Source organism: Polypterus senegalus, chromosome 8 (assembly GCF_016835505.1).
Source record: "Polypterus senegalus isolate Bchr_013 chromosome 8, ASM1683550v1, whole genome shotgun sequence".
NCBI lineage: Eukaryota > Metazoa > Chordata > Cladistia > Polypteriformes > Polypteridae > Polypterus > Polypterus senegalus.
In genome coordinates, this window is record NC_053161.1 from 169,860,989 (window position 1) to 170,149,346 (window position 288,358).

The 288,358-nt window shown below is 39.7% G+C and overlaps 4 protein-coding genes across 6 annotated transcripts; all 4 read right to left on the minus strand.

Moving 5' to 3' along the window:
• Nucleotides 1–31,826: 31,826 nt before the first annotated feature.
• LOC120534491 (NACHT, LRR and PYD domains-containing protein 3-like) lies at nt 31,827–166,955 on the minus strand. Of its 3 annotated transcripts, XM_039762090.1 has the most exons (13): nt 166,883–166,955; nt 127,402–127,581; nt 125,779–125,945; nt 124,212–124,386; nt 117,298–117,363; nt 115,448–117,209; nt 106,534–106,710; nt 82,836–83,009; nt 72,149–72,322; nt 44,691–44,864; nt 40,798–40,971; nt 33,231–33,404; nt 31,827–32,060 (listed from the first exon to the last, which is right to left on the minus strand). In XM_039762090.1, the coding sequence occupies exons 2-13, from the start codon at nt 127,490–127,492 to the stop codon at nt 31,961–31,963; spliced, it is 3,408 nt and encodes a 1,135-aa protein (XP_039618024.1). In that variant the 5' UTR covers nt 127,493–127,581; nt 166,883–166,955; the 3' UTR covers nt 31,827–31,960. The 3 variants fall into 3 exon arrangements, with proteins under 3 accessions (XP_039618024.1, XP_039618026.1, XP_039618027.1); XM_039762092.1 differs by lacking the exons at nt 127,402–127,581; nt 166,883–166,955 and having other exon boundaries at nt 125,749–125,866; XM_039762093.1 differs by lacking the exons at nt 31,827–32,060; nt 33,231–33,404; nt 40,798–40,971; nt 44,691–44,864 and adding an exon at nt 71,448–71,532.
• A 28,800-nt stretch (nt 166,956–195,755) lies between these two features.
• On the minus strand, nt 195,756–236,390 carry LOC120534501 (ribonuclease inhibitor-like). Its single transcript, XM_039762104.1, has 9 exons — nt 235,990–236,390; nt 232,387–232,560; nt 231,441–231,617; nt 223,566–223,739; nt 214,528–214,704; nt 208,197–208,370; nt 206,172–206,372; nt 197,899–198,072; nt 195,756–197,065 (listed from the first exon to the last, which is right to left on the minus strand). Exons 1-9 carry the CDS (start codon nt 236,151–236,153, stop codon nt 196,966–196,968), a joined length of 1,515 nt encoding a protein of 504 aa, XP_039618038.1. The 5' UTR covers nt 236,154–236,390; the 3' UTR covers nt 195,756–196,965.
• Nucleotides 236,388–284,986, minus strand: LOC120534500 (NACHT, LRR and PYD domains-containing protein 12-like). Its single transcript, XM_039762103.1, has 6 exons — nt 284,885–284,986; nt 262,140–262,311; nt 240,240–240,406; nt 239,866–240,040; nt 237,805–237,870; nt 236,388–237,715 (listed from the first exon to the last, which is right to left on the minus strand). The coding sequence occupies exons 2-6, from the start codon at nt 262,222–262,224 to the stop codon at nt 236,406–236,408; spliced, it is 1,803 nt and encodes a 600-aa protein (XP_039618037.1). The 5' UTR covers nt 262,225–262,311; nt 284,885–284,986; the 3' UTR covers nt 236,388–236,405.
• Nucleotides 282,327–282,820, minus strand: LOC120534502 (V-type proton ATPase subunit F-like). Its single transcript, XM_039762105.1, has one exon. The coding sequence runs from the start codon at nt 282,785–282,787 to the stop codon at nt 282,428–282,430; it is 360 nt and encodes a 119-aa protein (XP_039618039.1). The 5' UTR covers nt 282,788–282,820; the 3' UTR covers nt 282,327–282,427.
• Nucleotides 284,987–288,358: the final 3,372 nt, after the last annotated feature.

Sequence of the window (288,358 nt, forward strand, 5' to 3'; positions counted from 1 at the left end):
TTGACTTTAAATACAATGAAAGAGAAGTTGGTGCAGAATCTGTAATGGCCATGCAGGTGTTCAGGTGAAACCACGTGATTTTCTGCTGCAAACTCAGAACAAAACTTAAATAAAACTAGAATAACTGGATTTACAGGAAAGACAGAGTTATTTTACAAAAAACAATGCATGTCAAATATCAAACAGGGATTTCTAACATGCTGCCTTTATTTTCAAACACCTCATGAGTCTGTAGAAAACAATTGACAGCTTTTATTTCTTTAAAACAGGAAATTCAGAGTAGATGTGCTCAGGAGAGGTTTAACTATCACATATTGAAAACATGTGGATGTCAAAAAAGAATTAATAAATGAAATGGACTTTCAGGCCATCAAAGCACCATTATTCCATCCATTCATTATCTAATCTGTTATATCCTAACCCAAGGGTCACGGGGTCTGCTGGAGCCAATCCCAGGCAACACAGGGCTCAAGGCAGGGTGCCAGCCCACTGCAGGGCACACACACGGCAATTTAGGATCACCAATGCACCTAACCTGTATGTCTTTGGACTGTGGGAGGAAACCGATGTAGACATGGGGAGAACATACAAACTCCACACAAGGAGGACCCGGGAAGCGAACCCAGGCCTCCTAACTGCAAGGCAGCAGTGCCACCACTGCGCCACCATGCCGCCCTAGCACCATTATTAGTAAGCGAAATGAAATACCAGATTGACGCAATAGTGGGTGGATTAGAGTCACTCAGTGTTCTAAGACTTCATCTATGGATTCTCATGCTGTCAGGTCTTCAGTTTGGACACAGATCAGGACTTCAGCACACAGCACCTTTCTTTGCCTTGCACCTTGACAGTCCATTATCATCTTGTAACTCCTCCCACTTCTTTTCATTTTATGCATCATATTTGAATTTCTTTATGGCTGTTTCACAGCCATCTTTGCCCTGAACACAAGCCCAGATGTCTGAAGTGGTTCACTTGTTTGAGTACTAAATCTCAGCTTGAAATTACAAATAGGTTCTTCTTTTTCAATTTCAAAAATCACACACTACCATTTTCAGAAACATGTAATATCCGGGCTAGTAATGATGTAAATGAAAATTTGAAAGTGCGTATTGTTGATTTGACACTTGAACACAATGATCATGTAAATTCATATTAGGCATCCAACACACTTCATCAGATGTCCTGCAAATTTGGTCTTGTGAATTTAATGTATAAACCATCCATTCATCTTCCAAATTCACTTATTCGGGGGAGGGTTTTAGAGTGGCAGGAGGTCACCCCAGCAGTCATCAGGCACCAATCCAAGGACAGGGCAAAAGTCCATCTCTGGTTGAACACACACACACACACACTAGGGCCAATTCACTTATTCTGCATATATTTGGACTTTGAGAAGAAACCTGAGCATCCAGAGGAAACCCATGGGACACTGGGAGAATATGCAAACTCCATACAGAAAGCACCCGGGACACAAACACTGGTCTACTTACTGTGAGACAGCAACGCAACCACTCTGTTACTGTGTTTCCCATACACAAGCCGATAACCATTATTAGATCATATATAACATAGGGGTAACTCAAGTGACCTTTTTTATTTATTTATTTTGCATCAGCTTGAGGATTATATCAGCACAGAGTAATCATCAGTAGGAGCTGGTATTCCATCATTCTAATGAGCAGTTTCAGTGCTACCTGGAGGGGACCTATTAAAAAAGTAAGCCTGCTAAAGTCATATGGTTTCCAACCAGTGTGGCAACAGTAAGGGGTCCTTTGAAGGATAGCAAGCCACCCAAAAGAGCAATGTAAAGAGCAAGAATCCATTGTCATTCTGCGCTTGTGAACATTAGTGTTGCTCTTCATCAATGTCAGCAGTGGGACGAGGAGAAGACCTACAATCCAACTTATCAAAGTGCTGAGTGCTGTGAAAACCCAAAATGTGCTCTTCAGAGGAGTTGCGGGAGAGTCCCGAGGTTTGGGATCTGGAAGACAGCTAAGAGACTGTAATCTCTGCAGCTCCAACACTGTGACGTGTGGTCAGCAGTTAAGCTTCAGGCTTATGCAGCTGAGGAACAGGGGAATGATCAAGCTGCCACTTATCCCAGGTGAGCAATATAAGGGAAGGACTGGTGATGAAACTGCACAGGGAAAGGCCAAGGCATATTGCAGAGTTGTTACTGATCAAAGCTGTGATCCTACCCTGGAGAATCATTTGCAGTTTAGGAAGAAAGACAACAAAGAGATTACACAGCTGCCCTAGACACAAGGATGTTTGCCTGCTCACATTTAAAAGACAAATCACTGAACAGCCAGGAAGCATTAAATATTACTGCTGCACAGCATGATAGAGCAGCACTTAACATCTCTGCAGTGCCACCTAAAAGTGCAGCTAAGGAGCTCTGTGGCTGTGCCCACATCATCAACCAAACAACAACAATACTGGAAAATGGTAGTCTCAAAGTCTCATTATTTAATTATTCTCTGCATAGACAAAGTAAAATATGAAATAATGATAATGGCACTAGAGCAGTGATTAAATTTTCAAGTAAGAATTTCATTGTATTCTCTACATGTGACGTTACACTTACACTAAATTAACAAGGGATTCTTATATTTTACCTAATTTATAGCATTTAATTTTTATCTTACTATTTGTAAAGCACTCTGAATGTTAATTTCTTTTTAGGTCTAATGGCCAGAATAGTCTATTTTGCTCTATCTGGTATCTTTAATTTACCTTCTTTCAGCCTGATGACTTAATAAAAGATTCTGAACGTTAATGCACAGCATGCCCATACATATTACAAGTTACTTGGACCAACCTCTTGAATCTTGTATGATTCTGCTTATACTTAGCACTTTATCTGCAGGTCACCATGATGATGACACTACTGTGTGGTTTGATATCCTTGCTTTAATTGTATGCTTCAGCCTCCTTGTTTGGTGAATATACTGTACCTTAAATCCTTGACACAATTCTACAATTAATTTTAAAGTAGATTTGAGGTGGAGATCCATGACCTTCTACTTTTACAATAAATAATGTAGTTAGCCACAAAATATGTCACCTAATATGCAACAAAGTGGACACAACATGGCATAATTAGCCATTTTGACATTTGATTACATCCCCTGCAACACAGACCTCATCCCCACTCCCATTGGCACATCTGTACAATTTTATCATCACTAAGAAACCATCCGCATCTCAAAAATCAAGAAAAGAACTGAAACGTGGGACTTACAGTAGTGAAGCAACAGCAGACACCTTGAATCAGGGAAGTGTTGTTGAATGTGAGGCAGGACTGATCCTGTCCTCTCTGCTTACCTATTTGCATTCAATATGAAACCAGGAAATGTGTTACCAAGGCCAAAAACAAAAAGCAAAATAAAAAAAAAAAAATGAAATATGTCTGGTTAGTTTTTATCATTGCTCAAGCGGGACACTTTATCACCCAGTGTTCCTCTTTTACAGATTTAAATACAATCAAAATTGTGACCTGTATCAGTTTACTTGGCTAAGATAATAAATATAATAAACACTGATGTCATTTCCAATATGGACAGCTTTTGCGTAGCATTTTTTTCTGAGGGTTAAAACCATCCTTGATTTGATTGGTGCAGGTGCTAAAAGTCCTTAAAATAAGTAAGAGAAAGTGTCTGTTCAGAATGATTCAGGCCTTTAATAAGAAGGTACACCTTTCTAAGACAGAGTGTGTCTTATATGTCCAGAGCAGAAGGGAGCCATGTGCCAGTCACACACTCTATCATCTTCACCATCTTTCATAGTGCTTTGTAGCTTTGGGCTGAGTAGGTAATGTACACAGTTCCAATGGACTCCACCGTACATGTTTAAAAATTGATAAGCACGGACAGAGACATCTAGTCTTTTTTATGGCATTTGGGGAAGTAAAGGCATTGGTGAGTCTATTTGATGGAAGCTGAGATGTGCTTTACCCACTTCATGTCATCACTGATGGGGACTCCCAAAACATTTTAGGCTGGTGATGATCTCTGAAGATGGCAGTATCCATTCTCTTCCAGCTCCTTCATTTGACATTGTCACTCCCCCAGCTGAGCCTCGTGGGGTGAAGTGTCCTGTCCTGCGAGGACCATTGTTCTGCCGGATGAGGAGTAAATCTCATCTGTACCACTGTTCCGTTCTGCAAGATAGAAACAAAAGGGGGATAAGGAAGCACTGTGCCGCCATAGGAGAGGATCCACCCATTTCCCTTCTATGAGGTAGGTGCACAGGACTGACAAAAAACTTTTCCGAAACACACCCCCTCCGGCTGACCTCTCCTCCAGGTACGCCAATCTGGGTGCTGCTTGTGACAGTGGACGATTCAGCACCCACTGCCTTCAGGCTCTCGTGGGCTCCTTTTACCACATCAGGAGTGGTGCTTCCGTGGGCCTCCACAGCTTTGATGCACTATGCTGCTGCTGGGCATGCATGTCTCGCGACTGTGTTGCATGTGTGCCTTGCGCTGCTGTGTTGGGATGTCAACAAGAATTATATAAATTGGGTCTCCTGCCAGCAGATGGCCAGGAGGTCCCATCTGGGATGCCATTTGTGGACACCAGGACATGTATAGACCAGACAGGACTGAGACACAAGTTTAGCACACAGCACACAGTTTATTTACAGTCCCTTCTCTCTACCACTGCTTCTGCCTTCCCTCCTCCTAATGAGTTTCGTCCACTTCCTCCCAACTCAGGCCATTAAATACACGAGACTGGCTCCTTTAATAGGACACCCAGAAGGAATCCAGGTGCTCAACAACCTTCTTCTGGCAGCACTTCCGGATGTCAAGGAAATGCTGCCAAATAAGGCCCTGCAAGCATCCAGGCACCCCCTGTCTGTGGTACCACTGGAAGCCAAGGGTGCTGCCCTCTGTCAGTCCGGGGGAGAAACTGTTCTGAAAATACTCTCTCCCCCGGTTCTTCCATGGTGGAGCGTCCTTGCTGGGCAAGGGCTCCAGCCATCTGCCACACTATATAAAATAAGCATATTTGCATTTGCTTTGAAAATCATTTTAATTTATCTTGCAGAAGACCAGTTAAATATAAAAATATTCCTGAGACAAAAGGGGGTGATTTCAACTCTTGGTAGGCAGCAGACAATCAACAATCATTTTTAAAAAAATGTTTAGCACTTCATTTTATTTTGATTAATTTCTTACTTATAATCTTTGCCCATGTAGCCTGTGTAATATCAGGCTATGCAGTTTCTAATATAATCTTCAGGACATATACAGTATATTTACCAGCCACTTTATTATGTACCCCTGTTCAACTGCTTGTCAACACAAATATCTAATCTAATCTAAATATCTAATCTAAAGACATCAATCGATTGCGACTAGAGAGGATTTGCTCCTGCCAGAATCATAACTAGGAAAACAAAATCTCTCCAGTTCTTATATTACTACACTGGTTACCTGTGTTATTTAGAATTGACTTTAAAATACTGCGAATGGTTTACAAAACCTTAAATAATCTGCTCCATCCTATATTTCTGAATGTCTTTCACCTTATACTCCAAATCATAACCTTAGATCTTCAAATGAGTGTCTGCTTATAATTCCAAGAACTAAACTTAAAAGAAGTGGTGAGGCGGCCTTCTGCTGTTATACGCCTAAAATCTGGAATAGCTTACCGACAGAAATTCACCAGGCTAATACAGTGGAGCACTTTATAAAACTACTAAAACCACATTACTTTAAGATGGCTTTCTCATAGCTTCATTTTTGTGTAACGCTAATATTCTGTATACGCATTGATTTATCATTTTTATCATGGCTCTGCAATCCATACTAACTTTCTCTGCTGTTCTCTTTCCGGTTTTCTGTGGTGGCAGCTACCACCACCCAATCAAAGCTACATTGATGGATTGAAGGGCAGATGTCAATGAGGACTGGTTGAGATCATTTATGTTAGGTAGAATGCCCAGTGGGGGATGGGAAGTCTCGTGACCCTGCAGATTTATTTTTCTAGCCCGCTGAAGTTTTTTTTTTTTTTCTGTCCACCCAGCCATTGGACCTTACTTTATCCTTTGTTATTTTGCTTTGCCTAATCTTATCTTTATATTTTTGTTTATAAACTTTTCTTTCTTCATCTTGTAAAGCATTTGTATGAAAATGTGCTATATAAATAAATGTTGTTGTTGTAATCATCCACAGGGCAACAACTTAATGCATTACGACATGTAGACATTGTCAAGCCGAACTGTTGATGTTAAAACTAAGCACCAGAATGGGGAAGAAAGGTTATTGAAGTGACTTTGAATGTGGCCTGGTTGTTGGTGCCAGAATTACTTCATCTGAGTATTTCAGAAACTGCTGATCTACTGGCATTTTCACATACACCCATCTCTAGGGTTTATGAAGAATGGTCTGAAAAAGGGAAAATATGAAGTGAGTGATTGTTCTCTTGGCGACAATGCCTTGTTGATGACAGAGGTCAGAGGAGTATGATCAGATTGGTCCAAGCTGATAGAAAGGCAACAGTAACTCAGATAATCACTCGTTACAACCAAGGTGTGCCAAAGAGCATCCCTGAACGCACAACATGTCAAACCTTGAAGCAGGTGGGCTACAGTAGAAGGAGACCACACCTGGTGCCACTTCTGTCAGCTAAGAACAGGCAACCGAGGCTACAATTCACTCTGGCTCACCAAAATTGGACAATAGAAGATTGGAAAAATATTGCCTGGTGTGATGAGTCTCAATTTCTCCTGCAACATTCAGATGGTAGGGTCAGAATTTGGCATTAACATATAAGCATGGATCCTTCTGCCTTGTATGAATGGTTCAGGCTGGTGGTGGTGGTGTAATGGTAAGAGGGATATTTTCTTGGCACAATTTGGGGCCCTTAGCACAAATTGAGCATTGTTTAAATGCCACAGCCTACCTGAGTACTGATGCTGACTATGTCTGTCCCTTCATGACCATAGTGTACCCATATTCTGATGGCTACTTCCAGCAGGATAACACACCACAAAGCTCACATCATCTCAGACTGGTTTCTTACACATGACAATGAATTCACTGGACTCAAATTGCCTCCACAGTCACCAGAGATCAATCCAATAGAATTTTGGGTGTTGTGGAAAGTGAGATTCACATCATGGATGTGCAGCCAACAATTCTGCAGCAACTGCATGATGTTATTTTGTCAATATGGACCAAACACCCTGAGGACTGTTTCCAGCATCTTGCTGAATCTACACCACAATCCGGTACTAGCAAGGTTTACCTAATGAAGTGACTGGTGAGTGTACATATTGTTACTTGTGGGCAGGCACTTTCAAACCTTTGAATGCGGGAATGGGAGAACTGGAAGGAGAGATTTCTAATTGTAAGTGGTATTACTTAAGAGGGACAGAAGTATGTTAGGGGTGAGGAGACAAAGGTGACAAGTAAATTGGACAGATGTGTACAGTATAGTAGCTCAGGTAGAATAGCTACAGGGCTTTAATAAGTGGCTAAGGTTTTGGAGGTGTGCTTCATAACCCAAAATAATGTAGCTAACAATAGCGCTCCGCTTGTACCAAAGTAAATTGAGCAATCAACTTGGCCACAACAGCTAAGTCAAGTCCTCTTGCTCTCATTTACTTGCATCACTACATTGGTGTCAAAATCGGGTGATGTAATTAAAGGGAGTGACTGGAGGCAATTTACAGCACAGGGATTTGAGAAGGTCTGAGCTCAGTTCCAGCACGAGGAGAAATGTACAGCTGCTGAGTAAATAAAAGGTCACATTTTTGGCTGCAATAAACCCAGAGCAGGATAGTGGGCTTGTTTCTTTAACATAAGGAGAAGAAGAGTTTGAGGTATCAGCATCAACATTAAGACATTACTTTTTAGGTCCTCCTGTAAACACAAATACTGTAGGCCAGCGTCAATTTGTGATAGCCATGTGGGAGGAAAAATAGTCATGGAGGCAACCTTCCACTGTACCCTGGCTGGATGCAGTGGAAGGAATTTAGGCAGAACTTCGAATGGCTTCAGATTACACAGAAATGGTCTAAAGAATATGGGGCAGGACAATTGCTGGCTTGTGTATCAGAGGGGGCAGTCTCTGCGTTAGCAAAAGTTCTCAATAATATTCAACTGCATAGCTGCAGAGCCAAATGTCATGGCCTTTTTTGACCACAATTTCTTTCAGTAAGATCAGGGTAATGTAAGTTTAGTTGTTACTGTTGTTAATGATATGAATTAATAAGATTAAGGTGTATACATGGTTAAGAGCAGTGGAAAGTTAAGGTAAGGGGTTGGTGTTGTTAATGTTAGAGGTTTGTGTGGTTAGTGTGTAACAGATTTGAGATAATGACATTTCCGGTTATGTATTCAAAATGTGGTGACGTATGGCTCTGGCTCTATGGCTCTGCAGTTGGATGTTTCTCAAAGCACTTCACAATGGTTTCCATGGATACTCAATATTGATAACTTATTTAGGAGACTTTGGGCACAAGAGAAAGAGAAGTGCCAACAAGCAAAGGGGGAATGCTCCAGCCTATAGCTAAGCTTCAAGTACATGTGCTAAGCAAAGCTACACTAAAACTGGGCCACTTTGATGGAAAACGAGTGTAGGAAGCATACTAAAGGCATTTTTGTATGGCGGTCAAGGTGTGGAAGAAAAAAATTAGATTTAGGGGGACACATAGTCAGGATGTTTTCATATGTTTTCCATATTGAAACATAGCATTTATCTTAAAGAACTAGCATAATGGGTTAATAAATATCAGAAGCCTGTTTAGGCATATCAGGAAACCAGATAAAGGTCAAGTGAACAACAAAGACAAAGATGTACTACACAAAATTTACTGAAAAATGACTAAGAAGTTAGCAGATGTCCTGTAAACAACAAGATTGTTGTTTTATAAAAATGTCAAGGGTGGTGGCTCAATCCAAAGGATAGGAGAATAATAATAATACAATAAAATATGCTCTTATTTTATATAAGCCATTTAAGTGTGAATCAATAAACCAACCAGAGTAAACGTATGCATTGATTGATACTTTATGTAAATTCAGTACTTTATAAAATGTGAGCCTATATCCTTTATTTCTCTGACCATTTTACAGAGTGGCCCGAGGCTTATGCACTACCAGATCAAGAAGATGAAACTGTGGCAGAGACCCTCACTGAGATATTTTTCAGCAGGTTTGGGATACAATTGGAGTTTTGAGTCAGGACTTCCAGCAGGTGTTAGAAAGGTCCATACGGCAGCCCTTGTGATAAGCTATTAGAGAGGTTCATCCAGAGGGTTATAACACAGCTGGCCTTTGCCTCTTTCCAAGACAAACATGACTGGGATTAGCATCTCCCATGTTTACTCCTGGCCTGTTGGTCTGCAGTGCAGCAGCTTTTTGATGTATACCTACCCTGCTAATGCTGGGAAGAAAATTAGGAACTCTTTCAGAACGTGCATTTTGGCTATGCCTTGATACACTGACTGAAATCTCAGGCTCTGAATATGCCTGCAAATTAAAGAGTCTTACAGAAGCTTCTCATGCATTTGCCATGGCCACCTCCAGATAGCAGTTGCTAATCTAAAGCAAGAGTATAAACTGAGAGCTCAGAGCCAACCTTTTCAACCTTTTTGCCCAAAATTGGACAGTTCCTGGGTAGGGCCTTGCCGGGTGCTCAAGAGGGTGGTAGAGGTCTTGTACTGGGATCAACTGCCACCTCCATTGACTCTACGTATTCCTCTCTAGAATGGAGAGACAAATAGAATGATCACCATTTTCATCTTCTACCGATGAAGGAAACCAAGGTTTAGCCTCTTGTGTAGATGCTCCACAAAACTTGCAGCCAGACAGTAGTCCTCCCCACAAACCTATGCAAACATCCTGACCTCATTGACAGTGATGGCTGCCAGCTCACCTCCAGGACTTTATGCTCCCTCAGGGATAAGTAGCTGAAGGAGGGTTGTGTGACGTCCTGGCAGTCACTTTCTGACCTTTTTCTGAGGGAATGGGAGGGCTCAAAGGAATAGTTTCTAATTGTAAGGTTATAGACACACCTCCAAGGGCATGAGTGACAGGGGTATGGCTTAAGAAGAGGCAAAATTGTGGGGTAAGGTACATTAAAAGTGAGGACACTAAAGGTGACAGATGGTGGTAGAGTGGACAGATACGTATAGTAGCTGAAATATGAAAATTATAGGCTCCATAACCCAAAACAGCAGCATTAACAATAATGATCCGTTTGTACAGAACCAAATTGAGAAATAAACCTGAAGATGTCTCCACAGCTGTGAGTCCCCTATTCTTATTTAAAATGTCACCATATATTATATATATATACACAAACTGTTTACTCTTGGAAGTGTGCCTTCTGATTCTGTTAGGGCTTTGACTTACCTAGATCTGATCTTGTCAGAGTTTCCTTCAGTGTCAAAGTTCCTTATGTAGGAGTAGGAAACTGTAATATACACAAAAACACTTTGTAAATGTAAAATGGGTGTCACACAATTGCGAGTAGGAGGCAGCTAAAGAGCCTGAGTAATTGTAAAGAAAAATCCGACCTTTCCGGAAATCCTGCAAGGTTCGCGCTCAGAAGACGCCACTTCGCCGGGCCTTTGATGACGCCAGTTCGAAGCCGGTCCCTTTGATGACATCACTTCTGGTTCCGGCCCCTTTGTTGACATCAGTTCCTCTCCAGACCTTTAAAGCGTCCATCTTAGGCTACTATAGCCAGTTATGTTTTTGCTTTTGATTCAGAAAACCCTTTTGCAGCTGGGAAAAACAATATACGGGTGGCTGCCCCAAACCTTTATAATATCTTGGACTCGTATTTATGACATGGGATAAACTAAAGTGGTCTGTTACACCTTATCGGAGACGCAGTTCATCCAAGAATGGTAAGGGCAAAGGTCCGGCATGATGATAAAAGTATGGTGGAAAGGACTCAGCACTGGCCTGCATTCCATAAATGTGGAATGCTTAATTGACTTTAAATAAGTTTAATGAACTTTAGATATCATGATGAATTATGGTGAATTCAGGAACTAAAACATTTGAGCACCACAGAGAACTGACATGAATTTCTTATTCTAGACACTACTTTAATGATGGATGTGTTTCATCTTATGAAGTGGGAAAAACATCTGTGTGAATGTGTAATGGTGAAGAACAGTGAAATGAAATCTAAAATGTGTAGTCTAGACATCGAAATACTGACTGAATTGATTCATATTTCTGCCTAGGTAGTTAGGTTGCATCATCCTTGGTAAGAGAGTAAATCATTTCAGTGGCCAAGTTAATAAACATTAACAACTCTCTAATGATAAACCATTCTCACCCTAGAATGTTGGAAACTTCCACCAAGGGAACATTGGAAGGAACAGACTTCCATCAGCATGTGTCATGTTCTATTTGTGGACAAAAGAAGCTGTACCTGCTCTATTCAAATGTAACAACTAGGCAGATCTGACCTCATCTTACTGCCATCTACAAGCCTTTGATCAAATGGCAGCAGCTCTCTTATTTTTATGTGTGTTTTCTCTTTTTTTTAATAATATTGTTTTTCTTGAGCTGTGGAAAAAATTCAGATGCATAAAACTTCCACATACTTCCCCATTTATAAATCCTAATCAACATGAATTTTAACGCACATGTATGCACTTACAGCCCCACCCTGACTCCTGCAAGAATTATGTTTATTTAATATGCAAATTAATATAAATAGCCTCTTCCATGTCAGTGTTTTGTTAAAAGACAATGGCAAAAGCACCTGTAAAAAAGAAGAATTTCAGCAAATCTGAAGTGGAGGTCCTGCTCAATGAAATGGATGCAAGGAAAAACTTAATATTTGGTGGCTTAAGCAGTGGTATAAGCAACAAAAGAAAATTGATGGAATGGCACTGTATGGTAGAGGCACTCAACAGTTCAAGTTCAGAAAATTGCATAGTGCCTGAAATAAGTCATCAGATATCAAAGTCGACATGAAAAGGCAAGTCGCAGCCCACCATCTGAAAAAGGTCTATGTTGAGAATAAAGTCGAAATGTCAACTTTAATTTTGAAATTTCCACTTTAATCTTGCAGTTTATTTTGTCATTAAAGTACAACATTGTAAACATCATTTTAAAATCAATGTATAATTTACTAGAGTTTCTCAAACCCCATCATAACTACAGTAACACATTAAATACTTTGTTCCGTGACCCGGTCATTAATCACTATGTGCTTCTTAAATGGGTCTTCTCTTACACCGACAGGTGTGCACAGACAGTGATAGCCACACAGAATACATTACATTCATAATATTACAGCTCTCTGAACATTTTAGAGTACAAGGATGTATATTTGATATCATTTTCACAATGAAATGCATGAAAGCAAGTATTAAACATGTGGGGCATGGGGTGCAGTGCTAGTAATGAGCTGATTGTTACTGCACTGTGCTTGATGTTCACTAGGATAGGTTTTAAGATTTATTGTAGCAGTACTGTGTCTGTCCAATGTAATAACTCTCAATTCCTGTCCTTCCAATTTCATCCTCCATGTAACTGATTTCTGCACAATAAGCATATGTAATAAATGTAAAACTAGCTGTAAGTAGGTACTTCAAAACTTTTAAGGAACATTGAAAATTCTTTGTTATACATGTTTAATTATAAGGGGAATTGTTGGACGGATCGCCAGCTCATCATAGGGTGAATACGAGCGCACATACAGTAGTAGTGTCAATTAAGCATTATCAGATCCCTTAACTTTTTTGTCTTTTATGGCAGGAAACTGAAGCATGCGAAGGAAACCCTCCAGGAAAACACACAAACCCCAGGCGGGGAACACCCAGGATAAGACACCCTTACTGTGAAGCACCCTGCTATCACATGTTTAATTATTAAAATGAAACAAAAAATGAATCAATAAAATAAAATATCTGTAAAATATAATGTACATACTTAAATGTATTTCATCATAAAAATATCAAGTATACATCCTAGTATACTAACAGCACACAGCTTCAAGAGGATATTTCTTGGAAATCTAAATTGACCTAGAAGCCTGTTATCATCATCTGCAAATACACAATCTCTTCTAATTCTTCCATTTGCAATGTCTTCTAACCGCGCTAAATCAGCTATGGCAGTTGAAATAGTTTGGCCATTCCGTTATCCATTATATTGTTACAGAATAACTATAATCAAGTGAATTCAATTTGTAAATGATAAGCAATTCATTTTGGTGTAATTGATAAATCCTGCATCATGGATGCAAATCTAAAAAGGAAAGGGAAACGACACAGAAACTTTGACGCAGGCTTGACGCTGTATGCTGCCCATTTACAAAACTGAAGGGGTAAAATGAATTGTATAATGTGTGAAAGCTGGTGGCCAAATATCAAATAAGGAGACAGATATATGTGACATTTTGAAGGAATCATTTTATTACCTGAATAGTACCAATCAGAAAACATCATCACATTACACAGTTCATGTCTACATTTTGTCATTTATTACTAAAACACGAAAAACTTTTCTGTTTTAACAATGTGTTTGCATAGATTTTATAGACACAAAACAGATCAAATTATTTCCTCTTACAATTCTGGGAAGCTCACTCCCAGATAATCAATCAAGGCAGGAACTGGGAGAACTTCTTGCCCATTCTGAGGCGATGGATAGGGTGTTGGAATAGCAGGCTGCTTGCTGCTTGGACTTATCGACACATTTAGAAGACAAAAGACACTGACAGAGAGGTGCGAAGGGATTTAAGGTGGGCGGAGTTTACGATGTTTTTTGTTGGCTCTGGTAATTTCAGTGTTAAGAGAGGAAGATTTTGTCAAATCGATCATTTAGAGTTTTTTTTTCTGAATAGACAACAGGAATAGTTAACAAAACCAAACATACAACATAATTTATGAAGACTTTCAAGAAGCATTTGACTCAATCATCCCACCAAAGATTAATTCTGAAACTAGAAGCTGTTGGAATCAGTAGCAAGCTACAAAACTAGATATCAAGTTAGTAAACTGGCAGAAGACAAAGAATACAGATTAGAGGAGAATGGAGCAAGGTCAGTGGAATACCTCAGAGGTCTGTATCTGGCTCCTTTTTTACTGATTTATATTAATGACGTTGATTCTAGTATAGCTAGTAAACTTGTCAAATTTTCAGACAACACAAAAATTGGAGGAGTAGAATCCACTCAGGAGGCAGCAAAAAAATCCAAAAGGCCTGGACAAGCTTATAAATACAAGATGGGAGACACTGTCGTACAGGAAGAGACCTCTGAAAAGAATTCAGGGGTTTGTGTTAACATTACATTTTCATCAACTGATAAATTAGCAGAATTAATTAAAAAGTATAATAAAATGTTAGGCTTTTTCATAAAAACTTGAACTGTTATGCTCAAACTATATAATGCACTAAGAAGACCACATTTGGATTACTGTGTGTAGTTGTGGTCACTACGATACAAAAAAGACAAAAAGAACTTGAATCTCTGCAGAGGAGCAACCAAATGCATCCCAGGACTTAGGGACATGTCCTACTGTGACACAGTGTCATACAGTGACAACTCGTTGCTTCATTTATGAAAGTTTTCATGTCCACATCGATCTAATACTCGAGTTTCCAAAGAAAAAAATCTGAATTTGTGAAAAGGTCTTTCATGAAATTGTAATTATTTTTAATGGTTGCATACAAGCCGTATTTGTATTTATTTTTTGTATTGTATACAGAGCATATATAAGCTTTGTCCAGTTACTTGGCAGTGTTTTATAGAAACTGAGATGATTTAGATTTTTGGATTACCATTCTAAATAAATAATCATAACCCAGCCACAGGATTCACAAACCAGTGTGTTTCTTCATGCTGGTCGCAAGCCTGGGTAAATAGGGAGGGTTACGTCAGGAAGGGTATACAGTGTAAAATTTTACCAAATCAATATGCGGACAACAATACAAATTTCCATACCGGATCGGTTGAGCCCGGGTTAACAACAGCCGCCACCAGTACTGTTAGCCAACAGGGTGCTGGTGGAAATTGAGCTACTGTTGGCCAAAGAATAAGAAGAAGAAGGGGAGATGTGTCTGGAAGCAGGAGGAGAGGAGGAAGGTAAAAAGAGTGGAACTGAGGGTAGGAACTTAGTTAATGTTAGCAGTATGACTAGTAAGGGAAAGAGTTAGCCGATTTGATGGAGAGAAGAAAGGTTGATATATTGTGTGTACAAGAGACTAAATGGAAAAGGGAGTAAGGCCAGGTGGATTGGAGGTGGATTGAAATTGTTCTATCATGGTGAGGATGGGAGGAGAAATGGGGTAGGAGTTATTCTGAAGGAACAGTATGTCAAGAGTGTTTTTGCAGGTGAAAAGAGAGTCAGATAGAATAATGATTATGAAACTGGAAACTGGAGAAGTGATGATTAATGTTATGTGGAGGATGGCGGCCGTTTATCCCGCCAATACCCCAAGCCGCCAGGTGGAGCCCTCCTTGCAGTATGGAGGTCCCCAGAAGACCAGCAGGGCATCATGGACAATGTAGTTTTATGCACAGCCCTGCTGGATGCCGTGGGGCCACTAGGGATGCTGCAGGGAGGACCGAGGACTCATTTGTGCCCTATGACCCTTAAGTTCATCATAGGAAGAGCGACGGGCTTCCGGGATGAAAAAATGAACTTGTACCTGACCCGGAAGTGATTGAGAGTCACATGGACTGGGGATGGAGAACACTTCCGGGTTAGGAGATATAAAAGGACTGTGGGAGCTCCCAGACGGCGAGCTGGGCTGGGTAGAAGGGTGGCAACACGTCTGGGAGCTGGAGGATTGGTTTATTGTGTGTTGTTAGTGATTTGTGAGGATTATATGAGTATTGTGGTGTAGAGTGTGCTTTGTACATTATGGAGACAAAATAAAGTCAGAATTTGGACTTTACCTGGTGTTTGGAGTCGTGGACAGGGGTTCAAGGGAGCGAGAGCACCCCCTATCTACCACAGTTGTTATAGAAATGTTGTTGCAGAAAGTAGACAAGAATACAAGGAGATAAGGTGCAAGGTGAACAGAGAGGTAGCGAAAGGCTAAACGAAAAGACATATGATGAGTTGTATGAAAGGTTGGACACTAAGGAGAGAGAAAAGGACCTGTACCGATTGGCTAGCAGGTTAGGATGATAAAGGATAAAGATGGAAACGAAGAGAGCGTGTTAAGCAGATAGAAAGAGTACTTTGAGAGGCTAATGAATAAAGAGAACAAGAGAGAGAAAAGGTTTGATGATGTAGAGACAGTGAAACAGGAAGTGCAACGGGTTAGCAAGGAGGAGGTGAGGACAGCTATGAAGAGGATGGAGAACAGAAAGGCCACTGGTCCAAATGGCATACTTGTAGAAGCATTAAGGTGTTTATGAGAGATGCAGTGGAGTTTTTAACCAGATTGCTTAATGGAATCTTGGAAAGTGAGAGGATGCCTGAGGAGTGGAGTAGTAGTGTACTGGTGCCAATATTTAAAAATAAGGGGAGGTGCAGGACTGTAATAACTACAGGTGGATAAAATTGATGAGCCACAACATGAAGTTATGGGAAAGAGTTGTGGAAGCTTGGTTAAGAAGTGTGGTGATGATTAGTGAGCAGTAATATGGTTTCATGCCAAGAAAGAGCAGCACAGATGCAATGTTTGCTTTGAGGATGTTGATGTAGAAGTACAGAGAAGTCTAGAAGGAGTTGCATTGAGTCTTTGTGGACCTGGAGAAAGCATATGACAGGATGCCTCGAGAGGAGCTGTGGTATTGTATGAGGAAGTCGGGAGTGGCAGAGAAGTAAGAGTTGTACAGGAAATTATTGCAAGAACAAGAAAATACAAACACATAAATCCAGATCTTAAATCATTACCCTGGCTCCCTGTTAAGTGTGGGGCAAATTTCAAAATCCTCCTTTTAACATATAAAGCCTTAAATGTCTTGTGTACTTACTTATTATGCTTATTTACCTGAACTTAGCATTACTTACAAACCAAAATGCACATTATGATATCAAAATGCTGGTCAGCTTATGATTCTAAGAATTAATAAAATAACAGTGGGGGGTCAAGCTTTTAGTTACAGGGCACCAAAACTGTTGAATGGTCTGCCTGCTATTAGAAGAGATTCTCCTTCATTCTCAGGTTTCAAATCCCTACTGAAGACCCACTGCTTCTGTTTGGCATACCCAGACTAGAGCTGCTGATTAACTGTGCATACTATACCTCTGTTGTTATTCATTAGCACTAAAACATAAGTAATAAGATATTTAAAAATTGTTACTAACCCCCACCTATTCTGTTTCTCTTCTTGGTACTCAAATGTGGCGTTTGCTGAAAAGTACTCTCTGATGGAGGAGCACTGAAATCATTGGGTAGATGGATTCTTTCATCAGATTGGCCAGCACAGCACTGACTCAGCTGTGGAATGGCTAATGGGGGGAGGCAGCTTGTTGGCCGAGGTCTCCAGGACTCTGAATAAATCTGAATCCTCATATGTGATATCATCTACTCTTGCACAAGTTCTGTACTTGTACTATTGCTATTGTTCTATTGTATTGTATTCCTGAGGTGCTGTGAAGGCAATTACTTGTGTTATGTCCTGTGTGTTGTATTTATCCCATTTTCTGACACCCATTGCATGCCAAATCTAACTGGAAAGAGGTCTCTCTCTGAATTGCCTTTCCCAAGATTTATTTTTTTCCCCCTACAGGGTTTTTTCTTTCTCCAAATTTTTTTCTTGTTTTCTTAGGGAATCAAGGTTGGGAGGTTGTCAAAAAAACAAGGCCTGTTAAATCACATTGCAGCACTCCTTATGCAATTTTGGGCTATACGAAAAATAAATTGTTGTTGTTGTCAGGCAGACTGCAGTTTGTGAAACTCAAGGACCAACAGATGTGACTGATACAGATGTGAGCAACACTAGAACATCATAGGGAACAATCCTATCTCATTTTCACTTTGCTTTTTACACCTCCAACTGTAAATATGACACCATCAAGTGTCATGTCACCTGCAGAAGTTCTCAGATGATTCTACACTTAAAGGGGTGTATTAATAAGGCAGAGTAGAGGAGACAGGGAGAGAATTTTGTTTATTGTCTGCATCTTAACATTAGCAAACCCAAGGAACTGGTTATTGACTTTTGCTACACCAAAGAGCTTCTATGTCTGGTAACGATTCAAGGAGTGGATGTAGAGATGGTTCACTCCTACAAGTACAGAGGAACTATATAAGAAAGGACAGACCAGAGTGTTTATCCTGAGGAGACTGTCTTCCTTTAATGAAGGAAGTGATATCACATCTTCTATGATTTTGTGATTGCCAGTGTGGTGTGCAGGCCTGTTAATATTAATTCAATAAAGGCCTGCTGAATCAACAAGCTAATTAAAATGGCAGGCTGAGTTAAGTATTTTGGGTGTAAGCCAACAAACCAATCAGAGTAATTGTATTTATTAATCAGCACTGCTACATGGACCAGTTCAACTCCCTCGATGAGGAACACCCAGCAGACTGAGAGTCTCAACAGATGTGGAGCGGACAAGATAGCTATGCTTAGTGGGACTGTGCCTGGAAAAAATTTAACACCAGCTCGTTCTCCTCTGCATGGGACCCGAAACTACAGAAGATTCAACTGTCGTAATAAACCTGTACAGGTTGGAGGAAACTTGTTCTATTGGGGTTAAGGCCTTGGGAATAAGTCTCATTGCCTCTATAAAATCATGGTCTGATTTCACCTGAGGTAGGTTTGAGTCCTATTCCAAAGTCCTCAGTTCAAGTCCCATACACATAGTAGAAAGAAAGTTCTTGATTTTCTTTGTGCTGGGTTTAAGTCGCAAGCTGTTAAAGGTTGCAATCAGTGTGAGGATGAATCTCACAGAAAAATATCCTAGATAGTATTCACAAGTAGGCCACAACTGGATTAAAGCTGGCAGCTCTGTTTCACTGCCGGCAGTGACATGATGCATATGGGCCACCTTTAGCCCACAGATGATGAATCCACCTTCCAGTACAGCATATGTGGGCCAATATTGGGCCACTGGCTTAGTTCTACCTTCTGCAGTATCAGTCAATTTAGGCTCATGTTGAGGTATCTTTAAAATAAATGTAATATTTATATTGAGCAGATGTTAAGTAGATGCTATTTTTATGTTTGTTTATAGTTGCATGAGCTTATGCATTTGAATTTTATTCCATTTAATTTTAAACCTTAAGCTGATATGTTCAAGAGTTGGCTACAAAATATGACTAACATGTAAATATCAGGCTGACCATGGACCTTTTTTTAGTGCAAAGTCTTGTTTCCTTGCAAAATGTCAAACAAAAAAATCTCTGGCATGAAATATCTTGAACTTTATAAACTTTCTCCAAATCATGCATAAGCACTTTACCCTATAAACAGCCAGATGAATTTTCTCAAACTGCAAAATACCCACAGGTTTATTTCTTTGATTAGCATTACGGCCAGCCATTGAGGGAACTATCAGACAGTCTTCAGTCTTAGCCAATAAGCGAACATTTTGCCTGCTCAGACAAAGACTAAAGTTTGGCAAGTTGATATTTGTTTATTTCATATATTGTGTATTGGTTATTATCATTCATGTCAAAATCTTTAAATTATGAAAAGTGTAAATACTGCTAAGACATTGGATCTGGAAACCGAGCGTCTGGGCATCAGGCACTATTGATAAATAAAGCTGAATGTCATCTGTAGAGCTGTGGTAGCTCATCTTGTGCTTTGAGGTAATCTGACCACATGTAAGCATATAGATTAAATAAAGCAGTGACCTCAGAATAGATCCTTGTGGTAAACCATTTAAAATATCATGTGTCACTGAAATACAATCACCACAACTAGCAAAGAATTTTCTATCTGTTAAGTAACACTGAAACCAATTTAAGATGCTGCCAGAGAGGCTCACCCATTGAGTAAGGCGATTTATAAGAATGTTGTAGTCTGTGGTTTCAAATACTGGTCTCAAATCTAAGAGAACAAGAACAGATATGGGCCTCTGTCCACATTAACCCACAAATCATTTACTACATTAACCAGTGCAGTTTCTGTGCTATGCTTTGTTCTAAAGCCTGGCTGAAACTTATCACGAAAAGAACATTGAATCAAATAATTATTTAGCTGATTAATAACTGCCTTTTCTAGAATTTCACCTTAGAAACTTTATGTTAAAAATCTTTTCTCTACAGTATAGACGGGTATTTTATTGGAACGGTGCCAGGAAAAAGCAGGCTGCAGGCAATTCAAATTTTGAAGTGGGTGGTGATATTTCTGCAGAAATGAAACTGCTGCAGCTACAAAGTAAAACTTTACTTTCACTTTCTATTACAATGAACAGTAAAATAACAATGAACACTTTCTTTTAGAATCTTCCATTATTATATCAGGTAGATTTTTTTTTCGTTAACTCATTAATTCATTAATTAACTATTAGTTGTTTTCAAAACCATGCAATACTGTTAAATTTTTGACTTCCTTAATGTGATGAGACTGAGTCGCCAGAGATTATTGTGAGAGAAAAAGCTTTAAACCAGTTGATAAATATGAGACAGAGATATAGTGAGGGACAGGCCAAGGTCAAAGCTAGAAATGTCATCTGATACTGGAAAACAAAACATAAGGACAAACTGAACATCAGAGTCAAAAAGTGTTCAAAACTGAATTGGAACCCATCTCTTGGCGTAATGACCAAATAAGCTAAATATGCTAGTGTTTTAGAGGAATACAGAAGGACAGGGACACAGCCATAATTATAATGAAACTTTTAATAATGTCACAAATGCAACATTGTGGTCACATTTATCATTTTTTGTGATATCTTAAAAAAATTAACAAAATAGAAAAAATAAATAAATCAAAATGGCAAGAAATCATTAGTGCAAGATTTCTTGACTTCTTAATACACTTAACAGATTCACAGATGTTGAACACCATGCACTGTGATGAGTTAGCTGTTACTAGCTGAGTACCAATACCAGTACTTTACATGTAAGGTTTAGCCTGATGCAGTGCAGAACAAGTCTAACCCAAAGGAGGCGGAGCCATTGAGACCCAAATCATCTGATTGGGTGAGAGGAGGAAAGGACTGACTGCTGTGTTCAGATTTTAGTGCTGGAACCTCTAAGTGGCATTACCTCTCCTGGGGCCTCATGTATAAACAGTGCGTACGCAAAAAAATATTGTGTACTCCTATTTCCATGCTCAAATCGTGATGTATAAAACCTAAATTTGGCGTAAAGCCATGCACATTTTCATGCTAGCTCTACCCTTGGCGTTTGCAAGTTCGCCACTCGGTTTTGCAAACTGGTAGCACCCAGCATCAAAGTAGTGCTTTTGTTCTAGTGTGGTCTCCCTTTCTTTTTAGATCCATATCCCTGACGCGCTTTATCAAATACACTGAAATTAATGGCATATTGTTTATTAGTTCAAGGCATCTGATTGTAATTAATGTGTAACAATATAATGGTCCACGAAATGGCCAAACAATTCCAAATACCATAGCTGCTTTAGCTGCTGTTGTTACTCTCACTGAACCTTCTTCTTCTTTCAGGGGTTGCCACTGCGGATCATCTTTTTCCATATTACTCTCACTGTACAACTTGGAGTATTTATATCACTGTATCTGAGTGTGGAATCACAGCTCTACAGCAGCTGATCTGAAAGGGAATTATCGGTATACAGCATCAAGCACTCGCTGCCTCAGCCATATGCTATTTGAACTGCTCTCATGTGACAAACGCTTCAGAACCTTTCCTGTACTGACCTCGCAGTTCAGAAACAGTTTCATCCCAAGAGCTATAAACACAATCAATCAGTCCATCAAGTGCCCCTTGTAGAACTATTTGTACTTATACATACAATCACCTCACTGTAAACTTGCGATACAGTTATAATATTGCACAACCTGAGCCACATTATAAAGCACATATTTACATATGATGATGATCTCATTTTTAAGTCGAATGCAGCAAAATATGTTTATTACATTATACAGATAAAATGTTAACATCATTTAAATAATCTATATTGTTAATAAACATGTGAGGACACAGTGACGCAGCACTAGAAACGATCTGGTGCCCGTTCAGAGATTGTCCTGCCTCGGTGTATGCTTTCTGGGATTGGCGCAACCCTGGATGGATAGATGGTTGGAATAATTTAACATGTACTATGAAGATATTTCAATGTTCCCTAAACATTTTGAAGAATCATAGTTCGAAGCTTACAGATGGCTTAATGTCTTTTACTGAGTTGATTGTGTGACGATTGGGTACTTGGAGAAAGAAAAGGAAGGACAAGAATTGGGGGTTAGTATATTTGAAAGAGACAGTACTGCTGCAATAATTTATTTCATCGAAGGTCACACACAGTGCAGCAAGCATCTTGGGAGGCAGGAACAATCTCTGGATGAGGCGGCAGTTCGTCAGTATCACTGCGCCACCATGTTTCCATACTTTAATGGATATGATATGAATACTGAAATGATATCAAGTTTACATCTCAGTATTTAAATTATTCAGAGAGCTGTAATATCACGAATGTAATGGATTCTGTATCCTGTCGGAGAAAGAGAAAGCCCGTTTAAGAAGCACATAGTGATTAGCACACATAGAGCACATAGAAGAACACATACTAAACAAAGCATTTAACATGCTACTTTAGTTACGATGATTTGAGAAACTAGTAAATTAAGCGATTTTAAAATGAAGTTTATGATGTTCTACTTTAATGAATAAAAATAAACTATGTGATTAAAGTTGAAATTTTGAGATTAAAGTTGACATTTTGAGCTTTTTCCCACTGTGTGCCTTTTTTTTTCTCTGTACCCTAATAAGCTTTCATATGATACTCAGACGGTGGGCTACGACTTGCCTTTTCAAGGTGACTTTGATATCTGACAACTTCTTTTTTATTTCTGGCGTCTGTGCGACTTTGTGAACTTGAGCTTTTGAGTTTCTCTGACACTCTATGTCACTCGATCAACTTCCTTTTGTTGTTTATACCACTGTTTAAACCAACAAATAGTGTGTTTTTCCTTGACTCCACTTGGTATTTACTGAAATTCCTCTGTTTTCCTCCGTGCTTTTCCATTGTCTTTTCACAGAATGCTGAGCTTAAGGGCTATTTATATTGATTTGCATATTCAAGGATGCATAATTCTGGGAGGAGTTGGGGAGTGGCAGAAGGTGCATGCACGTGTGTTACTTTTCACGCTCACCAGGATTTATGTAGCGGAAGAACGTGGAAGTTTGGCATTTGCACAGATTTATGTATCTGGATTTTTGTGTGTACTGAACATTTCTGCTTTTGTCTGTACGCTATGTTTTAGTGTGAATTCTACACACAGCATTTTGCATGAGGCCCCAGGTGTCCAAGTGAGGCACTTTATAGGAAAAAGTCTCTACATACTAATCTCAACCACTTGACAACTAAAGAAACAGAACAACTCATATTTAAATCAAGACGTCAATACTATGAACACGGAGAGAAGACTAATAAGATCTTAGCTCAACAAATCCACAAGGAAATTCACAATGCAATACCAGCAATTACCAACACAGATGGAGACAAAATGCACATAGTTAGAGACTATTATAAGTCCTTATATTCTACTCATGTTTAAAGAAGACAAGAACCTAATGCATTTTTTGGATACATTACAGATACCGCAACTAGATTACCTCTGTGCAGAGGAACTGAATAAACCTCTGGCACTCTCAGAATTACTAGATGCTATAAACTCACTTCAAAATGGGAAAGCAACAGGGCCTGATGGCTACCCTGCTGAATTTTATTAAAAGAATAATTAAGCTATCTCCCCTTTTATTAGCAACATTTAAAGAAGCTAGAGACAATAAAATTCTACCTCAAACTTTTCGTCAAGCCTTAATTACTGTCTCTCCTAAGCAAAATAAGGGCTTATTACAATGTGCATCAAACAGACTATTCTCACTTCTAAATAATGATGTTAAGATACTCTCCAAAGTCCTAGTTAGAAGGATTGAGAAAGTGCTTTCTTCGGTAATATCACAAGACCAAACTTAGCTTCCAATCATCGATGACTGTTTAATGTAATATATTCACCCACAAAGTCTAACACCCCAGAGATATTATTATCGTTGGATACAGAAAAAGCATTTAAAATGGTTGAATGGAACCACCTCTTTACTACATTGGAGAAATTTGGGTTTGGCCCGAACATATGTGCATGGATCAAATTACTGTATACTGTACAAGTCAAGAACCTTCAGTTTCTAGTAACAACATTAATTGAGACTACTTCAAACTAGAACGTGGTACCAGACAAGGATGCCCCTTCTCACCACTGCTTTTTACAATCGCTACTTTCAAAATGCTTATGAGATAAAGGGGATTAGCAGAGAAGGACTTGAACAGAACATTTCTCTATATGCAAATGATATGGTACTGTATATATCTAATCCACAAAAAAATCCTGTGCCTGCAGTCCTAAGAGCACTAAGAGAATTTCAAAAGAATTCTGGTCTCAGAATTAATTTGAATAAAAGTGTGCTCTTTCCAGTGAATTCTCAACCACACAGTATCAAATTGGACACCTTCCCTTTTATCATTGCAGATCAGTTTAATTACCTAGGGGTAAACATGACAAAAAACATAAATCTCTTTATCAACAAAATTTGCATAGATGGTTTGCCCTTTATTAATTTTGTGTAGATAAATATCCTTCCTAAGCTTTTTCTATTTCAAATCATTCCAATATACATCAATAAGTAATTTTTTAAGAAGTTAGATTCAATAATAACCTAATTTATTTGGAATTCAAAACATCCACGCATCCTACAAACTCCAATGGCAGAAGTGACCTACTTAACCTTCAATTTTATTACTGGACGGCAAATATACAAGCTTTAAAACCTGAACATTGATACAAATAAATGAACATACAAAGGCTTGAACCACAATAGAAATAAAATCCTGCAGTACTTCTTTATATTCCTTGCTTTGTACCTCAATAGGTACAAGTTATCGCCAATATACTAACAACCCAATTGTGCTTCATTTACTCAGAATATGGAACCAATGTGGGAAGCATTTTAAGATAGGGAAGCTTTAATCTGTGGCACCTCTGCATAACCGCCTTTTTACACCCTTTCAAGTGTACACAGTTTTTAATGTCTGGAAAACATCTGGAATTAAATCACTTAGAGATCTGTACATTGACAACATCTTCATGTCCTACTGAACAACTACACTCCAAATTTAACTTTTCAGCAACACATTTCTTTCACTACTTTCAAATTAGAAACTTTGCTTAAAAACCTGCCAAATTTTCCTCACCTCCCACCTACTTTTGTTCCTGATAAAATATTGATCAGTCTTGAGGAGTCAGACAGCATTTCTGCAATATATAAACACATTTTAAAGTCAGTGGGAAAAGGATCTCTCACTTAACATCTCAGAAAAGGAGTGGAAGGCAGCAATGCAAAGAATTCATTTGAGCTCCTTATGTGCAAAGCATGCAATTATTAAACTCAGAATTATATATCAAGCACATCTGTCTTGTTTAAAATTGTACAAAACGTTTCCAGGGCAAGATCCAACCTGCAGACGTTGCAATCAAGCTCCATCCTCACTGGGCCACAGGTTTTGGGTTTTCACCAAATTAACATAATTTTGGAACAAAATCTTTTAATGCCTATCAGACAGCCTTAGTGTCACAATACCTTCTAATCCACTAACAGCTGTGTTTGGTGGGCTCACAGAGGGGCTTAAAGTGGAGAAGGACAAACCAACTGTGACTGCCTTTACTACACTATTGGCACACAGATTATCTTGCTCAACTGGACGAATCCTAACTCAAGACGGTTAAGTCAGTGGGTAACTGATTTTATATGCTATTTGAAATTGGAAAAATCTAATTCCCTCTTAGAGGATCTGTTCAAAACTTTTTTACGACATGGCAGGATCTAATCAATAACATTTGTGAATAAGCATTTAAACTGAGATAGTGGATTCTCTCCCCCTTTTTCATTCTATTTATTTTATGTATTTATTTACTTATTTCAAATGGATATATTTGCTGTATCATCAGCCACCATTACCTTGACCTAAAAGGTATATCAGCCACCTGGTCAAAGGAATGACCCCATCTTTAATTTACCTGTCACATTCTTACCCTCTGATTTGTAATTTCTATCAAAATTTTCTTGTGCTTAATTTGCATAAATAATCTCCTAGTGGACATGATTACCTTTCCACCAATATCTCATTTCCCAAGTAAATATATTGTTGCCTTCTGGCCACAGGAATGTCCTTCTCTTATATTACCTGGCTCATTCTAAGGCCTCACTTTTGGTAATAGTGGTGGCCTTTCATATTACTTTAGAGAAAATGAATGGGCCTTTGCCTTTAAAATAGTAATAATAATACATTTTTTTATATAGCGCATACCCCATGCTCAAGTCACTTCACAGAGTTTAAGAAAGAACGGCAGGGTATTACAGTATATAGCATTGTACAAACCAAATAAATAAATAAATAAAGAAGAGGAAGATAATAAATTCAGAGAAAAGCCTAACAGACAACATAATTGATGGTCTAGCACACACACACACAGGTTACATGAGCATCTTGACAGAGAGGTAAACTGAGAGAAGGGTAATAAAGTCAAGTAGAGCTAAAAGCCTTCCTGAACAGATGAGTTTTGAGTTGTTTTTAAAAGAATTCATGGAGTCAGCTGATCTAATTAATTTCGTAAGTCATTCCAGAGTCTGGGCACTATACAGCTGAAGGCCATACTGTCACCCATGGATTGTAGATTAGTGTGGGGCACAACAAGATTGCCAGAATCGGAGGACCTTAGTGAACGGGCAGGCACATAGTGATGGAGAAGGTCACTGATGTAGTTTTGCGCGAGGTTATTTAAGGCTTTGTAGGTTATTAGTAGAATTTTATATTCAATTCTGTAAGACACAGGGAGCCAGTGAAGACGGAGCAGGTAGGGTGTGATGTGCTCGCTGCTGCTGGTCGTGTAAGGACTCTGGTGGCCGAGTTTTGAATAAGCTGGAGCTGTGATACAAGATTAGAAGGGGAACCTGCCAGTAGGGAATTACAATAATCGATGTGATAAAAGCATGGACAAGATTTTCCGCATTAGAGAAGGAGAAGAAGGAGCTAACACAGGATATGTTACGGAGGTGAAAGTAAGAAAGTTTCTTAATGTGATTTATGTGGGCAGAATAAGAGAGGGAGGAATCAAAATGACACCAAGATTCTTTGCAGTAGAGGCAGGTCTGATGAGATCACCGCCAAGATTGACTGGGAAGGAGCTCATTTTATTAAGTTGCATTTTAGTCCCAATTTGCAGGAGTTCAGTTTTGTTGCAATTTAATTTTAAAGAGTTCTGCTCCATCCAGGTTTTAATTTCACTGAGGCAGGTTGTGAGCTGAGAAAGCTCTGATGAAGTTCCACTTTTAACATTGAAATAGAGTTGAGTATCATCTGCATAAAAATGATAACCCAGTCCATAGCTACGAATAATATGGCCAAGGGGAAGCATATAAATACAGAAGAGAAGAGGGCTGAGGACAGAGCCCTGTGGAACTCCTTGTATGACTGGTGCTGTGCTGGACCTGCTGTTGCCAAGACTAACAAACTCTTGCCTATCAGTCAGATAGGACTTGAACCACTGGAGGGCAGTGCCAGAGATACCCAGCATGTTCTCCATTCTGGACAGTAGAATGTCATGTCTGACCTGAAGTGTCAAATGCTGCACTGAGGTCTAACAGAATTAATATGCTGGTTTGTCCAGAGTCTGCTGCCATAAGCAAATCATTGGTTACCCGAAGCAGAGCAGTTTCACAGCTGTGCTGTGCTCTGAAACCAGACTGAAAGGGTTCCATCAAATTATTAGAAGTTAAGTAGTTGGTGAGTTGGGAAGCTACAACACGCTCAAGAACTTTTGACAGAAAAGGTAAGTGGGAAATAGGCTGAAAATTGTTAAGATTGTCAGCATCAAGACCAGACTTTTTAACATTGGGGTTACAGAAGCGATTTTAAAAGTGAGCGGCACAAAGCCAGTGTCAAGGGATGAGTTTATTATTGTTGTAATAGTCGGGATTATGGCATGAAGGCAGGATTTAAGTAGTGTGCTGGGATGGGGTCCAGTAGTCTGCCTCATCTTACAAAGCAGATTATTAACAAATGCAGATGTGCTGGTGAGAACTTAGAGAAGGAGCTGGATGGAGTGGGAAAACAGGGAAAGATATAAACAGATGATGTATTTATGTTAGTTGAATTATTTAGATCTTTAATTTTGTTATGGAAAAAGTGGAGGAATTTCTCACAGACTTCAGTAGAAGAGGTAGTTGGGCCAGATGTGGGTTCGAGTAGTTTATTAACTACAGAGAACAAAACCCTTGGGTTATCGTGGCCACTTTCTATTATTCTGCCATAATGGGTGTTCTTAGCAGCAGTTAGTGCTTCTCTGTAAGCTCTTTGGTGGTCAGAGAAAGCCTGGATGTGCACGGTGAGGCCAGACTTACATGACATTCTCTCAAGGCGTCAGCCAGCTGCTTTCATAGATTGCAATTCTGATTATACCAAGGAGCTGAACATTTAAAGGAAACCTCCTTATGTTTTAAAGGAGCTGTTTTATCTAATGCTGAATGAAGGGCTGTGTTATAGTGGTCAACAAGACTATCTAGTGTTGACGGAATAGGTGCAGACAGTAAAAGATCAGAAATGGATCCAGAAAGGATAGAGGGACAGATATTTTTAAGGTTTCTGTAAGAAATTTGTCATTTACAGGTAAGAGGAGGAGAGGTAATGAGACAGTGAAAGTACTGCTTTATGGTCAGAGAGTCCCAAATCAGTGCTGTAAATGTTGGCAACAGATAGTCCAGAAGTGCAGATCAGATCCAGTATATGACCACCAGAGTGGGTGGGAAAATCAACATGTTGTGTCAAGTCAAAACAGTCCAGTAAGGATAGGAATTAATTTCTCAGTTTAGATGTGGGGATGTCAATATGAATGTTGAAATCACCAAGAAGAATGACTCTCTAGGAAAAGGAACTTAAGTGGGTTGATAGTTCAGTCAGATCAGATAAGAAGGATGCATTGTATTTTGGAGGACGATAAAAACAATGAGTAAGACAGGACCTGATTCCATTATTAGTTTAAGTGCTAGACACTCGAAAGACAATGGGGAGTCAATTGGGATTCTTTTGATGTTTAACTCCACTCTGACAATTACTGCAAGTCCTCCACCATGTCTTGAGTTACGTGGCTCTGTGAGGAAAGTGTATTCAGGTGGTGTCTCCTCCGTGAGAGATGTAAATTCATTTGGTTTTGCTATGTCTCTGGTAAGCACAGCATATCAAGTTTGGTGTCAGTGATGAATTCTGACAGCACCAATGCTTTGCCATTAAGAGATCTCAAATTAAACAATGCAATATTAGTTGATGAGACTTCTTTTGCACAGAGCCGTGACTGGAGTTTATTTTCACATAATGTAAATTTTCACACTGACACTTCTATTTCCAGGGCCATGAGTAGGATGGCGTATTCCTGAGCAAATGCTGCTGGTGATCTTTTCATTTGCACCCGGCGGTGGAGGCAACCTGACCCGTGATGTACATATTTCAGGCACCGCAAAATACTGGTGTCTTTTAGGATATTCTATTCAGACCATTTGCTCTGGACAAACTGTTTAATATGAAGGAGTCTGTCACGAGAGTTTTTAGCCTGATAGTGAGTGATACTTATCTGATAGCAGTGGAGAAGCAGCACAGCACAGCGGAGCCGGTAAGACGAATGGGTGTGGTGGTGCACGTGAGCGGTGTTAGCAAAGCAGCAGAAAGCATAGCAGGAGGAGGTAATAGGTTTTGGAGGTTCCAACATACAGCCACAAACAAGTAACGCTGTATATTATAGGCTTGATCACCCCATAGCCACAAGCCAGCTGGGTGTGAACATCTGATCAGTTCTTAGTCATAAAGCACAGTAAAATGAATCTAGAGCAGACCAGCATAGCAACTATAATCAAGGAGACAGATCATCCCAGGCTCGTAGATCGCCGGGTACAAAGAAATGTTCAGTAGGTCTCGTCCTCTGAAATATAGATTCAGTTGTTCCCAGTCAAGGTAAAGTCCATAAAGTCGGTAAATATTAATCCAAATCCATACAATTCGAGTCGGCTGCATCCACAAACTATACGCATACAATAAAGAAAATAAAACAAGCATAAAAAGTGCAGGATTAAGGCGAATTTTACGAAAAGTGTTGTTAACAGGGAGGAGCAGCAACAGCATGTGTGCCAGCGTCCCCTCCTCTGTAATATTTAACTCTTACACTGCCTGAGGTTTATTACGTTCTTTGCATGCTGAAGCTGCCTTTTGCAATATAATTCAATTTTTTAATTTAATTAAGACTTTTATTACTCGTAGTTTTAATTTCTATACTATCAGTGTCACCTTTGAAGGGAATATTTAACTAAAATCCTTACTTATCTTGGTGTCAAAGCCCTGTCATCATTCTCACCTGTTATTAGTGAAATACTAAGGGTCAGAAATCTGTGGTTCCTCTTGATTGTACTGCCATCGCTTTCTTTCATATTTACTGTCAGCTATTCACTTCTACATTCTCATATCCTCATCATTGTATTCACTTGGCTCTTCTTTCTCATCATTAAATAAGGATGTTGTCCATATTTACATCTTCACTCTGACACGTCATGATCATCTTGAATCTGCTTTCTCTTTTTTCCCATCCCCCCATCCATCTGACCTTATCACTGGACTGATCTTTAGAAGCTTACAGTACATCATAATATTGTATATAAGGATGCTTCCTTTCTGCTTAGCTATACTGTGTATCTTTGTTTTATAAGATTATATAAATCTACTTTATTGTTTTTTCGTTGTTTCTTATTCAATAATATTCTTACCTAATCTTTTAGCTTTTTTCTTTTCTTGTAACTTTTCCTTTAATATCTTGTAAAGCCTTTGAGCACATTCTTTGCATGAAAATTTGTTATAGAAATGAATGTTGTTGTTGTTGTTGAATCATAACTGAGGTGGAGCATAGTGAAGGTCTTCTAGTCTTTTTGTCCATAAAGATCTTCATCCTTCTCAGCATGGATAAGGGTGCTTACTGTCATCATATTTTATTCAAAGCTACTGCCATTAGAAATTAAACTTTCTCCTCGTTTCTAATGTGTCTTGGATATTCATCTCTTCATAAGAAGATGCTCTCCTCCATTAATAGATTGCATCTCTCTCATCTTGACTCACCCCTTCAGTCCCCATCTGTTGAACCCTATCTCTCTAACCATCTTTCTCAACGTTGTCCCTTTTCTTGCACCCTTTTCGTCTCTCTCTCTCTCTGTCTCATCTTCTCTCTCTCATACACTGCTCACTAAAGAGAACACCAGTGGCAGTGACAATGAATTGGAGATGAGTGAATGACATGAGAGTATCACAGATATCCAAATTAGCACATGACAATGTCTTTTAAGTCAGATACAGAAGTCAGGAATTGTGTGCAAATAGGAGAGTGGACATAGAGTGGAACAGACATAGACTCAAACAACACCAAATGGTGTAGAAGAGCAGCAGTTTTGTGATGTTTCTTCTCAGATGACCATAAGCTTGTCCTGTGATAACCCAGTATCCTCCCAGTGTTTGTCCCCAATGCCAGGACAGGCCTTACCACCCATCACCATACGACAGGCTAGATTTGCAGGAAAACAACTGCCGTGGTCCTCCAGCTGGAGAATCTGAGGGGTTTATGATCTGAACTTGTGTAGTTTGACACCAGTGACAGGCTGGACAAATGCAAGAAGTTTAAAGAAGAAGCAAGCAAACTGAGAAGAGGACTTGTAGAGTTTATTATATGTGGAGCAGGGATGATATAATTATAAAAGAATAAAGAGGAGAATTTAGAGGGAGTGGACAGGGGACGCCATTACTGGGTCAGTTGATCAGCATGTCCAGTCTTCTCATATCTTGATATTGACCTGCTGTCCAGTTCCTTTCAGCTCCTTCTGTAGTGACCTCAGGTTCTCCTTCTCACTGTCACTGATCTCATTGTTAGACAGCCTGTGAAGAGCAAAAGTGTGAGTTACAAACACAAGAGAACTCCACCTCACACACTGCAGTATCTCAGTTAAACACTCTGTGAGGTCACCTTACCAGAGTTTATCTCATAGTCTCTAGTCATCTAAGTCACATGATTTGTGAGTGTGATGTGCGTGGGTAGGCCTGCTGGTTACACAGTTCACTGTCCAGCTGGATCATCTTCCTCTGAAAGCCTGTTGCTTTGGTCTCATTTTACTGCCCATTCTATACAGAAGATGTTCTAGTCAGGTCAGGCTCAGTTTTCTCCCTAGCTCCTATTTAAAGTTATTTGTGCAGTTCATCTTGTTTTTGTGGATTCTTGTGAGTATTATTTTTTTTTAAAAGTTCTGATTATTGTCTTTGAACCTTTTCTCTGGAATTTGGATTTTCTTACGGATTATGATTTGTGGAATGTAATTTTTGGATTGCCTTTGACAGCCCCTTTTACATTTTGTTAACAAACCTCCTGAAGCCTCCTGTTTTCCTGTGGTCTGTCCTGTCTTGGAGAGAGATCAATTTTATGGGCTATTTTGGAGATTTCACCCTTTTGCTATTTTGTGCTGCCAGAACAACAGCCTGTCCAGTTGATATGCTGTCATCTGTGGTCACTTTCTCTATCCCACTGTGTTAATTAAAGTTCAGTCTCTCTCTTTATTATTTTCTTTCCCACTCCACTTCACTTTCATGTCTCCTCATAGTTTCTCTCATTTTGTTTCTTTTTGTTGGTCCCTCACCTCCCTGTCCACTGACATTGACTCTTTTCTTTCTTGTTAGTTCCAAATAACCCCAGAACTACTTCTACTTCTCCTCCTGTTCACTCTGCCTGCTGTCCTGACCCTGTCATATCTCCTCACGTTGTCCTTTTCCCTCTACATGTCATTTCTAGAACTAATATCCACCTTGTCCTCTATTACTTTTGTCTCTTCATCTCATACTTCTCCTTTATCTTCTTCCTGTCTGTTTCCTTCTATCATCTCCCATTTTGTTTTTTCTCCTTCCTGTCTGTCACCTCTGTCCACCTTTGTCCTTCTTGTCTCACTGTCTTTCCTCCACCTTTCTTCAGTCAGTCCATATGGCATTCTGGGGTCAGTTCTTCCATCAAGATGTTAGGTGTGACTTCATAACCCCACACACCTTAACCTCTTTACTCACATCAGTGAATTTAATTTACGGTTTGGATTCCTCAAACCCTTGCACAGCTGACGAGCTCCTGAATCTCCCAGTTTGTTGTTGTCCAACTTCAGCTCAGTCAGCAGTGAGTGTGGAGAAGAAAGGACTGAGGAGAGAGCTGAGCAACATCTGGAGGTGAGACAACAATCAGACAGGCTGTGGAGATAACAAAGAGAAGTTAGGACATGAGGAGGGAAGAGAGACGACAGACAGACAGAATGATACAGTGATCAAAGGGTCAATGACTTCTGGAATTTTGACTTTTTCTGAAATGCATTCTGAACCTGAAACCATTGCTGTTCTTATAAAGTATATACCTGACAATGACCCCAGCCTTCACTCTGTACTGATTGGCGAGAAGCCACTCAGACAGACATGTGGACATTAACGCTGAACAAAAATGAAAGAAACAAATAAAATTCAGAGAATCCTCCACTTGAGTGACTAGATGGACTTGTTAAAGTGACAATGAGGGGAGGGTAACAAACTGGGATTTTTGTCTGTCATTAAGGACTTGGGACATGTGGACACTTTGTCTGATTTGCAGAATGCAATCCTAAACACCTACTTGACATGCTGGTCACTGCTGGATGTTGGAGAATTTTATATTCAACTGCTTGTCCTGATTGACTCTCATGATGTCAGACTAATTAGATGAAGAGGACACTTTTTAGATATATTGTGAATCCCCAAGGACAAACAATTGACATGCCTTTGGGATAATTGACACACTGGAAGCAAGACTGACATTTGGCATTTCTGTTCTCAGCCATTGTGACCTAACAAATTGACTGCTGCCATTGACCAATGTATGAAGTTCAAATCAAGTCAAAGCCATTCTGTAGCTAATCTGTGGCCTCTCTGTTCCACCTACTCTTGATCAGTATTGCAGATTTGAGTTGCTGAGAATCATGGAGTGAGCAGAGTGACCAGAAGAGTACAGGGGTAGTGTGACTTCATCATAATGAGCACATAGTGAATGTCAGAATATTAACAGTTTTATTTGGACATTTTATTATCTGTTGACATTTAGGAAGATCTTGACCAAGATGTGAGGCACTGAAATGAGCAAAAGAAGGATTTGTGAGGCGAAGGATTTGGACCTCTGATCACATATAATCTATAATATATTAATAATATATTATTAATAATATATTAATAATTAATAATATATTGTGATCTTTGGCGGCTTATCATTCTGGCCAATACCCCAGGCTGCCAGATGGAGCCCTCCTGCAGGATGGAGGTGTCCCAAGACCAGCAGGGAGTCATGGACTTTGTAGTTTTATCCTCAACCCTGCTGGATACCACAGGGGCCGCAAGAGGGAGCTGCAGGGAGGACCGAAGATTCCTTTGTGCCCTATAACCTGGAAGTGTGTCAGAGGAAGAGCGCGTGCTTCGGGTGAAGAAAAGGACTTTTTACCTGACGCGGAAGTGATACAAGATCACATGGACTGGGGATTGGGAACACTTCCGGGTCAGGGAATATAAAAGGACTATGAGAGCTCCCAGACGGTGAGCTGAGCTGAGCTGGGTGGAAGGGTGGCAACACGTCTGGGAGTTGGAGGATTGGATTATTGTGTTTATTATTGTTACTGTATGAGTATAGTGGAGGAGAGGGTGCTTTGTGCACTGTGGCAATTTAATAAAGTCATCGTTTGGACTTTTACCTGGTGTCTGGAGTCGTGGACAAGGGTTCAATGGAGCAATAGTGCCCCCAATCTGTCACAATATATAATAAGGAACTAAGGACCATGTGTGTTAAAACGTTAAGTTATTAGAAACTCATATGATAGGTTACACTTTTATTGTGATCTGTTTTTATTCTTTAAAACCGTCCACAATAGTCACAAGTGTGAGTTACAAATACAACAGGGTGCCACTTCATGTCAGCTGAGAATCACAGTGCCGTCAGTAGGAATTTTATTATTAATCTCCTTGTGTATTCACCTCACATCATCTTTTTCCTCTTTTATGTGGGTTTGATGTGCTAGGTAAATTCTCTCCAAACAGCATGATCCTGCACCTCCTCACCAGCCAGTCGAGGCCTTTTCATTTAGATCTTCTTTTACTTTAACCACCCACCTCCACTTTGGCCTCTCTAGCTTTCTCTTCGCCTGGCCTTACATTCCCATCACTCTTTTGCCCATGTATTCATTGTCACTCCACTAATACCACTTCAAGTTATGTTTCTGTACTTTCTTAAATATCCCTCCCACTTTTGTTGTATTTCTGATTTTTCATTTTTATAATTCTGCACATCTATCTCCACATTCTCATTTCTGCCACATATAACTTTTTCCCCTGCACTCCCTTTACTGTTGTGACAGATTTTGAACATTTGAACAATCTAGGCGAGAACAGGCCATTCAGCCCAACAAAGCTCACCAGTCCTATCCACTTGTTTCCTCCAAGAAAACATCAAGTTGAGTTTTGAAAGTCCCTAACGTCTTACTGTCTACCACACTACTTGGTAGCTTATTCCAAGTGTCTATCATTCTTTGTGTAAAGAAAAACTTCCTAATGTTTGTGCAAAATTTACCCTTCACAAGTTTCCAACTGTGTCCCCGTGTTCTTGATGAACTCATTTTAAAATACAAGTCTCAATCCACTGTATTAATTCTCTTCATAATTTTAAACACTTCAATCATGTCACCTCTTAATCTTCTTTTGCTTAAACTGTAAAGGCTCAGCTCTTTAATCTTTCCTTATAATTCAACCCCTGTAGACCTGGAATCAGCCTAGTTGCTCTTCTCTGGACCTTTTCAAGTGCTGCTATGTCCTTTTGTAGCCTGGAGACCAAAACTGCACACAGTACTCAAGATGAGGCCTCACCAGTGTGTTATAAAGGTTGAGCATAACCTCCTGTGACTTGTACTCCACACATCGTGCTATATAACCTAACATTCTGTTAGCCTTCTTAATGGCTTCTGAACACTGTTTGAAGTTGATAGCTTGGAGTCCACTATGACTCCTAAATCCTTCTCATAAGGTGTACTCTCGATTTTCCGACCACCCATTGTGTATTCAAACCTAATATTTTTACTTCCTATGTGTAATACTTTACATTTACTGACATTAAATTTCATTTGCCACAAATCTGCCCAAGCCTGTATGCTACCCAAGTCCTTCTGTAATGATATAACGGATTCCAAATTATCTGCTAATCCACCTATCTTGGTATCATCTGCAAACTTAACCAGCTTGTTACTTATATTCCTATCTAAATCATTTATATATATTAAAAGTAGCAACGGCCCTAGCACTGACCCCTGTGGAACACCACTCTTAACATCGGCCAGTTCTGATGAGGTTCCTCACACCATCACCCTCTGCTTCCAGTGTCTGAGCCAATTCTGCACCCATCTACAAACATCACCCTGAACTCCCACTTCTTTTAACTTGATGCCCAACCTCTCATGTGGCACCTTATCAAATGCTTTCTGAAAGTCCAGATAAATAATATCATAAGCTCCACTTTGATCGTATGCTTTTGTTGCAACCTCATAGAATTCCAACGTTAGTAAAACACGACCTCCCTCTTCTGAACCCATGCTGACTGTTCAGAATAACTCCTGTCCTTGTCATGTGTTGCTCAATCTTATCCTTAATAATTCCTTCCATTAATTTTCCTGTGATGCTTGTTAAGCTTACTGGCCTATAGTTGCTTGGATCTGCCCTGTCACCCTTTTTATATAATGGGATGATATTTGCCATTTTCCAGTCCTTTGGAATCTCTCCAGTGCACAGTGACTTCCTAAAAATATGTGTCAAGGGTTTATATCTGTACTCACTAGCCTCCTTAAGAACACGAGGATAAATATTATCTGGGCCTGGTGATTTGTTTGATTTTATCTTATTTAATCTGAGCAGCACTTCTCCCTCTACAATTTCCAAATCCCTCAGTACCTCCTTAGTAGTCGCGTTTACCTCTGGGAGGTTATCCACTTGCTCACTTGTAAACACCTCAGAAAAATGTAAGTTTAGGGCATCTGCTATTTCATTGTCTGTATCTTTTAATTCCCCTTTACTATTCCTGATGAACTTGACCTCCTCCTTAACTGTTCTTTTACTACTAAAATACTGAAAGAATCTCTTGGGGTCTTCTTTCGCCTTATCTGCTATATTCCTCTCCAACTGTCTTTTAGCCTCTCTGATATCCTTCTTAATGGTTGCCCTCATGTTCTCATATGCGCTACGGTTCTCTTTGCAGTCATTAGTCTTATATGCCTTATACAGCAGTTTTTTCCTTTGCAACTTCTTTTTAAATCTTTATTAATCCTTCGTGGAGTTTTTTAGTTTCCTATTAATTCCAAATTTAGGTATGTATCTGTCCTTCATTACATGTAAAACATTTTTAAACTTGTTCCACTGCTCCTCGACTGTCTCCACATTTAAAAGCTTATCCCAGTCTATCCTACTTAGACTTTGTCGCATCTGCTCAAAATTAGCCTTACAAAGTTCAACTGAACAATTTTAGTCTTTTCATCTGTACTCTTACAAAATACTGAGAATTGTATTATATTATGGTCACATGACCCTAGTGGTTCAATCACCTCTACACCCTCAATTCTATCCTGATTATTACAGAATACTAAATCCAGACAGGCTTCACCCCGTGTTGGTGCTTTAACATGCTGTGTTAAAAAACAGTCGCTGATTACTTCTAAAAATCCAGCGCTTGTGCTCCTCCATCTGCAAGGTTATCCCAGTTAATATTTGGATAATTAAAGTCCCCATGACTATAATATCATGGCCGAGGCCCATGGCTGGCCGGGACGCCTCTTCACCACATCTGCCAGGGAGACAAGGATGGGAAGCCCAGAATCTCCTCTGATGCTAGGTGGCAGCAACCCTGGGTTCCAGCAGTGCCTCTGACTCCCGCAGGGCTTCATGGGGATTGGAGTTCTGTGTAGCTCTGTGGGGTTCGCAGGCCCGTAAGGGGTGCTGCAACAGGAATGACTGGCCCCTTTGGGCACTGGTTTCTCTGCACCTGGAAGAGCAGCTGGAGGCTATCAATCAACCACCTGGAGCACTTCCAGGTACCTGATAAAGGGAGCCAGAAACCACCACTCGATAGCCAGAGTCGGAGGAGGAGGAGGACTAAGCTTGAGGAGGAGTGGTGGTAAAGGAGAAAGAACTGTGTTAGTATGCTTTACTTTGGGTGTTGTTTGGGACTGTGTTGTGCCTGTGTGGATTACGGGAAGATGTGCCCACAGGTGAAGAAAAATTAAAAGTCTTTTTCTTTATTTTACACGTGCCTCTGTTGTCCATCTGTGTTGGGTCAGGCCTATATAACGCCTTTGTTACACTGTCTATGTCTCAGCTACATACATCATTGCTGGTCTTATCACTGCCTTAAAACATACCTTTAACTTTCACCTTAATTCTTCAATCACACAATACTCATGATACCTTTTTCCAATTGTTCCTGCCACACTACACTCTAAAGGTTATCTTTCCATATAGTTTGCCATCTAAGGCTACCAGTGACATTTAAATGTATCCACCTGTTTCAGTAGATCTCACTGCAGGCTAACTTCTAAATCCTGATCATCATTAAACCTCATTTATTCTGTCTTCTTACTGTTTATCTTCAAACGTCCTCTCCAATTCCTCTTTTCTGTGATACTCAACACAATGTCATCAGCTTAAAGCCTGCAACATGGACATCTGTCTTTTATTCCATGATTCAGCACATTCTTAAGCAGATCAAAGAGATAAGTGCTTAAAGAAGATCCTTGGTAGCAATCTAGCTGGGGTTGTCCTGACTCCCTGATACATATCCTTGACAATCCTCACATAATGTACTTTTCTGGTCCTCCTTTCTCCCTCATGCACCTCCAGACCGCTTGGATGTGGCACTCTACCATAAGCCTCCTCCAAATCATTAAACACCATATACAATCCTTTCTGCTTTTCTTGATGTTTCTCAATGAGAGGTCTCAATGCAAAGACTGCATCAGTTTTTCCTCTCACTGGCATAAAACCAAATTGCTCCTTCCTTATGATGGTTTCTATTCTAAGCAATTTCTCTATAATTCTTTCCCAAATTTTCATTACATGCTTTATCTCTCTATAGTTTCCACAATCCAAAGTCCCTCCCTTCTCCTTATAAATGGGTACAACCACATTGTTTCTCCACTCCTCTGACATTCTCTCCTGTTCATAGATCTTTTGCATTAGAACCCACAACACATTTACTCCCTTTTCCCTTAAACTCTTCCAAATTTCCAGTGATATGTCATCTGGCCCTGTTACCTTTCCATTATCCATTTTTTTCAGTGCCCTTTTTTACTTCCTCCCTCCTTATTCTTGGTCCTCAACATTCATTTGGGACTCCATCCCCAAATCCTACCCTTGGACTTTCCTCATTCAGCTACTTTTTAAAGTACCTCTTCCATCTATTTGTGATCCTATTATAGTCACTCAAGACCACATCTTGCTCATCTTTCCTCTGCTTTAATTGACTATATTCATTTGTAGCTTTTTTTCCTAGCCTTCACTAGTCTAAAAATCCTTTTCTCTCCCTCTTTTGTCTCACATGTTTCATACAACTCCTCCAATGCTTGTGCCTTGGCTCTTACCACTGCCCTCTTTGCCTTTCTGTTTCTCTGTCTATACATTTTTCTTTCTTCCTTCCTACCTGCTTGGTACCATGTCTTCCTTGCCGTTTTCTTAGCCTTTATCACATTCTGCACCTCTCTGCCCCACAACCATCTCTGTTTCTTCCCAGTTGGGCTCCTTCCTGTTGTCCAACTTAAAACGCTCTTCACATACAGTACATATAATACAACTTTGCTATTCTTTTCCCATACACTCAAATGATTGCACTTCATTTAAAACTTTCTCCCAAACCTGTTTCTAAGCCCTTCCTTCCAGTCTATCCCCACCACTTTATGCTGCACTGGCACACTTTCCCCATTTATGACCTTATAATTCTTTATCTCTTTCAAATGAGATTTTCTTCACATTAGAAATTCTATTTGGCTTTCCCTTCCTCCACTACTTCAAGTCCCAAGCAGATTTACATTCTTTTTAAAAAATGTGTTAATTATTATTAAATCAGATGCTGTGGAAAAATCTGCTATCCTCTTCTCTCCTGAATTTCTCTTCCATACTCCATACTCTCTTCTGTCATCACTCTACTCTTTCCCACATGCCCATTTAGATCATCACTAACAATCACCTTTTCTCCCTCTTGTACTGCCCTAAACTCATCATACATTTTTGCCCAGAAAACATATTTCTCCTCTTCCTCACAGCCCACCAGAGGATCATATGCACAAATGACATGAAATACAGTGTCACCAAGGCCCAGCTTGACACTCCTGACCATATCACTACTCTTATTCACACTGAAAAAACTATCTTTTAGTTCGTTGGATACTACTAGACCTACATCATGTGTTACTGCAGTCTGTCTTGATAAAACAATCTGTTTGTTTTTGGGTGTTAAACAGTCACATCTACGAAGTCAGAAGAAATAAACTTCAATACGCACACTCACACAAATATAAAAATACATACAGTCTTATTACTCACTAACCTTAGTTTCTCTAATTTGCTTTTTTCACTCATCAGCCCCTCACACAGCTGCTCCATGCCTGAATCTTCTATTTTGTTGTTGCTCATATTCAGTTCAGTCAGTTGTGAATTTTCAGAAGAGAAGACTGAGGAGAGAGCTTTGCAACATGTTGAGGTAAGATGACATATCATGAGGCTGTGGAGAAGAGAGAGAAGTGAGAACATGAAGAGGAACAGAAGGTCACACAAAAGAACATGCAATGCAATGATTTTAATGACCGCTGGGATTTTGACTTTTCACTGAAATCCAGTTTGAATCTGAAACTCCTGCTATTCTTATAAAGCAAGGCGCTATATGCCTGACAACATCTCCTGCCTTCATGCTGTACTGACAGTTGGAGAGTCATTAAAATTAACATGTGGTCTTTGACACTGGTTGGGCCAAGTCCAGGAACTGTTCCTTCCTTCCGCCCAATGCTTTCTGGGGTAGGTTACAACCCCTTGATGTGAATTCAATGGGTTAGAAAATAACACAATATGATGATTTGACATGACTTTAACAATGACAGTATCCTTCATTTGAGTGGTCAGATGAACTTGTCTTCATTGGTACATGAACAATGCAGGGTTTTTTCTATGGCAGTGGCACTTTCTGAAGCCTTAAGGACAAACTGAACAGGTGACAGAGGACACCATAAATTGGTAAACACAGGCCTAAACAACTTGAGGACTGACTCCGTCTGGTACTACAGGTTTTCCTGTGTGTAGCTTCTTTGGTTGTCTGTTTACTTGGTCTTCAGTTATGGACAGTCCACGCTGATGGTCAGAGGTGGACTCAGTACTAGCCATTCCAGAGAAAATGCTAGGAGTGATTGATGTAGTAGGGATGGTATGGGGAGACTGGTCATTGGAAGAAGGTGGCAGTGGGAGAAAAAATCATTTGGAAATTGGTTCAGGACATGAGCTTTGTTCTCATTCCATTCTAGCACCTGAGCCTTGGATTGCTGGAGTCCAGTAGTAATGCACAGTCCATTCCAGACATCCTTCATGTTATTCTGAGTAAATTTGTTTTTTTCATTAATTTTGCAAGCTTCCTTTCCTTCACTCAGCATTTTCTTCAGCACTCGGTTGGTGTTCTTCAGAGCCTCTTTGTCACCGGATTTGAATGCTTTCTTTTTCTCATTCAGGAGACCTTTTAGCTCTTTAGTAATCCAGGGTTTGTTATTTGGAAAGCAACTCACTCTCTTTGTGGGTACCACTGTATCGACACAGAAGTTAATATGGTCTGTGATGCAGTGAGACTAATGCAGTCATTCAGAGCCATTTAAGCCTCCAGGCTCCACTTCCTCACTATTCCTGTGATAACAGGCAGTTGTTTAATAACAGGCATGGAGATGAGAATAAGATGACTCAGGTTATGCTCAGATTTGCCTAAAGGTGCCAGTAGATTACATTTAAAGGCAACTTTGCTGTTTGAATACAGCAGGTCCAAGTTGTTATTTCCTTGAGTGAAAACAAGACACAAACTGATAGGAATTTATCATAGATTCCCTTTTACACCATTCTTCATTCATGTATTATGAAATTTTTGATATTTATTCAGCTCAAATTCCTGACTCTAAAGTTCAATAACATTAACCATCCATCCATTTTCAACAACTGCTTATCCTCAGCATGATCAAGGCCGTAGACAATCCTATAAAGTAACTAGTGCAGGCAAGAACAACCACTTGACAGAGCACCGACCCATTACAGAGTGAACACACACATGTACACATGCACATACACATGCCAATGTATCGTTGCCAGTCCACCTAACCTGCACGTTTTTGGACTGTGGGAGGAGACCAGAGCACCAGTAAGAAACCCAAACAGACACAGGGATGGCATACATATTCTGTGTTTTTTTTAAATATATATATATTATTATTATATATATATTGTGGACTTGAACCCGGACACACACAGACGGACAACGTTATTCACCCAACACACGTTTATTTACAATTATATTTACAGTTTAGTGCACGTCCCAGTGCCTCTTGCACTGTTTCCCCAATGTCCAGGGCACACAGTCCAATAGCCTTTCCAGCTCCGTCTCTCTTCCACCCGACTTCCGCCTTGAATGAAGGGAGGTGGCCCCTTAAATAGCTGTTTCCCGGCATTCCTCCGCAGACACGCCCCAGTGTGGCGGAAGTGCCGGCTAGGCACCCGGAAACACTCCGGGTGTCCCCTGTCTTCTTCTTCCCAGCACTTCCTGGTGTGGCGGAAGTGCTGGGCTCCAGGTTTCTACAGGCACCGGGGCCGCCTGGTGGTGGTCACGGGTCCCTACAGGGCTGGGCTTCCAAGCCCTCTACCCGTGGCCCCCAACGTAACCTGGGCGGTCGCCCCCTCGCGGTCTGGAGGAGGTACAAGCCCTCCTCCGGTCCTCCTGGGCATCCCAGCCGGATGCCACAATATATATATATATATATATATATATATATATATATATTATATATTATTTGTGCCCTATGACACAGAAGTTCGTCAAGGGAAGAGCGACGGGCTTCCAGGGTGAAGAAAAGAACTTTTACCTGACCCGGAAGTGATACAGGATCACATGGACTGGGGATTGGGAACACTTCCGGGTCAGGGAATATAAAAGGACTGTGAGAGCTCCCAGACGCGAGCTGAGCTGGGTGGAAGGGTGGCAACGCATCTGGAAGTGGAGGATTGTGTATTATTGTTATTGGTGATTGTTATATGAGTATAGTGGAGGAGAGGGTGTTTTGTACACTGTGGAGATTTAATAAAGTCAATTTGAGGACTTTTACCTGGTGTTTGGAGTCGTGGACAGGGGTTCAAGGGAACGAGAGCCCTATCTACCACAATATATATTTATATATATATATATATATTTATATATATATATATATATATATATATATATATTTATATATATATATATATATATATATATATATATATTTGCAGCTGGAGATCCACAAAGGGAGAAAATGAATCACATATCAAAAGTACTTTTTATTTGCAACTTATGGCAAAATTGTAGCCAAAAGGTAAAGCAAGGTGAGAGCTAAAAAGAGAGTTCAAAAAATAAAAAAATGAAACCTAATGGTAGGCCAGTTTTGAAAAGAAAACAAAGTAACATTAAAATTGTTTTCTTAATCCAACCAAAGGGATAATTCCTAACAGAAATTAAGGAGTATTTATACCCCCGTTTCGATGTCATCATGCAAGTAATGACTGCAACCATGTGATGCAATGCAAATATCTTGTAAAAAAGAACGAAGCGAAAGATAAACTTTGCCAAAATAAATCAACATGGATTTAAAAAAATCCTTTCAAATGAATACTCCTTTAACCAAATCACAAAATAACTCAAAATGCACATATAAAAGCTTTCAATGTGACATCTGTCATCTCAGCCCAGTCCTAGTTGTCCACTCCTCCTTGTCTACAGTCACGCTGGTCAGCTCTTCTTCCTCCACTGACCATGTTTATTCTTCATATTCTGTTTTACTGACTTTAACAAACTTTAGCAAGGACATCAGAGGAGTGTGAGGGAGTGAAGTGACAATGAAGGACATAGACAAGGACAAGACGGAAATAAAGAATGGACTGGGTAGGATTATGGGATAAAAATAAAACAACAAATTTGGTAGAGTTGACGACAAGAGGAACACTCTGGGGAGGGGCTCAGTGTTAAAACACTGTCTTTATGAATTAAATTATTAAAGGGAAATCTTAACCGTGTCCACCTCACATTAATTGTCTGTCTACATGGAGCACTACAGTCTGTCCTGATTAAACACAGTGTTCGAAATTAGGTGGGAAAAAGTCAGATCTATAAAGTGAACAATATCAAAGACACTGTTACACGCACACACACACTCACACTTGTTGATCACTCACCTCAGTGTCTGTAATTTGCAGTTTTCACTCTTCAGACCCTCACACAGCTGATCCACTCCTGAATCCTTCATGGTGTTCTGTTTCAGTTCCAGTTCATTCAGTCGTGAGTTTGGAGAACAGAAGACTAAGGAGAGAGCTGAACAACTTCTGGAGGTAAGACCACATGTCTTGAGCCTGTGAAGATAAAGAGAGAGAAGTGAGAACATGAGGATGGACAGATAGACAGAAAGACACAAGGCACGAAGATTCAATGACTGCTGCATTTTTTATTTTTCACTGAAATGCTGTTTGAACCCAAGATGACTGGTATCCTTTACAGTAAGCTTATACTTACTTGACTGTGTCTCCTGTCTCCATGCGGTACTGACTGGTGAGAAATCATTCAAACTGACATGTGGACATTAAAACTGGAATTTCAAAGCATCTTGCACTCCCATGACCAGATGGACTTGTTAAAGGTGACAATGGGTGGAGGGAGAAAAACAAGAGATTTCCCAAGAGAAAACCCAATACCAACACACACTGAGTCCATGGTTCAAATAATGGATAGTGTTATTACCAATACCTCAAAAAAAATGCACAAGGACAGGTTTCCTTTTTCTCTCCCCAATTCGATTCTCCTCATAATTCCTCTCACCACCGCAATGGGATTACTTCCGGTGCCAGGGCCACTGCCCAAAGAAAGTACTTGTGGGTCATACAGAAGTCCCATTTTAGGGAGCGCATCTCCTGACAGTGTCCCCTTGTGGCACTCAGGGGCCCCAGAAGAGCTGTGTTTCCAGACTACGCTTCTCAGCATGCCCTACCGGGCACCAATATCCAGGGCCACTACAATCTAGCGTCTTGGGAGAATAAAGAGTCCCCAACGACGACTTCTTCTGGTGAGCTGTCCATCCATCTTCTCCTGCCTTTGCTTCTGGGTCTGGCTCCTTCCTTTTTCCTGGTCGGGATGCCCATCTGTCAGCCGAGTGAGGAACCATCCCCTTCTCTGGTCCGGTTGCCCGTCCAACCCCTTTGGCATTTATACCAGTAAAGGCCTCGGTGTTGTTGAGCTCAGTTTTCTTATTTCTTCTACTAATTTGTAATAATGCAGGAGGACAAGCTTCAACTGGGCTGTCGGCATTCTAAAGTCCAGTCCACTGGGCACTGAGGTGCTTCCAGGGCCACTTTGTCTGTTTTTTTTAAACATCAGTTTGGACAGTCCAGAGGACACAAAGTGAGTGGATTAAATATTGCAGGACATTTACAAGCTTTTACAAATATTACTGTAAATATTCAGAGAAAATTTTAAAAAATACTAGATGAAAAGAACATGGGTTCAAATTATGACTCTTCACCAAAAGCTATCAATCACACAGACTTCACACATTTACACAAGGTGATCTCATTTGACAGACAGGAGACAAATGAAAAACGAGGGTGACCTGAGTGAGAAGAAGCAGCACAATCTTAATGTCAGGTGCCAGTCATGTCAATAATTATTACTATTATTATTATAATTATACCCTCCTAACAGCGCTGTACAGAATGCTGGTGCATTTGCCAGAGATCAACCAGACCTCTCAATCTTTAAATTCACCTTCAACTGGGGACTCGTCGAAGAATGCAGGCAGTGTTGTGAAGTGCGATCTTCTAGATTTTTTTCACACTGACTTTACAGGAGTTGGAATTTGTCCAGCTGCTCTTGGAATTCAGTCTCGATGGTTCCCAGTGTACCTATGACTACTGGAGCTACTCTATTCACATATTCCACAGAACAAAAATGTTCATCTTCCACTCTCTTTTGTTTAGAATGTTGCATGGGGAATCTGAGTGTCTGACAAGATGCCATCATCCAGTGCTAAAGGCTTTGGACTTCAAACCCTGAGGTTGTGGGTTCAAACCCCGCTTCAAACACTGTGGGCCAGTTGCAGTGTACCTGAGACAGTACCGTTCAAGCTGTACCAGATATAGTACCGTATTAAGAGGAGACGATCCTCAGGCTTACGTTCTGTTGCAGTGAACAGTGGAACAATATCAATAAGTTTAACAAATAGGTGTCTAGATTTCTTGTTGTTTCATGTTTCTCCTCAGTTTGCTCTGCTGGCCATCTAATTGCCCATCAACCTTGGAGTGCCGGCACCATTTAAAAAGGATACCATCAATCTCTGAGATTTCATCTCTGCTGTTCCACTAATCAATGACGAGTGCTGGGCATCTTTTCCTGACTTTGGGCCAACCTGTTTGGACCATGTTTTGAGCATCATAAGCTGTGGGTCTTTTTCAGTTACTATTTTTATTTCAGATAATTTCCCTTCATTCACGGGTAGGCTAAGTGTATCTCAGCATCCATACCTACACTTAGTGAATCATCGTCATATGCTATTGACTTCCTAGAAAGTGTGTCAGCTACTGGAGTTTCTTTGCCTGGATGGTATTGAATCACAAAATCATATTTTTGAAACTATAAGTTCGTTAATTGCAAATGTGGTGAAGCTACAGAAAGGGGCTTCATAAGTATGGACTCTAGTGGCTTGTGGTCAGACTCCACAATAATATTCCTACTGCCTACTGCCTACACATAAAGCAGGTCATACATTAGACTTAGTGATTACTAAAGGACTGAAAGTTGATATAAAACAGATCATTGATATTGGTCTATCAGACCATTTTCTTCTACTTTTTAATATAGAAATAATGATAAAAAAACTCATGAGAAGCATATTGTTAAAAACGCTTCTTTGATTCGCAGCAGCTTTAAAACTTACAAACATTTTAAGCAATCAGTCCGTTTATAGTGCCAGCTATAATAGCGAGGACAATGTAAATAGTAAGGTGGAAAGATTTAATTCTAAAGTGAGAGCTGCTGTTGACATAGTTGCACCTGAAAAGACAGTGAAAAAATCTTCTAGCATTGGTATACCATGGAAGACCCAAAGAGTGTCTGATTTAAAGAGAACATGCCGTAGAGCTGAGCGTCAATGGAGGAAGAGTAAACTTACTATCCACCACGAAATATTAAAAGTCAAAATAACAGAATACAATAACACTGTCCGTCTTGAGAGACGCTGCTATTTCTCTAATATTATAAATAACAATGCTAGTAATCCTAGAGTCTTATTTTCAACAATTGATCACCTACTAAACCCAGGTAGCTCAAAGGAATGCCTCCTAAGTGCTTCCAGTGAAACCTGTGAGGCTGTCGCTGTATTCTTCAATCAAAAATTAATGATATTAGAAATAACATAGTATATCTCCCCAACACTAAGGATCCCCTAAACCCCAACATCCTGTTATAAACAAATTAAACTCTTTCACTAGGATAGATTTACCTGATTTACAAAAATAATATCTCAATTAAAACCCTCCACCTCGTCCTTGACCCGATACCAACAAGGTTTTTCAAAGAAGTATCAGGCGTGCTAATTGATAATGTTCTTGACATAGTAAATTCGTCACTAGATACTGGGGTCTTCCCAGACTGTCTTAAGACTGCTGTAGTTAAACCCCTACTTAAGAAACATAATCTTGACCCCTCGGCTCTTGAAAATTTTAGACCCATCTCTAACTTGCCCTTCTTAAGTAAAGTTCTAGAGAAGGCAGTCATTATGCAGTTAAATGACCACCTAAATAAACATGCTATTCTTGATAAATTTCAGTCAGGTTTTAGAACAAATCACAGCACAGAAACTGCACTCGTTAAAGTAGTAAATGACTTGCGGGTAAATGCAGACAGAGGCCATTTATCTGTTCTCATCCTCTTAGATCTGAGTGCTGCATTTGACACCATTGATCACAACATTCTTAGAAATCGCCTTAGTCAATGGGTGGGCCTCTCTGGCAGTGTCTTAAATTGGTTTGAATCCTACCTGACAGGGAGAAAATATTTTGTTAGTTGTGGGAATTACAACTCGAAGACACATGATATCCAATATGGTGTTCCACAAGGCTCTATCCTGGGTCCGCTGTTATTCTCAATCTACATGCTTCCGTTAGGTCAGATTATCTCAGGGCACAACGTGAGCTACCACAGCTATGCTGATGACACACAGCTGTACTTATCAATAGCACCTGATGACCCCATTCTATTGATTCACTAACACAATGTCTGACTAGTATCTCAGAATGGATGAATAGTAATTTTCTCAAGTTAAATAAAGAGAAAACTGAAATTTTAGTGATCAGCAATAATGGATACAATGAGGCTATTAGAAATAAACTGGATACATTAGGATTAAAAGTCAAGACGGAGGTAAAAGCTTAGGGGTGATTGTTGACTGTAATCTGAATTTTAAATCACATATTAATCAGATCATTAGGACAGCATTTTTCACTTAAGAAACATAAGTAAAGTTAGACCTCTTTATCACTGAAAGATGCTGAGAAATTAGTTCACGCGTTTGTTTTCAGTCGACTAGATTACTGTAATGCACTCCTCTCAGGACTACCCAAAAAAGATATAAATCGTTTGCAACTAGTGCAGAATGCAGCTGCTAGAATCCTAACTAGGAAAAGAAAATCAGAACACATCACACCAGTCTTATGTCACTACACTGGTTACCTGTGTCATTCAGAATTGACTTTAAAATTCTGCTTATGGTTTATAAAGCCTTAAATAATCTCGCCCCATCTTATATATCGGAATGTCTGACACCTTATATTCCAAATCGTAACCTCAGATCCTCAAATGAGTGTCTCCTTAGAATTCCAAGAACAAAACTTAAAAGAAGTGGTGAGGCGGCCTTCTGCTGTTATGCACCTAAAATCTGGAATAGCCTGCCAATAGGAATTCGCCAGGCTGATACAGTAGAGCACTTTAAAACACTGCTGAAAACACATTACTTTAACATGGCCTTTTATAACTTCATTTTAATCGTAATTTAACTTAATCCTGATACTCTGTATGTTCAATTCATCATAACAACTATTCATGGTGGCTCTAAAATCGGTACTGACCCCTACTCTCTTTCTGTTTCTTTTTCCGGTTTCTTTGTGGTGGTGACCTGCGCCACCTCCACCTACTCAAAGCTTCATGATGCTCCAACAATGATGGACGGATTAAAAGGAAGAAGTCTACGTGACCATCATCATCATCAAGCCCTTCCGTGAGAACCCTAAATCCAAAGAGGACTGTTTCATTTATGTTAGGTAGAATGCCCAGAGGGGACTGGGCGGTATCATGGTCTGGAATCCCTACAGATTTTATTTTTTCTCCAGCCGTCTGGAGTTTTTGTTTTTCTGTCCCCTGGCCATTGAACCTTACTCTTATTCGATGTTAATGTTGATTTATTTTTTATAATTATGTCTTTCATTTTTCTATTCTTTAATATGTAAAGCACTTTGAGCTACTGTTTGTATGAAAATGTGCTATATAAATAAATGTTGTTGTTGTTGTTGTTACTATACACATACTGGTGAAAACATTTACACCCAAAAACTGCTCCTCCTCAATCTCAGCATAATTCTGTTCCATGCTGCTCACAGACTTTGAGGCATAAGCAATTGGTTTACCTTCTTACAGAAGTACTGTGCCAAGGCGAGTCTTTGAAGCATCAACTTGTAATTGTTACTCCTTGTTCAGGTAACAGTAGACAAGATTGAGTCCTGGCTCCTTTGTAATCAGGTCTTTCACCTGCTGGAATGTAGTGTTATGTATTTCATCTCATACAAACTCAATGTCTTATTTCAAGGGTGCATTAACCTCTGAGAATCTTGGAGCAAATCTGGAGAGATAGTTGACCATCTCCAGAATTGTTTCTAGTTTAGCTTTATTTTGTTGTGGCTCAATTTCTTTTACAGCCTTAACTTTTTCTAAGTCAGGTTCAATGCTATTGCAAATCAGTATGCCACCTAAGTAACTGACTTCCAATACACACATAACACTTTTTTCAGGCTTTAGAACTACACTCCTCTGGCATGTCCTTGCCAGCACAGCTTGTAGGTTAGCATCGTGCTTCTTTTTTGTTCGACCATATACCAAAATTGTCAATGATTGCTTTGTATGCTTCGTCAATCCTTCTTTGGAATTCATCCTGTGCCAAAACAATTCCAGTTAGTAAATGGAAGAAATAGGATCTGCAAACCTCTGTGTTGAATGTGGTCAGTCTGGATGACTGCTCTGTAAGTTTGATTGCCCAGTAACAGGATCTGGCATCTAGCATTCTGAAGTATTTTGCACCGGCTAGTTTAGTAGTGGGGCGGCACGGTGGCGCAGTGGTAGCGCTGCTGCCTTGCAGTTAGGTGACCCGGGTTCACTTCCCAGGTCCTCCCTGCGTGGGTTTCCTCCCACAATCCAAAGACATGCAAGTTAGGTGGATTGGAGATTCTAAATTGGCCTTGGTGTGTGGGTGTGTTTGTGTGTGTGTGTCCTGCGGTGGGTTGGCACCCTGCCCAGGATTGGTTCCTGTGTTGGCTGGGATTGACTCCAGCAGACCCCCGTGACCCTGTATTCTGATTCAGCGGGTTAGAAAATGGATGGATGGATGGATAGTTTAGTAGTGATGTCATCTAGTGTTGGTAATGGTAGCAGAAGGATCAAGACTTATACTGCATTCACATGGAAACTGCTCTATGCCTTTAAAGACATAGGCAAATATGTGCATAATGTTTGCATGCTCTTTCATATCTGTATGTATAGTCAGCATAAGCTTGATTAAGTCCATGTCAAGGCACGCTTTCAGTCTAAGAATGGGTAGCGCCTGTGTATTCACTACAAAAAACTTAGTCATGGTTGGATTTGCAACATAGCTGGCAAGTCCATTCTACATCTAATTGTTCTCTGCTATATCCTGAAAGGTAAGGTGTTGTTTCTTGACATGACTAAAAAGTCTTTTAAATTTTCTTGTTGGTACTTTGTTTACTTGGGCTCCTGTGTCTAGTTTAAATCAGACTTTATGAGGCAGCAGGCCAACATCACTTTCTGTGTATGCCTTTTGTGACGGCATCTTTATAAAGCTCCTCTGACTCCTAGAAATTAGGGTTTCTGAGAGTGTGCACAGTTTTTGGCATATATGGTTGCTGAGTCAAGCATGCCTTACCATAGTGGTTAAATATTCCACACTTTTCACACTGACGCCCTTTATCAGGGCATAGACTTTATCCTTAGCTTTTTGGGTACACTGGCCACACACTCTATTTTAACAATAGTTTCATCACTTTTAGTTGTTTTGGTGGGATGTCGAGCAACACCGTTGATTCAAAAATTTTTCTCTAACTTTTTCAGAATTCGTCTTGTGGCGCGAGTCCCTGTCTTGCACCCCAAAACACGAGGGTGAGTCTCAGTACTTTAGCAAAACCAGCTTTATTCAGCTTGAAACAGGAACAGCATTGTTATTTATTGTAGTGTTATCTACCACTCTCCTATACACAGACACAGCAGTCAGGAAGAGTCGTGGCCAGGTTAGTGGCCAAGTAATAATGTTCCCTGCATTTATAATGTTCCTTACATCACCCCATCAACGACAGACGCTTATAGTGTGAACGTGATCGGCTTGGAATTGCTTTTGCTGTGAGCCACTACAGTGCTCTGAGCCTGCAGTTGCTCCTGCAACTGATAAGCTGTCTTCCACAGACGTGGCGATCACGCTTCGGGATGATCTTCGGAGTGTCGTCCCGTTGGGGGGGAGCCTCAAAAGAGTTTAGAAACCTTACAGTCTCAAAAACAATTCAGACCCTCACCATTTTGTCACTATTAGTGTAACCACAGTCCTTCTCTAGCAATTTCAGGTCTGTTATAAAATATTCAAAGCACTCTCCATTCTCCTGAATTTTCTCGTACAGATAAAAGAAGGTAACTACATTTCTCCTTCTCCATTTTCTTATTTTTTTTTTTTTACCGTGTCCTGTTCGGCTGTGAAGCAATCAGAATTGATGTCTGAATGCTGGCGACTAGCCTTACAGTTTTTCTCTCAGGTGGAGCATTACAGCTTCTGCTAACGTCACGCCTGATACCAAAACTTTATTAGAAATATTTTCAGATTTTTTTTAAGATTCAAACCGGACACGGAGACAAAAGTGAAAGAAAAAGAAGAGAGAAAAGGAAGAGGTGGAGGTAAAGGGGGAAGGCGGGGTTTTCGTATAGAATAAACAATAAATGAACCAGAATCTGCTTCTAGACCTGCAGAAAGAGAGGGGGGGACACACAAAAGAAAAAAAAAACACAAGACAAAAACATTGCTGCATCAGCTACATGAAGATATATAAAAGTAAAAATGTTTGCTGACAATCACACAGTAATAATTACTAAGGCATTTAGGGCCAACCACAGCCTTAGGTCATGTGCTGAAGATGTCCAAGTCATACTTATGAAAGCACCATGTGAGCACCTGTGTGCGTACGCACGCTTGTATGTGTAAGGTTTCTCTATAGGAGCATCCAATAGTGAGTGTGAAGGGCCACAGACCTGCCCCAAAAACGTGCGGAAGATGGAGGGAGTTCCAAGCCCAGAGATCCAGAGGTCACCCCACAGCACGGAGACCCCAGGGAGACCGTCACCAGAGAAGCCCCAACCCCCCTCGAGAGGCACAGAGGATCACCCCGGGGGGCCACAACCAGCAGCCGGCAGAGTCCCGGGAGATATCAACGGCAAGCCCCCAGGCCCCCGCAGCCGCTCACCCCCAAGTCGGCCGGGCCCGGAACCCAGCAGCCCAGGACCCAAGGGCAACCCACCCTGCCGAGGACCCAACAGAGCCCAGGGACCCAGATCCCATCAGGCAGCCACCGGGAGCGACCAGACAGATGCTTAAAAAATAAATAAATTTAAAAAAAAGTGGCAAGGGGAGGGTAGGCAAAGATGTTGTAGCATCGCCAGATGTCCCAGGAGAGGGGAGGAGTCCAAAACCCCACCTGACATATACAGTCACACACAAACACAGTCATACACTCCCTCCCTCATGCTCTCACATACACATACAACCCAAGACTTACAAGGATGTACGCCAGACACCCATTCACACTCCCAATACACACCCTACTAACTCTGGTCCCAGTGCTGCCGTAGCGGAGGCACAACCATTCCCGGACGCCAGAGTTAGCCCCGTTCCGTTGGGGTAATAATGAGCAGGCACCCCCATCCAATGCAGAGCAAAGCAGCCTACCACTCCAGACCGCAGGCAGCGGCCAGCTCCCACTCCTAGCCTCCAGCCCGGGCAGCTAACTGAGAACAGAGGTGTAATAAGACCTCTAGTCTCCCTCCACTGCTCCAATGTAATGTTGATGTGTGTTGATAAGGTGCATTTTGTGGTTGGGGGGGCGCGGGCAAAGCAGGCATCATGTGGCCTACACCAGCTGATGCCAACACACAGCCCCACTTCCCCAAAACCCTCCGTGACTAGGTGCAGTTTAAAATTGGAAGTGGGCACTGGCACTTGGAGTGAGGTTGAAATTTCCCCCCACCGGATGCCGTTGAGTGTGCTCAAGGCCCTAAGTGTGCATTTGTGTGGAATGTTGTTTGTGGAAGTGTTTAATGTGCAAATAAAATTGGGGGGTAGGCTGCCACAGGACTGCGGAAATGGGATCCATACCCGCACCCCCTGACTTACCCACACCCCAAGGCCCTATGTGCATGTTTGTGTGATGATGTGAAGGAGCAGGAGGAGGGAAATGTCTGAGGATGGGGAGGAACGGCTGAGGGGCCTGAGCCCTCCAGGGAGCCAGCTCCCCTACTGGCCCCAATAGGCACCTCCGCTCCCAAAATCCACCCGGGGCATGGAGGCCCCAGCCCATCTAGCCATGGCCCAAAGCAGCAGCATCACAGAGCCCCACGGAGTCCGAGGCCACCAACCCACACCACCCCAGCAGAATATTTACTCCCATCCCCACATTTACTCAACATTCAGACTAAGTAAGACATAAGACACCCAGGTAAAGTTGGATCCTCCCCCTCCCGGACATCCCCCTCCCCCATGGTGGAACAGAAGTGTTCTCATCCTGAGCTCCCGGAGCCAGGGCCCGGCACTGCTGCATGTTCCGGCCCTCTTCCTGGCAGCGTACATGCCAGGACCAAATCCCCAAGGCCCAACCCAGATCCCCATCTGGGGACGGCCGCCCTCATACCCCAAGCCGCCAGGTCCCCACCCAGACCAACCCAGGGGCATTGCAGCCACCAGGCAGCGACCCGCAGCCACCGTCAAGACCCCCCAAGGCCCCACACACAACCACCAGAAGCCCACCCCCCGAGGCAACCCAAGCACCACCAGAGTGGGGCAGCAGCCCCCAGCCCAAGACCCCCCTAATGAACCCACCCCAGGGATCCTCCAGATACTCCAAGCTCAAACTCGCCACCACATCAACCACAGCATCCCGCAGGACATATCAATGACCCTCCATCATCGCTATGTAATGGAACCGATCAAAGGAGCCCAGAGATTGATTTGAAGTGGAGGCAGAGGCTGTCTCAAGTGTAATATGATCCAATAAAAGATTTCTATACTGGTTAATGCAAAGATTATCTTTGTTTTTCCAGTTTATGAGGATAGTTTTCTTAGCGATGCATATGGCAGTGAGAACCACGTGAACCAAATTTGTTTCAATCGGGACATCCTCTAGGTTCCCCAGCAAGCAAAATGAGGGGGAAGTTGGGATATCACATTTCAGACACTTTGACAGGTCTTCACATACTCTATACCAGAATCCCTGAACAGGTGGACATGACCACAGTGCGTGGATATAACTGTCAGGAATGTTGTCTGTGCAGTGTGTGCAGGTGTCAGATGGCACAAATCCCATCCTGAACATCCGATGACCTGTATAGTGTACTCTGTGTAGAATTTTGTATTGAATTAGTTGTAAATTGGGGTTTCTGATCGTTTTAAAAGTTTTTAAACAAGTTTGGGACCAGAAAGTCTGATCAAAGCTAACTAATAGATCCTCCTCCCATTTGCCTATAGGAATTGCTATTGTATCATCTATTTTGGTCAATGTTTTATATACTTTAGACAGTAATTTGGGGTGTTTGAGATTACAGAAGTCTAATACCCTTGATGGTGTTTGTAATTCTACTTTATAAACTTAAATTTTTCTTTAACTACTGATTTAATTTGGAGATATTCTAAAATCTATTCTTGTCTATCCCAAATTGGGAGACTATTCTGTTAAATGGAATGAAATCCAATCCTTCAACTATGTGTTCCATGTATAGAATTCCTTTACTTTTCCAGTATGGGAGGTTCATCATTTTATTGTTTTGCAATATGTCAGGATTATTCCAGATGGGTGTGCGTCTGCATGGAATTAGTGAAGACTCTGTCATTTTTAGATATTCCCACCATGCTGTCAGTGAGGTACTGATATTAATACTTTTAAAGCTTTCATGCTTTCTTATTTTTGAGCTAATAAACGGTAGGTCCAAAGCTCTATAGTATTGCAAAGTGTCTGTTCTACATCTAACCAGGACTCATCCAGCGGGTTATGTTGCAACCATCTTGGTATATATTGGAGCCTGTTGGTTAAGAAATAATGATAGAAGTTGGGTAGATCCAACCCTCCTCTATCTTTGGTCTTCTGTAGTGTTTTTAAGCTAATTCGTGGAGGTTTATCCTTCCAAAGGAATTTAGTGATGGAGGAGTCCAGGGATCTAAACCAATCAGATGATGGCTTGTTTGGGATCATAGAAAATAAGTAATTGATTCTTGGTAAAACCATCATTTTAATTGTGGCAACCCTCCCCATAAGTGATATCGGTAAGGATTTCCATCTAGCAAGATCATCTTCCACTTTCTTTAATAGTGGGATGTAGTTTAGTTTAGTTAGATCTGCCAGCCTGGGAGAGACATGAATGCCCAGGTATGTAATATTCCCTGATTCCAATTGTGTATTAAGGGAATTGACAAAAGAGAAATTAATTGGAAGAACTGTGGATTTTAACCAGTTTATTGAATAATCTGAAACTCTTGAAAAGGAGTTTATTAGTTCAATTGCCTGGGAGAGAGAGGATTGAGAATTCTGAAGATAAAGTAACACGTCATCTGCATAAAGACTGATTTTATGTTCTATGTTCTTACACTTTATGCCTTTAATAACTGTAGTTTGCCTGATTGCTGCTGCTAGTGGTTCAATAAAGATAGCAAATAGCGAGGGGGAGAGTGGGCATCCCTGCCTGGTCCCCTTCAGTTTGGTCATTTGTCCTGACGCATGCTGTTGGTGAACTGTATAATATTTTTAACCAGTTTATGAAGAAGTTTCCAAAACCAAATTTATGTAAAGTTGCAAATAAGAACTTCCAGTTAACTCTATCAAAAGCCTTTTCTGCATCGAGAGATAATATACTGGTTTCCATGTTTCTGCTATAAGAAAAGTCTATTAAGTTGAGTAATCTACGTGAATTTGTGGATGAATGTCTCCCCTTAATGAAACCAGTTTGGTCTGGATGTATTATGAAAGGGGTTACCTTCTCTAATCTTTTTGCAAGGGCTTTACAAATTATTTTCAGGTCAACATTAATAAGAGAAATTGGGCATAGCTGGTAGGAAATATAGGATCTTTGCCTGGTTTTAAAAGGAGACTAATGTTGGCTGAATTCATGTTTGGCTGTAGTCTACCATTTTCTTCTATTTCACATCATTCTGAAGAATGTTGGAGAATGATCCAGAATTCTTTGTAGAACTCTGCTGGAAACCCATCTGGACCTGGAGCCTTCCTATTAGGCATGGAGTTAAGAGCTTCCTGAAGCTCATCTGATGTTAATGGCGAGTCCAGGACTGTAGCTTGGCTATCTGATAATTTAGGAAGTATTATCCTGTCTAGAAACTCATTGATCTCATTATCTGATGGGTTAATCTGTGGTGAGTACAAGGTTTTGTAAAAATCTCTGAAAGTGTTGTTTATTCTTTCAGGGTCATATACTATATTCCCAGTTGAGTCTTTAACAGCAGATATGGCAGTTTTCTCTTTGTTTATTTTTAACTGGTTGGCTAAAACTTGCCTGATTTATTACCGTGTTCAAAGTTTTCTATTCGTAGTCTTTGTGCTAAAATTGTGTTTTTTGTCAATAATTCCTTTAAGTTCTAGTTTACTTTTACGCAATTTGTTTTGTAATTCTTCTTCTGGGGATGCCTCTAGAGACTTAATGATTTCTTCTAATTCCTGAATACGTTTGTTTTCTATTTTTTTCTTATGTGATGAGAAGGAAATTATTTTACCTCTCATCACTGCTTTCCTGCCTCCCAGAGAACAGATGCTGATGTTCCAGGAATGTCATTGTGTTCTAAATATAAAGCCCACTCTTTTTTATAATATTCCACAAAACCTTCATCTTTAAGCAGTGACGTATTAAACCTCCAGTTTTACCTGATGGGATTGTTTTCTTATTTAACAGAGTTAAAGAAACTGGAGCATGATCGCTGACAACTATAGGGTGTATCTCAGTGTCTGAAATGTCAGCCAATAATGAGCTGCTGACTAGAAAATAGTCCAAACGTGAGTGAGAGTGATGAACATGTGAGAAAAAAGTATACTCTCTACGGCTGGGATAAAAGATCGCCATGCATCACAAAGCCCATAATCACTCATATACTGTTTGACTATATTAGTGGAATGCCAATGCGCTGAGTCCCAGCTGTACTGAGCCTGTCTGAAGAATGATCCATCCAAAATTAAAATCTCCGCAAGTATAAGTGGACAGTCCAAGTGTTCGGAGAGTACAGAGAAAAATTATGAAAGAATGCGGGCTCATCTATGTTTGGACAGTATATGCTAACAATACATAAGCTTTGATTTTGTATAGATAGTTTTAGTATTATAAATCTACCATCTGGATCTGAGACTGTGTCCAATACTTTGAAATTTGTATTTTTGTGTATTAAAATAGCTACACCTCTTTGTCTAGAGTTATAGGACAGAGAACAGTCTGGGAAACTCAGATGTTTTAAGTTCATCTGCAACTGTGGCAGACCTATGAGTCTCTTGTAATAAGACAACATCTGCCTGCAGTCTTTTAAGCTGATCAAAAATCTTTAATCTCTTCTCTCTAGAGCCAGTTCCATGAACATTCCAACTGACAAACCTTAGTGTACCCATAGTTGTGTGTGTGATTAGCTAATGTATGGTGCCTTCATGTGAGTTAGTTAAGTAAATAAATGTATAATTTAATCTGAAAAAAAAAATAAATAATAAATAAAAAATATATATAATATATAATAAAATAATAATATATAATGCTATATAATAATAATATTAATGCTGAAAATAATAATAATAATAATGCTGATAATAATAATAATAATAATAATAATAATAATAATAATAATCAGACAGAACCAAAAGTGTTTGTGGTTGTATGATAAAATGTAATAATTATAATCTAGTGTTTGTATGCGCGCGTTGTGTGTGTGCTGACGCAGTGTAGGAAAGTTGTGTGATTGTGTCATGCGGATGTAAAGTTCCAGAAGCAGGTAAAAGAAGGAAAGGAAAGAGTGATAAAGGTTAAGAAAAGAAAAAAAGTAAAAAGAAAAGGTGTTAGAGGTGTGGGGTGGTGAGAGAACAGGTGATCCCATCATCTAAACACGGATATAGCAGCTTTTTTATATCCTGACATGCTCATACCCAGTGAATCCCGATAAGAATAATAAACTTGTGACCTGATGTTGGGCTAATAAAGCCAGTCTGTCACTCCTCGCTCCTTGTACAGCCTGTTGTTGACGTAGAGCTTGTCCACAGAAATGACAGCGGCTCCCTTCTTGGATGAATTTTTTACGCATTGGGAACAGAACTCTGCGGCGATCCAAAATTTCTTTAGGAAATTGATCATTCACGCTGAAATTTTTCCCTTTGAGCTCTTTCCGTGGCTCTTAACAAAATCCTTCTGTTTAAAATGCTCAAATTTAGCCACGATGGGACAGGTCTTCTGCTGTCTGCTCTCTTGGCTCCAAGGCGATGTACCCGGTGAAAGGTGATGTTTTTTACCGTTTCTTCGGGTATCTTCATGTGGGTCTGGAGAAAATACTTGATTGTTTGTTCGCAATCCTCTGGTTGTCCTCCCGTCTGCTCCGGCAGGCTCTGCGAACACCAGATTGTCTCTCATGCTGCGGGCCTGAAGATCCAAAACCGTCTCCTTCAGGGTCTTGTTGTCCTGGGAGATCCGTGTCAATCCCTCTGTCAGGGAAGACACAGTCTCCGCAGAGAGCGTTTTCAGCAGCAAGCGCTCCACCTGATCCTGGCTGAATTCCAGAGATTGTCGGAGGTTCTGGAACTCCTGGTGTAGAATTTCGAGCAGGTGGAGTCGTCCCTCAAATCCCAAAAGCCTTTTATCTATAGAATCTAATAATTCTAATATATCCTTGCGGGGAGATGAGGTCGCCTCGGGGGAATCTTGAGGACGGCTTCTCTTGGTAGCAGGTGTTTCCGTGATAGCTGCTGCTTTCTTAGGCCCCATGACAACAGACTCAAAAACTTGATCAATATAATTTTGTAAACTTTCCAAATTTTCTTCACTTACCTCCAGGTTGAGTGAGTTATACTTACCGGATTAATTGCGTTGTCAGTAAATAAATTTGGCGTAAATGTGTCTTAATTGTTTAGAATGTTTGCTAACGAGCTGCCATCTGCATCAAACGCTGCCATGAATCTGTGATTTTCCTATCCAGCACTTCTCTCTCCCGGCATGCTCCTCCTTCTCCATTTTCACATGTAGCAATACATTTGAACAGCAGCTCGGCATGTTGGTAGAACCGTCTCCACATTTCTAGCAAATTCAGCTACACCCAATTCATGTCTGCCGTGTGGACTCCCATAGACTCCATCTACTTATTTGTCAGTGAGTTCAAGCAGTTCTGACACCATTTAATATCTTCAATTTCACAGGTAAAGCTAAGTTTTTATAAAAAGAATACCACCACACATCGGGTGCGAGTTCAGCGGACTCATTCGATTTTTTTTTTTTCAATACCAATTATACACATTCAAGAAAAGACCCCGCCCCCCCGGGCTTCATGGGTAATGCAGTTATTAAACTAGAAATTCAGGACATATTATTATAGCAGCTTTAAAATCAGTGTTAACTGTTTTTTTTAATAATGACTGTGCAAAATTAACAACAGAAAGAGTAAAATGTCTCTCAGTCCTGATGTTAAAAGCTGAGTTAAGTTGTGAAGTCAAGTTCAATATTAATTTTCACCCATTTATGTATGAAAGGCTTTGAGCAGAAGTCTGTCATTTTTTTCCCATCGTCTCTGCAACTTTTGAGGGATTGCCCAGTTATTACCCAGTTGAGGAATATGTATCACTCCATAATGTATGTGAATTATACAAAGTATGTAAATACTCATCTGGATAATGCATAACAATACAGAATAAAGAAACTGTCAACTTAACACAGTAGTGCAGTACCTGACGCATCACAGACTGGGTAAACCTAAGTTTAACTATACCTTGTATAGTAATAAATAAATAAATAATAAGAGGGGATTTAAATCTCAGAGTACATTTTGTGCTGTATACACTTCAGGAAGTTAAAGTAGTGTTTTTATTTAACATTCAGGGAATTAGAATGTGTCAGTGTTATATTTTTTATTTGGTGTAGTGTAGTGAAGGTTGCTGAGGGTTGTGTTGGTGTTACTGGTGTTCCCAGAAGGAGGTGTTTCATCTCGCAGGGCACCCTGGATGTCATCGAGAGGAGTCGCAGTGCACAGCTCAATGGCAACTCTGGTCTGTACCGGGAACTGAGAAGCTTGGCTGTGAGGGCTCTGAGGGCAGATAAAGATTGTTAGAGGAATCTGTGAGCAAGTGACACACCATCTGTGGTCTAGCGATCCACGTCCTGGATACAGAGGAATCGAAGCATTAAGCACATCTAAATCTCTTCCTCGGAGAGTCGCAGTCATGGGAAGCTGATGGAATGGTCCTTAAGGATGACACTGCAGTTGTGACCTGCTGGGCTGGCTACTTTGAGCAGTTGTTCAAAGCTGATCCTAGGACGTTGGATATCTCTGGGTCCACGGTTCTTGAGGCTGATCCTCCAATTAGCTGTGAACCACCCAATCTCACTGAGATTGCACAGGTGGTGAACCAGCTCTTGGGGGAAGGCTTGCAAGGATCTGTGTTATCCGGGGTGAACTTCTCCATGCTGGTGGTAAGGCTGTCCTCCTGGCATTGCAAGCAATCTTTGCTTCCATTTGGAAGACTGGCATCATCCCAACTGAATGGAAAAAGGGGACTTGTCGTTCCTATCTGGAAAGGGAAGGGTGATCGCCTGGATTACAGCAACTACAGCTACAACACTGCTCTCGGTGCCGGGTAAGGTCCTTGCTAGGGTCGTCCTCAATAGGATCCGTAATCACTTGCTCACCTACCAGCGACCGGAACAGTCTTGGTTTTACACCTAAGAAGTCTTCTATCGATTGCATCCTGGCACTGAGGGTTCTCATGGAGCCCAACACAAATATTGGCAGAATTTCTTTGCAGTCTTTGTCGATTTTCGCAAAGTGTTCGACTCAGTTGATCGAGCTGCCCTGTGGGACATCCTGAGGGTTTGCGGGATCCCCTCGAGGTTGCTGGATATCATGGCCGGCCTGTACACTGGTACTGTGAGTGCTGTGCAGAGTGGAAGCAGAACCTCTGCGTTTTTCCCAGTTGATTCTGGGGTTCGTCAGGGATGTGTTCTTCCTCCTACTCTGTTCAGTGCTTGTATGGACTGGGTGTTGGGTCAGGTCATGGGGTCCAGTGGCTGTGGGGCATCTATTAGTGAAGAAAGATTCATGGATCTTGACTTTGCTGACGATGCTCCTGATCTTCGGGAAATCAATGGAGGCACTGATCGGGGCACTTAAGAGACTGAGCGAGGAGTCTGAGTGTCTGGGCTTGCGAGTGTCCTGGATAAAAACCAAGATCCAGGCCTTTAATGACCTCTTGGGCACAGCCATCAGCAGTGTGTCTGTTTGTGGAGAGAGTGTTGACTTTGTTGACAGGTTTACTTACCTTGGCAGTGACATTCATGTCTCTGCTGACTCTTCCTATGAAGTCAGTAGATGGATTGGGAGAGCATGGGTGGTCATGAGGTCGCTGGAAAGGGGTGTGTGGCACTCCCGATATCTATGCAAAAGGACGAAGGTCCAAGTCGTTAGAGTCTTGGTGCTTCCTGTCTTGCTATACGGTTGCAAGATATGGACGCTATCGAGTGACCTGAGATGAAGACTGGACTCCTTTGGAACTGTGACTCTCCGGAAAATCCTTGGGTACCGCTGGTTTGACTTTGTGTTGCTCATGGAGTCCTGAATGAGACACATTACCTGCATTGTGAGGGAGTGTCAGTTACAGCACTATGGCCATGTGGCGTTTTTCCCCGAGGGTAATCCGGCTCATAAGGTCCTCATTGTTGGGGACCCGAGTGGCTGGACCAGGCCAAGGGGTTGCCCATGTAACACCAGGCTGTGGCAGATAGAGGGTCATTTCCGGAGGGTGGGACTGGACCGCATGTTTGTCTGGGGGGTTGCTAACCTTGATCCCGAGTTATTTCGTTGTGTAGTGGGTGCGGCAAAGCACTATACCAGTGCATGCTCCCCAGCTTGACTTGATTGTGTATTGTAGTATTAGAGTCTAACACAAAATGGAATACAAGCAACACTGAAAAATGTAACAATATACACAGAGTTCATTTGACACTCTGTAGGACAGGACCAAATTTTATCTGAGAAAGTGTTAAATTTAACATTTAAAGAGTACTGTGTAACATTACCTACTGTACTAAGTCCATTAAACTTGCTAATGAGGTGCTCTAAGCTATGAAGCTTTGTTCCCTTTTTTTCCCTTTGTTCCAGTTCCTGGAATTCAACTGAAACTGCACTTATCCTTCATCTTGATCCGCTGCTGTTTTGCAGCTCTGAGGCAAATTGCAATTGCACAAGTCCCAAAGTCAGTCTTGTTACTGAAAATACGTACTAAGACCAGATTGGTATGGGATCACTCCAGCCAAGCCACACTGCAACTGGCACTCTATGATCATGAGCAAGTCACTTCACCTGACTTTTCTCCAAATGGGGAAACAAAAAATGTAAATGTATCTTAATTGTTGTATGTTGCCATGGTTAAAGGCATCAGGTGAGTAACAATAATTACCTACGTAGATCTGCATGTGGGTATTCCGTAAAGCGCACTTAGCCGAGGATGAGTTAGCTCCATGAGCGGCAAGTGTTTCATGTTAACTCAGGATGGGGCTTCAGCAATCCTCAATTATGCTCACTCTCGTGAGAGATTGTCAATAAATTCAGCAGGGCTTAAAAATCACGGAGGCAGGTGCTGTATCTGTAGATTGATTACCTGTGACTGTAAGCGTGAAACTGTTGCAATGTATGGTGATGTATTATGGGACAACTTTAATTAAATATTAATGGTATTATTCTCATTTAGAAAACAGAAACATTAGTTTGTGAATGTCAAACTTCAAAAAACTTAAAACTAGTTTTGAAAAATCATATTTATCATCAATTGAAAATTATATACAAGAACATACTTCAGAATTCCTAGAATATATATTTATACACAAACATATATTGCACATTTAGCAATCAAAGGAATCTATTGCTTCTGTCACTGGTGCAATACCAAAATTTCACTCCTGATGATTAAATCGCCTGCAATCAGAATGCCTAATTGAATAATACGACAGGCCCTACACACCAATGTCATTAAAAAGAACTGACCTGTGCACTGATGCAATGAATACTTTGTATTTTACATATTCAGTCCCTAAGTAGCTTGGTGGTGCTATTATTTACACATACAGTAAGTGCCGTCTATTGAGCCTATTAAGTCTGTGAAGCTTAAGCAGCATTATAGTGTCACTGATACAGCTTTAGATAAATACATTTTTCATTGTTTCTCCAAAAAAAAGTCAAATTGATGCAAACAGCTTGCAGTTTTCACAGTATTCAAGCAATCCCAAGAGGTCTGTGCTGTCTTTTAACTATATGTTAGGGATAATCCAAACTTCCTGATTCATTGGGTTTTCAAGAATTAGTCACGCCATGCATGATCCCACAGGGCAATACAAAATAAACAGACTTTACAGTCATTGATTTCATCACAAATGACAGTGCGCTTTTCTTTGAATCATTCATTGTTCTGATGGTATAAATGCTGTCAGTATACTTTTAAAAATCAAGATGATAGAGTGATTCCATAGACCATTGCCATGAGGGATCTATTTTGGTTCCCAAAAGACCTATCCACATGAAGGTTCTAGGAAGAACCTTTATTTATTTAGATCCATAACAGACTTCACATTGTAAATAGCCATAAATAGATAGAGATTTGTGAAATACCAGTGGGCCATGCCGGCAGTAATATACATACCATTCAGATTAGGTAATCCACCTGAAGCTAAGCGTGTTTGGGCTTGGCCAGTACCTGGATGAGAGACCATGTAGGAAAAGCTTGGGTTGCTAATGGCAGAGCAATTGGTAAGTCCAATGGGGAGCACTTACCCTGTGGTCTGTGTGTGGATCCCAATGTCTCAGTGATGTGGACACTGTGCTGCAAAAATGGTGCCATCTTTCGGCTGAGACATAAAACCAAGGTCCTGATTTTCTCTGGTCATATAAGATCCCTGGGCATCCTTTGTAAACAGCAGGATGTATCCTGATGTCTTTGCTAAATTGCCCATCATGGTCTGGTCATTCTGGCCTCCTAATCATCCCCCATTTCTAACTGGCTTACCATCTCTCTCACATCTTCATCATCTAATAACTAATGTGCGGTGAGTGTACTGACACAAAAATGACTGCTGTCACATCAACCAAGGGGAATGCTGTACATTGGTGGTGTTTGAAGTCCATCCATCCATCCATTATCCAACCCGCTATATCCTAACTACAGGGTCACGGGGGTCTGCTGGAGCCAATCCCAGCCAACAAAGGGCGCAAGGCAGAAAACAAACCTCAGGCAGGGCACCAGCCAACCGCAGGGTGTTTAAAAAGTGATTCCCATTTTCTATGTAATGTACTTTGAGGGTTCTGAAAAGTGCCACATAAATGCAATATCTTCCTCGTGATTTTATAAGGACTGTTGCTGCATACAATAACACAGGCTAAGTCCAAGTTTTCTAAATCTGTTAGTGTCCTGCTAGGTAGCCTACCATACATTAAAGATTTTTTTTTCTAAATGCACATAATTGTCGACTTATGACCACATTTGGTTCTGACACACCGATCGTAAGTCGATCTGAACTGGACTGCTATGTGTATTTAAACATACAGACAACGTGAAAAAAGTTTACTTGAGGTTTTTGCCGATTTATTAAAAATAAAAAAATTGTCATTATGGGGTGTTGCGAATAGAATTCTGAGGAAAAAAATGAATTTAATCCATTTTGGAATGCTCATTTTCACTCTTTATAATTTTGTTCTTGGGGTCTAGTAATATAACTTAACAAGTAAAATATTAACTGCTTCTACACCTGCTTGGCTGCATCGGACCAAATAGTTAATTGAATCAGTCACTATTATTACTGTTTCCATGTTTAGACTAATCGTTATGTTTTATTTTTCAGGTGCAGTGTGATATGTGCAGTCACTGGGCACATTTTGAATGTGCAAAATATAATGAAAAAATTGAAATAGCATATGTTTGTAAAAAATGTATAGATAAATAAGTATTGTTCTTTGGTCTTTGTTGTTGGAATGTTTTATTGTTCATTAATGTATGTAAATTAAAGCCTTTCTATTCTTCCTATGATGTGCTATTGTTTTATTTGAAATGCCCTCAAATAAGGTGCTTTATGGACCTTAAAAGTTTCACCTAATATGTTCAATAGAAAATATTACACATACTTTATAATGATGTATGTAATATAGTTGTTCTTTATTTTGTTATACTATACTGTATATAATGTGTCAGCTTTGCAGTATATTTCAGTCCTTGGAAACGTGTTACTGATGTACTCATATGCATTATGAAGGTAGGATGTTTAGTTAGTGTTATTTACCCCATCAAGATGATCTACCCATGTGTATAATAAAGGTAGGATGTTTCTCTAGGTAGCACCAATCAATAGATATATCTGTCGAAATAAACTACGGTAGCATACTTCGATAAAGTAGGACAAATCGTCAGAACACCGGCAGTTGACCAGTAGAAATAACCGTCAGTGAGAAATTAAAGTTGATCGCTCAGAGGGTGGTGGAAACTTAAAGTCGACGGTCTCTTAGTGATTCAGCTGAACACGGAAAGCGCTAAAGCACCCATATAAACGGCGAAGATGACTTCAACACTTAACGTAAGTTCTATCTGCTCTCTGCCCATCGAGGGCAAGTTTATATGTTGTGTCTCCTGCAGCATGTACAGTTCAGGTTTTCCGGCCAACAGTGTAGACAGCTTCACCTGCCAAAAGTGTTTAGTTCATTTAAAGTTGGTCGGGAAATTATGTGAATTGGAGGAACGCGTTAGAAATTTGATAGCGATTAGACAAACCAAAAATTGGATTGACTCAGTTTGTTTAGACAATTCGGCTACTTCTGATTCGGCTTTAGTCTCTCCAGGTCCCACTGTAGTCAGTGCGCGACCAAAGTCAACAGCACCAATTCAGCCACAGGGCGAGTGGGTAACAGTAAGACGGGGGTGTAAAAATCCCAGGTCACCAATTCGGACCCAAAACAGATTCTCAGCTCTCCAGCGCCTGTGGAAACTGAGAATAATAAAGTGCTCATAATTGGCGATTCCATAGTGCGGAATGTTAGAATTCCAAACTATGTTAAACCAGCAGTTAATGTTAAGTGCCTTGCAGGGGCTAAGATTTATGGCATAAAGGCCGCATTGGACCGTGTCACCAACGATGAAGTATCTACCTTATTGCTGCATGTCGGCACTAATGATATTTATTTACAGCAATCTGAGGTATTAAAGCGGAACTTCATCTCTCTATGCACCAAAGCTAAAACAAAATGTCGGAATTTAATTGTATCTGGTCCCTTACCAAGATTATATAGAGGGATGTGATTTATAGCAGATTGCATTCCTTTCACTGCTGGCTAGAAACCTGGTGTGCAAATAAAAGCATAGCATTTGTGAACAATTGGGATGATTTTTGGGAAAGGCCTGGATTTTTCAGAAGAGATGGTCTTCATCCTAACTGGAGGGGATCTTATGTATTATCCCAAAATATGGCAGCAAAACTGCCTGGTTGACTGATTAGAGCACCATCCAGGCCGCAGTCATGTGATCTTAAATCACAGGCTGTTGTTTATCCCACCTGTTATTTTCCTGAAGCTGTTACCCATAATCCCTGTTGTGGGGCATCCAGTAAATTTAGTCTTGATACAAACCATAAATTAATTGATAACCAAAAATAAGGTGTATAATTAGACCAAGGGATAAAACCAGACACTCCACCAGGGGCATCTGTAATAGAAATTTAATTCAAATTAAAACAAAAATATATCAGCAGTTCAGAAAGAACCATGCAGTTTTAAATGCTGTTTATTGAACATTGCTCTCTTGGCACTAAAGCTGTTTTGGTAAATGATATATATTAAGTACAAAATCTGATCTGTGTCTTCTTACTGAAACCTGGCTTAGTAAATGTGACACTGTTCCCTAGCTGAGGCGTCACCAGATGGATACTCGTTCCTTCATAAGTCTAGAGATTCTGGTCGAGGAGGAGGCCTTGGAATAATTCATTGTAACAAAATGCAAATCACTCCTAAAAATTTAGGCAACTTTACATCCTTTGAGGCATTCATTTTAAATATTAAAACAGATTCCAACACAATTATAGTGCTAGTCTACAGACCACCAGGGCCATATTCATTGTTCATGACTGAATTTAGCAACCTTCTGTCTGATTTGGCTATAAATTATGATCACGTAGTTCTGATGGGGATTTTAATGTACACATTGATGTGGAAACTGACACTTTTAGCAAATGTTTTACTTATTTGTTAAATTCAGTAGGATTTTGTCAGATTGTCAAAGGTCCAACTCATAATCATAACCATACATTAGATTTAATTATAACTTACAAAGTTGAAATTCAAAATTTAAATATTACTCCATTAAATGTAGTTATTTCCGATCACTTCTTAATTACATTTGATTTAGTTCTGCCCATGCCAAGCCGCACTCACAGATTAAAACAAAGACAGTGCGACATCTAGATTGTAATTCTGCTTCAAAATTTATAGATACCTTGAGTAAGTCGAGTGTAATTGTGGAAAACCATTTAGATCAGTTAACATCAAATGTAAACGTGGAAAACAATTTAGATCAGCTAATATCACATTATAATGTGACCTTGAGAGATGCTCTGGACACAGTGGCTCCCTAAAACAAAAGTGATCAAAGCACATAGAAACTCTCCCTGGTTTAATGAAAACACTCGAGCTCTTAAATTAGAGTGTGAAAACTGGAGCAGATGGAGAACAACAAAGCTACATGTCTTTCAAATTGCATGGACAGAGAGTGTTAATAAATATAAAAAGCCCTCTTTAAAGCTCGCTCAGAATACTATTCTACATTAATAGATAGCAATAATAAAAATCCTAGGGTACTTTTAGAGCAGTGGCTAAATTAACAAATGGGAATTCAGATCAACAGTGCAAAATACCAACAGATATTAGCAGTACAGACTTTATGAACTTCTTCAATGAGAAAATTAAAAATATAAGATCCCAGATCTCAGCATCACAGTACAAACCAAATACTAGCTTAGCAGACCCTGCTCACATTGCATTCAGCACTTTAATAATTTTAATCCTGTAACTGAGCAGGAAGTCTTAACTTTAATTACTAAAATGAAGCCCACTACTTGTTCCCTAGATCCAGTGCCAACAAAACTAGTAAAAGTGCAATGGATGTTCTTGCAGCCTATTCTAACATTATCAATAGTTCATTACTGCATGGCACGTACCTGATGCACTAAAAGTGTCAGTCATTAAACCTTTACTTAAAAAGTCAGACCTAGACCCACACATACTAAATAACTATAGGCCTATTTCAAATTTACCATTTCTCTCTAAAATACTAGAAAAGTAGTCGCCAGTCAGCTTCAGTCACACCTTACGCATTACAATTTATTTGAGAAATTCCAGTCTGGCTTTCGCACTGGTCATAGTACACTATACACTAACACGGGTTGTAAATGACATTCTGATATCCTCTGATGAAGGAAATTCCACTGTAATTATGTTGTTGGACTTAAGTGCAGCATTTGACACCATTGACCATTCTATTTTACTGCACAGGCTAGAAAATGTTGGGCTTACAGGCCCGTGCTCGCTTGGTTCAGTTCTTATTTATCAAATCGATTCCAATATGTACAGAAATGTGCAGACAGTACTCCATCATTATACACAGAAGTTCAATATGGTGTCCCGCAGGGCTCAGTACTGGGACCTTTACTGTTTTCACTTTACATGCTTCCACTGGGATCTCTCATTAGGAAACATAATGTTAATTTTCACTGTATGCAGATGACACCCAGTTATACCTTTCATTTAAATCAAATGAAGTTTCTCCGATGTTGTCTTTAATTAGTTGTGTTAGTGAATTAAAGGAATGGATGAATGAGAACTACTTGTCTTTAAATACAGATAAAACAGAGATGTCAATTGTTGGAGGGAATGACGCTGATCACAGCAATATTTTGTCATCATTTAACTCAGTTGGAATCCCAATTAATTTTACTGAATCAGCCCGCAATCTAGGAGTTATCTTTGACTCTAGCATGTCATTTAAAGCACATATTACAAAGTGTCCAAAACATGTTTTTCCATCTTAAAAATGTTAGGAAATTAAGGCGCTTTCTAAATAAACAGGATTGTGAGAAATTAATTCATGCATTTATCTCTAGTAGGATTGACTACTGCAATGCGGTGTTCACTGGCTGTTCAAACTGTTCTCTATACAGCCTCCAGTTAATCCAAAATGCGCTGCAAGAATTATTACAAGAACAAGAAAATATGAACACATAACCCAGTTCTTAAATCTTTACACTGGCTCCCAGTTAAGTTTAGGGCAGATTTCAAAATCCTCCTTTTAACATATAAAGCATTAAATGGCCAAGGTCCGCTTACTTGTCTGAACTTATCATGACTTACAAACCTGAGCACATTAAGATCTCAAGATGCCGGTCTACTTATGATTCCAAGGATTAATAAAATAACAGTGGGAGGTCGAGCTTTTAGTTACAGGGCCCCTAAACTGTGGAATGGTCTTCCTGCTTCCATAAGAGATGCCCCTTCGGTCTCAGCCTTTAAATCCCGGCTGAAGACTCACTACTTCAGTTTAGCATATCCTGACTAGAGCTGCTAATTAACTGTACATACTGCATCTCTGTTGTTAGTCATTAGCACTAAACATAAGTAACATGATAATTATATTTGAATACTAACCCTCACCTATTCTGTTTCTTTCTCGGTACCCAAATGTGGCATTGGTGCCACGCCCACCTGCCAAGTTGTTTGCCTGCCTATGGTAAAGTCATCCCTGATGGAGGATCACAGGAATCATGGGAAAGAGGGTCCTTTCATGGAGCACTATTTCAGCCGTGGCATGGCCAAATGGGGAGCAGCTAGATGGATGAGGTCTCCAGGACTCTAAAAATATCCAAACCTAATTATGTCATCATCTACTGTTAAACCGTACTTCTAAAATTTTTATTATTATGCTGTATTAAGGAATTGTTCTGTTCTGTGTGTATTGTATTGTATTGACCCCCTCCTTTTGACACCCACTGCACGCCCAACCTACCTGGAAAGGGGTTTCTCTTTAAACTGCCTTTCCCAAGGTTTCTCCCATTTTTCCCTACTAACTCAGGTCATAATATTTAGCTTGAACAATTTACCTTAATAAATCCCAATTGTCTTGCATATGTGTTCCCAGAATAATCCTAGACACTCTATTGATGATCTGGGGGTTGGGGTATCCTGCCAAGCATCAAGTGCTACAAGAAAATGACACACAATAAATAATTTAGAGATTTGTGGGATTGGAGACCATCGTGAAGCAATGGGTCCTGATGCACTGCTGAACGGTTAAATCTGCTGTACTACTGCCGGGACCAATGGCAGGAGAGATGGGCTGAGAGTAAGTAGCAGGCGTTGCATCCAATTCAGTCCACCTTGTTTAAATATCAATCAAACTCATACTTGGATGTTCACTATTTGTCTATAGTCACTCTGGTCTGTTCTTCTGCCCACACTAACCATGTTTATGCTTTTCTTTCTGTTTAAGTTACTTTAAACAAATGTTAATGAGGAGATCACAGGAGTGTGAGGGGGAAAAGCAATAATTTAGGATGGTGACAAGAACAAGGACAAGAATGAGTGGGACAAGAAATTGAACAAAACACTAGACAATGAAGATGTCAGGGAAGGAGCTTGGGGTTAATACACCATTGTTATGAATTTAATTATTAAAGTGAAAATTTCTTGTGTGCCTGTCCACATGTGACACTGCAGTCCTGATTAAATGTAGTGCTTGTATTGTGGGTGTAGAACAGTCAAATAAATTCATCAATCACAAACACACACATTCACATGCACTTCTTGTTTACTCACCACAGCTTCTCTATTTTGCAGTTTTCACTCCTCAACCCCTCACACAGCTGAGCCACTCCTGAGTCCCCCAGTTTATTGTTGGACAGCCCCAGTTCAGTCAGCCGTGAATGTGGAGAAGAAAGGACTGAGGAGAGATCTGAGCAGCATGTGGAGGTGAGACCACACTGAGACATGCTGTGAACATAAACAGAGAGACATATAAACAAACAAACAAACAGACAGAAGACAGACAGACAGAGCAAAAAAAGCAAACTAAACAAAATTCCTGTCTATTGTCACAGAGACTGAGTCCTCTTTGAATGCTCTGACAATGATATTCATCCCTAGTTAAACACTGACCACAGCAAATGAAAAAACATCTTGGGATTTTAATAAAAAAAAACTTAAAGAGAAGTAAAAAGGATCAGAAAAACAAAATGGACTTGAGCTACTGGAGTCTTCTCCATAGCAAGACACATTGAGAGGAGTATTTTAATAAGGCAACACTGGGATTGTATGAAGAAGAAGATGAGAAGAACATACAGGGACAGACACCTTGTGGTGTGAAGACGTGACACACACAGGGATCTAATGGCTGTCTCTGTTTCTTTAATTTTATCTATCTATCAATCTATCTATCTATCTATTTATTTATTTAACTCTTCTTCAGTTGTTCTTATTTTTTATCCATATAGTTTCAGTTGATAGCCTTATAAAACCAGAATTGAGGAGGACATTAGCTCAGCAGATGTGAGTTTTGTATTCCATTAAATGTGCTTCTCTATTTTATCCCATTCCTGTTTATCATGTCTGCACACAGCCTGTTGGTCAGAAATGTCAATAAGAATTTGATAGAACTTTTGATGGGACAACATGAAGAGCAACTGTCACCTATCTGATAACAATGAAGAACTTCATTTAATAAAGAAAGGACCATCAATGCCATAAATTGATCTTGTCACCTCAGTCCAGGAACATGCAAGAAGGGTGGCTGCTGTGGCCCAATCCCCCACCTCTTTCCCATTATTGAATCAAATGCCCATTTCTTCCGTTAGGAATGCATCCCTCCTTTTCGTTGCAGGAAATTTGGAAAAAGCAGCAAGAAGTAATTGGCTTTACAGGCCACAGTTTACAGTTACAAATATGAAAATAAAATCTGGTCTTTAACAGGAACTTCATTATAAAAGGACACATTATTATTATTATTATTATTATTATTATTATTATTATTATTATTATTATTATTTTAAATAAATGTATTACAAGCAGAATTCCTGGCACAGATGAAAAAGATGATGAATTTCAATTGAGAAAATAGTCCACACTGTAATTATTGTTATTCCCTTTAGCTTAAAATAAAATAAAATATGCTGTGAATGAAAAAAACAATCATTTAACTAAAACTAAAATAAATATAAAAGTGTCTGTAAACTGGAACTGAAGGAAAATGAGAAAAAAAAGTTAAACAATTTTTTTTTATTTGAATTTTGCTTTTCACCACACTAGTCTTCCTGACACAATGACCCTCTCTATTTGTCATTCACAGCCAGAATTTTCACTTTCAGCTCAAATCTATGTTGAAGATCTCCTATACCGACGAGTTGTAAGGAATTATACAGGTAATGATACTTCTTTATTTGGAATACATACACTTAATGTGTATTCCATGTCTACAATGATCTGTGTAAAGTACAATGAAATAAAAAAAGTTCAGGCAAGAAATGTGGAACTTTTAAATTATGGTATAATAATAATGACATAGCATTGATGTGAATGTGTGAAGATTTAAGTCCAAATATAAAACAAACAATTTCACAAAAGGTATAAGAAAAAAGTGTGCTTTTATTCTAGAATAAAACCAAACAAAAATAAATCTTTTAAATGAGATGTTGCTGTCAAAGACTGTGAAGTTCAAATATCATTTGTTACGATATAAAGATGTTTGCATAAATCAACATTATATCTATGTAGGTGGCTCAATGGTAGTGCTGCTGCCTTGTAATAAGGACATCATGGATTCTCACCCGGTGTCGTCCCTGTGTGGACAGCTAAGTATATTAGACACAGACTGCTCAATTAATCAGAACTCAGCTGGACTGATTTGATGCAGGTTCAATTCCCCAGTGGGAAGAAAGCTTTTTTTTTAACCACAAAATGTAAAATTTTATAAGAAAAAAGGATATATCAAAACTTTTTTCCCAATCATAAAAGTATGTTAAATTAGTAAAAAAATTGGTATGTACTGTCAGTCAATCAAAGCATGTCATTTTCATGTTTTATTCTTTTAAGAAATTAAGCCTGGATTTAAATTACATGTGAGATATTTTTTAGTTTTTAATTTCAAAAAGTCTCTGGGATGCTCTTTTTAAAATATAATTTTTAAAAACTGAGACTGCAATTAACATGAATACGAGACCATATAATTGTTGTACAGGGAAGGCACTGTATAATAGATAGATATAAAACTGTCAGAAAAAAGGGAAGGCACTATATAATAGACAGAGAATTCACTTGATAGATAGATAGATAGATAGATAGATAGATAGATAGATAGATAGATAGATAGATAGATAGATAGATAGATAGATAGATAGATAGAGTGAGTCAAAGTAAAAAGTATGTGAACCCTTTGGAATGATCTGGTTTACTGCATGAATTGGTCATAAAAAGTGATCTGATCTTCATCTTGGGTCCCAGGTACTGATATACACAATGAGCTTAAGCCAATGACACACAAAAATTCTACTCTTTCATGTCTTTATTTTACAAACGCATTCAACGTTCACAGTGGTAGTGAAGAAAAGTAAGTGAACCTTGGGATGTAATAACTGGTTGACCCTCCTTTGGCAGCAATGACCTCAACCAGGCGCTTCCTGTAACTGCAGATCAGACCTGCACATTGTGCGGGGGGAATTTGAGCCCATTCTTCCCTGCAGAACTGCCTTAACTCTTCCATATTCTTTGGCTGTCTTCTGTGTATGGCTCTCTTTAAGTCATTCCACAGCATCTCAATAGGATTGAGATCTGGGCTCTGACTGGGCCACTCCAAAAGATGTTAGCCAGTTGTAATGACTTCTTCAAGTCCTTTGCTGTCATTCTAGGGTTCTTCTTTACCTCATTGCTGACTTTGCGTTGTGCTCTTGGGGTCATCTTGGCAGGGCACCCACTTCTAGGCAGAGTAGCCACAATACCAAATTGTCTCCATTTATAGACAACTTGCCTAACAGTAGACTGATGAATATCTAAAATCTTTGAGATGACTTTGTAACCCTTTCCAGCCTTATGTAGATGAACAATTCTGGATCATAGCTCTTCAGACAGCTCTTTTGATTGGCATGATTCCTATCTGGATATGCTTCTTGTCAAAAGCTCAAACTCAAATTTTATAGTGTTTGTTATCAATCAAAAAGTCATTCCAGGCCACATCTCTGAACTTGTTTCATTACATGGACTCCAGGTGTGCTAAATTCGGACTGCAATGAGTTTTTTAAAAAGTCATTAGCTTAGGGTTCAGTTACTTTTTCCAACCTTCAGCTTCACAGTTTGAATGATTTATTCAATATAATCAAAAATTCTCTGAAAATCTGTGTATCTTTAATTATAGGAGATTGTGTTTGTTCATTATTGTGACTGACATGAAGATACAACCATGTTTTATATGGGAATTAGACATAAATAGAGAGAATTCTTAAGGGTTCACATATTTATTACTTTGACTGTAGATAGATAGAACTTTATTTGTCCCTAGAAGGAAATTTGGCTTTTTACAGAAACTCTTTAAATAAATACATAAAAAGGTAGATAGATAAAGTAAATAAGCAAATAAAAACACACAAATGCTATGTCTGAACACACACCGCAATAAATAAAAGCATTAATATTAAAAATGAAGAAAACTTCTGACTTGGTTGTCACAGCCCAAGGGAGACATTTTGCATATGACCCCCCTGTCATGTTTCTTGACAGACTTCTGCTGAATGATTCGTTGGATTAGAGTCCTCAGTGTTGGTGTGTCACAGAGAGGTTGTACAGAATTGTTCCTAATGGAACTCAGTTTGTTTTAATTCTCTCCTTCACTAAAACTTCCGAGGATCAGACCGCCAATTGCACATATGAACACCCTTATGCTTGAACATGGTGTTCGTTATGGACAATCCATGACGAGCACAGAAGTCCAATAACAAAACACCGCCGGGTTCAGATCGGGGCCATTCCTCCCAATCACGCCCTTCCAGGTCTCACTGTCATTGCCCACGTGAGCATTGAAGTCTCCCAGCAAAACGAGGGAATCCCCAGAAGGTATGCACTCTAGCAACCCCTCCAGAGACTCCAAAAAGGGTGGATACTCCAAACTGCTGTTCGGCGCATACGCACAATCCTTGGCGGCCACCACCCAACTCACACTGCACCCAACCTCCTTGGCCCCTCCCATAGGTGGTGAGCCCACCTACCCATAAAGGGTGTTCATATGTGCACTTGGCACCAGAACACCCTAGGCCTCAGGTCAATGATCGACTTTGTGGTCGTGTCGTCGGACTTGCGGCCATATGTCTTGGACACTCAGGTGAAGAGAGGGGCGAAGCTGTCAGCTGATCACCACCTGGTGGTGAGTTAGCCGATGGTGGGAAGATGCCGGTCAGACCTGGTAGGCCCAAACGTGTTGTGAGGGTCTGCTGGGAATGGCTGGCAGAGTCCCCTGTCAGAAGTAGCTTCAACTCCCACCTCCGGCAGAACTTCAACCACGTCCCGAGGGAGGTGGGGGACATTGAGTCCGAATGGGCCATGTTCCGTGCCTCTATTGTTGAGGCGGCTGACCGGAGCTGTGGCCGCAAGGTGGTCGGTGCCTGTCGTGGCGGCAATCCCGAACCGTTGGTGGACACGGCGGTGAGGGATGCCGTCAAGCTGAAGAAGGAGTCCTATAGGACTTTTTTGTCCTGTGGGTCTCTGGAGGCAGCTGATAGGTACCGCAGGCCAAAGCGGAAGCGGCCGGTTGTTGCTGAGGCAAAAACTCTGGCGTGGGAGGAGTTTGGAGAGGCCATGGAGAACGACTTTCGGACGGCTTCGAGGAGATTCTGGTCCACTGTCCGGCGTCTCAGGAGGGGGAAGCAGTGCAGTGTCAACACCGTATATGGTGGGGATAGTGCGCTGCTGACCTCAACTCGGGACGTTGTGGGTCGGTGGGAGGAGTACTTCGAAGACCTCCTCAATCCCACTAACATGCCTTCCAATGAGGAAGCAGAGCCTGGGGACTCTGAGGTGGGCTCTCCCATCTCTGGGACTGAAGTCACCGAGGTGGTCAAAAAACTCCTTGGTGGCAGGGCCCCGGGGGTGGATGAGATACGCCCGGAGTTCCTTAAGGCTCTGGATGTTGTAGGACTGTCTTGGTTGACACATCTCTGCAACATCGCATGGACATCGGGACAGTGCCTCTGGATTGGCAGACCGGGTGGTGGTCCCCTCTTTAAAGGGGACTGGAGGGTGTGTTCAACTATAGAGGGATCACACTCCTTAGCCTCCCTGGAAAAGTCTATTCGGGGGTTCTGGAGAGGAGGGTCCGTCGGATAGTCGAACCTCGGATTCAGGAGGAACAGTGTGGTTTTAGGTCCTGGTGCGGAACAGTGGACCAACTCTTCACCCTTAGCAGAGTCCTGGAGGGTGCATGGGAGTTTGCCCGACCGGTCTACATGTGTTTTGTGGACTTGGAAAAGTATGGGGTACCGGACCCCCTGATAAGAGCTGTTCGGTCTCTGTACAACCGGTGTCAGAGCTTGGTCCACATTGCCGGCAGCAAGTCGAGCCCGTTTCCAGTGAGAGTTGGACTCCGCCAGGGCTGCCCTTTGTCACCGATTCTGTTCATAACTTTTATGGACAGAATTTCCAGGCGCAGCCAGGGTGTTGAAGGGGTCCGGTTTGGTGGACTCAGGATTGGGTCACTGCTTTTGCAGATGATGTTGTCCTGTTTGCTTCATCAGGCCGTGATCTTCAGCTCTCTCTGGATCGGTTCGCAGCTGAGTGTGAAGCGGCTGGGATGAGAATCAGCACCTCCAAATCCGAGAGCATGGTCCTCAGCCGGAAAAGGGTGGAGTGCCCTCTCAGGGTTGGGGGAGAGATCCTGCCCCAAGTGGAGGAGTTCAAGTATCTTGGGGTCTTGTTCACGAGTGAGGGAAGAATGGAGCGTGAGATCGACAGGCGGATCGGTGTGGCATCCGCAGTGATGCGGGCTCTGCATCGGTCTGTCGTGGTGAAAAAGGAGCTGAGCCATAAGGCAAAGCTCTCAATTTACCAGTCGATCTACGCTCCTACCCTCACCTATGGTCATGAGCTATGGGTAGTGACTGAAAGAACAAGATCGCGAATACAAGTGGCTGAAATGAGTTTCCTCCGCAGGGTGTCTGGGCTTTCCCTTAAAGATAGGGTGAGAAGCTCAGTCATCCGGGAGGGGCTCAGAGTAGAGCCGCTGCTCCTCCGCATCGAGAGGAGTCAGATGAGGTGGCTCGGGCATCTGATCAGGATGCCTCCTGGACGCCTCCCTGGTGAGGTGTTCCGGAAACGTCCAACCGGGAGGAGGCCCGGGGAAGACCCAGGACACGCTGGAGGGACTATGTCTCCCAGCTGGCCTGGGAACGCTTTGGGATTCTCCCGGAAGAGCTGGAAGAAGTGGCGGGAGAGGGAAGTCTGGGCCTCTCTGCTTAAGCTGCTGCCCCCGCGACCCGACTTCGGATAAGCGGAAGAGGATGGATGGATGGATGGACTAAAACTTCCAGAGGGCCATATCTTAGCTTACCCTTTTAATTATTTTTTTTGATTTGGTGGGCATCTCTTGAAGTGATGTTACCAGCCCAACACACCACAGCATAGGACATTGCACTGGCCATTAGAGAGTTACACCTGTAGAAGATGTGAAAGATGTCACTTCCCACATTAAAGGAGTGTTGTCTCCTAAGAAAAAAGAGCCTGCTCTTCCCTTTCTTATATAGGTCCTTCGTGTTCCGGATCAGTTCAACCTGTCACTAGAGTGGAGCACCTCTACATCCACTCCCTGAATAATTACCATCCATAGGGGCTCTTTGGCGCAGTAAAAGTGAATAACATTGGTTTTGCTGATGTTAAGATGTGAGACAGTTCTTTTCACACCAGGAAAAAAACATCCCCACCTAACTCTTCTCTTCTCTATTATCCCCTTTATCAATACTCCCCATGAATGCAGAATCATCTGAGAACTTCTGCAAGTGACACAACCTCCTGTTATATTTATAGATGGAGGTGTACAGAGCAAAGAGAACAGGAGATGCTCACACAGCACCTTGAGTTTTACAAACTATGGTCTGCCTGACAGATAGTCCATTATCCAGAACATCACAGGCTCATCCACTTGCATATCTCTGAGTTTACCCCTTAACAAGGTATGGCTGGATGGTGTTGAAGGTGCTGGAAAAATCAAAACACAGAATCCTCACAGTGTTTCCAGCTTTGTCCAGGTGAAAATAAGCCTTGTGGAGTGGATAACAGCATCCTTCACTCCAATCTTTGTCTGATATACAAACTGCAGTGGGTCCAGGTGGTCTACCACAAGAGAGCTCATAAAGTCCAGGACTAGTGTCCCAACTGTTTTCAAGATATGAGATGTTAGTGCAACTGGTCTGTTGTCATTAGGTGAAAAGGCTCCTGCCTTCTTTGGAACAATGTAGGATGTTTTCCAGAGCATGTCACTTTCTGAAGCCTTAAGGACAGACTGAACAGGTGACAGAGGACACAACAACGTTGCTCAGCACAGACTCTTGGTCTTCAGTTATGGATAGTACACACTGATGGTCAGAGGTGGTCTCATCACTGGCCATTCCAGTTGACGTTTTAGGAGTTCATGTAGTATGGGTGGTGTGGGGAGACTTGTCACTAGAAAAAGGTATCAATGGGAGGGAAAATCTAATAAAAAGTCTGTTCATGGTGTTGCTTTGTTTACATTCCTTTCTAGCACCTGAACCCTGGATTTCTAAAGTGCAGTCATTATGCCCAGTCCATTCCAGACATTCTTCATGTTATTCTGAATGAGTTTGTTTTCTATTTTGGCTTTGTAAGCTTCCTTTCCTTCATTTAGCTTTTTCTTTAGCACACTCTGTGCATCCTTCAGAGTCTTTTTGTCACCAAATTTGAATGCTCTTCTATTTTTTTTCTCATTTTGGAGACCTTTTAGCTACTTAGTAATCCAGGGCTTGTTGCTTGGAAAGCAACACACTGTCTTTGTCAGTGCTACTGTGTCAACACAGAAGGTAATATGGCCTGTGATGCAGATATTGTGACACTGAACATCATTTCCTGGCCTGTCATTTGGAAGCAGTCATTCAGTGCCATTTCGGCCTCTAGATTGCACTTCTTCACTATTCTGGTAGTAACAGATTGCTGTCTGTTAATGGGCTTATACACTCACCTAAAGGATTATTAGGAACACCTGTTCAATTTCTCATTAATGCAATTATCTAATCAACCAATCACATGGCAGTTGCTTCAATGCATTTAGGGGTGTGGTCCTGGTCAAGACAATCTCCTGAACTCCAAACTGAATGTCAGCATGGGAAAGAAAGGTGATTTAAGCAATTTTGAGCGTGGCATGGTTGTTGGTGCCAGACGGGCTGGTCTGAGTATTTCACAATCTGCTCAGTTACTGGGATTTTCACGCACAACCATTTCTAGGGTTTACAAAGAATGGTGTGAAAAGGAAAAACATCCAGTATGCGGCAGTCCTGTGGGCGAAAATGCCTTGTTGATGCTAGAGGTCAGAGGAGAATGGGCCGACTGATTCAAGCTGATAGAAGAGCAACTTTGACTGAAATTACCACTCGTTACAACCGAGGTATGCAGAAAAGCATTTGTGAAGCCACAACACGCACAACCTTGAGGCGGATGGGCTACAACAGCAGAAGACCCCACCGGGTACCACTCATCTCCACTACGAATAGGAAAAAGAGGCTACAATTTGCACGAGCTCACCAAAATTGGACAGTTGAAGACTGGAAAAATGTTGCCTGGTCTGATGAGTCTCGATTTCTGTTGAGACATTCAAATGGTAGAGTCAGAATTTGGCGTAAACAGAATGAGAACATGGATCCATCATGCCTTGTTACCACTGTGCAGGCTGGTGGTGGTGGTGTAATGGTATGGGGGATGTTTTCTTGGCACACTTTAGGCCCCTTAGTGCCAATTGGGCATCGTTTAAATGCCACAGGCTACCTGAGCATTGTTTCTGACCATGTCCATCCCTTCATGACCACCATGTACCCATCCTCTGATGGCTACTTCCAGCAGGATAATGCACCATGTCACAAAGCTCGAATCATTTCAAATTGGTTTCTTGAACATGACAATGAGTTCACTGTACTAAAATGGCCCCACAGTCACCAGATCTCAACCCAATAGAGCATCTTTGGGATGTGGTGGAACGGGAGCTTCGTGCCCTGGATGTGCATCCCACAAATCTCCATCAACTGCAAGATGCTATCCTATCAATATGGGCCAACATTTCTAAAGAATGCTTTCAGCACCTTGTTGAATCAATGCCACGTAGAATTAAGGCAGTTCTGAAGGCGAAAGGGAGTCAAACACCGTATTAGTATGGTGTTCCTAATAATCCTTTAGGTGAGTGTAGATGGTAATAAAACAAATCAGGGTGTGGTTAGATCTACCAAAAGGTGCCAGTACTTTACACTTAAAGGAATCTTTAACATTTCAAAACAGCAGGTCCAGGTTATTATTTCCTTGAGTAGGACTTGGCAAAGATAGAAATTGGTCATCATTTATTCCAAAGTCACGTGATTAAAGTCACCACATATTATAACTGCAGAGTCGGAATGAGTCATCATTAAAGTGTTGGTGACAGAATGAATCATTTCTGTTCATTGGTGTCCATTTTAAGACGGAGGAAAATACTTTAAACATTGACAAGGATGATGTCATTTATCTCCCTGGCAAAATAACGTGGATGAATTACGAAAGGCAGAATTTCAATGTCTTAGTTACAAACTGTAGTTTTAACTGTAATCTGCTCCCTTTTCCTCCATTCCTCATTCACATAGGTGACCAGACCCCCTCCTGTCTTTTTCTCATACTGCACTGGACCTCTGTCTGCACAAATAAGATGAAATCCAGACAGCATTGATATCAGGTTTAAGCCAGCTCTCTGTAAAGCATAAAATGTCACTGTACTTGTAGGGTCAGTGGAACATCTGGAAAGTGGCAAAGCACAATGACATAGTGAGAAAGAATGGCTCTGATCTCAAGTGTCTAAAAATTTAATGTCACTGCTTTGCTGACAGGAGTCAGTGACCAGTGGATGAGAGTGAAATTTCTCTCAATTAATGGCAACTTTCGAAAGTTAACAGAATTTTTTTTTTTTAATGTATGCTAATATCTTGATAGTTCACTTTGATATTATCAGTATTTTTTTAAGAATTCTGGCATGTCATACTATACAAAATATGGCTTTGGTGCTGCTACCATACAAGGTCAAAACATTTTATTGTTTATCACTCAATGAAGCCATGAAGATCCATCAGGCTGTGAACTTCAGCATGCATTTAAAAAGCAGGTGTGAAGCTGCAGGAATGAGAATCGGTAACTCCAAATCTGAGGTGAAAGAAAAAAAATTCAACACGCACACACTCTCTCTCTCTCTCTCTCTCTCTCACACACACACACACACTTGTTGTTCACTCACCCTAATTTCTCTAATTTACAGTTTTTACTCCATAGCCCCTCAAACAGCTGATTCATTCCAGTATCTTCCATGTTGCTGTTATCCAGGGTTAATTCAGTCAGTTGTGAGTGTGGAGAAGAGAGGACTGAGGAGAGAGCTGGACAACATCTGGAGGTGAGATCACATAAGGAGAGGCTGTGGAGATAAAAAGAGGGAGAAGTGAGGACATGAGGAGCAGAAGACAGACAGACAGACAGACAGACAGACGGACAATAGCCTGCATCTCAGTAAGTGACATGATGACTACAAGTAGAGTGCGACACTGAGGTGTGTCACTAAACAGCAGGCTGTTGCTAGAATTTGAACTCAAGCACAATTTCAACTCAGCACCAATTCTGCCCTTAAAGGTGCTACATTCCTGGTAGTGTCTTCTGTCTGTCAGGACACCCTGACTGGTGAGAGGAAGCTGGCACTTACACTGGACAGGAATTTGTCACTGTAGTTGACTGTAGAGTGACAAAGTAGGATTTCTGCCAGTCATTCAGGACTTACAGTGTGGTCACAACTGGATTGATGTGCAGGAATCTAGAAGTTCAGTATAAGCAGGTCTAAGAATCAGTCCGCCTTTATTTTATATATTGCTCTTCACAAATTTGCAGTGACAACAAGAGGACAAATAAAAACCAAACAGAATGAGTGTCAAGGGAAAGCCATCCTAAATAGAGAGGAGGTGATGGGGCACAGGAGGACATGACAGTCCAGTCCAGGAGGGTCAGACAGAAGTTCACTGTCCACTCAGAGATTCACTTCACACTGTCCAGTCATCCTCTCCAGGGCCTGTCAGCCACCTGAGCTCAATGGACAATCTCCACTCAGCTGGCTGATGACACGGGTTCAAGCTGATGGATTTGTTGTGTCATAGCAAGCGTCTCTCTCAGTGTCACTGCGCACACCAAAGGTCACAAACATAGAGGACTTAAGAGCCTTGGTGATCAGTGGGAGAGTTTTGACACTGGACAGACCTCTGCTCTTCATGGCTGCTGAAGCACAGTTAATTGTTTGGATTTCAGACATCAAATTCAAAAATAAAAAATAAGAAAGAGGAGAAAAGATTAATAAATAAATAAAAAAAATAAAATATCATGTGAATGATAAAAATGTGTTTGGCTGTCTGTGTGACAAATTGTACAAATGGCAGCAGTTTACCCTTCAACATTTGTGTGCAAATATTGAGGAAAACATTCTGGAGAAAAATTTGGAAATAGGCAAAGCAATCATCTTTATTGTATATAGTGCCTTACAGTCTTAAAATTCCACTTCACAAATCCAGCTCTTTCCATGTACTTTTAAATTGAACATAAAAAGTGACTCACCCAGGGTCACACAGCATGTTAGAGGCTGAAATTGAATTCTCATCACTGGGATGTCAAGTCTGGCACCTCAGCCACTGAGTCGCAAAACTGGGAATCAGGATTGGCCAAAATAACAGAGGAGGTGGGACATGAGCTGTCAGTCAAACTGAGAAGATGTGAAGAGAAAAAAGCCATCTCAGTGAATTTGATTTATCAGGCCTTTAAACAATCGCTTTTGTGTGTTTAGTTGGACCTAAAAATGTTGACTGACTAAAGTGTTTGATTATTGTATTCTGCGGTGGTCTGGCGCCCTACCTGGGGTTTGTTTCCTGCCCTGTGCCTTGTGTTGGCTGGGACTGGCTCCAGCAGACCCCCCCGACCCTGTAGTTAGGATATAGCGGGATGGATAATGGATGGATGGATGGATTATTGTGTTGTTAAACATTTGGTTAAATTGTCAAGGTTAAGGAGAGCTGAATGTCTTAAACTGACAAGCAGATAATCAAATGTATAACATGAACAGAACTGTGGCACAGTGGTTAGACACTGCCTCACACACCAGGGACCTGAGTGGAAGTTTGAACACACAACTGAGCTTTTTGATCATTGTTTTTTCTATATTTTGTGCTTCAATTACATTTTTATGCTGTAAAGACTTCCAAGGCAAGCAAAGAATGATGGGCTGACAGTAAAATCTAAAATAAAATGTGCCCAAATAAGAATTACGTACAAGTGACAAAGGCAACAAATCTCATTTCTCTGGACAGCATCCGAAGTGCTACAGATCTACAACAAGGAGGACACGCTGAGCTGGTTTTGTGTACTCAACTTGCAACTGAAATTTTCTTAATGGCCAACGAGAAGATGAGCCAAAGACGAGGTCAGCCGACAAGTCAGCACCGCAATTCAGTTCTTCCTCAGATTATTATTATTACAGTTCTGCCTGACCTGGGATTGTTTTCTGAATAGAGTGTTCAAGAACTGGAAGTACTTCCAGGATCAGCATTTAAGCAGCTGCAATGCCGTACTCAGGTGAATCGGAGTCAGAAGAGTAGGACAAAACTCACCTGGTAGGAGTTGAGAAAGAAAGGAAAAACATCTAAGAATTGTGAGCCATGTGTTTATGTGGAAAGTAGCCTGTAACAAAGATATTTATTTGAACAAAAAAGTGCGATTTGAACCCAGGACTTGTGCCTTTGTAGTTGTGTAATGGGTTTGTTACACCCCCTAGTAGACACACATTTTACTAAAGTTTATCTGTGTGCAGAATTCAATAACAGCCGTCATGAACAGGGACTACTGAGGAGGTACCTAATGACTTGAGAAATTATTAATTAAATGACTGAGCAACACATTGCAAGAACAGGAGTTTTTCTGAACAGTCAATATGGGGCCAGGAGAGGAAGGTGGTGTTTGACTAACATGCTTGAATTCTCTGAGGAGGCAACAAAAGGATACGATTAAAGTTGAGCTTATGATATTATTTATCTGGACTTGAGGTTAGTGATCAAACTAAAACAATTGAGAATTCAAAGTGAGGCATATAAGTTAGTACAAAATTTGCTCAAATACAGAAAGCAAAGGGTTATGGTGAGAGAAAGTTTATGTGCAGCGGGGTCAGTGCTGACACCGCTACTCTTTTTAATGCACACACACTATCTAGGCAAGAATATAATAAATGATTATAATATGTATAAAATCATTTGGTTAAGTTTCCAGTTAATGCCAAACTAGGAGGATTGCCAGATAAAGTAGAATCAATTGAATTATTACAGAATGCCTTGGACTGTGTACACTCTTGAAAAGATGTGTGAACAACAGAATTTAATGTAAAGTAATGGTGAATTATTACATGAAGGAGGTAGAAATGTTAGATGTGCATACAAAATGGGAGGCCTGAAATTTAAAAGTATGCCTTATGACAGCGTTTCTCAACCTTTAAGTATTTGCGACCCAAGTTTTCATAACAGTTTTAATTGCGCCCCCCTAAGTTTTTTTTTTTTTTGAAAGGAGCCCACTAATACCTATTTTTTCTTTTTTAATTAATGATATATCAAAGGGCTGGCATGGTGGCGCTGCTGCCTCGCAATTAGGAGACCTGGGTTCGGTTCCCGTGTTCTTCCTGTGTGGAGTTTGCATGTTCTCCCCGTGTCTGCATGGGTTTCCTACGGGCACTCCGGTTTCCTCCCACAGTCCAAAGACATGCAGGTTAGGTGGATTGGTGATCCTAAATTGTGCTTGGTGTGTGGGTGTGTTTGCGTGTGTCCTGCGGTGGATTGGCACTCTGCCTGGGATTGGTTCCTGCCTTGTGCCCTGTGTTGGCTGGGATTGGCTCCAAAAGACCCCCGTGACCCTGTGTTTGGATTCAGCGGGTTGGAAAATGGACGGATCAATGGATATATCATACACGCATATTTTATTATACCTAATTAACTTTTATCGACATTTATCTAACTCTATTTTTCTAGTATCAAAATGTAGTTTAAATTAATTTTGGGAAACGCGTCTATTTAATCATTTTTTGACGCTACCTTTAAAGGCATATTGGGGAAATTAGAGGAACACATTGAAGAAAATAGATCCAAACTGAAAAAACTTGCCGGTCAGCTTTTTGACGTTAAGCAGGCATTCACAGCTCGAAATGAAACAGCGAAACAATTGCCATCTAATGCCAAAGAAAAAGCTACAGCTGCGAATTCCGAATGCAAAAAACTCGGAGACAGACTTGCAGCCCTGGAGGATGGGTGCAGAAGGAATAATATTAGAATCGCAGGTCTACCTGAGAAACGAGAAAGTACAAACCCAGTGAAATTTGCAGTAGAATTACTCTCTAAAATAATTGGAGATGGCTTTAAACCAGATACCGAGATAGCAGCAGCTTATCGTATACGCAGTTCAAATACCTTTAAACCTAGGTCTTTTATTGTTCGCTTTTAGCGACCACGATGTAAGCTTGATGTGATGGCACTTCTCAGACACAAGCAAGAGATTATATTTAAAAATAATTTTATTCGTATTTTCCCTGACTTCTCACCTTTAACAGCTGCAAAACAGGTAGCCTTTTTCAACATTAAACAGCTGTTACGGAAAGCCGATATCAAATACAGCCTCTTGTATCCCACGAAACTGAATGTGGAAGTTCATGGCCAATTTTATGTATTTTCAAGCAAGGAGGAAGCTGAAAAGGAACTAAAGAAGCTGTTTCCGACACTCTTTTGAAAGACAATAAGGAGCCGTATTCTGTCATGGCATGGCAAGGACTTATTACCTGCTGTCTGATCCACTTGTAATGATATGGGTATTATATGTATATAATCATACATCCTTATCTTTACTTGGATGCTATATGTTTTTTTTTTTTTCTTTCATTTCTTTTACTACCCTAAAGGAGACTGTTTAACATCATACCCTTGGTTTATTGTTATGTCTATTATTGCATTAGGATTTACTATGCTTATCCTAGACCACTTTTTTACACCAATCCCAGGGTTCATTATTTTATTATCTTATTATTTTAAAATTGCTGAAGATTATATTTTAAGCTTAAAGACTGTTAATGATTATATTTTTGGCAGATAGTATTTAGACTTTAGCTGCAATAGATATCTCTACTTTTTAATTCTCAAACGCTCCTCCGGGGGGTTTGGAGGGGGAGGGGGGGCTTGTTTTGTTTTGGACGTGCTCTGTCTCTCGGTATGTCAGAGGACATAATAAAAAATAAAATCTGTAGGGATTCTAGACCATGAGACCGCCCAGTCCCCTCTGGGCATTCTACCTAACATAAATGAAACAGTCCTCTTTGGATTTAGGATTCTCACGGAAGGGCTTGATGATGATGATGGTCACGTAGACTTCTGCCTTTTAATCCATCCATCATTGTTGGAGCATCATGAAGCTTTGAGTAGGTGGTGGTGGCGCAGTTAACCAGTTACTGTACAGTAACTACCAGTTAAGAATATAAAATGACATTAAAAATTCAGAATCAATGTCTCCATGATCGGACAGTTAATTTTGTGAGCTGGAATGTTAAAGGCCTGAATCATGAATTAAAGAGAAAGAAAGTATGCTCTCACCTAACAGGCGTAAATGCTAAAATAGTATTTTTACAGGTGACCTACTTACTAAGCAAGAATCAATTCTGGCTACAAAAAGACTGGACTGGCCAAATGTTCCATTCTAGCTTTACAAAGAAAACTAGAGGTGTGGGAATTCTCATACATATAACAGTCCCATTTGTAGCATCAGATGTAGTATCGGATCCTGAAGGGAGATATGTGATGGTCATGGGAGACTTATTTAACTGTAAAATGATTTTGATAAATGTTTATGCACCCAATGTCGATGATAAGGAATTCATGCAAAATCCATTTGCATCCATTCCCAATGTGAACACTCATAAAATTATAATGGCTGGGGACTTTAATTGTATTTTAAATCCACTTTTAGATAGGACTCCTGCCACAGGGGGGATAACATCTAACACTGCAAAGACAATTACACAGTTTGTAACCAACCACAACTTATCAGACCCCTGGAGGTTTCTAAACCAAAACTCAAGAACATATTAATTCTACTCACCAGTGCATCATAGCTACTCAAGAATCGATTATTTCTTTAGAGATAATAATTTCTTGACTATGATTAAATCTTGTAAATACAACACAACTGTTAACTCCGACCATGCACCTCTAGTTTTGGAGCTAAAATCATTATGTCCCCACACTCACCTCGCAGATGGCACCTTAACCCACTTATATTAACAGACGAGAAATTAACAGAATTTACATCCAAACAAATTAGCTTCTTCCTTGAGACAAACACACCCTCAGAGGTCTCTGCAGGAACACTCTGGGAAACTCTAAAAGCCTTCTTAAGAGGACAGATTATTTCATATCTTTCCCACAGAAATAAAATAGAAACCAAGAAAGTGTCAGAGCTAAGAAGCGAAATTACTAGAATAGATGAAGAACAAGCCAGGCGTCCAAGTGAGGCTCTTCATAGGAAAAGGCAGGCTCTGTATGCAGAACTCAACATCTTGACAACTAAAGAAACTGAACAACTTATTTATAAATCAAGACATCATTACTATGAACACGGAGAGAAAACTAATAAGCTTTTAGCTCAACAAATCCACAAGCAAGAAGTTCACAACGCAATCCCAGTAATCACCAACACTAATGGAGATAAAATCATTGACCATAAAAATATAATGCACACATTTAGAGACTACTATAAAACCTTATATTCTACTGAGTTTAAAGAAAACAACACACAATCTAATGCATTTCTGGATATATTACAGATACCACAAATAGATACTTTTAGTGCTGAGGAACTGGATAAACCTCTGACCCTTTCAGAATTACAAGATGCTATAAAATCACTTCAAGGCGGGAAATCATCAGGCCCTGATGATAGAATTTTATAAGAAATTATCCACTCAGCTAGCTCCCCTCTTATTGGCAACATTTACAGAAGCTAGAGACAATCAAATTCTACCTCAAACTTTTCGTTAAACATTAATCACCATCTTTCCTAAACTAAATAAGGACTTGTTACAATGTGCATCATACAGACCAATTTCACTTCTGAATAATGTTGTTAAGATATTCTCAAAAATTATAGCTAGAAAGTGCTGCCTTTGGTAATATCACAGGATCAAACTGGAGGCCGACACTTATCTTCCAATCTTCGATGCCTGTTTAATGTAATATATTCACCAGCAAAGTCAAACACCCCAGAGATATTATTATCATTGGATGCAGAAAAAGCATTTGATATGATTGAATGGAACTACCTTTTCACTGCATTGGAGAAATTTGGGTTTGGCCTGAATATTTGTGCATGGATCAAACTACTGTATGCCAGTCCAGAAGCTTCAGTCTGTATTAACAACATTTGTTCAGAGTACTTTAAACAAGAACGTGGCATCAGACAAGGATGCCCCTTGTCACCACTGCTGTTTGCAATCGCCATTGAACCACTGGCGGTCCACTGTTGAAATTCTCTCAGATAAAGGGTATTATCCGAGAAGGACTGGAACAGAAAATTTCTCTATATGCAGATGATATGGTTTTATATATATGAGACCCAGAAAATACTGTGCCTGCAGTTTTAACAGCACTTTCAGATTTTCAAAAGATCTCTGGTCTCAGAACTAATTTGAATAAAAGTATACTCTTTCCAGTGAATACACAAGCATATAATATCAGATTGGACACCCTACCTTTTACCATAGCAGATCAGTTTAAATACCTAGGGGTAAATATCACAAGTAAACATAAAGCTCTTTATCAAAAAAATTTCACCATCTGTATGGAAAAAATTAAGCAGGACTTGCATAGATGGTCAACCCTTCATCTCACTCTAGCCGGAAGAATTAACATTGTTAAGATGAATATCCTTCCTAAGCTTCTTTTTTTATGTCAAAACATCCCAATATATATATCAATAAATAATTTTTTTAAGCAATTAGATTCAACCATAACCTCATTTATTTGGAACTCAAAACATTCTCGTATCCGAAGACCGACCCTACAAAGACCTCAGGCAGAAGGTGGAATGGCTCTACCTAATTTTCAGTTTTATTACTGGGCAGCAAACATACAAGCTATAAAAACCTGGACACAAATAGATGAACATACACAGGCCTGGTCCGCATTAGAAGTAAAATCCTGCAGTACTTCTTTATATTCCCTGCTCTGCGCTCCAATAAATGCAAGTTATCACAAATATACTAATAACCCAATTGTGCTTCACTCATGCAGAACATGAAACCAATTTAGAAAGCAATTTTAGATGGAAAATCTGTGGCACCCCTGCAAGAGAACCACCTCTTTCAACCCTCGCAAACTTATCCATTTTTTAATATCTGGAAAAGATTTGGGATTAAATTGCTCAGAGATCTTTATATAGACAATTTGCATCCTTTGAACAATTATATTCCAAATTTAACCTTGCAGCTAAACATTTCTTTCACTATCTTCAAATTAAAAACTTTGTCAAACAGAATCTACCCAATTTTCCTCCCTCCACTATGCTGGAAAAAATACTGCTCAACTTCGAGAACTTAGACACCATTTTTGCAATATACAAAATTTTATTAGAGTCCCTTCCTTTCAAAGATCCAAGAGGACAATGGGAAAAAGATCTCTTAATTAATATATTGTGGAGTGGATAGTAGCAATGCAGAGAATTCACTCGAGCTCCATATGCGCAAAGCATACAATTATTCAACTCAAAATTATATATCGAGCCCATCTGTCTCGCTTAAAACTGTCCAAAATGTTTCCAGGGCAAGATCCAACCTGCGAACGCTGCATTCAGGTCCCAGCCTCACTGGGTCACATGTTTTTGGCATGCACCAAATTAACAACATTTTGGACCAAAATTTTTAAGTGCCTTTCAGACAGCCTTGGTGTCACAATCCCTCCTAACCCATTAACAGCTGTTTTTGGTGTTCTTCCAGATGGATTTGAAATGGATAAGGACAAGCAAACTGTGATTGCATTCACTACACTTGGCATGCAGACTGATTTTGTTAAATTTGAAGAATCCTAACTCTCCTCTAATAAGTCAGTGGGAAACCGATGTTTTATATTATTTGAAATTGGAAAAAATCAAATTCTCCGTTAAGGGATCCGTACAGAATTTTTTTAAAACCTGGCAGGATCTAATCAATAATATTTTAGAATAAGAAGAAATAATTATTTCCGAATTTCTTTTCTTTCTCCATTTATTTTTTTTACCCTATTAAACTGGATAATTTAGGCATGTTTACAAGCCTTAAGTTTTACTCCTTTGGCCATGCTCTCCTTCTCAGGGGTGGGGTTTGATTTGTTTTCAAATCTATTTTTTGTAAAAATTGATCTATATGTACCGAATGATTACAATAAAATTAATTAAAAAAAATCATTTGTTTTTGTTTCAATAGATGTATTTTTCATATTTTCAATTCTTGTTTTCTTTTGTTCACATTTTCGTGTCCCCCTTTTTGTTACTTCGCAGCCCACAGTTTGAGAACCACTGCCTTATGAGAAGGACATAGGAGTCACAGCACAATGGTCATTATTAAGTTACATCCATACAGTATTTAGAAGCCATTAAGAAGGCTAATAGGATGTCAAGTTATATAGCACCCTGATACGTAAAGTACAAGTCAAGGGAGTTTGTGCTTAAGCTTTGTAACGCACTGGTGAGGCCTCATCTGCAGTACTGCATGTAGTGTTTGGTCCAACTATCACAAAAAATACATAGCAGTGCCAGAGAATGTCCAGAGAAGACTGAATTGGTCGAGTTTGGGACTGAGAGAAGTAAGCTATGAGAAGAGATTGAAGATGCAAATGGAGATTAAGAGGGTACATGATCCAAGTTTTTACAATTATGAAAGGAATTAGTGCATTGGATTCAGGCTTTTACTTTAGAATACATTCTAAAACAAGAACATAATAGTAAAGTTTTTCTTCACATACACAACCAAAGACATTAATAAATTATGAAGTAAGGACATTAGGGACATTCAAACCTTGAGATGATGTAATTTTGGTCAATCTAAGGGAATAGGATTGATGAGGATATTATGATGAATGGCCTTTTCTTGTTACATCCATTCTAATGATCTACTGTTCTAACATATTATAGTAGATGTCAATGCAACCTTAAAACAAAATAAACTGTAATGTAATGTCCTTAATTAATAAACATCTTAAGTACAGACATCACAACCACGGTGAAATTCAGTGTCCTCTATGTGACATGACAACAGTGCATATGTGATACCGATGGCTTTTCCCAGTGAAGTCATTTGGCTCACGATCAACAGTCTTTTGGCTCCCAGGCAGCTCTTCAATCAGGAAGTTTCAGCCACATTTGGAACTATTTTAACTTTTGATTGTTATAAAATAGCCTTATTTTGAATAATATTTTTTCCAACATGTATATATGTTAACAGATATTGTAGCCGCCGATATATAAGTCAAGATCAAGCACGGGTAAAACGCGTGCCAAAATAAATCTCTCAGTCAAAAAGTTTGTTTTAAAAATATTTAGTGAAAGTTAAAAGCAAATAATCAACACAAGAAAAAAAAAAAAATAGTTACACACGTAGAATAAAAGGGAAAAAAAGGAAAAATGCATCTTCTCTAGACTTAGCTTTTCTTGAAAAACTTTAGTTATTTCAGTATTTAAAAGTTCTTTACTTCTTCAATACTTAAGGAATCTTAACTTCTTATAAACTTAAACATTCTTAGCTTCTTCTTCTGTACGCTTTAAAAGTATGGCTATGCACTTAAATAAATGCTGTTTTACATTGCTTCACACACTCAAAAGGCCCGTAGGCCAGTAGGCATTTAGACACATGCACAGGCACAGTTTAAAACCGTATGCCTTCCACACCTTACACATGCAAGGCTAGTCACTAACTGAGATTAATATTTAGTCAAAGCTGAAAGAAATAGCTGGAATATACCAATACAATTCTACTTGTGGGGGTTTTAGGAACCTCCCATAGATTATGCTTTGTCATCTAGTAAAATATTCATGAATCTTATAGAACTAGGAAAATGGCTCTTACACATCCGGCCCCTAATTGTTTATGCTAGGGCAGAAATCAATTACTTTAACATTACTTAATAAGTGCCTTCACTACTTTGTTGAACTTAAACCAAACTTAAGAAACTTAAAATGTAGATTCTACTATAAAAACACAAACACAATTAAGATTAAGCATGCAAAAAGAAAAATTAATCATTTCAATCATTTGCTGTTTCCTGGAGCAGGCACAGTTTGTTCACAGGTCTGTCCAGTGTGCTGGTCTTGATCTGCACACAAACTCTTCTGACTGCCCCTTTAGAATCTGGCATTGTCTTGATGACTTGGCCCTTTACCCAGGAGTTACAGGGTGTAGCATCTTATAATTACGCCCACAATGCCCAATTTCTTTATGAACTTGTTGCACAATAAGAGTAGCAATATGTGAATTCATCTGAAAAATTGCAGGCTGTTTTGCCTCTTCTGGAATAGCAGATGTGCTGAGTCTTTCTCCAACTCTCAATATTCCATCTTGCAGGACTGGGTCCTATTTGTTGATTTTACTACATTTCTTTATATGCTGATTTTTTGCGTAAGACTTTAACCTCCTCAGGGTAAGCTTGTAGTTGGCTGAGGTGAAAAAGTTTGTCTTCTGCTTTAGACAAGTCATTTAGAGACAGTGGCTTTAGACTCATTGTTGATTTGTATTCCTTCATATGTTCTGTGATTAGTGTTTATTGTTTTTCTGGGCTGTGTACAGATTGACTGTAAATTGAATTGCCTTTCTCTCTTCTTTCAAACACAGTAGCACTTCTTTAAACCTAAAGAAACAAGCTATTGCTTTCTTGAAATAGTACCATTCTGAGTAGTACTGTACAAGTTTTTCATCTGGTTCAATTTTTTTCTTCTAAGCTTGTAAGATTCACTACACACCTTTTGATTTCTGGATCGTCGCTAGTAGACAGGTCCACTTCATCCTGTCTCTTAGGCCATTAATGCTCTGGCTGTAGCAGGAAGTTTGGGCTTTGAATCCAAGTCTTACTTTTGATGAAGCTCTCTATTGTTGATTCTCTTGATACCTGATCTGCAGGATTTTGTGCAGATGCAACATACCTCCATTGTGAGGGTTGTGAGTGCTCTCTTCTCACTGCGATTCTGTTGGCAACAAAAGTTTTGTAGTGTGCACTTTTATTTGCAATGTACCTTAATAATGTGGTGGTGTCAGTCCAAAAGATTGACTCTTGGAGGGGAATTTGTAGTTCTGGTTTTAACATTTTGTCCATTTTGACTGCTACCACTGCTGCTGTAAGTTCTAACCTTAGTATAGTGACAGGTTTTAGTGGTGCCACTCTTGATTTCCTTAATATAAATTAACAATGTCTCTTATTTTCTTTATTAGTCAGGATGAGGTAGGAAACCATGCCATACCCATTTTCTGAAGCATCTACAAAACGATGCATTTGTGCAGAAATTATTTGACCAAATCCAGGCGGTTTAATGCACCTGTTTACATTGTAATCCATAAGTAGCTGCAAATCGTCCATCCATTTTTTTCATTGCCGGACATACTTAACCTCCACTTCTTGATCCCATGCATATTTCTCTTAACACAATTCTCTTAAAATAAGTTTAGCAGGCAATATGACTTGTGCTAAGAATACTAGTTTTCCCCTTGGGATTAATAAAGTATCTATCTATCTATCTATCTATCTATCTATCTATCTATCTATCTATCTATCTATCTATCTACCTATCTATCTATCTATCTATCTATCTATCTATCTATCTATCTATCTATCTATCTATCTATCTATCTACCTATCTATCTATCTATCTATCTATCTATCTATCTATCTATCTATCCAGTGGATCATATATTGAACTGACCACTGACAAAATACCACGTCTTGTAGCAGGCTTACCTTGCAGCTTTACCTGAAACTTGAAACTGTCAGTCTGTGTTCACCATTGAACACCAAAGGCTCTTCAATTGGTAACAAATCGTTGCTTAAGTCCAAGTCCTTTTCATCTATTGCCCTGTCTTCTTCAGGAATGGATGACAAGACTGCTCTGCTATTACTTATCCATTTTGTAAGATAAAATCCTCCCTTTAAACACAGGGCTTGAAGATCTTTGGCCAACTTTATGGCTTGTTTTTCTATAGCAACTGGCTTTAATCAGTCATCAACACAGAAGGTGTGCAGCACAGTGTTAACTGCTTCCTCTGGAGCTGTGCCTCTTGCATCCCCGGCTGTTCTTCTTAAGGCATAAGAGGCACAACTCGGTGATGAAGTAGCACCACATAGATGCACTGTCATTTTGTATTCCTCAAGTCCATTGTTTAGATTGCTTTCAGGCCACCACAAGAAACGAAGAACATCTGTGTCTTCATCTGGAAATTTCACTTGATAGAACATTGATTTAATGTCTGCCATGAGAACAACTGGCTTCTCTCAGAATCTTGTAAGAGCTCCAATGAGTCTATTAGTTAAATCAGGTCCCTTCAGCAACTGTTCATTTAGGGAAAAGCCTCAGTAAGTGGCTGTACAGTCAAAAACCACTCTGATCTTATTTTTATTTGGATGATATACTCCATGGTGGGAAATGTATCACACTTTCTTCTACAAGGGTCAGCTGTTCAGTGGGTACCTTGATGGCATATCCATTGCCTAAAATGTCTTTCATGAAAGTTTTGTAATCCTCATGGAATGTTGGATACTTTGTAAGTTTCATTTTAAGTCCAATAGCATGTTGTTCTGAAACACATCAATTGTTTGGCACTCTAAGTGTCTCATCTTTAAAAGGCAGATTTATATAATAGTGTCCATCCACTGCAGTATTTGAAGCTTTTCGCATGAATTTAATGTCCTCCTGTGACATTTCCTCCTTCTCATCACAGCTGCACTCTGGAAAGTCTACATTGTATTGCTGGAGTAACATTTGTTCTACCTCCATTACTGTCGCATGATTGACTGAACATCTTTGCAATCTTTCTTTGTCTGAGCCTTTTATCAGTCTATTAACAATCCACCCACAGAATGTTTTCACAGCATAAAGTCCTTCATCTTCACTATGTATGATTTGCCACGGCTCCATGACTTTATGGGCATTTGTTCTTAACAACAACAATATTAATAATAGAATTGTAATTACAATATTATTGCTTTGGTCAGCATTTATCTGGGGTAGATGCATATCTTGACGTCTTCTTGCATAGGGATGTTCTCCCTTTTCACTGGTAAAGAGTTCAGTGTGACCACTTCTGGTAAATCAAAATATATATTTTGCTCTATCCCACAGTTTTGTAACTTCGTTAAGACTGTACACTTCACTAATTTCTGTCTATTTTCTTTGTCTCTTTCTACAGTGCTGATGTAGATGTGAGACTTTCTTCCAGAAGGTTTTAACTGCTCTTGCAAACATTCTGTGCCAAATGTAACTGAGCTGCCAGAGTCTTTAAGAGCATATGTTTCTACACATTTTTCACTCGTTTCAGACTTAACTTCAACTGGAGTCACAGCTAAGAAACACCTTTTACCCCGTTATCCGTACAAGTCTCTTGTGGTTCCACGGAAATATGGGCAGAAGAAATGTTCTTCTCTTCTGACTTAGCGTTCTCCTCTTTAGTAGGTGTGGCTTTATCGTCGGTGCCTTTTTCCTTATTCATTTGCAGAATTAATGGATGTAAATGAGAGCATATTTGGCATTTAATCTTTTCTTCACAGTCTTTACTAAGATGTTCTTGCTTAAGGCACTTAAAGCATAAGCCCTTAGATTTCAAAAAGTCAATTCTACTTTCATAAGTTAGCTTCTCAATTGCACTGCATTCATTAAGATCGTGATTTTCATTGTAAAAAAGACAGTGCTTACCGCTTGTATTCCCAGCCATTTCCATCTTTTTAACTGAGGTGTCTGTATCCTTTTTTTTGTCAGCAGCAGAAAAGTTTGTAGCAAAACTGCTTTCTCTCACAAGCTGATGTTGTTTGTTCATCCTGAAAGTTCACTGGATCGGTGAGAAGGGCTCGTCTGCTCTCCGTACTTTCAATACTCTGAACTTTGCATTGCCACGGTCCCAGTTGGTCTTGATGAAGTTTGGAGAGTTTAGTATGAAGATTTTCATTACTTTCAAACTGTTGTCTGCTTTGTAAGTTGGGCATAATGTTCGTATATCCACCAAGAAGGTTCACATAATCACTCAGACCTTCTCCATTGTTCGGCTTTATTTGCGGCCACCCTTTGGCTTTTCTCATATAGCCTATGCATCTGCTTTCCGTAGCTGGTTTCCATAAAGACTTTCGAGCTTCTTTCTGGCTTTTTGATAACCTCCTAATGGTAACAAGTATTTACAGTTTTTAACAATCTCGTGAGGTGAACCTTTAGTAAACTGTGCCAATAAGTCCAATTTATCTCGCAGATTTCCTATCACTTCATCGATATCTTGGTCAAATGCTCCTATAAAATCCACATATTTCAAGGGATCGCTGTCAAAAATTGGGATCTTTCTCTATGGTACATAAGGCACTTGAGTCTTATACTGCTGTTCTTTCTGTTGATTGCAACGCTGTTCATAATGCGGTTGCTGAGGAGATGCTGGCACTTTATTTTGCTGATCATAAAGTGGTTGCTGATGATTGCTTTTATTTTCGTTGTTACGTGGAAAGTCATGAATACTTTCTTCTTGTTGTTTTTCATTTCTCACATCTGGTTTCCAAGGAACATTATTAGGATTCGGTTTATCTGGACTGTGTTTGTTTCCCTTTAGAGCTCTCAATTTCGCTTCGGATTGTGCGATAGCTGCTTCCAATGCCAATTGATCTCTTTTAGCCTTTAGCTATGCTTTCAACTGAAGCAGCTGTGCTTCTTCCATATCTAGAGCCTGTTGCCTTTTTTGTTTCTCTGCTTTAGCCAACAGTACAGCGTGTGCAGCCTCTTGAGATCAGATGGCACTGACTGAAGTAGCCGCTGAACTTGCGCGACTTTTATTTTTTGCAGAAACTGAAGGGGAAATGTCATCTTTCGTTCTGTAATCCCTGAATTGTTTAGCAGAAAAGTCAGGTTGCTGGTTGAGGCTTTTAATTTGGCATTCTTCAAAAACCCAATTCATTGTACATCCCGTAAATTTATTAAAGCATCAAAATCCTTTTGGAGCATTTCCTTTGTGATGTCATATTCAATGCGACTTCTGCTAACACCATGCAGACGTTTGTTCGGCATATGATATTTCCTCTGGCTTCCGGATTCAGATGCCACGACAATCTCACAAGGTACTTAAGCTCCTTTATAATTTATACAGTCTCACGAGAAGCACTAGCAATTCTCAAATATGTCCTACTCCGATCAAAGACAAAGATTAAAAGTACCTGTCAAGTCTTTTCAAGTTGTCGTTGCTTTCTTTCGTCACAGTCCGATTTCAGGATTAGAACACGCAGTTTATTTTTAATCCAAGGCAATTTTCAACCTTTCAGTTTTATTCAGGTTTCAATCCTAGGCAGGTTTCAATCTTAGGCAGGTTTTAAACTTTAGTGTAGCCTCTGAAGTATAAGGCGAGATCAAGCACGGTAAAACGCGTGCCGAAAGAAATCTCTCAGTCCAAAAGTTCATTTTAAAAATATTTAGTGAAAGCTAAAATCAAATAATCCACACAAGAATAAAAGAAAAAATAATTACACACGTAGAATAAAAGGCAAAAAAAGGGAAAAATGTATCTTCTATAAACTTAGCTTTTCTTGAGAGACTTTAGTTATTTCTGTACTTAAAAGTTCTTTACTTCTTCTTCAATACTTAAGGATTCTTAACTTCTTATATACTTAAATATTCTTAGCTTCTTCTTCTGTATACTTTAAACATACGACTATGCACTTAAATAAATGCTTTTTTAATTGCATCACACACTCAAAAGGACTATAGGCCCATTGGCATGTAAGCACGTGTGCAGGCACGGTTTAAAACCGTATGCCTTCCACACCTTAGACATGGCAAGGCTGGTCACTAACTGAAGAATAATATTTAGTCAGAGCTGATAGAAATAGGTAGAATATACCAATAAAATTCTACTTGTGGGGCTTTTAGGAACCTCCCATAGATTATGCTTTGTCATATAGTAAAATATTTATAAATTTTATATAACTAGGAAAATGGCTCTTACAGATATAAACAGAGCAAGGCTATATAAAATGTGCACTGAATGTTGGGAGTTTTCACTATGTTGCACACAGTAATATTTCAAATAAAGTCAAAGTCAAAGTGAACTTTATTGTCATCTCAACCATATACAAGTATACAGATAGACGAAATTGCGAAGCTCAGGGTCCACAGTGTAACAACATGACGTGCAAATAATAAATTAAAAATAGAATTAAAATTAATAAATTAAAAATAGAATTAAAATTTAAAAATTAAAGATTAAAGATTAGAACACAAGACAAGACATTGTGCAAAGATAGGACAAAGAAATAGCAGCAATATTGATGTGTAAGATATCCATCCATCCATCCATCCATCCATCAATCCGCTGAATCCAAACACAGGGTCACGGGGGTCTGCTGGAGCCAATCCCAGCCAACACAGGGCACAAGGCAGCAATCAATCCTGGGCAGGGTGCCAACCCACTGCAGGATACATACAAATGCACCCACACACTAGGGCCAATTTAGAATCGCCAATCCACCTAACCTGCATGTCTTTGGACTGTGGGAGGAAACTGGAGCGCCCGGAGGAAACCCACGCAGACACGGGGAGAACATGCAAACTCCACGCAGGGAGGACCCGGGAAGCGAACCTGGGTCTCCTAACTGCGAGGCAGCAGTGCTACGACTGCACCACCATGTCGCCCCTGTGTAAGATATGTAATATAATAAATAAATAAATAATAAACAATAGATATAGATAATACAGAAATTATCAGTGTATGATAATAGTTGTTTAAGACGTGTGTAAACAATGACAAGTTAGAATGTTTCACAGCAGAAGGATAAAGAGTGACAAAATCCTTAAAGGTCAGTATGAGATTTTCAGTTTTTTTTTTTTTTCCACATGCACACTCATCTTTGGAGGACAGTGGTTTTCATGTATTAAAGTTCTGTTTTTAGAGGTGGATGAGGCAGTGTGGAAGGTCCCGGGGGCAATCTGGTGTTAAGGAGTCTAACAGCTTGGGGGTAAAAACTCTACTGCAGCCTGGCAGATTTGGCTTTGATGCTGCAATATCTTCTCTTGGATGGCAGAAGAGTGAAAAGTCCATGTGAGGGGTGTAAGGGGTCCTGCACAATGCCGCAGGCCTTGCGGACACTGCATTTGTAAAATATATCCTGTAGTGAAGGGAGAGGCACCCCAATAATATTCTCTGCTGTCTTCATTATCCTTTGCAGGCACTTGCGGTCAGATATGTTGCAGTTTCCATACCAGACAGTGATGCAGCTGGTCAGAACACTCTCAATGGTGCCTCTGTAGAACATGGCAAGGATGGAAGGGGGAAGACGTGCTCGCTTCAGCCGTCTCAGGAAATGTAGTCTCTACTGGGCTTTCTTGATTAGTGATGAGGTGTTATATGTCCACGTAAGTTCCTCAGTTATGTGCACATCGAGGAACTTGGTACTCCTAACAATCTCCACATCTAAACCGTTGATGCTGACTGGGATGTGGGCAGGACGTGACTTTCTGAAGTCCACGATTATCTCTTTTGTCTTGTCGACATTGAGAGATAGATTGTTGTCTTCACACCATGCAGCTAGCTGTTCCACCTCATCTCTGTATGCTCTTTCATCATCCCTGCTTATCAGTCCCAATACCGTCGTATCATCCGCAAACTTGATGATGTGGTTGGTGTTGTGCGTGGCGGTACAGTCGTGAGTCAGCAGGGTGAACAGCAGTGGACTAAGCACACAGCCTTGTGGTGCTCCAATGCTCAGTATGATGGTGCTGGAAGTGTTGTAGCCCATCCGAACTGACTGGGGCCTCTCTGTCAAGAAGTCCAGGATCCAATTGCAGAGGGTGGTGTTCAGGCCCAACCTGCTCAGTTTTACAACCAGCTTTTGAGGGATGATTGTGTTGAAGGCAGAGCTAAAGTCTATGAATAGCATCCTGACATGTGTCTTTTTTATCCAGATGTGTCAGGAAGAGGTGAAGGGCAGAGCATATGGCATCCTTAGTTGACCTGTTTTAGTGGTATACAAACTAAAGAGGGTCAAGGGAGGCAGGGAGATTAGTCTTTACGTGTGACATGACTAACCTTTCGAAGCACTTCATTATGATTGGCGTGAGTGCAACTGGTCGGTAGTCATTCAGGCATGTCACTGATGACTTCTTCAGTACTGGTATGATGGTGGTCGACTTGAAGCATGCTGGGACTGATGACTGGCTCAGAGATGTGTTGAAGATGTCTGTGAGGACACCAGCCAGTTGACTGGCACATTCTTTGAGCACACGACCAGGTATGTTGTCAGGTCCTGCAGCCTTGTGTGGATTGACTCCAGATAGAGTCCTCATCACATCTGTTATGGAGAGACAGAGTGCTTGGTCAGTGGAAGGAGGTGTTGCTTTTCTCGCAGGTTCTTTGTTCTGCGCCTCAAACCGTGCAAAGAAGTTGTTCAGCTTATCCAGAAGGGAGGCATCACCATCACTGCTGTGTGGGTTGGGCATGTAGTTTGTAATTGTCTGAACTCCCTGCCACATACAACGTGTGTCTCTGGTGCTGCTGAATTGTTTGTTGATCTTCTGCGCGTATGCCCACTTAGCTCTCCTTATAGCGCAAGACAGGTTGGCTCTGGTCACCCTGAGGGCGGCTATGTTTCCAGATCTGAAGGCTGCATTTCTGTTCTTGAGCAGCTTGTGCACTTCTCTTGTCATCCAGGGCTTTTGGTTGGCTCTTGTGGTAACATCCTTGGTAACAGTAACATCCTCTATGCATTTGGAGATGTAGTCAGTCACAGAGTCTGTGTACTCCTCCAGATTGATGGAGTCACCATCCATAGCAGCTTCTCTGAAAATGTCCCAGTTTGTCAATTCGAAGCAGTCATGGAGAGCTGAAACCGCACCAGCCTGCCACACTCTGATGCTCTTGCGGGCTGTTTTAGTGTGCTTCAGCAGGGACTTGTATGCAGGGACCATAAAAACGCTGATATTATCTGAACAGCCCAGGTGAGGGTGGGGTAGGGCCTTGTAGGCGCCAGGAGCGCTCCTGTAAACATTGTCCAGACAGCTTCCCCCTCTAGTAGCAAAGTTCACATTCTGGGAGAATTTTGGGAGAAATTACTTCAAGTTGGCATGATTAAAGTCTCCAGCAATAATGAAAAATGCCTCGGGGTGCGTCATTTGCAGTTTACTGATGATCTCGTAGAGTTCCGCTAGCGCCTGGTTAGCATTTGCGCTAGTCGGGAGGTAGACGGCCACCACCAGCACGCAACTGCATTCCCTCGGCAGGTAGAAAGGCCGACACCTTACTGATAAAACCTCTATCAGCGGGGAACAGTGTCGCGCAACTGAGGCAGCGTTCGTACACCACTGTCTGTTCACATAAACACACAGTCTACCCCCGCGAGTCTTACCGGACAAAGAGGTGTTTCTGTCCGCTCGGAATATGGTCAGTCCGTCCAGCTGGATGGCCGAGTCTGCAATGTTTTCCTGGAGCCATGTCTCAGTGAAAATAAAGATGCAGCAGTCACTCATTTCCCACTGCTTGGCCCACTGCAGCTTTATACTGTATAATCGACCTTGTTGTCCAGCGATCGGATGTTCGCAAGCAGAATAGACGGTATCGCAGGTCTGGTTGGGTTAGTTTTTAGCCTTGTGCTAACACCACGCGTTTACCTCGTTTCTGCTTCTGATCGCTGCGCTTGCGTTTTCGCCAACTCAGCTTCTCAGGCTGCCGAAGTAAGCAAAGGCTGCGGAGCGTCTCTGTCACCTCACTGGATATTTTGGCGCAGTTTCTTTGGAAATCGAGCAGGATTTGCCGCTCGTAAATGTATGTCTGCATACTACTATCACTTAAATTTACTTTTTTTACTTATACTAGTTGACAAAGACAAACACTAAACACCGCGGACTCGGGAGCTCTGTAAGCCGCAGCCTGCATGGGCGCCGCCATGTTAAAGATGCTAACAATGAGATGTACTGTATGTCACTCACCAGTCATTTTGTTTATGGTACCAAAAATAAACAGAATGTCTGGGAGAGCTCAAGAAGTAAACCAAAAAAAAACCCAAAACCTTTTAAAAAGTAGCAGACATTTGGTCATAAAAGAGCAAGGTCAAACTGGTAAGACTGGTAATAAAGCCAAAGATGTTAATGACTTGCAAGCACAATTTTAGTTGTGTAACAATAATAATGATCATCAAATAATAAGAATTTTAGAAAATTCCATAGCATTATGCAGAATCATTAATTTCAGTTTAGTTTAGTTAACTGATTTCATTAATGCACACATCTCTTAGTACTCAAACACATGTAGGTGTTACCGACCTCAGATGCCTGGTTTAACAACTTTTAGTACAGACTTAACAATTTCAGACTCAGTAAATCCCTCATGTAGCCCTACATCTATTTGTTTGCAAAGGTTACTGTATGAAATTTCAGAACCCCCATCATAGATTTGCCCACCATGGACTTTGAACTCCCTACGAGGCAGAAAAGCAGTAACATCAGTGAGTCTTACCACTTGATCTGACGCCATATAAGGAAAGCGTCCTTTCTCCAAGTCCCCAGAGTTCCTTCCATTTTCCAGGTTTGTGCCAAGATGTTGAGCTTGGCTCGACTGATTATCTTGATCCAGTCCTGTTGTGATAACACCTGTACAATCCTTACTCTTCACAGGGTTGAAATCCTTTCTGGTTAGGAGTTGTGAAATCATATCTTGGAGGTGAAGTAGGTGTGACATGCCTTCGTCCTCCGAATTTCTCAACTTTTCACTCTTAACATAATCAAAAAGGAAATAATAAAGTTCTTGTTCACCTAGTTGTGAGAGTTCTACAGTTTCATCGCCTTCTTCATCTCCTATACTTGCAGCCAGAATGCGGAGTTGATTGTAATCCAGCAATATTAATTTCTTATGGATATCCCAGATCAGCATCTTGCGTGGTCCAGATGTTGCCATCTTCCTTCCGTACCTGAAGCTAGGCTCTCTGGATGACACACTCAAAGGGGTTCTTCCTGAAGCTTCACAACAGGAATTCCCAGGCGTATTGAAACACATTTACTTTGAGTCCTTGATTAAAAACCAACTTTCCAAGGAAGCAGACGGTTCTGTATTCCCACATTGTATGTAGATGAGTTACTAAATCAAAGCAGTCTGACTATTCGAAGCAGGTGACTCTTTAGCAAGACAGGTAAATATTTATGTCCTGTAGATAGCCATCGGCAATAACCTGTAGCAGAATTTTCCAGACATTCTGCCTTTTCTTTAAAACACTGGTTTATAGCCCATTACATAGGCTACTGATTTAGTTTATTCATTCATTAATCCCACATAATATAATTGTCAGATGAGGGCACAGACCATGACATTTGCTGTCGGTGACTTTATTCTTCATATTCAAGTCAGCATAGCCTGATTATAATCTCTACAAGCATTAATTCACCAATCAGACATTTGTGTTCTTGACACCAGTATGTGCAGATGAGAGTGACGAACATTTGCATGGTTCAGAGGCATTTAAAACAAGTAAAACACAAATGAGTTGTCTAGTTAATCAGACAGTCGGGCTTTATTGTCAGGCCTCAAGTACACAGTATCATTATATAGTGTGCTCAGAATGCAACAAGACAAAAAGACACTCAAATAAACAAGCTGGCCTGTTGGCCTGGCACAAAAACTGTCAGCTACTTCAACTTTGGTAAAACTAATTTCACTTGAAAGTCATTGTTTGGTCCAACATTGTTTGTGTGGATGTTCTCTCCATAGAGTTCTTTTTATGTCAGTATATAATTCTCAGGCCATGATGCCAACTTCCTCTCAGGCATCAAAACCTTAATAAATGTTGTTTAGTTCATCTGGGAGAAGCCATCAATGTCACCGGTGTCTTATGTACTGCTCTAGTCAGAGACAGCCTAAATGCCCTGTCACTTGTGTGTCACATACCTCTTCTGTCCTGAAAGTGGTCTTGGTTATTTTACATTTACATGGATTTACTCAAAAGACACTTTTAGTCATAGAGGCTAACAATATAAACATGATCAATGTCATCGATCAACATAATCGAATCCTGGGGACTGTTTAAGAATAAGTGATGGAGGGTAAGGTTACAAAATTGATCATCAAACAAAATTAAAATGTACTTACAGTTCCTTGTTAACAAGAACTTATCAAAGCCATTGTAAAAAAGACAGAAATTCACCAAACAAGATTGGCTTCAAATTCTTTTTAAACACCCTGCGGGAGTCAGCACTCTAAATGGTGGTGTGCAGCTCATTCCATTAGTTGAAACTACACCTGGAGAGTCTAAACTGAGATTTGATGCCATCCTGAGATGGAATTACCAAACCATGGCTCTAATGGACATGGTCAGTCTGGTCAGATTTTCTGCATGCACTGCCCATGTTTCTCTGTCTTAATCCATTTTAGTGACTTTTAATAAACTTTGTAAAGAGATCAGAGGAGTGCAAGGGAGGGAGTTGACAACAGAGGATGAGGACAAAGAAACAACTGAAATAATGAGTGAACAGCATTAGGACAAGAAATAAAAACAACAGGCTGGACAGAGAGAATGACAAGAGGACAAGATTCCTTAATGCCAATAATACACGTTTTTTGGGTGTAGAACAGTCAGATCTATAAATTCATAAGGAATATAATTGATTAAACACACAAACACACACACATACTCTCACTCATTCACTTGTTGTTAACTCACCTCAGTTTCTCTAATTTGCAGCTTTCACTCCTCAGTCCCTCACATAACTGATCCACTCCTGAATCCTTCATGCTCCTATTGTTGCTCATTTTCATTTCAATCAGTCGTGAGTGTGGAGACGAGAGGACTGAGGAGAGAATTGAGCAACATGTGGAGGTGAGATGACATGAGATGAGGCTGTAGTGAAGAAGAGAGATAAGTGAGGACATGAGGAGGTTACAGACAAACAGACAACCTTGGGCCACAATAAGTCACATGACGACTATTAGCAGAGCTGGACACTCAGGTATGTCACTGAAAAGGAGATTTCTAGCATCTGAACTCAAGCTGAATGGCCTGCTCTGGTCTACATTTTTATAATGTTCTAATGCTGTCATTAAAGGCACCATATATCTGGGAGAGTCTTCTGTCTTCATGTCACCCTGACTGGTGGGAGGAAGTTGGCAGTCACACATAGCAGCACTGATCCCTGCTTTTTTTTTTTTTTTAAATATTAGTGTATTTCTTGGGTGGCACGGTGTCGCAGTGGTAGCGCTGCTGCCTCGCAGTTAGGAGACCCGGGTTCGCTTCCTGGGTCCTCCCTGCATGGAGTTTGCATGTTCTCCCCGTGTCTGTATGGGTTTCCTCCCACAGTCCAAAGACATGCAGGTTAGGTGCATTGGTGATTCTAAATTGGCCGTTTGGTGTGTCCTGTGGTGGGTTGGCACCCTGCCCAGGATTGGTTCCTGCCTTGTGCCCTGTGTTGGCTGTTTTCTGTTCTTGTTTTTCAAAGCAGACAACAGTGGTATTTACAGGATCTGTTCATTGATAATGGCCATTGTTATTTGGACATGTATTACTGTTATTATAGATTTGAATGGAATGTGCTACTGGCATTAACTTATAAGCACATACTTAACTATTGATAAAGGAAGAATATCTTATTTGACTGCATTTGCTTAAAGATGGTTTAATTGTTGCTGATAATTTTTTGAAGCAGTGTATACATTCTGCTTTTAATATTTGAAGGTCAGAATAATCTGAACAGCACAGCCGAAAAGCACAGTAACATGATGTCTGTGTTTCATTACTTTTGTTTTTCCAATTAGAGCACAAGCAGGTGAAGTGACCTGCTCATGGTCAGACAGTGTTAGAAGAGGGATCTGAGCCCACAACCACTGAGTTTGCAGTCCAGAGTCCAAAGCCTTAACAACTACACCACACCACCTGCCAATAATGTTAGCCCTTGGTGAAGAAATAAATAAATACAAAAAGCAGCTGATTAGTTACTTTGAACTTCTGACAAACCCAGTTAACCAACAGCACTGTAACTGAGACCCACTGTCTAACGAAACTTCCAAGGACAAGCTGGGTAGCTAGTTAAAGAATATAAGAGTAGAATTTTTCTTTAAGAACTGAACATTCTGGCTTTGTGAAACATACAAGCACTTTAAAGAAATTAAATTAATCTATTTTGATTAAAGGCAATTTTTTTCTGGATCAAGCTGAATAATAATTATGGAATCATTCAACATTATGGAAAAAATTATGGAATCATCAAATAAAAAAATCCTAATTAGTACTGTACTTCTCCTCTGCATGCCTGAACAATTTGAGGCATAATCTTCACTAACAAAAAAGCAAAATGGAACAGCGGAATTTGGAGTAACGTTGTGCCATTAAATTTTGTGTTAAGCTTGGAGAATTTTTATAAAGACGTCCTTGAAAGGCTCATTAAAAGGGTCATTCGTGTGAGACCAGACATTGCAGACAAATGGATGCTCCATCATGACAACGCCCCATGTCACACTGCCCTGACCATAACAGAATTTTTGACCTCAAAACGCATTCCTGTGGTTCCCCAGCCCCCTTATTCACCTGACCTCAGTCCGTGTGACTTTTCCTTTTCCTAAACTGAAAAATGTCCTCAAAGGGCGTCATTTCGTGACTTTAGAAAACATCCAAAAAAGTGTAATGGACATGCTGAAGACCATACCGGTTGAAGACTTCCAGCGCTGCTACCAACAGTGGGAACAACGTCTCCATCAGTGTGTAGCTGCCCAACGGAACTACTTTGAAGGGGATAACATTGATGTTTGAAAAAAATAAAAACTTTGGTAAATAAAAAATCAGTCTCATTACTTTTCTGCCACACCTCGTATGTTTCATTAAAACAGCACCAGACAAAAGTCCCAGCATCATCTCCTTGGCTGATGCAGATTTGTAATTCATCACTGCATTTCATCTTCATCCAGTCACCCACACTCCATAATTGTCTCTCTTTAGTCCTCTGTAACCTTGTTTTCTTCTGTTTAGGTGTTCTATATATAAAACCCATTTCAGTTCTGTCACAAACACTGACTCCATTCGTTTCTCATTTGTTTTGCTGTGCATTTCCTATTTTCAAGACATATTGCCTTATGTGTTATACCCTGATGCTTCGACATCCTTGAACTGTCCATATGTGTTTTTTAATATCTTTTCCATTTTGTTTATACCTGTACCAAATTTTAGACACATCTGACTGGGAACAGCCTCCATCTGTTCTCACACTCCATGTTGGATTTCCCTCTTAGTTTTATAATCCTTCTCATTGTTTCAATTGACATCTCTCTTCTTGGGGCTGTGATTCCTTTCAGTTAGTCAAGTCCAACAGCTTGAATGTCTGCAAGCACTCTTTTTTGACTGCAGGCTATAATTTGCATTTTTAAACTTGTGCCAGAATTTGTTTTAGAAATGCAGATTATAAGGTGATTCCATAATTTTTTCCCACAACAATGAATGGTTTCATCATTTTTTCTTCTGCTTGATCGGGAAAATAAATGCTATTAATTAAAATTAATTTAATCTAATTTGTTTGAGGTATGTTTCATGAAGCCAAAATGTTCAGATATGAAACAAGAATTGTTTTCTGTTATATCTGCAATTTGTTTCCTCCAAGTGAAAAAAAAACCTGAATAAACATCCTCTAAATGTGGTGATTCCATAATTTTTGCCAGGGGTTAAACATATTTATCAGTGCTTCAGCTATTCTGCTTTAGTGTGAATGTAATTTCTTAACAAACATAGTTTCTTTTATTATCCATTACAAATTGTATATGTTGCTATGACAGACTTCAGTTACATTTAATTGCTCCATAATAACATCACATAAATATAAAGATTAGAGTCCATTCAAATATCATTCCATTGTGATGGGTCAGGCAGCATGCTTTCATTTTCAAGTACAGAGAAACCACACTATCAGACAGCTAGCAACTTAGCGATGCTGGATCATCTGCAGATGGCTATAGGTTAAAATGCAGAGTCATGTGCCTTTGTGTACTGGGTTTACTGAATAGCAGAGTTTTCTATCCTGATTGTTCATTATTTGTGTATTATTTATATTTCTAGGAAGAGATTAAGTGAAATGGGTGAAGATTATTTGCAGTCTGCCTTAAGAAAATTCTGATGTTCTTTCAAATTCAAGAATAAAAACACACAACAGCATATACAGGCCTGCTTTACAGCAACACAGGAGCACCGCAGGGGACTATACTTTCTCCGGTCCTGTTCAGCCTATATATATATATCGGAATTCCAATTAATCTCCAATTAAGGAGAGGAAAGGCGGCCCATGGACATTTGGAAGAGAGACCCGTGGAGAGGGTGATTGATGCTGGGGGCGCTGTGTACTGTGGTGGACTTTATTTATGGTAAATAAACGTGTGTTTGGACAAAGTGCTGATGTTAGTCTGATGGTGTTCAGACCCGAGCTCACAATGGCATCCCAGATGGGACTCTCCGCCTGTTACAAGGCGGGGACCTGTCACAAATAATTTGTCCACAGCAGGGAGCCCTCACACGTGCCGCGGGAGGGGTACTCACAAAACCCTATGAGAGAGACCCCATGGACTGCCATCGGACTGCAGAAGGGCCATTCCCACCTGGTGCGGGAAGACAACAATGGGCTTAGCCGGAGTGCAGCAGGCTCCTACGAGTGCGTCACCGCTGAAGGCACCAGGGACGGCATTGCATCTCGCGAGGCCATGTCGAGGACGTTTCCTTGGACAGACGGGATCCGGGAGGTAAGTTCCTTGCCCACCTGCAGCCGGTCCCGTGGGGTCGGGCATGTTTTGCGTGTTGCAGGCAGGGGCTGCCCGCATCCACGTCGATGGCAGATGTGTGCCAATCTGTGGGGCTTCGTCAACGCAGTGGCAGCAGGGAGAGCTGCCGAGGAGGAGTCGCTGCAGCTGAAAAAGCTGCGGCAGCTGTGGAGCTGCCCGGAGGCTCGTCACTGCACCAGGAGGAAGGGGGGGAAACAAGATGGCTGCATACCAGAAGTTCCTCCCCGAGACAGGCAAGGGATTGGACGGTGTGTCTTGCATGCCCGCCAATAATTGGATGGAGGCGGGACTAAAGAATGTCCATCCCGAGCTGGGGAAGGACCCGATTGGGCCGGAAGGAGAGGCCCTACAGGAAGCAGCCGTCGGGTGTGACTGATCAACAGGTAAGCCCACCATCGGCTGACTTTCTATGCTTGCCGGCTGATCTGTGCAAGCTGGAGGAGTGCCTTCAGCCCGCAGAGTCGCTTTTGCAGGTGATACGCATCCTCCACAGAGGATTGAAGGAGCTGAAGGTAAAGGCGGTCATGTACGTGATGACGCTGCAACAGTGGGCAGATCAGCGCAACGCTGAGTCTTCGGCCAGAGGGACGTGGCAGGGCAGGTAAGTGAAACCAGCCTTGTAAAGAATAAGGGAGACCCCGCTGAAAAGAACCGTGACAAAGGAGAACAGATTCAAGTGGGGGAGCTCCGATAGTGGTCACGGCGGTGAAAGCCGATCGTGTGGTGAGGGGGGAGAGAGCAAGAGGGTAGTCAGGGGTGATGAGAGCCGCAGGTCCTAGCGACCTATGCCCCAAGCCAGTAACGATCTCACAGTGCTCCACAGGGACGCAGATGGGACAGGGTCTATGCCTTTCCCATAGGGAGACCCAAACCATCACGGCGTCTCAGAGAAAGAGAAGGAATCAGGGGAAGAGAGCCAGTTCCTCCAATAAAAGAGGACGTGAGGCAGGCTGCTCACGTCTGGAGAACCGCCACCCTCTGTGGAGGCAGAGGGAAACTCCACAGCTGGCTGAGGTGACGGGGGCGTGTGCGTTCCCATCAAATGTCCCAACATGGGGGGCATGGAGGTCTCGGAAGGGAGGCCGAAGTGGCAAGCGCCGGGGTGCCGTTCAGAGGGGGGAGCGTTGCCTGTATAAGAGACAACGTCTCAGCCCCTTGTTCTGATTTATGTTTTGCAGGACTGGGCCCTGACGTGGAGTGTTTCGGCTTCCCGCTGTGGGAGACCTGCCCTCGCAGGACGGGCCGCTGGCCCCAACGGGTCTCAGCTTGCAGTGGGGCACTGTGGCAAAGGGCTGGGTGTGGCACCCAGCCGGGATGCCTGGAAGGACTGGAGGAGGCCACAAGGGGGCCACTGACCTGGTGGCTTTGGGGACCACGGGAACAGAGCTTAGAAGCTCAACCTTATAGGGGCCCATGGTCACTGCCAGGGGCGCCCCGATGCCTAAAGAGCCCTGGTCCTCAGCACTTCCACCACACCCGGAAATGTTGGGGGGAAGACGACCCGGGACACCCGGAGTGCTTCCGGGCGCACAGCCAGTACTTCCGCCACACCAGGAAGGGCTGGCGGAAGTTAATCGGGAGGCACCTGAAGCACGTCCAAGTGTGTATAAAAGGGGCCACCTCCCTCCATTCGAAGGCTGGAGTCGGGAGCGGAGTAGACAAAATCTTGGTGGAGAGGAGTGGAGGCGGACCTGAGGAAGGCATTGGAAGGAAGGCCTTGACTTTGGGGGAGTACTGTGGTTGTGTGTGGGCACTAATTGTAAAATAATGTATAATAAATCTGTGTTGGGTTTTGTACCTACGGTGTCCGCCTGTCTGTGTCCAGGCCAGTCTCCACACCTTAAATGTTAACAGGAGAATTTTGAAGTCAATGGAAAACTTAACCGGAATCCAGTGAAGCTGCTGCAAGATGGGAGTGATATGGTGAATAGAGGGGGTTCTAGTAATGATGCAGTCAGCTGAATTCTGGACTGGTTGAAGCTTATAGAGGGATTTGCAAGAAAGGCCAAAGAAGAGGAAATTGCAATAATCCAGGCAAAAAGTGACAAGGCTATGATCAACGAAAGCAGTGGTGTGGGGAGTGAGGGAGTGGGGGTGAATACGATTAATATTACGCAGGTGGAAATATGCACACCGGGAGATGTTATTGATGTGGGACTGAAAAGATGTAAACGTTTTGAGCAGAACAAACTCAGTGCAGCCTAAGAGATAGGATCTGAACAAATCTGGTGGAGTGTGGGTAATTTCAATCAAAGATAATCTATTGAGAATAGTGATGTAACAAATAGTATCAAAGGCCGCACTCAGATCAACAAGAATGAGAATAGTGATTAAACCAGAGTCAGCTGCCATAAGGAGGTCATTAGTAATTTTGATAAGCACTGTTTCTGTAATATGGAGGGGGCAATGGAGGAAATTAGTGACAGGAGACCTCGTCCAACTATTCCAGTGTTCTTTTACCCAAGAAAACTTTTCCATACGTTATATGGCTAATGTCATTTGTGTGTTGGAAAGAAGTGTATGAGTAAAAATGCACAAAAATCTGCGAATGTTTAATCAATGAGGCCTTCATCTGTTTTTCTAATGTACAGTTTTTTTTCCTCAGCTGCTCACACACTCTTCAGTCCTGTTTGCTATTGTCACTCAGCCTTAGACCAGTCAGATGTGCTTATGGAGCAGAGAGACAAGGAGAGAGTTTTGCAACATCCAAAGGAGAGAAGACAGGACCAGAGGTTATAAAGATGAGGATAAATGGATAAGGATTGAAGGAGTGACAGACAGAAAGACAGACAGACAGGATGCTCCTCTAGATAACACATCAGTGTCTTCAGGTCTAAATCTCATCAAACAGTCTTGATTATAGAAAATAAATTTGAAACTCTTTCATCAGTGACATCTCACAAATACAATTCAGTAAAGGCACTACAATCCAATAATCAACCCCGAGTTAAGGTCAGTAAGATTTTTTATATCTCATTTATCTCAATTCCAATACATCTTTACTGCAGATCTTTATATTATACAGTCTCAAATAAAATTAGCCTGCAGTGAGACCCTGAGATAAAGGACATGCCATGTAAATGATTCTCAAGATTTTTTAAATTAAGTATGTCCAATGTGCAGGGAATTTAGGTAAAGGTCTGCTCACACTTCTTCAATGCTTAAAATGTGTCTTTCTCTTTACCAATCTTATCTTACTTTTATGTCCAGTGTTGTGGACAAACAACTACAGTAGTCTGCTGTTCTGCCTGTTTGACGCTGAAAACAGAATAGAGGCAGTACAAGTAAGCGTCTGAGGAACTGTTAAAGGTAACAAAACAAGGAATGTGCTTTGTCAACTAGAGATATTTAGAGGGCAGCAGAGAGTGGAAGCCCTGATACATCACTAAAGAAGGCAACATTCTAGGGTCTAGAAGGGACTTCACAGCCCTATACAGGATAGACGAGAGGCACTGCATCCAGTAATGGGTACCTTATTTTATAAGCTCTCCTCTGACTCCTTAATAAAAAGCCCTCAAGGCTTAGGGCTGTAGAGACAAGAGTGACAGTGCTCCACACTTCCTGCACTTGTGCTGTCTGTGTTTCTTATCACTGTTACTGGTGTTTCCCTATGAAGGTCTCGACAACTTTAAGACTTGACTTATCAACCCTTCACAAGGTGATTGATGCTGCAGTTAAGACACCATTCAATGGTGACTTCATTTAAACGGGAACACTAAAACTTTATAAAAAAAGTGAGGGAATGACAATGAAACAGAGCTGATTACAGAGGGAGAGCTTTTGTCAAAGAGTAAGTTAGAAGTGTGGCCAAAATAATCGACATACACAAGTATCATTAGGAATAAGAGATGTCACTAAACAAGACTATCAGCAAAATGAGGAATTAAATCACATTGCATATAAAGGAGGCCACTCTGATTACAAACAAGGACCAGCCATCAACTGGAACACCAGTGATCAGTCCAGTTCTGACCGTCCATTTTGAAGGACACACACAGGTGATGTGCTGAGGCTGCTCTCAGACTACACTGAGAAGTGCTTGTGTTATCAGACACTGCATCACTCGACTGTTTGGCATCTTTAATGGCTTCTTTAAGGGTAGATGATGTTTGAGATTTTTTTAACATTTGTACAAGAATAAAAATATAGTAAAGTCATCATTGACTATACTGTCATTAATTCCTCTAAACGTTTATCATGCTGTGTTGCTCTAATGATCTTGTAATTTAACAGCTCTTGACTGCTTAAGCATATTCATTGGGTTTGATTGTATGGCTGATTAAAAGTTGAGTTTTATTAACCATACTTAACTATTATTATTCGTTTACTGTTTTGTTTTTCACAGTATTTGCTGCTGACTGTCCTCCATGACCCTGCCCTTTGTCCATTTTCTCTTAAGGTTGGTCTTTTAATCACAATATGTCTAGCAGCAGTGCTGACCTCTCAACAGAGCAATTAAATTCTTTAATAAATCCTCTCTTTGTTCAAGCAGATCATACAACTGCTATCAAGGTTAACACAAAAGGCCACAGCTGTCGTGGTCACACCCTGATCCTAAGTCATGTGATCTAAGAAAAGACTGCTGGGACAACTCTTAATTTTTAAGTTTAAAAGAATGAGACAGACAAGTAATGGAGGACTCATCAGGCACTGGGCTCAGACTGACTACAGTCTTACTGTACTGCCATGAGGAGCACATGACACAACACTGCTGAGAAGACCTTAGAAGATCGAAAGTGTTCAGAACAAAGTGGATTTAAGAACTTGAATGTAACTCTGCTGTGTTTCACAAACAGTAAATGTAAGCTCACAAAAGTTTTATTACTCACTTCACATGTCTACAGCAGATGAGCCCCGGCGCCAGTCTTCTGATGCACTCTGGGGTGAGTTCCGTTCCTGACAGGTCAAGCTCTTCAAGTTCTCCACAGCAGCTGATAACAGAGCCCAGCACAGCACAGTCCAGAGGAGACAAAGTTGTGCCACTAAAGTTAATCTTTAAATCCTTTCCAATGGTGTCTCTGATTAATTTCTGATTCTGAGTCTCATAGAGCCACTGACACACACGCAGAGCTTCACTTTTATCTTGGCCAAATAGCCCATCTTCATCGTCAATTTTATCTCTATCCTGTAGCACCTGTTCAGCTTTCTTCTTCACCCAATCCAGTATTTGTTTTGCTGTCTTCCTCTCAAACTCCCCCAGGATTCCCCCCAGTGTTTTAAACACAGAAGGCCTGGCCAGCCCTGCCAGGAATCGAGTTAGAATCTCAAACCGGCCATCTTTACATGAGTCCAGATTCTTAAGCAGCTCATTAATTCTCCCTGATGGATCGAGGTAGAAGGAGCAGGCGGCCATAAACTCCTGTATGGTGAGGTGGTAGAATGTGTATGTTGTGTGTTCCAGAGTGCTGTCTCTTTGAAGGATTTCCTTAAGGAACCCTGAGAGGAATGGAGAGGACATGTCTGACTGGAGACCAAAGGTGGACATCTCAAACTTATCATAAAACACAAGAGTTCTGTTAGTCACTCCATAGTAAGCCATGTTTCCCAGTTTGACCAGAATCCCCAGCTGGTCCTTGGCTTCTCGCCTGTGATTGGTTAGAATATTGTGAAGGAACATTACAAAGAGCTCTGTGACAGTTCTGGGGGTAGCCCCTCGCTCTTCTTGAGGCACCATGAAGTGGCTCTTCAGCACAGAACAGATAATCCAACAGTACGAGGGGTTGAAACACATGGTGTACAGGATAGCGTTTTCCTCCACATATTGAAAAGCCTCTTTGCCCTGATCAGCATCACCAAAGAACTTCTTAAAGTATATCAGTCTTTGTTCAGGGAAGAACCCCAGGATCTCTGCAAATCGATCAACTCTCTCCATGTCCAGGGCCTCCAGGGCTGTTGGTCTACTTGTGATCAGGACTGAACAGCCCTTCAGTAATGTCCTTTTGACCAGACTTGTGACCAGGATGTGGACAGGAAAGTAGTCCTCTGGGCCTGAGCAGAATTTACTCTGTGTGAAGTCCAGTTTGTGTTTATACTCGTCCAGTCCATCAAGTATAAAGAGGAGAGATTCAGGTTTTTTCAGGATTTCCCTCAACTTTGGGTCATTGAGATATTTATAGTGCCTTACAATCAGCCTGGTCAGAGGCATCTGTGGCTCTGTCTCCGTGTCTAGTAAGTTGAACTCCCTGAATTTAAATAGGAACACAAATGCAAACCTTTGGTACTGAGTACCCCTGGCCCAGTCAAACAAGATCTTTTGGACCATGGTGGTCTTCCCAATGCCAGCCACCCCACTGACCACTACAATGTTGGGGGGTGTCTCACTTCCTGGACTCCTTCTAAAAAGCTGCTCAGTCCAGATTCGCTCACATTTCACTTTTGTCCTCTCTTCCACCAGCTCTGCATGAGTCTTCCCCATCTCCTCAAGTTCATGGTGAGTCTCATTGTAGGTCCGTTTGTACTGACTAATGACCATCAGCTCTGTGTATCGAGTCTCAAAGACCACAGCTCTGGTGTGTGGATTTCCAGTAGAAGCCTGATCTTCCAGAATTCTTGTGGATTCATACACACTACCTCTGTGTTTTTCATGGAGGCCTGAGAGCCAAAATGAGAACGAGTGAGGAAACTGAAGAGCAGAATAATTGATAAACTAATGAGCAGAGACAGGACACCAGTGAGTTACCTTTAATATGAGCCTTAACGGGAGTGGGATGGAGACTGGCCTGAATTTCTTTCAAGAGATCCGATCCTCAAAAGGGAATAAGAGATAAAAATTAGGAACTCTAACTTTCTCAAAAACATAGAATTCAGCTTGTAACTCTGAATGCATTCCTTGTCTAAATGTACCAGATGGGCACCAACATGTTAGTTGATATGGCCAAAGCGTGAAGCAAAAACAGAAGAGCATGACAATAATTTGCTTGCTCACATTAGAAAGTCCTGGAAATCACCAAATTCAGAGAAACTGTTATGGTGGGCATGTCAAGTGGCACTCTCGTCAAAAAGAGTGACTCATCAGACTATTTGTGCAGTAAAGCAAAGTAAAATGAATGAAACTTAGCTCCATAATATATTTAATTGTTTAAGTAATTCTACATGTGTCCTTGATCCCATTCCTGTATCTTTCTTTTTAAGAGTCATTGACTGTATAATTTTAACAGTACTTCATACCACAAACTACTCATTAGAAACTGTCACTTTTCCAATTGTAAAATTATTTATCTGAGTCAAGTGTGAAAGACAGGGGGCGCCACTGAGCCCCAAAAGCCCAGACACAACCACACCAAGAAAGGCATGGGTGCAAAATAAATAAATGTAAATGTAAATAAATAAATGTAAATGTAAATAAATACATTTTTACAGTGCACACACAAAATCCACTTCACAATACTCCACTTCCTCCTCCAGGTGAGCTTTGCCTTCTGCCTCCCGACTCTGACTCATCTAAAGGAGGTTGGATGGCTTCCAATTATGTTGGACACAGGAGAAGTTCCGGTGCCAAGCCATAGCCCGATGGAAGCATTTCCCAGTCAAATGGAAACCCACTGAAACAGAGAGTTCTTCTCCCTGCAGTGCCCACTGGCAGCATCCAAGAACACATGTATTTTGTCAGCATGCCCATGTCGATCAAACACAGGAAGCTCTGCAGTTTACTTGTGACTTTACACTGTAGGAAGATAAGTAAATAAATCAAGGTAATTAACATTCGATCTGGCTTTTATATAGCAGCTTCCACCTGCAGCTATAGACTCTTCAGTACGCGAGGGACTCTCCACTCTAGTGTTTAGATCTGGACGCTGTATGTGCCCCAAAAAGAAGTCTAACTGTATTCTCATATCATTGCTCGCATACTGAAGTATCAGCAGGCATTTTCCATGGCATCTCACGTGTAATTTGTGAGCATGCCCTTGTCAATCAAACAGAGGAAACTCTGCAGTCTACTTGTGACTTTACGCTGTAGGAAGATAAGTAAATAAATCAAGGTAAATAACATTCGATCTGGCTTTTATATAAGTAATATATAAATGTTTCTTATGTAAAGACCATCACAAACAGTAGTTTGCACAATAGGTTTGTGAGCTCTGTAAGCCGTGCTGTTTCATTGAAGAACAGGTGTGGTGAAACGGTGCCATCTTTCACCTTTACGCCTGGTGCAGCTGCATTGTTCTTATATGTGAGTGGATGTTTCTTGTGGGGAGGGCTTCTGTTCTCTTTCTCCGATCAGAATTCACCTCTGTTATAGCTCACCTTTATTATACTGAAAACAGCAGTGTCAGATTAAGGCGAGCATGAACATGACTGGGAGAATAAAACTGAATAAAAAAAATGCTAACCTTTACAAGTACCATACATTTAGACAGACTGTTACAGACTCAAATCAAATGTTTGTTTGTATTGTATAATAGTAACAATAAGAGCAGCTCACTACTCAAAACGTTTTTTCAGGGACACGTGAAGACTCAAAACGGGGACCTTTTGAATAGGAGACAGCAGCTCTAACTGCTGTACTACTAAAGCAATCACTACATGAACGTACACTAACCTGATTTTTATTTTCTCCATTTATAGTCTTGAATAAAAGCATACTTGTTCTGTTATATTTGTACCTTTTGTGAAAGTGCTTATTTGATATTTGGACTTCAGTCTTCACACATTATACACTTCATGTCAAAATTTTGTCGTTTGTACTAAACCATGGAAAACGTTTGTCTTTTAGGTATGTATTCAACATTTCTGTCATCCTACACTTACATAGATCTTTGTAGACATAGAGCACATGTAAAATGCATGTGTTCCAAATAACAATATATTTTTTAGCCTATACAGTTCTAGGTATCTGACTACCTGATAAACATGACTTGAGTTGGGAGAGGTTTTTTGCACTTTCTACGGAGGTGGGAGAATGGTATAGCAGACTGATGGCTGCTTGGGCTTATTGACACATTTACAAGACAAAAGACGCTGAATGGAGAGGTGTGAGCGGATTTAAGGTGGGCCGGGTTTATGGGTTTTTTTGTAAGCTTTGGGTAATCTAGTGTTAAAATTCTCCTCCTTACCCACATTATTATGAATGACCCTCAGAGGGTTAGTTAAAATTCATCTTCAAATTCCTATATTATGTTTTGTATTTAAGGCTAAAGGTTTGGAAAGAAAGAAATATTCAGGTGTATTCAGGAACTAAGTTAACTGATATGAAAGTTGGAATATTTTACTTTTTTACAGACTTTATCAAAGAGTCAGTTATCACATTTGTATTTATTGCATATTTTTGTAATGTGGTTTCCGGCCGGGCTTGTGCCTCCTCCAGACCATGAGGGGGCGTCCGTCCTGGTTATATTGGGGACCACGGGTACAGGGCTTGGAAGCCCAGCCCTGTAGGGACCCGTGGTCACCGCCAGGCGGCGCCCCGATGCCGGTTTACCCCGTGTGGTCTTTGGCCGGGGATGGAGCCCGGCCGGGACGTCTTGGAAGACCGGAGGAGGGCGTGTGCCTCCTCCAGACCGAGAGAGGGCGTCCGTCCTGATTATGCAGGAGGCCTCGGGTAAGGGGCTTGGAAGCCCAGCCCTGTAGGGACCCGTGGCCACCGGCAGGCGGCGCCCCAGTGCCTGTTTATCCCGGGGAAGACGACCGGGGAGACACGGATGGCTTCCGGGTGCGCAGCCGGCACTTCCGCCACACAGGGGTGTGGCCAACGTTAAGTGCCGGGAAGCAGCTGGAGCCCATCCGGGTTCCCATAAAAGGGGCCGCCTCCCTCCAGTCATTGGTGGATGTCGGGAGGTAGCAGGACTGAACTGGAGAGAGGACGGGAGGCGGCGAGGAAGGCACAAAGACTGTGGGCCCTGGACTTTGGGGAATCGGTGCAAGAGGCACTGGGGTTGTGAGTCCACGTATTTCATGTACATAGACTTTGTAAATAAACAGTGTGTGGTGAAAATATGTTGTCCGTCTGTGTGTGTCCGGGCCAGCGTTCACAGTAACAATTAGTCATTTTCAAAAATAACTGTGTTAATAGAATGCAATTACATGTACTAGAAGACTGTGTTAAGAACATAAGACCATAAGAAATGTCACAAACAACTTTGAATGTTGGCAGTATGGCACTAGATATGATGGAGAGAAGGAAATTTGGTATATTGTGTGTGCAAGAGACTAAATGGAAGAGAAATAAGGCCAGGTGAATCAGAGGTAGATTCAAATTTTTCTATCATGGTGTGGATGGGAGAAGAAATGGGTTAGGGATTATTCTGAAGGAACAGTATGTCAAGAGTATTTTGGAGGTGAAAAGAGTGTCAGAAAGAGAGATAATTATGAAGCTGGAAATTGAAGGTGTGATGATGAATGTTATTAGTGTATATGCCACTCAAACTGGGTGTATGATGGAAGAGAAAGAATATTTCTGGGGTGAGTTAGATGAAGTGATGGACATTGTACCCAATGGGCATAGAATGGTGATTGGAGCAGATTTCATTGGACATGTTGGTGAAGGGAACAGAGGAGATGATGGGTAGGTATGGTGTAAAAGAGAGAAATGCAGAAGGTCAGGGATGGTAGTGGATTTTCAAGGAACATGTCTATGGTGAATACGGATATTAAGAAGAGGAAGGAACATAGGGTGATGTACAAGAATGGAGGAGGATGCACACAGGTGGATTATATCGTGTGCAGAAGGGTCATTTTGAATGTGATTGGAGACTGCAAAGTGGTGACAGGGGAAAGTGTAGTTATGAAGCATAGGCTGGTGGTTTGTTGGATGAAATTAGAGACCAAGAAGAAGAGGAGAATGAGGACAGAGCCAAGGATCAAATGGTACAAGTTGAAAAAGGAAGACTGCAAGGTTGAGTTCAGGATGGAGGTAAGACAGGCACTGGATGGTAGTGAAAAGTCACCAGATTGCTGGGAAAATGCAGCAGAAGTGATAAGGAATACAGCTAGGAGGGTGCCTGGTGTGACATCGGGACAAAGGAAGGAGGACAAAGAAACCTGGAGGTGGAATGAGAAAATAGAGGAGAGTATACAGAGGAACAGGATGGTGAAGAAGACATGGGATAATCAGAGAGATGAAGATAGTTGACAGGAGTAGAAGGAGATAAGGTGTAAGGTGAATAGAGAGGTGGGGAAGGTTAAAGATAAGGTGTATGATGAGTTGTGTGAGAGGCTGGAAACTAAGGAGGGAGTAAAAGACCTGTGCTGATTGGCTAGACAGAGGGGCTGAGCTGGGAAAAAAATGTGCAGCAGGTTAGAGTGATAAAGGATAAAGATGGAAACATACTCACAAGTGAGGAGATGGTGTTAAGCAGATGGAAAGAGAACTTTGAGAGGCTGATGAATAAGAAAATGAGAGAGAGAGAAGGTTGGATGATGTGGAGATAGTGAACCAGGAAGTGCAATAGATTAGCAAGGAGGAAGTAAGGACAGCTATGAAGTGGATGAAGAATGGGAAGGCTGTTGGTCTAGCTGAAATACCTGTTAAACCATGGAGGTGTTTAGGAGAGATGGCAGTGGAGTTTTTAACTGTTTAATGCAATCTTGGAAAGTGAGTGGAAGTCTAAGGAGTGGAGAAGAATGGTACCAATTTTTAAAAATAAGGGTGATGTGCAGAACTGCAGTAGTATTAACTACAGTTAGGGGAGTTAGGGGAAGTTAAGGAAAAGAGTAATGGAGGCTAGGTTAAGAAGGAAGATGATGACTAGTGAGCAGCAGTATGGTTTCATGCTGAGAAAGAGCACCACAGATGTGATAATTGATCTGAGGGTGTTGATGGAGAAGAATAGAGAAGGCCAGAAGGAGTTGCATTGTGTCTTTGTAGACCTAGGGAAAGCATATGACAGGATACCTAGAGAGTAGTTGTGGTACTTTATGAGGAAGTCGGGAGTGACAGAGATGTATATAAGAGTAGTACAGGATATGTTACAAGGGAAGTGTAACAGTGGTGAGGTCTGCACTAGGAGTGACAGGTGTGTTGAAGGTGGAGGTGGGATTACATCAGGGATCGGCTCTGAGCTCTTTATTTGCAATGGTCATGGACAGGTTGACAGACAAGATTAGACAGAAGTTTCCATGAACTATGATATTTGCAGATGACATTGTGATCTGTAGCGAGAGTAGGGATCAGGTTAAGGAGACCCTGGAGAGGTGGAGATATGCTCTAGATAGGAGAGGAATGAAGACAGAAACAAGACAGAATACATATGTATTAATGACAGGGAGGTCAGAGGAATGGTGAGGATGCAGGGAGTAGATCTGACGAAGGTGGATGATTGGGATCAACAGTACTTAGTAATGGGGATTGTGGAAGAGAGTTGAAGAAGAGAATGAATGCAGGGTGGAGTTGGTGGAGAAGAGTTTCAGGAGTAATTTATGAGAGACAGGTATCAGCAAGAGTGAAAGGGAAGGTTTACAGGACAGTAAATGAGACCAGCTATGTTATATGGGATGGAGACGGTGGTACTGAGGATGGGTGTGACAAGGATGAACAGGATTAGAAATAAGTACATTAGAGGGTTGGTTCAGTTTGGATGGTTTGGAGGCAAAGTCAGAGAGGCGAGATTGTGTTGGTTTGGACATGTGCAGATGAGAGATGCTGAGTATATTGGGAGAAGGATGCTAAGAATGGAGCTGCCATGCAAGAGGAAAATAGGAAGGCCTAAGAGAAAGTTTATGGATGTTATGAGAGAGGACATGCAGGTGATGGGTGTGACTGAGCAAGATGCAGAGGACAGGAAGATATGGAGTAAGATGATCCGCTGTGGCAACCTCTAATGTGAATAGCCAAAAGAAGAAGAAGAATTTCAGTCTCAAGATACTGTACATAAAACCAAAATGGCTCTTTAGGCAGATAAACTGTAACCCAAACTCATTCTTTGCCTGACATTTTGTGTACATGGATGATTTTGAAATTACCAAAACTTTGTACAGCACAATCTGCCGGAGTTATATCAATGAAAATTTAACTATCTTGACAAATTTTGAATAATAAGCGTGCCTAATTTCAACAAAATCAGTTCACAGGGACTCTGTTGTTTCATATGGACTGACATCTGGGTATACAAACAGGAAGACAGACAGACATGGTGAACAAAAGAGCTACTTCTCGAACTATATTTGAACACACCTAAAACTGTTTGCAAAAAAGACACAATATGAACCTGAAGAAGGAGGATAGGTCAAAGACAAAGGATAAAATTGGAGCCTGAGATATTCAGACTGATACAGATTTATAACACTGTCTGTAGGCACCAAGGGGACCCTGTAGTCCAAAAGAGTGAAATGACAAACTAGGCAGAAAATAAAAGTGTGAAATATCATTGACATCACTAAACAGCAGCAGCACCTATCCTATCAAATAGTCATAGTGTGACCCTTAACCCCAGATATGGGCCTGAAAAAAAGAATACAAATTAGAATAACAGCTGAATGTTTGGGAGTAAGGACGACATCCCAGTGTCAGTGATGGGACCTATCTGCTTTGTGTAGCAGGGCTCACATTCAGGCACACTGAAGGTTTATTGTTTTGTATGGTGTTCTTGTGTCCTTCCTCTGTTTCTGTCTACTGCTTCACTGGATATTCATGGTTTCTTTATGACTCCATCAACTCACCACACTCTGTCACCTCCTTCAGTATTCTTGTCAGGTTTGGTGATGGAAATCTTGCAAGTTCTTCAGCTAGCGCTTGCCACAGATTGACCAGCACCATACTATCTTTGTTCATCAAGTCACTGATGAAGGACTCCACACCTGCTACACCATCACGCTCTTCTTTGGCTTTAAATATCTAAAAGGCAGGAAACAGATGTCTGATTTAGAGATGAGCACCTGAAGCCTCATTTATAAAGCTTGTGTACGCACAAAAACACTGCAGAAATGTGTGTACGCAAATTTCCAAGTAAACATCAGGATTTATAAAAGAAAACTGGATAGAAGAACATATTTATATTTATGGTATCACTGACCCATGTATGTGGAATATTTGGAAGAAACTTGGAAATGACAAAACCCTTGATCAAGTCAGGAAATGCATTCAAAACAGCTACATGATAACTTGTGTATAATAATTTATATCACCAAGCTTTTATTATAATGTGTGTTGAGGTGACAAACATATTATTCCTCAAAAATGTTGAATATAATGTACAGACTGTATTGTACTCCACTTTAAGAGGACCAATGCTGCATATTTGCACTGAAGAACAGTTTCTATCAGCTGCCTGTTTTCACTTCTCAGGAAACTGGCTAACAGGTGAGGAATATCTCGGCCAACCTTCACTCCATCATACCTGCTGTCCTGGAAGCCATTAACCACCAATTTTTGTATGGTGTGGGTGTACGTAAGTTAAACATAACATGTTCTTACAACATGAAAAGGAAATTTCAGGTCATGCCCATTCCTCCTAATGTAATCAAAGCATTTTAATTCCACTCATATTACAATGAGGGCACCTAGAAAGAATGAAGTTGTTTTTGTTAACTGTGCCCTTGCACATGCAATAATGCACAACTCATTTGTGATGCCAAGACAAAATTTCATATTGTCTAAATTCATTGTAACAGCAATCATGTCATTACATGTGCCAAGTAATAGTGACTACCTGATAGATGCTGGGGCCTTACGCATTTCTCACACCTCCAGAATGTAGAGGACAGGCACTAGAATGCCACGCATAATCTTGCACTCTCACTTGAGGAGCACAGCCAGATATTTTTGAATGCAGGTGACAAGATCTCATCATGTCATGTGGGAGGCTGCTCTACCAGCCAATGAACGTCTGCAGCATCATGATTGTATATGTATGAGGTTGATTAACATGTTCAAATATACAGTATGTATGTTTCAGAGTGGTATTCCAGGTGCATTTGAGGCACATTCATGCGTGCACATTTACAAGGTGATTGGGTTGCAAACAGTAAATTGTACAGTAATGTGAATATAAATCTGATTTTCTTTTCCCATACACATTTTTCTGTTTTATAGCATGTGTAGCGTTTATATTATATATATTATATTTTATTTATGAGACCCCAAGGTAGACGAGCATTATGTCTGACACTTTTCTTAACACACAGTTCTGTCACTGATGTTCAACCTGTTTCCTCCAGGACTTGAAATTCAACCTGAGCACTCTCTCTGTTCTCTTACTCATGTCTGCTGCTCCTTCTCCTCTCCTACCTTGGCCTCATCATTAGAGAGAATGTTCTTGGTGACCAGGTTCTGCAGGACACTCTTTATATCATATTCAATCACGTAGGCCAGGTATGTTTTGTAGTAATCAGTAACTCTGAGGAGGTCATCATAAGAAAATGTATTAACAACTTCAGAAAACTTCTGTGTCACATCTACAGGAAGAGAAGAAAAGATGGAAAAGGATTAATGAAGGAAATCTGGAGACACATGAGTAACAGATCATTCTGACATGGCCACCTAGAGGCAACCACACTCCACAGTGACTTTGACTGCTGCTGGACTGAACTTGGTGTCCTTCCATTAATTTATTCAATTCATGTGTGGATGAAAACAAGTTGAAAAAGGTTATGCAAAACGGTGATTTGTGAGTCTAATATACTTAAATATTTATATCAAGTAAGTTTTGAAAGTCCCTAAAGTCCTACTCTTCACCACACTACTTGGTAATTTATTCCATGTATCTATGGATCATCCCATGTATCCATGGTGGTTTGTGTGACATTTACCCTTAACAGGTTTTTAACTGTGTCCCCATGTTCTTGTCAAACTGTATTAACTCCCTTCATAACTTTAAACACTTCAGTTATGTATCCTAATAACTAATAATTTGGGATGCATGCCCGAGTTGCAGTACCAGCAAAAAGTCGTGAGGCACAGTGTGATAAAAGGTAGAATGCGACATCAGAGTCTCTGTTTACTATCTGCCTGTGACAGAAGAAGATCCTACGTGATCGATGTGAGTGCTTCGATATTTGATGAAGGTTTAATGTAGTGAAGCAAAATGGCTACATACAAAATGCATTCGTGATGTTTTTATATTCAAGCGTCGCAAGTTCCTCATCATAATGACATGATACATTTTAAAGGTCTCACATACCATCTTCTGTGCTGTCTTGTTTGTTTGTTAAATTTGTTTATTTATTTATTTTTTTTTGCACCTTCACAACAGCATCGTAATGTGCAGCAGCGTATTTCAGCCACAGAGAAAAAAAAGTTAGGAACACAGTGAAAAGGTGTATTTTGTGATTAAAGTGGAAATTTCAGCTTAAATCTTGTAGTTTATTTTATCATTGAAGCAGACCGTAGTAAATGTCATCTAAAAACTGACCCACTTGTTAATCGTTACGTGCTTCTGGAGCTTCCTCCTGCATTGACAGCAGCGGCAAGCAGTAATTGCTACACAGAACACATTCAATTTATATGGTGTTCCCTGCCTGGAGTTTGTATGTTTTCTAGCTGGGTTTCCACAATGTGCTCCGGCTTCCTTCCAAAGCTTTGCAGGTTTGGGGATTTAGTGATGCTCAAATGATGCGGCTAGTGTATGTGTGTGCTTGTGTTCACCTTGAGATGAGTTGATGCCCCATCCAGGGATTGTTTCTGCCTCTTGCCCAATGCTAGATGAAATGGGCACATTCCTGGATTGATGGATTTAATCATTTAACATCCATCCTATTCACAGATATTGTGGCAAGGTGTCCTCAGAATTTAATGGGTGATTCAGGCAATTCATAACACAGTGAAGTATGTTAAAGTGATTATGTTTTTATAAATCCTCTCTGTGTTAGACCCTTTCTTATTGACTAAATGATGTGACTGATTTGTTCTTACCAGATAGACAGGCAACTTCTTCTTTATTTCTTCCTTTCCTAGAGTAAGCCTGTCCAGACTTCTCTTTGGACTTAGAGCTGTAGAAAGCCATTTGAAGATGTCAAGATGATTGAATATTTGATCAGAGTGGAACCCAGTGTCATCTTCAAGAAGCTCATCTGACTTCTAGATGGTCAAAAACTGTAGACATAAGAAAGATGTTACACTAAGATTAGCAGTTCATGATAGAAAATGAAAGGAGCCCAGTTGGCAGGCAGTGGCTCAGATGATCTCACAACTGGACTCAGTTATCTATGTATTTATACATAAAAGCCTCAGATGAGATGGTCTCATTATAAATATTCAACATATAAACTTATAAACACATAGCAGTAGTCACAGGAATAAAATCTTTGTCGGGGTGAACATGCTGTTGGCCATACAGAAATGATTCAGGAACTTGGGAAATGTTTAAACGTAGCTGTTGGGAGATCTGACTTTAAAAATGGTGTTGAATAAAAATAAGAATGCGACACTCAGGATTATCACTGGACCTGTAAGTTGTGGTAGGTGCAGTTCAGTGTTACAGTAACCACACATCCTATAATTATTGTGACACCATTAAAATCAGTAATCAAAAAATGTAACAAAGGTCAAAACCAAACTACAAAACAAAGGTCCTAACCAAAGTTTTGTCTTTTAGACGATATCCACAGCTTAGACCAGCAACAGTTCAGCAGGAGGTAAAGGTTCTTTCGGATTTTCACTTATATAATGCAACCTTTCAGCATTGCTTTGAGGTGAATACCCCAAAGTAAGATTTATCTGAATTCCCAGTGTCTTACCAAAACATTTCCAGTATTGGAAAACAAACTGTGGACTATGAATCAAAATTACCACCTTCAGAAACTCAATTAACTCTAAAAAAAACCTTAATGAATGAATACTTTTACAAAACCCTGTGCCAATGGGTGATTTCTTTACAAACATATAATAAGCAAAAATCAGTATTCAACAATCACTTGACCAGCAGTAAAACCTTCTGAGGGCAGTAGACAAGAAATAAAATTTCTCATTTTCTGCTCAAAAGGTCTAATGGGGAGTAGGCTGTAATGAGCCAGTGGTGTTCTTAGCCCTACTAGATATTTCACAAGCTTGAACTTAATCTGAAACTTCTTCTATCATAGCTGGCCATTAGACATGTCTTTCAATCTAAATCTGATCATTTAAAAGATTACCACCAAAAACAGAACCACATCCCCATTGCAACACATTAGTTCTTAAAGATTACAGAACAAATATTATTCCCTTGCTTCAACAAAATCTGGAACATCTACCAAGGTTGTGAGTTGAGGGCTTTTGTTCTCTGATGCCTCTGATGTTCTAACTCATTAAACTTTTTTGGGTTGGCCTCTCTGGCACGGTCTTAAATTAGTTTGAATCCTACCTGACAGGGAGAAAATTTTTTGTTATTTGTGGGAATTACAACTCGAAGACACATGATATCCGATATGGTGTTCCACAAGGCTCTATCCTGGGTCCGCTGTTATTCTCAATGTACATGCTTCCGTTAGGTCAGATTATCTCAGGGCACAACGTGAGCTACCACAGCTATGCTGATGACACACAGCTGTACTTATCAATAGCACCTGATGACCCCGATTCTCTTGATTTACTAACACAATGTCTGACTTGTATCTCAGAATGGACGAATAGTAACTTTCTCAAGTTAAATAAAGAGAAAACTGAAATCTTAGTGATTAGTAATAATGGAGGCTATTAATGAGGCTATTAGAAATAAACTGGATACATTAGGATTAAAAGTCAAGACGGAGGTAAAAAGCTTAGGGGTGATTGTTGACTGTAATCTGAATTTTAAATCGCATATTAATCAGATCACTAGGACAGCATTTTTTCACTTAAGAAACATAAGTAGAGTTAGACCTCTTATATCACTGAAAGATGCTGAGAAATTAGTTCACGCGTTTGTTTTCAGTCGGCTAGATTACTGTAACGCACTCCTCTCAGGACTACCCAAAAAAGACATAAATCGTTTGCAACGAGTGCAGAATACAGCTGCTAGAATCCTAACTGGGAAAAGAAAATCCGAACACATTTCTCCAGTTTTAATGTCACTACACTGGTTACCTGTGTCATTCAGGATTGACTTTAAAATTCTGCTTATGGTTTATAAAGCCCTAAATAATCTCGCTCCATCTTATATATCGGAATGTCTGACACCTTATATTCCAAATCGTAACCTCAGATCCTCAAATGAGTGTCTCCTTAGAATGCCAAGAACAAAACTTAAAAGAAGTGGTGAGGCGGCCTTCTGCCTGCGCCACCTCCACCTCCACCTGCCACCGCCACCTCCAACTACTCAAAGCTTCATGATGCTCCAACAATGATGAATGCATTAAAAGGCAGAATTCTACGTGACCATCATCATCAAGCCCTTCCGTGAGAACCCTAAATCCAAAGAGGACTGTTTCATTTATGTGAGGTAGAATGCCCAGAGGGGACTGGGAGTCTCATGGTCTGGAATCCCTACAGATTTTATTTTTTCTCCAGCTGTCTGGAGTTTTTTTTGTTTTTTCTGTCCCCCCTGGCCATTGAACCTTACTCTTATTCGATGTTAATTAATTTTGACTTATTTTTATTTTTCTTACTGTGTCTTTTATTTTTCTTTTCTTCATTATGTAAAGCACTTTGAGCTACTGTTTGTATGAAAATGTGCTATATAAATAAATGTTGTTGTTGTTGTTTAACAGCTTTTGCATTCTTCTCTTTAAGACAAAAATAAATAGCAAAGTTAAAATGACTAAAGTATAACAATCATCAAGCCTGTCTGAATTCATTTTTTGGCAAATTTTAAACACGTTCTAAATAACTTTAGGAACGTTTTGACATTGTTCTGGATTTTTTGTAAACAACATGTTCAGAAGTAACTCTGTAAAGTGTCCCACTTGCACTATATAGGAAAAAGATTGTGGACACGTGACTATCACAACAGTTTCAGCTTGTTGGACATCCCATTGGAAAGCCATGGGCATTAATATGGAGTTGGTATCTTCTTTGTGGCTATAACAGCCTCCACTCTTTTATCCACAAGATTTCGGAGTGTGTATGGGGGAATTTGTGCCCATTCAGCCAAAAGAGAAATTGTGAGATCAAGTACTGATCTCGGTTACGAGAAAACTTGGCTCACAATTGAAATTCCAATTCATCCAATTGGGGTTCCTTATGGTTAGGATCAGGGATCTGTGCAGGCCACTCAAATTCCTCCATGTCTCTTGTTTTTCATGTACTTTTTCACTTTGTGCAGAAGAATATATTGTCACACATGTGCATATGGGAGGCAGCTAAAGGGCTTGAGTAAGGGCCATTCCGAATCAGATCGGGATGTGGCAGAGTGCACTGACTCTTTTTCTCGCTTTTCTGCAGACCATTCACGGGAAATTAAACCTGACCCTGTTAATGTCACTTCTGGGTCTGAACCTATGGATGAAGACCTTTCCGGTTCCAGCCCCTTTGATGTCATTTCCGGGCCCAGGCCTATGGTTAAAGACCCTTTTGATCCCGACCCCTTTGACGTCACTTCCTATACTGATCTTTAAAAGCCTTCACCTTTCCCCTATCCCCACAGTTCTGTTTTGGACTCCAGTTTGTGCACACCAGTGCTATCTTTTGTTTGCAATTTTGCAGCCAGGAAAACAGTATATGGGTGGCTGCCCCAAACCTTGCCATGACTCTTGTTTGAGTCTGTGACAATAGTTATGTTGGAAGAGAAGGAGATATTATATATACTGTTGTCACAAAGTCAAAAATGTCCTCAATAATACCAGTCAATGGAACCAAGAGGCCTAGCTCAAACTCTAATACTCTTTTAATGCCCACTGTCCTCTTCTCTTTCGCCCTGTGGGTAATTTGCTCACAATGCTTTGTTTGTGTCTGAACTCTGGTAGAAACATATGTTTAGAATATGTAATCTGTTGATAAACAAGATAAGAAAAAAAACAAAAAACAGTAAATGACTTCAGTTACAGAGGAGAAAAGGAAGGCCTTTCTGATTGTGAATGGAAATTTTCTCTGATTGATGTTGAGATACCACAGTATTAAATGTTGCTAGGTCACTTGAGTTAATAATTGAATTTAAACATCTATTAATGCAGTGCTAGGGTGTTGTACCGTGTTAACATCAGGCCTGAAGAAGGGGCCTGAGTTGCCTTGAAAGCTTGAATATTGTAATCTTTTTAGTTAGCCAATAAAATATGTAATTTTGCTTGAATTCTCACTTACATCTATTACTGTGAATTTACTTTTATCAATAACTAAGAATTGAATTTTTCACAAATTAGAGTTAAATTACTTTTTTCATAATGTTTAAGTAATTCATATCATTATAATTTATGTGTATGTTTTGTTTTATAAGTTGTCACTTATATATTGAAACTTGAGTTATTGATGTTAAAATTAACAGTAGAGGAAAGACAGCACTGACTAGAAGGAGATCATTACCTCTTTGTGTTTTATGTGCAATTATCACACATCACATTAAAAGTCAGATAAAGCCATCAACAACAACAACATTTATTTATATAGCACATTTTCATACAAACAGTAGCTCAAAGTGCTTTACATATTAAAGAATAGAAAAATGAAAGACATAATTATAAAACAAAATAAATCAACATTAACATCGAATAAGAGTAAGGTTCAATGGCCAGGGGACAGAAAAACAAAAACTCCAGACGGCTGGAGAAAAATAAAATCTGTAGGGATTCCAGACCATGAGACCGCCCAGTCCCCTCTGGGCATTCTACCTAACATAAATGAAACAGTCCTCTTTGGATTTAGGGTTCTCACGGAAGGGCTTGATGATGATGATGGTCACGTAGACTTCTTCCTTTTAATCCGTCCATCATTGTTGGAGCATCATGAAGCTTTGAGTAGGTGGAGGTGGCGCAGGCCACCACCACAAAGAAACCGGAAAAAGAAACAGAAAAGAGAGTAGGGGTCAGTACCGATTTTAGAGCCACCATGAATAGTTGTTATGATGAATTGAACATACAGAGTATCAGGATTAAGTTAAATTACGATTAAAATGAAGTTATAAAAGGCCATGTTAAAGTAATGTGTTTTCAGCAGTGTTTTAAACTGCTCTACTGTATCAGCCTGGGGAATTCCTATTGGCAGGCTATTCCAGATTTTAGGTGCATAACAGCAGAAGGCCGCCTCACCACTTCTTTTAAGTTTTGTTCTTGGAATTCTAAGGAGACACTCATTTGAGGATCTGAGGTTACGATTTGGAATATAAGGTGTCAGACATTCCGATATATAAGATGGGGCGAGATTATTTAAGGCTTTATAAACCATAAGCAGAATTTTAAAGTCAATTCTGAATGACACAGGTAACCAGTGTAGTGACTAAACTGGTGTGATGTGTTCTGATTTTCTTTTCCTAGTTAGGATTCTAGCAGCTGCATTCTGCACTAGTTGCAAACGATTTATATCTTTTTTGGGTAGTCCTGAGAGGAGTGCATTACAGTAATCTAGTCGACTGAAAACAAACGCGTGAACTAATTTCTCAGCATCTTTCAGTGATATAAGAGGTCTAACTTTACTTATGTTTCTTAAGTGAAAAATGCTGTCCTAATGATCTGATTAATATGTGATTTAAAATTCAGATTACAGTCAACAATCACCCCTAAGCTTTTTACCTCCGTCTTGACTTTTAATCCTAATGTATCCAGTTTATTTCTAATAGCCTCATTGTATCCATTATTGCTGATCACTAAAATTTCAGTTTTCTTTATTTAACTTGAGAAAATTACTATTCATCCATTCTGAGATACTAGTCAGACATTGTGTTAGTGAATCAATAGAATCGGGTCATCAGGTGCTATTGATAAGTACAGCTGTGTGTCATCAGCATAGCTGTGGTAGCTCACGTTGTGCCCTGAGATAATCTGACCTAACGGAAGCATGTAGATTGAGAATAACAGCGACCCAGGATAGAGCCTTGTGGAACACCATATTGGATATCATGTGTCTTCGAGTTGTAATTCCCACAACTAACAAAATATTTTCTCCCTGTCAGGTAGGATTCAAACCAATTTAAGACACTGCCAGAGAGGCCCACCCATTGACTAAGGCGATTTCTAAGAATGTTGTGATCAATGGTGTCAAATGCAGCACTCAGATCTAAGAGGATGAGAACAGATAAATGGCCTCTGTCTGCATTTACCCGCAAGTCATTTACTACTTTAACGAGTGCAGTTTCTGTGCTGTGATTTGTTCTAAAACCTGACTGAAATTTATCAAGAATAGCATGTTTATTTAGGTGGTCATTTAACTGCATAATGACTGCCTTCTCTAGAACTTTACTTAAGAAGGCAGGTTAGAGATGGGTCTAAAATTTTCAAGAGCGAGGGTCAAGATTATGTTTCTTAAGTAGGGGTTTAACTACAGCAGTCTTAAGACAGTCTGGGAAGACCCCAGTATCTAGTGACGAATTTACTATGTCAGAACATTATCAATTAGCACGCCTGATACTTCTTTGAAAAACCTTGTTGGTATCGGGTCAAGGACGAGGTGGAGGGTTTTAATTGAGAGATTATTTTTTGTAAATCAGGTAAATCTATCCTAGTGAAAGAGTTTAATTTGTTTATAACAGGATGTTGGGGTTTAGGGGGATCCTTAGTGTTGGGGAGATATACTATGTTATTTCTAATATCATTAATTTTTGATTGAAAATACAGCGACAGCCTCACAGGTTTCACTGGAAGCACTTAGGAGGCATTCCTTTGAGCTACCTGGGTTTAGTAGGTGATCAATTGTTGAAAATAAGACTCTAGGATTACTAGCATTGTTATTTATAATCTTGAGAAATAGCAGCGTCTCTCAAGACGGACAGTGTTATTGTATTCTGTTATTTTGACTTTTAATATTTCGTGGTGGATAGTAAGTTTAGTCTTCCTCCATTGACGCTCAGCTCTACGGCATGTTCTCTTTAAATCAGACACTCTTTGGGTCTTCCATGGTATACCAATGCTAGAAGATTTTTTCACTGTCTTTTCAGGTGCAACTATGTCAACAGCAGCTCTCACTTTAGAATTAAATCTTTCCACCTTACTATTTACATTGTCCTCGCTATTATAGCTGGCACTATAAACGGACTGATTGCTTAAAATGTTTGTAAGTTTTAAAGCTGCTGCCGAATCAAAGAAGCGTTTTTAACAATATGCTTCTCATGAGTGTTTTTATCATTATTTCTATATTAAAAAGTAGAAGAAAATGGTCTGATAGACCAATATCAATGATCTGTTTTATATCAACTTTCAGTCCTTTAGTAATCACTAAGTCTAATGTATGACCTGCTTTATGTGTAGGCTGATTTATGAGTTGTCTCAAATCAAAAGAATCCAGGAGGTTCATAAATTCTTTTACTTTTAGATCACACTGATTATCTATATGAAAATTAAAGTCGCCAACTATTAGGAGTGTGTCATAGTTAGTAATTAAAATTGACATTAAGTCAGAGAATTCCTCAAAAAACGACGCGTTATATTTAGGAGGTCTATACACGGATAGTACTAGAACTTGAGAATCTCCATGAATAATAACGGCGAGATACTCAAAGGACTTAAACATATCAAAACTGACATCTTTACATTTTAATCGGCTCGAGTAAATGTTAGCCAATCCGCCTTTTTCCCTGGCGGTTTGCATGAGTAAAACTGTAATCTGGAGGCGCAGATTCGATTAAAACTGCCGCGGCATCTGAATTCAGCCATGTTTCATTTAGTGCAATAAGATCTATTTTTTTATCACTAATAAGATCGTTGATAAAAAACGTTTTGTTAGTTAAAGCTCTAACATTTAATAGTGCCATATTTAATGTTTCGGAGGTGCACAGATGAGTACTATGTGCGTTATTGTTATTTGGAATAAACTACACATCTTTTTATATATTTTTTTGAGTTTAGCCTATATTTACAAAATGGTAAGAAAATCATAAATTATAGACAGTTGCAGCTCACACTATCAGTTGTGTAGTCTGACACTTCTAGTGGTTCAGTCATTGTACTCTACAACATGGTTTTGGGAATATCAGGCTAGTTTTAGTTTTATTTCGAGTGAGCTGTGATTCGTTGCGGTGTATCTATCAGCTGCCAATGAGCACTCAGCTGAGAGTGCAAAGGAATCAATGCTTACAATCAGTGAGGGACAATGGTGACTAGAAAAAAAGATGAAGATGAAAAATGGGGTAGAAGACCATCAAACCAAAATACCCGCACAAATGTTCCTGGTTTGTTTTTTGCTGTATCATGATGAAGTGGAAAAAGAAAACAGCTGGGCCAAGATTGAGACTTAAAATCAGTGTGTACCTTTTAGATTGGCTGCCTGCATATAAAGCAGTCCAAGTACTTTTCTGATCTAATAATATGAAAAATCTTGATGGGCCTGCGTAATTAGTGCCCCATTATGATTCTTACTCATAAACTCTGAAATACTCAAAGATAAAGAAATTCAGCAACTGCAGTTTTTAAATTCAACAAGCTCTCGAACTAGAAGTTCTGTCAAGTTGTGGAGTCTGACACTGGCCTTAGTGGGAAACCATGTAAAACAAGTCAGGCACATTCTGTTTGCTAGTTTGATTTATGTGTTTACTACTTACAATGGTAGGCCAAAAATATTAAAGCAGATAACATACTTTAATGATATTTTATTAAGATATTAGGAAATTACTCCTTTAAGCCAAATGGTGGCTTCTCTATAAAGGATGTTGTTTGAAGTATGAATAACTAGTTCTCTTCCTGAGTGTTTCTTTATACTTTGCGAGAACAATGAATCAGTTCATGTCTGTGTCTCATATAACTGAATGTCTTATGGTAGTTTTTACTAAGGTCTTGAAATACTGTATCAGCCACTGTTACTGGTGAAGGAGTCAGATTCTCATAAGTTTTTACTTTGTAATCTTATGTTGTTCTAATTACAAATTTCTTTTTTTTTACTTCTTTTTTTTATTTTATTAATTTTATTGAAATCACACAACATTTCACACAAATAGATCAACTTTACAAGAATAGGATTAAAAACAATTCAACCCCCACCCCTGAGAAAGAGAGCATGGGCAGCGGAATAAAACTTAAACCTAGTAAAAATAAGTAAATAGATAAATCAATAAGTGAACATAGATGAATGGAGAAGAAAAAGAGGGGAATAGGGAGAGAATCTGATGCCTTAATGCTTTAAAAGCTTATTCTAAAATGTTATTGATTAGATCCTGCCAGGTTTTGAAAAATTTCTGCACAGATCCTCTAAGTAAGAATTACGTTTTTTCCATTTTCAAATAGTATATAACATTAGTAACCCACTGACTTAAAAGGGGAGAGTTAGGATTGTTCCAGTTAAGCAAGATAAGTCTGCGTGCCAATAGTGTAGTAAAGGTGATCACAGTTTGTTTGTCCTTCTCCACTTTAAGCCCCTCTGTGAGTCCACCAAACACAGCTGTTAGTGGGTTAGGAGGGATTATGACTCCAAGGCTGTCTGAAAGACATTTAAAGATTTTGGTCCAGAATGATGTTAATTTGGTGCATGCCCAAAACATGTGACCCAGTGAGGCTGGGACTTGATTGCAGCGTTCACAGTTTGGATCTTGCCCTGGAAACATTTTGGACAATTTTAAGTGAGGCAGATGCACTCAATATATAATTTTGAGTTGAATAATTTTATGCTTTGCGCATATGGAGCTTGAGTGAATTCTCTGCATTGCTACCTTCCACTCCTTTTCTGATATGTTGAGGGAGAAATCCTTTTCCTATTGTCCTCTTGGATCTTTGAAAGGAAGGGACTGTAAAATGGTTGTATATATTGCAGAGATGCTGTCTAAGTCCTTGAAACTGATCAATATATTTTCCAGCATAGACGGAGGTGTGGAAAATTGGGCAGATTCTGTTTAACACTAGAATCACCAGAGCCTACGAAAAAACTCGTAAATCCGTCCCACCTTAAATCGCTTCTGAAAATCATTTACAGCTCTCCACCAGCTTCTTTTGTCATCTAAATGTGCTGATAAAAATCAGGCTGCGAGCAGCCGGCTATTCCATCCCCCCCACCGACTTAGAATGTGCACAAACTTCTCCCAGCTCATGGCTTGATTGATTTTCTGGGAGTGAAGTGGAGTTTTAGAGTGGAAATAATAGATCGTTGTTTGGAACACACGCATTTCATGTCTGTTCCATTTCTACAGTAATCTGTGTAAACACATTGTTAAAACAGAAACGTTTTTTTATATTCTACTAGTAGATGACAAAATGTAGCCATAAACTATATAATATATGAAGCCTGAAGTATCAAAAAAATACTTTCACAAAAGATACAAATCTAATACAACAATTGCGCTTTTATTCAAAATATAACTGCAGAAACAAAAAGCTGCCTTAACATGCGACACTGACACCCATTTATTATGACTGTCTCCGTGGCTCAATAGAATCAGCTGCCGAATGGGAATTAAAAAGTTGCAAATTTGATCCTGGACTACTCCGTTTTGAGAGGTAAACTGAATGATTTCTTCAAAACGTCTAATGTTATTTATTTGACACTGACATGTCCGCATGAACTTTTGTGGCATTACACATGTATTTTTTGAGCATGTCCGTGCCAAATAAATAACATTCGACATTTTGAAGAATTCCTTTTATGACACGATTTACCTTTATTTATTCACTTACTTCCTAAAGCCTATAGTCACAAGTAGTGTGCACAGGGCATACTCAAAAATGTGTGTAATGCCATGAAAAGTGCCTGCTGACACTTTAGTATGCAAGCAATGATATGTGCATTCTTTCTCCGATGTAGAAGGGAGCTGAGGAGTTTACCTCTGTTACAGCGCATCTATGTGAAAACAGCAGTGTCAGATGCGGGGGTGGGGTGTGTTTGGGCTCGTGAATCCGGCTGAGATAATAAAACTGACTAAAAAAAAAAAAAACAAACCAAAGCTAACCTTTACAAGTATCATAAATTACACTGCCTGTTACAGATTGAAATCAAATGTATGTTTTTATTCTAAAATAGAAAACTAAGAGCAGTTTACCTCTCAAAACGGAATGGTGCAGGATCGAACTCACAATCTTTTGATTCCCAATCAGCAGCTGATTGTATTGAGCCACGGAGACAACCATAATAAACAGGTATCAATGTTGTATGTTAAGGTGGCTTTTTGTTTCTGCAGTTATATTTTTGAATAAAAGCGCAATTGTTGTATTAGATTTGTATCTTTTGTGAAAATATTTCTTTGATACTTCAGGCTTCATACATTATATAGTTTATGCCTACATTTTGTCATCTACTAGTAGAATATAAAAAATGTTTCTGTTTTAACAATGTGTTTACACAGATTACTGTAGAAACAAAACAGACATGAAATGCATGTGTTCCGAACAACAATCTATTATTTCCACTCTAAAACTCCACTTCACTCCCAGATAATCAATCAAGGCATGAGCTGGGAGAAGTTTGTGCACATTCTAAGTCGGTGGGGGGATGGAATAGCCGGCTGCTCGCAGCCTGTTTTTTATCAGCACATTTAGATGACAAAAGACGCTGGTGGAGAGCTGTGAATGATTTTCAGAAGCGATTTAAGGTGGGACGGATTTACAAGTTTTTTCTTAGGCTCTGGTAATTCTAGTGTTAAACAAAGTTTCTAATTTGAAAATAGTGAAAGAAATGTGTTGATGGAAAGTTAAATTTAGAATGTAATTGTTCGTAAGATACACAAACGTTGTCTATGTATAGATCTCTAAGTGATTTAATCCCAAATGTTTTCCAGACATTAAAACTGCGTATATTTGCAAGGGTTGATAAAGGTGGCTCTCGTGCAGAGGTGCCAACGATAAAAGATTCTCTATCTTAAAATGCTTCCTACATTGGTTCAATATTCTGAGTGAGTGAAGCACTATTGGGTTATTAGTATATTTCCGATAATTTGCATTTATTGGGGCGCAAAACAAGGAATATAAAGAGGAACTGCAGGATTTTATTTCTATTGCTGACCAAGCCTTTGTATGTTCATCTATTTGTGTCCAAGTCCAGGTTTATGTAGTTTGTATGTTTGCTGCCCAATAATAAAATTGAAAGTTTGGTAGAGTCATGCCTTTGGCCTTTGTAGGGTTGCTCTTTGGATACATGAATGTTTTGAATTCCAAATAAATGAGGTTATGTTTGAATCTAATTCATACTCTAAAGAACGATTTATTGATGTATATTGGAATATTTTGAAATAAAAAGACAAGCTTAGGGAGGATATTCATCTTAACAATGTTAATTCTTACAGCTAAAGTGAGATGAAGGGTTGACCATCTATACAAGTATTGCTTGATTTTTTCCATACAGACAGTGAAATTTTATTGATAAAGAGCTTTACGTTTACTTGTGATGTTTACCCCTAGATATTTAAACTGATCTGTGATGATAAAAGGGAATGTGTCCAATCTAATATTGTGTGCTTGAGAATTCACTGGAAAGAGCACACTTTTAGTCAAATTAATTCTGAGACCAGAAATCTTGTGAAATTTTGTTAGTGTTGTTAGGACTGCAGGCACAGTATTTTGTTGGTCTGATATATACAGTAACATATCTGCATATAGAGAAATTTTCTGTTCAAGTTTTTCACTGATAATTCCCTTTATTTCATAAGCATTTCAACAGTGAACTGCCAGTGGCTCAATGGCGATTGCAAAAAGTAGTGGTGACAAGGGGCATCCTTGTCTGGTACAACGTTCTAGTTTAAAGTAGTCTGAATTAATGTTGTTAATACAAACTGAAGCTTCTGGATTAGTATACAGTAGTTTGATCCATGCAGAAATGTTCGGACCAAACCCAGATTTCTCCAATGAAGTGAAAAGCTAGTTCTATTCAATCATATCAAATGCTTTTTCTACATTCAAGGATAATAAAATCTCTGGGATGCTTGACTTTGCGGGAGAGTATATTACATTAAACAGGCGTCGAAGATTGGATGCTAAATGTCGGCCTTTAATAAATCCAGTTTGATCTTGTGATATTACTGAAGGCAACACTTTCTCCATCCTTCTAGATAGGACTTTGGAGAGTATCTTAACATCATTATTCATAAGTGAAATTGGTCTGTATGATGCACATTGTAATACGTCTTTATTTTGTTTAGGAAAGACGGTGATTAATGCTTGAGGTAGAATTTTATTGTCTCTAGCTTCTGTAAATGTTGCTAATAGGAGGGGAGCTAGCTGAGTGGAGGACTTCTCATTAAATTTGGCAGGGTAGCCATCAGGGCCTGCTGCTTTCCCACTCTGAAGTGACTTTATAGCATCTAGTATTTCTGATAGTGCCAAAGGTTTATCCAATTCCTCTGCACTAAAAGTATCTATTTGTGGTATCTTTAATGCATCCAGAAATGTATTAGATTGTGTCTTGTCTTCTTTAAACTCAGTAGAATATAAGGATTTATAGTAGTCTCTAAATGTGTGCATTATATTTTTATGGTCAATGACTCCATTTGTGTTGGTAATTGCTGGGATTGCATTGCAAACTTCTTGCTTGTGGATTTGTTGAGCTAAAAGCTTATTAGCTTTTTTTCCATGTTCATAGTAATGATGTCTTGATTTAAAAATGAGTTGTTCAGTTTCTTTAGTTGTCAAGGTTAAGTTATGAATGCAGAGCTTGCCTTTCCTATGAAGAGCCTCACTTGGACACCTAGCATGTTCTTGATGTATTCTAGTAATTTTGTTAGTTATCTTTGATGCCTGCTTGGTTTCCAATTTATTTCTGTGGGAAAGATATAAGATAATCTGTCCTCTTAAGAAGGCCTTCAGGGTTTCGCAGAGTATTCCAGCAGAGACCTCTAAAGATATATTTGTTTCTAGAAAATAAACTGATTTGTTTTGATATAAATTCTGTAAAGTTCTCATCTGCTAATAAAAGTTGATTAAGAGGCCATCTGCGAGATGAGTATGTGGTGATTTTATCTCCATGATCAGCGGGGCATGGTCGGAAATAACAATAGATTTGTACTTGCAGTATTTAATTGTAGGCAAGAAATTATTATCTATAAAGAAATAATCAATTCTTGAGTAGCAATGATGCACTGGTGAGTAGAAGGAATATGTTCTTGAATTTAGATTTAGAAATCTCCAGTGGTCTGATAAGTCAGCGTCTCTCAACATTTAAGTATTTGCGACCCGAGTTTTCATAACAGTTTTAGTCGCGCCCCCTAACTTTTTTTGAAAGGAGCCCACTAGTACCGATTTGTTCTTTTTTAACACTAGAATTACCAGAGCCTACGAAAAAACTCGTAATTCCGTCCCACCTTAAACTGCTTCTTAAATCCCTTCACACCTCTCCGCCAGCGTCCTTTGTTCTCTAAATGTGCTGATAAAGAGAAGCTAGGAGCAGCCGGCTATTCCATCCCCCACCAATTTAGAACGTGCACGAACTTCTCTCAGCTCATGCCTTGATTGAGTATCTGGGAGTGAAGTGGAGTTTTAGAGTGAAATAATAGATCGTTGTTTGGAACACACGCATTTCATGTCTGTTCCGTTTCTACAGTAATCTGTGTCAACACATTGTTAAAACAGAAACGTTTTTTTATATTCTAGTAGTAGATGACAAAATGTAGGCATAAACTATATAATGTATGAAGCCTGAAGTCCAAATAGCAAAGAAACATTTTCACAAGAATAACACAATTGCACTTTTATTCAAACATATAACTGCAGAAAGAAAAAGCCGCCTTAACATGCGACATTGACACCAGTTTACTATAACTGACTCCGTGGTTCAATAGATACAGCCCCCGCTTGGGAATCAAAGGTTTACGGGTTCGATCCTGCACCCCTCCCTTTTGAGAAGTAAACTGCTCTTAGTCTTACTGTTTTAGAATAAAAACATACATTTGATTTCAGTCTGTAACAGCCGTGCAATTTATGATCTTTGTAAAGGTTAGCTTTTTTTTTTTATTCACTTTTCACTCTCTCAGTCGCGTTCAGAATCAATCCATACAACCCCATCTGACACGGCTGTTTTCACTAAAGACGCGCTATAGCTCTGCAGTGTACCACGATGCATACTAACGCCCCCGGTTCTGACACACAACGCGCTGGCGAAGCTGCCTTCTTCGTATCTCACCGTCACTTGCTTTTCTTTTTATTCAGTTTTATTGAGTGTTCCTGCTGCTGTATGCTTTTTCTTTTGCACCCAGGACATGCAGAAGAAAGAATGGTAAAGACCAACTTCGGCGCTATATGCAATCATCAGACACTCCCCATCTGCCCGTGTCGTTCAAACACAGGAACATATATTGGTGTAAAAGTATAACAAAAGTGCACTTTTATTCAAGTGCACTTTTTCCATCGCCTTTTCCTGTAAGAAGCAGTGTACACACTTCTCTCTATGCTGTGGTTTCTATTACACACCTGAAAGAAAGACAATATATGTGAAAATATAATCGCACTAATGCAATATTATTTGAAAACGAACAGCGTCAGATCGGGTGTGAATTTATGCAGGAACTGGAAATTCTCTGATGGGACCTTCCCCAGGGAAGAAAGTACAGTGTCAGGTGCTCATTCAGTGTAATAGAAACCATAGCACAGAGAGGTGTGTACACGGCAACAAGTACACGTGTCGTAAATGTAGGAAGGACGGTCCTTGGGTGTGTGGAACTGTTAATATTTGAATGTGATGATTTTATATAGCACGGAATGAAAATCTGCACTTCTTAGCATTGCACCATGCAAGATGTCGTATCAATCGCCTACTGTAACTTGCTTTCTTTTTTCTTCGGTTATACAGGTAGTTTTGAATAAAAGTGCACTTGTTTTGTTTGCGAAATGAAGTGTCTGCGTGCACTTTGTGGCATTACACGTGTATTTTTTGAGCATGCCCGTTTGAGCAGTATAAAAAGTATTGAAAAGTATAACAAAACAACGGGCAGATGGGGAGTGTCTGATGATTGCATATAGCACCGAACTTACTGCTCTTTACTATTCTCTCCTCTGCGTGCCCTGGAGTACAAAAGAAACCGAATACAGACGCGCTATAGCTCTGTGCTGTACCACGATGCATACTAACGCCCCCCCATCCGGTTCTGACACACAGACGCTGGCGAAGCTGTCTTCTTCGTATCTCACCGTCACTTGATTTTCTTTTTATTCAGTTTTATTGAGTGTTCCTGCCAGTCCCCGCATGTTGCTGTATGCTGGATATGTTCATATGTATTGTCTCTTTCTTTCAGGTGTGTAATAGAAACCACAGCATAGAGAGAAGTGTGTACATTGCTTCTTACAGGAAAAGGCGATGGAAAAAGTGCACTTGAATAAAAGTGCACTTTTGTTATACTTTTACACCAATATATGTTCCTGTGTTTGAACGACACGGGCAGATGGGGAGTGTCTGATGATTGCATATAGCGCCGAAGTTGGTCTTTACCATTCTTTCTTCTGCATGTCCTGGGTGCAAAAGAAAAGCATACAGCAGGAACACTCAATAAAACTGAATAAAAGAAAAGCAAGTGACGGTGAGATACGAAGAAGGCAGCTTCGCCAGCAGCGTCTGTGTGTCAGAACCGGGGCGTTAGTATGCATCGTGGTACACTGCAGAGCTATAGCGCGTCTTTAGTGAAAACAGCCGTGTCAGATGGGGTTGTATGGATTGATTCTGAACGCGACTGAGAGAATGAAAAGTGAATAAAAAAAAAGCTAACCTTTACAAGGATCATAAATTGCACCAGCTGTTACAGAATGAAATCAAATGTATGTTTTTATTCTAAAACAGTAAGACTAAGAGCTGTTTACTTCTCAAAAGGGAGGGGCTCATGATCGAACCCGTGACCCCTTGATTCCCAAGCGGGGGCTGTATCTATTGAACTACGGAGTCAGTTATAGTAAACTGGTGTCAATGTCGCATGTTAAGGCGGCTTTTTCTTTCTGCAGTTATATGTTTGAATAAAAGTGCAATTGTGTTATTCTTGTGAAAATGTTTCTTTGCTATTTGGACTTCAGGCTTCATACATTATATAGTTTATGCCTACATTTTGTCATCTACTACTAGAATATAAAAAAACGTTTCTGGTTTAACAATGTGTTGACACAGATTACTGTAGAAACGGAACAGACATGAAATGCGTGTGTTCCAAACAACGATCTATTATTTCACTCTAAAACTCCACTTCACTCCCAGATACTCAATCAAGGCATGAGCTGAGAGAAGTTCATGCACGTTCTAAATTGGTGGGGGGATGGAATAGCCGGCTTCTCTTTATCAGCACATTTAGAAGACAAAGGGCGCTGGCGGAGAGGTGTGAAGAGATTTAAGAAGCAGTTTAAGGTGGGACGGAATTACGAGTTTTTTCGTAGGCTCTGGTAATTCTAGTGTTAATTAATAATATATCATAGATGTATAGATGTAACTTTTATCGACATTTATCTAACTCTATATTCATTTTTCTAGTATCAGAATGTAGTTTAAGTTAATTTGTTTTGGTTTCAATAGATGTATTTTTCATATTTTTGATTCTTGTTTTCTTTTTTTCACATCTTTGCACCCCCCTTTTTGTTACTTCGTGCCCCCCTAGGGGCCCACAGTTTGAGAACCACTGTGATAAGTTGTGGTCAGTTACAAATTGTGTAATTGTCTTTGCAGTGTTAGATGTCATCACATTTGTGACAGGAGACCTATCTAAGAGTGGATTTAAAACACAATTAAAGTCCCCAGCCATTATAATTTTATGAGTGTTCACATTGGGAATAGGTGCAAATATATTTTGGATGAATTCCCTATCATCCACATTGGGTTCATAAACATTTAACAAAATCACTTTACAAGTAAATAAATTACCCATAACAATCAGGTATCTCCCTTCAGGATCAGATACTACATCTGATACTACAAATGAGACTGCTCTATGTATGAGAATTCCCACACCTCTAGTTTTTTTGTAAAGCTGGAATGGAACATTTGGCCAGTCCAGTCTTTTTGCAGCCTGAACTGATCCTTGCTTAATAAGTGTGTCTCCTGTAAAAATACTATTTTAGCGTATAGACGTGTTTCTTTTTACCAAACCGGATTCCAAAAAAGTTGGGACACTATACAAATCATGAATAAAAACTGAATACAATGATGTGGAGGTGCCAACTTCTAATATTTTATTCAGAACATAAATCACGGAACAAAAGTTTAAACTGAGAAAATGTCAACAAATCACAAAAAAGTTGGGACAAGGCCATTTTCACCACTGTGTGGCATCTCCCCTTCTTCTTACAACACTCAACAGACGTCTGGGGACCGAGGAGACGTTTATCAAGTTTAGAAATAGGAATGCTCTCCCATTCTTGTCTAATACAGGCCTCTAACTGTTCAATCGTCTTGGGCCTTCTTTGTCGCACCTTCCTCTTTTATGATGCGCCAAATGTTCTCTATAGGTGAAAGATCTGGACTGCAGACTGGCCATTTCAGTACCCGGATCCTTCTCCTACGCAGCCATGATGTTGTGATTGATGCAGAATGTGGTCTGGCATTATCCTGTTGAAAAATGCAGGGTCTTCCCTGAAAGAGATGATGTCTGGATGGGAGCATATGTTGTTCTAGAACCTGAATATATTTTTCTGCATTGATGGTGCCTTTTCAGACATGCAAGCTGCCCATGCCACACGCACTCATGCAACCCCATACCATCAGAGATGCAGGCTTCTGAACTGATCGTTGATAACAACTTGGGTTGTTCTTGTCCTCTTTGGTCCGGATGACATGGCGTCCTAGATTTCCAAAAAGAACTTCGAATCGTGACTCGTCTGACCACAGAACAGTCTTCCATTTTGCCACACTCCATTTTAAATGATCCCTGGCCCAGTGAAAACGCCTGAGCTTCTGGATCTTGCTTAGAAATGGCTTCTTCTTTGCACTGTAGAGTTTCAGCTGGCAACGGTGGATGGCACGATGGATTGTGTTCACTGACAATGGTTTCTGGAAGTATTCCTGAGCCCATTCTGTGATTTCCTTTACAGTAGCATTCCTGTTTGTGGTTCAGTGTCATGTAAGGGCCCGGAGATCACGGGCATCCAGTATGGTTTTACGGCCTTGACCCTTACGCACAGAGATTGTTCCAGATTCTCTGAATCTTCGTATGATGTTATACACAGTTGATGATGATAGATGCAAAGTCTTTGCAATTTTTCGCTGGGTAACACCTTTCTGATATTGCTCCACTATCTTTCTGCGCAACATTGTGGGAATTGGTGATCCTCTACCCATCTTGGCTTCTGAGAGACACTGCCACACTGAGAAGCTCTTTTTATACCCAATCATGTTGCCAATTGACCTAATAAGTGTTTATTGGTCTTCAAGCTCTTCGTTATGCTCAAATTTACTTTTTCCAGCCTCTTATTGCTACTTGTCCCAACTTTTTTGGGATTTGTTGACACCGTGAAATTTTGAATCAACATATTTTTCCTTTAAAATGATACATTTACTCGGATTAAACGTTTGATCTGTCATCTTCGTTCTATTACAAATAAAAAATTGACATTTGCCATCATTGCATTCAGTTTTTATTCACAATTTATTTAGTGTCCCAACTTTTTTGGAATCTGGTTTGTAATTCGTTATTCAGGCCTTTAACAATTCCAGCTCACAAAATGAACTGTTGCATCTTGGAGATATTGATTCTGAATTTTTGATGTCATTTTGTAGTCTTAACCAATGGTGAGACAGCTGTGACCTTAATTTCCAATTTTCCCAGGGGTTACTGCCATGCAGTCTTTTGTTACGTTGGTAATTATAATTATAAGGATTAAAAGGAAAGATTATATATAGCTTGCTGTCTTTCTCCGCCTCCCTAGTCCCCCCACCCCCTACTTTGTCTCCCCACATGAGGCAGAACCCCACTTCACAAAGTCCCAGTCCTCTGACATACCTAGTGACAGAGCACATTCAAAACAAAACAAGCCCCCAGCAGCAGAGTATGTGAATTAAAATTGAGATATCTATTGCCAATAGAGTCTAAATACTATAAGCATAACAAAAAAACAAAAACAAAAAAAAGAAAAAAAAATCTTCAACATTCTTGAAATGTTAAGATAGTAAACCCAGGGAATGGTGTTAAATAATGATCCTGGATAATCATAGTAAACCCTAGTGCAATAATAACAACAGCAATAAACCAAGGATATAATGTTTAACAGTCTCCTTTAGAGTAATAAAAATAGAAAAAGAAAAAAGAAAAGGGTTACTAATTTAATTTCTTCCACACATACATACATAAACGTGTAAAACTGAAATTAAAACAAAAACAGATAATGACCGAGAAGGGAAAAGGATGTATAATTACGGTACCAGTGTCATTGTAAGCGGATCAGACAGCCGGTGATATCTTCTTTACGATGCCATGACAGAGTGCGACTCACTGTCGTTTTTCAGGAAAGTTTTGGGATCAGCTTTCTTAAATTTTTATCAGCTTCCTCCCTACTGGTATATATGAAATGTTTGCCTTGAATCTTCACTTTCAGTTTGGCAGGATACAAGAGGCTATATCTGATATTGGCTTTTCGTAAGCGCTGTTTAATATAATAAAATGATGCACGCTTAGCAGCTGTTGAGGGTGAGAAATCAGAAAAAATACAAATGAGGTCATTTTCTAATATAATCTCTTGTTTCTGTCTGAGAAGTGACATTACATTTAATTTAAATTGTAACTTCTCAAAGCGCACAATAAAAGTCCTAGGTTTAGAGTTGTTCAATCCCCGTATGCGATAAGCTGCTGCTATCTCGGTGTCTGATTTAAAGTCCTCTCCAGTTATTTTGGAGAATAGTCCAGCTACGAATTACACTGGGTTTGGACTTTCGCGATTCTCAGGTAGACCTTCAATTCTAATGTTATTCCTTCTATATCCATCTTCCAGAGCAGCAAGTCTGTCTCTGAGTTTTTTGCATTCAGTATTGGCAGATGTTTTTCCATCAGCGGTGGATGCTAGATTTTCAGCTGTTTTAATTAGATTTTCAGCTGTTTTAATTCGAGTCATGAATGTCTGCTTAACATCCTCCTGCTGATCAGCAAGTGTGCTCAATTTAGATGCATTTTCCTGAATGTTCTCCTCAATTTTTTCCAGCATACATTTAAAGGCCACCTGAAAGCGATTATATAGGAGTTTCTCCAAGTCTTTATTATCCTGCTGCAGTTCTTGCAGCTCCCGCCGCAGCTTCTTACTTGTCTTCTCGCTTATCTTCTTGCTCGTCTTGAGCCTACCATTTATTTATTTCTTTATATCATTTTTTATCTCTTGCTTGAGCTAAACGATCATCACCTTCAGTTCAGACCAATCATTTCTGCTTTCATGCACCATAAGTGAAGCGGCGAGCTCTATTACAGCTGATGTTCCCAGCTCGCAATGAGTACGTGAAAGCGCAGACTGGAAGGCCTTTTCCAGTTTCAAATAATCATCTCCAGTCACCAAGCTATTGTGACCTGCATCACTTGCACATTCGCTCCCATTTTTGCTCTCAACTGGAGACGATGTAGTGGACCATGGTCCCGAGGAGTCTGGGCTTTCGCCCATCTATTCCAGGTCAGTCTCTGACAGGCCATACCTTGAACTTGGACTTGGACTAGCCTGTCTAGGCTTGGATGTAGCTTTAGTTATTTTTTTCCGTTTCTTTTTGAGCCCCTTTCTTGCCGACCACATTAGTACAGTATATGCTTGCATATGCTGTAATAGAACCCTCGGGTTGAATAAATACAGGATACCTCGGGATAATAAGAAATAATAGAAAAAATAACACCGCTGCTAATGGAGCTCCGCTTCAGACGTCCAGCTCCCGCAACGGACATGACCAAACTGATTAAAAATTTCAAAGTAAGTCATTAATTCATGGCTGCTATTAGGCTTGCATCCTTTCAGTGTCCACCTCATGTACAGCTAAGCTAACGGACAGAAAAACAAATCACTAACTTAGCCAGCCTCAAAGGTAACACAAAACCTGATCAAGACATGGAGAATACAACCAGTCCAGTATAAAAGTGAGAGCAGACACCTCAGTAAGTGGGGCAAGTTGGAGTGAGTAGACGATGAAGTCCTTCCTGAAGATCTGATGGCCAGTTTCATCTGTCCTCCTTTATAATTCATCCTCTTTTTTTCAGCAGCTTAGTTAAATATTCTGGAAGTTCACCTGCAAACTCTCCATACTGCCATCTGAGAGGAAAATTGCAAAACGCCATGCCTAGCTTTTAAACCATTCCAGATCTTTTCTACCTAATCATTTAAACATTTATGTCCAATGCAGAGATGAACTGGTGACATGAAGTTATTCAATTTTCTGCTGCCAATTAGTTACCTAGACTGTAAATAGACTTTATGGCGACATTCTGTGATTCAGCCCAGACCTCCTTTGTAAGATTGACGTTCATTATTAAGAAGCTGCCTTTTATTGTCATTACACAATTCTTTTAGAACCAGTTACTGTTTAATAAAACAATGAGTCCCATCACTTGTCACTTTATATACAATAGAGTATTTTCTTTCTGACAGTTGCTTAAGTCCCCTGCTGTACAGACATCATAACCAGACCCGCTGCTGCCCTCACTGCCACTAACAAAACTACAGCCCCTTCCCCAATACTGCCCATAAATTCAAGATCAAGAACTAACAAAATATGCAGCTATGAAGTGTCAGCAGGCGTGTTGGCTCAAGTAAAGCAGCTCACTAATTGCTCTTCTACATTCCAGCACTTCAAAAGCAGGGGGGCTGAGGGATGGGCTGGAGACTGAAGTGCAGGAAAGGCAGAATGTTCTCTTTTCTGCCTCATTTGGTCTCTGATGGGTGCCACTTTACTATTCTCCGCTGCTTTTTCACAGATATACATATTCAATTGCAGTCGTGTTTTGTTAAGTTTCTTTGGCTCTGCAATGGAGACAGAGTGAACTACTCATATCAAATGTCTTTATCCCCAGAAGTAGACTCTGATATCTTTTGAAGGGCCTCATACACACATCTCTCACATAAATATAACAGGTGACGCTTAAAATCACAAAACAACTTGGATAAGTAGAGTACTGCGACTGGCACTCACTACATCAACAAGCTGCTGGTTTTCCTCTAGACCAGTGGTTCTCAATCTGTGGGGTGGGGCCCCTAGGGGGTCGCGAAGTAACAAAAAAGGGGGCGTGAAGATGTGAAAAAGAAAACAAGAATCGAAAATATGAAAAATACATCTATTAAAACCAAAACAAATTAACTTAAACTACATTCTGATACTAGAAAAATAAATATAGAGTTAGATAAATTTCCATAAAAGTTAAGTAGATATAATAAATATGCCTTTATAATATATCATTAATTAAAAAAGAACAAATTGGTATTAGTGGGCTCTTTTCGTTGGAAACTTGGGTTGCAAATACTTACAGGTTGAGAAACTCTGGTCTAGACACTGGACACACTGCAGTACTAAGCTTCTTCAAGTTCAAATTCAGTTTTAAGTTTATTATACCTGCTTGTGTGCCCTTCACATACACCCTCTGCCAACCTAACGTGACTTCCAGCTGTCATTTGTCTAACTCTGGCCTTCTCTCTCTGAGCTGAATTGCTTGGCTTTGTAAAATAAATTTCATAAATTAAATTTATGACAGTAAAGATGGCGCCTGTGTCGGCATGCCGTCTACTGCTCTCCTGCCTGATAGTTTGGTTGAGTGCACTGTATTCAAACTGTAGTGCCCTTATAGTCTATGATCGTCAGTGTCTCTTGGATATTAGATCAACTCTTTTTAATTTTCCCAAGTCGGAGATGGAGTGTGTTCTTAATAAACAACATGAGAATTTCAAAATTGTCATTCCGAACTGTATTTGCCGCTGGCCTTTAAACATTATTCGGAGAAAACGCAGGAGGAAACGTGGATGCAGGGGAGGGGATCAAGTTGAAAGCCCGCCTGCATGCGGGCTGTATTACAAGTCCGTTTTCCGAGCCGCTACAAGGTGGCTCTGTGATTTGGCGTCTCGTAGATCAGGCGCACCGGTGGCTTCAACCTGCTCTTCCCCTGTCCTCACCCTCTACCCCCCGGCTTGGACTCCCTCGGATCGGGCACCATCGCCGCAGATCTGGAGTTGACTCGGGTACGCTTACGGCCGCTGTGTAGAGTCTCTCTCTTACCCGACGCTGTTCCTTCACCTAAAATGGTTTTAATTAATGCTCGCTCAGCAGTAAACAAGACACTTCTGTTGAATGACTTTTTCTCCTCGCAAAACCTGGATTTTATGTTCATTACTGAGTCATGGATTAAATGTGGTGATCTTACCCCCTTCGCTGAGTTGGTCCCGGTAGACTGTACATTTTTTAATTCCCCGCCAAAACGGACGTGGGGGTGGGCTAGCGACTGTTTTGAAAAACTCTCATCGTGCGCAGTGTTCCTCGATCTCTCCGGATATTTATACCAGCTTTGAAGCTCAACTTATTCACCTCGACTGGAACGGTCCTATCTGCCTAGGGCTGATTTACCGTCCTCTTCACTCAGATAAGGACTTTCTTCAGCAATTCACTGACATTATTGGTAACATTGTTACTAAATTTGATCGCTTTTTATTGATGGGCGATTTTAACGTTCATGTTTGTTGTCAGTCAAACCCTCTCTCGAGGGAATTTCTTAATCTAATCGAGGCTTTTAATCTGACACAGTGGGTTAAAAGTCCCACTCACATTCATGGACATACTCTTGACCTCATCCTCTCTTATGGAGTTGATATTACTGATGTTATTGTCTCTGACTACAGTATATGCTCTCTGATCACAAGCCTGTTTTATTTTCCATGTGCCTTCCTAGCCTTCCTTATGTTTCTTCTAAAGTGACATCTCTGACTAGGGTATACTCACCTCAGTTTAGTGTTAATTTTAGTCAGTGTTTTACAAAGCTTTGTTCTCATCTACTGTTGGACTCTCCATTATCAGACTTGGATGCAGACGAACATCTCAGTCTGTTACAAAATGCCTGGCTTGATGTATTGAATGAAACTGCTCCTTTTAAACTTCTTAAGCTCAAACCTAAATCTGAAGTGTGGCATTCTGCAGAGACTCGGCTACTAAGGCAGATTTGTAGAAAGGCTGAGCGTAAGTAGAAAAAGGACAGGTTACACATTTCTCTACAGCTGTTCAAAGATAGTCTATCGGCTTATCAGAGAGCTGCCAAATCAGCTAAGGCAACCTATTTTTCTAATTTAATTTTGCATAATCAGTCTAGACCTAAGGTCATGTTTTCTGTTATTAACTCTGTTGTCAATCCCCCGGTACACACTGGGTCAGTTGCTTCTGTTGCCCTTTGTGAAAGCTTCTCGAGATTTTTTAAAGATAAAGTAAGTAAACCTGGTCTGGGAGCCCATATCTTCTCTACCAAGCAGCCTGCTCCTCTGCCGTTGTCTATGTCTTGGGATACTTTTGAACCAGTCTCTATACAGTCACTCAAAGATACTATTGTTAAACTGAAGCCATCCTCCTCTCCACATGACGCTATCCATCCTAGATTTTAATACAAATCATTGATTCGATCGGACCGGGCTTAGCGTCCTTTTTTAATAAGTGCCTCTCAACAGGCGTGGTTCCTTCTAATTTGAAAGTGGCTACTATTACTCCCCTCCTCAAGAAACCTTCACTCGATTTGTCAGTTTTAAAAAACTATCGCCCTATCTCGGTCCTACCGTTTCTTTCTAAGGTTTTGGAAAAGATTGTGTTTTTCCAACTTCAATCTTTTCTTGCTTTAAACAATTTGTTTGAGCATTTTCAATCTGGTTTCAAGGCGGCCCACAGTACCGAATCAGCCCTCTTGAGAGTGTTAAATGACATCTTTTTAGCCACTGATACGGGGGATTCTGTGGTCCTTGTTCTATTAGATTTATCAGCTGCTTTCGACACTATCAATCATTCGATATTACTGAATAGACTAGAGTCCTGGGTGGGTCTTTCTGGCACAGTTTTAAAATGGTTTCAGTCATTTTTATCTGATAGAAAATACATGGTTAGGCTAGGAGACTTCTCCTCCTCAACGTCCTCTCTCTCCTGTGGTCTTCCTCAAGGCTCTGTGTTGTCTCCCACTTTATTTTCTCTGTATATGCTACCTCTAGGCTCTATTTTTAGAAAACATGGGGTATCATTTCACCTTTATGCTGATGACACACAAATTTATTTACCTTTTAAGAAAAATGATCCACTGGCTATGAATGCCTTGTTGTCTTGTTTAGATGAAGTTAAATCTTGGCTATCCCAAAACTTCTTATCCTTAAATGAAGAGAAGACTGAGGTGATAGTCTTTGGCCCTTCTGAACATATGAAGGCCCCGGAATTTGACCTGGGACCTTTATCAGCTTTCAGGTCTTCACAGGTTCGGAATCTGGGTGTCCTGTTAGATGACTCATTAAAACTTGACAAACAAGTCTCTGCCGTGATCGGATCGAGCTTTTATCAGCTTCGCACGCTTGCAAAAATTAAACCTTATCTCACTGACAAGACCCTGGAGATGGCCATACATGCTTTTATTACATCTCGCCTCGACTATTGCAACTCTCTTTATTATGGCATCTCCAAATCCCAAATTGCCCGTCTTCAATTGGTCCAGAACGCAGCTGCTAAATTTCTTTTAAAAAAGAAAAAAATGGATCATGTGACTCCGCTTCTGAAGTCCCTTCATTGGTTGCCTGTTCAATTTAGAATACATTTTAAAATCTTATTATTTGTTTTTAAAACACTACACCAACAAGCACCCATCTATTTATCTGAATTGCTTCACCAATATACCCCCCTGAGAAGTTTGAGATCCGGTGATCAGAACCTTCTTTTAATTTCACACTCCAGACTAAAGCGTAGAGGTGACCGTGCTTTCTCGGTAATTGGGCCTCGTGTTTGGAATGATCTGCCTATTGAAATCCGAATGGCTCCTAGTCTGACTATTTTTAAATCTATTTTAAAAACACATCTGTTCTCTCTGGCTTACTAGGCCTTATTTTGCCTACCTAGATGTGTGTAAGTGTAGATATATGTATATGTATAGATATATTTATACAAATTATTTTTATGTGTTTCTGCTGTGCTTCTTTTGGCTAAATCGTATATTTCTATTTTATGTTGTTGTTTCTAAATGTACAGCACTTTGGTCAGTCGTGTGGCTGTTGTAAATGTGCTATATAAATAAACTAAACCTAAACCTAAACCTAAATAGGCACAAGTAACCTTCTTATTACAAACAGTCAACAGCTCAAAGTTATTTTTTTTTAATTAAGTATGCATTTATTTTATTTTGAGCCACATTACAATGCAAATTGACATTGTCATGAGTATTGCTGTCATATATATGCCTGCCTAAATAAGTCACCCTCGCTTCGCTCTTACTTTTTTACCGTTCATTTAATCATGGCTAGTGGTGGAAAAATTATAAAATGGAAGGAGGATTACACTGAGTATGGCTTTACCAAAACAATTATTGATGGCGAATCGATTATTCATAAAGCTTGAATTGGTGATCTGTTTTTCTGTGTTAACCTCATATTTTTTCATACTTCCTTCTCAAACTAAGGTGGTGCGAGGGTAAAATGAATCGGGATGCGCTGATCAATGTAATCGGTGTACCAGGAAATCATGCATTGACAAAAGATCCCCTTTGCTTGTAATGCAAACTGTGATTAAAAGCATTATTGTTTAACGCGTTATGGAGCACATGCATCGAAGCTTCTCAGCTGTGCTTGTGCTAAGAAAAGGAAAGATTTTAAAAATAACGTAACACGATTGTCAATGTGACCTTTTGTAAGTAGTGCCTGGAGGATTCAGTGTGGAGAAACTCTAGAGACAGCGTGTGTATTAACTTGTGGATTTTTCTGTAAGTATTTGGTGGCAGTCTGACGAAGCTGCTTCGGAAGACTGCGTTAGCCGCGGAGCTCAGCTCAGAGCTAAATGAGGTAAATGGGAGGGGGGATGATGACGTGACTCCCCCACCCGCCTTAACTGTCAATCCCTCACAAACACAGTCTCTCGGAATTTGCATAAGCACACCCCTTCACCTGCAATTTTAACTTAGTTATAAAGTGATCAAAACTCTCGTTTATATCCTGCGTCCTCTCATTAAACTTGTATCCCGCATTACCCGTGGGCATGTGAAACGCCAGCGGTAGCCTGTCTATGAACTTAATTTAAAGTTTAGGTTTACACCGTGCTTTGTTTCCGAAGTAGCAGCACTCATGAATATGGTAGTATGTGTCACTCGCTCGCTTCTTATTGTTTCGCTGCCTTCTCAATTGTATAATGCATGTTTTCTTCAGCGCTTTTTGGAGCTCTTCCTGGTTTTCTACGTACTGCATTGACAGTCAGTTCACGTGATTACGTGGGAGGCGTGATGATGTCACACGAAACTCCGCCCCCCCACGGCTTTCGAGCTCAACTCCATTACAGTATATGGAGAAAAATACCTTCCAGTTATGACCATTACGCGTAGAATTTCGAAATGAAACCTGCCCAACTTTTGTAAGTAAGCTGTAAGGAATGAGCCTGCCAAATTTCAGCTTTCTACCTACACGGGAAGTTGGAGAATTAGTGAGGAGTCAGTCAGTCAGTCAGTGAGGGCTTTGCCTTTTATTAGTATAGATTACAGAATATTGTAAAATTCATTACTACCCCATGTCAAATGAGAAAAGATATGACATTAACTAGGGAAAAAAAAGAAAACATTTAAATATGTACTATGGTTATGGATTATACAGGATTGCATGACAGAATTACTTATTCATATGTTTTAAATTACATATTGTCATCAAATGACAATTTAATGAATTCATGAATTATAACATAAATCTAGCTTTCTTAACCTTCAATTTGCACTGAGTATTGCCTTCTTTTGTTAGGTCCAGTATTATACAGGCTGTCTAGGTTATAATGTAGGCAACAGTGGATAACATACAATTAAACAACACACCATGTCTGCTTTGGGCAAGTGTGAATGAAGTATGAGAAATTTCGAGCCATTCAACTCTGTGTCATCTGCTCAGACATGGGGAACACCTAAACTGTGTTGTTTCATGTCAAAAACCCTTCCTCACTTGGTAGCAAGAGTATTTATCACCACAAACTGATGCTTGGAAATTCTGCTGGATATTCTGTCTCCCACTTAGACCTAAACCTTGATAGCCACTATAATGGACGAACTAGGATTAGCAGTCATCACCTTAGTAATGTTTACAGTGCGCGTATCTTCCTGTTTCGGACATTTTGCTAAACTATGTGATGTGACATTTTTGTTTTGTTACCATCTCTATCTATCTATCTATCAATCAATCTATCTATCTATCAATCTATCTATCTATCTATTGTGACAGCAGGGGTCGTTGTTGCCCCATGAAACCCTCAGACAACACATCCAGACACCAGGTAAAAAGTCTCAGTAATATTTTTAATAATTATAATAATGTGCACAAAGCACCTCCACCTCCACAATACTCAATAATCAACAATAATTCTAACAATAATCAATAAACAATCCTCTTCTCCACTCAGCAGCTCTGTCGCACTTCCTCCCAACTCTGGCTCCGTCTGCTGGGTTTCCCACAGTCCTTTTGATAGTCGCCGACCCGGAAGTGCGTCTGTCCTTCAGTCCATGTGATTCCACAGCACTTCCGGGTCAGATGAAAACTGTCCTTTTTCTTCAGCCCGGAAGTCCTTCATTTCTTCTGTCCCCGTGACAAGGTGGTATTTCCGGTCTATAATAGAAACACTTGTGCCTCCCTGTAGCGTCCCCTGGCAGCCCCCACAGTATCCAGCAGGGCTGTGCAGCCGAACTCCATTGTCCGTAATGTCCTGCGGGAATTCGGGGCACCTCCATGTTGCAGGAAGGACTCCCACTAGCGGCCTGGGGGTGCTAGCCGCGAAAAACTGCCGGCCATCCCTCACACTATCTATCTATTATATAATGCCTGTCACATCTATCTATCTATCTATCTATCTATCTATCTATCTATCTATCTATCTATCTATCTATCTATCTACTGTTCTATTCACAGGCATTATCAAGGCTAATGAGGTTGCTCCTCAATAATTACAACTGCAGTATAAGTAACACAGTGTTTGATTAGTAAGTGGCATAAAATCAAAAGAGTTGTGTGGAGACAACACTTGTATGTTTGTTATAGCTGCTGGTAGTGAATTGCTATATTGAGAATCCTATGTGGAATTTTGTGGAGTGACTGGCAATTGGCCAACTCGAGATTTTGTCTGGTTAGGATTGCTCTGTGCATGTGTGTGTGTATATTTGTGTGTGTGTGTTAATTCTCAAGGGCAGGAGTAAATTAAGTCAATAAACGTTCCTGGTAAGTCTCAAAATGTCACAATAATGCAAATTCTAATTCGGATATATCTATTGTTCCAAACAGAAAATCTATGAGTGGAAAAAATATGCTTCTACATAAGTAACCATGTACAAAGATCCTGCTTATGGAAACTATCCATTTTCCAACATCAAAATTACACTTAAGTAAAAATTCTCTACTACCAACTTTTTGAAATGCTAGATTAGGAATTATATGCTATATATTATGCTTATTTTTAAAATAACTCAATCATTTTTATTTTAAAAAGAACATTAGCAATTTTAAAGTCTATATCATTTGAGCCCCCTTCCGCCAGTAGACAACAAATAATTCTGTATCTCTTTTAACATAATATGGTTTATTTATCCAAATGAAAGTAAAACGTCTGGAGTCAATTCTTGTGATAAGTGAGATTGGTACAGTATATCCAAAACATAAATAAACCCTCAGATTTTGATAGACGTATTCAGTCATTTAAAGAGTGGTCTCTTAACAACCAAAAAATCAAGTCACTTCACAAATGATTGTACACTTGGAGAAAATTTAGATCATTTATAATATTTGAATCTTTAGAAATCTTAATACCAAGATAATGAATTACCATCTTAACGGGAATACTGAAAATGAACAATGTATCCTATTTTCCAAGAGCCTTCAGTTCAGACTTATTAACATTTAAAGAGAGACCAGATACAGATGAAAGCACCTATAAACAGTGAATTGTCTTCCCATCTTCTGTCTGATTCCTTAAAAAACTTGATGTGTATTCAGCTGTGAATGTTTAATTTATTTATCCAGTATTTATTTGAATACCCTGAAGCGTGTCATGCATGTGCATCCAAGGGTCATCTTCCTGACTCATCTGAGGTAAGCACTACCACTCCGGGACACCAGGGACGTGATCACTAACTCTCATATCTCTATTATCACCCGCAGTTCAAAGAATACACCAGCTGAGGGCAACTGACCACACTCCTTCGTGTTTGGGATCTATAACAGTGAGGCACTCCCGAAATGCTGTGTCTCTTTCAGGAGATTAGTTATTAACTGTATTACAGAGCTCCGACCCTGTTATCGCCCTGCAGACTCTATTCCTTTGAAACGAATGGCTAAACTTTATTGTTATTTTCAGTTTCTTTTTGCCTTGCAAATAAATGGTGTGGCCTGGTTGGCACCCAAACATTCCTTTCAAGTCATATCCTTAACTTGGCTAACAAAAGTAGCCACAACTTACGTACACTTAGGTTCATAAATATTTGGACAGAGACAACTTTTTTCTAATTTTGGTTCTGTACATTACCACAATGAATTTTTAATGAAACAACTCAGATGCATTTCAAGTGCAGACTTCCAGCTTTAATTCAGTGGGTTGAACAAAAAGATTGCATAAAAATGTGAGGCAACTAAAGTATTTTTTTTTAACACAATCCCTTCATTTCAGGGGCTCAAAAGTAATTGGACAACTTAAATAACTGGAAATAAAATGTTAATTTCTAATACTTGGTTGAAAACCCTTTGATGGCAATGACAGCCTGAAGTCTTGAACTCATGGACATCACCAGATGCTGGGTTTCCTCCTTTTTAATGCTCTGCCAGGCCTTTACTGCAGCGGCTTTACTTTCAGTTGCTGTTTGTTTGTGGGCCTTTCTGTCTGAAGTTTAGTCTTCAACAAGTGAAATGCCTGCTCAGTTGGGTTAAGATCAGGTGACTGACTTGGCCATTCAAGAATTTTCCACTTCTTTGCTTTAATAAACTCCTGGGTTGCTTTGGTTGTATGTTTTGGGTCATTGTCCATCTGTATCATGAAATATCAATTTGACTGCATTTAGCTGGATTTGAGCAGACAGTATGTCTCTGCACACCTCAGAATTCATTCGGCTGCTTCTGTCCTGTGTCACATCATCAATAAACACGAGTGTCCCAGTGCCACTGGCAGCCATGTACGCCCAAGCCATCACACCACCTCCACCGTGTTTTACAGATGATGTGGTATGCTTTGGATAATGAGCTGTTCCACGCTGTCTCCATACTTTTTTCTTGCCATCATTCTGGTAGAGGTTGATCTTGGTTTCATCTGTCCAAAGAATGTTTTTCCTGAACTGTGCAGAACTAGATCCGCCCCTGAGTACTGCTGCAATAAATTATTTCATCGAAGTGAAACCCATGTTTAATAACGTGCTTTAACTCCTATCATCATGAAAATGATATCACGTATACATCTCAGTATTTTAGTTATTCAGAGAGCTGTAATATCACTAATGTAATGGATTCTGTGTACAGTTGGAGGAAGAGAGCCGGTTTAAGAAGCAAGTAGTGATTCACACACAGATCACATACGAGTAGAAGATCAAATACAAAACAAAGCATTTAACGTGCTACTTTAATTACGATGTGATTTTAGAAACTGGTTAATTAAACGATTTTAAGATGAAGTTTATGATGTTCTACTTTAATGACAAAATAAACTACGTGATTAAAGTGGAAATGTCGAGATTGAAATTGACATTTCGTGCTTTTTCCCCACTGTGCGCCTTTTTTTCTCTGTACCCTAATAAGCTTTCATATGACACTCAGACAGTGGGCTACAACTTGACTTTTCACGGCGACTTTGATATGTGACTTCTTTTTTATTTCCGGAACTGTGCGATTTTGTGAACGGGAGCTTTCATGTTTCTCCAACACGCTATGCCACTCGATCAACTTCCTTTTGTTGATTATACCACGGTTTATTTGAACAAATAGTATGTTTTTCCTTTGCCTCCACTTGGTATTCGCTGAAATTCTTATATTTCCCCCCGTGCTTTTCCCATTGTCTTTTCATAGAAGGCTGAGTTTAAGGGCGATTTATATTCGTTTGCATATTCAAAGAGGCGTAATTCTGGGAGGCGTTGGGGCGTTACATAAAGCGCGTGCACGAGCGTTAGTTTTCACGCTGATCGGGATTTATGTAGCGGAAGAACGTGGAAGTTGGATTACGCACAGATTCCTGCATCTGGATTTTTCTATGCGTAAGCACATTTTGGCTTTTGTGCTTACACCATGTTATAGTGCGAGTTCTACGCACGGCGTTATACATGAGGCCCCAGGTCTTTTTGTGTTGCTGAGTTCACCAGTGCTTGCTTTCTTTCTCTGGATGTACCAAACTGTAGATTTTGCTACTCATAATATTGTAGCAATTTCTTGGAAGGGTTTTTTTCTGTTTTCGCAGCTTAAAGATGGCTTCTTTCACCTGCATGGAGAGCTCCTTTGACCGCATGTTGTCTGTTCACAGCAAAATCTTCCACATGAAAGCACCACACCTCAAATCAACTCCAGGCCTTTTATCTGCTTAATTCATAATGACATAATGACGGACTTGAACACACCTGCCCATGAAATAGCCTTTGAGTCAATTGTCCAATTACTTTTGAGCCCCTGAAATGAAGGGATTGTGTTAAACAAATGCTTTAGTTGCCTCACATTTTTATGCAATCGTTTTGTTCAGCCCACTGAATTAAAGATGAAAGTCTGCACTTCAATTGAGTTGTTTCATTTAAAATTCATTGTGGTAATGTACAGAACCAAAATTAGAAAAAAGTTGTCTCTGTCCAAATATTTATGGACCTAAATGTAACTTCTCAAGCCCATATAATCAAACTGATTGAGCCAAACAAATCAAGAACTTAAAATAATGTGTAACTGTCTCAGAAGCTTTATAAAAGTCCAAAAGTAAAATAAAGCCATCCTGACCAATAAATTCACTGTAATCCGTAAAATCTAACACCAGTCAAATAATGTGGCATAAATGTCTTCCTTTTATAAAACCTGACAGTGACACATCAACAACTGAGTTAAAGACTGTTTTCAGTTTTCCTGAAAAAATTGATGTAAGGGTCTTTCCATCATTATTGATCAAAGTGATTAGTTGTTAGTGGTCAATTAACAAGAGGTCTTTATTTGGTTTTGAGATTACATCTACTGAACCTTGAGTCATTGCAGTTGGTAGGACTGCTTCATCAATTGATTCTTTATAAACCAAACAAAGAAATTCAGCCAAATCACCTTGAAAGGTTTAATAAAATCCAGCCGTGAGGCCATCATTTGCAGGAGATTTCTTAGCTTTAAGATTACTTACTTATTTATTTAATTTCAAAAATTGCTCTCTCTTTTTCACAGACTGCCTTAAACTTATTATGTAAAGTTTTTATTTTTTTAAAGATTTTAAAGTCACACATTTTTTTTTGGAACATATATTACTAGTATTTAACTTACTCTAAAAATTTGACATGTATTTTAAAATTACTATAGGGTTTTGAGTTTCACAATCATTTATGATTAAGTTTATTAACACTAGAATTACCAGAGCCTACAAAAAAACACGTAGATCCGTCCCACCTTAAATCACTTCACACCTCTCCATCAGCGACTTTTGTCCTGTAAATGTGTCGATAAGCAGCAAGCAGCCAGCAGTCTGCTATCACATCCCCCCACCGCCGCACAGATTCACAGCTCAAGTCTGTTTATCTGCGTGTCAGTTGCTTAGAGTTGTATAGAGTGAGAAGTCAAGCAACATGACACCTTTTATAAATACTATATCGTTATTTGGAACACATGCATTTCATGTGTGTTCTGTGTCTACAACAATCTATGTACAGTAAACACATCATTAAAACAGAAACGTTTTTCATGTTTAAGTAATAGTTGACAAAAAGTAGATATGAAGTGTATTATGTGTAAAGCTTGAATTCCAAATATCAAAGAAGCACTTTCACAAAAGGTACAAATATAACAGAACAAATGCACGTCTATTCAAGAATATAACTGCAGAAAATCAATCAATCAATCATTCCAGTCTGTAACAGCAGGTGTAAATTTATGATGCATTTAAAGGTTAGCTTTGTTTTTTTTTTATCCAGTTTTATACTCTCAGTCGGGTTTATGATCCTACTTATCCCCCACCCCCCACGGCGCTTTTGACACTGCTGTTTTCACATAAAGACACGCTATAACAGAGGTTAACTCAGATGGTGACAACGGTTCTACATCGGAGCAAGAATGCACGCCGCACTTTTGCCATCATGGTACTTTGTATATGTACATAGGAAGCTCTGCGGTCTACTTGCGACTTTACGCTGTAGGAAGTAAGTAAATAAATAAAGGTAAATAAGTAAATAACATTCAATCGGGCTCTTATATACAAAGTACAGCGACGGCAGCTTCAGCCTTCAGAAATAGACTGGTGGGGTGGGGAATAAGTGGGATCGCGAACGTGACTGAGAATAAAACTGTATAAAAAAAAGCAAAACTAACCTTTAGATGCATCATAAATTTACACCGGCAGTTACAGACTGGAATCAAATATATGTTTTTATTCTTAAATAGTAAGAATAAGGGCCGCTCACTTCTCAAAACGGACTCGAACCTGTGAAGTTTTGATTACCAGTCAACAGTTGAGATCGTTGCACCACCAAAGTGGTCATAGCAAATGTGTGTCAATGTCGCACCCTAACACGGGTTCTTTTTCTGCAGTTATATTTTTGAACAGATGTGCATTTGTTCTGTTATATTTGTACCTTTTATGAAAGTGTTTATTTGATATTTGGAATTCAGGCTTCACACATTGTACACTTCTGTCTTCATTTTGTCAATTATTACTAAAACATGAAAAACGTTTCTGTTTTAACGATATATATATAGATCATTGTAGATGCGGAACACACATGAAATGCATGTGTTCCAAATAACGATATAGTATTTATAAAAGAAGTCATTTAGCTTAACTTCTCACTCTATACAACTCTAAGCAACTGACACGCAGGTAAACAGACTTGAGCTGAGAAAATTGTGTGGGGGATGTGATGGCAGGCTGCTTGCTTTACAGCATAAAAGACGCTGATGGAGAGGTGCGAAGGAATTTAAGGTGGGATGGATCTATGCATTTTTCTGTAGGCACTGGTAGTTCTAGTGTTGTAGAGTTGTATACTCTTCATTCCTTTTTTCCAACTTATTAAAATATTTTGATTTTTTTTCACATTCTTCTTTTGTTCTATTAGCTTTTGCAAGTCATCATTTTCTAATATCTTATTATTAAGTGTACAGTTGGCTTTAGGGATTTTTATACAGCCATCTCTACTCAAATTAATTGAAGCGTTAATTGTTTTGTGATCAGTTAGCACTAATGGTGCAATAGAAACCTTTTAAACTTGTCCTTCTATTGAGTTAGAAATTAGAAATTCTTCATTATTTAGACCTGTTCTTATTACATTATGAAAACTCCTAAAATCCCCGGTGTTTAATTGTCCATATATCAATAATTCCCAAATTTTGACGTAATCTGTTCAGTGCCATGTCAGAAGGGTAACTTCTAGTAGATGTAGGGAATCTCTCCAATCTAACATTGAAGACTAAATTAAAATCAACCCCTAAAATAATTTCACTGCCTTGAAATATGTCCTTCACTGGCAGAGTGACGGAAGAATGAAGACAGAATTCAGCATTTCTTGCCTCACATTTCCTTTGATCCTACACTTATGCAGATCTTTGTAGACATAGAACACACATGAGATGCGTCACAGGGCAGCAGCAAATCAGCAGCAAGGAGAAATAAATGACGCTTTCGGATTGGCTACTTTCACCATCACAAGCCGCATTTTTCTCTATGGTTGTTTTGTGTTCTCTCTACAGTACAGTATTGCCATGAAAAAAGCCATCAAAAAATTGCAGAGGATGTTTGCGGTTTCCGCTAACAATTATTAGTTAGGAAAAATCCTCAAATGACTGAGGCCACAAATTCTGAACCGTGACTTCGGGTTGTCTACTGTATTAACAAAAAAGAAAATCCTTTGATCAAATAAAACCTGAAATATATGTAGCTTGGGGGCACATTATTCCCTATAAAATATGTAACTTAAACTGAATACATAAATAAGGTCATAAAGGAAAATGATATTTGACTTTAAGTGGCAGAATTCTGAATGCTCACCCATCATTGCTCTGGGGGAGGAAGTAGAACAAGTGACTGAATATTGGAACCGGCCTAAGTAATAATCTTAATCTGAACACAAATACAATAAAAATATTCTCTATATGCAGTCAGTGTTTATTTCTCCTCTGTAAACTCAGAGGTCCTCAGGTTTTCCTTTTATGGAAGTGTGATTCAGTCTGTCATCTCTTTCACCATCATTGCCTGGTTTAGTGGTCTGACAAATGAAAAATTCAAAAAGATTACCAGACATGCAGATGAAGTTATTGGGGCTGATGGAGATGACTTGGTAATTGTGTGTTAGGAGGCATTGAGAAGAAACTGAAAATCATCTCACCTGATGACACACAGTCTAAAAAATGTCTATTTCACATTAAGAGGTAGATTTATTCATGTCTACCCATCAAACTCATACATCTTTTATAACAAAGAATATCAGAAATAACCATTTCTAGAAGTGTAGAGTTTTTCATATGTAGCATGTAACCATTTTAGGTAATCTGAAAGAAGAAGTTACCAAAGACTTTGTTTTCATATTATGTAAATATGTTGGAATTTTCATATAAGTTGTAACCTGTCTTGTCTCTTTTTGTTAATTTTATTTTTTTTTTGTTATTGGATGCAACTGAGAAGAAAAAACTAAAAAAGGAAATCTTGAACCTTGATCTCTGCATCAAAAGCTTGTTATTTGTTAGCTCTTTACTGCTTTAAATAAAGAAGCTTGAAAATACTATTTATGCCAAATATTATTCCCTGCAAAAACATAGCAATTTATTAAAAACTGATCATGGTGGTTGAGTGTGGCAATTAAACATGCAAGTGAGAAGTCTGCTGTACTCTGTGGACGTGACAAACTTAAACTAGACTAAACTAACTAGGGATTTTTCCATTTTATCTCTTCTATACCTTTAACCTTTCTTTTACTGTTTGTGAAGCACTTTGAGCTCCACACATGTGTGAAAATCTGCTGTAGAACTAAATGTTGTTGTTAAGATCTCCAGGCCAGTTTACTCCATCCTGCTCCATCCACACCTTATAATTGAGCTTATTTGTTAACTAAAGATCCTAAAAGCTTACCTTTCTGTTGTTCATGAGAAGTCAATCTGACCAGTTTCCACCTTTCAATTCTGCTCTGGTTAACTCTGTACATGCTGGTCACCAGGATAGCCAATGCAGATGTGAACTGATGACATAAAGTCATTCAACATGCTGTTGTATCTACTCTGGGTAAGTAACAGATGATACTCTGGGGTTTAAAGTCCAAATTTTTAATGCTGCATTTAACCACACTTTTTAGCTCATCCTTGCCTGCCAACTAATTTCAGCTTATTTCAGGTAAGTACCCATGACTGGTTATTTTTAAATAATAATAATAATAAAAATAATAATACAGTTTATTTATTATAACACCTTTCCTATGCTCAAAACACTTCTTAAATATTATAATGAATACAATAGGAATTAAAGCAAAGGCAAAAATAACATAAGTAATACTGCGTAGAAACTAATACTAATCATTAAACACCAAACAGCAGATACATAGACCAATGACAAGGTTCTGAATTAGAATAAGACACAATAAATAAGATAGAATAAAAATATCAGAATTATAGAATAAAAACATTAACCAAATAATACAATTTGTGTCACTTTCATTTAGAGATGTCCATGTGCACATTAAAGTTACACACGGCAGTAAAAAGCAAGAAGTAAAAGAGGTAAGGGTTTTGCTCTGAGTCTTAAAGCCAAATGCGTGAACGCCTCTCAGTGTCTTTTTGTTTGAAATTCAGTTCAGATCAGACAATTCCAGCCTGATCACCAACCTGACCTGAGCTATGGGCCGCTGTAAAGCAAGCACACTCAGTCGCCTCATTTAGAGATGCAGGCTCATCAGTTTTATCAAGATTAAAATGAATCAAACAATTGTAATGCTTTATTGCTGATGAGCTTTGTGTTAATTAATGTTACAGGAAGACAGTTTATTAATAAACCCACAAACCCTGAAACGTTACAAAATGATACAGTATATTCACCCATAAGTCTCTTTTACTGACATTTCCTCACATCACCTGCAGCACAGATATCATCCTCGGTCCCAGGGGCACATATGCGGCCTTAGTGACAGACACGAAGGAACTTACAGCAACTCAAACAAATTCAAGAAAAAGAATTGAAGGACTTGACTTACAGCAGTGAAGCAGAAGCAGCAGACCCCTCAACTCCAGCAGACATTGTTAGTTAGTTGTGAAGTGAAACCCGAGAACCTGGCAGGACTGGTTTGTCTAGATTTTTAGGTTAATATTAGACTTAGACATTATTATTCCAGAGGGAAACTAATCTGCAGCAGGAAAGTATAAAAACATAAGATATTGTCAAATAAATAGGCAAAGACATGATAGCTGACAGTAACTGTTATAATCACTACACATACCCACAAGATTTGTGAAAATAAGAATAAATACCTTTAACCGTTGTTATACTACATTTTTATCTGGACAATACTGTTATGAGTTTTATTCACATGTGCATGTTAAATTTGGCACACAGGGGCTCAGCAGTTAGAATTGCTAGCCAAGCATTGGATTAGATAGTCAAAGACAACTGGAGGCTTGTATAGTCAGCTTAAACACAGAATACTGTATTTGTGTCCTCTGTCAGCACAAAATCTTCTTTCCTTATTGGGAGAATGAGAACCGGCATGTAAGCACTATGATATTTCTGTATTTTGTGGAGGAGGAATTCAGCCCTTGTTTGGAGACAGAAAGGACCAGCAAGTTGAAGAAGAACAGTATAAAAGGCTTGGGCAGCAGCCAGACCCTTGGTGGCTGTGTCAACAAAGTTCAAAAAACCTCCCAGCGTGGGGACGAGAAATGGAAGCTTGTGTTGATCCAGATTCCCACCTGGATAAAGTCTGTCCATTTGCCTCCCTTCTGTAACCGCGTTAACCGTCAGTAAATGTAAGCTAAAAGATATTTTTTCTCATGTGATTCTTGTACCGCCGTAATCACGATGGGAGGGATATCACCTTTTCTGTTTTATTACTATATTGTTTAGTTATTTAATATGCCACAATTTCAAAAGAACACACTTGCCTCTTCAGGAAACAACCGTACATAGTAACAATTCAGATTTCAGCAGGATCTCAACAACTAATATAATTTAAAATTCTTATAGGTTTTGGAATAAAACAGTTTTTAAATTTCTTAAATCTGTTTCTCTTTTTCCTCAGGATCCTAATTCGTAGCCTAACGGCAACAACTACAGCTAAGAATAAAGAGCACGGCTATTGTTTGACAAAATTGAGCCGACCTTCTTTCTGACTTGTTTGTGACAGAGGTCTGTTGCAAACCAATAATTTTACTACTAATTTAGACAATGTTGTTGAGACAGTTTATATTCTTAATTGTGAAGTTGCCAAATCAACAAATTAAAGAAAATGTGATAATCAATTCATAAAAGATTTATAAAAAAGCATAATTATGGTTTTACCATGCCTGCCCCCTCTTAAAAACTTATTTTGTGTTGAGAACATAGTTTAGCCTGTTATCAATGATTGTTCTTAGATATTTGTAGTGATGCACCATATCCAGTTTCTCATGTCCACATTTATCATTATGAGAGAATAGGAAGAGGTAAGCACCTAAGATCGATAACCATATCTTGTCATGGAGATATTTAGCTTGTGGAATGAAAATAAAGGTGTGGAGAATCAAAGAATAGTTGTGGTGCCAACTGGGTTAGAACATTTACTGTCAGTGTCCAAAAAAAGAACAAAAACGAGCTGAAAGTGGCGCAAAAGAAAACAGACACAATATCTGCCTCTTAAGCCTAAGTGGGGTAGGCGGACCTCACCATGAGGTTGTGGACTCAGGTGATGGCATTGGTGTTAGGGTGCAGGATTCAGGATGGTGAACTTGTAGGGCTAAGGAACAAGAGTCACAAGAGTAAACTCCCATCCTAGCAGGAAGTAGCAAAGGTACGTCACCACCCATTTAATTGCCAGGCCCTCCTGCCAATTATAGTATTGCATCTGTCCTGATTCAACAGTTTCCAGCTGAGATGGGGTGTTCGGCTCCTTTGACAACCTGGGTCAGTATGGCGCCAAAGCCAGTGTCTGAAAAGTCAGTCTACAGTAGAGAAGAAAAGTCAAAGAGAAATTTGAGGTAAGTAGTACAAGAACTGCTATAAGGGCCACATTTAAGTCACAGATTTCAGCATCAACATCTGGACCCATACCACTGTGTTGGCATAACCCTCTCAGATAAGCAGGGCACAAACTCACACTATCCCACTAATTACTGGAAGGCTTGAAACTGACTTTTAGTGTGCATCCGGGGCCATTTGCAAACAGCTGCAAGTTTGAAATTTATTGGGGTTTTGAATCCTGCTGACTACACCAGCTGTGGAAGGCAATTAAGAGAGGAGAACCAAAGAAATGTTTGGGTACCAACCGGGTCACTCCATTTACTGCCTGCATCTAAAATAAGGAACAAAAATGAGTGAGTAGTGGCACAATGGAAAGCAGGTGCTATAACTGCCTGTTAAGACTCAGTGGCTCCTCTAAATTCTCCACTCTCTTGAGATGGTCTGGGATTTCTGTCATGTGGAACATAGTTCTTCTGACTGAGACGCCATCTTCCAGGATTTATATTGTCCCAAACATAAGAGACATTACTTAGTTGAGTGGGGGCATGGCTTAGGCACCTTCCTTGGGTGGCTTCTCAGAGCTGCAGAGGAGAAAATACATGGTATTGTTAGCATTGGTGCCTCATCTTGTCCTGGCAGGTTACTCATACCTTATCTAAGCCTGGAAGGTCATCCTCAAGCGCCCATGGGTGAGAAACTGTAAAATGGAACGATCACATCATTAGGCAAACTCATCAGCAACAGGTCCATGGCTGTCCTTCTCATCTTGTAACGGACTCACAATGACAGAATAACCCAGAATTTTGAAGATATGTCTGTCTCTGTGAGAACTCCTGAAATCATTTTTATGTAAGATACAAAGAAGAGCAGACAGGCAGAAACCTTGAGGTGAGGCAGTCAGGCTATTAGAAAAACATCCATTGACAATCACTCTTTGTGTTCTGTTCATTAAAACATTCAAAATCCACCCCACAGAAATGTGTGGCTGGATTATAATAAAGGCAGATAAGAAATCATTAAACAGCAATCTTGTGTGATTGTTTTTGTGGTCCTTCCAAGTATTCATATAATAAATGCAGAAGTGCAGCTTTGGTGTCCTCCATTTGCATATTTGCTCTGTCAGTCTTAGAAGAAAAAGAGGACTAAGTTTGTTCAATTTCAAGGAAAGTTTATTGTTATATATACTGAATGTAAAGACATCTTTACCTGTATGTCTCCCACCGACTGTTGATAGGAGTATAAAACAAGCAGTAGACAAGGCATGAAATTAAATGTCACACAATGAATAAAACATTGATATCATTGTCAGTAAAAAAAATACTTTTTGGTAGACTTATGTGACATGGCCCCCCTTTGAAAGTCAATCTCTGGCCAACTCCTTTGAACAGGTCTGTATACAGAAGTGGATAAATGTGTTGGTACCAAGGTTATTATAGTTTTGCCATTTTATATTAGCTTTTATTTCTATATTTTTTCTGAGCTTATTTGTAGTACCTGGGTGTTGCACCGTGTTAGCCATTATGAATTTAGTGAGAAGTCAAGTAAAATGACACCTTTTATTGGCTAACTAAAAAGATTACAATATGCAAGGTTTCAAGGCAACTCAAGCCCTTATTTGGAAATCAAGTTTAGTTTTAGTTTTCCTTCATCATGTATTTTTAGTTTTAATTTAGCTTTTATTTCACAAAGACATTTCTATTTTATATTATGTATATTAGTTTCAGTTTTGGTAATTATGGCATGATTAAAGGGCTACTGTGGAGTTTAGTTTTGCGTCACATTCAGACATAACTGTACACTTAACAGGTTTGGTTATGAAATGAGTTTAATGTTTGTTAAAGCTTACTACACTACACGTTTTACTATCTGGTTTTGTTTTTGTCTAATAAAAACAAGCATAATCAAAACCAGATACTGAATATGAACAATTTTATACAATTTTATAAATGTGGAGCTGGACATAGGTGACAGTTAAGGACAAGATAAAGAGAGATGACAGTATGAGACCAACAGGGAGAAGAGAAAACAGAAGGATTGTGAGATGGAGATGGCTATTATGTGCACGTGTTCTCATCTGAATAGGGAAATGAGCAGAAACGTTCAGTCACTTGCTTCTCAGCTCCTCATTATGGGCACAATGCAGCAAGATTGCAAATGTGAGCACAAAACAAGGGCATAGCACTCGTCACGTGCACGTATTGCTGTTTTAATCTCCATTTGCTTTTTTATGGATAACCAAATCCAAATCAATACAATAATCTTAACTCTTGCTCTGAAAATGATTTTAGATCTTTGATCCCGATATTACTTTGATTTGTAAAGTAATGCGATTATGACTACAGAACACTTGAAGGCTAAAACTAGCAAAAAAACATGTCCACCTTTAATAATAATAATAATTCTTTGCATTTATATAGCGCTTTTCTCACTACTCAAATCGGCTCAGCAATTGCCAGGTGAAGAAGGGCTTTATACTTTATTAGTGCAGCACTTTCATTTGTGGAGTTAAAGCCAGGAGACACAACAGTACATTCAAACAGTGTCACTCACTAATTCCATGAAAGAATCAGTCTTGCCTTCTGAGCCCTCCAATACATTCTGTTTAGTTGACTAGAAAAAAATAAATAATGTTTCTTTAACTTTGAAGTAAATGTATGGGAATAATCATACTTATCTAACTGTTAAATTCCCAAATATCTAGTAATAGATCATAAACCAAAAGAAAAAGTATGAATTTAAACTTAAGTTTGAATATTTTAAAAGTGCATCTCCAGTTAAATTGAGAATGTAAAAATAAAAGCAATGTGGACTTTACATATATTAATTGAAATCGATTTGATTTAAAAAAATGTGTTTGTTATAATACATTTCATTTTGAATTAGACCTGTGATTTGTATTGACATTTTTTTTTTTTGTTGCTTTCTCCTTTCTCCTACCTCCTACATGTTGTTCCTCCATTTTTCTTTCTTTCTTCTCCTGATCCCCCACACTCCACATCATATATGTTGGACCACACAATTCACAAACTCCTCTTTTTCTGCCTCACTGACTGCTCCCTTCATGTCTGCTCCTCTTCTCTTATTGATTGTTTGTCTCTACAGACCCATCTCTTTTTTAATGAGCAGAGACCCTACAAAATAAACCTAAGCAGTTCAATTATTTATTCACCAATTGTCTAACAGACTTTTCCAGTTCAGGATTACTGGTGCCTATGACTGCAGCACTCGGGACAAAGATGGAACTAATTCTGGATGAGGTGTAAATCTATCACTGCACACTCTGATCAGTTGAGAAAATCTCAATAACAAATAGCCTTCAAGAAAATATAAAGTGTGAACATCCAAGAAGCACCTGAAGTCTGTCAAAGGGCATGGCAGGAGTCAGAGAACTGCAGTATCCACTCTTCACAAACTCCTCTGCTATATTCTGGGTCACAAGGACAGCACGTCATCCACTCATACATAAACTACCATTTGTCTGGAAGTCTTTTCACAAAGGTGACCTAAAGATGCAATGTGTTTCCTTTTTCTTTTACTTCTTATTGGTGGTTGGCAGATAACTATAAGGTGCATTACCATCCTACCCTAGTGAGCTGGAGTGTGAAGTTTTATTTCCCTTTGATTGAAATGGCACTGCTTACTCTGATAAATCCCTCATTATCCCACACTCCCGTTGTATTTGATTCTAAAGTCATATCTGCTCCATTTTGTTCCTGTTCCAAAGAAGGCAGGCGCCTCTTGACCTAATGATCGGAGACCAGTTACACCTACATCTCACATCATGAAGTCCTGGACTATATGAATCATCTTATGGTAGACCACCTGAACCAACTCACATGGCTTATTCTCACCTGGATGGACAGAACTGTGAGGATTACATTTTATTTGTATTTCTCCAGTGCCTTCAGTACCATCCAGCCATCCTAGTTAAGGGGTAAACTCAGCAATATGTAGATGGACGAGCCTGTGGGGTCCTAGATAATGGACTATCTGTTGGGCAGACCTCAGTGTGTGATACGCAAGAACTGTGTGAGCACTGGAACACCACAAGGCACAGGCCTGTCTCCTTTTCTCTTCACTATGTACACCTCTGACTAGAAATATAATACCAGCTCATGTCACTTGTGGAAATTCTCAGATAATTCTGCACTTATGGGATGAATTGATATGGGAGATGAGACAGTGGAGAGGAGTCAGGTGGAGAACTTTGATTCTTGATGCAAAGGGAATTGTCTGTAGCTTAACATCAGCAAAACCAAGGAACTGCTTATTGACTTTCACCACACCAAAGAGTGGTCACTATTCAAGGAGTGAATGCAGAGGTGGTCTCATCCCACAAGTATTTGGAGGTCCTTATCAATGACAGGTTGAACTGTTCTCAAAAACACAGTGGAACTGTATAATAGCAGAGCAGGCTCTTTGTCCTTTGGAGACTGCATTCCCTTAATGTGAAAAGTGGCATCCTTCAATTCTTCTACAACTTTGTGATGGTCAGTGTGGTGTGGTGGGCTGGTAATATTATTTCAAGAGAGACCCACTGAATCAACAGGGTAATTAAAAGGGAAAGCTCAGTTATAAGACGCACTGTGGACACCCTGGAGTTCATAGCAAAGGAGAGAATTAAAACAAAACTGAGTGTCATTATGAACAATGCTACACATCCTCTCTGTGGCACAGCAACACCAAGGACTTTCAGCCAACAAATTATTCAGCAGAAATTGTTCAAGAATGTGACAAAATTATAGAACAATTTCTGAACACTTGATTTTTCAGAAATATTGTTAATCTTCATTGCTGTGGGTATATCACTGTTCTACTAGCAAATCTTTATTTTGTGATCAAAATTAGAGAATAGTAACCCTTGTAGAAGAAAAGAAGATTAAAACTGACATTTTGGATGGTTACAGCTTTCAGTAATTAGTAGGAAGTGTGGACGCCCATGCTTTGAATGACTTGAGCACGTTTGTGCCCGCAGGACATGACTGCTTTCTCACACTGCTCAGGTTTGGTCTCGGTCCACTCTTCTTCCAGTCTCTCCCACAGTTTGGCAACTGTAGTGGGTTTCTTAAACATAACTTTGTTGCCAAGGATTTTCCAGAGATTCACAATCAGGTTTTGATCTTTATTCTGGGCTAGCCATTTCATTATTTCAGTGTAGTTATCTTCAAGGAACTGCTTTACCCAGTCTGCAGTGTGACAGAGGGCATTCTCTTGCATGAAAATTGTGGGCTGATTGGGAGAAACCACATGTTGCTCAAGGAGGTTCTGATAAACATTTGTAGTCAACCTGCCATGTAACTGCATAAGAGGCCCAACTCATTGCTGCAGAAAACATTCCCCATACCACAATGTTTCCTCCTACAAATTTAACTAACTTCTTCATGTACTTTGGGTTTTGTCTTTCCCCAGTTTGATGCCAAACATAACGTTTCCCTTCAGAGCCAAACAAATTAAACTTGCTTGCATTACTGAAGTGAACTCTGGACCAGTTCTGTTCTGTCCACGCAACATGCTCCTCAGCAAAGGTTAGGCCAGCCTTTTGGTTTTTTTTCTGCTGATGAGAGGCCTGGTCACTGCAGAGTGGACTTTCAGTCTGAATAGTCTTAAACAGAGAGACGCTGTATGCCAAGACAGATCTTTAATCTGTTCAGTGCTGAAATAGCAAGCAATACCGGCTGCAGTGTTGAACCAGTTCACCATTGAGAGTCTCCTTATTATACTGTCCTTTTGTGCATTTGTCTTACATTTACAACCAGCTTTTCTAGGGGACTTGAATGGATTAGTGTCATTTTAAAGCCACCATATTCTAGAAATCACAGACTTGGAACAACCAGCTTCTTTTGCAGTAGCTGAAAGGGTTAGCCCTTTTGCCTTCATCTGGACTACTTGTTGTCATAGGGTTTCAGTCACCATAGAGCGCGTTAGCATTTAACCCTTTACATGCACACCCCCAATACTTCCCCCCCTGGGAACCTCAGCAATGACAGGCTGCACACTTCTGGACCTACAAATTACAGTCTTTTCATTTGGATTTTTCCACCACTGTGAATACTGAACAAAGATATCCTTTATTAGTCAGTAAAACAACCGTCAACTTCTCCGTGACTTGTGACAGTGAATAAAAGGTCGTTTCTGTGAGGTAAAAGCAAAGTTTATTTCACCTTAACATGTACATGTTCATTTTTCAAAGAAATAAGGCATATTAAACACTATGACTTAATTAAATGAAATCATGCAGCCTGAACAGTTTAAATAAATGTCCACACAGCAGGCATTGCATCAGATGGGCTCCCTCAAGTAGTTACAGAGTTAGAAGTCTTTCCTTCTTGAGCCAACTAAGTTGCTTCTTATCATTGAAATGCTATTTCAAGTGACAAGCTTAAAAATAATGTCAAGGAAAAAAAAGTCCTCTGAAACTCTCTGTTATACAGTGCCTCTATTATGTTGGAAAAGTATTGTTAAAATACAATGAAACAGCAAATCCCATGTCTTACATAAAGCAAAAGTCACACTGTCCTAAAATCAAGCAATTAATAACCTATCAATGGCCTTGTTTTACATTAGCGAGACCATTCTGACCACTTTCAGACAGTCGATACACCCCCCTGTGGTGTTATGGGTCCACAGCTCGTTGAGCAAAGGCCGTTTTTTTAAAATAAATAATCACCGCACCCGAGGGGGTGCAGTTGTAGCATGCCGCGGGGTGATCTGCGGTGTGGGCGTTTCTCACCGAGTGCACAGGTGAGGAACTGCCCACATCCGAGATTATTCCCGTGGCTAATATGCTACAGCTGTTATGGCCCCTCGCCATTATAAGAAGCGCGAGTCGGTCTGGAGAGGAAAAGATCAAGAAAAGAAAAGAACGAGAAAGGAAGAGAACGGGGGTTACAGGAAGCAGGGGGTGCAGGAGAGAGACAGACACGCGGAGCGTGTGGTGAGCACGTGAACGAGCGCTCGCGGGCAGTTATGAGGAAAATGGGTGTTAGGGCGACACCCAGGTGTTTGAGTTGTTGTTGTTGCTCCCGCTGAGTGACCAGAGAACCGGGAGTAGCCAGAGAAAGATGGCTGGCCGCGTAAGGCCGAGAAGGCTGCGGGAGTCGGGAGGCTTGGGGGTAAATTCCCTGGCATGAGCGTCCTGGTTGTCAGGGAAGCCAAGTCTCCGAGGCTGGGATGAGTGCCAGACCGAAGCCAGGGATCGGGAGGTCTCCAGACTCGCGAAAGTGCAGGAGTTGAAGAAGGCAGCTGCAGAGAGCGTCTCACCTGCTGCAAAGCTTAACTGGGAGAAGCAGGTGAGACGCTAACAGAAAAGAAGCACCGGACTTGTTGTTGTTGTTGTTTTAAAACTGCTTCCTGAAAGAACATTTTAACCTCTGGTTTTAAGGATTGTTTTTTTTTTCTATTGTTTTTACTTTCACATTTTCCTTTTAAAAGGATTATTTATTTATTGAAGAATTTGGAGCACTGCACTTTATTTGAACACTGTTTTGATTGTTTCTTTTAATAAAAGCACTGTTGCACTTTTTACCACCCCTTTGCTTACTTGTTGCCTTCACTGACTAGCTCACTCGGTAACATTATCGACGGTGTTGGGTTCAAGGGCTTCCAAATAGCAATGGGAGTGTGGAGCCAGAACCCACATCGTCCATCCCCACCCCCCCCCCCCAGGGGGAGTGCAAAGAAACACGAAGGGGAGCACGACGATGTGAAAAAAATAAAACAAGAATCGAAAATATGAAAAATACATCTATTGAAACCAAAACAAATTAACTTAAACTACATTTTGATACTAGAAAAATAAATATAGTTAGATAAATGTTGATAAAAGTTAAGTAGGTATAATAAAATATACATCCATCCATTATCCAACCCGCTGAAACGAATACAGGGTCATGGGGGTCTGCTGGAGCCAATCCCAGCCAACACAGGGCAGGAACCAATCCCAGGCAGGGCGCCAACCCACCGCAGAAATATACATCTATGATATATTATTAATTAAAAAAGAATAAATTGGTATTAGTAGGCTCCTTACAAAAAAACGTTAGGGGATGCGATAAAAACTGTTATGAAAAGTCGGGTTGCAAATACTTAAAGGTTCAGAAACGCTGTCTTATCCTTAGTTTACTGGCATTCTACAGTTCTAATAGCTGGGCAGGATCCTCAGCAGCTGACTTAGAGACTAATTCTGTTCAGGCCCAGCCAGCAATAGGATCAGAGACCTTCTAAGAAAAGCTTAGGAGGTGAGACCAGCAGGGGGCACTTAACCTGTGTTCTGTGTCGGGGGTTTCTAGTTCCGCAGGTCAGTGACAGGGACACGGTGCTGTAAAAATGGTGGCGTCCTTTGGATTAGACATAAAACCGAGATGCCGACTCTGTGTGGTCATAAAAGATCCCTGGGCATCCTTCGTAAAGAGCAGGGTGTATACCGATGTCCTGGCTAAATTGCCCTCCATAGCCTGGTCATTCTGGCCTCCTAATCATCCCCCGCCTTTAACTGGCTAACTATCTCTCACCCCTTCACCACCTAACAGCTAATGTGTAGTGAGGTTACTGGCGCAAAAATGGCTGTTGTAGCATCATTCAGGTAGGTGCTACATATAACTGGTGGGTGAAGTGGCTCCCCACTCACTATGTACATTTCCTTTAATTAAAGAGAAAAGCATTATATAAATTATTATAATTATTATCCATCCATCCACCCATTATCCAACCCTCTATATCCTAACTATAGGGTCACGGGGGTCTGCTGGAGCCAATTCCAGCCAACACAGGGTGCAAGGCAGGAAACAAATTATTATTATTCTATCCACTGACTGTAGCCAGTCTACACCAAACAAGGCAAAGAAGCCTTTTTCAGATATCTCCCTATTGTCCTTCCTTTTGACAGAGGTAGTCCATTTAAAGTGTAAAGATGTTAGTTTTGGTAAGTTCAAGTCCTTTGTGTATCTCGCCGTTGTTATTCATGGAAATTCTAACGTTCTAGTATTATCCGTGTATAGACCTCCTAAATTTAATGCATCTTTCTTTGAGGAATTCTCAGACTTCATGTCAATTTCAATTATGAACTATGACACACTCTTAATAGTCAGAAACTTTAACTTTCATATCGATAATCAGTGTGACCTAAAAGTAAAGGAATTCATGAACCTCCTGGACTCTTTTGATTTGAGACAGCTCGTTAATCAGCCTACACATAAAGCAGGTCATACGTTAGACTTAGTGATTACTAAAGGACTAAAGTTGATATAAAGCAGATCATTGATATTGGTCTATCAGACCACTTTCTTCTACTATTTAATATAGAAATAAAGACGGAAAACATTAATGAGAAGCATATTTTTAAAAAATGCTTCTTTGACTCATCAGCAGCTTTAAAACTTACAAGCATTCTAAGCAATCAGTCCGTTTATAGTGCCAACTATAATAGCGAGGATAATGTAAATAGTAAGGTGGGAAATTTTAATTCTAAAGTAAGAGCTGCTGTTGACATAGTTGCACCTGAAAAGACAGTTAAAAAATCTTCTAGCATTGTTATTCCATGGAAGACCCAAAGAGTGTCTGATTTAAAGAGAACATGTCGTAGAGCTGAGCGTAAATGGAGGAAAACTAAACTAACTATCCATTATGAGATATTGAAGGTTAAAATAACAGAATACAATAACACAGTCCGTCTTGAGAGGCGCTGCTATTTCTCTAATATTATAAATAACAATGCTAGTAATCCCAGAGTCTTATTTTCTACAACTGATCGTCTGTTAAACCCAGGTAACAAAAAGGAATGCCCCCAAAATACTTCCAGTGAAACCTGTGAGAACATTGCTGTATTTTTCAATCAAAAATTAATGATATTAGAGATAACATAGTATATCTCCCCAACACTGCAGAACCTCCTAAGCCCCAGTACTCCGTTATAAACAAATTAAATTCTTTCACCAGGATAGATTTACCTGAATTACATAATAATAATAATCTCAACTGAAACCTCCACCTGCGTCCTTGACCCAATACCAACAAGGTTTTTCAAAGAAGTATCAGGCGTGCTAATTGATAATATTCTTGACATAGTTAATTCGTCATTAGATACGGGGGTCTTCCCAGACTGTCTTAAGACTGCTGTAGTTAAACCCCTTCTTAAGAAACATAATCTTGACCCTCTGCTCTTGAAAATTTTAGACCCATCTCTAACCTGCCTTCTTAAGTAAAATTCTAGAGAAGGCAGTCATTATGCAGTTAAATGACCACCTCAATAAACATGCTATTCTTGATAAATTTCAGTCAGGTTTTAGAACAAATCACAGCACAGAAACTGCACTCGTTAAAGTAGTAAATGACTTGTGGGTAAATGCAGACAGAGGCCATTTATCTGTTCTCATCCTCTTAGATCTGAGTGCTGCATTTGACACCATTGATCACAATATTCTTAGAAATCGCCTTAGTCAATGGGTGGGCCTCTCTGGCAGTGTCTTAAATTGGTTTGAATCCTACCTGGCAGGTAGAAAATATTTTGTTAGTTGTGGGAATTACAACTCAAAGACACATGATATTCGATATGGTGTTCCACAAGGCTCTATCCTGGGTCCGCTGCTCTTGTCAATCTACATGCTTCCGTTAGGTCAGATTATCTCAGGGCACAACGTGAGCTACCACAGCTATGCTGATGACACACAGCTGTACTTATCAATAGCACCTGATGACTCCGACTCTTTGATACACTAACACAATGTCTTACTGGTATTTTTGAATGGATGAATAGTAATTTTCTCAAGCTAAATAAAAAGAAAACTGAAATTTTAGTAATTGGCAAAAATGGATTCAATGAGGTTATCAGAAATAAACTGGATACGTTAGGATTAAAAGTTAAGACGATAATAAAAAACTTAGGGGTAATTGTTGACTGTAATCTGAATTTTAAATCGCATATTCATCAGACCACTAGGACAGCATTTTTTCACTTAAGAAACATAGCAAAAGTTAGACCTCTTATATCATTGAAAGATGCTGAGAAATTAATTCACGCTTTTGTTTTCAGTCGACTAGATTACTGTAACGCACTCCTCTCAGGACTACCCAAAAAAGACATAAATCACTTGCAACGAGTGCAGAATGCAGCTGCTAGAATCCTAACTAGGAAAAGAAAATCTGAACACATTTCTCCAGTTTTGATGTCACTACACTGGTTACCTGTGTCATTCAGGATTGACTTTAAAATACTGCTTATGGTTTATAAAGCCTTAAATAATCGCGCTCCATCTTATATATCGGAATGCCTGACACGTTATATTCCAAATCGTAACCTTAGATCTTCAAATGAGTGTCTCCTTAGAATTCCAAAAGCTAAACTTAAAAGAAGTGGTGAGGTGGCCTTCTGCTGCTATGCACCTAAAATCTGGAATAGCCTGCCAATAGGAATTCACCAGGCTGATACAGTAGAGCACTTTAAAACACTGCTGAAAACACATTACTTTAACATGGCCTTCTCATAACTTCACTTTAACTTAATCCTGATACTCTGTATGTTCAATTCATCATAATAACTATTCACAGTGGCTCCAAAATCCGTACTGACCCCTACTCTCTCTTCTGTTTCTTTTTCCGGTTTCTTTGTGGTGGCGGCTGCGCCACCACCACCTACTCAAAGCATCATGATGCTCCAAAATTGATGGACTGAAAGCCAGAAGTCTACGTGACCATCATCATCAAATCCTTCCATGAGAACCCTAAATACTCAGCACTCACAGAATTTCAAAAGCTCTCTGGTCTCAGAATTAATCTGAATAAAAGTGTACTCTTTCCAGTGAATTCGCAAGCATATAATATTAGATTAGACACCCTTCCTTTTATCATTGCAGAACAGTTTAAATACCTCGGGGTAAACATCACAAGTAAACATAAAGCTCTTTATCAACAAAATTTCGTCGTCTGTATGGAAAAAATTAAACAAGACTTGCATAGATGGTCAACCCTTCATCTCACACTAGCTGGAAGAATTAACACTGTTAAGATGAATATTCTTCCTAAGCTCCTTTTTTTATTTCAAAACATACCAATATACATTAATAAATCGTTCTTTAAGCAATTAGATTCAACAATAACCTCATTTATTTGGAATTCTAAACATCCACGCATCAAAAGAGCGACCCTACAAAGACAAAAGGCAGAAGGCGGCATGGCTCTACCTAACTTCCAGTTTTATTACTGGGCGGCAAATATACAGTCGATAAGAACCTGGACACAAATAGAAGAACATACACAGGCTAGGACTGCAATAGAAGTAAAATCCTGCAGTACTTCTTTGTATTCCTTGCTTTGTGCTCCAATAAACACACGTTATCGGCAATATACTAATAACCCAATTGTGCTCCACTCACTTAGAATCTGGAACCAATGTAGAAAGCATTTTAAGATGGAGAAGCTTCTTTCTGTGGCACCCCTGCAAAAGAACCACCTCTTTCAACCCTCACAAACATATGCAGTTTTAATATCTGGAAAAATTTGGAATTAACTTGCTTAGAGACCTTTATATAGACAACGTCTTTGCATCCTATGAACAATTACGTTCCAAATTTAACATTCCAGCTGCAAATTTCTTTCACTATCTTCAAATCAGGAACTTTGTTAAACAGAACCTTCCAGATTTTCCTCATCTTGCACCCTCATCCACGCTGGAAAAATTATTGCTCAATTACAAGGAGTTAGACTCCATCTCTACAATATATAAAATCCTTTTACAATCCCTTCCTTTCAAAGATCCAAGAGGACACTGGGAAAATGACCTCTCAATTAATATATCAGAAAAGGAGTGGAAAGTAGCAACGCAGAGAATTCACTCAAGCTCCATATGCTCAAAGCATACAATTATACAACTCAAAATTATATATCGAGCACATCTGTCTCGACTAAAACTCTCCAAAATGTTTCCAGGGCATGATCCAACCTGCGAACGTTGCAACCAAGCCCCAGCCTCACTAAGGCAACATGTTCTGGGCCTGCTCCAAATTAACATTATTCTGGACAAAAATTTTTAATTACCTCTCAGACAGTCTTGGACTCACAATCCCTCCTAACCCATTAACAGCTGTGTTTGGGGTTCTTCCAGAGGGTCTTAAAGTGGAGAAAGACAAACAAACTGTGATTGCATTCACTACACTGTTGGCACGCAGACTTATTCTGATAAATTGGAAGAACCCAAACTCTCCTCTTTTAAGTCAGTGGGAAACTGATGTGTTATATTATTTAAAATTGGAAAAAATCAAATACTCAGTTAGAGGATCTGTGCAGACTTTTTCAAAACATGGCAGGATCTAATCAGTAATATTTTGAAATGATTTTATAAAGCACAGAGAATTTGTTGATTTAGGTATTTTTAAAAGCCTTACATTTTACACCGTTTGGCTTGCTCTCTCTCTCAAGGGTGGGGATCGATCTGTTCTTAGCATAATTCTTTTTTTTGTAAAAACTTGATTGCTATGTATTGATTGTAATAAAATTAATAAATAAATTAAAAAAAAGAACCCTAAATACAAAGAGGACTGTTTGACTTATGTTAGGTAGATTGCCCATAGGGGACTGGGGTCTCTTGGTCTGGAATCCCTGCAGATTTTATTTTTTTTCTCCAGCCTTTGGAGTTTTTTTTTTTCTGTCCACCCTGGCCATCGGACCTTACTTATTCTATGTTAATTAATGTTGACTTATGTTTATTTTTATTGTGTCTTCTATTTTTCTATTCTTCATTTTGTAAAGCACTTTGAGCTACATTTTTTTGTATGAAAATGTGCTATATAAATAAATGTTGATTGATTGATAGGTTAGTACGTTTGAAAGAGACAGTACTGCTACAATATTTTATTTCATCGAAGGTTGCAGCAGCTTCTTGTGTGAGACATGAACAATCACTGTGTCACTGTGTTCCCATGTTTAATAACATGCTTTAATTCCAATCATCATGAAAATGATATCACGTATACAGTAATCCCTCCTCGATTGCGGGGGTTGCGTTCCAGAACCCCCCGTGATAGGAGAGAATCCGTGAAGCAGAAACCATATGTTTGTATGGTTATTTTTTATATATTTTAAGCCCTTAGAAACTCTCCCACACTGTTTATAAATATTCTCCTCACAGTTATACAGTAAACCCTCGTTTATCGCAGTAAATCCATTCCAGACTCTACCGCGATAAATGAATTTCCACGAAGTAGGATTCCTTATTTATAAATCTAATATTTTCGCAGTTAGAGCATAGACAACCTGTTTATGACCTTCTAAATATGTTTTTTAACATTATTAGAGCCCTCTAGACATGAAATAACACCCTTTAGTCAAAAGTTTAAACTGTGCTCCATGACAAGACAGAGATGACAGTTCTTTCTCACAATTAAAAGAATGCACACATATCTTCCTCTTCAAAGGAGTGCCGTCAGGAGCAGAGAATGTCAGAGAGAGAGAGAGAGAAAAGTAAACAATCAAAAATCAATAGGGCTGTATGCGAAGCACCGCGATAAAACGGTCTGCAAGGAAGGGATCAATGTGAAGGTAGTCTTTCAGCAATTTTTAGAGGAGCGTCCGTATCTTCTAAGCAAACAGCCCCTCTGCTCACACCCCCTCTGTCAGGAGAAGAGAATGTCAGAGAGAGTGAGAGAGACAGAGAAAAGTTTACAATCAAAAATCAATACGTGTTGGTAGAGCTTTTAAGTGTGCGAAGCACCACTCGGGAAGCATATCGTATATCATTGAGGAGTTTTATTTAATACGTAATACGTGCTCTGATTGGGTAGCTTCTCAGCCATCCGCCAATAGCGTCCCTTGTATTAAATCAACTGGGCAAACAAACTGAGGAAGCATGTACCATAAATTAAAAGACCCATTGTCTGCAGAAATCCACGAACCAGAGAAAAATTCGTGATATATATTTAGATATGCTTACATTTAAAATCCGCGATAGAGTGAAGCCGTGAAAGTCGAAGCGCGATATAGCGAGGGAACACTGTACATCTCAGTATTTTAATTATTCAGAGAGCTGTAATATCACGAATGTAATGGATTCTGTGTCCTGTCGGAGAAAGAGAAAGAACGGAGGCACATAGTGATTCACACACATAGAGCACATTGAAGATCAAATACAAAACAAAAGCATTTAACGTGCTACTTTAGTTACGATGGGATTTGAGAAACTAGTAATTTAAATGAATTTAAGATGATGTTTATGATGTTCTACTTTAATGACAAAATAAACTACGTGATTAAAGTGGAAATTTCGAGATTAAAGTTGACATTTCGTGCTTTTTTCCCACTGTGTTCCTTTTTTTTTTTGTCTGTACCCTAATAAGCTCAGACGGTGGGCTACAACTCGCCTTTTCACGGCAACTTTGATATGTGACTTATTTATTTATTTTGGCACTGTGTGACTTTGTGAACTTGAGCTTTAAAGTTTCTCCAACATGCTATGTCACTTGATCAGCTTCCATTTATTGATTACACCACTGTTTAAATCAACAAATAGTACATTTTTCCTTTGCCTCCACTTGGTATTCACTGAAATTCTTATATTTTCCCCCATGCTTTTGACGTTGCCTTTTCACAGAAGGCTGAGCTTAAGGGCTATTTATATTGATTTGCATATTCAAAGAGGCGTAATTCTGGGAGGAGACAGGGCGGGACAGAAGGCGTGTGCAAGTGTGTTACTTTTCACGCTGACCAGGATTTATGGAGCGGAAGAACATGGAAGTTGGAGTACGCACAGATTCCTGCATCTGGATTTTTCTCTGCATATGCACATTTTGACTTTTGTACTTACGTCACGTTATAGTGCGAGTTCTACGCACAGCGTTACGCATGAGGCCCCAGTTCTCTATCACTCTTAGCATTGGCCCACCTTATTAATCCACTACCCCCCCCCCACCTTACAACCTCCCTCCACCCACCCTTCACTTGCTATTTGTTGCTTTTGATTCCTACTTGTCTAATCATTTTCATCTGATGATACACATGGGAGGTTGTCGAAAGCTTAGGAATAAAAAACTATTTTAAGATGCGTGACTCATTTTCTCCCTTGATGGATCTCTAGCTACAAGTATGCAAACCATATCACAAACCTTCACTTTGCTATACACTGTAAATATACTCTAAATGTTTTTTGATGAATTTTTAAATTTGTAAAATATTTATAAAGGTTTTTAACACTTTTAACCTAAGGACAAATTTCACCATCATTGTGAGTATTGTACGTTTTAGTTAAATATGGCTTGTATGAAACAACCACCCAGTGTTGTCCAAAGTGTGGCCTTTGATTGTGACTTTCTCTTCCTGTAAACAGAGTATCCATTGATGCTGTTGCATTTGGATTTTTTGACATGTTTTTAGATAATCTTCAAAACACTTTACATCAACCACACATTCACAATTAGGGTTAATCTCTCCACATGGCCTAAGAATCATGCAATTCACAACTGTATTGTGAGGTACATTGTTCTGTTGCTTGTGAGAAATATCTGCACAAACAATGGAATCAATGCGAGTGATTTACCTTATCTTTTGTTCTTGTTTAAGAATGATGAGAGATGACAATAAGGAAGGCCACTTTTCTGAAATTTGGAAGTGTATGTGCACGATTCAATGGTGCCAAATATTTTTTGGTCTTTGATGTCTTTAATAAACTCATTTGACTTTTCATGAAAGACCCATAAAACCAAATTGAGTCAATAAATAGCATATTGGTATGGCTTCATGTTTTCTTGGATTTCTTTCCAATATTGATTGCATGTGAAAGTAATAAGCAAATATGGCTTTCCAAACTGACAAACAATTGCCATTGGGTTTTGTGCTGTAAAAGTATCCACGATAGGTGCTTTAACTTCTAAAGTTCTTTTTATATTGGAAGACAAGTTAATACAGAAAATGCCTCCATTATTAGCCTTGATTTACATGGATATCATGTATTACTTACCTCAAATCTCAAACACCAAACTCAAACAGAGCAATATGGTCGAGGCTCGTAAACTCAAGCTTCAGTACCTTAGCAGGGTCCAGAGAGACCCCTGTATCCTTCAGCTCTCTTATTGTTACCCCTGAAAGGGCTGCACAATTTAAAAGAATAAGCAAGGCTTGCACCTGAGGAAACCTAAAAGACATAATTCAACAAGGCCAGAATGCTACCTAGCTAAACAAAAAATAAACTACTTGAACAGGCACACTGGGGGCAGATGATATCAATAAATATTACAATCTGGAGTGAAGAAATATTCAGACTGTAATTTAGTCATTACTTATGTTTTTTGGCAGAAATGCCAGGCATTAAACACTAGAAGTCCAAATCAGAAGGAAAGAAACAACCTGAACAATTCAAGTCAGTGCCCTTACAGCACGCTTTTCCTCATTATATAACCAGAAGATATGTCTGAGTAATTTAAAGCATCCATTCTTATTAATCCAACTAATTCATTCTTTAAAAAGATGCGCCATATCCTTAGACAGCATGTCACTTTCAGTGTGTCATCAGAACTTGTCTTTTCATAGTAAAAGCATTGGCATTTCTCCATTTTGAAAGCAGGCAAGTCATCAGTCTCGTGTCTGACTCTCTCCAGTGGTATAATGTCTACTACCTCTCAGTGGCTGTATTTAATTTAATACAATGGCTTGATGGCTATTTTTAATAAGTGACATTAGTAAAAATCGGACGACTGCAGATTTACTCTTGGTTGTCTTGTTCTTCTGTCAGTGTTATTATTCATTAATTATGAGGTATAAGTTAAACAAAAAAAGTTCTCAAAAGCCAATATTTCACATCTTATAGGTATATACAGATTAGGTTAGTTTATGAGTTTAAAAAAGCTTAACATTCTAACAGATAGCACTTCCTCCTAAGCCTTGCTGTATATCTGCATATTTCTCTAAGAGGTCTCTGTATTAGTATGTTTATTTGCATCCCAGAATTCAACACATTGTTAAAATGCACAGTTTATTCTCTTTAATTTGTTTAGCTAATGGTTCAAAAGAAGAGCAGATCTAGTGGATTTGCTAAAATGCCAAGCATACTCTACCTCTTCAATGACTGTAGAGTGAAAGGTTTAATAAAGTTTGTGTACTTATTTTTTAAAGACTACTTTGTGGAATTTGGGGTGATCATGTACATAATCTGTTTAAACCCTAAGCTACTAAACAGTCAAAAAAGTTATTTTAAGTGCAGTGTCAAGTACAGTAGCCTAGAGGAAAAAGACTGGAAATGTTCCTGAAAAAGTGTTTTAGTGAGGGGTATGGTAACATGCAAATAAATCTGTTATTGTTTCACTACTGAAGCACAATGTCAGAAAACCATCTGGGCAGGCATTGGGGGAACCATTCATCTCAATGTACAAAGGAATTGTATTGTTAAATTTCACACGATTCGGCCCCTGGCATTGATCATTAAAGCAAGTCTCACTATGTATAAAAATCGCAGTCATATGTGGGCATTTGCCATAGAATGCCACAATTGGCAGGTCCACCACTGGTGTCCTGTGCTTTTCACCGATGAGTCTGTCTATGGAATCCAATTCAAACATTCTCTATATGTAGAAATAGATATAGTTTTGTAAGTGCTACAGAAAGACAGACCTATGCTGTGGAGTACACTATATTCACTCTTGATTTACATACATTATACATACTGTGATGCCATTGAGCTTGACTGTAGTATGAATAATGTAATATTATACTGTAAACAATCTGGACACTGTAAATGTGTCTGAATGTACATTTACTTGCACTTACTGAAATCACAGCTCTTTGACCCTTTCTGTAGTTGCACTCAATGGGTACTGTGTACACTCGCTTCATGCACACCCCTTCAATTGGAGGACATATTGCATAAGTTACTGAATACATTGTGTCATATTGTGCTGTGAATAAATTGACTCTAAAAGTAAACTTCTTGTGATCTCTACTCTTTATAGTAAAAAATGGCACAGCAATCCATCTCCATTACAACTGCCGCTGTTGGATGGCCATTCCAGTTGGGGATGCTTTATGACTGTCGTAATGATCAGCTTGTCCAAGGTAATGTATGTCACTGCCGGTTTATAAATGGCCAGAGCTGAAAAGAAAAAGCAGACTATGTTTGACCAATAAGTTAAAATCTATAGGGTGACATGTTTGTTTACAAATATCTCTGGGTTTCTGGTTGGACGATGAAAAGTTGTTGAACAGATCATTATTCACTCAGCTAGATTTGGATATTGATTCTTAACAGATTTTCCTTTTTTTTACTATTTTACCTGTTGGAAATGTGTCATATTATATAAATGTTTTCTGTAAGTACAATGCACCGATGTTATCTCCTCCAAAACATAATAAATACACAATGCCTGAACAAACTTAATAAGAAAGCCTGCTCCATCACAGAGCTTACCCTGGACATACTGGAAGAAGTTGTGGATAAAATAATGGCAGTAAAAGTGGATGTAATCATGAAATAATGTCCTCCATCTTCTCCTCTTACTTGCTACTATCATGCAGTTCAATGCTTCCTCTCAACATTAAGACTAAATGCTTAAACTTTTATTGATTTTTTTTAACTATATTGTTTGATCAATCAACCGATTGCCCTGTGAGTCTGTATCTTTGTTATTTTTAGGTTTCAGTTGCTGTATGCATCTACTGTAAATTTTTCCTTGGAATTAATAAAGTTTGTCTAAGTTTAACAAACTGTGTCACTAAATTATTGTTTGGGCGGAAAAAGCAGGTAACGTCTGCTTGGGATCTGCAAAACATAAACAAAGAAAAAGACATTAAACAAAATCGGTATGGGAATTTAAAATGAAGAACCTAAAACCACACTTAACTAAGATCTTAATTTACAATTGGCTGTAATTAAAATTTGTAGTTTCTTCAGACATCCATTAATGAATATACACACCACTGTGCTATGCTGCCTGACACAAGTGTCTGTTTTGGGAATTTTATTTGACGACTGTAAAGATATGAAAGTATGCAAGGTGAAAACAAATCCTGAACAGAGAGGTTTTGCTCTACTCAGGTGTCATACATGCACACACACGCACATACTTACTCATAACAGGCTCATTCAATCTCCAATTAAATACAATGAACGCTTCTTAGATAGAAAATTGGAGCAATCCGAGAAAATCCCTGAGTACACAAGGACTCTAAGGTGACTGATTACCATAATATTGGTATGCAAGTTATTTTAGTCAATAGTGCCGCAGTTAGAGAAGAGAGCAATAGGATAAAATACAATGTACAGAGTAAATTGATATATGATAATGTAAATTAGCAATATATTTAATTCCTTAGGTGTGACACTCTGGAATAAATTAGACCTGGAGAAAGATATCAGTGCCAAAACCACAGAGTCGCACAGAGTATTCACTGGAGACCTCCAACTCTCTGGCTGACAAGTCTAAGGCACTTAACATCAACGTATCGCTGAGGGGAGGTTTTGTTTCTAACCTTGTGGAGTGCTGGACTTTTTATCAGAGGCAGTGGTGATGTGTGATTATCTTTTAGCAGAGTCTACAGTCAAGAGCAACTACGACATAGAAAAGAAAATCAATACATTCAAAACTTTGATAGAGTTACAAGCTATATTTTCAAAAGAGGCTTGCTCAGATTCTGCCATTTGTTTGGGGAGGAACAACAAATGAAGCTGCATTTGGTAACATCCTTGTGGCACATGGAATGTCCCCCTTCAGTCAGCACAAGTTAGAGGACTGGCTGTGCTCACTGCAGACAGAGATTAAGGTGATCAAGGAGCTGATTAACGGTATGGAAGATAGCAATGTATCACTTCTAACTGGAAGATATGAAAGAATTGAGCTTTTACTTTTAGACTTGTTAAGCAATGAAAGCAAAAGTTTAAACACAATGGAATTTTTTTATATATCTGAAGATCAATGGAAATGGAGAATAAAGTCCAGAACAAAGATAAGTGGGTATATTCACAGATGGACCTAAACAAAATATGACTGAGACGAAAACTCTTTCTCAATTTTGCAAGTAACCATCAACAGAACGAAGCCACCAAGTTTGTGATTGCTAGCAGGCCTGTTGAGCATGCATTTCAATTATCTTGTATTGTGAAGGGGAGTTGTGTAGTTCAGACTTTGAGCCCCCTTCAAATCCAGATGCTCTGAAAGTTTTGAAAACGTCGAGTGACTCAATTGACCGATCCCTGCCTTTTCATAATTAAAGGATACGATTACGTACCTGGTGCAGTTTTAAAAGCAAACTGAGACACAATGGAGGTTACAGATGACTAGAGACACTGAAAAGTATTTTACAACGGAAGATCTTCAAAGATCTACACTGTATGAAGTGAGATATGCAGCTGTCTGTGAGGCTGGTGTGGGACCTCCTAGTGAGGTCATCTCTGTAAGCACTAGAGACTCACGTATTGCTGTCTTTAGAGTTGCTAGACAATCTTTATTTTTATTTAGCACCTGTCAATAGAAAATGTGTTTGATAACCACCGGAATGGAAGCCAGGTTTGTCTATATGACTACCAATGTTTGTAAAATACTGATATTTTTAAGGATGCCTTTGTGAAATTTTGTATGCTACAGTCAGTTGGATGTAACTAGTTTAGTTAATTGCTTATTTAAATTTATCGATGGTGCTTGGTGTGAAAGCTTAACCTTACTTTTTACACACCCATAGGGACCAGAAAGCATTAGAGAGAATCTATTACATTCCTAAGGATCCTAGTACTTTAAGAGGTGTCTCTCACACCACATACCTGTACCCCTTATGCCAAACAAACAAAAATTGAAACAAATACCCTATACATGATCAGCACCACCTTCATTATAATGAAGAAAAAATGATAACATTCTGTCTTCGAAAGCACAACTGAATATCTGCTCACCTGCATCTTTACCCTCACATATACACACACAAATACTGTATCGGTCATTTGGTAAGTTGCACTAACTTTTAGCATGGTCTGTCTTATGCCAGCAGCTTGGAAGACACAAACCCCTTTTCTGTTTTTCTTTTTCAATGTAAGCGCTGACCTTTTTGCAGTTGATAGCACCTGGGAGCCAGTAACATGAACATGAATGCTGGAATGAGAGCTCAAAGGTGTAACACATACCCTTAATGCAGATTCAGTTTAATTTGGCACGGCCTTTTTTAATGCTCGACGTTCATACCCCAGAACCATCATGAAGTTACGTATGGAGACCTTTTTTTTTTATTATTTTTATTTTTATTAATTTTACTACAATCCATACAAAGCAATCAAGATTTTACAAAAAGAAAAATTGAGTTAAGAACAGACTTATGGAGACCTTTAAGTGTGCACTGGCTGAAAAGTGGAGAAGGAGCACAACATGACACTCCTGCAAGTGCTCTGCTTGTATTTATGTTTTCTTAAATTTTTAACAGTCAATTTCAGACAGAACTTAGGAGTCATTATAATAATCACAATCAGGGATCATTATTTCTTTACCTGTTTTATTGGTAAATAAGATTTTATAAATAGTTACAAAAACAAAAACCGTGCTTTATTTCATGTTCAAAAAGAAGGAGGAATCAGTTCACTAATGTCAAACTGCATTATCAAGAGATGAGTGAGACTCGACCTGTTTATTACTAGGCTGGTCTCACACACACACACACACACACATTATAGGACCAATTTAGCAACACTAGTTGCTATCTGCATGTGCTTCTGCATGTCTTTGGACTGTGGGTGGAAACCAGAGTACCCGGAGGAAACCCAGACTGGCATGTGGAGAACATGCAAAATCCATGCAGGGAGGCCATGAACCCCGGTCTCTACCTCTGTGTTACCATGCTGACTTTAATTATAATGTACAGTAGTTAAAATTAAATACACATATAGGTAAAAAAAAACATTTAGTTAAATTATGTCAATAAAAAATATTAATTACATACATCATTTTCAATATATTTCCAATCCAGTGCCATGGTATACTCTTTTCAAGCAGACAAATCTATACATATTTTACAATTTTAAGGACTTAAATTAAGTTATAGGAATTATTTCACATAAACTCAGTTGTAATTTTTAAGGTACACCCCCACCTTCACACAAATTCTACAGTCCAATATTCCATGCGTCACATGTTCACGGTGCTATTCATTTGAGCATTGGCACTAGCAAAACAAGTGACCTTGGTACCTTTGAACATGGCGTTATAGTCGGCGCTAGGCATGCTGGCTGTTCTCATGTGTGTTTCCTTCACAATTGTTTAAAATGTTTACTAAGGATGATGTGAAAAGCCAAACACTAACAGGGATAGGTCATCCTCATCAAAACATTTCATTGTTCGGATACATCCAGGTTCTTTTTACACCATGCTAGAAGAATAAAAGGAATTTAGCGTGAGGATGTCAAAAGATCTGAAATACTCAATGACCAAAGGTTACTTGACTGATGTGTCCCAGTGCATACATAGAATGTGTTCACAAAATGCGCACACCCACACACATACTGAATATATACAGTATATATGAAGAGAGAAAGAGAGAATATACAGTGTTTCAAATATTACAATTCTTCTTTGATTTTCCTGTTTGCCTTTCTAAGGAAGCAAATGTTGAGTATGTTCGAAACAGAAGGCAGCTGGGCATCAGTCATATTTGGTGCTGCCTTTATCACACTCTGCAGAGCTTTATGCTCTTCATCTGAGTGTCATCATACCAGGATGTGACCAACTCCACTGTGCACCCACAGAGGTTCATGATAGTATTGGTGGTATGAAGGACCCCAGTAGTATTTCTTAACACATTTCAGCTGAATAATTAGTTGGCTGAAAGTCCTCAGTGTTAGTGTGTCACAGAGAAAATGTGAAGCATTGTTCATAATGGCACTCGGTTTAGTTTTTAATTATCTCCTCCTCTACAACCTCCAGGAGGTCCCGAGTGCATCCTATAACTGAGCTTGCCCTTTTAATTAGCTTGTTGACTTGGTGGGCTTCTCTTGTAGTGATGTTACCAGCCCAGCACATCACAGTGTGGAAAAATCACACCGGCCATCACAGAGTTGTAGAAGATGTGAAGGATGTCACTTCCCACATTAAAGGAACACAGTCTCCTAAGGAAAATGTTTTTGCTCTGCCCTTTTTTCTAAAGTTCCTCTGTGTTCTGAGACCAGTCCAGCCTGTCATTAATGTGGACCCCCAAGTACTTGTAGGAGTGGACCACCTTTACATTCACTCCCTGAATAGTGGCCAGACATAGAGGCTTTTTGATGTTGTGAAAGTCAATGACCAGTTCCTTGCTTTTGCTGATGTTAAGGTGCAGACAATTTTCTTTGTGCCAGGAAACTAAATTGTCCATCCAACTACCCACCCCGTCTCACCCCCTTTATGAATATACTCCATAAGTGTAGAGTCTAGTGATATGAGCTGGTGTTAATAATTAGAGGTGTACAGAGTGAAGATAAAAGCAGACAGGCCTATTTCTTGTGGTGCTCCAGTGATTTTAACACAGTCCTTGAGCCTCAGAAAGTGCAATCTGCCCAATAGATACTCTGTTATCCAAGACCCCATAGGCTCATTCACCTGCATATCTACGAGTTGGTACTGCACGTGCTGCAGAAATCAAAAAGCATAATCTTCATAGTCCTGCCAGCTTTGTCCAGGTGAGAATCAGCCTTGTGGAGCAGACAGATAATTGCACCCACCACTCCGCTCCAATCTTTGTCCAATTGGCAAACTGCAGTGGGTCCAGGTGGTCTACCACAAGAAGACTTATATAGCCATTAGGTGGAGTTATATAGCCATTAGGTGAAGAGGCGCCTTGCCAAAATGGAGCAGATGTTTCTATAGAATCAAATACAACAGGAGTGTTGGTTAATGAGGGATTTATCAGAGTAAGCAGTGCCACTCTAGTCAAGGGGCAGTTAAACTTGTTCTCCTGTCTCATAAGAAGTAAAATTCCACACTCCTGCTAACTAGGTTGGGATGGTAATGCACCTTATGGGGGTCTGCCAACCACCAATAAAAAGTAGAAGAAAAACAAAACACATTGCATCTTCAGGGCACCTTTCTGCAAACATTTCCAGACAAATTGGTAGTTTATGTATGAGTGGATGACGTGCTGTCCTTGTGACCCAGTGCTGCAGTCATAGGCACCAGTAATCCTGAACTGGAAAAGTGTGTTAAAAAATGGGCAAATTAACAATTGATTTGTTTGGGTTTACTTTGTGGGGTCTGTGCTCATGTGGGCATTAAAAAGGGACAGATATGTAGGGACCAACAGTGAATTAGAGGTGAGGAGCAGACATGAAGGGGCAGTCAATGAGGCAGAAGGAGAGGAGTTTGTGAATCGCATGGTGCAACGTCTATGATGTAAGTGCCTTGAGCATGGGAAAGGGGCTATATAAATAAAATGTATTATTATTATTATTATTATTATTATGATGATGATGATGATGTGGAGTCTGGAGGGTCAGAAGGAAAAGGAAAGACAAACAGAGGAACAACATGGAGGAGGTAGGAGAAGGGAGAAAGAAACAAAATGGAAATTCAAACAAAAGGACAAATCACAGGTCAAATTCAAAATGAAATATGTGACAACATAAACACAATGTATTTGTTGAAATGATTTTTATAAAGATAAAGATCACATCACTTTTATTTTTTACATTCTAAATTTGACTGGAGATGCAGTTTTAAAATATTTAAAAAAAATTCAGACTATACCCTTTGCTTTATACCTGTTACTAGATATTTGGGGATTTAACAGTGAGATAAGTATGATTATTCCCATAACTTACCCAAAAAGTAACAAAAAAAAAAACTAAAAGGAAGGTGCTTGAGGGCTCAGAAGGCAAGATTGATTTTTTTATGGAATTAGTGAGTGACAGTGTCTGAATGTGCTTTTGTGTCTCCCGGCTTTAATTCCACAAAGGAAATGGCTGCACTCATAAAGTATAAAGGAGGACATTTTTTTTGCTAGTTTTAGCCTGCAAGTGTTCAATAGTCATAATCACATTACTTTACAAACCAGTGTAATACTGGGATCAAAGATTAAAAATCATTTCCAGAGCTAGAGTTAAGATTATTGGATTGGTGTGGATTTGGTTATACATAAAAAGCAGATGGAGATTAAAACAGCAATACCCGCAGGTGACGAGTGCTATGCCCTTGTTTGAGCTCCCATCTGCAATCTTGCTGCATTGTGCCCATAAGCAGGAGCTGAGAAGCAAGTAACCGAATATTTTTGTACATTTATTTATTGAGAAATGAACATGTGCACATACTAAGAATGTTTCAAATTTTTAAAAATGACCTGGGAATCACTTTGGATATTTTTTAAAGAAATGCAAGTATTACAGAAGTTAGAAAGTTTGAATGTTTGAAGCCTAAATATTCTTCATTGTAATGTAAGTTTGTCATTTTTCACCCTCTTATAGAGGTCCATAGAGGGCTAGATCCCTAGTAAAGGAAAATAAATAACATTATATTAATACTCACTGCTGCGGTGGGTTGGCGCCCTGCCCGGGATTGGTTCCTGCCTTGTGCCCTGTGTTGGCTGGGACTGGCTCCAGCAGACCCCGTGACCCTGTGTTAGGAAACAACAGGTTGGAAAATGGATGGATGGATGAATAATACTCACTGACTTTGAAATAAACTGAAACAATCCCCCCTTTCATTATGTTTAAAATTTGTCATTTTAAAGCTTTCAGGGGTGGGTCATAGAGGGCTAGGACCACTAGTAAAGAATCAAATATCAAAATCATTATTAAATTCATTATCATTAACTTCCAAATAACATAAAACAACACTTTAGATGTCTATTTTACTAATTTTGATTTTTTCAAAGTTTTGTGAAATTGAATCACTTTGACCCCAATAGGCAATTAGGTGGTGAACCCCTCAGGTCAGTTGATATGAAATGCACAACTTCAAGTCCTTTTGATCATGTTTACTGAAGACACTTATTGTCTTTTTATTGTCTTTTCTTATTGTTTTTTTTTTTTCTTTATCATAAGAAGAAAACAATATATGGTCCAAAAATAGTTTACAAATTAAGGTTTTCATAGTCTGGAGGTCTAAAAGAGGAGAAATCCCAAATAGCTGAACTTCTTGCATAATCAGAAATCAAGATGAATCAAGCAATATATTATAAGTTGGGGTCTTTTGGGATTGGTGAATTAAGAGGAACAAGAAAAAAATATTTCAAAGTGTTCATAAGTAATTAAACCTTATGAACACAATAAGACTGCACTTAAGAAAACAGACATCTTTGTTAGGTGGCATTTTGCACAATGACCCATTACATGAAGATAAATGTTACATAGTTTCAGGATTACAACTACATTTATTGTGTGTATTCATTTTAAATCATTCTACAGTACAACATTCTATGTCTTTATGGGATCAATGTAAATTATAATTATGAATGTCCCTCTTAATCTTATCAGTTATCTAATATTTAAGGCATATCACGCAGAGCTTTTTCGAATCCTCTGTTTCACAAATGAAGGTTTCCAATACACTGTAATAGTGAGGCCACATCAGGCACAAGGCATCACATTTTCTACTAGGCCTGACGTTTCTTTGTCTTGTCAAATAAAGATGAGGCAGTGAGAAAGAAGACAAAGAGACCTGAGCCTCTTGAGTGTCAATGAGCCAACAAAGTATAAATCAACCCACAGCAGTGTCTGTTCACTCAGGTGCAGAAGTCATGAATTGTGTGCAAAGGAGAGGGGCAAACACGGGTTCAGACAGCACCACATGTTGTGATGTTTCTGCTGAGATGAAGACCAGCTTGGCCTGTGGTGGGCTGGGGCCCCTTCCAAACTTGTCACCGATCCCAGGACAGGCACATCACCCACATCACCCCCACAATTGAACTACCCACCTGACGTTGCTACTGTTGCTACCATCAGTGAGTTTTGTGAGCCCAGGTGTTTTGGAGGGCAATCTGCACTGTGTATCTCCAGCTAGTCTTTGGCCTGGACCTGTGGAGTGTTGTCACAAGTTAAGTGACAAGATGGACAAACACACTTGAGTTTAATAGAGAAGCACATAGGGTGAGATGAAGACATGGAGAGTTTATTATTTGTGGTGGAGAGCTGATGAGAATATAAAAAGAAAGTTTTTAGGAGACTGAGTGGACTGGGATGCCATCACTGCTTTTAGTTGATCATCATGTCCAGCCTTCTCATGTGATGATCTCCACCTGCCATCCAGTCTTGTTTAGCTCCTCCTGTAGTGAAGACAGGTTTTTCTTCTCATTGTCACTTATTTTATTGTCCCACAGTCTGTAAAGAACAGAACACTAAGTTAAAAACACAAAAGGGCACCTCATCATACAATGGTGTTTCTCAATGACACAGTAACTGAGGTCATCTTCCCAGAATTCCTTTCATTGCCTGAAGTCATGCACTTCACATGATGTGTGTGTCAGCCTGCCAGTCACGGACCAACTCGGTCAACATCCTATGTCGATTTCTGCTCATTTTACTTCCCATTTCAGAGAGGAAGTGGCCTGTCCAGTTGACATGATGTTGAACCTTCTATCCTCCTGTGGTCACTTCCTTTGTCCACACTGTTTATTAATTCCTAATCTTTCTCTATTTTCTTTCCCACTCCTCCTCACTCATATGTCTTCTCTCATTTTCTCTCTCTTGTTTCTGTTTGTTGTCCTCTCACCTCTCAGTCCACTGAAATTATAAATGACCCCCATATATCCTTGTCCACTCTCTCCTCCATTCCACTATGTCTGCCATTCTAATCCTGTCACCTCTGCTCCTTTGTCCTTGTGCCTGTGTCTATGGCTGGATGGCTATGTACTGTATATAGCTGCATATTTAATTCTTTTTGTGTCTCCATCTCACAGCCCTTCTATTTTTCTCTTCTCCCTGTTGGACTCTTACTGTCATCTTTCTTTATCGTTGTTTTCCTTATCTGTCACCTCTGTCCAGCTCCACTTGTTCACTGCTTAGTTGTTCACTGCTTAGTCCTTCTTGTCCCACTGCCAGACCTTCTCCTTTCTTCAGTCAAGCCAGGTGTCATGTGAACATTCTGTCCATCAAGTCGTCGGGTGTAAATTTATAACCCTCCACAAACTTACACTCTCTTGTTCTTCACTTACTTCAGTTTCTCTAATTTGCAATTTTCACTCCTCAGCCCCTCATACAGCTGAGGCAGTCCTTGATCCCCCATGTCATTTTCACTTAGATCCAGTTCAGTCAGTCGTGAGTGTGGAGAAGAAAGAGCTGAGGAGAAAGCTGTGAAACATCTGGAGACAAGACCACATGAGGACAGGCTGTGGAGATAAAGAGAAAGAAGTGAGGACATGAAGGGAGACAGACAGACAAACACAGGTACACAAAACACAAAGGTTCAATGACCACTAGCATTTTGACTTTTCACTGAAATGCAGTTTGAACCTGAGACCACTGATATTCTTTTATAGAAAGGCACTATATAGCTGATAGTGTTTTGCGTCTTCATGCTGTACTGACAGGTGAGAAGTCATTCAAGCTGACATGTGGACATTAACACTGAGCAAGAACATTGGATTGTCAAGACTGATGGCAACCTGCACTCAAGTGTCAAAGGTGACAATGGGAACAGGATGGTGACAAACTGGGATATCTGTCAGTCATTCACCATTCATTAGGTTTGAACATTTTGCCTGATTTGTAGTTTGCCATTCAGAGACTTCTGTTAGTCATGCTGGTCACAGTTGTACATCAGAGAGCTCGATACTCAGCTGTTTGTCATCATGGGGTCTCAAACTGTCACAGTAATTAGATGAGGAGACTCTATTTTTGGTTTATTTTAACACCTCTAAGAGAAAAGACTGAACCCGACTTTGGGATCAATGACATGTGACACATCTGTCCTCAACCATTCAGACCTCACATACTGACTGGTGCCACTGACCAGCTGAGCTCTTTCCACTAAAAGCCTCACTGTTGTTGAGCTCCGTTTCCTTATTCTTTCTATTAATTTGTAGCAAATCAGGAGGACAAACTTCAAATTGAAGATCAGAACCTCAATGTCCAGCATATTTGGCACAGATGTGACTCGAGGGCATCATTGTCTGAATGTATTGTGTAGTGACCCCCCAGTACTGCTGACAACTGCATTGGAATTGCACAGCACTTCATCAACTGTACAGGACATTTGCAGGTCACATAAAGGACATCTTTTTGTCCCCAGTGTAAATTTCATAGAACATCAGCTCATTTCTTTATGATGGACATTTAATGCTTATCATCTTTCTCAAAGACTGTTTTGTAACCAATAAGGCAGGACACACCAGTGGTTGGTAAGTGGGTGATCTAAAAATGATGAGGCCTTTGCAAGCTTTTAACAATAATACCACAAATAGTCAGACAAAATGTTAAAAACATATTAAATCAATGGACATGGGTTAGAACTATGACTCTGCACCAAAAAGACACAAGGTACACAGATTTCACCCATTTGGATGATGTGATCTCATTTAACAAGGACAGGAAACAAATGAAGAATAAGAGTGGTCTAAGAGTGAAGAACACAACCATAATGTTAGCTCCCAGCCATGCTAGTAATTATAATGATGATGATGACTTATTATTATTATTATTATTATTATTATTATTATTATTATTATTATTATTATAGCTTTGCAATGGAAGAAATTCTTTTTAAGATGACAGATCAAACACATTCATCTCCCAGCCTCTTTACTCTTGGACATCTCATAAGGCATCTGGGTGTCTGCTGAGATGCCATCAGCCAACCCTACAGAACCCAAGTTCTTTGTTCTGCTCACCTCAACCCTCTAGTGATGAAATCCTGTAACTGCTCTGCTTGTATTTCTTCTGTTTATTTCCACCTCAAAGTTATTTTTCCTTTTCCTTCTCCTCTTTTCCTAACTGCTACATTCGGATCTGTTTTTCATTCTCCTACTCCTGCTCTTTCCCATAATGCTCTGTGTTTCATATGACAGCTCAGTCTTTGTTCATTCCATTTATTGATGTTTATGATGTTTGTTCAAATCAGCTCACTTACTAGACTCAGGTTCAATATAATTTACCATCTATTCAACTGTTTTCTACCCCTCTTATCCTGAGCAGGGTCACATGGTAGCTGGAGCCTATTCCAGCAAGCAACAATCGCAGGCAGAAACAACCGCTGGCCATGGCACTAGGTCAATGCAGGGTGAATGCACACACATTCCAATTTAACAACTCAAATCCACCTTACCTGCATATCTGTGGACTGTGGTAGGAACATTAGGCACCCTCAGAAAACCCCCACAACAAACATGCAGATCTCATTTTTTTGTCTGTTATTTAAAGACTTTAATTTTGGTCAGTTTTCTTACTTTAATCTTCCTATTTGTGGCTGTTCCTGTCATCCTTCTTTTCCTCACTGCTACTGGAAGATGCTTGCAAGTCACAAATATCAAGAGGAAGGTTTTATTGTGAAAATGATTTATGATGGATTACTTTAACCCTTGTGGCAACTCTAAGCTGCAAAGGAAAAAACTGCTGTATAAGGCATATAAGACTAATGATTGCAAAGTTAATCGCAGAGCGTATGAGAACATGAGGGCAACCATTAAGAAGGATATCAAAGACTAAAAGACAGTTGGAGAGGAATATAGCAGATAAGGCAATTGTAAAGGGAGAAGTACTGCTCAGATTAAAGAGGCTGAAATCAAACAAATCGCCAGGCCCAGGTAATATTTATCCTCGTGTTCTTAAGGAGGCTAGTGAGTACAGATATAAACCCTTGACACATATTTTTAGGAAGTCACTGAGCACTGGAGAGATTCCAAAGGACGTGAAAATGGCAAATATCATCCCATTATATAAAAAGGGTGACAGGGCAGATCCAAGCAACTATAGGCCAGTAAGCTTAACAAGCATCACAGGAAAATTAATGGAAGGAATTATTAAGAATAAGATTGAGCAACACATGGCAAGGACAGGAGTTATTCTGAACAGTCAGCATGGGTTCAGAAGAGGGAGGTCGTGTTTTACTAACATGTTGGAATTCTATGAGGTTGCAGCAAAAGCATACGATCAAAGTGGAGCAAATGATATTATTTATCTGGACTTTCAGAAAGCATTTGATAAGGTGTCACATGAGAGGTTGGGCATCAAGTTAAAAGAAGTGGGAATTCAGGGTGATGTTTGTAGATGGGTGCAGAATTGGCTCAGGAAACAGAAAATTAACATGAGGAATCTTAACAGATCTTTTCAGATGTTAAGAGTGGTGTTCCACAGGGGTCAGTGCTAGGGCCGCTGCTATTTTTAATATAAATAAATGATTTAGACAGGAATATAAGTAACAAGCTGGTTAAGTTTGCAGATGATACCAAGATAGGTGGATTAGCAGATAATTTGGAATCCGTTATATCATTACAGAAGGACTTGGATAGCATACAGGCTTGGGCAGATTTGTGGCAGATGAAATTTAATGTCAGTAAATGTAAAGTATTACACAAAGGAAGTAAAAATGTTAGGTTTGAATTCACAATGGGAGGTCGGAAAATCGACAGTACACATTATGAGAAGGATTTAGGAGTCATAGTGGACTCTAAGCTATTGACTTCCCGACAGTGTCCAGAAGCGATTAAGAAGGTTAACAGAATGTCAGGTTATATAGCGCCCTGATGTGTGGAGTACAAGTCACAGGAGGTTCTGCTCAACCTTTATAATGCACTGGTGAGGCCTCATCTTGAGTACTGTGTGCAGTTTTGGTCTCCAGGCTACAAAAAGGACATAGTAGCACTAGAAAAGGTCCAGAGAAGAGCAACTAGGCTGATTCCAGGACTACAGGGGATGAATTATGAAGAAAGATTAAAAGAGCTGAGCCTTTACAGTTTAAGGAAAAGAAGATTAAGAGGTGACATGACTGTCTGCGGTGGGTTGGTGCCCTGCCCGGGGTTTGTTTCCTGCCTTGTGCCCTATGTTGTCTGGGATTGGCACCAGCAGACCCTCGTGACCCTGTAGTTAGGATATAGTAAGTTGGATAATGGATGCAATTAGTACAGTGGATCGAGACTGTTATTTTAAAATGGGTTCATCCAGGACATGTAGACACAGTTGGAAACTTAAGGGTAAATTTCGCACAAACATTGGGAAGTTTTTCTTTACACAAAGAGCGAGAGACACTTGGAATAAGCTACCAATTAGTGTGGTAGATAGTAAGACTTTAGGGACTTTTTTAATACATATAAATGATTTAGATAGGAATATAATTAACAAGCTGGTTATATCTGCAGATGATACCAAGATAGATAGATTGGCAGATAATCAAGAATCTATTGAATCATTACAGAGGGACTTGGGCAGCATACAGGCTTGGGCAGATTTTTGACAGATGAAGTTTAATGTAAGTAAATGTAAAGTATTACTTGTAGCAAGTAAAATGTTAAATTTGAATACACAATGGAAAGTCTGAAAATTGAAAGTACACTTCTTGAGAATCTAAGTAATTCATTCAATATCCACACAGCACTTTTAGTGTCAGGTGTTTTTTCTTGACCATTTGCAGACTTTGCTGTCTTTTATTTTCCAGTTGAGATGTTCATGTGCATCAAGAACTATGGGACTAATGGAACTTAAAGATTTTGTCCAATCCATGTATGAAAAGTATTTCTTTTGAAATTTGCAATTTGTGTAACTCAATTGTGTAATTTGTGTGCAGCCGAGTTTGTTTAAAGAAAAGCAATGATGCCATTTGACTGAGGTGAGGTGATAGCTAGAAGGACTGCTGGAAACAGTAATGTTACTACTCAGCATCAACTTAGATGTACAAATGGTGCCCTGTGTAATGGATGGCCGGCCATTTATCCCGGCCAATACCCCCAAGCCGCCAGGTGGAGCCCTCCTTGCAGCCTGGAGGTCCCCAGAAGACCAGCAGGGCATCATGGACATTGGAGTTTTTATGCAAAGCCCTGCTGGATGCCGTGGGGGCCACAGGAGGGAGCTGCAGGGAGGACCGAGGGCTTCTTCGTGCCCTGTGACCCGGAGGTTCGTCACAGGAAGAGCGACGGACTTCCGGGTTGAAGAAAGGGACTATTTACCCTGATCCGGAAGGAAAAAGGACTTGTGGACTATTGGGCAGAAACACTTCCGGGTCAGGAGATATAAAAGGACTGTGGGAGCTCCCAGATGGCGAGCTGAGCTGGGTGGAAGGGTGGCAACGCGTCTGGGAGCTGGAGGATTGGTTTATTGTTTATTATTGAGTATTTGTGAATTATATGAGTATTGTGGAGAAGAGTGTGCTTTGTGCACTGTGGCAAGAAAATAAAGTCAACATTTGGACTTTTACCTGGTGTCTGGAGTCGTGGACAGGGGTTCAAGGGAGCGAGGGCGCCCCTATCGTTCACACCTGATAATACCTTCTATCATCCTTGTTTTCTGCCACCACCCAAGCTAAGGTTTATCAGACCAGAATTAATAGCACTACTGACACATGCTCTCTGTTCTCCACTTTCTTCACCCCTCTTAATCCTCCTCCTCCAATCTCCTTAAGCACTGATGACTTTGCTCCCATTTCCAAGGAAAAGTTGGCTGTTATTAGCAATCAGTTCTCATCATCACTGTCAATCATTATGCCTCCACTTAAGCATCACCAAACATTCTCCATATTTTCTCTGCTCTGTTTCCACTCTCCTCTCCAAATCACCCCACTTCATCTCCACTTGACTCCATTTCATCACGTCTCCTTCAGGCCGTCTCTCAATTACTCATTTCTGCAATTACACACATCATTAACACCTCACTCAGCTCAGGCACATTTTCCACCATGTTCTGATGCTCTGATAACTCAAATTCTCAAAAAAGCTAAATTTGACCCGTCCAAAGTTAGCAGTTACATTGCTGTCTCTCTCTATTTTTTCTTTCCAAAACACTTGAACATGCTGTGTCTCTTCTTTCCTTATACAAAATGGATTGGTTGATACCAACCAGTCTAGTTTCTAAAGGAACCACTTGACTGAGACAGCTTTGCTCACTATGGTTGACCAGCTACAGTTATCTAGAGCTATCAATATGTCATCAGTTTTGATCATCAGATAGAGGAGGTGCAGCATTGTTTATAACTGCACTCAGCGTGTGTATAAGTTCTCCCCTTTACTGTTTTAAATCTTTTGATTTCCACAACCACATCAACACAATATTCCCTGCAATCCAGTTCAATATGGAAAAAAGAAATAAAATGACACATCAATTTCCTGGACCTATCAATTGAAAGAGGTAATGATGCCACCCTTATTACAGGTGTTTATCGCAGGTAAAATGTTACTCTTTGCTAGGAATCAGCTGTCATCTCGTAAATGGAGCTGTGTTAAGACACTATTCAGAGTTCACACCCATTGTAATACCAGGGAGACGAAAAAGAATGAAAGACGTTTTCTTTTCCAACTGTTAACATCAAACAGCTACCCAAAGACATCCATGCTTACATAGGAGATGCCAGAGACCCCAGCAAACAATCGATACTTCCTTATCATCACAGGGTATCAGAAGGTACAGCACATATCCTGTCCAGAGCGGGTATCAACGTAGTACACACGCCTACTCTTCACAGAGTTCTTGCTAAAAGCAGGTAATCAGCAGTAGAGACATGGAAAACAGTTTAGAGCACACCATGTGGTTCATGCCCAGCGGTATACATGGGACAAACATCAAAACCTCTGCCACACATATACAGAAACATCACAATGCAGTCTGAACAAAAGACACCTGATTTCTGATTTACACACATACAAATTCAACTGGACACACATTTAAATGAGACTCAGTGCAAAGAAAATTCAAGGCTAAAACTAAAAGTGCCAGAGAACTGGTTGAAACGTGACTATCCAATGAAAACACCATTAACAGACATCTGGATATGAACCAAGCATATGCAGGCTTAAAAAGAAAAACATGAACAAAATAAATAAAACTTTATGACCAACACCCTCCAAACCCCACTTTATTAACAAACCCCCTCCCCACATCCAACAACCTCCCATACTTAATTGTTATATATTTGCCATGAGTTCCTGTACTGTATATTTAATCATTTTCCTCGGATGATGATTCCTGGTAGGAGTCTAAAGCTTGGGAATAAAAAACTATTTTAAGATACCTTTTTCATTTTCTCCCTTTGTGTATTTCCAGTAACAAAAATGCAAACCATATTACAGACCTTCGCTTCCATATAAATATATATTAGTTAAGAATTTTCTCAAGAGAACCACCAACTACCCTTTCACAATCACAAGACTAAAGTCTCACCTGTCATCCTATCAATAGGCTACTATTAAATTTTAACTCTCATGCCACAAAAAAATTAAGTTGGTACCATGGGTCCCGCAGTATTTCCCACAGAAATGTATTTTATGCCTGTTATCACATTAGTGAGCCGTTGAGGAACATGTGAGCAAAAAAATAGGCACCATATCTTTAATTGATTGCAATCTCACTCAACAGCCTACATTTCCTTGTGATCAGCTTTTTTTTTCCAAATGTCCCAAAAAAGACACAAGTTTGAGTTACAAACATTAGAAGTCCCTATTTCACACATTGGAGTATCTCAGTAACACTGAGATCACATTCCCAGAATTATTCTCAATGTTTCTTGATTTCTAATACAAAAGAAGTGTCAGCCTCTTGGTCACCAATTGATATCTGCTAATGTTCTGTGTAGACCTGTGTGTTACATCTTGTTGTAATGTTCATTCAGACAGATGTTGGCCTGTTCAGTCCACTTGACTAAATCGAAGGTCACTTCCTTAGTCTTTCAACTGACTGACCACAATGCCTTCAGTAGTAATCCTGTTCTCCCAGTGACATTCTGCTTCTGTCAATGTTTTTTTCCCTCATTATCTTTACTGTTCTGCTCTCCTTGTTATATCTGTCACCACAGTCCACCTCCAGCTATCTACTCCTCTCTCTCTCCACAGTTACTCTGGTCAGATCTTCTGTCCCACTCATTTTGGTTTTCTTTCTCATTCTATTTTAGTAACCTTTAACAAACTTGAATGAGGAAATCGGAGGCAGAGGTGTGTGAGGGAGGGTGGTGGCAATGCAGGACAGGAATGATGTGACTGAAAAACAGAATTGTGGGATTGTGGGACAAGAAAACAACAGGCAGGACAAAGTGGCTAACAACAGGATGAAAATGACCGCTATGTGGGAGGGGCTGATTGACACAGTGCTGTCTTTAGGAATTTAATTATTTAAGGGAAATCTCCTTCAGTGACCACCTCACATCCATCTGGTTGTCTACATGAGGCACTGCAGTCTGTTCAGATTAAACATTGCATTTGTATTGTGGGAAATGAACAGTCATATCCACAAAGTGATTAGAAATAAAATCCATCAAACACCAACACACACACAGACTCGTTTGTTGTTCACTTACTCCAGTTTCTTTAATTTGCAGTTTTCATTCATCAGACCTTCACAAAGCTGAGCCACTCCTGAATAATCTAGGCAATTTTTCTCCTCCGACTTTTCCACATTCTCCTTGCCCAGATGCAGTTCAGTCAGTTGTGAGTTTGGAGAAGAAAGGACCGAGGAGAGTGCTGAGCAACATTTGGAGGTGAGATGACAATCAGACAGGCTGTGGAAAAGAAAAGAGAGAAGTGAGGACATGAGGATGGACACAGAGATAGACAGATAGGGAGGCAGAGAAACAGACAGATAGATACACAAACAGAAAGACCACAGAGCACAAAAGTAAATCACACAAAGTTCATGTTGGTTTTCACAAAGACTCGAGTCATCATTGACCGCATTGAACATGGCATCCATCCATCATTCAGCTCTGACCAGAGTGAAACCAAAGTGCATATCAGGAATTTAAGTGATGAAATATAAATTTAACTTGCAGAGTCTCTTCCATAGTGAGACACAATTAGAGAAGAAATTTTATAAGACAACCCTGGGAGAAGAAGACAAGACCAACATTCTCCTGCCTCCGAATCGCCTGGACAAAGTAGTGTGGTCTCTTTTATTCAAGACCCAGGAGTACTTCTAATGCAAAGGCCCTGCAGCACCCCCTAGAAGCATTCACAGACTCCAGCAGGGTTGTGCTACTGGACTACAATTCCCAGAATTCCTTGGAGGTGTTCGAATGGGTGCCAAAGCCCAGGGATGCCACCATCTAGTGGGTCAGGGAGCATACAGCCTTGAGAAGGAGCCTCCCAAATCTTATTATATTGGCCTATTTGCCAGTTAAAGAATTGGTACCAATTCCAGCAGGGACTCCAGCCCATACATGCTCTCCATTGCATATTCCATTAAATGCCTATTTTACTTCATTCATGTTTATCATGTTGTGACAGTTTAGGGTTTTCTCGCACCCTTGTACCCTCAGACCACACGTCAGACACCAGGTAAAAGTCCAAATAATTATTATTTATTATAATAATAAGTGCACAAAGCACGCTCCTCTCCACAATTCTCAAATAAACAATAACCAATCACAATCCTCCTCTCCCAGACGCTTAGCCACCCTGCCTCCCAACTCAGCTCATCTGTCTGGGATCTCCCACAGTCCTTTATAGTCCTTGACCCGGAAATGTTTGTTCCTCAGTCCGTGTGACTTTCTATCACTTCCGGGTCAGGTAAAGCTTCTCTTTTCTTCAGCCCGGAAGTATATCATTTCTTCCCTTTCTACGATTGTGAAATACTTCCGGGTTATAGGGAAAGTATAAGTCCCTGGGCCTCCCTGCAGCGTCCTCCGGTGGCCCCCATGGTATCCAGCAAGGCTGTGGTGAAAAACTCCAAGTTCCATGAGGCCCTGCTGGAATTCGGGGCCCTTCCATGTTGCAGGGATGGCTCCATCTGGCGGCTTGGGGGTGTTGGCTGGGATACACGGCCGGCAATCCCTCACACATGTCCACATGTTGTCTGTTAGTCAGCCATGTCAGTAAGAATTTGAGTAGGCTGTCAAAACAACACCATAACAAACAACATAAGGGGCAACCATTACCTTTGTAAGGACAACGAGCAATCAGTAAGGCAAATTTAATAAAGTCAGGACAGTTAATGTCAGACACTGAACTCCATCTCAGAGCACATTCATTGTTATCTTTTCTCCCACAATCCCACACTTCATATATATCATTATCTCCCAATTAAAGTCAGTCTCATCAGTTTATTGTCTAAAGATCCACGTGTTCTGTTTGTCTTTTAGTTCTCCTTGGTCCTTTTTGCCATTCTAAGAGACCCCCACTGTGTTCTTTGTGTCTATAAATATACAGAGGGATGGCCTGGGGTCAATGAATGACATGATAAGTGTGAGCAGAGCTGGACACTAAGTTGTGTGAAGACTGATAGCATTTAAGGTAAAACTCATCTATAAAATCAAAAGAAGTAAAATTTATCAAACACACACACACACACACACACACACTCTCTCTCTCTCTTATTATTCACTCACCTCAGTTTCTCTAATCTGCAGTTTTCACTTCTCAGCCCCTCACACAGCTGATCCACTCCTGAATCCCTCATGATGTTGCCATTCACCTTCAGTTCAGTTAACTGTGAGTGTAGAGAAGAAAGAGCTGAAGAAAGAGCTGAGCAGCATTTGGAGGTGAGACCACATGATGACAGACTGAAAGGATAAAAAGAGAGGAGAGAGGATACATGAAAAGACGGTCATATTGAAAGAGAGAAAGCCATAGATACAGACAGACTCAAGACTCAATGAAAGTAAATCAAAAAGACTTCCCTATGATTGTGACAAAGACTGAGTTAGTGACTGTACTGACCATGAGGTGCTTCCATAGTGAAGCATTGACCAAAGTAGAAGAAAGAGCATTTTGTAAATAAAATAAATACTAAAAGAGGAGAAACAATACAGAAAAGTAAAACAGATGTGAGCTATCAGAGTGTCCCTCATAGTGAAACTCATTCAGAGAGGAAATGTAATTTATAAACAGAGCTGAACATTCAAGTGTTATTTGAACTGAAATCCAGTTTGAACCCACGATTAATGCGCCTTTAAAGGTGCTATATAATTATGAGTGTCTTCTGTTTGTCATTTCACTTTGACTGATGACAAGTAATCAGTTAAACTGACGTTATCCTCCTTTTGTGTGTCCAGACAGACTGTTAATAACAGCAAAGTGACAATCTCAGATTTTGGTCTGTCATTCAGGACTTGGGACCTGTGGACACATTTCTCCTGATTTTTTGGAACTGAATGTGGTCATAATCAACGACTATTTGTACGTAAGATATTCGTTTCTATACATTTATCTGTTTCTGCATGTACTATTTTGATAACTACATTGCATGTCCCATGAGAAAATTAAATGGCTTGCAGAATGTGAACCTGAAATATTATTAGTTCAGCAATAAAGACGGTGATGAAGATTTGGAGTTCTAAACATGGCAAAAAGAGTCCAAGGTCTCCAAACACTTCGCAGCAGGTTTAAGGCCAGGTTTTTACTTCACGCCACGCAATGCATTCTCCAGAGGTGACATTTCGAGATTAAAGCTAAAATTTCTACTTTAACCACAAAATATACCTTTTCAACAAACCCTCAATTTTTCTCTGTGGCTCAAATACTCTACTGTACATTCTGATGCTGCTGTGAAGGTGCCAAAAAAAAAAAGATGGCAGAGAAGATGGTATGTAAAACCTTAAAATGTATCATGTCATTACGATAGGGGATATGTGACACTTGAATATAAAGGCACCATGAATTCAATTGTGTGTCAGCATTTTGCTTCACCACATCAAACCATTCATCAAATATCGCAGCAGGCACACCGATCCCAGAGGAGAAACCATAAACATTCTGACTTGCAGAGATGAGACCCACAAAGTTTCTTTAATGAATGAACAAATTTATTATAAAACTAGAATAAATAATAAAGATGCAAAATGAGCAAAAAAGAATATACCAGCAAGGCCATTCAAAGGTGAAGAATTCCAAAAACACAAGTTGACAGGGTGAACAGCAGCAGTCTGAGCACACAGCCATAGGGGCCACTAGTGCTCAGAAAGATGGAGTTGGTGATGTCAGTGTGGATTGACTGGGGTCTGTCAGTCAGAAAATTGTTAAGAGATGTGGTACAACATAACATGCTCAGCTTCTCTGCCAGCTTCTGAGAGATGATGGTGTTGAAGGCTGAACTAAACATCATTCATTCATAAGTGACACATTCATCCAAGTAGGACAGGTTCAGTAAAAGGGCATAGGACCTGGCATCAGTGGGATAATAGACAAACTGGAGCAGGTCTTGTGAGAATGGGAGACAAGTGTTAAAGTGCCTCATAATGATCTTTTTCACTGGAGTGAATGCAATAGTTCAATGTTCACTCTGGTAGCATTCAGTTGATTTCTTGGATACGATTACGACAATGGTAGCCTTGAAGCTATAATCACCTGATTTCAGAAAAGTTTTAGGAAAAGATGTCTGCCAGTTGTCTTGCACCTTCCCTGAGCACATAGCCAGGTATGTTGTTTGGTCTGACAGCTTTGTGTGGATTTTTTTCTCAAAAGAGTTCTCCTCTTGTCAGCTATGGACATACACTATACCTGATCATCAGGACAAGGAGTCTTCCTTTCAGATATCAAACACTTCATTAGAATGTGTTCAGTGTGTCATGGAGGAGCCATCACTGTCACAGGTATTTTAAGTGCTCTTCTAGTCAGTGATGGCCTGAATGCCCTGCCTGCTACATGTGTCTCTAGTGTCCTGAAAGTAGCCTAAAAAGATGGACAGAAACTAATTCTCCATGTAACACAAACATAAAATAAGTAAATGAAGACATGTGTAATGCAGATAAATCATAACAATCCCTTTATCTAAAGGCATCATCACTCATCAGTCTGAAGACATCCACCGTGTGTGGTTAGTATGAGTCATGACAGTCTTGGAGGCAATGGTGTCTCTCAGGCACTTCTTTAAGTAATAAGTGACAGATGATGAGAACTCCTTCAAGTCAGTGACATGTCCTTAAATGTTGACCTCCTTGAACGTATTCCAGTCTGCATGATCCAAACAGTTCTGCAGAGCTACAACAGTACCATTTAGCCATTTTATGATTTGAATCTGATGTCCTTTGGCTCATTTTTGCAGAAGGCTTTGTGCTAGCTTTAGTGTAACAGAGACATGGACTGCAGAGCCTAGGTGGGCCACAGTGGGCTGGGGTGTGGTAGCACCCTGAATATTTGTCTAAATGAGGTCTGGTTTGTTTTCTATCCTAATTATAAAGTTCACATTTTTGTAAAATAGAGTAAAAAGTTTTAAAGACGTTTAAGTCCCTTGAGTCTAATCCTGTAGCCCCTCGTTGGCCTCTCTGGTGTGCCATTTCTTGACCAGATTTGACAGTTTCAGTTGTTGTTTGTATGTGGCAACAAAGAGAATCATGGAGAGAACAGAGTGACCAGGGGAGCATAGGGGAAGTGTGATGGGCATCTTTGGTAGCCTTATTGTGATGGTCAGAATAATCACATCTCGAGTTGTCCATTTGTACATCTGTATATTGAAAAAAACCAAAGGAGGATTTGTAAGGCTGGTGGTTTTAGGACCTAATCACAACCGTGAGGGTCAGAGGCATACATGTACATTAAATATAGAAAAGATATATACAGTGCATTTGGAAAGTATTCATAGCACATCACTTTTTCCACATTTTGTTATGTTACAGCCTTATTCCAAAATGGATTCGATTAATTTTTTTCCTCAGAATTCTACACACAACACCCCATAATGACAACATGAAAAAGGTTTACTTGAGGATTTTGCAAATTTATTAAAAATAAAAAAACTGAGAAATCACATGTACATAAGTATTCACAGCCTTTGCGCAATACTTTGTCGATGCACCTTTGGCAGCAATTACAGCCTCAAGTCTTTTGAATATGATGCCACAAGCTTGGCACACCTATCCTTGGCCAGTTTTGCCCATTCCTCTTTGCAGCACCTCTCAAGCTCCATCAGGTTGGATGGGAAGCGTCAGTGCACAGCCATTTTAAGATCTCTCCAGAGATGTTCAATCGGATTCATGTCTGGGCTCTGGCTGGGCCACTCAAAGACATTCACAGAGTTGTCCTGAAGCCACTCCTTTGATATCTTGGCTGTGTGCTTAGGGTCGTTGTCCTGCTGAAAGATGAACCGTCGCCCAAGTCTGAGGTCAAGAGTGCTCTGGAGCAGGTTTTCATCCAGGATGTCTCTGTACATTGTTGCAGTCATCTTTCCCTTTATCCTGACTAGTCTCCCAGTTCCTGCCACTTAAAAACATCCCCACAGCATGATGCTGCCACCACCATGCTTCACTGTAGGGATGGTATTGGTTTGGTGATGAGCGGTGCCTGGTTTCCTCCAAATGTGATGCCTGGCATTCACACCAAAGAGTTCAATCTTTGTCTCATCAGACCAGAGAATTTTGTTTCTCATGGTCTTAGAGTCCTTCAGGTGCCTTTTGGCAAACTCCAGGCGGGCTGCCATGTGCCTTTTACTAAGGAGTGGCTTTCGTCTGGCCACTCTACCATACAAGCCTGATTGGTGGATTGCTGCAGAGATGGTTGTCCTTCGGGAAGGTTCTCCTCTCTCCACAGAGGACCTCTGGAGCTCTGACAGAATGACCATCGGGTTCTTGGTCACCTCCCTGACTAAGGCCCTTCTCCCCCGATCGCTCAGTTTAGATGGCCGGCCAGCTCTAGGAAGAGTTCTGGTGGTTTCAAACTTCTTCCACTTATGGATGATGGAGGCCACTGTGCTCATTGGTACCTTCAAAGCAGCAGACATTTTTCTGTAACCTTCCCCATATTTGTGTCTCGAGACAATCCTGTCTCGGAGGTCTACAGACAATTCCTTTGACTTCATGCTTGGTTTGTGCCAATTGTGGGACCTTATATAGACAGGTGTGTGCCTTTCCAAATCATGTCCAATCAACTGAATTTACCACACGTGGACTCCAATTAAGCTGCAGAAACATCTCAAGGATGATCAGGGGAAACAGGATGCACCTGAGCTCAATTTTGAGCTTCATGGCAAAGGCTGTGAATACTTATGTACATGTACTTTCTCAATTTTTTTATTTTTAATAAATTTGCAAAAATCTCAAGTAAACTTTTTTCACGTTGTCATTATGGGGTGTTGTGTGTAGAATTCTGAGGAAAAAAATGAATTTAATACATTTTGGAATAAGGCTGTAACATAACAAAATGTGGAAAAAGTGATGCGCTGTGAATACTTTCTGGATGCACTGTAGATGTAAAGATAGTTACATTTATATAGCACCTTTGTAGATACTTAAAGTACTTAGACAGTGAAGAGCCACTTCAGCCACAAAACCCAAACTCCCCCAATGTGTAGCATCCACCTGAATGATGCAATGGCAGCCATTCTTGTGCCAGTATTCTAGCCTCACATAAGCTATTAGGTAGTGAAAGGGTAAGAGAGATTGTAAGCCAGTTATAAATAAGGGTTGATTAGGAGGGCATAATGGATTAGAATGTGGTGGACAGTTTAGCCAGGACATTGGGAAACACACAACTCTATAAAAAGTGTGCCCAGGCATCTCATATGATCACAGAGAATCAGTACCTCGGATTTATGTCTCATCCAAAGGAGGGTTCCATTTTCACAGCACAGTGTCCTTGTCACTAAACCGAGCCATTGGGATCCGCACATGGACCACAGGATCCTGAATGGTCTCACCTCTAACAGCAGCAACTCAAGCCCTCCCTAGTTGATCTCCCATCCAAGTTCTGGCCAGGCCCGAACATTCTTAGTTACGGTTTGATTTCTTGTTCTGAAGTGCCGATGGTAGATACTATGTACTTTATTAATAAGAATGTCATTTGATAGCCTACACTTCTTTTGTGATGATATTTTCTTTTAAATATTCCACAAGAGACAGAAGTGTTCATTTAAAAACACAAGAGGCTGCTGCTTCACACACTGGAGTATCTCAGTAACCAACAACCATCCTTACCCCAACCCCAAAGTTACCTTTCTAGAATTTTTCAGTGTCTCTGGATGTATTATTTACATGATTTGTGGCAAATCATTGGTCACTTAGTCCACTGTCTGATTTCAGAGCACACCCTCTACTGATGTGTGGCTTACATCTTCTTTTAATGTCCATTTTAGAAACCTTCCCCTGTTGGCTAGCTGGTAATTTCTATGGCTGCTGTCCACATTTTCTCCCTTTTCTCTGTTTTTTGACTCGCACTCATCATCCATGTCCTAATCGTTAATCTCTTCTTTTCTTCTCTTTTTCTATCCTCTTCCTGGCCCTCCTTATCTTTGCTGTTTTACTCTTCTTGTTCCCATGCAGCTCCAGTTATCCACTGCTCTTTGTCCTTGGTCACTCAAGTAAGTTTTTCTACCCTCGCTCAAGATGCTTTTCAATTTTGGACTGTTTAAGTGGCTTTTAACATGCTTTAGTAAGGTAATCTGAGGCAGAACAGTTTGAAGGATGACAGTTACAATGGATTATGGAGACAAGGAGGAGATAAAAGGGAGAAAATGGTGGGATTGTAGGACAAAAAATAAAACAACAGATTGGTCAATGAAGACAACAAGAGGAAAATGAGAATGTATCACTGTAAGGAAGGGTCTCAGGGTTACAAAATTGTCTTTATGAATGTAATTATTAAAAAGAAATCTCTACCGCTGTCCTCTATATGTCTGCCTGTCTGTCCACATGTTTCAAGACAGTCTGTCTTGTTTAAACAGTTTGTATTGTGATTGTTAAGCAGTTCATCAAACACACACACACACTCTCTCTCTCGTTGTTCACTTACTTCATTTTCTCTAACTTGCAGTTTTCACTTCTCAGCCCCTCACACAGCTGAGCCACCCCTGAATCCTCCAGGTGTTTGTTGAAGCTCAGGTCCAGTTCAATCAGTCGTGTGTTTGGAGAAGAAAGAGCTGAGGAGAGAGCTGAGCAGCATGTGGAGCTGAGACCACATGAGGACAGGCTGTGGAGAAGAAGGGAGTTCAGCAGTGAGTACTTGAGCAGGGACAGATAGACAGCTTATGGTCTCATTAAGTGACATTACAACTAGCAGCAGAACGGGACTCTCTAGTGTGTCACTGAAAAGCAGACTGCTAGCATTTAAACTGAACCCCGGTTTGAACCCACCAACAATGCTGCCCCTAAAGGTGCTATATACCTTGGAGTGTATTTTATCAGTCATGCCATCTTGACTGATGAGTGGAAGTCAGCACTGACAGTGGACAGGAATGTTAAATTGCAGGACTGACTTTACTCTCAAATTATTATCCAGAAGGACTTGGCCACAGTTGGTGACAGTGGAGTGACAAACTCAGATTTGTGTCAATCATTCAGGACTCAAAGTGTGGACACAACTGAACTGATTTGCAGGAGGCCATTTACATATGCCTTCCTGTCCACATGTTCAGTGTAAGTAGGTGTAACCATCAGTCAGCCTTTATTTTATATAGTGCCCTTCACAAACGTACAATGCAAACAAGAGGACACATAAAAATAACAAGAATGAGTGACAAGGGAGAACTGATATAATTGGATAGGAGGTAACGAGACACATGGGGACATGACAGTCCAGTCCAGGAGGCACAGACAGAGGGTCACTAGCCAGGAATTGCTCAAAGTGACATTCCACTCTATCAAGTTGTCCTCCCTCAGTCCTGTCAGTCTTATTAGCTCAATGGACAAACTCTGCGCAGCCGGTTAATGACACAGGTTCAAGCTAACAGGCCTGTTGTGTCATAGCAAGTGTCTCCTCAGTGTCACAGTACACACCAGCGGCCACCTATATGGTGGACTGAAGAGTTTTGGTGATCAGTAGATAATCTGGACACTGAACAGGCCTGCGCTCTTCATGGTCACTGAAGTACAGTTAAGAAGTTTGGATTACAGACATCAAATTTCAAAACTTAAATATTTAATCAGCGTTTCTTAACCTTTAAGTATATGCGACCAGAGTTTTCATAACAGTTTTAATTGCGCTCCCCCCTAACATTTTTTTGAAATGTACATGCATATTTTATTATACCTACTTAACTTCTTTCGACATTTATCTAACTCTATACAGTAATCCCTCCTCGATCGCGTGGGTTATGCGTTCCAGACCCCCCGATAGGTGAAAATCCGGGAAGTAGAAACCATGTTTGTATGGTTATTTTTATATATTTTAAGCCCTTATAAACTCTCCCACACTGTTAACATTATTAGAGCCCTCTAGACATGAAATAACACCCTTTAGTCAAACGTTTAAACTGTGCTTCATTACAAGACAGAGATGGCAGTTCTTTCTCACAATTAAAAGAATGCAAACATATCTTATCTTCAAAGGAGCACCGTGAAGAGCAGAGAATGTCAGAGAGAGCGCTCGCTAAGAAAAGCAAACAATCAAAAAATCAATACGTGCTTTTAAGTATACAGAAGTACCGGCGGTAAAGCAGCATTTTGTAGAGGAGCGTCCTATCTTCTAGGCAAACAGCCCCTCTGTTCACACCCTCCGTCAGGCAGAGAGAATGAGAGACAGAGAGAAGCAAACAAAACAAGCGCCACGCGGGAAGCATATCTTATAGCATTGAGGAGTTTTAGTTAATATATAATACATGCTCTGATTGGGTAGCTTCTAAGCCATCCGCCAATAGCGTCCCTTGTATGAAATCAACTGGGAAATCAAACTGAGGAAGCATGTAACCTAAATTAAAAGACCCATTGACCGCAGAAAGCGGCGAACCAGCGAAAAATCCGTGATATATATTTAAATATGTTTACATTTAAAATCCGCGATAGAGTGAAGCCGCGAAAGTCGAAGCGCGATATAGCGAGGGATTACTGTATTTATTGTTCTAGTATCAGAACGTAGTTTAAGTTAATTTGTTTTGGTTTCAACAGATGTTTTATTCATATTTTTGATTCTTGTTTTCTTTTTCTCACATCTTCGCGCCCCCCTTTTTGTTACTTCACTCCCCCCTAGGGGGACCCGCCCCGCAGGTTGAGAACCACTGTATTTAATAATTAGATGAGGAAAGAATAAGAAAAGAGAAAAATCAAAATCAAGTGATGAATAGAAATGCTTTTAGCTGTCTCTGTGACAAAGTGGAGAAATAGAAATGGTTTACAATTCGGAATTTGTGTACCAATATTGAAGAAGACATTCTGAATATTACTAAGGATAGAGGCAAAGCAATAAGGTTTTATATAACATCTTTTAATCCAAGGTACTTCAGTAGTCCAGCTCTTTCCCTGTATTTTTAGTTTGAACACAGAGGGTGAAGTGACTCACTCAGGATTACACAGCTTTTAAGAGGCCAAATTTGATCCCTTATACATGTAGATGGTTTGGAGAAAAGTTCTTTGAGATAAATTTAAGGAGGGCTGAATGTGTTAAACTGATACACGACAATCAAATGTACAACAGGAACAGGGCAGACTATAACTCAGTGCCACATGAATATACTAATGTAATAACTGTTCTAAATGATGTAAGACATAGTTCCCTAATGGGTAAGAACTCTTTGGATGATTTTCTAAGTGTTACTCAAGGTACACTGCAACATCTCAAATTCACTTGTTTTCCCCTTTGGAACAATTTGGGCAAAACTGAAGTTGAGTGTTATGCAATGTTCCTTAACTTCAGTGTGTTGAAACCACTTGTATCACATGTGAAATGAAGGTTCCTTAGAGCATTTACTGTGTAGATCATGATTAACCAGCCGTAACACTTATCATTTGTTGTGCTTTTCAGCTCTTCAAATGCGCTATTGTGAATTCAAGTTACATTCAACTATAACTCAGTGCCACATGAATATACTGATGTAAAAACAGTTCTAAATTATGTAAAACATCGTTCCCTAATGGGTATGAACTGTTGGGGGCAGTGGCACAGCTGTTAGACACTGCCACACTCATCAGGGACACGGGTGCAAATTCGAAATACAAGAGAACTTTCTGGTATTGATTCTGATTGCATTTCTTTATTTCGCCTTTCATTTTAATAATTTTATGCTGTAAAGACTTTACAGGTGTTGACTGACTTCACATTTTTAAGGTTAGTAAAGATGGACCTGTTGATAAAAGCTAGTAAAATTTGACAAAATGAGGCTGAAGTACAAGTGACAAGGTCTACAAACCTAATTTTATTAGACAAAACCTGAAGTGCTGCAGATCCTACAGAAAGGAGGTCCAACTGAGCTGGATTTGTGTGTTTGAGTAACAGTTTTAATCTTCTTAATGAGAATGAGTCAAAAACAAGATCCACCAACAAGTCAATGCTACATTTCCTTTCTTTGTCAGGCAGCAGACCACAGGAATCAGGGAGCTTTCACATTGGCATAAAGCAATGAACTAGATTTACTCTCATTACTATACTTGCATTTTTAAATGTGAACACAGAGCACTACTCCTTACAAAGTAAATTATTTAATTACATTTCTGCTTTGCTAAATTTGCAATTAGGTCATTTGAAAGTACAATTGATTGGCTGTGTTCACAATTCCAAGTTTAGAGAGGCTACTTAAATAAAATTACATGTACAGATTTTGGGGGCCACAGGTCAGGGTTGTGGAGCAGGATGTGTTTTAGTAAATGACACAACGACGCAAGTCTGTCTGACTCTGTAACTGGTGTAACTGTCCAGTGTATTGGGCGAGGACTGTGTATGCTGTGGAAGTTCATATCTTTATTTTCGTCTGTTGCAACTTTATGTCTCTGTTGCACATGGAGATGTCAGTGCAATGGAAGACAGCATCATCATCTCTTCCAGCTCCTGGGAGAAACATGTAAGCCACATTTTGGATGTGCTCACCTCTATTTACAAAATAGGCTTCTGGATCACTTTGGTTAAATGTTATTTTGGACTGACCAATGGCAATTAATTAGGCCATGTGGAGGTGAGTGGCAAAATGTTCTAAGGTGGCAACTAATGAAAGTAGACCCTGGCTTCAAATAAAAAGATAAGTTCAATCCTTCCTCATTTTTTTGGGTTACTACTGACACTTCATGCCCAGATTTTTCAAGAGAGCTATGTTTTTAGCAAGGTTAACTTAGAAATGAGCTCACAATATTGTGATATGCAATCCCGGTGCTAAAAGAGCTTTCTGTCGCCTTAAGGAGACCCTAATGTCTTTATTACATCTAACTTTTTTCTTCCCTTTTTTCCCCCAAGACTGATACATCTGACACTGGTCTAAGGAAGATACTTATTCAGACTATCGATGGTGCTGAATATCCTGTCATGTACCTAAGCCAGAAACTGATGGGCAGTGAAACAACTAAAGTATCACTTCTCTGAGTGGAAATTTACTTTGGTACTTTGGTGATCACATTCCGCTCCAATGGCTTGTCACTCAAAAGGAGTCTAATCCTTGAGTCATACATTTAAGGTTCTACACCACTGGGTTTTTTCATGTCAACTCCTATGCTCTCTCATGTGTCCACAACTTCATAGCTAAGTATGCCCTTCAGACGGTGCGCAAGTTAGATGGGTGCATGCCAAGCACATACAGTAAGCATAAGGGATGTGTAGCTGTGACTTTTCTAGATTCCCAAAATCAAGCAGCTACTGAGTTGGCAATGTAGGATTCAGCATGAGTAAAAACCATAACTAAAGAAATTTCTCAGTCCAATAAAGTTTGTTTTAAAGAGATTTAGTGAAAAGTAAAAAGGGAACAAATCACAAAAAATCTGAAAAGTTATTACGCACACAGACAAAAGGAGAAACAAAGTTTCTTCTCTGTTTCATTACAATCTTAGCTGTCTCTGGTTAAATTTCAGTTTTTCACTTTCGATACTTAAAATTTGTTACTTTTTTATTGCATACTTACACAGGCTTCATTTTAGCATGCTAGTATGATCAGTATGCTCAGTATGTTCACTACACTCGGTTCGGTTTAAAACTGTTTGCCCTCCATGCCTTACCAACTGCAAGGCAGATAACAAATTGAACTTGTCTATAGTCAGAATGACAAAAAATAATTAGATTATTACAGTTATGATTTAGCTTGTAGGGTTTATCATTAGTGCTGTTAAAGTGTGTCAACGTAATCAATGTAGTCGATTATTTAAATAAATCTGTTAGTGCGGCATACATTGATACATCATGTTTTTACCATCTTTCAAGAGATCAACTTTCTTGTAAAAGTGGGAGAAGTTCAGGCAAAAGCCAAATAATACTGTGGTCAGTACACTCTGTAAATGTGAAATGGTGTATCATAATAGCACAACAGCTATGCTGGAGTATCTAAGACGGAAGCTTTAGGTGCAGTACAGAGTTTTCGATGAAGACGCCACTAAGATGGTGCTGCAAGTTTTGGATAATTCTGTTCGATGCATTCTACAGTCATTTACATTTCCTGAGTGCTGAACTTCATAAAGGACCGATCAGCCTAGCAACAATGCAATAGTAGGCTAGCGCTGAGTAACAAAGCTTTTCGTTTTTTTTCAGAGGAAGCTTTTAATTATTAATAATAATAATAAAAAGAGAGACATCACTTCTGCATCTAGTTCCGCAGAACCATCCACTTCATGCTTACCAAATAAATAACAGTCATGTTCTTGTTATCTCTCAGTTCTCTTTTGTTAATCTTTATTCATTTATTTTTTTTTTTTTGCCTAAACTTTGGCAGGTACACAGGGTGGAAACCCCAAATCTTTATACTTGTTGTCTCTCTATTTTACAGTACCATAATTGGCAGCATTCTAGTTTGCGATGACAGAAGAACAGGATCTGAACTCTTTTCTTACTAACATGGCCACTGAGCTACGGAGGCTCAAAGTTTAGCTGGGAGAAACCTGGACACAACTTGAGGAGGAAGAGGTGCAGGCTCAAACGTAGGTCACCATCCAGCAAGATTGGTAGTGGGCTCCATCCAAGGTACTGTTACAGCTTTAAGAGAATGATGACATTAAACCCTGTTTTATAGTTTTTGAACGCACTGCTCCCCACCGGGAGCATGTGGCATGGTCAAAATACTGGACTTGTCCCTGAATAGCGAGTAAATTTTTTATGACCCTATGGAGGAAGCTGCTGCTAACTATAATACCCTGAAGGCTGATATCCTCAAACTTTGTGACATTTCCGCTGACCAACAGGCAAAGTTACGTAGGGACTGGAAATTCAGCTGTAGTGGCCATCTCGTCCCTAGGGTTAAGAAATTTTGGGCATGGCTGGACAGTGGCTTAGGCCAGACATCAACGGCTCTAAACAGGTCATGGAACAAGTTGCCTGAGATCTATTATTGAGTGCCCCAACCCAAATTCCTTTCCGAGCTAATCCGCCAACGTATAAATAATGGACGCCTTGATTGAGACTCTGGAGAGACACTGCGCGGCCGCCCAAATTAAGCAAGAAGAACGGTCCGCTTGTCAAGCCTGTATGGGATGTGTCGTCCACAATGAGCCCAGCCACCATGACTCAGCCAGAATCCCTGCTCAGTGAGGTCGCCCCAGATCCTCTATGTTCTTTACCTCTCCAATTTAGGCAAACTCTGGACTCCTTTATGGGGGATATGAAGCACACTCGTTACTGCGAATGTGAAGCACAAATATCATTTCAATATAAAGACATTTTCCTGCAGGTGTGTGTTTGCATATAGAGCGTAGCGGGCTAGTTGATTATTTGGTTAAACAACTTAGACTTAGAATTAGACTCTACATCTCTACAATATATAAAATCATTTTACAATCCCCTCCCTTCAAAGATCCAAGAGGACACTGGGAAAAAGATCTCTCAATTAATATATCAGAAAAGGAGTGGAAAGTAGCAATGCAGAGAATTCACTCGAGCTCCATATGCGCAAAGCATACAATTATACAACTCAAAATTATATATCGAGCACATCTGTCTCGACTAAAACTCTCCAAAATATTTCCAGGGCATGATCCAACCTGCGAACGTTGCAACCAAGTCCCAGCCTCACTGGGTCACATGTTCTGGGCCTGCACCAAATTAACATTATTCTGGACAAACATTTTTAATTACCTTTCAGACAGCCCTTGGACTCACAGTCCCTCCTAACCCATTAACAGCTGTGTTTTGTTCTTCCAGATGGGTTTAAAGCGGAGAAGGACAAACAAATTGTGATTGCATTCACTACACTCTTGGCACGCAGACTCATTCTGATAAACTGGAAGAACCCAAACTCCACTCTTTTAAGTCAGTGGGAAACCGATGTGTTATATTATTTAAAATTGGAAAAAATCAAATACTCAGTTAGAGGATCCGTACAGACTTTTTTCAAAACATGGCAGGATCTAATCAGTAATATTTTAAAATAAGTTCATAAAGCAATGAGAATTAATTAATTTAGGTATGTTTACAAGCCTTAAATTTGACGCCGTTTGGCTTGCTCTCTCTCTCAGGGGTGGAGATCGATCTGTTCTTAACTCAATTTTTCTTTTTGTAAAAACTTGATTGCTTTGTATGGATTGTAATAAAATTAATTAAAATAATAAAAAAAAAAAAACACAACTTAATCATCAACTGAGTAAGCAAGGGTATAGTTTCAGCTTGCTGAAGCCATGGAAGGATAGGGAACCTGACCCTTACTCCCGCTGGCCCCGCTGCCTTTTCGCTCATAACCTAAGCCTTAACTTCAACTCCATTTTGATGCCCTCTCAGAAACAGGAGCTGGAATCAATGATCCTGTCCATCCCAGAGGTGGTTAGCGAGAAACCTGGGTGGAGCTCCTTGATTGCATTTAACCAATCTAGAGCTATCATCAGGGATCACCCCATCAGCTCCGGGAGACAAAAGGGCAGAGGTGGATCTTGAAATTAAATAACTACTAGACCTACGTCTGATTAAAGAAACTCATAGTCCCTGGTCCAGTCCTGTCATGTTGGTTCCTAAGCTTGATGAGTCATGAAGGGTTTGCAATGACTTCTGTCAGCTTAATTAAGTCTCCCAATTCAATGCTTATCCTATTCCTCATGTGAATGACCTCCTCAAGCAGCTAAGTAAAACGGCATTGTCAAGTTCCTTTGACGAACTCTGCAAAGGTCAAGACCATGTTTAGCATCCTTAGTGGACACTGGTAATATCATCTTCTTCCATTTGGGTTGCACAGGGCACCAGCCACCTTCCAGCATTTGGTGGATAAAATGCTACATCCTCACAACTCCTTTAGTGCCATCCATCTGGAGGATGTTATCATCTATTCCAACACATGGAAGAAAGTCCTAGAGCAGGTCTAAGCTGTGCTGTGCTGCACACCATCAGAAGAACCCACCTCCTAGAGACATTACTTCCATCTTCTGGTACCGTAGAGCCCTCCTCTTCCTGCCTACCAAATATATAACAGCCATGTTTTTGCCATTTCACAGTTCTGGTTTGGACTCAAGTCTATTTCACTTTCACTATCTGATTATATATTGATGATATTGCATTATGTCTGTCCTTGTGAACTGTTATATTTTGCCTATAGTACTCTTAGGAAACATGTAAATTAAAGCTTGTTGATCCTGCTGCTCCTTCTCCATAAGGTTCAGAATTGATTAGAGAACCAGTGTAATCTATTGAAGCAGAATCCTGACTCCAAGGGTCTGTTTATAAGTAACTAGCAAGGACATGAGAAATTAAACTTATCATGCACTTCTGTCATTAAAAGTCTATTTAAGAAGTGTAAGCAACATTTCTAAGTTAGGCTTCTCTGTCCATAAACTGAGTGGCCCCAATTATGTGTCAACAAAGGTGTTTTTCATCCTGGATTGGCTTTACAGTATAACAGTATAACTTTGATAGTATTGTTGGTGTGAAACAGTCAGAGCAATAAAGTGTCAAAAAATAAAATTCAACAAACACACACACACACACACACACACAAATGCTTGTTGTTGACTCACCTCAGTTTTTCCACTTTGCAGTTTTCACTCATCAGCCCCTCACACAGTTGAACCACTCCTGAATCCTCCATGTTGTTTTTGCTCAGCTCCAGGTCAGTCAGTCTTGAGTGTGTAGAAGAAAGAGCTGAGGAGAGAGCTGAACAACATTTGGAGGTGAGGCGGCAACCAGACAGCCTGTGGAGATAAAGAGAGAGAAGTGAGAGCATAAAGATGGGAGCAGACAGATAGACATACAGAAGGACATATAGACAGTCAGACAGATTGAAAGCCTGAGGTCACAATAAGTGAGAATCAGAGCTGGTCTCTCATGTGTGTCACTCAACAGCAGACTGCTAGCATTTGCTCAAACCCAATTTGAACCCAACATCAATGCTGTCCTTAAACGTGTTATACACATGAATGTGTCTTCTGTCTACCATGTCCTTCAGACTGATGAGAGGAAGCTGGCATGCCCACTATACAGGAATGTCACATAACAGCAATGATCTTGTCCTCCACATGAGCACCCAAATTTACTTGTCACTGTTGGTGACAGTGGGGTGATAAACTCGCCCTCTTAGAAATGTTGGTCTATCTAGATGTGTAGTGTAAGAATAACAATCAGTGAGTCTTTGTTTTATATAGAGCCTTTATCCTTGTCTTTAGAGCCCTCTGTGTTTGACAATTTAGACCAAATGTTAACCTGCCTTTTCTAAAGTATAATTCTAGAAAAAATAGTTTGTAAGCAGCAAAATGATTCCTTGAATAAAGATTCTATTCTTGAAATCATAGCACAGAAACTGGGCCAATTAAAGTTTTAAAGTAAAGTAGATGCCGTTTATCTTTCTTGTTCTCTTACACTTGAGTGCAGAATTTGACACCATAGACCATAGTATTCCTATAAATCACCTTAGACAACGGGTTGGCCTCTCCATCAGCATCTTAATTTGGTTTCAGTCTTACTTAACGGGTAGAAAATTCTTTGTTAGTTGTGGTGATTGTACTTCAGAAACCCATGATATTGTATGTGGTGTACCACAAGGATCTATCCTGGGTCTGCTGCTCTTATCAATCTACATCTCAAAACACAAGGTGAGCTACCACAGCTATGCAGGTGACACACAACTTTATTTATGTGGAGAGCTTGATGACCCTGACATTCTTGGCTCTCTGATCCAATGTCAGTCAGTTAGTCATTGTCCAACCCACTATATCCTAACACAGGTCTCCTGGAGCCAATCCAAGCCAGCACAAGGTGCAAGGGAGGAACAAACCTCTGGGCAGGGCACCAGCCCACCACAGGGCACACACACACACACACCAAGCACACACTAGGGACAATTTAAGATCGCCAATGCACCTAACCTGCAGTCTTTGAACTGTGGAAGGAAACCCACACAGACACAGGGTGAACATGCAAACTCCACGCAGGGAGGACCCGGGAAGCGAACCCAGGTCACCTTACTGTGAGGCGGCAGCGCTACCCACTGCACTACCGTGCCACCCTGATCCAATGTCTTATCAATATTTCTGATTTAATGAATAATCATTTTTTTAAAGTAAATAAAGAAAAAACAGAAGTCTTAGTGATTGACAAACATGGAAATAGTGAGAGTAACAGAAATAAACTTGATCCATTAGGCTTAAAAGTCAAGGTGGAGGTAAAGAATTTAAGGGTAATTATTGACTCTGACCTAAATTTTAAATCTCATATTAATCAGATTACTAGGATAGCTTTTTTCACTTAAGGAATACAGAAAATGTCATACCTGTTATAACTTTACATAATGCAGCAAAATTAGTTCACACTTTTGTTTTCAGTCAACTAGATTACAATAATACACTCCAAACAGGACTACCTTAGAAAGACATCAATCGGTTGCGACAAGTGCAGAATGCAGCTGCCAGAATCTTAACTAGGAAAAGAAAATCTGAGCACATCTCTCCAGTTTTAGAATTTTTACATTAGTTATTCATGTCGATCAGAATTGACTTTAAAATACTATTAATGGTTTATAAAGCCTTAAATTATCTTGCCCCCTTCCTATAATTTGAAATGTCTGTTCCTCTACACTCCAAGTTGTAACCTCAGATCTTCTAATGCTGGTCTGCTTATAATTCCAAGAGCCAAACTTAAAATAATTGGTGAGGCTGCCTTTTGTTGTAATGCACCTAAAATCTGGAATATTTTACTGATAGAAATTCGCCAGTGTAATAGTGTTGGTCACTGCTAAAAACCCTTTATTTTAACATGACTTTTTCATAGCTACATTTTAGTTGTACTCCTAATAAACTATATGGGCACTGGATTATCGTAATCTCTTTAGGAATTTGCAATCTTTATTAATCTCTGCTTTTCTGTGATGTCTTGTCTGGTTCTTCTGTGGTGGGGATCTGCACCACACCACCTGATCAAGGCACCATGCAGTCTCCTGTAATAATGGAATGAAGGCAGGAATCAGAGCTGTCAACGAGACCAGCTTCATCAAATACTATCGTGTGAAGCATAAAAACAAAGAGGAATGAATTAAAAATATTTATGTTAGGTAGAATGGGTGCTGTGTATTCTTTTGGCCTTGGAAGTCCTGCAGATTTTTTTTTCTTTACCAGCGTAGTTTTTTCTTTTCTGTCCTTCTAACAATGATTAAGCACCCTACATTAACCGAGCCACCTGACCTCACTGCAGTAAATGACACAGGAATAACTTGCCTCAATTTCATCCAGAAAATACTGAAACTGTCTGTGATTAAGTGCTTGTGATCAGATGAAGTTTACAGCTGATAGTGTAATATTCATTACGTCTTCAAAGCCAAGAACCTGATGAATGCTGCAATGCAAACTGACTGGCTTTTCTTTGTCCAGGGATTCAACATGCCAGTTTCCAGTCATGTTTTTTGTCTCCTTCTGTCGTAACATATTTGAGATTTTCTCACTTTAAATTAAGCTGTCGATAGTTTTGCTCAAACATAGAAGTCACTGAATAATAAACAAAGTTTTCGATGATGCATTTTAATTGCTGGAAAAGATTCCTCCCTAAATCCTCTGCTGTTCTTGTTACACTTTGGGCCCGTAAACTAAAACTCTGAAAGACATTGCGTTTCTCAGGACATATTTCATCCACCAACTTTTGCACACACTGTTTGACAAATTTGCCATCTGTGAACGGTTTCCCGGATGCCGCAAAAAGTTGTGATATTCATGGCTGATATGTTTTATTCTAATTTCCTTTGGAAAAGATGCTACTGTCTTGTCAGTGGCTTCTTCAACTGCTGTAACTTTTGATCTCCCATGTATTCAGAAAACTTGCCCTGATGTTTGCTCTGGCCATGCCACCTGACATGATATTCTTTAATTACTCTTGAGATATAAAACAAATCTGCGGTGGGTTGGCACCCTGCCCGGGATTGGTTCCTGCCTTGTGCCCTGTGTTGGCTGGGATTGGCTCCAGCAGACCCCCGTGACCCTGTGTTCAGATTCAGCAGGTTGGAAAATGGATGGATGGATATAAAACAAATGACTTTGTCTTTCCATGGTGAACAGGAGTAATCTTCTGAACATTTATTATTAAACTTTCAACACTCTGCATCAAGTTTCCATTTCATAGACAAGACTGCTGTTTGTTGTTATCAGTTGAACTTTCAGTAATGAAATAACTTATTTTAAATCCCTAATGAACTTCATCTCAGTTACCCAAGAAAGACCTGTTTATTTCAACCAGAAGTACACATACTTAAAAGTGTCTACAAACATAAAAATAGCACCACTGAATTCAAGCAGTAGAAATACGTTGTCACACATGTGTGCATGGGAGGCAGCTAAAGGGCTTGAGTAAGAGAAGTTCCGAGTCATACCGGGATGTGGCAGAGAGCACTGACTCTTTTTCTCCTTGGCCTGCAGACCATTCATGAGAGATTCCACCTGGCCCTCTTGAAGTTACTTCCGAGTCTGAGCCTATGGAAGAAGACCTTGCTGGCTCCAGCCCCTGTGATGTCACATTCAGGCTCGAGCCTATGTCTGAAGACCCTTATGAGCCCGACCCCTTTGACCTCACTTCCTGTCTTCCCTTTTAAAAGCCTCCACCTTTTCCCCATTCCCTCAGTTCTGCTTTGGACTCGGTTTTGTGCACATCAGTGCTATCATTTACTTGCAATTTGCAGCCAGGAAACCAAATATACGGCTGGCTGCCCCAAACCTTGCTAGTTTGTCACAATGTATTCTTAAAAGCATCAGTAAAGTATCAAAAAACACCACAGTGTGAGGTCCAGAAAGAAAAGATAAATTTATACACAAACATTTTTATTTCAAACTAAATAAAGGAAATGAACATGATTTATTTAAACCTAAATATTAATTATGACTTTTACAGGCTGTCCTGGGCTAATCTAAAATGTTCCAAGGTTCGGATTTGGCCCTTGGACCACAGTTTGCTGATACCTGCTTGAGATGGACCCTAAAATGTTAACTGTTGTTAAACATTTGTTCAGATTTAAAGACTAAATAGGACTGAATGTCTTAAACACAGATAATCAAATGTATGACATGATTAGGGCAGTGGCACAGTGGCTAGACACTGCCTCAAACATCAGGGACCTGGGTGTAAATCTGAACACACAACTGAATTGTCAGCTATCGGTTCGGTTTTGCCCATAATTTCAATTTTTATATTCTAAAGACATTAAAGGATTTGAGTGACTTCACATTTGTTAAAGCAAGTAAAGAAGGATGTGGTAAAAGTAAATGTCTAAAGTAAAATGTGTATAAATAAAAGTAACATCAAATGTCATTGGACAAAAAGAAGTGCCACAGATCTACAACAAAGACGACACACTGAGCTGTGCTTGTCTACTCAACTTACAACTGAAACCTTTTTAATGACCAACGAGAAGACGAGACAAAGATGAGATCAGCCGACAAGTCAGTACTGCATTTAAGGCCTTCTTCAAGTTGTGGACCACAGGACTCAGGGGGTGTCAGACTTTTCACTCCTTCACAGTGCTTTGAAGTAACAAATAACATTTACTTTCGTTACTGTGCTTGAGGAGATTATGAAAAGAACTGTACTTTAAAATGATTTTTAAATGCTAATACTTTACAAGTCTTTATATAGTATATTGTTTAGTAACAATTGTACATTCTGAAAATTAATGGCAGGACATTTTAAAGTACAACTGTTTGATTATGTTGACGATTTGGATTTCAGAGAGGCCACTTAAATAAAACTGGACGTGCAGATTTTTGAGGCCGCAGGTCAGGGTCTTGGAGCAGGAAGTGTTTTAGTAAATGATAAATGACACAATGGCCATGCAGGTCTGTCCAGCTCTGTAATTGGTGTAACTGTCCAGTGTACTGGTTGAGGACTGGGTGGGTGCTGTAGAAGTTCATTCTTGTTCTTCATTCTCGTATGTTATGACTTTATATGTGTGCTGCATGTGGAGGTGTCTGTGCAGTGGAAAACGCAGTGACACACATTATAAAAAAGACCATCCTGTGTGCCCTTGTCACATTAAGGAGAAGGAGCCTCAAGGACATCAGGAAAAGCAGCTTCATCCAAATGGACAAGCGTGTGACAGATTCACTGGCCAGACCTGTTTCTGCATCCAAGCGGTGCCATCTTTCTTTCGCCTTTACGCCTGATGCAGCTGCGTTGTTCTTATATGCGAGTGGACGTTTCTTGCAGGGAGGGCTTCTGTTCTCTTTCTCTGACGTAGAACTCTCATTCACACCTGAGTTCACCTCTGTTATAGCTCATCTTTATTTGAAAACTAGCAGTGTCAGATCGGGGGGAACGTGAACGTAACTGAGAGAGTAAAAGTGAATAATGAAACAAAACGCTAAATTTTACAAGTACCATAAATTTACCCCAGCTGTTACAGACTCAAAAAATCAAATGTATGTTTTTATTTTTTAATAGTAATAATAATAGCCACTCACTACTCAAAACAGTTCAATGCATGAAAGATCTGGAATTGAACCTGACACCTTCCGACTTGGAGACAGCAGTTCTTACCTCTGCACCAGCCAAGCAGACATATATGTGGGTGTGGGTGTGTTGTTCTTTAATATTGGTTCTATTCTTGAAATAAAGTGTCTGTGTCTTTTGTGAAAGTGTTTATTTGATATTTGGACTTCATTCTTCACGTGTTATACACTTCCATCCATCCATTTTCTAACCCGCTGAATCCAAATACAGGGTCACGGGGGTCTGCTGGAGCCAATCCCAGCCAACACAGGGCACAAGGCAGGAACCAATCCTGGGCAGGGTGCCAACCCACCGCAGGACACACACAAACACACCAAGCACACACTAGGGGCAATTTAGAATCGCCAATCCACCTAACCTGCATGTCTTTGGATTGTGGGAGGAAACCGGAGCGCCCGGAGGAAACCCACGCAGACACAGGGAGAACATGCAAACTCCACGCAGGGAGGACCCGGGAAGCAAACCCAGGTCTCCTAACTGCGAGGCAGCAGCGCTACCACTGCGCCACCGTGCCGCCCGGGTTATACACTTCACGTCAGCATTTTGCCAAATATTAGCATAACATGAAAAAAGTTTATACTCTAGTTATGTTTCTTGCCTCACATTCTCTGTCATCCTACACTTACACAGATCGCTGTAGACATGAAACACACATTAAATGCATGTGTTCCAAATAACGATATTTTATTTACCCTCTACAACTCCAGGCACCTCACACCCAGACTTGAGCTGGGAGAGCTTGGTGTATGAATAAAGCTGAATCAGAGGAAGATGGGATAACAGGTTCCCTGCTGGCGGGTGCAGATCGATACAATTGGAAAACAAAAGACACTAATAGAGAGGTACAAGGAAATTTAAGGTGGATTCTGAGTTTTTTTGTAGGCTTCAGGAATTCTAGTGTTGAATATAATAGTAGAATTCTGATAAACATGTATTGCAGTAAAAAAAGCAGTGACAAAAAGGGTCAGCAAAGATAACAGGTGGTGTCATTTTAAAAAGATGCTCACCTTGAGTGTGTATCAAGCATATATGATATAAGTGCTTTGAGTATGGGAAAGGTGCTATGCAAATAGCATAAATTATTATTACTATTATTCATAATGCATAATTTCCTAAACCTTCTTACTGTGCCTGTTATGCTTGTGTGACTCCTAAGAATTGAGGAAATGACAGACTGCTGGTGACAACTATCTCCACTTAGCAAAAAAAAATTGTGTGTGACAATAAACTGACAACACATATAATCAGGAGATGACCCAGTGCTGTGTTCACCTAAGCACATCTAACTGAACAATAACTGACGACATAGGAGCACTTCAGCTCATCTGCCAAGAACTCCATCTGCCTGCCTGTGTTTTCTTTTTTGTATTATTCAGCAGCACAATCCTGTGAGAGCTGATTATTACTGATAAGTATGATTTTCACTATTTGATTATATATTGATGATATTGCATAATGTCTGTCCTTGTGAACTGTTTCTGTTTGCTTTTAGCACTTTTAGGAAGCATTTTAATTAAAGTTTGTTGATTTGTGACCCCTTCCTGCTGCTCCTACTTTGTAAGGTTAAGAATTGATAAGAGAACAAGTGTAATCCAGTGGAGCAGAATCCTGACTCCAAGGGTCTGTTTATAAGTAACTTACAAGGACATAAGCAATTAAACTAATAACGCAACTCTGTTATTAAAAGTATATTTCAGAACTGTAAACAACATCTGTTAGTCAGTCTTCTCTGTCCATGAACTGAGTGGCTCCACGTATGTGTCAATAAATGTATTCTTCATCCAGGAATGGCTTTATGATTTAACTTTGACACTATTGTTGCTGTAAAACAGTTAGATCCATAAAGTGACAAGAAAAAAGATTCATCAAGCACACTCACACAAACACACACACACTCATACTTGTTGTTCACTTACCTCAGTTTCTCTAATTTGCAGTTTTCACTCCTCAGCCCCACACAGAGCTGAGACACTCCTGAATCCTCCAGGTTGTTGTTGCTGCTCAGGTCCAGTTCAGTCAGTCGTGAGTGTGGAGAAGAAAGAACTGAGGAGAGAGCTGAGCAACACGTGATTGTGAGATGACATGTACCGAGGCTATGGAGATAAAGAGAGAGAATTGAGGAAATAAAGAGGGACAGGCAAACAGACATACAGACAGAAAGTCTGAGGTCTCAGGTGTGTCACTGAACAGCAGACAGCTAACATTTGAACTCAATCCCAATTTGAACCCAACACCAATGTTGCCACTAAAGGTGCTATACATGTGCAATTGTCTTCTGTTAGTCATGTCACTCTGACTGATGAGAGGAGGTCAACATGCCCACTAGACAGGAACGTCAACTGTCATCAAGTACACCTGTGCAGAATTGTTGAATATTCACCAGTTTACTCTGTGTTATTTGACACTGGATTCTAGAGAAGAAAGAGCTGAGCAAAGAGCTGAGCAACATTTGGAAGCATTTTAATTAAAGCTTGTTGATTTGTGTCCCAGTCCTGGTGCTTCTGCTCTGTAAGGTTAAGAATTGATAAAAGAACCAGTGTAATCCAGTGGAGCAGAATCCTGACTCCAAGTGTCCATTTATAAGTAACTGGCAAGGACATAGGAAATGAAACTAATACCACTCTTCTGTAATTAAAGTATATTTAAAAAGTGTAAGCAGCATCTGTAAGTCAGTCTTCTCTGTCCATGAACTGAATGGCTCCATGCATGTGTCAATGAATGTATTCTTCATCCTGGAATGACTTTATGATTTAACTTTGACACTATTGTTGGTGTGAAACAGTCAGATCTCTAAAATGACAATAAATCAGTTTCAGCAAACAAACAAACACACACACACACACACACATGTTGTTCACTTACTTTACTTTCTCTAATTTGCAGTTTTCACTCCTCAGCCCCTCACACAGCTGATTCACTCCTGAATCCTCCAGGTTGTTGTTTCTCAGGTTCAATTCAGTCAGTCTTGACTGTTGAGAAGAAAGAGCTGAGGACAGAGCTGAGCAACATGTGGATGTGAGATGACATGTGTCGAGGCTATGGAGATAAAAAGAGAGAAGTGAGGAAATGAAGGGGGACAGGCAAACAGACATCCTTACAGACAGAAAGTCTGAGGTCTCAGGTGTGTCACTGAATGGCAGACAGCTAGCATTTGAACTCAAACCCAATTTGATCCCAACACCAATGTTACTTTTAAAGGTGCTGTACACATGCAAGTGTCTTCTGTAAGTCATGTCATTCTGACTGATTAAAGGAAGTCAACATGCCCACTAGACAGGAATGTCACATAAGAGCAATGAGGTTAAATAAATAACAGCCTTGGTTCAGCGTCCTCTATTATTTTATCTGTTTTTGTTTATTTGTTCAGTAATTTGGTGTTCAACTGTAATCATTTACACCTGTGAAGAATTTTTGAATATTTGGCAATTCACGTTGTGTGATTTGACATTGGATTTTTCACAATTAAGAGCTTTTCTGGATGTCTTTGCTGGAGATGCAACAGTTTTCGGCAGCAAACACAGATAACAACAACAACAACAACATTTATTTATACAGTACATTTTTATACAAATGATGTAGCTTAAAGTGCTTTACAAGATGAAGAAAATGAAAAATATAAAAATAAGATTAAGCAATACTAAGTAACAAAAAAAAAAAAAAACTCCAGTGGGCTGAAGTAGAAAAAAGAAATCTGACCACCCAGCCACCACAGGTATCACAAATGGTGGAAACACGCTGGTGCACTTGTTAAACTGACACAGCAGGGTTTTTGAATGGCGTTCAGAAGTTTACATCTGGTGAACCTTTGCTCTCTAGGAAATAAAATGGAAGAGCTGTTAGTCCTCCACAGAACTCACAACAGCTTTTCACCTTCTTCTGTATTTCATGGAAATCTGCCTAAAACAATCCGTTCTGGACTCTGCATTACACCTGCCCGGCTTTCAACTTTATAGAGTGGACCGCACTTCTGAGAGATCAGGGAAAAGAAAAGGAGGCGGAATCTGCTTCTATATCAATGAAGTTTGGTGTACTGATGTCACTGCGTTAAGTAAAATGTGTCATTTGACGGTCATAAATAAACATAATTAGGCACTCCTATACTGTATATCTCTTTGGATATAAAAAGTCCCCTATGTAAGGGCCATAGTCTTTGTTGGACAATCACTGCAACAATGAAGACCAACTTTGAGAAAAAAAGTTATTGAAATGCACAAGTAAGGAAATGTCTATTAAAATATCAGAGTTTGAATGTCTTATTAAGTACTGTTTGGTCCAACATCAGAAAGTGGAAGGTTCATCACAGCACCAAGACTCTTACTAGAACAGGCCATCCCTCAAAACTAAACATCAGAGCAAGATGGCAACTTCAAATCCAACCATCACTCTCAAACATCTGTAATGCTCTTTGGCTGAAACTGGAGTCAAGGTGCAGGGGTCCACAATTTCAAGAGCTCTCTATAAAATAGGCCTCTGTGGAAGGGTAACAAGAAAGATGCCATTCCTTATCGAAGTCCACATAAAAACATGTATGGCACAGAAACCAAATCTGTTTACAGTAATTTGTAATTTAGCCTGTGGACTGAGTGTCTACTTGCCAAAAACACACTGCTGGAACCACAAGAACAATGTGAGTGAACCCAGATATGAGCAGGTGGGACCGTCGTGTGACAGAAAGTTTGATCAAAGGTCCCCCTATTCTGCCATAGAGTTGGAACCCATTAGGGGGACGAGCCTGCCACAAATTCTCTTCTATTCTCAATCATCTGGCCAGGTACAGGAAACAAACTGATGGCTACATGATGCAAATAAATGTGTACTACACCAAATAAAGTCTCAAGCTAAATGGAAGTGAAGTCATGAAGTTATAGCTGAGAAAGTAGTTACTAAATAGCTAGTCAGGTCCTCAAATAAAAGGCTCTGGAAACTCTTGACAGATTCTTATCCAAGGTCCATAAGAAACAGAGTGCACATGGAGGACTTAGCAGTACACCATGAAGTACTGGATGCTTTCAGAGGCCTTAGATATTTATTGGGTTACCTTTGATAAGGCAGAAAAAGCTGAAGGTTCAAGCACCCTGAGTTAGCCCTTGAGTACAGAAGACTCCTAAAAAATCTTTCATGGCAAAGAAAAGGAAAGTAGGAGTTCTCCTAAACAGGTAATAGAGAAGACAAGCTGAATGCTGGTCCTTGGGGTGTGGGTCCTTTCTAGTGTCACCTTATGGGTAAGAACCCTTAGGGACTTTAGGTCTCTATGAATGCACACTTTAGTGAAGCTACACATTGTCACACTAACCCACCAACTCAGTCTACCAGACACCATTGAAGTGACTGATGTCAGAAATAAAAGCAACAAATTGCAGGGAATTTATAAAGAAATGTATGAACCCAGCAATGCAGAATGAATGGTTGAACACTGCCATGTACAACTGCAACTTGTGGAGTAATGTGAACAACTGTAAACAATGAAAACCATTGAGATATGCTGGATTAGAAACCAAGGAAGTTGGATTTAATGCCCTTGGCATAACAGGTGTATTTTAACTTACATCTGGCTTGTAGGCATTAATGATACAATGCCAAATAACAATTTGTGTTTTGAAGTATGACATGCCTCAATGGTCATCAACTTCCAAACCGGGTGGGTGGGGTATATAGAATAAAGTGGGCATTGTCCATTCAGGTTTCAATTTTATTTTGTTAAAGAAGGCATCACTGACTGCTGTTGTCAATTGCTCAAAATGTTTATCATGTTGTGTCATTTTAATGAATGCTTTGTTATTTAACAGCCTCTGACTGCTAAAGTGTTTTCATTGGTCTGATTATCGGCTGATTAAAAATTAAGTTGTATGTATTTACCATATTTACCCATAATTGTTGTTTTATTACTTTGTTTAATAACATTCACTTTTGTTTGTACACTATGACCCTGACTGGTGTTCACTTTATCGATAGACTTATCTTCTGATCACATTATGGCTAACAACAGTGCTGACCTCTTGGCAAAACAATGTAATTCTTTATTAAATCCTCTCTTTGCTCAAGGAGATCATAAATACTACAATCTCTCTATACAAGTCAGCACAAAGGCCACAGACCTCGTGGTCACACCCTGATCCTGACAATAACCACTAGGATGACCCTTAAGAATAATTAAACAAACTTTGCTTCAGTTTTTCTGAAGAGCTCTATATATTTATACAATTTAAAGAATGAGCCAATGAATTACTGTAGGACTCCAACTCAGACAGACCCTGGACTCAGATTGAGCAAAGTCTTACTGTGCCATTGTGATGTGAAGAACAGCTGATAGAGTGACACCTCATGGCTGTGACATTACTTCATGTAGGGTGGGGGAGGGGCTTAAAAGATCTAATGAGTTTATACACCGTGGATTTAATGATTGGAAAGAAACTTCGCTGAGTTTACAAAAAATCTAACTAAACTCATGAAAGTTTTATTACTCACTTGACATGTCTACAGCAGCTGAGACCTGGCGCCAGTCTGCTGATGCACTCTGGGGTGAGTTCTGTCTTTGGCAGGACGAGCTCCTCGAGTTCTCCACAGCAGCTGATGAGAGAGCCTAGTACAGCACAATCCAGAGGAGACAAAGTTGTGCTACTAAAGTCCATCTTCAAATCCTTAGCAATGGTGTCTCTGATTAATCTCTTATTCTGAGTCTCATAAAGCCACTGACACACTCGCAGAGCTTCACTTTTATCTTGGTGACACAAGACCTGTTCAGCTTTCTTCTTCACCCAGTCTAGTATCTGTTTTGCTGTCTTCCTCTCAAACTTCCCCAGGACTCCCCCCAATGTTTTAAAAACTGAATCTCTGGCCAGTCCTGCCAGGAATCGTGTGAGAATTTCAAATCGGCCATCTTTTCATGAGTCCAGCTTCACAAGCATGTCCTCCACACCCTCTGATGGATCCAGATAGAAGGAGCAGGCAGCCATGAACTCCTGTATGGTGAGGTGGAAGAATGTGTATGTCGTGTGCTCCAGAGTGCTTTCACTCTGCAGGATTTCTTTGAGGAACCCTGAGAGGAACTGAGAAGATAAGACTGACTGTAGACCAAAGGTGGACATCTCAAACTTGTCATAAAACAAAACAGTCTTATTGGCCACCCCATAGTAAGCCATCTTTCCTAGTTTAATCAGAATCCCCCACTGGTCTTTGGCTTCTCGCATGTGATTGGTGAGGATGTTGTGTAAGAATATCACAAAGAGCTCAGTGACTGTTCTGGGAGCGACTCCTCGCTCTTCTTCTGGTGTCATAAAGTGGTTTTTCAGCACAGAGCAGATAATCCAGCAGTACGAGGGGTTGAAACACATGGTGTACAGGATGGCGTTCTCCTCCACATACTGAAAAGCCTCAGAGCCCCGATCAGCATCACCAAAGACCTTCTTAAAGTACATCAGCCTTTGTTCAGGGAAGAACCCCAGGATCTTTGCAAATCGGTCAACTCTCTCCATGTCCAGGGCCTCCAAGGCTGTTGGTCTGGTCGTTATCAAAACTGAACAGCCCTTCAGTAATGTCCTTTTGACAAGGCTTGTGACCAGGATGTGGACAGGAAAGTAGTCATCTGGGGTTGAGCAGAGCTGCCTCTGTGTGAAGTCCAATTTGTGTTTGTACTCATCAAGACCATCAAGAATAAAAAGGAGGGACTCAGGTTTCTGCAGGATTTCTGTTAGTCTCTGGTCATTGAGATATTTATAGTGCCTCACAATCAGCCTGGTCAGAGGCATCTGGGGTTCTGTCTCTGTGTCTAGTAGGTTGAGCTCCCTGAATTTAAACAGGAACACAAAAGCAAATCTCTGGTACTGGGTGCCTCTGGCAAAGTCAAACATGATTTTCTGGACCATAGTGGTCTTCCCAATTCCAGCCACTCCACTGACCACTATTATGTGTGGGTCAGTCTCACTTCCTGGACTTCTCCTAAAAAGCTGCTCAGTCCAGATTCGCTTGCATTTCTCTTTTGTCCGCTCTTCCACCAGCTCTGCATGAGTCTTCCCCATCTTCACAAGTTCATGGTGAGTCTCATTGTAGCTCTTTTTGTACTGACCAATGACCATCAGCTCTGTGTATCGAGTCTCAAAGCCCACAGACCTTGTGCGTGCATCACCGAGAGAAACCTGATCCTCCAGATTTCTTGTGGATTCAAACACATCTGCTCTATGTGTCTCATGGAGGCCTGAAAGTCAAAATGATAACAAACTAAGAACACTGAAGAGCAGAAGAATGGACAAGCTAAAGACTATAAACAGCAGACCAGAGAGTTACCTTTAATATGGGTATCAATGGGAAAAGGCTGGTGACTGGCCTGAATTAGATGCAAGAGGTCTGGTCCTGTAGTGACAACAAGAGATGAAGGAGACAATCACAACAGTAAGGGATCAGATTAACACAAGTATAAGTAATTGTACTGTGAGGGATGCCACCAGAAAAATAACATCAAAAACTAAAAGACTGGTGCTAATGTGGACTTTGTTTGGTGCAGACCAGTAATATCTGTCCATGTTGTAAGGTCTGCAACTAACTGGTAATGAAGAGACAGGAGATGACAGAGTAGACAGATTTAGGCACAGTAGACATATTGGGTTTCTATCAAGCTGAAGAAAGCACAAGGTGTGATATTAGAGAAAACAGGAACTGTCCACTGGGGCCTCATGGGAATGATAAGCTTGAAGTTAAATCATGAAACTTCTGATAAAAACAAGATAGCTGTAAACCAGAGGGGGAAATAAATCTGTTAATCCCAGAATGATTTCGGTCAGTGAAAATGAAGACATAAACCTAATGTTTAAAAAGATAAACCTCAAGGATGTGCTAAGATCAAATTTGGCAGAAACAGTGGAATCTGTGACTTCCTGGTAAAGAGGAACAAAAATATTACTAAAAATCCAGGTAAGCGGTTGACTCATAAAGTTCAGAAGGACTGGTAGCCATGTCAAACAATGATAGGTGACACTTAGATGACAGTTGCATCCCAGTTTCTACATCAGAATGGTGGGAACACTTACCCCTTTGAAGACTTTTAATAGATTTAAGAAATTTACACAGTCCAAAGTGCATTGTTTTTACTTTCCTTTCTCTGCTCCACCTGCTGCAATACATATTTAATGCCATGAGATGTTCTATGTATGTATGCTGAAAGACTGAACTCTCTCCTTATTGGCATGTTAGGACCTCCATGGATGATGCTCGGATTTGTTAATGTGTTTACAAAGGAACACTGATACGCAGGAGGAGAAAAAATGGAAATCATTCAGCACAACAAGTAAGCCAAATTGTTTTAACTGGACAGCTGTGTGTCAACAACCATAATAGAATATTAGGAACAGACTAAGTGGAGTGTTTATACCAATGGATGGTCAAAGGAATACACATCTGTGGAAAGCATTTGGAGCCTTATTAACATCAAAGGTCAAAATGATCTGCAGGGAGGAGTTCAAGAGAATGGTGTGTGAGCTCACCTCCATTTTTACTTTTATCTGTTTATATATTCCTTTTTAAAGGACCACTCATTCTGGATTACATCTTTCCTTTTTTTCCCCTCATTTGGATACATCTGGCTTTGGAGTTTGGCATTTAGCATCTGGACATCTTTGTTGACTATTTTTCTTGTTTGATCCGCTGCACATTATGGAACTGAATTTTGATGTAATGTAGAGGGTTATGAGGTTCAGGGTTTGTGTTTCATGTTGTGTTTTGTGTAAGTGATGTCCTGTGAAGTATAAAGAGTTATATGTACTGTGACACATGTTGTTTGGAGTCATTGTTAGAGGCTGGTGTTTTTATGAGGCATGTTGTTGTGGTTTTGTACATATGATAATCATAATATGTGTTGCTGAATTCATGCAAAAAATATTAAGGGTGTGTTTGTGCAAACGTTTATCATGACAAGTGTTCTTGGGCTTGTGAGACGTGATTGTGTATACATTATCTGTGGTATATGTGGATCAGGTTTAGGAACATACTGTATGTGTACATGTATAAGGTATGAATATATTTGGGTGTTTAAATGAATTAGTTTGGCTTTGTAAAATTTGGAAGGTTTTTATCTTGTTTTCTATTTTTTGGATGGTATGCTTTTTAATTTCTGCTGTGTTTTTTTTTTCCTTTTATTCAGCAATAATTGTACAGAAATTAAAATTAGAGGAAATGAAGGAAGTTGGTGTTCACAACTATTAAATAGGCATTATTGGTGGACCTGACAGCAGCGTGTTGAAAGGTCCATTGACAGAAACATTGAGTGTGTGTGTTCCTGTGTCCCTCCCTATTTCTTTTTCTTGTGTCCACACATTCAATGGTTCTCTGTCAGGTAAGACTCCATTAACTCACCCCCCTCTGTCACTTCCTTCAGTATATTTGTCATGTTCGGTGATGGAAATCTCACAAGTTCTTCAGCCAGTGCCTCCCACAGGCTCACCAGTATTGCTTTGTCCATCTTCATTATGTCACTGATGAAGGACTCCACACCTGCTCGCCCATCACATTTTTCTTTGGATTTGAATCTCTGAAAGACAAGCGAGTGACTAGAGAGTCAGTTTACAGATGAACACTGGAGGAGAGAGCAGTGTGGTCAGTCTTGTTTGATGACCTCATAATAACAGGAAGTTCTGTTATGGATGGACAGGCAGTTTAAGATGATTAACCAGAGTTCAATACCTCTGCTTAGTTTTCAGTATTACATACTAACAGGGAGACCCACCTACCTTGGCCTCATCATTGGTGAGGATATTCTTGGTTGCCAGGTTCTGAAGGATACTTGTGATGTCGTATTCAATCACGTAGGTCAGATAGGGCTTGTAGTATTCTGTGATCTTTAGGAGATCCTCATGTGAGAATGTTTTTATAACATCAGGAAATGTCTGTTTTAAGCCTGAATTGGAAATAGAAAAGACAAATGTGAAGAGCTACATTTGGAGGCTCAGGGGTCACAGGTCAGTCTGACATGACCACTAGCCGGCCTCATCCATTTGCCCTGTAAGTGTGTTTGAACAGCAGCCATCAAAGTTTATTGTAATCAATCACTTGATAATTGTACAAGATGTAATTCTTTACGTCTTTTTCATAAAGACCTGTAGCAGAAGATTACATTTCTGTTACTTTTTCACTGGTGTCACACCACCTTCTATTTTTAAGAATTACAACAGCGTGCAAAACCTGAGTCACTATCACTTCTTTCTACACAGTAGTGATGAGACTAAAACTAAAATATTTTTATATTAACTAAAACATCATTATATCACCATACCCGATGCTCCCAGCATTTCCAGTCAGATCTTATCCATACTTGTGACCCTGTCCCTACAGAACTACTGAGCACCACTTTGACCTCAGTTACAGACCTGTACCAGCCCTTACTAATGCGTCCTCCCTGTCTTCTCATTGGAGAGACTTTTCTATTGACTCTTAGAGCTTCTCAAAGTGCTTCTTCACCTCTTCATGATCTCTCCACTTGAGGTCAATGCTTGAGTCTGACTGACATTCCAATTAAACTTAATGAATAATCAAATGAGTTGACATGGCCTCACCAAACTCTACCCACATATGACCCTTCACTTCACTGTCTACATCCACTGGTTCAGCATGAGTTTCATCCCCTGTCCTAAAGGAACAAATATCATTTTGTGAATACAAAACATTTACTTTAAAACTACTGTAGACAGTCTTTTGTTGCATGTTTTGTTGAGGTGCCCAATGGTAGAAGAAAAGAAGAAGACATTGCATTTATATAGTGCTTTTCACGAAACTTAAAAGAGCTTTACATATAATGTAATGTAGGTTACCATTTTAACCAACACCAGAGTGCAGAGTTCACCTGGGTGATGCAACGGCAGCCATTTTGTGTCAATATACTCACAGCAAATTAGCTATTAGGTGGTAAAGGGATGAGAAATACAGCTAGCCAAAGTTGGTCATGGGATGATTAGGGAGCCAAAATGATCAAGTTATGATCGGCAATTTAGCCAGGACATCAGGATACATCCCACTGTTTATAAAAGATGCCCATGAATCTTTTATGACCACAGAATGCCAGGGCCTGGATTTCAAGATTTAAGATTCTTTATTTGTCACATACACAGTTATACAAGTACAACATGTAGTAAAATGTGCCCTAAATTAGCCATGAGACTGTGCAATAATGTTAACAAACAGATAATTTAAATTAAATTAAAATAAAATTAAAAAAGAAGGAAGAAATTTAAATTTAACAAAAGAAAATTATAAGGGTAGAACTAAGGTGATACAATATATACAGGAAAAAAGTACATATCCAAAGCACTACAATTTTACACAAGATCTGAGTTGTGTGCAAATGTAACAAAATAGAATATCTACAGTGGTGTGAAAAACTATTTGCCCCCTTCCTGATTTCTTATTCTTTTGCATGTTTGTCACACAAAATGTTTCTGATCATCAAACACATTTAACCATTTGTCAAATATAACACAAGTAAACACAAAATGCAGTTTTTAAATGATGGTTTTATTATTTAGGAGAAAAAATCCAAACCTACATGGCCCTGTGTGAAAAAGTAATGGCCCCTTGTTAAAAAAGAACCTAACTGTGGTGTATCACACCTGAGTTCAATTTCCGTAGCCACCCCCAGGCCAGATTACTGCCTCACCTGTTTCAATCAAGAAATCACTTAAATAGGAGCTGCCTGACACAGAGAAGTAGACCAAAAGCACCTCAAAAGCTAGACATCATGCCAAGATCCAAAGAAATTCAGGAACAAATGAGAACAGAAGTAATTGAGATCTATCAGTCTGGTAAAGGTTATAAAGCCATTTCTAAAGCTTTGGGACTCCAGCGAACCACAGTGAGAGCCATTATCCACAAATGGCAAAAACATGGAACAGTGGTGAACCTTCCCAGGAGTGGCCGGCCGACCAAAATTACCCCAAGAGCTTAGAGACGACTCATCCGAGAGGTCACAAAAGACCCCAGGACAACATCTAAAGAACTGCAGGCCTCACTTGCCTCAATTAAGGTCAGTGTTCACGACTCCACCATAAGAAAGAGACTGGGCAAAACGGCCTGCATGGCAGATTTCCAAGACGCAAACCACTGTTAAGCAAAAGAACATTAGGGCTCGTCTCAATTTTGCTAAGAAACATCTCAATGATTGCCAAGACTTTTGGGAAAATACCTTGTGGACTGATGAGACAAAAGTTGAACTTTTTGGAAGGCAAATGTCCCGTTACATCTGGCGTAAAAGGAACACAGCATTTCAGAAAAGAACATCATACCAACAGTAAAATATGGTGGTGGTAGTGTGATGGTCTGGGGTTGTTTTGCTGCTTCAGGACCTGGAAGGCTTGCTGTGATAGATGGGAACCATGAATTCTACTGTCTACCAAAAAATCCTGAAGGAGAATGTCCGCCATCTGTTCGTCAACTCAAGCTGAAGCGATCTTGGGTGCTGCAACAGGACAATGACCCAAAACACACCAGCAAATCCACCTCTGAATGGCTGAAGAAAAACAAAATGAAGACTTTGGAGTGGCCTAGTCAAAGTCCTGACCTGAATCCAATTGAGATGCTATGGCATGACCTTAAAAGGCGGTTCATGCTAGAAAACCCTCAAATAAAGCTGAATTACAACAATTCTGCAAAGATGAGTGGGCCAAAATTCCTCCAGAGCGCTGTAAGAGACTCATTGCAAGTTATCACAAACGCTTGATTGCAGTTATTGCTGCTAAGGGTGGCCCAACCAGTTATTAGGTTCAGGGGGCAATTACTTTTCACACAGGGCCATGTAGGTTTGGATTTTTTTTTTCTCCCTAAATAATAAAAACCATCATTTAAAACTGCATTTTGTGTTTACTTGTGTTATATTTGACTAATGGTTAAATGTGTTTGATGATCAGAAACATTTTGTGTGACAAACATGCAAAAGAATAAGAAATCAGGAAGGGGCAAATAGTTTTTCACACCACTGTATGTACTGTAAGTGCAGTGTACTAGTTTGATGGTTAAAATAGAATTAAATGAGATGGCAGCAGCTAAGAAACAATGAGGTAGAGAATCCAATTAAAACAATTAATTGTGGCACATCTTATAATCTGTAGATAGACGTTTCTCCCAAGGCTCTCTGTTTTACTCATAATACTCCTAAAGCATTTTCCTGTTTTCAGCTGGTCTAACAGTTACTGGGGTGAGTATCTGATGATCCTAGATGCTCTGGTCCTGCGTATCCTGGTATAAATATCCTGCAGAGAAGGTTAAGCAAATCTAATGCAGAGTTCCACCACCCAGATCACTCTTTGTAGTTCCTTAATGTCCCATACACAGTTGTTCTCAAACCAGGAAGTGATCTTCTGAGTCAAGGCACTTTCTATAGCACCAGAGTAAAAAGCCCATAGGATCACTGGAGAATCGCAAAACTTCTTGAAGCTGCCCACTGTCACTAAACCCATTGATGTTGAGGGGGTTGTAGGACCACTGCTGTCTCCTACTGAAGTCCCCCATCAGCTCTTTGGTTTTGCTGACATTCAGTTGGAGGCTGATCTTCTGACACCGCAATGCCAGGTTCCCCCTTCCTCAATGTATGCTGTCTCATCATTGCTGGAGATTAAGCTAAGCACCACTTTGGCCACACAGTCATGAGTGTAGAGGGCATAGAGTAGAGGGCTGAGTACACAGCCTTGTGAAGCTCTTGTACTGGGTATGATGATGCTAGAGGTGCAACTACTAACTCTTATCACCTGTGGTCTGCATGTGAGAAAGCTGAAAACCCAGGTACACAAGCAACTGTTCAGTTCTAGGTCCCTCAACTTGGTGAACAGTCTATGAGGGACAATTGTATTGGAAGCTTAACTGTGATCAATGAACAGCAATCTTACATAGTCCCCCTGCTCCATATCCACATGGCTGCGAGTGGTATGCAGAACATGGGAGATGGCATCCTCCATTGATCAAGTGGGGCGATAGGCAAACTGGAGTGGGTCTGTGGAGTTGGAGATGGATGCTGTAATTAAGACTTCAATGATGCCTTGTCTGAGCTTGCTTTATTAAAGTTCTCCACCACAATGTTTGGCCCCCTCGGGGTGTTTGTTTTGAGTCGCACTAAACACATTGTGTAGTTCAGACAAAGCCGTACCTATGTCTGTATGAGGTGGGATGTAGACGGACATGGTGATAACCGAGCTGAACTCACGAAAAAGGTAAAATGGACAGCAATTGATGGTTATATATTCCAGATGGCATTCATTATGAAACAGACTCATCTTCCTTTAGACTTGTTTGCCTCCACTGTTCTGTCCATGCGGAAAATGGTAAAAAGTATATAAAATTTTAAGTAAAATCACAGTCTACACAGGGTGATCAGGAAGGTGTCTAGATGTAGCCGCACCAGTCTCTAAAAAAGAATTTCACATCTCATCTGATGGATAGCATCACTTTTACAGCACAGTGTCCCTGGGGAATAGGGATTCACACACAGACCACAGAGTAAGTGCCCCTTCTGGATTCACCAATACCTCTTCTAGTAGAAACCCAAGCTTTTCCAAAATGGTCTACCATCAAAGTCCTGGCTGAACCTAAGCAAGCTTAGCTTCAGGTAGATGGTGAACTGCATTTGAACCTTGTAGCTTCAGCCACAAATGTTTATAAGTAATGCTGTGAGACATTGTGTCCATTCTGTGTGTTTTTCTTTTAATGTTATCAGTGTATAACTGCCATTATAATCTCAGGTTACAATGACGGGTCTATAACTCAAGCACCAGGGTACTGGATATGGTACAGATAAACACCTTTGACAAGATGAAGTGTCTTTAATGATGAAAGGCTTTGGAACAAGCTGTCCATCATCAGATTAGTCAGCCAATTCTCTCTGTGTAACATCATGAGGTCAGGAACCCTACGTGGGTCAAGTCAAGACGGAGGTAAAAAGCTTAGGGGTAACTGTTGACTGTAATCTGAATTTTAAATCGCATATTAATCAGATCACTAGGACAGCATTTTTTCACCTAAGAAACATAGCAAAAGTTAGACCTCTTATATCTTTGAAAGATGCTGAGAAATTAGTTCACGCAATTGTTTTCAGTCGACTAGATTACTGTAACGCACTCCTCTCAGGACTACCCAAAAAAGACATAAATCACTTGCAACGAGTGCAAAATGCAGCTGCTAGAATCCTAACTAGGAAAAGAAAATCCGAACACATTTCTCCAGTTTTGATGTCACTACACTGGTTACCTGTGTCATTCAGGATTGACTTTAAAATTCTGCTTATGGTTTATAAAGCCCTAAATAATCTCGCCCCATCGTATATATCGTAATGTCTGACATCTTATATTCCAAATCGTAACCTCAGATCCTCAAATGAGTGTCTCCTTAGAATTCCAAGAACAAAACTTAAAAGAAGTGGTGAGGCGGCCTTCTGCTGCTATGCACCTAAAATCTGGAATAGCCTGCCAATGGGAATTTGCCAGGCTAGTACAGTAGAGCACTTTAAAAAAACTGCTGAAAACACATTACTTTAACATGGCCTTTTTATAACTTCAATTTAACTTAATTTAACTTAATCCTGATACTCTGTATGTTTAAATTCTTCATAATAACTATTCATGGTGGCTCTAAAATCCATACTGACCCCTACTCTCTCTTCTGTTTCTTTTTCCGGTTTCTTTGTGGTGGTGGCCTGCGCCACCTCCACCTACTCAAAGCTTCATGATGCTCCAACAGTGATGGAAGGATTAAAAGGCAGAAGTCTACGTGACCATCATCATTAAGTCCTTCCGTGAGAACCCTAAATCCAAAGAGGACTGTTTCATTTATGTTAGGTAGAATGCCCAGAGGGGACTGGGCAGTCTAATGGTCTGGAATCACTGCAGATTTTATTTTTTTCTCCAGCCGTCTGGAGTTTTTGTTTTTGTTTTTTCTGTCCCCCCTGGCCATTGGACCTTACTCTTATTCTATGTTAATTAATTTTGACTTATTTTGTTTTCTTATTGTGTCTTTATTTTTCTATTCTTTATTATGTAAAGCACTTTGAGCTACTGTTTGTATGAAAATGTGCTATATAAATAAATGTTGTTGTTGTTGGCATAAAGAATGGACTGTCAGAGAGTGTGTGGCAGCAAGAAAGATGCCACCAGGAAGACAAGCTCTCTACCTCTCTCCTCTCTTCTTCTCTTGCTGTCCTGCTCAGATGTTTTATTTGGTGCTCATCCTGTTCAATTTCCATATCTTTATGGAAAGTATTATTGAAGCTTTCTGACTTTGAAACAAGGGTGTATTTTTATTAGGGCTTTACATTCAGACATTGTCATTTGCTGTCATTCATTTTATAAGACTTTTTACTCTTATTAGTACATTTTAATAAATTTTGCTTTCTTTTAATAGTATAAACATTGTTCATTTGAAGTGAGTGAAGTAGATACAGGGCACCTGCTGCAGGGAGGTAGACACTTCTTATCCACCAAGTTAAAAGCTGAGGAGAGACCCCTCCAAGAGTGAGCAGCGCAGAAAGGAGTAACACACCATTTGGGTAAGTGAAAATAACCACGATGTGAAGTATCAGCCTTCTGTTATAAGAGCTGAGTTCCCAAGCAAAAAAATCCAAGAAAGTGCCTATTAAAGGGATGAACTGTCAAAAGCTCTCAAAGCAGTGGTTAGGGCAATAACAGAGGATCTTCATAAATAAAAATTTATTTTCATACACACCCATACACACAAAAAAGCTCTGAAAAAAGTAAGCTCCATGGAGAACAAAAGGCAAAAAGGAGTCACCTTAAACAACAAGGCAATCCAAGCAAACAAGTCTCAAGGCAGAATCTGGAAAGAGAAGTCAAAAACAGAGAATGAAGTCCAAAATCCAATAAATGGCCAATGTAAAAAAAAATCACTAAACTTGCCAAGCACATTTCAATAAAACACAAGAGACTGTGGGTGGCCCTCACCTTTAAAAGGGGAATTGCCTTGTGGCGATAGACAGGTGGCCTGCCACTTGGAGAACCATCTAGGTCACAGAGCTGACCTTAAGTACTGCTGGATTATAGTTGCCATCTGGGGAGACACCCCTCCCTGCCTTTCACTTTGACTAAAGATTCAAGACCACGTTCTCTAACCCTGTGTGCCAGTTCTGCGCAAGGACGCTGTCTTTGGGAATTCCCCGGGATCACCAGAGACAGAGGCAGTTATTGGAAGAATTGCAATTACTAAACCCTGGGATTTACTGATTAGTAGGCACTGTTGTCTAGGCAAACCCCTAAGTCTCACTCTGGGCTAAGAGAAAAGGCCTCAACAGTAAGCAAGGAAAAGGCATTTCACCTCTGAAAATAACCACTGCACTATAACGAATAGTCACACACACAAAAAAAAATGAAACAAAATAAAAGAGGGTGTTGGATAACTTAGCAAATACAAATAGGAGGTTGGATCCCAGAGTAAAATACAAAGACAAAAAATATATGACAAAATAATGAAGACAAAAACAGATTGAAAGAGTAGAGAATTAGAGTCAATCTAGTGATAGTGCACTGAGGCTGGCTAAAAATGAAATACTACTACTAATAATATTATTATTATTATTAATAATAATAATAATAATAATAATAATAATAATAATAATAATAATAATAATCAAAATCTTAAAATCTTACAGTGGGCAAGGGATTAGGCTTCTGACTGGCATCATTGGAATTTTTTATTAAATACGTTACAAATTTTTAACAATTTAAACCTGCAAGTACAACAGAGAAGACACTGCCACCAAGAATTGTGCTGGCATCATTATCTAGTGAGATATAAAGAGCTGACCAATATTACCATTAAAGATAAATGCCAAAATGTTTGTAACATCAAAACAAGGGAGCAGTAGGATACCAATCAAATGCTACCACAAATGGAAACCAGTTAACATGGCGCTTAAATAAGCAGAAAGATCTTAATTCATAAGTTAGGAAGGCTCAAACGAAAGAGTCTGAGAGAATATTTGAAAAGAATGAAAGACGAAAAAATGCTGCTTGTTTGTTTATAAGGTAGAATGTTTGAGAAAAAATGTTGAGAGTAATTAAATGGCTTAAAAGAAATATGAGTGTGTCTGAATATTGTCATGTTATATGTGAGAAATGAAGTGCAGACATTTGTTTGTCTGATTTATATGTTGTTGGTACCATTTAATTTGTTTAAGAAACTGCTGAAAATACAATAGTAATAAAGCTCAAAAATAATTTGGCGAAAAATGTACAGTATAATATTTGCCCTTTGTTGATAAAAATACTTAGATATGCAAATACTTCCCTTGAAATTCTGATCAGGTTTTAAGGAAAAATGCTTTTTTGATAATTACTGTATAAAATACAAAGGAGACAAGAACAAAAATGCTACAAGTTGTGATGTGTATGTGAGAGAGAAAGAGAGAGAGAGAGTGGGTGCTTTTTGAAGGTATGGATGTTCTCATTTAATTTATGTAAATTAAGCATAAGGAAAATGTTTAGTTTTAGGTAAAATATTCAGGAATAAGACACTTAAGTTCTTAAATAAATTTTAGAACATAAGAGCATTAGAACAATCTAGACGAAAACAGGCCATTCAGCGCAACAAAGCTCACCAGTGCTATACACTTATTTGTTATAAAAAACATCAAGTCGAGTTTTGAAAGTCCCTAACGCCTTACTGTCTACTACACAAATTGGTAGCTTATTCCAAGTGTCTATTGTTCTTTGTGTAAAGAAAAACTTCCTAATGTTTGTGTGAAATTTCCGCTTAACAAGTTTCCAACTGTGTCCACGTATTCTTGATGAACTCATTTCAAAGTCACCATCTCGATCCACTGGACTAATTCCCTTCATGATTTTAAACACTTCAGTCAGGTCACCTCTTAATCTTCTTTTGCTTAATTTGTAAAGGGTCAGCTCTTTTAATCTTTTCTTATAATTCATTCCCTGTAGCCCTGGAATCAGCCTAGTTGCTCTCCTATGGACCTTTTCTAGTGCTGCTATGTCGTTTCTTGTAGCCTGGAGACCAAAACTGCACCCAGGACTCCAGATGAGGCCTCATCAGTGTGTTATAAAGCTTGAGAAGAACCTCCTGTGACTTGTACTCCACATTTTGTTAGCCTTCTTAATGGCTTCTGAACACTGTCAGGAAGTCGAAAGTTTAGAGTCCACTATAACAACTAAATACTTCTCATAAGGTGTACTCTTGATTTTCAGACCTCCCATTGTGTATTCAGACCTAATATTTTTACTTCCTATGTGTAATCCTTTACATTTACTGACAATAAATTTCATTTGCCACAAATCTGCCCAAGCCTGTATGCTATCCAAGTCCTTCTGCAATGATATAACGGATTCCAAATTATCTGCTAATCCACCTATCTTGGTATAATCTGCAAACTTAACCAGCATCTTACTTATATTTCTGTCTAAATCATTTATTTACTGTATATTAAAAATATCAGTGGCCCCAGCACTACCCCCTGCTGCTCACCACTCTTAACATCAGCTGATTCTGATGAGGTTCCTCACACCATCACCCTCTGCTTCCTGTGTCTGAGCCAATTCTGCACCCATCTAAAAACATCACCCTGAAATCCCACTTCTTTTAATTTGATGCCCAGCCTCTCATGTTTCACCTCATCAAATGCTTTCTGAAAGTCCAGATGAATAATATCATAAGCTCCACTTTGATCATATCCTTTTGTTGCCTCCTCATAGAAATTCAGCATGTTAGTCAAACACGACCTCCCTTTTCTGACCCCATGCTGACTGTTCAGTTAAACTCCTGTCCTTGCCATGTGTTGCTCAATCTTATCCTTAATAATTCCATTAATTTTTCTGTGATGCATGTTAAGCTTACTGGCCTGTAGTTGCTTGGATCTGCCCGGTCACCCTTTTTATATAATGGGATGATATTTTCCATTTTCTAGTTCTTCGGAATCTCCAGTGCACAGTGACTTCCTAAAAATATGTGTTAAGGGTTTATATCTGTACTCACTAGCCTCCTTAAGAACTCAGGGGTAAATATTATCTGGGCCTGGTGATTTGTTTGATATCAGCTTATTTAATCTGAGCAGCTCTTCTCTCTCGACAATTTCCAAATCCCTCAGTACCACCTTAGCAGTCTCATTTACCTCTGGCAGGTTATCCACTTGCTCACTGGTGAAGACTTCTGAAAATGTAAGTTTAGAGCATCCGCTATTTCACGGTCTGTATCTTTTAATTCGCCTTTACAATTTCTGATGCACTTCACCTCCTCCTTGACTGTTCTTTTATTGCTAAAATACTGAAAGAATCTCTTAGGGTCTTCTTTCGCCTTATCTGCTATATTCCTCTCCAACTGTCTTTTAGCCTTCCTGAAATCCTTCTTATTGGTTGCCCTCATGTTCTCATACGTTCTATGATTCACTTTGCAGTCATTAGTCTTATATGCCTTATACAGCAGTTTTTGTTCCTTTGCAGCTTCTTTTTTTAACTCTTTATTAACCCACTGCAGAGTTTTTTATATTACCTATTAATTCCTAACTTAGGTATGCACTTGTCCTGCATTACATATAAAACATTTTAAAACTTGTTCCACTGCTCCTAGACGGTCTCAACAGTTAAAAGCTTATCCTAGTCCACCCTCCTTTGACTTTGTCGCATCTGCTCAAAAGTAGCCCTACCAAAGTTCAACTTAACAATTTTAGTCTTTGCATCTGTACTCTTACAAAATACTGAGAGTTGTATTATATTATGGTCACATGACCCTAGTGGTTCAATCACCTCTACACCCTCAATTCTATCCTGATTATTACAGAATACTAAATCCAGACAGGCTTCACCCCGTGTTGGTGCTTTAACATGCTGTGTTAAAAACAGTCGCTGATTAAACTCCAGCGCTTGTGCTCCTCCATTTGTAAGGTTATTGATTTTAGCATTACAGTGTGTTGTAAAGGGTTTTAATATTAAGGGACATGTTCTAACTACTGTTAAACAATGAATGGTATAACAGAGTATTTTGTGATTAGAGACCATAATGTCTTATTACATTGGTATACTGTCGATAGAAACAATTTAAACTAACAGCTGTTTGAGGGAAATCATAGGATATAATTAATATTATGGTGTCTTGGGCCAAAGTAATGTTGACAAAAAGCCAAACAAAGTAATAATTGGACACAACAGAAATGGAGCGCCTTGTGCAGCGAGTGGCTGAAATGGGCCGACGTCTTACATTAGTGCAAGTAGTCATAACCTATTCTGAAGTGAGGACTGAAACCTGCTCTTCAGCACAGATACTACCTGTCTTTAGTGGAAAATAATGGCAGTACCCAAATACTGAGCACAGTTGGATATAAATCAGTGTCCTTGTGGATGTGAGCATGGGTGTCTGCATGAGGACTCAATCTCTGGTCATTCTTGTAAACATCCATCCATCCATCCATTTTCTAACCTGCTGAATCCGAATACAGGGTCATGGGGGTCTGCTGGAGCCAATCCCAGCCAACACAGGGCACAAGGCAGGAACCAATCCTGGGCAGGGTGCCAACCCACCACAGGCCACACACAAACACAAAATACAAGAATAGATGCATTTTTAGAAAACTGATATAGCTAATATTTATTGGATATGGAAATCAAACATTTATTGTAACAGTATGGCACTGGTCAAGCAATCACTGGGATTGTTTAATTACGATATTTAAAACTCCTTAAGTTATGGAAGAACTTACAAATACACATTTCTGAGATTTATAGATGGAAAATAAAATTAAAAACACTACAGTTAGAAGCAGGTGGGGTTAAAGTAGCAAATCAAATTAAGTTTAAATCATAGTTAGTGGGACTTCTTTGGAAAATTATCATCTTATGCCAAATAAACTGCACAGACTTACTTTAGCAGTAGAAAAAATGTTTATAAATGTTTGCCCAAAGGGTACTGTGGGACTTGTGGGTTATTTTGGCCTGTGCTAACTGCTCACTCCAAACTGACACAGTCCCCCTGTTACAGAAGGAAAAGGGCAACAAAGATTCAAGCTCCAACTATAAAGCTGAAACCAGACTGAGATATGATCTTCAATGTTAAACCACTTTAAGGTAAAAAAAAAACAATGAGTACGTTTAGATTTCTAAATGGTAGCAGGACAACAACTGATATTTTAATTATGGCTCTGCTTAGGTCAATAACTTCAGTTAATGAAATCTCTTTTTGAAATGAAACAGGATAAATCTAATGACTTTTAAAATGGCGTTAAAAGCTTAGTTAAAATTTTTGATTTGTAAAAGTCTATCCCTGTGTGTATTTTATTATTTCCAGTGAATCTGTGAGTGTTATGTGTGTGACTTTCCTAACTCAGATGTCCTTTACCTATTATCTTCTGAACAGCAACCAAGGGAACAGTGAAATAATTACAATTAAATATATATCAAGAGTAAATATCCATCCATCCATCCAACCTGCTATATTCTAACTACAGGGTCACGGGGGTTTGCTGGAGCCAATCCCAGCCAACACAGAGCGCAAGGCAGGAAACAAACCCCGGGAAGGGCGCCAGCCCACCGCAGAAGAGTAAATATATATTAAGTAAATAAATATTAATATATATATTAAATATTGTGGCGGCACGGTGGCGCAGTGGTAGCGCTGCTGCCTCGCAGTTAGGAGACCCGGGTTCGCTTCCGGGTCCTCCCTGCGTGGAGTTTGCATGTTCTCCCGTGTCTGCGTGGGTTTCCTCCCACAGTCCAAAGACATGCAGGTTAGGGGCATTGGTGATCCTAAATTGGCCCTACTGGGGGTGTGTTTATGTGTGTCCTGTGGTGGGTTGGCACCCTGCCCAGGATTGGTTCGTGCCTTGTGCCCTGTGTTGGCTGGGATTGGCTCCAGCAGACCCCTGTGACCCTGTAGTTAGAATATAGCGGGTTGCATGGATGGATATTTACTCTTGATATATATTTAATTGTAATTATTTCACTGTTCCCTTGGTTGCTGTTCAGAAGATAATAGGTAAAGGACATCTGAGTTAGGAAAGTCACACACATAACACTCACAGATTCACTGGAAATAATAAAATACACACAGGGATAGACTTTTACAAATCAAAAATTTTAACTAAGCTTTTAACGCCATTTTAGAAAGTCATTAGATTTATCCTGTTTCATTTCAAAAAGAGATTTCATTAACTATATTCGGATTCAGCGGGTTAGAAAATGGATGGATGGATGGATATTAAATATTGCCTCGCAGTTAGGAAACCCGGGTTCGCTTCCTGGGTCCTCCCTGCGTGGAGTTTGCATGTTCTCCCAGTGACTGCGTGGGTTTCCTCCCACAGTCCAAAGACATGCAGGTTAGGTGCATTGGTGATCCTAAATTGTCCCTAGTGTGTGCTTGGTGTGTGTGTGAGTGTGAGTGCCCTGCGGTGGGCTGGCACCCTGTATTGGCTGGGATTTGCTCCAGCAGACCCCCGTGACCCTGTAGTTAAGATATAGCGGGTTGAATAATGGATGGATATTAAATATATATTAAGATAAATCAGTATGTCAAAGACTTTTAATATGTTTAACTAATTTGGGACTTTAGATAATATTTAATAGCGTAAGGATGTTTAAAGAATATAACAGTTATCTATTTGCTGTTTTGGGTAAATTCAAATGATGTTAAGTAGTCCCCTGTACAATAGATCCTTGTTTTGTTTCTCAGTCTGTATGTAATGCTGAACTGAATAAGGACACATTGTGGCTCCACCAACTTAGTGTAAATAATGGAAATCCATCTTTGGATGTATTTGTAACTATGGCTCCTGACTTTTCATTATTTTATAAGTATTTTTAAGTATTTTTCCAAGCAGTACAAAAGGGATGGTTAGCAGTTGCTACAGAGATATGACATGGTGCCTGTTTCCTCCTCAACCAAGAATCTGTTAACTCTAGAGACATCTTGTGACCCCAGACTAAATTTGCCCATTGGCACACACTTTAAGGAGATCCCACAATCCACCACTCCTTGCTCTTATAAGCAGATTAAACAGCTCAACCCCATACCAGTGATTATCATGCAGTGTGGAGCAGAGCTCCCTGCCACACATGACGCACACTTTTTACTCCTCGGTTTGTCAACACCAGAGACCTCAACAAGTTTTCATCAGCCATTTTTACAAAAGTCCATTGCTGGCTATATAGCTTAATATTACAGTGCCATTGCTTTGCTACCTTTGTATGGAAGAAGGTGGAGAACTAGCAGCTCAATATAACGTAACTAGGCAACCCGTGGCGTAGCATACGCCGCATAATATTGTTTTTGATGTGTGAACACTTCCTGAAAGACACAGTTGTCAAAATGGGGAGGGTTTGAGGATATGACTGTGAGTGAATGAAAAGATGGAACTCTGGAGAGAGCAACATACAATTGTCCGTGACTGAAAACAGGTTTTGGCAGATACAGGCATATTTCTTTCAAAGTTTGTCCTTGTGCCTTATTAATAGTCATTGCAAAGGCCAATCTAACAGGAAATTGTCTGCGTGTAAAAGTAAAAGGCAAATTTGAATCTGATGGGGTCAGGGAAATCCGGGGAATAAGGACAGTTTGTGAGGTAGCAGATGTGATAGTCTTACACTCCAGTACATTGCGGTGAATGCTGGTAACAGTCAGTCTAGTGCCATTACAGAGACCTCCTGCTGGCATGAGGTTTCTGAGAAGCATGACGACTGAACCAATTTTAATTTTGAGTTTATGCGGAGGCATGCCAGTAGGAGTAAGACTGTTAAGAAATTCTGAATGAATGTTGATCTGCGGGATCGTCTATGATGATAGAGTCAACGCTGGTGAAAGTTACTTTGTCGGTAGGGATAAATTCAGTACTTGTTCCTTAAGGTGTAGCGAGTCTTCGTTGGTGATGCTTAATATAGCTCGCGTACTGAGTTGTTCTGGAGTGACAGTTGAGAAGTCGATGCCTCGAGAGCGAGGGTGGACTCGGGAAGAGGGTTAGAGTTAGCGGGCAGGGTTTTGTTGTGCATACCCCATGGTCGGGCAACTTGGTCGATTATACATATTGAAAAGCAGCCGGAACTGAAAAGAACAATGAAAAGTCAACATGGCTCAGAGGTGCATGTGGACTGTAGCAGAGATGAAAGCGACTGAGGCTGTGTTTGGTGAGGTGTTGCGTGCGGGCATATGAGCAGGCAGTCTGCATGCCTCGAGAGCAAGGGTGGACGCGGGAGGAGGGTTAGAGTTGGCGGGCGGGGCTCTGTCGTGTGTATCCCATGGTCTCTGTCGTGCGTACCCCGTGGTCGGGTGACTTAGTCAATTATATATATAGATGTTGACTTTGCTGCTCCTCTTGACCACCTGTTTTTTCTGCTAATCTTCTCAGCCAATCAAAATGCTTACATAACCTATTCTTTCTACTCACCAGTACATCATTGCTACTCAAGGATTGATTACTTCTTTATAGATAATAACTTCTTGCCTAAGATTAAATCTTGTAAATACGATGCTATTGTTATTTCAGACCATGCTCCGATGATCTTGGAGCTGAAATTACTAAGCCCCATACACTCACCCCGCAGATGGCGTCTCAATCCGCTTCTATTAGCTGACGAGAATTGTACTGAATTTATATCCAAACAAATTGAATTCTTTCTAGAGACAAATACATCCCCTGAGATCTCTGCAGGAATACTCTGGGAAACTCTTAAGGCCTTCTTAAGAGGACAGATTATCTCATATCTTTCCCACAGAAATAAATCCGAAGCGAAGAAAGTAGCAGAGATAAAAAGCGAAATTACTAAAATAGATGAAGAACATGCCAGACTACCAAGCGAGACTCTACATAAGAGGAGGCAGGCTCTACATTCAGAATTAAACCTCTTGACAACTAAAGAAACCGAACAACTAATTTACAAATCCAGACATCATTATTATGAACATGGAGAAAGCTAATAAGCTTTTAGCAACAAATTCACAAGCAAGAAGTGCATAGCGCAATCTCGGTAATTACTAACACGAATGGAGATAAAATCATCGAACACAAAAATATAATGTACACTTTTAGAGACTACTATAAATCCCTATATACTACTGAGTTTAAAGAAGACAATATACAATCTAATGCATTTCTGGATAAATTACAGATACCACAAATTGACGCTATTAGTGTGGAGGAGCTCGATAAACCTCTGTCATTATCAGAATTACTGGATGCTATAAAGTCACTCCAAGGTGGAAAAGCAGCAGGCCCTGATGGCTACCCTGCAGAGTTTTACAAGAAATTCTCCGCTCAGCTAGCTCCCTCCTATTAGCAACATTTACAGAAGCCAGAGATAACCAATCTCTTCCACAAACCTTTCGCCAAGCACTAATCACTGTCTTTCCAAAACAAAATAAGGACTTATTACAATGTGCATCATACAGACCAATTTCACTTCTGAATAACGACGTTAAAATACTCTCTAAAATCATAGCTAGAAGGATGGAGAAAGTGCTCCCTCAATAATATCACAAGACCAAACTGGATTTATTAGGGGCCGACACTTATCTTCAAATCTTCGACGCCTGTTTAATGTAATATACTCACCAACTAAATCAAACACCCCAGAAATATTATTATCATTGGATGCAGAAAAAGCATTCGACATGATTGAATGGAAATACCTTTTACTATTTTGGAGAAGTTTGGGTTTGGCCCAACATTTGTGCATGGATTAAATTACTGTATACTAACCCAGAAGCTTCAGTTTGCATCAATAACATTTGCTCAGACTACTTTAAACTAGAGCGTGGCACAAGACAAGGATGCCCTTTGTCACCACTGCTGTTTGCAATTGCCATTGAACCACTGGCAATACATTGTCGAAATACTGATCAGATAAAGGGGATTAGCAGAGAAGGACTGGAACAGAAAATCTCATTATATGCAGATGACATGGTACTGTATATATCGGACCCAGAAAATTCTGTGCCTGCAGTCTTAGCAGCACTCACAGAATTTCAAAAGCTCTCTGGTCTCAGAATTAATCTGAATAAAAGTGTACTCTTTTCGGTGAATTCGCAAGCATATAATATTAGATTAGACACCCTTCCTTTTATCATTGCAGAACAGTTTAAATACCTCGGGGTAAACATCACAAGTAAACATAAAGCTCTTTATCAACAAAATTTCGTCGTCTGTATGGAAAAAATTAAACAAGACTTGCATAGATGGTCAACCCTTCATCTCACACTAGCTGGAAGAATTAACACTGTTAAGATGAATATTCTTCCTAAGCTCCTTTTTATTTCAAAACATACCAATATACATTAATAAATCGTTCTTTAAGCAATTAGATTCAACAATAACCTCATTTATTTGGAATTCTAAACATCCACGCATCAAAAGAGCGACCCTACAAAGACAAAAGGCAGAAGGCGGCATGGCTCTACCTAACTTCCAGTTTTATTACTGGGCGGCAAATATACAGTCGATAAGAACCTGGACACAAATAGAAGAACATACACAGGCATGGACCGCAATAGAAGTAAAATCCTGCAGTACTTCTTTGTATTCCTTGCTTTGTGCTCCAATAAACACACGTTATCGGCAATACACTAATAACCCAATTGTGCTCCACTCACTTAGAATCTGGAACCAATGTAGAAAGCATTTTAAGACGGAGAAGCTTCTTTCTGTGGCACCTGCAAAAGAACCACCTCTTTCAACCCTCACAAACATATGCAGTTTTAATATCTGGAAAAATTTGGAATTAACTTGCTTAGAGATCTTTATATAGACAACGTCTTTGCATCCTATGAACAATTACATTCCAAATTTAACATTCCAGCTACAAATTTCTTTCACTATCTTCAAATCAGGAACTTTGTTAAACAGAACCTTCCAGATTTTCCTCATCTTGCACCCTCATCCACGCTGGAAAAATTATTGCTCAATTTCAAGGAGTTAGACTCCATCTCTACAATATATAAAATCCTTTTACAATCCCTTCCTTTCAAAGATCCAAGAGGACACTGGGAAAATGACCTCTCAATTAATATATCAGAAAAGGAGTGGAAAGTAGCAATGCAGAGAATTCACTCAAGCTCCATATGCGCAAAGCATACAATTATACAACTCAAAATTATATATCGAGCACATCTGTCTCGACTAAAACTCTCAAAATGTTTCCAGGGCATGATCCAACCTGCGAACGTTGCAACCAAGCCCCAGCCTCACTAGGTCACATGTTCTGGGCCTGCTCCAAATTAACATTATTCTGGACAAAAATTTTTAATTACCTCTCAGACAGTCTTGGACTCACAATCCCTCCTAACCCATTAACAGCTGTGTTTGGGGTTCTTCCAGAGGGTCTTAAAGTGGAGAAAGACAAACAAATTGTGATTGCATTCACTACACTGTTGGCACGCAGACTTATTCTGATAAACTGGAAGAACCCAAACTCTCCTCTTTAAGTCAGTGGGAAACTGATGTGTTATATTATTTAAAATTGGAAAAATCAAATACTCAGTTAGAGGATCTGTGCAGACTTTTTCAAAACATGGCAGGATCTAATCAGTAATATTTTGAAATGATTTTATAAAGCACAGAGAATTTGTTGATTTAGGTATTTTTAAAAGCCTTAAATTTTACACCGTTTGGCTTGCTCTCTCTCTCAAGGGTGGGGATCGATCTGTTCTTAGCATAATTCTTTTTTTTTGTAAAACTTGATTGCTATGTATTGATTGTAATAAAATTAATAAATAAATAAATAAAAAAAAAAAATGCTTACATAACAAAAACAAAAAAAGAATTGTATTAATTGTTTCAGTAAGATGAAATGCACTTACTAGAGTCAGTGCTGAAGTTAAATTTTCTGAAGCTTTACTAATGGGTTCCCCCGTGCTCGCTTCACTCGCCAACCCCCCTTGCCTGCGCTACACACCAGTCACTTCGCGTCTGTGCCGCTCATGTTGTGAAGAGGGAGGCTGAATGCACCCCAAGGAGACAAAGTCGCTCTTCCGAAACCCCCTCTTAAATGGTGATACAATGGGAAACAAATACAGTTTTTTTTTCCTCTTCTTTGTTCGATCAGCTGCTTGTTGCTGCTTGATGTACATCTCGCGCGGCGCTTTAAACATTTAAAAGCCTCAACAGCAGTTCTGGAATGGCCGTCACAGTCCCCTGACTTGAATATCATTGAAAATCTATGGGATGATTTGAAACAGGCTGTTCGTGTATGGCAGCCATCAAATTTAACTGAACTGGAGAGATTTTGTATGGAAGAATGGTCAAAATTACCTCCATCCAGAATCAAGACACTCATCAAAGGCTATAGGAGGACAGCGTCTACAGGCTGTTATATTTGCGAAAGGAGCCTCAACTAAGTATTGATGTAATATCTCGGTTGGGGTGCCCACATTTATGCACCTGTCTAATTTTGTTATGATGCATATTGCATATTTTCTGTTAATCCAATAAACTTAATGTCACTGCTGGAATATTACTGTTTCCATTAGGCATGTCATATATTACAAGGAAGTTGCTACTTTGAAAGCTCAGGTAATGATAAACAAAAATCCAAAGAATTAAGAGGGGTTTCCAAACATTTGCATATGACTGTGTATATGTAGGTTTTAAAATAATCCCAATTTAAAGCGTGACAAAAACGTGACATAAAAATGTCACATAAAATTGTTGCACAAAATAGTTGCACTTTTAGGCTTAGGATTTTATATATAGAGTATATAGCTTGTTAAGTGCTTTTTCTTCTAGTTTTATGTATTTATTTATTTGCATACTCCTCTTTTTCTGCCCTTGATTTTATAGGAAGTCTGCAGAGAAAACTGGTTGTTTTACTTTATTATTGCTAAAGTTTGGAAGAATTTGAATATTTTTTTTTTTGTGTTTAAAATAATTGCTTCCTCCTTCCGTGTTCTGAGGTAATTTTTACAAGTTATGAATCACATAGACACTGAATATAGTATTTGAGATTTCTATATATAGAATTTTAGCCTTCTCATGGTTTTCATCTCTGTGTTTGCAGTTTTTGGCTTCAACTTAAATAAATAAATAAGTCTTGTGTCTGTTGATTACTTAACTCTCTGAGTAGCGTTGCGCAAAGGACATCAGGGGAATTGACACTATAAATATGGCAGTGTTCATATTTATCTCAATCTATCAGTGGACACTCATAAAGAAACTCCAGGGACCTTTAGTGTGAGTTTCGTGTCAAGTAGGCCCCTGTGTTAGGTTTTTGAACTCTCATCTTGATTTTATTGCTTTGCCTTTTCTACTGGCATCTCAACAGGTCTCAGAATAATCCAGAAACGTTAGTTTGTCTTACTACCCTGAATTATATAATCAGTTATTGGTTTTGGGCTCTATTATTTTTTGTTACATTTATAATAATACTATTATACAATATATATTCATTTTTTTAGAGTTGCATCGATTGGGTTTCTCTTGGCCAGTTCCACTTTTTTTTTTTTTAATTTAAATTGATCTTTCTGAATACAAATACAGATCCTATGCATGCCTACCGGACATTGATAATTCTGCTGTTGATGCTGGTCAGTTCTGACTGCTCACTTTCCACTTATGCCTGATTATAATCCACTAGTTCTTTGGACTGGAGTCTCCTTCCCCACCACTTTAGTTGTATACACTGTCTTTTGGGGGTACAACTGGGTGACTGCCTCCACTTATCTACTTCAGTACTGGTCAGCGAGCTCCTCCTCAAATTAATAAATGATGAAGTTGAGCTGCTGGATTAGCTGCTATCTCTTCCAGATGTGAACTTCCAGGGCCTTCAATCTTTAAAATCAAACATTAAATATTAATGGAATCAGTTCCAACTGGTTTTTACTATTTGTTTTGTTTTCACTGTGAACTGAATGTAAACTAAAGCTGTTTGTTGTTAAATGCTTGTCTCCCTCAGTCTACTGCTACCTAAACCTTACCCATGTGCCAGTAAGTGTTCATCGGGAGCAGACTAAATTTATCATCTGTCTGGCTAGCGCTCTCTTGTTTGCTTTCTGTGTCTTTCTCAATTTCATTTAAGAACACCAGACAACTCCTCACACACTAACATACTTGCATTTTAAAATGTTCAACTGATTGTGGTCTTGTGTGGCTTATTGCTGTCTTACAAACATTTGCTGAGGACTCTCAACAATTCAAAGTACTTTCCTTCTTTCTCCTGCTCTGTGTTTATTTCACTTATCAGGTGAGTTTATTTCACCTTTACTTTTTTGCTAAGTTTTCCAACATGAGCAGAAATTTTCTTGTTACCTCAAATGCTCTTAACTTTCAACAACTGCTGTGAATTAACTACTGACTTTGCGTTTATTTTTGGTTTGACACTTTCTGCACACAGTTACTGATCAGCTGATACGAGGACCACTTGAGCCCCCAAACACACGTCAATGTCATATGCACTTTTCTAAAGAGCAGATTGGGAAAATACACAACCTTCTAACAGGATAAGATGTAAAAAATGGCAGGAGCAAATGTGAAGTCCTGAAGAGTAAATCACAGAAACAAGATTTCTATATAGCAAGTGACATGAATGAAGAGACCATCCACAAAACAAATTATATGAAACAAAAACCCAAAGAGATGAGGAGGTCTTTTTCATATGAAGCATGTGGCTTTTAAATAGTTTGGATGAAATTTTTCAAATTCAAAAAGAAAATTTCCAGGTTTTTCTCACCAGACATATCAGCAATATCCTTATCAGATCTTCTTCTCCTGGAGAACAGTTTAACAAATTTCTTACTCAAGCCGTGGTCACTCATTTTTAGATTTTCTGAGTTGAATGTCAGGTTGTCTCCTTTTAGGGCTGCTTCTCACCAAAGTTAATATGACCGCTCATCAGGCAGAGACTGTGGAAGCACAGAAAGGATGTTAAAATATAAATAAATGAATGACTGGATAAATAAATAAATAAATAAATAAATAAATAAATAAATAAATAAATAAATAAATAAAAATAAAAGAGCTTAACAGGGAAACAGCAGATACAAGTCTCTCATTCACTTGGACATGACACACTGAATGGTCCTGATCTCCCATTAAGAGTCCACAAAACACCAGACTTCTAGACACTTAACAACAGTCTCAGTACCTTAACTCAAGTAATCAACATGAACCTCTGAGGGGGTTAACCTCCATTGGACCAAAGCCCCAGAATTAAGTCTGGAGATGAGGCACCTTTGGTATATGTGAATTCAATGACTGTGTCCTCTGTTGATAATCTTAAGGGTGCTCCAGACGTATGATGCATACCTGGTAACATGCAAGCATGGAATAATAGGATGTTGTACTAATATAATATGACAACCACAACACACTCATTTAATTAATGTGGCTATGCAGTGTGGTGCTGCCATGTCTCCAGTATCTGGCAAATTAATTTGAGGCTAACAACATCATCTTTAAAAACAGATTTGTAAGTTTTCAACATTATCGAGTGTTCAGCAGGCCACCAATATAGCCCAGCCAGTCCTGACATTTAGCATTTAAATCATCTGCTGGTAATTTAAACAAAGAAACCACTGAAACACAAACTGCAGTAATCTTAGTAATCACTAAGAGTGGGCTCAGCAAGAATCTTGACAATGGATACATCTTGATGAAGATGGGCGAAATAATTCAAGGAACTGCAAAAATTTAGAAAAACAAAAATCATCCACTGCAGATGAGACGGCAATAGAAGCTTCTGGGAAGATGGGTCACACAGGTCAGTTTGAATAGTTGAAGAAAATCAAGCAGGAAATATTAAAAATACACAGGCAGACAATGGTGATATAAAGAAGGCATGAAGAGGTTGTGTTAAAACAACGTACATATCTTTGAAGAGTGGTAGGAACAAATTCAAGAGCTCAACAGCCTTTTGGATTTGATTTCCTCAGAGGAGGCCGTGGCCCACACTTTAGGGTTTGCTAATGCAAGAGCCGCTGGTTGAGGTCTATTTGGAAAGCAGTGGTGTTCTCTTGGAGATACTCGGACAGTTCAGTTATTAGCTAAACAGATGAGTTGATGGACTGAGAGTTCTCCTCACATTTGTCAAATTTCTTATGTTCTCATGTTCAGGATGGCATGAAAGGTGGGTACTGTGTCTTTGCACTGGCAGATGGGAGTGATGTTCCTATTACAAAAACAGGGTGACAAGAGGGTGTGCACCAGTTACTCTTGATCCTGAAGGAAAGTCTGTGTCTTAATAATAACACAGGTATACAAAAAAAAAATGTTTTTTCAGGTGCCAAGGTTTTCTGAATGGATTTAGGGTATTTTCAGGGTGCTGAATTCAAAAATCCCATTACTTTTTTCTGAATTTGTTCTAGTTTTTAAGATAATGGACATCCGTGAAAATAATGCATTTCCCCAATGGGACTTGTGTGGATAACAAATGCAATAGCTTTTGGTGTGTCTTTTGACTCTTTAACAGTGTCTTAGGTAATGCAATATCCCAGATAATTATTTTTCATTTTAATTTGTGGGCCTACAATGCTATAAAAGCGACTTTTTGAAGCCAGAATTAAACTGTGAATTTGCAGAGGAAAGAAATCGGCTACAGTATAAGTTTGTCAACCCAGTCTTGGTTTATACCCAAAAAGTTCTGCCTTAATAAGTATATAAATGCATGTAAAAATTATGACTTCATCAAGAAGAGCCTGCATCAACAATCCTGATGTATTCTGCTGCTATTCTGCAATTCTCTTGATTCACTAACACAATGTCTGACTTGTATCTCAGAATGGATGAATGGTAACGTTCTCAAGTTAAATAAAGAGAAAACTGAAATCTTAGTGATTGGCAATAATGGATACAATGAGGCTATTAGAAATAAACTTGATGCATTAGGATTAAAAGTCAAGATGGAGGTAAAAAGTTTAGGGGTAATTGTTGACTGTAATCTGAATTTTAAATCACATATTAATCAGATCATTAGGACAGCATTTTTTCACTTAAGAAACATAAGTAAAGTTAGACCTCTTATATCATTGAAAGATGCTGAGAAATTAGTTCACGCGTTTGTTTTCAGTCGACTAGATTACTGTAACACACTCCTCTCAGGACTACCCAAAAAAGGCATAAATCGTTTGCAACGAGTGCAGAATGCAGCTGCTAGAATCCTAACTAGGAAAAGAAAATCCGAACACATTTCTCCAGTTTTGATGTCACTACACTGGTTACCTGTGTCATTCAGGATTGACTTTACAATTCTACTTATGGTTTATAAAGCCTTAAATAATCTCGCCCCATCTTATATATCGGAATGCCTGACACCCTATATTCAAAATCGTAACCTCAGATCTTCAAATGAGTGTCTCCTTAGAATTCCAAAAGCTAAATTTAAAAGAAGTGGTGAGGCGGCCTTCTGCTGCTATGCACCTAAAATCTGGAATAGCCTGCCAATAGGAATTCGCCAGGCTGATACAGTAGAGCACTTTAAAACACTGCTGAAAACACATTACTTTAACATGGCCTTCTCATAACTTTAACTTCATCCTGATACTCTGTATGTTCAATTCATCATAATAACTATTCATGGTGGCTCTAAAATCTGTACTTACCCCTACATTAGACCCCTAATGGTCTGGAATCCCTACAGATTTTATTTTTTTATCCCGCCGTCTGGAGTTTTTTTTTTGTTTGTTTCTTCTGTCCACCCTGGCCATCAGCCCTTACTCTTATTCTATATTAATTAATGTTGACTTATTTTATTTTCTTACTGTGTCTTTTATTTTTCTATTCTTCATTATGTAAAGCACTTTGAGCTACTTTTTGTATGAAAATGTGCTATATAAATAAATGTTGTTGTTGTTGTTGTTGTTGTATCTGTGGAGAGCACATGGTTGAAAAACAAAGAAAAAGTATCACAGACTTTGTGCATTGAGTATACCTGGCTTATTTTGAAGTACAGTTTGGAGACCAGGATAAGTCTTGGGCTCCACATATGGTTTGCAAAACATGTGTGGAGCACCTACAACAGTGGACAAAAGGTGAAATAAAAAGTTTAAACTTTGGTGTGCCAATGGTATGGACAGAACCGAAAAACCACCATGACGATTGTTATTTTTGTGTTGTAAAGATTAAAGGCTTTAATTGTTACAAGAAAGCTCAGTGGGATTATCCTGTTTTGGAATCAGCAAGATGACCTATTCCACATGGCAATGACATTCCCATATCAGTGTTTACCAGACTACCAAACCAGCCACTGTCAGACTCTGAAAAGAGGTAGGGATTGGAGTTTATGGCAGGTAGTAGCAGTGGAAGTTAATTTGAGGGAAGCTCTTCGACGCCTCAGCCATTAAGCCAAAAAGAACTCAATGACCTGATTCAAGACTTACATCTGTCCAAGGAAGCATCTGAACTTTTAGCGTCCAGACTTAATGAATGAAATCTTATAAAGGCGGAAGTTAAAATTACATCCTATCTGACAAGAGAAGAGAGGCTTCTCCCGTATTTCAACCAAGAGGAAGAACTTGTATACTGCAATGATATCCCAGAAATTGTACATCAAATGGGACTAACAGAATATTGACCAGAAGACGGTGGCTTTTTATAGACAGCTCCATTAGAAGCTTGAAATGTGTTCTCTTGCACAATGGTAACTGTTATGCGTCTCTTCCCATTGCTCACTCAACAAAACTTAAAGAAGAATATGAAAATGTAAATATCGTAATCCAGAAAATCCGTTATCATGAACATCAGTGGTCGATTTGTGTTGATCTGCAGATGGTGAACTTCTTGCTTGTACAGCAATCTGGATACACAAAATACCCATGCTTCATGTGCCATCTGGGATAGCAGGGCAAAGCAAGATCATTGGACAAAAGTGTCATGGCCTACAAGGGAAGAAATTATTGTTGGCGCAATCAACAAGCCGCTGGTGGACAAGAACAAAATCATTCTCCTACCGCTTCATATTAAGCTAGGATTGTTGAAGCAATTTGTTAGGGCTTTGGACAAAATGGGTAATTGCTTCAAGTACATTTGTAGAGCATTCCCTGGACTGAGCATGGAAAAACTAAAAGCTGGAATCTTTAATGGTCCTCAGAATCGTAAACTCATGAACGATTCCAATTTTACCAAATGCATGAATGACACTGAGGCTTCGGCCTGGAAGAGTTTTGTCTCTGTTGTGAAGAACTACTTAAGTAATCACAGAGCAGACAATTATGAAGAATTGGTGCAAGATATGCTTGCTAACTTCAGAAATTTGGAAGTTAATATGAGCATAAAGATGCACTATCTCCATAGCCATTTAAGCAGATTTCCAGATAACCTTGGAGACTTCAGCGAGGAACAAGTCGAGAGGTTCCACCAGGATATAAAGGTGATGGAGGAGAGAGGCAGATGGGACACACACATGATGGCAGACTACTGTTGGAGTCTCCAACGTGATTGTCCTGATGACACACATAAAAGGAAATTGCATAAACAGCGTTTTTTGAAGCATTGACATTTAATAACAAATTAATATTGTATTAATTCATCAAATCATACATAACTTTTTTTCTGTCACTGTTAGATATTTTTTAGTTCTTTTTTGTATGATGTTAGACTGTTTACTTACTAGTTGTAATTAAAATAAAAATATTCTTGCAATTCTGAATGCTTTTCAAACGTGTTACGTCAATTAATTAATTAATTAATTAATTAATTAATTAATTAGTAAATATCTCAGAAACTAGAGCCAATCTGGCAAAACCAATATTCTCATATTCTTAATCAGCACCATAAACTTAATATAAAACCGTTCAGATATCATTGGCACCAAAATCACTGTATACCAGTGTAATGCATTAATGACACATATTTATTTACCTTTAAAATTTTTTGTTAAACAGCATTGATACATTCGGGAGACACACGTCTATCCAAAGACAACTAATGGCAATGAGAATTTAACTGAGTTCGGGTGTGTTAGCATTTTTTGTTTATTTTAGAATATTATCATTTTTGTTCTGAATTGCTTTCTGTTTGAGGCGTGACATGTGAAACTGCATTTATATTTTTCCTTATTTCGGTCGCATTTCCTCAATGCTGATTTTTGAATTGTATATGCAGATAATGGTCCCAACTGCCGCTCTCCAGTGGTTGGAAAATCACGTTAGAGGGCATTAATCTACAGATACAGTTTAAATCAGCAGTGTGCTGAGTCGTGTGTCCAATTTGTTTCTTCTGTGTTAGTAGAGTTATCTGATGGCTTATAAGCATTTTGTACTTTTTGTTCATTTTGCTAACCAGAGCCTTTCACCTTTCTGGCTCATTTTGATTTGAGTTTTTTTTTCTTCTGGTCTATTTCATATTTACAAAGTTAGCCATTTGCACTCCAGACAATTTACTGTCAATCTGATTAAATCACAAAATGAAAGTCAACACAAAACACAGCAGTGAGGATGACAAACAGAACTAAGAATAGGTACCGAGAACTGCAGTGCTGACATCATGACACTGGAATGCACTCAAATTTGTATTTTACAGCTCTGATTTTGACACATAAAATTTTACTTTACACAGATTATTAATGTCAGCACGTATGAAAAAGTCCATCTCTATAAACACATTACAGGCTGCTTTCTGTTTTATTTGTGCCACGCTCTGAGCTTGTGATATAAAATAAATAACAAATGAAACTGAATTTATAAATTGAATATCGAGGAGTTGGGACATTTGATACATTTGGGAGGTCACATTGAAACGTCTAATCACTTTCAGGCTGAACTGACTCGTAATGGCTTCCATTCAGGCATGATATGTCATTGCATAAAACAGACTTGCGAATTTTAACCATAAAAATTACTTGTACACCTCAGAAGATAAAGAAATCTAAAGGATCACAAAGGTGACTATCTGATCCCATTTTCACACTTTATTCTTCCAGTCAGCATCTTTTTGCGTTAAAACTGATTAAGTTAGTTTTTGTGCTGCAATTACTTAGTACAATTTCTTTAATTTTTCACTTAAGCTGGCACTTAAGTGTTCAATCTGCCTCAAGAATAATTAGCAAAGGTGGTAGGGAATGAAAACGGCGCCCATACGCATGCGCCACATGGCCGCCCTGCTGCACGCTGAAGAGAGTTGATTCTACAATAAAATAAAATAAAAATAAAAAGAGTAATAAATATCATCTCCCCGAAAGTGGACAGTAGACGTCACATAGTATATGTGTACCAAATTTCAAGTCAATAGGTGAAACAGTTTGCGAGCTACAGGTGATTTTAAATCCTGGACAGACAAACGAACAGCGTATTATATAAGAAGATATAAGATGAAGAATTTATTAGCAGTATGTGCACCCAATATTCTGAATGACGCACAGCCAGCACTGATAAGAGACCTTAAACAGTACCAGCACATTCATTGTGTAGCAGATCAAATAAAAAGGAATCCCATACAAACTGTGATTGCATTGGTGTTTCTCTTTATGCTTCATTTCTGGTGTGTATTTGACAGGGACTGTTGCTTGCCATAATATAACATTTACTGGTGAGATTCTGAGTTAATAAGTTGATTGATTGATTGATTGATTGATTGATTGATTGATTGATTGATTGATTGATTGATTGATAAATGTCTGTGTATCTTCAGTTCAGACCAGTCATGTATCCCTGAATGGGCCAGTTTGGCCCAGGTCCAGGCCAACACTCTAACACTGCAACATAACAACCCTGGCTGTTTTCAGCATTGTCTTGTACTGAGGTTGTCTTGGAAAGTGCATAACACACACTTTCAGTGAACAATTTCCTTCTTCTTTCTTTGATAGGCTTGCCCCAGCCAATGAGGTTTTACCGTGCCTGTGTTTACATATATGGATCTGGAACACACAGTTTCATCATGCAGAATTTACAAAAACATTTACTGCCATAGAAGGATAAGAAGTAGGCCTACTATAGAAAGCAGAAACTGTCACTGCCACCACCATTTAAATCCATTTAAAAATGAGAAGATAGGAGCTTCATTCCTCCTATTGTGACTTTAGGGCCATAAAAACTTCAGGGGACACAATTTATGAGAAATGTAAACCTGGTTGACAGTCAAACATTGAAAACTGAATCAATCTTAGTTAGCCCTTCTACTCCTTATAATTTACCTGTAATGTATTTGTATGCCTTTATAACAAACATGGGGGTACCTGCCTTTACAAATGATATGGTGTTGGATATGATACAGCAACTCATGGGGGCTGCCATCTGGCATCCCAGGGGAGGTACTGTTCTGCCCATGCTTGCTCCCCCGGTCTTCTTAGTGAAGAGGTGCCCCGGCCGGACAAGAACCTCGACTGTCTGTGACACGCGTTTTATACAATTATTCAAAAAAAGTCAATAACAGCAAGGAAAGGAGAAATTATCACACTACAAAAAACCGAGAAACTTCTTTTTATGTAGAACATAAGAACACAGGAAACTGGACAAATGAGAGGAGACCATTAACTCCATCAAGCCTGTTTGTTTAGCTAATAGCTAAGCTGTCCCAATATCTCAACCAGATCCTTCTTAAAGGTTGTCAGGGTTTCTGCTTCAACTCCATATCTTGGTAATTTGTTTCAGAGTCCCACAACTCTTTGTGTAAAGAAGTGTTTCCTGGCTTCTGTCTTACATGCACATCTAAATTTCCACTGATGTCCTTGAGTATGTGGTTCACCACTAAGTTGAAAAAATTTGGCTTGATCTACTTTATCAATGCCTTTGGGGATGTTGAAGACGTGAAGATATCCTCACATAGTCTTCTTTCCTTCAGACCTATTTGTTTAATTATTTTAATCTTAAACAAACACACTTCTACGCAATTTACTTTACTTTCAGTTTTACAATTTCTCATTTATCTTGTGAATGTTTCCCAGTGAAGCTTAGAGAGCTGCAAATGAGCAGCAAACAATGGTCATTCTGGAGGTTGGGGTATCCCATGAAACATCAAGCACTGCAAAGCAACAAAACACAGTTGACAACCTTTTGTTGCCTCCTCAAAGAATTCCAACATGTTAGTAAAACATGATCTCCCTGTTTTGTACCCAAGCTGACTCTTCAGTTATTCAGTTCTTGCCATGTGCTGCTCAGTCTTATCCTTAATAATTCCTTCCATTAATTTTCCTGTGATGCATGTTAAGCTTACTGGCCTATTGTTGCTTAGGTCTGGCCTGTCACCCTTTTTACATAATGGGATAATATTTGCTATTTTTTAGACGCTTGTAATTTCCCCAGTGCACAGTGACTTCCAAAAAATAAGTGTCAATGATTTATATTGGTACCCACTGACCACTTTAAGAACTGGAGGATAAATTTGATCTGTTTCTGGTGATTTGTTTGATGTCAGCCTATTTAATCTGAGCAGCTCTTCTCTCTCTACAATTTCTAAATCCCTCAGTACCACCTTAGCAGTCCTTTTTACCTCTGGGAGGTTATCCACTTGCTCACTTGTGAACACCTGAGAAGAATGTGAGTTTATAGCATCCACTGGTTCATTGTCTGTATTTTTTAATTCTCCTTTACCTGATTCATTTCACATCGTCCTTGACAGTTCTTTTACTACTGTGTCGTCTTTCATCTATCTATCTATCTATCTATCTATCTATCTATCTATCTATCTATCTATCTATCTATCTATCTATCTATCTATCTATCTATCTATCTATCTATCTATCTATCTATCTATCTATCTATTTGCCTGCCTAATCTCATTTTAAATAGTTGCTCTCATGTTCTCATACGCCCTACGATTCACATTGGTGTTATTAGTGTTATATGTCTAATTCATCTGTTTTCTGCAATGTTTTTTTGCAGCTTTTTCAAATCTTTATGAACCCTCTGTGGTGTTTTTTTTTTTTTTAATTTCCTACTAATTCCAGATTTAGCTGTGTATCTGTCCTGCAAATCCTGTTAAACATTTCAAACCTGTTCCACTGCTCCTGACATGTATCTACACTTAAAAGCTTATCCCAGTCCATCCTCCGTAGACTCCTCTGCTGAAAATTTGCCCTACCAATGATAAACTTAGCGGTTTTAGTCTTTGCATCCACAATCTTAAAAAACACTGAGAATTGTATTATATTATGGTCACTTGATGCTTGTAGTTCAGTCACCTTTACCCCCTCAATTCTATCCTGATTATTACAAAACTAGACATTAAGCCCGTTACAATAACGGGCACTAGAACAGTAGTGCATAATCATTTGTATGAACAGTCTATATTACATGGCAAGGGACCTTGTATGTGGCTGTAATATGCGTCATTGTATTGTGTGCCTTTAATTTTCTCTCAGTAATACTGGTTTCTATTTCCGTAAAAGGCCTGTAATTTTGTCGGAAAGTAATACAGTGGAACCGAAGTAATTTCCCCCATAGGATTGTATGTAAATACAATTAATCTGTTCCAGACCGTATGAACTGTATGTAAATATATATTTTTTTAAGATTTTAAGCACAAATATAGTTAATTATACCATTGAATGCACAGCGTAATAGTAAACTAAATGTAAAAACATTGAAAACACTAAGAAAACCTTGAACAACAGAGAAAACTAACACTGCAAGAGTTCACGCTATAGCCTTACGACCGCCGCTAAAACACCTTTTTTAATGAGTTTTAAGCACAGGGAAAAAAATGAACATTTGAAAAATCTGTAATCTAATAAACAACCAAGAAAAGTAACATTGCAACAATGCACGCGTGCGCCTGTGTGTGTGTGTGCGTGTCTGTCCCCTATGCGGGCCTGCCTGTGTGTGTTTGAGTGTGTCTCTCTGGCGGGCGGGCGTGCCTATCTGTCCGTCCATCTCTTGCGTGGGCCAGCCTGCCTGCCTGCGCGTGTGTGTGTGTGTGTGCGTGTGCGTGCGTGTCGGTCTGTCTCTTGGACGGGCCTGCGTGTCTGTCTGTCGCACGCACGCACTTATGTGTGTCTCTCTCTCTCTGCACACACAGGGAATGCACAGGAAGAGACTGAACACGTGCCGTGTGGCCCCGCGCATGTGCACTTCACCAGAAGACACACACACATGGACACTGGACGCACATAAGGGTTTAATTAAAGAGGATGATACTAAATCCAGACAGGCGTCCCCCCATGTTGGTGCTTTAACATACTGTGTTAAAAAAAAAAAAAAGCACTAATTACTTCTAAAAACTTCTGCTCTGGTGCTCTGCTATTTACAATGTCAATCAAGTTACTTTTTTTCAATTGCTTAAAATTAGTTCTCGAAAATAATCTCATTCCTGAAACAGAGCCTCAAAACTTCACAACCTTAATGCCATTGGGCACAGCACTGTTTCATTTCTTAATGTTTATGCACTAAGTGGAAGTTAGTAAAGCTCATTTTGCAAATCTCTAAGTACACCCATCACTGCATAGACAAAACGTACATTGTATAAGCACAATTCTAAATTGACTCTGGTAAGAGACAGCTGGCATCTGAACCCAGCTGGGACACCCAAGAAATGGAAGGATGAGGGAAGGCAACTTCTTTTGGGCACTGCCTCCCCCAGAACACTGCAGCGGTGCCATAGATTCCCACAGGGCACCATGGGACTTGGAGTTCTATATCTCAGCTCTGTTGGATACCGTGGAGTGCAGCCAGGTGGTGCTATAAAAATTGAGGAGCTGTATGGCATGGGGTTTCTGCTACAACCCAGAAGTGCTTGCAGATCACGTAGGTGGAAGAGCAGAAGCTCTTCCAGGTTGGCCAATATGAAAGGACGAGCCAGAGTTGGGTGGAAGGTGGACGAAGCTTGCTGGAAGGAGCAGAGGAGAAAGAGACCAAGAGATAGAGAGAAAAGAATAACTGTGTGTTGTGCCAATTATATACTTGTGGCTGTGGTGGTAAGAAATGCTCAAGGGAAGAGTTTCCTGAAGTAAACAAGCCCTTTGTGTTTTTAACTTGTGCCTTGTGTCTGTCATATTGGGTTTGAGGAGCTGGAGTGCCCTCTAGTTTCCACACTCTGATAAGCCAATCAGAACATATTGTCCTTTTATCATTTAGGAATATACAGTACATTTCTCATTCATATCAGCACAATTAGTCTGTATAAATCGTGGCATGCTCAATATAATTTACAATGAGCAGTGTATTTATTCATTTGGCAGTTGGAAGGTATATAAGAATAATGAGCGCCCACCCCTACCCCATTCTACATGTCATGGCTAATTGTAACCAATTACTAATTACAAACCTTAAAAAGGTCCTGTTGCTGCAGGAAAACAATGGAGCAAGAAGCAAATGTAAGGGCAAAAGCTAAAAGTGTCAGAATGCATGGTGGAGAGGTGAGAGGAATTCAGAGAGGATGAGGAAGAGTCAGGGTGCATCAAAGGTGAATAAACATATAAAATAAGATCAGGGACACCATTGTTGACCATGTAATAAACTGTGGCCTAAGCATGGCTGAGGTTTTGTGAAGTGTCCAGTCGCAACTAAGCTCTACCTCCGTGGCATCCGTAATATGAACGTTCAGAAATTAAAATAGATATGTAACCAAAATCCTCTACATGGCATATATATTTTTCTGTTTCCTTGCAAACTTGGTAATGGCACAACAGAAAGGATATTTGTACTGCTGACTTAAGGGATTCATGTTTGTGCCATTTCAAGATTGCACCACTTCCCCATTCTGGTGGCAGAGGCCCATCATTTACACCAGAACAAAAGACAGCAATTGTTGACAGGGTGTGGGACAAAAATGTAATTAGAATCTGTGACATCCAGAGCGCCATTCTACAAGGTGACACCAACTTTCAGAACATCACCTCTGTCAGTCTCTGTACCATAGATAGGATGCTGAAGAGAGGGTGAAGGAGCAAAGGTTCCTGTATGTGCAAGTACAGTCAAGTTTTTTCCCTTTAATATGTCAATGTAATTTAAGGCCAAACTTTTAAACATACAGTTTTATAATTTTTTTCTTTAAGTGGTTTGTTACACTATTGGACATTAATTTACAATACGTTTGTATATGTGAATGAAGCAGGATTCAACCTGAGCAAAGTCAGGCAACATGACAGAAACATAATAGGCCATTGAGCCACAGTAGATGTGCCAGGTCATTGTGGTGGTAACACAACCATGTGTGCTGCAATATCACATGATGGTGTAATCCACTACCATCGGACCCTATAAAACAGCTCATCTCCTTGATTTCTTATGAGGGCTTTAGAGTACTCTTATTCCCAAGAATGAGAGGGGAGTGCTGAGACCTGATATGCCACCATATATAATTATTTGGGACAATATCAGTTTTCGCCACTGCAGTCTTGTCAGGGAATGGTTTACTGCCCATGAACACATGTCAACGGAGTTCTTACCACCCTATTCACCCTTCCTTAACCAAGTAGAGGAATTTTCGGCATTGTGGTGGCAAGAATTTGACCATTAGCCCCATGAAAAGATGTCTCTACTGGGGGCAATGGATGCTGCTTGTGAATACCTCACTATGGGAACATGCTGAGGGTGAATGTAGCATTCAAGAAAGTTCTTCCCCCTTCTGCCTGGGAAGACAAGACATCATGTGTGATGTTAATGAAGTGTTATGGACAAACAGAGAAGAAGGGATGGATACTGAGATGGCTTGAAATTATAGTTACATTCTATTTGCAATACAGGGAATTGCTGTATGTTTTATAATATTTTTTCCTATTAAAAAAAAAGATTTTGTTTTATGTCATTATTTTGCAATTATGCTTGAATGCACACTGGATTTAAGTTGCATACATCTGTGTATATTTTACGTTTACAACAAAATAAATGGTGTGCCTGGTTTTGGTTCAAGTATACAGTGGAACCTCGGTTTACGAGTAACTTGGTTTACGAGTGTTTTGCAAGACGAGCAAAAATTTTTAATAAATTTTGACTTGATAAACGAGCGATCTCTTGCAATACGCGTAGTATGGATACACTTTGTCTGCTGAGCGTCATGTGATCACAACTGAGCTGATGGTTCTTCTCTCTATCTCCTTATCTCGCTCGCTTGCCCAGCACCTCTCTCTCTCCTTATCTTGCTTGCTTGCTCGCCCAGTGCGTCTCTCTGTTTATAGCGCGTCTCTCTCTCTCTCCTTATCTCGCTCGCCCAGCGCGTTCTCTCTCTCCTTATCTCGTTCGCACAGTGCGTCTCTCTCTCTCCTTATCTCGCTAGCCCAGCGCGTCTCTCTGTTTACTACAGCATTGTGACTGTGTGTGTGTGCGCTGTGAAGTGCGAGTCCCCATCTTGCTCCCCAAAACACGAAGCAGTACTTTAACACTAGTTTTATTCAGCTTGAAACAGCAACAGCGCTGTTATTTATTGCAGCAGGATCTTTATAATGTTCCTTGTATGACCCATTGACGACAGGCGCTTATAGCATGTCTGCGATCTTTTTGGATGTGCTTATACGGCGAACTGCTACAGCGCTAGGAGACTGCGATTGCTTTGGGACACTCTTCCACGTGTCGTCCCGTTGGGTAGAATCTCACATGAGTTCACTCACACCAGCCATGATTCTTTTTAAAGGCAAAGTGCAGGTTAATTTGTATTATGTATTTTACTTTATATTTTGTCTTAATCAGTTTTATATGAATAGTTTTGGGTTGTGGAACGAATCATCTGAGTTTCCATTATTTCTTATGGGGAAATTTGCTTTGATATACGAGTGTTTTGGATTGCGAGCACGTTTCCGGAACAAATTATGCTCGCAAACCGAGGTTCCACTGTATAGTATTATTCGGGGGAAGTTACCTATGCAATGGTCATGTGTGCTTTCTTTATGGGGACAATATTTTACTGATGACTTATTTTGTGTTTTGGTACATGTTGTCGATGTTTTTAGCATTTTTGGTTCTTTTGCACTTGTAATACAGTATTGTGATAACTGCCTTTACAGACTTCGGAAATGCACTTAGAATTTTAAGACAGACATTAACATTTAGGAAAATGCATCTTAGTAATCAAGAAAACCTGTAATATTTAGGCATTTAAAGTCCCCTATAACTATAATATTTCCCTGTAAACAATAAAGTGCCTTTTAACACTAGAATCCCTGAAGCCTATGAAAAAACTCATAATCCCGGTTTACCTTAAATTCCTTCACACCTCCTCATCAGCATGTTTTATTTTGCAAATGTGTCAATCAGCACAAGCAGCCTGCTATCCCATCTTCCCCACCGAAACTTTAGTTGTATACACAAAGTTCTCCCAGCTCAAGTCTGTTTATCTGGGTGTGAAGTGCCCTCAAATTATTTAGGATAAATAATATATTGTTATTTGGAAAACATACATTTCATGTGTGTTCTTTGTCTACAATGATTTGTGTAAATGTCTAATGACAGGAAATACGAGGCAAGAAATGTTGAACTTGAAACTGGATTTATTAGGGGCCAACACTTATCGTCAAATCTTCGACGCCTGTTTAACGTAATATACTCACCAACTAAATCAAACACCCCAGAAATATTATTAACATTGGATGCAGAAAAAGCATTCGACATGATTGAATGGAATACCTTTTTACTATATTGGAGAAGTTTGGGTTTGGCCTGAACATTTGTGCATGGATTAAATTACTGTATACTAACCCAGAAGCTTCAGTTTGCATCAATAACATTTGCTCAGACTACTTTAAACTAGAACGTGGTACTAGACAAGGATGCCCCTTGTCACCGCTACTGTTTGTGATTGCCATTGAACCACTGGCAATGCATTGTCAAAATACTGATCAGATAAAGGGGATTAGCAGAGAAGGACTGGAACAAAAAATCTAATTATATGCAGATGATATGGTACTGTATATATCGGACCCAGAAAATTCTGTGCCTGCAGTCTTACCCTACCTTTTATCATTGCAGAACAGTTTAAATACCTTGGGGTAAACATCGCAAGTAAACATAAAGCTCTTTATCAACAGAATTTCGCCGTCTGCATGGAAAATATTAAACAAGACTTGCATAGATGGTCAACCCTTCATCTCACACTAGCTGGAAGAATTAACACTGTTAAGATGAATATTCTTCCTAAGCTCCTTTTTTATTTCAAAACATTCCAATATACATTAATAAATCACTCTTTAAGCAATTAGATTCAACAATAACCTCATTTATTTGGAATTCAAAACATCCACGCATCAAAAGAGCGACCCTACAAAGACAAAAGATAGAAGGCGGCATGGCTCTATCTAACTTCCAGTTTTATTACTGGGCAGCAGATATACAGGCTATAAGAACCTGGACACAAATAGAAGAACATACACAGGCTAGGACTGCAATAGAAGTAAAATCTTGCAGTACTTCTTTGTATTCCCTGCTCTGCGCTCCAATAAACACACGTTCTCGGCAATACACTAATAACCCAATTGTGCTCCACTCACTTAGAATCTGGAACCAATGTAGAAAGCATGTTAAGACAGAGAAGCTTCTATCTGTGGCACCTCTGCAAGAGAACCATCTCTTTCAACCTTCACAAACATAGATAGATAGATAAATAGATAGATAGATAGATAGATAGATAGATAGATAGATAGATAGATAGATAGATAGATAGATAGATAGATAGATAGATAGATAGATAGATAGATAGATAGATAGATAGATAGATAGATAGATACTTTATTAATCCCAAGGGGAAATTCACATATGCAGTTTTTAATATCTGGAAAAAAATTGGAATTAACTTGCTTAGAGATCTTTATATAGACGACATCTTTGCATCCTATGAACAATTACATTCCAAATTGAATATTCCAGCTACACATTTCTTTCACTATCTTCAAATCAGGAACTTTGTTAAACAGAACCTTCCAGATTTTCCTCATCTTGCACCCTCATCCATGCTGGAAAAAATATTGCTCAATCTTAAGGATTTAGACTCCATCTCTACAATATATAAAATCATTTAACAATCCCTCCCTTTCAAAGATCCAAGAGGACACTGGGAAAAAGATCTCTCAATTATTATATCAGAAAAGGAGTGGAAAGTAGCAATGCAGAGAATTCACTCGAGCTCCATATGCGCAAAACATCTATATATATAATTCACTAAGGCAAGACAACCATGGCAAGCACACCGGAAGGGGCGTGGATTTATTAAGCCGCCGACAAGTGAGACACCTATGGCGTACGTAGGAAGGAGCCACGCCCACCAACTCCAAGACCATTGAATAAAACGACATCTCACAGAGCCACGGCCACCAACTCGGATGCGACGACACAGAAAAACTGGCGTCATTTATATTCGTCTGTCGTGGAGGTCACATGCTGCTCCGACCCACGTTGACTGTTGATAGAGGCATGTTACTCGCGAAGGTGAATCGCCATATGCAGCGTGTAATACTGTTTGCGAGGGGTATCCCATGGGATCCTTAAAACATTCCTTTACAACTGAGGTTAAAACACAATGAAGTGAGCAGTCTTTAAAAAAACGACTTATCGGTTACGACGCACGACCGCGTGCACCATAGCAAACTGTTTTACACGCTACATACATCAATTCGCATCCATGTGTCTTCTTAGGTGTTCTTGCACTTTGTTCACACCCCCCTCCCACCTCGCTACCACTGTGGTCGGGTGTCTTGGTGGATTATATATAAAAAGGCAGTCGGAACCGCAAAGAACAATGAAAAGTCAACGTGGAAACCAACTGAGGCAGTGTTTGGAAAATTAACAGTCAACGTGACTCACAGGTGCGTGTGGACTGTACACAGACGAAAGCAACTCAGGTAGGGAGTTGGGGGCGGGAACATAAGCGGGCAGTGCGTACTGAACGAGCGCCGTTCAACCCTGTCCTTCGCTTTGGAAGGAGAAGACTCGACGGCGCTCCTCTGGTTTTCAGTCACGGACAATTGTATGTTCGTTCGTAGCGTGCATTGTTGCAATGTTACTTTTCTTGGTGGTTTATTAAATTACGGATTTTTCAAATGTTTATTTTTTCCTCTGTGCTTAAAAATCATTTAAAAAGCGGCCGCATACGCCGCGGGTTGGCTAGTACAATTATACAACTCAAAATTATATATCGAGCACATCTGTCTCGACTAAAACTCTCCAAAATGTTTTCAGGGCATGATCCAACCTGCGAACATTGCAACCAAGTCCCAGCATCACTAGGTCACATGTTCTGGGCCTGCACCAAATTAACATTATTCTGGACAAAAAATTTTAATTACCTCTCAGACAGCCTTGGACTCACAATCCCTCCTAACCCATTAACAGCTGTGTTTGGGGTTCTTCCAGAGGGGCTTAAAGTGGAGAAAGACAAACAAATTGTGATTGCATTCACTACACTTTTGGCACCCAGACTTATTTTGATAAACGGGAAGAACCCAAACTCTCCTCTTTTAAGTCAGTGGGAAAACGATGTGTTATATAATTTGAAATTGGAAAAAATCAAATACTCAGTTAGAGGATCCATCCAGACTTGGCAGGATCAAATCAGTAATATTTTAAAATAAGCACATGAAGCACAGAGAATTAATTAATTTAGGTATATTTACAAGCCTTAAATTTTACGCCGTTTGGCTTGCTCTCTCTCTCAGGGGTGGGGATCAATCTGTTCTTAACTCTATTTTTCTTTTTGTAAAAACTTGATTGCTTTGTATGGATTCCAATAAAATTAATAATATATATATATATATATATATATATTGTAATGGATGGCGCCATTTATCCCGGCCAATACCCCAAGCCGCCAGGTGGAGCCCTCCTTGCAGCGTGGAGGTCCCCAGAAGACCAGCAGGGCATCATGGTCATTGGAGTTTTTTATGCAAAGCCCTGCTGGATGCTGTGGGGCCACAGGAGGGAGCTGCAGGGAGGACCGAGGGCTTCTTCGTGCCCTGTGACCCGGAGGTTCGTCACAGGAAGAGCGACGGACTTCGGGTTGAAGAAAGGGACTATTTACCCTGACCCGGAAGGAATAAGGACTTGTGGACTATTGGGCAGAAACACTTCCGGGTCAGGAGGTATAAAAGGACTATGGGAACTCCCAGACAACGAGCTGAGCTGGGTGGAAGGGTGGCAACGCGTCTGGGAGCTGGAGGATTGTATTATTGTGGTTTATTGTGAGTTTAATGAGAATTGTGGTGGAGAGTGTGCTTTGTGCACTGTGGCAGGAAAATAAAGTCAATTTGAGGACTTTTACCTGGTGTCTGGAGTCGTGGACAGGGGTTCAAGGGAGCGAGAGCGCCCCCTATCGTTCACAATATTTATATATATATATATATATATATATATATATACAAAGTGTATATATATATATATATATATATATATATATATATATATATATATATATATAAAAAGAAATGTTGAACTCGTAAGTAGAACAGAAACTTTTTTAATTTTCTACTAATAATTGGGAAAATGTAGACATGAAGTGCATAATATGTGAAGACTGAAGAACAAATATCAAATAAACACTTTCACTAAAGACACAGATATAACAAAACAAGTGTGCTTTTTTTCTAGAATATAACCAAAGTAAAAGAAATTGGAATAGGTTACAACACAAACACACACACACACACATATATGTCTGCTTGGCTGGTGCAGATGTAAATTTATGGTACTAGTAAAGGTTAGCGTTTTTTTTTTTTTATCCAGTTTTATTCTCTCAGTCACGTTTACGCTCGCCCTGATCTGACACTGCTGTGTTCAAATAAAGACATGCTATAACAGAGGTGAACTCAGATAAGGACGAGGGTTCTGCATCAGAGAAAGAGAACAGAGGCCCTTCCTGCAAGAAATATCCACTCACAGATAAGAATAGCGCAGCTGCACCAGTCGTAAAGGTGAAGGAAAGATGGCGCTGTTTAGATGCAGCAAGAGGTTGGGCGTCATCCTGCCAGTGAATCTGCTACACACATGTACTCCTAACTTTGTGCTTCTCTTATTCCTTACTTAAACGTTCTTCACTCACACCATTTGTATTCCATTATGATAATAGAGTAGACAACTGTAAATAACTTACTAAAGAAGAAAAGACAAACAAGGAATCCTTATGAATCCTTCTTTGACCTGAAACTAATTATAAAGTCCATGAGAAGTGACATCAGGGTGGTCCTATACTTCTAGTGATTTCACCCACAAAAAATGAGTAACATAAGCAAACATCTTAAACACACAACACATAAATCTTAAAAAATAAATATAGCAATATAAATAAAAATTGGAAAAAAGGAAAATAAAATGCATCAAAAGTAACAGAAAGGCAATAACAAGAAAAATGAGCATAAGTCAAGAAACAAACCCTGACTGAAATGTAGCAGCGTGATATCTGTGCCTCTAACATGAATAAAAAACAAGTAATTCTTAGAAACACAAAGCATCATAGATATGTACAGTACAATGGCTCTAGCCATGGTTTTCTTAAGACAGCTGGTTTTCATCTAGCCATGCTAATAAAATATAAAAGATTTTCTTAATGGAAAATGGTCTTTAGCACAAAAATTAGCGTAGTTGATCACAAAGGCAAAGGAGTTACCTTAACAATAAAGTCTTACCAAAGCAAACAAAGTTCTAATACAAAAATCCAATGGTGAAGTCAAAAAGTGGAGCAAAGAGGTCATAAATCCAAAAAATAAATAAGCACAAGAAAATCACTAGATCTTGGACATTGACATTTCAGATCCAAACTCCATTTTGTTTGGCATAACAATATCTGAAACTAAAACCAAAGGGAGAAAGGTGTTTTTAAGATGTGTCGCTATCATGTGATTATTCTTCTTATTTTGAAGGCAGGATGAAGTTTTTAATTAGTTGAAGATGCTTAAAAATAAATTAACCAATATTTCAGATACTGACATTAGTTGGGCTCTGAGCCAATAGTATCTAAACTGCCATAATCAAATACATAATTACAAAACAGAACAATGATATACGAGTACACAACATTTTGCACAGAACACTCCAGACTTTATATGCACACTGTATGGAATGAGCTTTTAAAGTGAACCTTGGATTTACGACTCATGTTTGTTGTATATCAGTATTCTGCTGTGACTTTGATCTCCTGCAGCACATTACTGTCTGTTTTTAAAACCTCTTTCTGAGGTATTTACCAGAAGTCCTCTGCAGAGAACATGCCCTTAGCTCTACGTAAAATGGAGTCCTTAGAGGCATCGTATGGGTGTTCTTTCGACGGAATCTCCAAAACAGCAGGGATGGACAGCATATGAGCATCAATGGCATGTCGAATCATTTCTGCAATGAACTGGTTTATCAAGATTATTCCAATGTCATCACGGGACAAAAAGCTCTTGAAAGTCTCCTCAATTTCGGTGATGCTTGTGTCCTTCTCCACCACCAAAAAATTTGGCTTGCGGTTCTTGTTCAACTCACCAACCCCACCGAGCAGTAAACCCGAACAGGTATCCTCATCACCGATCACCGCTATCAGCTTCCCACGACCTGCCATATCCAAAAATAATAACAAAACCACAAACAACTGACCAGCTACGGGAGAACTCATGATTATTCTTATTATATCATGTATTATTTTCCAATAGCCAGCAAGTTGAGTAGTTTCTCTAATACAGAAGTATGTCTTTACTGTCTACCTGTATATTTTAAGTTTAGTATTGAGCATTTCATCAAAGTGATGAGCATGGCATTTTCAATAGAATATAATAATTAGACAGTTATAAATATTGGTGTCTTTTCCCACTTCCTACACACTACTCCATCATTCTTCTCTCTTTCTGATGTCTTGTGGAGTGGCACTCTGCTCCATTGCCAGCTGCCCAAAGTGCTCTACAGCCGATTTTGATATTGCAAAGGTCGAAGAGTTTGACAGCTACTGTATGACGAAACCTTCAGTGATGATTATTCTCAAATTTTTCATTGTGTGTGAATATTATTACATTACTCTTATAGACTCTAAAAGGTATCCAGGGTTATTGTGAGATAATTAACCAGGATTTGATAACTGCTAGGCAATACATACTCACAAGGCTAGCAGAAGTCAAAGAATTTAAAGGCAGAAGCAAAAGCAGTCAAAACATTTGACATATGTTCAGCTGGCCAAGAAAGATACATGAAACTGAAATAAAACAAAAATGAATCCCAATATAATGGCCTACCTCAGCTAACTACAGTAATGTTTTGTGGCCCGAAGAGTAAAAACAAAAATATTAACAAAGCTTTAACACTAAAAAGTGAAAGCATGTGTTGTGACCTAGCAGTCCCAAAGCATGTTAGTCCCAGAAAGCACTTTTAAAAGTTCCCACTAGAAAGGAAAACCATCAAATCCAACTAGTAACAAGGGCAAACAGAACTTTATAAAAATAAAAAGGTTTTATTTCCACATCAATGCTCTGTTGGACAGTGAAGATCCATAGATCACAAATGTATAGAGAAAGTACCTAGTCAATATGGCAATTCCAAGCAAAAACAACCTCAAAATTCATAAATCCAAAGTGAGGTCAAAACACAGGCTCAGAAAAGTCAGAAAGCTGCTGCAAAGTTTACAGACCACACATTTAGAGACATAAAAACTCATTAGGTTTATCAAGATTACAATCTTAAATGAATCACGCAGTTGTTTGAGGAACTTTATTTTAAGAATGCTTTTCTAATGCTGAGAAACTTGTCCCTGCTTTTATCACATTCCTCATAGATTATTGTAACTCGCTGCTGGCAGGTGCCCCTTCTAATCTTATATCACAGCTCCATCTTATTCAAAACTCGGCTGCAAGAGTCCTTACTCGAACCAGCAGCAGCGAGCAAATCACACCCATCCTGCTCCGTCTTCACTGGCTCCCTGTGTCTTACAGAATCGAATATAAAATCTTACTAATAACCTACAAAGCCTTAAACGACATTGTGCCAAACTACATTGGTGACCTTCTCCATCACTATGTGCCTGCCCGCTCACTAAGGTCCTCCGATTCTGGCAATCTTGTTGTGCCCCACACTAATCTACACTCCATGGGTGACAGGGCCTTCAGCTGTATGGCGCTCAGACTCTGGAATGACCTACCGAAATTAATCAGGTCAGCGGACTCCATGAATTCTTTAAAAAAAACAACTCAAAACTCATCTGTTCAGGAAGGCTTTTAGCTCTACTTGACTTCATTCCCTTTCTCTCAGTTTACCTCTCTGTCAAGATGCTCATGTAACCTGTGTGTGTGTGCTAGACATCAATTCTTTTGTCTGTTAGGCTTTCTCTGAATTTACTGTCTTAATCTTCTTTATTTATTTATCTGGTTTGTACTATGCTATATACTGTATACCCTGCTGTTCTTTCTTATATTCTGTAAGTGCCTTGAGCATGGGAAAGGCGCTATATAAATAAAATGTATTATTAAGAAGTGTCACTTGTCTCATTATATTTACCAGAACTGACATACACTCAGCCCAAAGTCTCTTTTATTATGGATATTTACTGTACATTTCATGCAACACAGACATCGTCCCCAGAACCACTGGTACATCTTTGCCACCTTCAGTGCCAATAAGCAATCTCCAGACCCCGAATAAAACTCATCAAATAGAATCGAAAGGCTTAACTTACCACAGTGCAACAGCAACAGGTGCACCGACTCAGACAGGCGCTGTCAGTTGTAAGGCCGCACTCAAGATTGCCGGAGAATTTGGTTTATCAGTCAGCTCTCTGGCTGCTCTTCTACATTTCAAAATACTGAAAGCAAGTGGTGGTGTTTTATTTAAATACATAAACATAAATAAAAAAATGTGGTCTGGTGAGTTTTCATCAGTCCCAACAGTTTCACTTTACAAGCCATTGCTTCTCCTTTACTGCCATACAAAGCATAATAATATAATAGGGAAAAAAAATAAATGTCTTTGGATGTGTGGCATTAACAAAGTGAGGCAAGTTGATAGATATAATCTCTGAGGTCTCACAAATAACTTTTAGAAACAGACCTTTACACAAAGCATCCTGCATATAAACAGCTAACTGACCCATCAAACAGCTGACCTTTTACTAGGCTGACAGCTTTTATTTACTCTTTAGAAGTTGCTACACTAAGCTTCTTCAATTTCAATTTCAAGGTCAATTTTAATTTTATTGTCATACTAGGGGGTCAAACCCCCCTAGCGCATTCGGCGTCCAACCACCAGTTACAGCCAGAATATTAGTAAAATCAGAAATGTACAAAAGAAATATTATTATTTATTGGAGTCAAAATCACAAAATTCTATAAATATGTAAAAGAAAAATTAATTATTATTTAACGGAGTAAAAATTATGAAATGAGAATAAAATATTTATTTATTACCGATTGGAGTATTCCCGTTAAACTGAGGTTCACTATGCTCGATGCATGACTTTCTTGATATTTTCTTTATAATTTACGAACAGAATAACAATCTGAAAATCTAACAACATCTCATTAAAGATTCGATAAATTCTGAAAAGAACGATACCAAACATATATATGTAGGAATTAAAATAAGCCTAATTTAAAGTGTGACAAAAAACATGACATAAAATCATTGCACAAAATCGTTGCACTTTTAGACTGTACTTAATTCAGAGTTCTTGCTTTCATGTGTCCTCCTGATGGGAGTGTAAAACAAAAACAGACACTGCATGAAAGTAAAGATCCCCAATAAATATGAGACACTATGAGAAATAATATTTAGAATTAAGGTGCTTGAGCCGTTCCAAATAATTAAAGTATGGTGCTAATAGAACTATGAGAAGCGTGACACTTATGCATTAAATAAGGATGTGTTAAGCTATCCGAACAAATGTAATCTAATGCAGATACTAAAGCTATAAATATATAATTTCTTATAGTTAATGTAATGTTCTGAACTAACTTTTATGTAACCTTTGATATTATATAACCTATGTTCGTGCAGAAAGAATAAGGAAATGAGTATTGTTTAAATCTGCTTAGGTTGCACACATCCTGTGACAGTTAGCTGGGAGATCACTGCAGTTGGTCTTGAGTGTATTGATGCTGACAAGGGCTATTGCTTAAGACTGTGAATGTGGTAATAACTCTTTTAACTGTTAGAAACACTGTTCCCTCCTGCATGTTCCAAACCAGGGTGTGACCGCAAGCTATAACAATCTATATATGACCTCAAAATGAACTGCTGCGTCTCTTTTTTTTCCTTCTTGTCAACGAACTTGAGTATTAAAGGAAGTCTTTGTTTCCTGCTAGCAGGCTAGGCTGCCTGTAGCAACTTGACGAAGCAGTTGCTGCAAGCCTCTCTGCCACCAAGAATACAGAAATTGCTTTTTACTTTAGATTGGTGTCTGTCTCCTGTCGGTTCCAACTTTCAGCGACCACAACTGTCACCATTTTCAGTATGAGCAGCTTCTACATTTAACACCTATCAGCAGGTCTAATTAGCAAAGACAGCTAGAATAGGAGGTCCAAAATCTTCATCACCTGGTTACAGATTCTGAAACTTTATGAGGGTCACCTTAACCTTTTAGCTCCTGGGAGTGGGCCAAACAGATCTGCTCTGGGATCCGTGTATTGTCCTATGTCTCCTGCTCAATAGGATGTAAACTAATACAACATCACTCACACATTTCATTGTGTTTGGTCAGAGATTTAAAGAGATTTTCAAAGTTTAATTTAGGGGGTTCATTGTTTAGAACTCAATGTTCTGACTTAAATCTTACACATGCAGTAGGTTTGATAATTCGACAAAGCATGATATGTGGTAGTTGAGTCATGGTAACTGGACTTCTTTCTTGTTAGGTAGATACGTTTTACTGCTCATCCAAGCAGCTTCTTCAGTGTGAGAAATGTTGTTAGAGACCCCAATTTTGTCCTCCAGGTTAGTTTTACTTCACACCTGCCCTGAATAGGCTCTTTGAGTAAAACAAAGGACAGGGGAAGGTGTAACTGTCACACCTTTTTGACAGATTTGCACATGCAAAGCTTCCCTCACCCCTCTCTCAAACCACTTGTCTTCTCAATTCAATATCTGGATGTTAATGTCATCAATACATATACATATATATATATATATATATATATATATATATATATATATATATATATATATATATATATATATATATATATATATATATATATATATATATATATAGTGAACTTGAACCCGGACACACACAGATGGACATCGTAAGTTCACCCAACACACGTTTATTTTTACAATATTTACAATGCACAAACCCCAGTGCCTCTTGCACCGATTCCCCAAAGTCCAGGCCTCTCCGTCACTGTGCCTTTCTCTTGGCCGCCTCCCATCCTCTCTCCAGCTCTGTCCTCTTCCACCCGACATCCACTAATGACTGGAGGGAGACGGCCCCTTAAATGGGAACCCGGATGGGCTCCAGCTGCTTCCCGGCACTCTCCTTTGCACACACCCCTGCGTGGCGGAAGTGCCGGCTGTGCACCCGGAAGCCGTCTGGGTGTCTCCTGTTCTCTTCCCCCCAGCACTTCCTGGTGTGGCGGAAGTGCTGGGCTCCAGGGTTCCTCAGGCACCTGGGCGCCGCCTGGCGGTGGCCACGGGCCCCTACAGGACTGGGCTTCCAAGCCCTGTACCCGAGGCCCCCAACATAACCAGGACGGACGCCCCCTCGCGGTCTGGAGGAGGCACAAGCCCTCCTCTGGTCTTCCAGGCCGTCCTGTATATATATATATATATATTCGCCTTCAGAACTGCCTTAATTCTACGTGGCATTGATTCAGCAAGGTGCTGAAAGCATTCTTTAGAAATGTTGGCCCATATTGATAGGATAGCATCTTGCAGTTGATGGAGATTTGTGGGATGCACATCTAGGGCACGAAGCTCCCGTTCCACCACACCCCAAAGATGCTCCATCGGGTTGAGATCTGGTGACTATGGGGGCCATTTTAGTACAGTGAACTCATTGTCATGTTCAAGAAACCAATTTAAAATGATTCGAGCTTTGTGACATGGTGCATTATCCTGCTGGAAGTAGCCATCAGAGGATGGGTACATGGTGGTCATGAAGGGATGGACATGGTCAGAAACAATGCTCAGGTAGCCCGTGGCATTTAAACGTTGC

Excerpts from the sequence above, each read along its gene's own strand:
- LOC120534491 (XM_039762090.1), bottom strand. The coding sequence starts at position 127,492 with ATGGCTTTCTACAGCTCTAAGTCCAAAGAGAAGTCTGGACAGGCTTAC. Across the intron at positions 40,972-44,690 it reads TGCAAATTACAGACACTGAG|CCTCATGATATGTCATCTTA; the intron begins GTGAGTGATCAA and ends TCTTCTCCACAG. Across the intron at positions 33,405-40,797 it reads AGCAAATTAGAGAAACTAAG|CCTGTCTGATTGTTGTCTCA; the intron begins GTTAGTGAGTAA and ends TTATCTCCACAG.
- LOC120534501 (XM_039762104.1), bottom strand. The coding sequence starts at position 236,153 with ATGGACTTTAGTAGCACAACTTTGTCTCCTCTGGATTGTGCTGTACTA. Across the intron at positions 214,705-223,565 it reads TGCAAAGTGGAAAAACTGAG|CCTGTCCTCATGTGGTCTCA; the intron begins GTGAGTCAACAA and ends TCTTCTCCACAG. Across the intron at positions 198,073-206,171 it reads TGCAAATTAAAGAAACTGGA|CCTGTCCTCATGTGGTCTTG; the intron begins GTAAGTGAACAA and ends TTATCTCCACAG.
- LOC120534500 (XM_039762103.1), bottom strand. The coding sequence starts at position 262,224 with ATGAGTGACCACGGCTTGAGTAAGAAATTTGTTAAACTGTTCTCCAGG. Across the intron at positions 240,041-240,239 it reads TCACCAATGATGAGGCCAAG|AGATTCAAATCCAAAGAAAA; the intron begins GTAGGTGGGTCT and ends CTTGTCTTTCAG. Across the intron at positions 237,871-239,865 it reads GAAGGAAGTGACAGAGGGGG|GACCAGACCTCTTGCATCTA; the intron begins GTGAGTTAATGG and ends TTGTCACTACAG.
- LOC120534502 (XM_039762105.1), bottom strand. The coding sequence starts at position 282,787 with ATGGCAGGTCGTGGGAAGCTGATAGCGGTGATCGGTGATGAGGATACC.